We start from the raw sequence: 282691 nt of genomic DNA on the forward strand, positions 1-282691 counted from the left end.
TCTCTGTCACCTAAAACAGCTTGCAATCCAAGTTCAAGCCCAAATTCAACAAATGGGATGCTGGACTGGGCAACAGAACACCAAAGACACTTTTTGCATATACCAGCTAGTTTGTCCATAAAGTGTGCTCTGGGTAACAACATGAGGACTCCATGCTTGTAACACTAAATTGGCTCGCTCTTAAGAGAAATATTTACAGAGTTGCTGCAACTAGTATTCAAGCCATGTGCACACAGACTGACTTCCTGGTGCACCCTCCAAACACTTCCTTTCTGCAAACCGTGCTCCTCCGTCTAAGTTCACAGCAGGTTGCTACACATACAAACTCACATTTTCAAGATAAATATATCAGCAGCCTCAGTCCCCACTCACCACCTGCCTAGCCATTTTATATTAAAATTTCATGACTGATGTTAAAAACAGTAAATCAAAAACATTGCAGAATAGCTGCTGTCAAATTCAAATCAGAAGAAGCATCCATCTAAGGAATAACTCAGATTGGGGTGGAGGAAGTAAAGGCCAAGCTTTTTAAGAGAAGAAAATACCAATTAGAGATTGAAAATAAAACCCTATCAACATTGCATCTAGTGCTGTAATTAAATCAAAGCTAAAGAAAGTAATAACCAAACAGTTAAAACTGCAGGAGCTCAGTGGCTTACTCCAGCGTACTGTTATGACAGTTCTCTAGGAAAGAGAGATGTCTGTCTGTAGACAGTGAATAGATATGTGCTAGTAGATGGCACTGAAGAAATGGCAACTCATGGGAGGGACACAAAGGGGGGCACCAGCTAAAGGGGGGGACACATGACCTCCCCACATGACCCCCATGTGACTCCTCCCAGCCCCCTCCAAGGCATCTGAAAAGGGGCATGTGACCCTTCGTGCCCCTCCTACACGTCACCACATACTGTTCTAGTGCACCGCAGATGGCTTCCTTTGTGCAGCTCATGGATGTATGACCCATGGCTAAGCAGTTCTGCTTCCACCTGGTGGAGGGCAGTGATGGACATAAGCACTATACAGTAGAACCTCTGAGTTAGGAATGTCTCGGGAATGGAGGTTGTTCGTAACTCTGAAATGTTCATACCTCTGGACTAAACGTTATGGTTCTTTGAAAAGTTTACAATTGACTTAATATAGCTTTGAAATTTTACTATGCAGAAGAAAAATGCTCCTTTTAATCATCTTAATTTAAATTAAACAAGCACAGAAATTGTTTCCTTACTTTGTCAAATCTTTTTTTTTTAAACTTTCCCTTTATTTTTTTAGTAGTTTATGTTTAACACAGTACTGTACTGTATTTGCTTCTTCTTTTTTTCTCTGCGCTGCTGCCTGATTGAGGCAAATGAGGAATGTGGTTGACTGGTCGGTTTGTAACTCTGGTGTTCGTAACTCTGAGGTTCTACTGTACATTCAAATCACCATCGACCTATTTTGAAATAGCGTATGCCCCTGTTGGGCTTGCTATGTTAGATACACAGGAGATCTTTAACAATGCTCAGAACAATACACTGAGAGATGTATTATTTTTCTGATGTGGGCTTGAAAGAAACTGTTCCATGCAGGGTTTCCCCAATGGCATTGGCTGGCTCTGTATGTATATAATTAGTGTGCATACGCTAGGGGAGATAGTCACCGCTGCTGAAATAGTTCTGCTTCTCCTGAGCCCCTCTCAAGGCATTTAGATGCTGGAAAGAGAAATCTGTGGCACTGGTAAATCCTTTTAAAGTACTATTGTTGTGTCTTTTGAAAGGCATTTTATGTTATTGTCACAAAGGGTGAGAAAACCACACAACTGTACAAACTTGGCAGGCTGGCCCAAGGGCAATGAGAGGAAGGGGGCTGTATGAATCTCCTGCTGGTTGCTTTCTGTGAAGATGGAGCGCTTTGATCTTAAGCGAGACTGGCAGTCATTTCAAGATGCCAGTCAAGATGCTCCTAGCTGTGAGGAGGAGCTCTGAGCACCCCATATTGATCTTGACCCTGTGAACCCTGACTCCTTGACTCTGATCCCTTCTTCTCAGTGCCCTGCTGCAACCTACCTCTGCGTTAGTAGGGACAATAAAGACGGTGATGGTGGATGGAATAGAATTACAAGAGGAGACGTAGTGGGGAGCATGGGTAACCTTTGGGAGAGGGATGCAGTAGATCACTAGGAAGTGTCTTTGCAAGTTCTTTTACAGCAAGCTGCTGCCACAGGCAATTCAGGGCCCCCCTGGGCTTTACTCGTCTCTTGCCAACTACTCTGACTGCATTGCCAGCAGCAGTGGAACTTTGGGGTTCCACCATTGTGTCCCTCTTGCAGCAAACGAATGATCCAGATCAGCCCCTTGTTGCCAGCGCCTTGAACCTCAAGAGCAACGCTCCACTCAGCACAGTCAAATGCTTTTCCAGCACTTCATGCCCAAGTGAAAGCAAACTCCCACCTTCTCCCATTTCCCATTTCCCAGTGACTTGAGATGCACATGAGCTGTGAATATCCTCAGAGGATTGTGATCAGGAAAGCAGCCAAGAAAGGCTGGTAGTTGGGTATTTGTTGTTTTCATTTACCTCTGTGCTGCTGCTTTGGGAAACACTTTGAATCTCTGTTCCAGAGGGAAATTGATGAACCACAAATGTCCAACCTTAGGGAAGATTGGGAAGTGGTTTTTTTTTCCTCTGGGAAGTCAGTAGGTAGAGCACAGTGCTTGGGCTCTAGGTTCTATTCTAGCCTCTGCCACTGACATGCTGTATGAGTTTGGGAAAGCCACTTCTGTCTGCTATATTAGAGCTAGGTATTACTGTTGTTAGGGACCACTCACAAATGCCCCTTGTAAAATATTCCTCCTCCTGTTTTGCCCATACAGTATCCTACTTTTGTATTGCAGCTTATGTCTTATCTTAGCATATCTGACAGCAACAACAACAATTAATTCTACTTTTCACACACACTCTGTTTGGATGATAGAACTAATATTTTAAATCTCACAAAGCACCTTTCATCTGAACCTCTCAAAGCACTCTAATGAATTAAGCCTCACAACATTTCTGGGAGAAAGTGTACATGGGAACCCATTTTGCAATAGGGTAAACTGAGGCACAGCATGTTTAGAATGACTTGCTTAAAGTTAAACAACAGTGGGAGAGTTGGCAATAGAACCCAGGCAGTCTTCTGCTCTAATCGCTGAGGGCCAGATTTTGACTTGATTCTGGATTGACACTAGTGTCATTCCTTTGAAGTCAGTGGTATGCCACCTAGCAGCTATGTCCTTGGTGATTCTTTATCAACATGACACTAGTGTGTCCCCAAAGCTATGTCCTTTTTTGGTACAGGGACTCTGAGCTCCTATGCACACCATATAGGCAGAACATCAACTTCCATGTGTGCCTGACTTCTGCCTTCATTACAACACATGGGCCAACTCAGCCAACCATTCCCTCCCCATAGAATTTGGTTACATATTGAAACAGCAAAGCTACAACCTTTTCAAAGGCACAGTGTCACTCAGGCTAACCCAGGATGTAGGGCTGTATTTTATCTGCTACTCCCATGCCTCCTCCAATTTGTTGGTCTCCATTTGGCTCATCAGCATGGTCTTCCTCAGTCTTGCTGGTTCTGCTTTGGTCTGTGTTTTTCTAGAGACACCAGTCATGATAGGACCCTGTAGCCTTTTATTTTATTTAATGTTAATTCGGCTCTGGCGGCTACAGTCTCAAGTTCAACAGAATCCCCTCAGTTAGCTCTAGATTTAGAGTTCATAGGAACACATGAAACCATAGGCAAATAACGCATACAATTACAAGAGCATCTATCTTTTAAAAGTTTTATTAAAGTTACCAACAAAGCTATAAATGTTACAGCATATACAGTTCCTATAGACACATATAATGAACTAGTTATACCTACAGACATACTCACATCCTCCTAGATGGTGTTAGTCTGTTGGCCCTTTCATGGATTGACCATCAATACAAGAGTGGCTCCTGCTGGAGTTTCCCGTAGGAAGCCCAATTTTCTGCTCTGGGCATCCCTTTTTATACTGTGAGTTTGTCTATACCTATATTCTGTGCATGTACATGAAAGTGTCAACCCTCTCTTCTTTTTATTGCTTTGTCCCTTGGAAACACAAGGGACCCTAAATTTTATAGGCTGGGTAAGTTCTGGTCAATATTGATGTACCACCTTTCAGCGGTTAGGGCATGTGTTAGAGACTGTATTTGTTACAGCATTTAATGATTTAATTTTAATCTTCCCAGCTATACTTTTGCAACGTTACCGAATAATGGAAAAGAGGCATTAACTCTTGGGTTATTTCTTGGTCATTGTCTTGCGCCATCATTTCTTGTCTCCAAGGCCTAAAATAGCTAAGCTAAAGTCTTGCAGGCTTTGGACTACAGGTCTTGCATTTCAGCTTGTCTTACTTATGTCTAATACTTGGTTCCTGTAAATCCTGATTAATCATAGAATCATAGAATATCAGGGTTGGAAGGGACCTCAGGAGGTCATCTAGTCCAACCCCCTGCTCAAAGCAGGATCAATCCCCAATTAAATCATCCCAGCCAGGGCTTTGTCAAGCCTGACCTTAAAAACTTCTAAGGAAGGAGATTCTACCACCTCCCTAGGTAACGCATTCCAGTGTTTCACCACGCTCTTAGTGAAAACATTTTTCCTAATATCCAACCTAAACCTCCCCCACTGCAACTTGAGACCATTACTCCTTGTTCTGTCCTCTTCTACCACTGAGAATAGTCTAGAACCATCCTCTTTGGAACCACCTCTCAGGTAGTTGAAAGCAGCGATCAAATCCCCCCTCATTCTTCTCTTCTGCAGACTAAACAATCCCAGTTCCCTCAGCCTCTCCTCATAAGTCATGTGTTCCAGACTCCTAATCATTTTTGTTGCCCTTCGCTGGATTCTCTCCAATTTATCCACATCCTTCTTGTAGTGCGGGGCCCAAAACTGGACACAGTACTCCAGATGAGGCCTCACCAATGTCGAATAGAGGGGAACGATCACGTCCCTCGATCTGCTGGCTATGCCCCTACTTATACATCCCAAAATGCCATTGGCCTTCTTGGCAACAAGGGCACATTGTTGACTCATATCCAGCTTCTCGTCCACTGTCACCCCTAGGTCCTTTTCTGCGGAACTGCTGCCTAGCCATTCGGTCCCTAGTCTGTAGCGGTGCATTGAGTTCTTCCGTCCTAAGTGCAGAACCCTATATATAGTTCTACAAATCAACTCTAATTAACATACAATGAATGTATGTAATATAACATATTAATTGTCACATTACATGATAAATGAATACTAAAAAATCATTGGCTGCAACCTGAATACAGCCATGGGGACAATCTGTAGGCCAGAGGGGAGATCCTGTAACAGAGGAGTCATGCTGATGGAGTCGGCCTGATGGCATGGATTTGGCAGTTCCCTAGGTAGGACAGTCTCTCTTGAGCTGACTAATTCAACTCTTCATGTTGTCGAAATGAACATGGCCAAGTTTGGGGCTTAGCAGGAGACTGCCTGGCTCTTGGTATAAGTTAAATCATCCCTGAGGCTGCTCTAACTTATTCTCTGCCTCAGTGGCCCTGGAAAGCAGATAATCATCATAGCACAGAGCACTCCAGCCACACCCTCCATCTACCCCTTACACCAGGGGTCCAGAAACAGGGTCATAATAGCATGCCATGACAGCTCTGCACTGGCTGGGGAAGCCTTCTGCACAGGTAGTATTCTTAGCCCAGTTTATGGCTCCTTTATGCTGCTAGAGTGCCATAAAAGGGCCTTAATGTAACTAGGGTGACTAGACAGCAAGTGTGAAAAATCAGGACGCGGGGTGAGGGGTAATATGTGCCTATATAAGACAAAGCCCCAAATATTGGGACTGTCCCTACCAAATTGGGACATCTGGTCACCCTAAATGTAACTGAGAATCAGGCCCCCCCTCGCTCCATGTGCATATCCCTTTAGAGAATCTATATGGCAGAGAACAATTCATCTCAGAACAATATTACTCACTGCCTAAAGCCCAGTGGGATGAATACTACTGAGGCAGCAATGATATAGCCACATAGAGCTCCAGCAAACTAGTAAAGAACCTAATCATTCCTTCTCAAACCCCAAATGCCATTTATTACTTGTGCTTTTGTAAAGAAGCTCCAGATGGTTCAGATGGATACCCCCAAACCAGACTTTTAATCATGCAAGAAAATCAAGATAAAGACTAACTAACTTTTAGTCTAACTCCCCTCCCCTCAACATCCATAATTGTACAGACTAAAACCCCTGTCAAGGTTCCTTCCCCACTCTGAACTGTAGGGTACAGATGTGGGGACCTGCATGAAAGACCCCCTAAGCTTATTCTTACCGGCTTAGGTTAAAAACTTCCTCAAGGTACAAACTTTGCCTTTTCCTTGAACCGTATGCTGCCACCACCAAGCGTGTTAAACAAAGAACAGGGAAAGAGCCCACTTGGAGACGTCTTCCCCCCAAATATCCCCCCAAGCCCTACACCCTGTTTCCTGGGGAATGCTTGATAAAATCCTCACCAATTTGCATAGGTGAACACAGACCCAAACCCTTGGATCTTAAGAACAATGAAAAAGCAATCAGGTTCTTAAAAGAAGAATTTTAATTAAAGAAAAAGTAAAAGAATCGCCTCTGTAAAATCAGGATGGTAAATACCTTACAGGGTAATCAGATTTAAAACATAGAGAATCCCTCTAGGCAAAACCTTAAGTTACAAAAAGACACAAAAACAGGAATATACATTCCATTCAGCACAGCTATTTTACCAGCCATTAAACAAAAGGAAATCTAACGCATTTCTAGCTAGATTACTTACTAACTTAAGGAGTTATGAAGAGCAGTCCTGATCTGTTCCCGGCAAAAGCATCACACAGACAGACAGACACCCTTTGTCCCCCCCTCCCCAACCCCGCTTTGAAAGTATCTTGTCTCCTCATTGGTCATTTTGGTCAGGTGCCAGCGAGGTTATCTTAGCTTCTTAACCCTTTACAAGTGAAAGGGTTTTGCCTCTGGCCAGGAGGGATTTTATAGTTCTGTATACAGAAAGGTGGTTACCCTTCCCTTTATATTTATGACACCCCACCATCAGAGTATCAGAGCTAATATCTACTAGAAGAGGTTTGCTGGTACAGCTATATCAATAGATGCAGCTTTCATGCTGGTATAACTACATCTACGCGAGGGCTTCTGCCAGTATCGAAAAGTTGTAAAAAATCACCCTTAACAGGCATTAATATGCCAGCCAAAGTTTCCGGTGTAAACCTGGCCTGTGTCCCCCTAATACTGGCTTACTGTACTTAGGATCTCAGCCTGTCTCCCTTCAGTTTGCCTTGGGCAGATCTGCTAAAATACCCCTTTCACGTCAAACTCGCTTCATGGTTTTGACTAGAGAAGATTCAAACCAGACCATCAGATCTAATCATCACAATTGAGTGGCTCAGAAGCCAAACCTAGAACTGAATTTTGCAAATCACCTGCTTTTTAATGGCTTGAAGCAAAAGTCTGGATCCAATTTTAGTGTGTTTGAAATCTGGATCTAGGTCCTGATCTGACTTTTGGGACCTAAGATTAGCTTTATTTTTGGCCTGTTACCTGAATTTCTTCAGTGCATCTCCTGCAGCCTGGAAGGATTTAAGACTTTGTACAACAGGACTAAGCCAGGTGTCGCCCATCTGCAGTAAAGCCACCCACCTAGTACGCCACTGAGTTTTGTCTTCCTGGTGGTTTAGGAGAACATTTGCTCTTAGGGCTCTTGGGGCAAGAAGGGGAGTCTTGTGGTTAAGGCAAAGGCCTGCAGGAGACCAGGCTTCAATTCTTGGCTCTGATCTAAATTTCCTATGTCACCTTGGGCAGGTCAGTGAAGGCCAATCTATGACACATGGGACTTGCCTGAGCAAGGAAGTGAAACGAACTCCCCTGCATGAGCCACACACAAGGTAGGAGAGAGCAGTGTATGCATGTGGTTGTGTGTAGAGCCTTAACAGCAGCCAGCATAGCTGAGCTGGGGAAGAGGGAGAAGTTATCCATGTCTGCTGTGCTAGGGGGCTCTCTGATGCCTGGTGTACACCTAAAACTTAGCTCTGTTGCTCAGGGGGTGTGAAAAATGAGAGATGTAGTTAAGCCACGTTAAGTCCACATGTAGACAGCACTAGATTGATGGAAGAATTCTTCCACTGATGTAGCTCCCACCTCCTGGGGAGGGGAACTTGCTATGGCAGTGGGAGACACCCTCCCATCGCTGTAGGAAGAACCTACAGTGGCTCAGCTGCAGCCGGGTAGTGTTAGCCTCAGGGGGATGGACTGACTACAGCCATGGGGAAACCCCTTCTGTCACTGCAGCAAATGCCTACATTATGGGGGCACGGCTGCAGTGTCATAGCTGTGCTGTTGTAGTGTCTATAGTGTAGACATAGCCTCAGTAGAATGTTGGTTTCTGGGGTGGCTGGTGCAGCTGGGCACTGCCCTTCACTCAGGGTCTGTGGCAATTGCCCAATCCAGCCCTGTTGCCTCAGTTTACAAATCTGTACAATCAGGAAAACCACATTGACTCCCCTCCCATGGAGGGGGGTTGGTAGTGTCTAGGATGGGGATGGGCAAACTTTTTGGCCTGAGGGCCACATCGGGGAATAGGAATTGTATGGGGGGCCATGAATGCTCACAAAATTGGGTTTGGGGTGCAGGAGGGGGTGAGGGCTCTAGTTGGGGGGTGCGGGCTCTGGGGTGGGGCTGGGGATCAGAGGTTTGGGGTGCAGGAAGGCACTCTGGGTTGGGATCAAAGGGTTTGGAGAGCAGGATGGGGATCAGGGCTGGGACAGGCGGTTGGGGAGAGGCTCAGGGGTGCAGGCTCCGAGTGGCACACCTCAAGCGGCTCCCGGAAGCAGCAGCATGTCCCTTCTCCAGCTTGTATGTGGAGGTGCAGCCAGGAGGCTCTGCACACTGCCCCATCTGCAGGCACTGCTCCTGCAGCTCCCATTGGAGCACTTAGGAGCTAGAGCGGAGCCATGCCGCACCTCATGCCGCAGCTTCTGGGAGCCGCGTGGTGCAGCCCCCAACCCTGCACCCCGGCTGGAGCGGGGCCAAGCCACGTGGTGCGGCCCCCGACCCTGTGCCCTGGCTGGAGCGCCGGTGCGGGGCAAGCCCCAGACCCCACTCCCCAGCGGGAGCTTGCGGGCCGACTTAAAATGGCTTGGACCGTAGTTTGCCCACTCATGGTCTAGGAGGTGCTCAGACACTAATGGTGCATGCCATAGAAAAGCATTTTGTGGCAGAGCCCACTTCACTCATGACTACCCTGCTCTATTATACAGCTGCTCTTCCTCTCTCGCAAATGCGGCTGACAGTCTGATTCATCTGCAACAGGTTTCTCCCTAAACCTTTTCATGTGCTGTGCCGGTACCTAGCTAATAGCCTGCCGTGGCCCAGGCTGACAGGGTCAGAAATGGCTGCACTGCACAACTGTGGTGTCCTGCTTTGACATTTGCCCCATACAGTTAGACACATTGCCTCATTTTGTAAGTCAGGATTTCCTGGGGGGTTCCTAGGGAGATTCCTTCCATGTACAGCATTGTATGATTGGCCTCCAAAGCATCAGCTACTGACCCCTGTCCAAGTCTGGATACCAAAGTAGACAGACCTATGGGTGAAATTCTGATGCCATTGAGATCAACAGGTGTTTTGCCATTGACATCAGTGGGACCAGGATGTCACCAGTGGGCTGACTCAGTACAGCCTATGTCATTTAATGTGATGCACCAGTGCCACCTCACCTACCATGTGACTATATTTTGTATTGGGTCTCTCACATGCAGGGATGTGGGTTTAGCTGGTAATATAATAATAGTCAGTGCTTTAAATAAAAAATGATGATTTATTTTGCAGTAGTGTCCAGGAGCCCTAGTCTTGGCCCAGGACCCAGTTGTGCTGGCGCTGTACACACACAGAACAGGAAGACAGTCCATGCCCTATGTTACACATGTTCATTAACGTAACCCTCACAACACCCCCTTGAGGCTGACAAATAACTATTACTATCGCCATTTTACAGGGGTGGGACCTGAGGCAGGGAGGGTAAGTTGCCCAAGATCACCGCACAAGTCAGCAGTAGAGCCAAGATTAGCCTCAGGAGCTTCTCACCCCCGTATCTGTGCAGAGCAGACTAGGCCAAGCTTGTGACGTTGCACTCCATATGTTTTATGGAAATACATTGTATTTACACTCATAAGCATAACTGGAATATGCTTTATGCAAAAGGTCTCTTGTAAGGTATCATTACAAAGTTTATAATCTACTGAGTGTTTGTATGAATGTATCATTCTTGTATCTGAAACTAGAAATATGAAGTATTACTCTGAAGTCCTATTGTAACTACGCAAAGTGTGGGTCATTAATGGTGGCTTGGAATCTTGATGGCTCCCATTAACTGGGACAATTGGTTGTGAATCGCTCTATTTACTCGCAAACCTTCCTGGGTATGTGCAGGCCAGCCCTGAAAGAATGGAAAATAAGGTCTTACCATCTCACCTGGTACTGGAATCCGTATTAAACCTGGTGCTTTTCCATTTAGAAGGAGGGGTTGGGACCCAGAGAGACAAAAGATTCCTGCCTTGTGCCAAAGCTATAAAAGGGGGTGGAACAGAACAAAGGGGGCTGCCTGTCATGAGAAATCCCCTACTTACCACCTGAGCTGAGACTAACAAGAACTGCGCCAGGGGAGAGGATTGGGGCCCATACTAAGGAGTCTAGTCTGTGAAAGAAGCTTATTGGAACATCTCTGAGGGTAAGATTCACCTGTATTCAGTTTCTTAAATGTATTAAGCTTAGACTTGCGTGTTTTGTTTTATTTTGCTTGGTAACTTACTTTGTTCTGTCTGTTATTACTTGAAACCACTTAAATCCTACTTTTTATACTTAATAAAATCACAGAGTAAGTGATTAATACCTGGGGGGAGCAAACAGCTGTGCATATCTCTCTATCAGTGTTATAGAGGATGGACAATTTATGAGTTTACCCTGTATATGCTTTATGCAGAGTAAAATGGATTTATTTGGGGTTTGGATCCCATTGGGAGCTGGGTGTCTGGGTGCTGGAGATAGGTGACTTGCTGAGCAGTTTTTGGTTAAAGTCTGCAGCTCTGGGGGCATGGACCAGACCTTGGTCTGTGTTGTAGCAGACTAGCATGTCTGGCTCAACAAGACAGGGTTCTGGAGTCCCAAGCTGGCAGTGGAAAATAGGCTCAGAGGTAGTTTCAGCACATCAGGTGACAGTCCCAAGGGGGTCTCTGTGACCGAACCCGTGACAAAGCTGCCTCCCTAGGGGTTCAAAGAGTAAGATGTATTTTGAAAGGGCTAAATACTGAGAGGTGATGAAGTGGGAAATGATTCACACACTTCCTGTGGGTGATGTCTCTTGAGACCTCCCCTGTTAAGCAACAGATGCCTTGGTCAGGCCTGTGAAGTGCTAGCCAGCTCCTGTCAGTGCCAGGAGGCTGCAGTGCTGGTGCCTGGGGACAGGCCCTGGATATGCTTGGGAAGTGGTGGCTTTCAGCAAATCTTTCACCACAGAGAAGTAAGTTTGTGCCAAGCAAGTAGAGCCTGATCCAAAGCAATGGGAGTCTTTCCATTGACTTTGGTGGGTTTTAGATCAGGCTCCTATTTAGGAACTTATGCCAGTGGGATCTTCGCGTGCCTGGGAGGGGAGTGTGAAAGAGCATAACATACAAGCTCGGGATAATGAAATGTGCAGGATCACACAGACTGATATTACTCCTGGGGGAATTATGCGCCACTGTGCATACACAGAATTCATGTCCCCTGCAGATTTATTTGCTTTCCTGCAAAAAAAAAAAAGACTTTCTGACAGGGAAGCAAAGGGAAGCTGCAAGATCAGTCATGCACCACTCCTTAGCAGAGCAGATACATTGTTTCAGGCTCCCGGAGCAGCCGGCGGAGAGGTAAATCACCGCAGGGCTGGGGACACCTCAGCCAGTGGCTCCTACCATGAGTTGGGATCAGCTGCTAGTGCCGGCTGGGTTGGAGGCAGGAGGGGACAAGACTTCCTCTTCCCCTTAAGTGTCTGGGGCTGTGTCAGACCCACCCCCAGAAACTGCAGGAAGCTCAGCATCCTCCCGCTCCCTGCCCACATCGCTCCTTAATTGTGAGGGAGGGGTCACTGTACGGGAGCTGCTCCCCCATTCACCCAACCCCCATGCATCCGGGCCTCCCATACCCAGACACTCCTGCCAAGTCTCACTAGGTACATCCAGAACCCTCCTAGCCCTCTATACCTATACCCCCACCCCACTGAACCTCAACCCCTGCCTCCAGACCCCCACCCCTGCACTCAGACAACTCCACACGGAGTTCCTTACACTCAAACCACCATCCTGATGCCCCACCCCCTGCACTACCCTGAGCTTCCATATCCAGACCCCCACACCACTGACCCAACTAGCTGCACCCAGACCACCACCCCACAGACCCCCCCACTGCTGAGACCCCCCACACCCCTCTGCTGAGCCCCAACCACCTTCACCTGGAAGCCCCTGCAGAGTTCCATTGCCCCTGCACCTGGAACCCCCCCCCAACGAGCCTCTGCGCATCCAGATCCCCCACACCTAGACCCCCACTGAGCTGCCTGCACCCAGATCGTCCCACACAGAATCCTCTCACCCCACACCTGGATCCCCCACACTGAGACCCTCCACACTTGGATCCTGCTTGGTTGAGCCTGCCTGTCTAACACCTGGTGCGCCTGGGTGCAGAGGGGCTTCTTGATTTCCTGGGTGGTGCTCGAACGCCTGCTCCATCCTGGGCCCCGCCCCCACTCCACCCGTTCCCCCAGTTCCCCACCCCTGCCCCACCTCTTCCCACCCCTGCTCTGTCCCCTCCCCCAAGGGTGCCCCATATTCAACTGGTGCCTCCTCATAGTGGGGGGGCATGAGCAAAAGTGCAGGTCACGTGTGTGTCCCCCCCGTGCCCAGCCCTGTGGCCACCGCACTCTGCCCGCTCCATGTTACCGGCGGGGGGGTGCTTTGTCTTCCCGCTGTGCCTGCTCTCCCGGCACATTCTTCTGCTCCCCAGGAGCCCAGGCAGGGAGCAGGAGGGAGCCCCTTTTAACACCGGCCCCTCCTGGTCACTGCTCTCCAGCCCTCCCTGGCAGCTGCCTGAAAAAACCTGGCTGGGGAGGAAATGGCTTCCGCTCCCCATCTGGGTTGGCTGCCAGGGACCCCAGCACCCGAGCCCAGGCAGGCAGCGGGAGTCACCTCCAGCTATGCTCTTTCAGGCAACCGCAGCGCTGCAGAGCAGCGTCTCAATGGCTGGAAGGGGCTGGTCCTGCCCCTTCCACTCCCAATGTCTGGGCCATGCATCGCCCAGGCCCGCCCACCCTGTTCCTCCCCCAGCATGCTGCCAAACAGCTGATGGCAGTCGGCTGGAGGCACTGCGGGGGATGGGGACAAGCTGATTGACAGGGCCCAGCCCCGGACCACCCACGGAGTCGGTGCCTATGCCCTAGAGTGTTTCTGGGGCAAGCCCAGGCCTTGTGCTGTGTCAGGGTCGGGTGCAGCCTCACTACTGAGTCTGGGTCCTGGGGTTGGGGGGGCTGCAGGGTGATCTGCAGCCAGTGGCCTGTGCTCCCCACTGCCATGCGGGAGCCTCCATATTTATTTATTGACAAATAAATCTTCCAAATTTTAAAATATTGTTGCAGAACTTTAAATTTTTTTTGGTGCAGAATGCCCTCAGGAGTATGACATACAGGTACTGGAGGCCTCCCTGGCTCAGCCTTTGAAAGGGATGTCAGCAGGACACCTGGGGTCAGTTCTGAACTCTGCCACTGACTTACTGTGTGGCCTTTGTGCAGTCATTTCCCCTTCCTCTGCCTCAGTTTCCTCATCTGTCAAGTGGGGACAATATACCTGACCTACTGTACAGTGGGCTCTGAGGCTGAGCTAATTAATTCTTGCAATGTTTTTGGGGCAAGCTGCTGTGAAGGGGCAAAGAACTGCCACTTATTATACATAGGTTTCAGAGTAGCAGCCGTGTTAGTCTGTGTCCACAAAAAGAAAAGGAGAACTTGTGGCACCTTAGAGACTAAATTTGTTAGTCTCTAAGGTGCCACAAGTACTCCTTTTATTACACACAGTGTGCCTTGCCAGGGGCTATGGCGGGGAGGAGCGGGGAATCTCCTGCAGGAGACCTTGGGTCTGGTTTGCTCTGCCTGGGCAATGAATATCCCACCGAGCTCATTTTTGTAGGATTCAGGGGTTGCTCCAGTATTGCTGGCCCAAAGTTTCCCTCTTCTACCAGCTGTGCATTGACCTGGGGGCATTGCAGGGGAACTGCACATCAGGAGAATAGCATAAGCCAAGCCAGTATTTGTGATGTGAGTGTGTGCCTTGCAAGTACAGCATGGATGCTCAGCAGTGCTCTGGTCACTGGAGTCAGCCCTCCCAAAGGCCAAGATTGTGTTGAGCCAGACCTTGACTTTGCTGGAGCTGGGTCTGGGCCATTCACATGGGAGTGTAGCATGCTCAGCACTGGAGCAGATCAGGTTCTTTTGTGGCACTCCCCTGCTCCCTTTTCACAGGGACAGATTCATGTGCATTCCAGTGACAATAACAAGCTGTGGTTGGCTGGTCCTTTAATTCCAGTCCCCCTGGAGTCCCAGATCCCTTTTGCAAACACACTACTTCATCGGAATTCTGGCGGGAGCCGTGATTGATGGGAGCAAAACAATCCTTCCCCCACCACCTCCCTTCTTCATTCTCTCCCCTCCCCCTCCAGCTATCTTTATGGTAATGGCACTTGGCCAGCTCCCAGCTCACATGCCATCTCCATTCTTTCACTCCAAAGGTATCAGAACAACGGGGATGCCGCTCTTTTGTTGGAGCCAATGCATGTGGTAGATGGAGAGATAATTGTCCCCTTGGCGCCCACCCTTTCTCCTAGCACCCCCCTCCCTGTGATCACCTAACCCCAAGGCCTCTCAGACTGCAATATTGAATCTGTCTCACTGGCAAATAGATTGGCTAAATGGGCTGGTTCAGAATCAAAGCATGGACCAAAGCAATTGGGTCTGGACAAACACTGCAGATTGTAGCCTGTTATGGAGTGGGTTGGATCCAAAGGTGGTGTGGATTTGGGATCTGAAGGCAGGTAGCAGCCCTCCCCCAGGACAAGGCAGAGTTGGCAATGATAAGCATTTAGAGGGAATGCACAGGTATTTATTCTGGGTCAGAATCACAGAGTTTAAGGCCAGAAGGGACCATCCAGATCATCTACTCTGACCTCCTGTACAACACAGGCCTCTAAACCCCTGCACTAAACCCAGGAGCCTGCATTAGACTACAGTATTACAGCCTTCTGGAGACTAATGTGTGCCACAGGCAGAGAATAGAGGGACCAAGGTGCACCAATGCCCGAGGCCCCTGCAATGGCAGGGAATTGAGTTAATGAGCTATACCCACCTATCCAAGCAAGTGACCACACTCTTCCTACTTGGCGTCTAAGAGCAACTGGGTCAACAACACTATTGTTATGGTCTACACCTTTAAATTAAGGATAACTGGACCATGGACCAGAGCATTGGAAACTGTTCCTATTTTTATTCTACCTCCCAGGGTTGTGGCGAGGATTAATCAGTTGATGTGTCTCTCAGTGCAAAGGGCTGTGCAGTGACAGGGGGGGTGGTTTAGGTTGGATATTAGGAATAAATTTTTCACTATGCGGGTGGTGAAACACTGGAATGCGTTACCTAGGGAGGTGGTAGAATCTCCTTCCTTAGAAGTTTTTAAGGTCAGGCTTGACAAAGCCCTGGCTGGGATGATTTAATTGGGGATTGGTCCTGCTTTGAGCAGGGGGTTGGACTAGATGACCTCCTAAGGTCCCTTCCAACCCTGATATTCTATGATTCTATGATTGACAGTGCCATAATTGAGAGCAGAATGAGGTTCTACCAACATTAGTGTAATCTCCTTTAGGCTCACGTAAATCAGGAGTAACAGCACTGAACTCAGTGGAGGTGCATCACTGTAAAACTGGGGCGAGAGGAGAATTAGACAGTGTGTTATAATGAGTGGGAAACGGCCATTTTGTTTTCCCCAAGAACTCTGGAAGGAGACAAAACAATTTTTGCTTCATTCAAAATTTTTCATAGAACTCTTGTATTCCAAAATGAAAATGTCAACAAAGATTCCACTGGGAAAGAGAGAAAAGTGGACAAAAGAGGGAGGAAGAAATTAACGCTGAAAATAGACTGAAAAATGTAGGTTACTAATCAAAACAATCTTTCATTTCAATGAAAAAAATAGGAAAATTTCAAAAATGCCAAGAAATATTTGAACATTTTTGTATGATTCTAAAAGCCATTTTCAGTCTGAAGAACCATTTAACTGAAAACATCTTGACCAGCTCTAATTCTTATTAATTATGATTATGAAATTTTTTGTCTCTCACACTGCCTTGCTTGCTGTTTGATTTTCCATATATTTTTTTTCTCCATTAGATTTTGTCTCATTCACCTTTTTTGCTCCTTCCCCACTTCCAGTTTCCAAGTGGGACACAAACCATTAATATTTGCACTTCAGCTGAACTCCCAAGTGCACACAGTCTGAGTGGTTTTGGAATTAGGCGAAGTGCATTCACTCTGGGTAGCTTTCGCACACTTGCAGTTTATCCCATGCACAGGCTGCTGCTGTTTAAGGCTGCTGAGGGTAGTGAGTTACAGTCTGCGTGATAGATGCTCTGCAGAGCAAAGCTGCGTTGCAACCGATCTCATGCTGGTGAAGTGGTGCTTCCATACAAGAGAACCGGAGTGACTCAGCATTAAGACCAAATGTTAGCTGTTGAAGATAGTGGGCTGTAAGGTAGCATAGTCTAGTGGCTAAGGCTGTGGGCTGAGCACCAGGAGACTGTGTTCTAGTACTAGCTCTGCCACTTGCTTGCTGAGTCCGTTTTCCTCTCTCTGTGCCTCAGTTTCCTTGCATTTAAAACAGGAATAATACCCTTCTTCATAAAGTGCTCTGAGATCAATGGCTGAGGCTCACCCTATGAGAGCTCTGTGGTCTCTTTTCTCTCCAAGTGTTTGCCATAGAGAACAGGATCCCAGGCATGAAGTGATCCTGCTGGTTCACCTCCCTATTTCACCTTTTTCCTACATGTTTATATCCAGGGGCTTTTCTGCAGGCCTCTTACACCAAAATTCCCCAGCCAGGCAAGTGCCTTTTACTCTGTCTTTGCACTCCCTATGGCTAACTCTATCACTGTGCTGATGGCCATTTATCTCCGGCTGCAGCTTCCAGAACTGTCTGTGCCAGACATTTCACAAATAAATCACTGCTCTGGCCTCTAAGGTGCTGCCTCTTCCCCACTCCCCAGAGGGACCTGGTTCAGGCAGGAGGAGCTGTCAGACTTTCAGCACAAAAAGGCCCATGCTAGCTTCAACACAAATCCATGCTTGCTGCCCACAATGCTGTGTGCGCACACACCACTGGAGTTACACACAGAATCACACATGCACATGCCATGTACCGAGTGCTATGCACACACCAAAACAAGCTTGCATTCTGTACATACATAAACACTCACGGTGGCTTGGGCAAACACACACAACCACACTACAGCAAACCCAACCGTCATGAACACTCTCAGATACATACTGTGTTTGCATGTATTTACGCACCAAGACACACTCACACAGAGACCTCCCTCCACCCTTAGCGCTTCATAAACATTCCCTTTCCTCTACCCACTTCCCACCTTTCATTCCCAGTGTAAACTGAGAGCACTGAGGTGCCTGTAGGGAGTGTGGGGGTGTCATGGCAATTTTCCCCCACACACCTTTCCTGCCTCCAACTCCAGTTGAGAGGTAGGTTCATGCCTCATCCATCACAGCTGTCACCACCTTCACCTCTGTCGACATGACTGCATTAACCTGTGCCTTGCCTTAGCGCTGTAAATCAAAGCTCACCTCCTCCCTCCCAACCAAAGAGAAGCAAACTGTCTGGGTAAGCATGGCGGGGAGGGGGGGCTCAGGAGGCAAGGCAGGAGATGCAGCTGAAGGAAGTGGGATTGGAGAGCAAGCTGCCTTCCTGCTCAGGGGTTTACAGGACACGTGGGGCATTGAGGCTGTTACAGAAAAGGACAAGGGGTGCTTTCCAGAAGTCCGGGGCCCTCTATAAAAGGAGGAACCCTGGGGTTTGGCTAAAGACAAAGGCACAGGCCTTGTTACCATAGAGACGCAGGCTCAAGCATGCTCATGTTAGGCAGGCTTCTCCCCTGCTCCTATAACAGGTCCAGAGATCAGGGGTGATGTGACCCCCAGGGCAAGCCTGTCCTTTGTCTAATGTCCCTGAATTATGGAGTCAGAGGCAAAAGACACTAACTAGGACGCTGAGCTCCAGGGGAGGAGAAAATAACAGGTAGGTAGAAGGGGTCCTGGAGAGGTGACCATCAAAGGGAGATAAAGCAGATTACACTATTAATATGACTGGCCATGTCTACGCTAGCAAGCTTACAGCGGTGCAGCTGCACTACTGTAAGATTTCTCATGTAGCCACTCTATGCCAAAGGGAAATAATTAAACCACCCCAAAGAATGGGAGTAACTATATCAGTGGGAGATGCTCTCCTACCAACATAGCGCTTCTGTTGGTGAAACTTATGTTGCTTGGGGGTGGCTTATTCACACCCCTGAGTGACATAAGCTATACTGACAAAAGTGCTCATGTAGACATAGAGAGACGGGGACTATGGCTATCTCCAGTGTTTCTCATGCACAGGGGCGGCTCTACCAATTTTGCTGCCCCAAGCAGTCGCCACCGAATTGCTGCCACAACAGCTGCGGAGCTGCCGCCGAATTGCCGCGGCGCCTGGAAGAGCAGAGGAGCTGCTGCCCAAAAGCCGCCGCAGTGGGAAGAGCAGCAGAGCTGCCGTCAAATTGCCGCCCTGGGACACGGACTGCCGCCCCATTCTGAATGCCACCCCAAGCACCTGCTTGGAAAGCTGGTGCCTGGAGCCGGCCCTGCTCATGCATCTCTCATCTTGTTAGTGAAGCACAGTGCAATAGTAACTAACCTATGAGGAGAGCAGACAAACCTACTGAGCTGCAGAGTTTCTGGGTGTTTTTCCTTGAGGAAAGTCTTTATGTAGCAGGGTTTTGGATTTCACTCTCCACATTGTCAGACTTGGGCATCACTTGATCTCCCCTGACACAGAATAAAGGTCTTGCTGCTGAGAACTCTGTGCCTTGCTCCTCAGACTCTGAACCTGGGGATCTTCAACGGAGCAATGCAGCTGTCTTGGAGGGTCACTGATGATGAGGCAGGCTGTGAGAGAGCCAGGCTGCAATCCACTGAAGGCACTGTAGAATACAGCCAGGACTCTCATATCCAGAGGGAGCCAGTCAAGGTGGCAAAGCACAGGTGTAATGTTCTCCTCAGGCTTTGCTGTGTGATGCAAGAGGCTGCATGCTGCATCAGCTGCTGCCTCCCTGTGGCAGGTATGTCCAACTCCAGGTACTATGAGCTGCAGCAGTTAACCATAGTGTGGCTCACTGGGGCTAGATCCTAGTCCATAGTTTCCTGCCTGTTTGAAGACAGATGCAGCCATTCCTCACCACTGAAGCTTTTTGCATGCTCAGGAGCAGTGAGAAGTCCAGCATGACCCTGAGACTCCACACAACTCACTGACCTGTGGTCTGATGCTCTCAGCCAACCATGATATCAGAGTACTGGCAACTTCCGCAAGGGATTCCCCCATCCCTGCTAATAGCTCTTTGCTCTCACCTGGGATTAGCTTGCTCTCCCTCCATCTGCTAAATATTTGTAGGCCTAGGGGCAGCATGGTGATGTGAAGCTGCATTAACTGGAGAAGGAGATGCTGAGAGTCAGTGTGACGAAGTGGGAATGTTCTTAATGTTTTATCTGAATACTGTGTGGGTGCCTCAGTTTCCCCTATGCATTTCTTAAGTATCTAGGTGGTGGGATAAGGGTGTGTGCTTGTTGCAGAGCTCTAGAGGGCCAGTGTGATGCTGTCTGCACAGAGAATGGCCGACACCCTGTCTCCTGGCAACTGATGGCCTGGGCCCCTCCCCTGCAAGGTGCCAACTGAAGGTGTTGGAGAACAAAGAGATCAGGTTGCCTCCTGGCTCGGGAAAGAGACAAAGGCCAGAGGAGGGGCTGGAGGGGGTTTCAGTTTAGAGCTGGCTGGGGAAATGGACAGAGGCCCAGAACTGGGGTCTGGGCTCTCTACCCCCCAAGATGGACCTGGCTGAGGGGTCCTGTTTTCTGTACGTACAAGCTCTGTTTTGGACTGTGTTCCTGTTTGTTTTACTGGCTGGCTGAGAGTCACGGTGAATTGCAGGAAGTGTGTGTGTGTGTGTGTGGGGGGGGGGTTTGGTTCAGGGCTCTGATTCTCCCACACTCTGTGACAGTCAGATGTTGGAGACAGTGAAGAGTCTTCCACTTTCTGGTGGCGCACAAGTCTGTGGTGTCTCTCAGCTCCTCCACTCTGTCAGATGGTGGAGAGGAGGGGAGAGTACCAAGCCCTGTGGGATTTTGCATACCAGGGGCCTGTGGGATAAGGAGCAGGTGCCCATCACCGCTCTCTGGGATCAGTGCTTTAGAAATGAGTGGACCCAGCTGAACATTGCCTCAGTGCACTGCTGCCAGATCTAGCATGTATGCCATAAACACTGTATGATCAACAACACCCACGGCTGCAGAGATCAATAGAGAGGTCTGTTTCCTGTCGATGGTCAGGAGATGCGCATCTGTTGGCACCAGCAGGGCCAAGTCTGTTCAGTGTTTTTCTCTGAAAGCTGCTGGTGAAGGATCCAGGTTGTGGCCAGAGGAGACAGACATGGGTGCTACCACTAGACCTTAACACAGAAGGAGAGGCTGGAAAATGTGTGGTAATCAGCACAGTGGCTGGGGTAAGCACAGGGTTCTTCTCTCCTGCTGGATTACTACATGTTTTTGCTTCTTTGAAAGGAAATCTTTAGTGCTGCTTTCAAGGAGGCCAAATGTTCTCTTTAGCCACCAGTGAGGGCAGCAGAGGTATTGGGCCAGATATTTGCTCATTGATGGGAAAGTTTATTAAAACCTAGATAGACATATTGCTTGGGTGACTGTTCTGAATCCTGACCAGGAAACTGGGACAAGAGTCATTCTGGGCTCTGGCTCCACCAGGCCTGCCTAGGAAGTGATTTCCTTCATGTTTTACTTGAGTAAGTCTCAGCCCTTCTTCTCCATAGCCTTGTTTGGGTTTTGTCTTTAGTTGTGTAACCCTCTGGGCAGCGTACATTACACATCCCTGTAGTGAGGTGGACTGGCCCTCCCCAGACACAGAGGAAGGGACTCGTGGGCAGAGCCCTACACCCTAGCTCCGCCCCCAGAAGCCAAGGGGCAAGGCTAGGAGTATAAAGGCAGCACCCAGAAGCTCAGTGGGCAGCCAGCCACTGGAGGGGACAGGTGCTTCCCCTGAACCCTCACACTGGGAGATAGCAGCAGGCCTGCAGAGTGCAGATGACTGACCTGACCCCAGGGGAAACAGATGACTGGCCCAGGCCACCTGGACTCCTGGATGACCTGGCCCCACAGGGAGCAGATGACTGGCCTGGACCACCCAACCCCGCAGGAGACTGCTGGCTGGCCCAACTCCCACAGAGCTTCTGCTGGTAACTGAGGCCCCTGCAGATCACCTTACCTCACTGGACCATCAGGTACCCTTGGAGAGGGAGTGTGGAAGAGGCCCAGGAGTAGTAGACCCCTGTTTAGCTGCAATGCTAGCAGAGGGTGAGTCAGCGTGTTGTGGCTTGGATCCCTGCTGACACGGTGGTAGATCCCTCTGCCACCCTTAGGGCCCTGGGCTGGGATGTGGTGGAGTGGGAGGGCCTGCATCTCTCCCCCCACCCCCGCCATCCAAGTGATGGATGGCAGTCTCCCCCTCCCTCAGGCTAGCTGAAGGAAAGCCTGAGGTAACTGACTTTGGGTACAGGCCTAAGCTGAGTGACTTTGTTTCCTGCCCAGCTCTGAACCAGAGCCTGGGCTTGTTGACTACTTGCAGCCCCACCTGAGTGCAGGCTTGAACCGAAGGACTGCAGCTCACCCTGAGCAAGGGGCTGGACTATGGGCTTTAGCTCGCCACTGCCGTGAGAAGCTGGGTGAAGGACTGCCAGTTCCATTGGAATGAGGGGGGAGACAACGGAGTTGGGGCACAGCCGGAAGGTTGTGCCCTGAAAAGGATGCCATGGTCTGGGAGTGACGGAGTGCCCCACAGACAGAGGGCGCAGAGGGTGCTCCAGAATTGGACAGAGCTAATTCCTGGAGCAACCAGCAGGAGGCGCTGTAGTGGTGAGCACAATCTGTTACAGTCCCCCTCTGGGACACTCCACAGAGGATAGGAGTCCTTACAGCCTTAACTACAGAGCTTTAGCTCAAGCTGCAGTAGCTTGTTTCACTTTGGAGTTCCCTGGGTCAGTCCCCCATGTGTTAGCTAAGGGAGGTTGCATCAAGGTTGCACGTACTTTTGCCTCCCCAGTGGGGAATGGGAGGGTTCAGTACAGGAGGTTCCTAGGGTGCCTGGGTCAGCTTCCTACCTTCCTAGAGCCCCAGACTAAGTCCCATCTGCATTCACCCAAGGTTTGGCAGCTGTGCTGGTCCTATGTTGAACTGCTCTTGGAGATGCATTTGTGAGTCCTAAGCCCTGGATCCAAGCCAGCAGCTTCTACTTTAGAAAGGTTTCTCCATGGACTACTGGAGCTGTGCAGGGGGATGGAGCAACCTGCTTGCAGCTGATGTGAGGTCATCTGTTACAATGAGCTGGTGATTCCTTCTCTCGCCTGCTCTCTAGTCCCCCTTCCCCTCCCCACCCGGCCAAGTTCCTGTATCCAGGAAAGCCTGGGAAACATGCTCTGTCGGTCTGGGCCCAGAGCCCAGCCCATTGTGGCCATGAATTGCTGCAGGATAAAGTAAGCTATGGGATGGGATGACAGTTCTAGGTTAGGCCTGTAGAGGAGGAGGCAGTAGGAAGCTGGGATAAGAGGGAGTGCTGGGGTCCCTGGCTGGCTGCCAGTTCTGCTGGAATCTTAATGAAATTAATTTCAATCCCAGGGCACTGAGGGGGCATTTCTGGGAGGTGGAGGCTGCTCCTTTGTGAATCTCAGCTGCTAAGAGTATAGGGCACTATGCTTGGTTTATCTCCAAAAGACACCCCCTAGCTTGTTGTACTGGCCCCCATCTCCATGGCCACCCTATGTCTGCTCAGCATTTCACTCGATGGCTGGGCAGTGCACGGAAGACATCACCCACATGCCTAGAAACACCTTCCACTCCCAGGCTTAGGTGGAAGCATCCTAAAGGTTGTGACATCCCTGTTTGTGTCCAGAGACATCCCCACCCTGCCGCATGGCTGCAGCATCTTGTAGGGCACAGTCCAAAGGAGTGACGGGACTGCCACCGGCCAACTCATTCCATTGTGAGGATATTGTCTCACTCAGACCTGTTCCAGGCATTCGTGAGGCTGGAGCTTTGTTTCTGGACAGCAGGGCAGTGGGACAATCCAAGTGCATATGAAGGCGAGTTGCTCTGAGTTTTCTGGTTGGGGAGCTCTGAGTGCCTGCATCAGCTCACGTACTGACTGGCTTTGCATAGAGTCAAAGCATTAACACAGCCCATTTCGGGATGCTCTTCACTGACTGGCCAATTGCTGAGCCCTTCAGCACAAAGCCCAGCAGACAATGCATAGCAGGCCTGGCAGCTTTCCTCCCCAGCTGACATGCAGAGGAAAGCCCAGGGCACATACACAGTTTAAGGCTGCAGTGCAGGTAGCATTGTGTCCTGGAATGTACAAGAGACTTTCCAGAAAACATCCCAGGGTAGAGGAGGGAAAGCTGGGCTTCCTGTTTGCCAGCTTGGAGGAGGAAGAGGGAGGCTTACTGAAGCCAAAAGTCACATTTCAGGCACTGTTTCACATGAGAGCAGTTTGTTCGGATTGCTAGTTTGCCTGGAGGCTGTCATTGCTTTGTTAGCCTTTGGGCAGGGGCAGATGTTGGAGGTGCCTATATGCAGAAGGGCTTCTGGGCAGAAATCTTCATGCTGGACTCTCTTACCCCTAAACACCAGACAGTGAGAGGATAGGCTGGTGGAAAACAGTCCTGGTAGTCAGAACAAGTTGGTTTTATTTCTGGCTCTAACTCACTCTGTGACCTTGGGCAGGTCACTTCACTGCCTTGTGTGTCCGTTTCCCCATCTATAAAATGGGAATGGTGGTATTTCTCCATGCCAGGGAGGGTGCTGGGAGACTTGGTTTGTTAAGTGCTTTGAGGTCTGTATATAGAAGTTTCGATCCAATCCCAGAGAACTATCCATATAACCTTGTGGAACTCATTGCTACATGATAGTGTAGAGGCTAAGAGCTCACTGGGCATCCAAAAAGGATTAGACACTTGTACTGATAACAAGAGCCTGGACAGCTATGACAGATACAATGCACTTTTTTTTTTTAAGAAGGGAGACCAACCCTCTTGCAGCAGGGCATGAGCCCATCACTGTCTGACGGGAGATAGGAAGAAACTGCCCCCATGGGCTAGTTATTCCATCATTGCCCCCTGCGGTGTTTCTTGGACCTGTTTTCAAAGCAGCAGGTGCAGTCAGAAACAAGATATTGGCCTACATGGCTTCCTAGTCTGATCCAATCTGGCAGTTCCTATGCTCCTCTGAGTTCATATTCTCCAAGGCAATATGTTCACCTCCTTGGGTGGGAGGGGTCGAGCATTTTGCGTGACTCCCCCTGAGCCAATCTTAATCCAGGTGGACATGCTACAGAGGGAGGCACATGGCCTGGATTCCTGGAAAGGCAGAATCCTCCCCAGCAAGGGGCCTTTGCACAGGGGAATAGAAGAAGTCAGCCTCTGATGCTCCTGGGTGTCCAGCAGCAGGCAGAGATCTAACAGGGCCCTCCAGGTGGGCCCCTGAGAACAAAACCAGGCAGAACCCTTTCCCAGAAGGAGGTCATATGGCCTTCTGCATTTCCTCCTATTGCTTCCCTCACCCCACCAAGACAGCTGGGCATGAGCTTTATCCAGTAAGCTCTCTGGCAAACCCCAATTTTGGTCAGATCCTTGTTCAGCAGGACGGGCTGAATGAGAGTGTTATTTGGCATTAGCACCCTGGATGCACCCCATCCAAACACCCTTGAGGCAACAGACCCCATTGCACCCTGCATGAGAACCCTCTGGGCAAGGAGCAATTGCCCAGCACTGCCCTCTTGATCCCATTGGGTGAAAGTTGCATGACCCTGTATGGTTTTGCATGGTGGACGTGCAGTGCAGTCCTGAGTGCAGAGCCTGTGTTGCCCTGCACAGAGGGTTCCAGGTTTTGTACATAGTCAGACATAGGGAAGGTGTGTGCTCCTGCCCAGATGGTGTTTAACCACATGAACCTGTATGCAGGCCTGATCCAAGGTGGAAATTCACACCTCCAAGGGAGGTTGTGGAATCCCCATCACTGGAGGTTTTAAATAACAGGTTCGACAAACACCTGTTGGGGATGATCTGGAGGTTACTTAGTCCTGCCTCAGCAGAGAGAGCTGGACTGGATGACCTCCCAAGTTCCCTTCCAGCCTGACATTTTGATGATTCTGTTCCTACTCCCATCTGATAACAGCAAGGAATCAACTTGCTCCCAGAGGCACAGAGACTAAGTGTTGTATTGCATTCCTTTGCCCTCTCTATCAATGAAATGTGATCTCAGCAGACATTGAGGGTCTTTTTATTCACCTTCTCCTGACACTGGAGCTATCCAATTTTGCAAGCCTGGCTGGAAGTGATCTTTACTCTGGTTGGGTATTTAATAAATATTCCCCTATGGACAGCTAGGAGGGATGGGACCTATCTCCCCTGGGCCTGAGCCTGCAGAAAGGGAAACAGCAGTCAGTTGGGGGAATTAATGACCATATTTTGGCAAAGCTCAAGCAGCTAATGAGCTGAGCTGCACGGTTATTTGGCTGGGTTTTCACTCATTTTTCCTCTTGTTAAATTAACTGGGTGGGGAACACTACAGCTGAACTTTTGACTTGGTGTCTTGGCAAACTTTCCCTTTAATTAATATGTCATGGGAGTGGCCAAAATAAGCCCCCAGCCAAAGTGGAGTAGCAGGTGTGTTGGGGGTCTGGAATTGTACAAGTGGCCTGATGCTGCCATTCTACAGCAGGCAAAACTCCAGTTAACTCGAGCGGGAGCTTTGCCTGAGTAAAGAATGCAGAGTTGGCCTTAGGGTTTGTAAAGAGCTCCATCCTGTTTGCTAGGTTAGGATGTTTTCCATGCTCCCAGATAAGGATGCTGCAGAACATGCATTTAATGATACTATAACAGCAGCCACCTGACACTTCAGGTTTGTCACTAAGCTGCACCCCATCTCCACTCGAACATCCAGGAAGCCATGGGGACAGAACTCAGATGCTCCTCCTAAAGCACAGGCCACTTGAACTCCAGGAGAATAGCCATAAGCTGTTAGCAGTATGAGGCCTAGGAGACACATCTGAACAATACTGACTGTGCCCAGTAGAGGCCCAAATTCATTAAAATGGGAAACAATTTCTTCAGGGATGTACTCTGTCTATTTACTGTCCCAGGGTCAACCCAAGAAATGCCTGAGGGGAAGTATCTCACTTCTTGCAATCTGATCATTAATCATGGAACCTGGCTCTCCTCTGTCATGGTCTGTGGAACTACCTCAGTGTGAGAGCAAGGAGAATCAGGGCCTTCTACTGAAGGGGCTTCAAGGATACTGGGTCTTAGGAAGCAGCATAGGGTTGCCAACTTTCTGATTTCTGAAAACTGGACACTACAACAGGAGAGCCGGAACCACCCCCATCACTCAATAATCTCCCCCTTCTTCCTTGCTGGATCCAGTCCACCTCCCTCCCCCTCCCTCCAGCTGGGCTCCCTCTGCTCTGGGGCTAGAACAGGAGCCCATGAGATACAGGTAGGAGATACAGGTATGGCATGGGTTGATGACCCAGCACCTCCTCCCTTGGCCCACCAACCCTTGGTAACTGGACTTTTGGTATCCGGACAGTAAATGTGACCAGACACTGTACAGGCAGGGCTGGATTAAGATTATGAGGGGCCTTAGGCTAATGGGAGGGAAGGGCCTAAGTATGAATTACATATTGCAAAAAAATTATGAAGTCATCAAACATTTATCTACATACATATTTACATATTTATGTAAAATTAACAAGTTTATTCTACTCTCACTACACTCAATTCTTCAAACAAACAAATTGTTTTCCCTAGTTTAGCTGTGGCAAAGTCATGAATGATGTCACTGTAATTCAAAGACCTGACTGTTTTATTCTCAATGCTCAAGAGAGACAAAGAACTGAGATGATCTTGAGTCATGGTGGATCAGAGGGCATTTTTTTACCCTTGTTAGAAGAGAAAAGGAATGCTCTCCACTACAGTTAGTGATCATCAGTGACAAATACAGCCATAATGCAGTTTCAACATTTGGGAAACTTTCTATCACATTGAATTCAGTGATAACTTGGTACATCCAAGTAGATTTGCTTTCATCATCTTTTCTCTGTATATCTGAGAGTGGTGTGAATTCCACAAATTGAAGACATTCTTTAGTAAAATCTACTGGGAGATCGTCTGGGTACTTTTGACACAGACATTTGATATCTTCACTGACTTTGGAACTTAACGTGTTAGGTGAAAAATTTGTCAGTACACTAAAGGTTTTGTCAATATTTTCATAAGCCTTGATCCGATATTCTAATGAGCTCTTCAGTTTGTTGATTGTGATGAAGACATTAACTCTGAAGGCTTCCTTGTCACTGAATGAATGGGCAGTTGCATCATCGCATGTCTTCTGTCTTTTCCGGCATTTGGCTGACTTATACTCATGGTTAGCAGTCCCTGCAGCCGCCTGAATTTCATACTCATCAAAACTATCCCGCATTTGTTGAAGAACAGTTCCAAGACTCCTCATTAGGTTTACAGCAGTGGAAAGGTCAATTTGAGCACTTTGCAAGCTTAGATTGCACCTGCTGAATGGCTCAAGTATATCCTTCCAGACCTCTCACACAATACCAGTTTCCAAAGTGTGCATTGCATCACTCAGGATCTTTGCATTTTTTCTTGTTGCTGATTTTTGAGATTCATCATCCTTGATGCTCTCTAACGCTTCAAGGATGTTGGGGTATCCCAGAACAACTGCATTCACAGCTTCAGTGTTGGCACTCCGCTGTGTCCCTGAGTTATTTGGGCACTAGGCATCCCTTTGGTAGTGAATCTCTAAGAATCATCCAATAACTGGTTTATGCAGAGAAAAAATTGTACAATTCTTGGACAGATCAAAACAAAAACACCTGTTTTAACACAACAACCCATGGCAGTCTGACCAACAAGGTTGAGTGAGTGTGCAGCACATGGTATGTAATCAACCAAAGCATTGTGCTCTTTCATCTTTGTCTGCATCCCTGAATATTTGCCACTCGTATTACTTGCATTGTCATGTCCATGACACAGGCTGATGTCAGTCCCACTTTCGGTGAGGAAATCAAGTAGGTATGAGGCAAGTTTTTCCCTTGTGTGGCTCGTGATGTTTATGAAGGTCATGAAATGCTCAACTGGTCCACTGGGTAGCATATAACGCAAGGTGACAGCTGATCCACATGTGACGCGTCTGGTGTTGAGTTGATGGATACTGAAAAATATCCCACATCTTTGATCTCGTCTACAATGGCTGATAGAGCGTCATCTTTGCCAGCAGTGCAATGAATTCATCACAAAAAGTCTTTGATAGATATGTATGGCCTTTTCCATGATTTGTGTGTTCATTGATGTGCTGAGGTAAGAGAGTCGAACTTAGCAATTAGCTCTAGAATGCCAAGGTAACTGCCATTGTGTTTCGATCCACCAGTCTCATCTGAGTCACAGAATGGCAGAACATGCTCAGCAAGAAAAACTATGGTTTCAACTTCCTGTCTGAGAACCTTCTTCCACTAAGCATGAGCTTCCAAAAACTGTTTTTCCATTTGGGTATCAATTCTGCCACTAACTTTCTTTCGGGCATAGTAGCTGCTAACTGACAACGCATGTTGCTCACTCATTGCATGATTGGTAATGTATGCAGTGTTCTTCCAATCACTGAAGCCTTTGCAGAACATTCCCTAGTCTTTGGTATCAGAAAACAGGCAGCAATAAAAACAGTACACTTTCTTCTTAAAAGGTGAATAGATGAGCCATTCTTGCTTGCCAATCTGTTAGGCTTCCCATTCAAACATGGATTTGGTCAAATAACAGTTCTGATTGGTTTACTCTTGCTTTGTCAATGAAAAGTCAGCATCTAGATTCTGGCATTTCTGTGGACTTCTCAAGATCTCATTGCATATTGGACTGAGAAGGACCATGTCCCACGCTCCTGGGTCATTGGAGAAGGATATTTTTGTATTACTATCACTGGGAAAGTCTTCAGAGGAGTGGGGTGAGAATGCAGCTAGAGAAGTCACAGGAGGCTGCTCCTTTTTGGTCAGGCACAAGCTCAGCAGGTTCACTTGGGTTGGTATTTGCCTGGACTTCCTCACCACCAGACTTAGTAGGAGGAAAAAACGTTAGAGAAGGAGTACCTTTCAGCACTACATCTTGCCTTTGCCGTTTTTCTTTGGCCTCCTTCAGTTTCTGCCATCCTCCTCGCTTCAACATGGTTTCTATTGTCCAGTTTAGTCCTTCTGTGTACAAAGTTCAATATTTACTTAGCCCACAAAGACAATCACAACCACCATAAATTCAATTCACAATCTTGATGGATTAATTTGTACAAACAAATATCTAATGAGACAAAGAATTTCCAATGGCCCCACTACCGTCGCTCAGCTGTTACTTCAATATGGAATGGAGGTACAGTAGGGCCTAAATATAGGAGAGCCTAAAAATTAGGGCCTAAAGTAAGGCCTAAAAATAGGAGGGCCTAAGGCTATAGTCTTCTTAGCCTATAGGTTAATCCGGCCCTGTGTACAGGCCCCCTTTCAATCAGACTTTCCGGTTGAAAACTAGACACCTGGCAATCCTAGCAGCAGCTTGCATGTAGGAAGAGGCAGGTAACTTCCCACAGGACACTCAGCCCTACATTGCCTTACACTCACCCTCCCTGTTCTGTTCTCACGTGCATTCCTGCAACCTTGGTCAGCTCTGTGGGGAGTGGCTAGGTATAAAGAAGACTAGAATTAGGTACAACAGGAGTTTGGGGCTTGTGCAATGATTTTATGAAAGTTGGCCCCAATTCCAGCCCTTGGGGTAGCTATAGCAGAACAACCCTCAAAATATAGACAGGCTAAGCTGCTCTTTGAAATCAATGGGCGTTAGGCACTTCATTCCCTTTGAGGATCTGGGCCCAAGGGACTTGCTCCAGGTCCCACAGCGAGTCAGTGGCAGAGACAGGACCAGGACCCCCTTTTCCCACTTCCCTCTGCTCTGAGTGCTGAATGCCACATCCCCTGTGAACCTGGACTGACAGGAGTGGCAGGGAAAAAATTATTAAAAACATAAATATGCATGTAAAAGTGTCTCCATCTGTGGGTGGGCTGGCCCTTTAAGGGAGTTGGGCCTAGTTCTCCTCCTCCCAGGTGAGGGGTTTTGGCTTGGGCAGGTGGTTGGGTCAGGTGACTGAGTATCACGTGACAATAGCCTCAAGGCAGGGCTTTCCATAAGACCTACAGGAAACAGCTGTCATGGAGCAGCAAGAAAAGGCTGAGGGGGTGAGCCTGCATCTGGAATGGGGCCACTGGAGCTCTCCTGCCTGGGGGAAATGACTTGAGAGAGAGCCAGCACCTGAAGCCCTGATACAAGAGTAACTGGGGAGCCCTGAGGAAGGGATCAAATTGGCTTAAGGAACCCTGAGCTGAGGGTGAGGAGTTGAAAGACTTGGTTTGCTTGTATGTCTTGTTCACCCCCAGAAGCAGTGGGTAGACTTCATTATGTGGCTGGAAACACTGGGACTGGTGCAGCCAAGAATGGGAGATTAAAGTGCTTACTACTGACTGAGAGGAAACTGAAGCACAGAGCACCAGGTACTAAGATGATTTTGTCCTGCTCTACCTAAGGCACTTAGCACACTTAGGGTGTTACCACAAAGTAAATAATTTCTCTGATCTATGTGAACTGCTTCCCATAATATAATTCCTTCTTTGCCAGGACATGTCCCAGTCACCTGCTCCCTATGCTATTACAGCGTCTAAACAAACAGATGGGGAGATGCTGGCTGGGGTGGCTGCTTCAGTCTCTGTCTCCATTCAGCCACAGGATGACTTAGCAATTGGAGCCACTTGTGTCAGTGCTCGGAGAGATGGGGAGGTGTTTACATTTTGCTTCTGTCTTGCTCTGGTTCTCAGGCATGTTAAAAACACTCGGATTCCTTTCACTTACAACAGAATTGTTCCTTCTTACTCCACTCCTCTCCCATGAGCCCCTGCAGCTTCCTAATATCACCCAGTCCCTTGAGGCACCTGAATCCTTTTTTCTTGGCCTCGTTGTGCTCCCTGCATTGAAGCCATTGTCAACAACTCCTCTTTCTCTTTTTTTACCACCCTATACATCTGTCCCCACCTTCAACAGCAACCCCCTTCTCCCATTTCCATCCTTCATTTGCTCAGCAGAGTGGTCGTAAAAGAGGGGTTCTTCCAGTTCCCCACACCAATAGCTGACTGTCTCCCCCTTCCCGTAGCATGGACACTGCTCTGTTATGGCTCATAACATGAGTTCTTGCTGCTGCTGAAGGCACCTTACAGCACCACATTCTCAGTGTGCTCTGTGCTGCCTTTGAGGTTTCAGCATCCTGTGGCACTGCTATACCAAGGCATCACTGGCCCATGGCTTATCTCTCTAGCCATTCCTTCCTCATCTCTGGAGGTGGTTCGTCCAAGATGCCACTCAACGAGTCCCATTGACTTCGCTGCTTCTCCTGTGGAATGGAATAGGGATGAAAGTAGGAGGGTTTTAATAGAAATTGCTCAATAAACCTGTGAGAGATTTAAAAAATTACATCCTTTCTCTCTAGGCTTTTGACCCTTGTACAGAAAAGGTATAATTCTCTACTAAATTCTCTAGAGGAGCTAAAAGACCTTTAGAAAGGTGATCGTTTTCTGTTAGATTCTGTAGGACTCTCCTAGAAGGGTTGGCTCTCTGCTCTTTTCTTCTATCTACCGTCTGCTTCCATCACCTCTGAGCACTTGTAGCTGCCACTCAACTCAATGGGATCTGAAGATGGATTAGGGCGTGAATCTTCGAAGGTATTTAGGGTCCTATTCCCATTGATTTCAATGGAAGGTAGAAGTCTAAACACCTGAGCCTTGGAGCCTTGCTTTGGGCACCCCATCAGGAAGTCTTGGCCTCCATTTTTCTCCTGCCACCAGAAGCAGAATGAACCACCCAAGGCTGACATTCTGGCGGAGCTGCAGGCAATGGGAAAGGGAAGCTCATTGGGCTCCAGTAAAGCATGGCCTAACCCTAGTGCATCCCCTCCCACAATTACCATGGTGAGGCATTGTGCAAGCCAAACGACGTTTCCCTCGGGAAACGTCAAGTGGCCTAAACTGGCCAGCCACATACAGCTGTGGCCTCAGTGCCCAGCAGTTGTCAAGTGGGCTTAGGCATACCTGGGCTCCAGTGTCTTGCCAAACACAGCTGTGGCCTGCGGGAAGGGGTGAGAGAAAAGAGGGAGGGGAAAGCGAGTGTGACATGGTTGCAGGTGCTACTTCGTGCTAATTGGACAGGGGAGGAAATCTTCTTCAAAATGCTCATGTTAAAACCTAGCAGCTATTTCCCAGGTCACTTCTCCAGGGGATTTGCTGGCTGCTTTTCGGAGGATGAGCTGTGTCACTCCAAGGCTAAATGGAGGGCCTAAGCCTGGGACCTTGCTCAGGCGAAGCTCACAGGACCAAGCCCTGAAATCCTCAGCTGATGGAAATCAGTGCTTCAGTGGAGCTCTGCCATTTACCCCAGCAGAGGGTAAAAAGGGGAGGTTCTAACCTCCCAGAATGTGGCATCTGGTTCCACTCTTGGCACTGCTGGGACACCCCCATTCTTCAGGCCCAGCTCCACTTGGTCATTCAGACTCTTTGGGGAGTGATAGCCCATCACTGCATCTTGAGCTACTCCCTTTGTGCCACCTGTCCATGACTAGTGCAAGTGTAACCCACACACCTCCTGGGTGTGCTGTTCTGTCCCACCTAGTGGTACTGAGACCACTAATTGAGAGAGAGGTAAAATGAGTCTGCTCTACAGCCTTAGCCAAGCCGTTTGGCTTTTAGCTCATGCAGTAGAAGCTCATGCACTAAACTCCGGAAGCCCCAGGTTCTATTCCACCCGCTGACAACCGGGGTCTGTCAGCATTACACAAGCAGCGGGCTTTGCCTGAGTAAAGTGCACTATAGGTGGCAGCCTATGGCTCCATGACTTATTTGCTTGCACCCATTTGTTTTCCAGCTCAGGGTCTGCATTCCGAATCCTGGCTGCATAGCGCACTCTGAGATGCTGTACTAAAGATGACTGATGCCATCATACAAATAGGCCTGGCAGGAACGCTCTGCAGCCTGGATGGAAGGTAATGACTTTTCCCCTTCAAGGGAGGGGAGTTTATAGCACTTCCCATGTGACAGAAAGCCAGTGAGAGGAGGGAGGCCAGTAGCATTACATTTGTCTGAATGGAGCTGATCTTAACCAAGGAGAAGGATCCGTCACCACTGGGCTCCTTTGTTTTAAGAAATACACCCTGAGATCTTGCCCTGAAGCTCCAGAATGGCCCTAGCTCCTCCTGTGCATTCCCTAGCCAGGTTGTACTGAGCTCTCGTAAAGCTTTGCCAATGCCCTGGGTCTTCAGCGACCTACTGGTATTGCCGACCTAGGAGCTCAGAGATCTGGTGAAGCAACTCAGACCTCCTTGCTACTCCACTAGCACTGTATTTCACAGAGCCATGTGCTCACATACATGGCTAGGTGTGTGCATGCCAGTCTGGGGTGAGTCTGCTGTGCAACAGTATGGGTGAGGGAAGGAAAGTTCTATAGACAAAAGCAGCCAGAACTAACCCTGTTGAACTCTAATAGGAGACTGTGCAGTGATGAACTAGTTACACTTGACAAAGTTTGGGTGGGGAAGAAATGACAAGAGCCAAGGCTAGCTCTGTTTATCATACATGATAAAGAACTCATGTCACAAGCTGCCTCTGTCTAGGGAGAGGTAACCATTAGCTGGGGGAGGGGATTACCCCCAACTTCATTAGCATTTGGAATAACTTGCTTAATCTTCTGGGAGCTGGTACTAATTCTGAATTGGATCTTTATGGAATAACCATGTCTCTAGTATAGCAAATGAATAAGTAGATAATTCATGGTTGTGGACCTTTTTGCTTCTTTCTGTCTTCAGTGCCCATGAGCGAGTCATACTGCTCTCTTACATACAATGCAACTCCCCCACCTTTTCTGCCCTGCCTGTCCTTCCTGAACAGTTTATATCCATCCATGACAGTACTCCAGTCGTGAGTTATCCCACCAAGTCTGTTATTCCAATCACATCATAATTCCTTGACTGTGCCAGGACTTCCAGTTCTCCCTGCTTGTTTCCCAGGCTTCTTGCATTTGTGTATAGGCACTTAAGATAACTCACTGATCGTCCTGCTTTCTCAGAATGAGGCAGGAGTCCTCCCCTCTTGCACTCTCCTGCTTGTGCTTCCTCCTGGTATCCCACTTCCCCCAGGGCTTTGGTCTCCTTCCCCCGATGAACCTAGTTTAAAGCCCTCACTAGGTTAGCCAGCCTGCTTGCAAAGATGCTCTTCCCTCTCTTTGTTAGGTGGAGCCTGTCTCTGCCTAGCAATCCTTCTTGTAACACCATCCCGTGGTCAAAGAATCCAAAGCCTTCTCTCTGACACCACTTGCATAGCCATTTGTTGATTTCCATGATTAGATGGTCTCTACCTGGGCCTTTTCCTTCCACAGGGAGGATGGATGAGACCACTTGCGCCTCAGACTCCTTTATCCTTCTTCCCAGAGCCACGTAATCTGCAGTGATCCACTCAAGGTCATTCTTGGCAGTATCATTGGTGCCCATGTGGAGAAGCAGGAAGGGCTTGAAGGGTCTTGGCAGTCTCTCCGTCACATTGTGAATCCTAGCTCCTGGCAAGCAGCACACTTCTTGGCTTTCCCGGTCGGAACGGCAGATAGATGACCCAGTCCCCCTGAGGAGGGAGTCCCCGACGACCACCACCACCCACCTCCTTCTCTTAGGAGTGGTGGTCATGGAACCCCCATCCCTAGGACAGTGCATCTCATGCCTTCCAATCGGTGGAGTCTCCTTCTGCTCCCTTCCCTCAGATGTCATCTAGTCCACTCTCTGCAAGAGTTCATGTTCTTGCCACAGGTAAACGGTTGCTCATCTGTATCTGCATTGGTGGTACATGGATGCTCCTCTTTCTTCTGGAGGTTATATGCTGCCAATTTTCTTCACCGTCCTTCTGTCCCCAGTGCGCAGCCTGCTCTGATTCTTCAGAATGTTGTGCCCGGAGAAGCATATCCTGATGTCTGTCCAGGAAATCTTCATTTTCTCTTATGCAACACAGGGTTGATACTTGTTTCTCCAGTCCTTGAACCTTCTCTTCCACTATGGAGACCAGTTTGCACTTTGTACAGACAAAGTCACTTCTGTCCTGTGGAAGAAAGACAAATATGGCACATCCTGTGCAGGTCACAACAGCTGATCGCTCACCATCCATATTATCTTCCTTCTAAGAGCTTCCTCAGCTTTTGCAGTTACTTCTCAGAGAAGCTTGTATGCTGAAAGCCTCAGTGAGCTCTCTGCAGGCAAACTCCCAGGCAAACTGCCTCTGTTCGCCATTCAGCTGGTTCGCAACTGGCTGCCTTTTTTTAACAATCAGGCCCACTCAAGACCCACCTGGAATAAAGCACTCCCAAGTCACACTTTTCAAACCATCAAGCACACAGTCAAACTGACAGACTGTCCCTGCAATAGATACTCCCCCCCCCCCCCCACAGCTCCCAACACAGCCTCCCTAATACAGCACTTGGCATAGCGCCTCTCAGACAGATCCCAGGCAAACTGCCTCTGTTAGCCTCTCCCCTGTTCGCTGCTCAGCTCAACATGAATTACTATTTTGTGCATCTTCAGCATTTCTCTCTGCACCAAGATCTCTGGAGAAATTCTTCTTTTGTCTGGTACTGGGCATGTTTCTTGACCTCTGGCAGTTATAAATCAGGGCAGCAGGTGAGGGAGATCATTGAAATGTCTCTCCAAAACACCATACTGAGCTAAAGAAGCAAGTGGGCTAAAGGGTGTTGTGATGGGTTGTCACCCTCGGGGTGCAGTCTGGGAGCTGTTGAAACCGCTGTGCCCCTTAACCATTCAGCTGGGCTGGCCTCTCTCACACTGCTCTGCTGGTGACTCAGCCAGCCTCTCCAGGACCTGTTATCACCCAACATGACAGCAGGTGGTGCCACACACCCAACTGAGTTACCTAAGCCACTCATGGACAAAAAGGAGGCCTGCAGCCAACTTCCTAGCTCCCCAGCCTTGCACCCTTACTGGAGTATAAACCCAGAATTATACCCTCTTGCACTGCACAGTGATCTGTATGGTGCAATCACATTAATTAATTTGCTTCCCCCACATTGAGGGGAAAAATATGCAACAAGTCTGTGTTAACCAAGCTGAGATTTTCCCATACACATCACTGAAACATACTGGTTAATAAACTTGTTTGATCTTAACTACAGAAAGATAGATTTAAAGTGATTATAAGTGATAGCAAACAGATCAAAGCAGGTTACCTAGAAAATTAAACAAAAACACTAACTAAGCCTAATATACTAGATAGGATTTGAATTAGCAATACCTCACCCTGACTGACGATACAAGCAGGTTTACAGATTCTTGAGGTACAAGCTGCATCTGCTTTGCAGCTTGGGTCACCCTCCCCCATTCCAAGTCCTTTTGTCTTTCAGAGGTTCTTTCAGGTGTTGAGTTGTAGAGGGGTGAATACAAATCATGATGTCTCTCCATATGGTGGGAACCCTTTGTTTCAAGCTAAGTTCCAAGCCCAATTTGTGGGGAAAAATACAAGTACCAAAATGAAGTTTAGTATCATGTGATCTGGTCACATGCCCTTGCTTGCTTTGCTGAGTCATAGCAGCCATTATCCATAGGCTGTCTGGAGTGTTCCCAGGTGAGGGATAAGCTTCTCCCAAGACCTACTGTTTTTTCCTTAATGGCCCATTACCTTGAATAAGCCCTTCACAATTAGCTGTATAGACTGGAAGCATCTTGCCTAGTGGGTATCACCCAAGTGTAACCACATTTGAAATACAGATACATAGTCCATATTCATAACTCCAGATACAAAAATGATACATACACACAAATAAGTTATGATTTGGTGAATACTATTTTCCAATGACATTCTGTACAAGGTGCATCATAATTACATTATAATAATACCACTATATTAAATATGGGGTGCAGAATGTCACAGGCATCACCCAAATCCTCCTGGATTCTGATCTCTGCTTCTTCACAACAGAGAGAGGGTGAAAAACTTGAACAGAGAGGAGGAGTTAGTTTGCAGTCAGTGCAGTCTACTGTTCAACTGAGAAGGACAGCATATTGTGCTTCGTGTTGACCCAGATCTGCAGCTGTTGTAAATCTGCCTAGCCCCACTCAGGACAATGGATTTACATCAGCTAAGGATCTGACCCTTTTCTCTAGTGTTATGTGGGATTTTGTAAAAGGCTGCCCCGGAGTGATAAAAATGATGGAAGAGAGTTTCTCACTGTCTCTTTAAAGGATGTCTGAAATTATTCTAGCAAACACATAGTGTGGGTGCGGCGTGCCAGACCGTGTGGGTTCGTTTTGGGATGTGCTCTCGATCAAGGTGACGTGTTTAACCCTGACAAATGGTATATTCTAGCACGGCTTCTCCTCTGGACAGCAGGAGGTTCCCACACAGGCTAGTGGAGATTTAGCCAAATCAATCGCTTTGGATACCCCAAGGAGAGGTACAAGAATGGTTTCTGGGCACCTATTTCTAGCCTCTGAGAGAAGTAGAAAATTGCCACAAGCAAGCTACTGGAGATGTAGGCTCAGTGCGCCCTCTAGGGTCCAGAGACAGGAGCACAGATACCGCTCTGCTCTTGTAGCTATCACACAGTTTGATCATGTGTAAACTATACAACGAGTGACCAGTCAAGGAAGACATGCTAGCTAGGCAAGGTAGAGGGTTCACCTGCCTTTGGAGGATGAGGGTCCTGCTTTGTGACTCAGCCTCATGAGCATTTGAAATGTCCATACAGCAAAGCCTGCTCCCAGATGGGAGGGATTGCTGAGTCTTGCTGTTCAGAGCTGGGACTCAGACCTGGATCTGAATGTCCCCAAAATGTTCCAGGGTGGGGGGCCTTGAGTGGGGCTCATCAATAGTTAAACCATCTCTGGCATCTGGTTGCCAGCTGGAAGATCCAAGGGAATCAGTGCAGGATTTCTCCACTGAGCCCACAAAAGCTTATACCCAAATAAATGTGTTTAGTCTCTAAGCCCTGGTCTACACTAGGAGTTGAGGTTGAATTTAGCAGCATTAAATCGATTTAACCCTGCACCCGTCCACCCGACGAAGTCCTTTTTTTTTTTTTTTTTTTTTTTTTACTTCACCCCCAACAAGGGGATTAGCACTGAAATCGGCCTTGCCAGGTCGAATTTGGGGTAGAGTGGTTGCAATTCAATGGTATTGGCCTCCAGGAGCTATCCCAGAGTGCTCCATTGTGACTGCTCTGGACAGCACTCTCAACTCAGATGCACTGGCCAGGTAGACAGAAAAAGGCCTGTGAAATTTTGAATTTCATTTCCTGTTTTGGCCAGTGTGGCGAGCTGCAGGTGAGTGCAGAGCTCATCAGCAGAAGTGACCATGATAGAGTCCCAGAATCGCAAAAGAGCTCCAGCATGGACCGAACGGGAGGTACGGGATCTGATCGCTGTATGGAGAGAGGAATCCATGCTATCAGAACTCCGTTCCAGTTTTTGAAATACCAAAACACTTGTCAAAATCTCCCCGCGCATGAAAGACAGAGGCCATAACAGGGACCCGAAGCAGTGCCGCATGAAACTTAAGGAGCTGAGGCAAGCCTACCAGAAAACCAAAGAGGCAAACAGCTGCCCCGGGTCAGAGCCCCAAACATGCCATTTCTATGATGAGCTGCATGCCATTTTAGGGGGTTCAGCCACCACTACCCCAACCGTGTGCTTTGACTCCGTCAATGGAGAGGGAGGCAACACGGAAGCAGGTTCTGGGGACGAGGAAGATAGCTCACAGCAAGCAAGCAGAGAAACCGGTTTTCCCGACAGCCAGGAACTGTTTCTCACCCTGGACCTGGAGCCAGTACCCCCCGAACCCACCCAAGGCTGCCTCCCAGACCCACCAGGCGGAGAAGAGACCTCTGGTGAGTGTACCTTTTTAAATAGTATACATGGTTTAAAAGCAAGCGTGTTTAATGATTGATTTGCCCTGGCATTTGCGGCCAGTACAGCTACTGGAAAAGTCTGTTAACGTGTCTGGGGATGGAGCGGAAATCCTCCAGGGACATCTCCATAAAGCTCTCCTGGATGTACTCCCAAAGCCTTTGCAAAAGGTTTCTGGAGAGGGCAGCCTTATTCCATCCACCATGGTAGGACACTTTACCACACCAGGCCAGTAGCACGTAGTCGGGAATCATTGCAGAACAAAGCATTGCAGCGTATGTTTGCTGGCATTCAAACAAAATCCGTTCTTATCTCTCTGTGTTATCCTCAGGAGAGTGATATCATTCATGGTCACCTGGTTGAAATAGGGTGCTTTTCTTAAGGGGACATTCAGAGGTGCCCATTCCTGCTGGGCTGTTTGCCTGTGGCTGAACAGAAATATTCCCTGCTCTTAGCCACGGGGAGGGGTTAGCCACATGGTGGGGGGGGAGGCAAAATGCGACCTTGTAATGAAAGCACATGTGCTATGTATGTAATGTTAACAGCAAGGTTTACGGTGAAAGAGTGTACCCATTGTTCTGTAAAATGTGTCTCTTTAAATACCGCTGTACCTTTTTTTTTTTTTTTTTTTTTTTTTTCCCCTCCACCAGCTGCATGTGTTTCAAGGACCACAGGATCTTCTCATTCCCAGAGGCTAGCAAAGATTAGAAGGCAAAAAAACTGCACTCGCGATGAAATGTTCTCTGAGCTCATGCTGTCCTCCCACACTGACAGATCACAGACGAATGCGTGGAGGCAGACAATGTCAGAGTGCAGGAAAGCACAAAATGACCGGGAGGAGAGGTGGTGGGCTGAAGAGAGGGCTGAAGCTGATAGGTGGTGGCAGCATAATGAGAGGTGGCAGGATTCAATGCTGAGACTGCTGGAGGATCAAACTGATATGCTCCGGCGTATGGTTGAGCTGCAGGAAAGGCAGCAGGAGCACAGACCGCCACTACAGCCCCTATGTAACCAACCGCCCTCCTCCCCAAGTTTCATAGCCTCCTCACCCAGACGCCCAAGAACGCAGTGTGGTGGCCTCTGGCCACCCAGCCACTCCACCCAGAGGATTGCCTAAGCAACAGAAGGCTGGCATTCAATAAGTTTTAAAGTGCTGTGGGGCCTTGTCCTTCCCTCCTCCACCACCCCTGCTGGGCTACCTTGGTAGTTATCCCCCTATTTGTGTGATGAATTAATATAGAATGCATGAATGTGAAGCAACAATGACTTTATTGCCTCTGCAAGGGGTGATCGAAGGAGGGAGGGGAGGGTGGTTAGCTCACAGGAAGTAGAGTGAAGCAAGGCGGTGGGGGTTTTATCAAGGAGAAACAAACAGAACTTTCACACTGTAGGCTGGCTAGTGATGAAACTGGTTTTCAAAGCTTCTCTGATGTGCACCACGCCCTCCTGTACTTTTCCTAACCACCCTGGTGCCTGGCTGCGCGTAACCAGCAGCCAGGCGATTTGCCTCAACCTCTCACCCCGCCATAAATGTCTTCCCCCTTACTCTCTCAGATATTATGGAGCACACAGCAAGCAGTAATAACAATGGGAATATTGGTTTCGCTGAGGTCTAAGCAAGTCAGTAAACTGCGCCAGCGTGCTTTTAAACGTCCAAATGCACATTCTACCACCATTCTGCACTTGCTCTGCCTACAGTTGAACAGCTCCTGACTACTGTCCAGGCTCCCTGTGTATGGCTTCATGAGCCATGGCATTAAGGGGTAGGCATTTCAACATCCCCAACAGTTATTTTCTGGTCTGGGAAGAAAGTCCTTTCCTGCAGCTTTTGAAACAGACCAGAGTTCCTGATGTGAGCGTCATCTACTTTCCCAGCCATCCCACGTTGATGTTGGTGAAGCATCCCTTGTGGTCCACCAGTGCTTGCAGCATTATTGAAAAGTACCCCTTGCGGTTTATGTACTCGCGGGCTTGGTGCTCCGGTGCCAAGATAGGGATATGGGTTCTGTCTATGGCCCCACCACAGTTAGGGAATCCTATTGCAGCAAAGCCATCCACTATGACCTGCACATTTCCCAGGGTCACTACCCTTGATATCAGCAGATCTTTGATTGTGTTGGCTTCTTACATCACAGTAGCCCCCACAGTAGATTTGCACACTCCAAATTGATTCCCAACTGACGGGTAGCTATCTGGCATTGCAAGCTTCCACAGGGCTATTGCCACTTGCTTCTCAACTGTGAGCGCTGCTCTCATCTTGGTATTCTGGTGCTTCAGTGCAGGAGAAAGCAAGTCACAAAGTTCCATGAGAGTGCCCTTACGCATGCGAAAGTTTCGCAGCCACTTGGAATCGTCCCAGGCCTACAACACTATGCAGTCCCACCAGTCTGTGCTTGTTTCCCGGGCCCAGAATCGGCGTTCCACAGCATGAACCTGCCCCATTAGCACCATGATGCCCACATTGCGAGGGCCCGTGATTTGAGAGAAGTCTGTGTCCATGTCCTCATCACTCTCATCACCATGCTGATGTCGCCTACTCGCCCAGTTTTGCTTTGGCAGGTTTTGGTGCTGCATATACTGCTGGATAATGCGCGTAGTGTTTAATGACAGGTTTCAGAGTAGCAGCCGTGTTAGTCTGTATTCGCAAACAGAAAAGGAGTACTTGTGGCACCTTAGAGACTAACAAATTTATTTGAGCATAAGGTTTCGTGAGTACAGCTCACTTTAATGTGCTCCTAATTGCCAAAGTGATCTGAGCAGGCTCCATGCTTGCCGTGGTATGGCGTCTGCACGGAAAAAAGGCATGGAACGATTGTCTGCTGTTGCTCTGACAGAGAGAGGGGCAACTGATGACATGGCTTACAGGGAATTAAAATCAACAAAGGGGGTGGCTTTACATCAAGGAGAAACAAAAACAACTGTCACACAGAATGGCCCCCTCAAGGATTGAAATCAAAATCCTGGGTTTAGCAGGCCAATACTTAAGCCACTGAGCTATCCCTCTCCCCAGTATTCCAGGCAGGACTGAATCTCCATTAAACTTTTCAAGGTGCCCCTGGCAGACCTCACCAAAACGACTGTCGGCCATTGATTTCACGGAAGGAGGGAGGGAAGGGGGAGCAAATGAATAAAAAATAAATCTGGTCTATTTCTTGTTTTGATCCACTCCATCTATCTTTTACATCTTTGTCTGGCAGCAGACGGTGCAGTAGGACTGCTAGCCATCCTCATCTCCTGGCTGCTCGGCAGAAGATGGTGCAATACAACTGCTGGCAGGACTTAAGAGAATGACCTGGTTGAGTCACTCCTATTTTAGTCCCTGCACCCATGTCTGCCCAGGCGCTCCTGACCGACCTTACCGAGGCAGCCAGGAGCACCTCGGACATGATGACGATGGTTATCAGGCCTATTGCACCGTCTGCTGCCACAAGGCAATGAGCTGCTGCTGTGTAGCAATGCAGTACTGCGTCTGCCAGCACCCAGGAGACGTACGGTGACAGTGAGCTGAACGGGCTCCCTGCTTGCCGTGGTATGCTGTCTGCACAGGTAACTCAGGAAAAAAGGCACGAAACGATTGTCTGCCGTTGCTTTCACGGAGGGAGGGAGGGCTTGACGACATGTACCCAGAACCACCTGTGACAATGTTTTTGCCCCATTAGGCATTGGGATCTCAACCCAGAATTCCAATGGGCAGTGGAGACTGTGGGAACTGTGGGATAGCTACCCACAGTGCAGCGCTCCGGAAGTTGATGCTAGCCTTGGTACTGTGGAAGCACTCTGCCGAGTTAATGCATTTAATGCACTTAGAGCATTTTGTGTGGGGACACACACAATTGACTATATAAAAACAATTTCTAAAAAAACAACTTCTATAAATTCAACCTAATTTCGTAATGTAGACATACCCTAAGGTGCCACAAGGACTCCTCATTGTTTTTGCTGATACAGACTAACACGGCTACCACTCTGAAACCTGTGTGAAGTCTGTTCTTAGAATAATGCAACAGCACCTGTTTCTAAACACCTGATGGATCCAATTCTGCCACCTCTGCTCAGGCTGAGTAATACCTTACTCCTTGAGTAGCCCTGTTGATTTAACTGGGAGTGCTTAGGGGTAGGACACTGCTCAGTCTGAGGAAGGGTGGCAGAATCTGGCCCTTTGTAATAAATTAGGTACTCAGAACCTTACAGACCAATCAGGAGGCCATTGCCCGACCTGAAAATCAAGGTCTGATGCACATGCACGCACATGCATGGCATGGGGGCTGCTAGCTGCATTTGGAGGAGGATATGAGAATCTCACTGAAGCAATGTCCATAAGGCTTGGTGGGAGCGTGTGTTTTGAGCAGGCTAAAACATGACACTGTTTGAGTACAGAGAGTGCCAGAGCAGTAATATGAAGCTGAGAGATGGGAGGGAAACAGAGGAAATGCTGGGGCCATCAGGGGCCTGTCTTTGTAGCTTAGTCTCAGTCACGTGACATAGGTCACCCCCAACACATAGCAGTGGTCAGTGGCTCCTGTTAAAGGGTGGGGACGTGAGAGGCAAGGAGCAAGAGATGGGCCCAGTCCAAACACCCCTAAACTGTGGGCAAGTTCAGAGTGGAATTTCACAGCTGCCCTTAGGAGCCACATTGTCAAACAAACTCAGCAGCCAGCCACCCCCCTTGATCCAACAATCCAGCCATTTCACTGAACTCCTGCAAGGGCAGTGGAGCACTCAGCACCCACAGTGGGGCTGCATTTTCCAAGGGGCTCAGCAACCCACCACACGGTATTCTTCTGACAAACCTAGTCTCTGTGATGTGCTGAACCAAACCCCTTGCTTTGTGGGTGTTTGGGTGGCTCTGTAGTTTGAAACTAGGGCTGTCATTGCAATATTAACTGTTGATTATCAGTCCCAGGAGAGCTACCATCTTTCCCCTCCTTTCCCAGGAACTTAGAATCATAGAATCATAGAATCATAGAATATCAGGGTTGGAAGGGACCCCAGAAGGTCATCTAGTCCAACCCCCTGCTTGAAGCAGGACCAATTCCCAGTTAAATCATCCCAGCCAGGGCTTTGTCAAGCCTGACCTTAAAAACCTCTAAGGAAGGAGATTCTACCACCTCCCTAGGTAACGCATTCCAGTGTTTCACCACCCTCTTAGTGAAAAAGTTTTTCCTAATATCCAATCTAAACCTCCCCCATTGCAACTTGAGACCATTACTCCTCGTTCTGTCATCTGCTACCATTGAGAACAGTCTAGAGCCATCCTCTTTGGAACCCCCTTTCAGGTAGTTGAAAGCAGCTATCAAATCCCCCCTCATTCTTCTCTTCTGCAGACTAAACAATCCCAGCTCCCTCAGCCTCTCTTCATAAGTCGTGTGCTCTAGACCCCTAATCATTTTTGTTGCCCTTCGCTGGACTCTCTCCAATTTATCCACATCCTTCTTGTAGCGTGGGGCCCAAAACTGGACACAGTACTCCAGATGAGGTCTCACCAGTGTCGAATAGAGGGGAACGATCACGTCCCTCGATCTGCTCGCTATGCCCCTACTTATACATCCCAAAATGCCATTGGCCTTCTTGGCAACAAGGGCACACTGTTGACTCATATCCAGCTTCTCGTCCACTGTCACCCCTAGGTCCTTTTCTGCAGAACTGCTGCCTAGCCATTCGGTCCCTAGTCTGTAGCGGTGCATTGGATTCTTCCATCCTAAGTGCAGGACCCTGCACTTATCCTTATTGAACCTCATCAGATTTCTTTTGGCCCAATCCTCCAATTTGTCTAGGTCCTTCTGTATCCTATCCCTCCCCTCCAGCGTATCTACCACTCCTCCCAGTTTAGTATCATCTGCAAATTTGCTGAGAGTGCAATCCACACCATCCTCCAGATCATTTATGAAGATATTGAACAAAAGTATTCCCTTCAGAAGGCTCTTCCCTGCAGATCTCCCACATGCCTGTTCTCATGCCTTTTATTCCAGGCAGTGGAGTGGGCGAGCAGAGCTCTAAGCTAATAGACTGAATTTCTTTGCACCCCGACATCTCACCGGCTGAATGTGTTCTGATGCGACTGCTTTTGAATAAACAATATTGTGCCTACCGTTGGATGTGTTGCAGTAAGAGCTGGGTTAGAGAACTCGGACCAACATTGCCTTCACCATGACATCAAACACAGATCTAAAAACCTTAAGTGCAAACCTGCCTGTTACCCTGTGTCCTTGGACAGTGCTCTGGCCCTGTATGCATTAGCTAACTGACTCACACAACAGCTCAGCAAGGGAAGTAGTGCTCTCCATGCTGTACCTATCAACACTGCACGTACACCAGGATGTGCTGTCTCTGCACCTACAAATTCCACATCCCGCACAGGGAGGGGCTTCTTTATAGCTATAAACGTACTAAGAGAGGCTGTCTGTACCCTACAAACCCTGTAACCCCCCCATCCCACACCAGGAGGGGCTGTCTCTGCACCTCTAACAAGCATGGAAGGGGCTGGGATCAGAATCATGGGACTGGCTTTGCTAATGCCAAAATGCCCAAAGCCAGAAAGGAATGAAAATATAATCCCATAACAGTGTAGCCAAAACCTTATCTCTATTTCCCACCACTGTCACCTACAGCGGGAAACTGTCTAACCAGCAAGGGGCTACCTCTGGCCAGCAAACCTGGCATCTTCCCCCGTGTCCAGTGGAACAGGGACAGTTCTGATGCAGAGATGTGGGGAAGGGGCTGAGGTTCTCAGGTTGTTGACAAGCATTTCCACTAGAACTGGGTGAAAAATGGTTTTCCCACCCTGTGAGGATTCTCAAAATTTCAAAACTTGTCGTGTCCCGAATCAAAATGAAAAGTCAATCTTGAAAATGTTTGTGAACCAAAAGTCTGCAAAAATTTCAGACTCAGGTCAGTTGCTTCAAGTCAACTTTTTAAAATCAGTTTTGCTTCAATTTCAACCTTTTAAAAATTTAAAAGTTTTTTTGATCATCAGTTAACTCAGATTTCAAAACAAAAAGTTTTTAAGCAGAAAATGGAACTTTTCCTTTTGTTGATTTCAAAATTTTTCCCCAAAAACTTTTCAAAATGGAAAATTCATTGACACCGACCCTGTCTTGGGAAAAGTTGTACTTTTCACAAATCAGCATTTTCTGATGAAAAACGTTCAGTCAAAGAATTCCCAACCAGCTCAAATCCACCAGCTTTCACTGAGCCCTTAATTACATTGATTATCCAGGCAAACTGATGGCGAATACTGAATTAATGTCCAGTTGCAGAATGCTGATCTGGAGGGTTAGGGAATGAGATGCTAACTGAATTCTCCTTATTATTAATTATTTTGTGTTAGTAAGTTGAATTATGGATCAAGACCCCATTGAGCTAGGTGCTGTACAAACACAGAACAAAAAGACAGGCCCTGCCCCAAAGATCTTCCAAGAGTCTTTATATTTTCAACTGTGCAAGTCAAATCCAGAGCCAGTGTCAGCAGGAGTAACTCCATTGATTTAAATGGCACCCTTATGCCAGGGCTGTATTTGGCCCTGTTCTGGCAGAAATGGTGACTAGTAACTGCCTGATGTAGAGGAAGATGAGTTGCGAGAACAGAAGGTACCAAGTATCAGAGGGGTAGCCATGTTAGTCTGTATCCACAAAAACAACGAGGAGTCCGGTGGCACCTTAAAGACTAACAGATTTATTTGGGCATAAGCTTTTGTGGGTAAAAAACCCACTTCTTCAGTTGCTATGCCCAAATAAATCTGTTAGTCTTTAAGGTGCCAGGGGACTCCTCATTTTTGAGAGCAGAAGGGTTCATCCACGCTTGTTTTCCCTCTGAGTCTCTGGCCTGTGGCCACAGTTTGCCTTTCAGATTGGCTGGCATTGGAATGCAAGGAGCACTCTAGTATAGTCCTGGAGTTTGGGCCCATCATCGCTTCTCCACCAGTATCCTGCCCACAGCTTATCAGTGAGAGGAAGGATGGGCTGGTGATCAGAAAGGCCCTAGGCTGGGTTCAATCCCCTGTTCTGCCATAGACTCCCTTTCTGACCTCGGATGAGACATCTCTTGGCCTCAGTTTCTCATCTGGGAAATGGGGATGGGCCTCCTTTCTTTGTCTTATAGCCTGTGAGCTCTCTGGGGCAGGGATGTGGTGTGTATGTAGTGTGTGTATGTGGCGTAGTACAATGGAGCCCACATCTCAGCTGGGGCCTACAGACACTACTGGGATCATAATGAATGAGGGGTAGCCTTTTAATCAACTAACATGTGTGATATTGATCTTCCCTTTTCACCCACAATCCTCACCAGGGATTGGTGCCAAGGGGCCTGTGACTTTTTAGCAAAACTCGGTTATTACACTAGATAGCAGAGGAAGGATTTTCCTGGCTGGCTGTTTCAGAAGGCATTTCTGTCATATCCATCTTTTCACTCATTCTGTATATCTGTCTAGTCAATCCTTCTCTCCATTCCATCTGTCTGCCTATCTAATCTAACAATCAGAATCACATTTACAATATACCCTCCCCATGGCGTCTGGGCACCACAGCACTTCTGTGATATAGGCTTTGTTCCTTGGAAAGAGCCTGTAAGAGTAACATATCAGCATTGCATTGTTCCAGGGAAAATGATTTTGAAATCAGGTGCCATCACCCAACCAAAACCCACATGAAAGGATGAAGGTCCTGATCCTGCATTGAAATCTGCATACATGCAGTCCTGCACCCCAGGGATCATGGGGCTTTGCCAGGGGAAAGGGCAGACTCTGCACTCATATGGAGCTCATTGCAGGATTGGGGTCTAAGTATTGGATAAAACAAATGAAAGTCACAGTAAATGAGTCATCAGGAAGGTTGCTCCGGCTGCAATGTGAAGGCACAATAGTGTGTGTGAGGGAATTAGGGCATCACGCAAGAGACATCCAAGAGGCCGGCCTGGTGGCAAGTACATTGAGCTGTCTGTAGGGGAGCCAGGATTTCTGCTTAGATTGGCAAAGCCTGTGAATGCTGGGGCAGCAGCATGTTGATTGCTAGCAACTGGTGCTGCGGAGGCTTGGGAGAGTACCATCCAGCCCTTCTAGGCCAGAAGGAAAACTGGTACCTGGGGGATGTAGGTGGGGCAATTATTTGGAAAGAAATTCAAAGCTGGATAATTTTGCTTTTCCTTGTGAATTCCCGATCAGCCATATTTTCACCATATGTTCATGCTGCTAGAGGCTGGCATTTGACAACATCAAGAGGACATTTCCTTGGGAAAGTATTTTCCCAGTGAAACTGACCTGATTTCCCAGCCACATCTGGGGGGGGGAATGGGCCCCTCCATTTCAGGGGGACAGAAAAGTGTGTCATGTGCTTGTGACAAGAATCCAACATATCAAGCTAGCTTTGATCTAGCTCAAGTACCAATAGCAGTGAACTTGTGGCAGCATGAGCAGCGATTGCTCAAGTGTGTACCCAGGATCCTGGGTGGCTTAGATTTTTAAAGATATTTAGGGACCTAAAGATGCAGATGGGTGTGTAGTGAGGTTTTCAAAGTGCCTAGACTGCTTTACAGATTCTGGAGGTCTCCCCTTGGTCCCTAAAAAGAAAATATTTGCTGCAATATTCACCCTGCCCCCGTTCCCATTGAAAGCAGCAGGAGCATGGTTGGGTAGCTTTGGGATTATGGATTTCTGGATTTGGCTGTGGATTCCTTTTCTTGGAGTGCTTTGCAAACTGGATTCGGTTCTTTCATAGAACTGGTTTCAGGAATAGACTTTGCCTGTGGTTCTCAACCCCCTCAAGAGTTGGGGGCACTGGGATCAGGGGTTTCAATTTGAGCCCAGCTCTGGTCTCTGCATTTAAAGCTTATTTAAATGGTGATTATTTTTATTAGTATTATTAGATCCACCTTTGTGCAGATGACAAAAGCTTCTCTGATACAAAGAGGGATTTTTGAACACAAGGCGAGTGGATCTCTAGGATATGGGCTAAATATAAGCAGAGTGCCTGCCTGCCATCTCAACAGCCCCCAGGTGCAGCATAGATTAACTTGTCAGGTCTATTGCATTGACAACTGAGAGCTAAAAACAACTCCTACAAGTGTTCACAATGCATTTATGAGCAAGGCAGCTTATTAGCCTGGTCAAAATTACCTTTGTATGTGCCAGGGACTTCTTAAATTAAACAAGCATGGTCTTGTGCAGAGGTGGGCAAACTGCGGCCCGCAGGACCATCCTGCCTGGCCCTTGGGCTCCTGGCCCGGGAGGCTAGCTCCCAGCCCCTCCCTTGCTGTCCTCCCTCCCCCTGAGTCATGCCACCGCGTGGACAGCGCTCTGGTTGGCGGGGCTGCACGCTCATGAAGGGCAGCACGGCAGCATGTCTGGCTCCGGCATGGTTCCCAGACATGCTGCTCTGAGCGGCATGGTAAGGGGGCTGGGGCCAGGGGGTTGGATAAGGGGCAGGGGAGCCTGGGGGGCAGTCAGGGTGGTTGGATAGGGGGTGGGGTCCTGGGGGGGATGGTTACAGGCGGGGGGTCCCGGGAGGGAGTGGTCAGGGGATGGGGAATAGGGGGCGGTTGGATAGGACAGAGGTTCTGGGGAGGCAGTCGGGGGGTGGGGAGGGGTTAGATAGGGGGTGGAGTCCCAGGGGGTGGTTAGGGGCAGGGGTCCTGGGAGGGGGCGATCAGGGGACAAGGAGCAGGGCGGGGGTTGGATGGGTGGGGGATTCTGAGGGGGACGGGAAGTGGGAGGGGGCAGATAGGGGGAGGGGGCAGATAGTGGGCAGGGGCCAGGCTGTTTGGGGAGGCACAGCCTTCCCTACCTGGCCCTCCATACAGTTTCGCACCCTGATGTGGCCCTCGGGCCAAAAAGTTTGCCCACCTCTGGTCTTGTGGTTAAGGCACTGGGTCTGGGGTTCTGGGTTATAGTCCTGTCTCTTCTACATGCTCGCTGTGTGTCCTTGGAAGTGGCACCTCACCCTTCCGTGCTTCAGTTTCCTGTCTATAAAATGGGGATACTGTAATAATCGTTCCTTTGTCTATTTAAATTGGAAACCTTCAGGGTAGGGACTGTCTCTTACTATATGTATATACGGTGTCCAGGACAGAGGGCACCTGATCTTGGTTGGAGCATTTAGGTGCTATCACAATAATTACAGTTCTGCCTACTAGCTGAACTACAGCTTCCATTCCTCCTGGAGTGGCTCCCTCAACCCCACATCAAAGCTCCGCTGCAGTATGGGAGTACACCTAGCCAGCATGGATTGAACATTGCTGAGGGGTTGTTCCAGGGAGGCACGGGGTGCTGTGGACTCTGCTGCTACAGGGACACTGTAGTGGGGTGGATTGGCCGTCCACAGACCTGGAGGGGGAGGAGCCCCTCATTGAACCCTGAGGGGCAGAGCCACGCCACGCTCAGCCCTCCTGTCCGAAGTTAGTGGGCGGGACTGGAAGTACAAAAGGCGAGCCAGAGAACCCAGCTGGAAGGCAGCCGCCGGAGGAGCCAGATGCCTCCCGTGAGTTCCCAAGCTGGGAGGCTTCTGCAGACCCCAAGGGAGCCGAGGACTGGCCAGGACCGGCAGGGCCATTTACAGACCCGAGCACGGAGGAGCTCCAAGCACTGACAGAGGCCTTCTTCCCTGATGACCAGGAAAATCCTCTACAGAGCCAGGTACACCCTGAGGGGGAGTTAGGAAGTGGCCCAGGGGTAGCTGATCCCTGTCTGGCTGCAACGCTGACAGTGAGCAAGTCAGCTTTTGCGGTCAGGATCCCCGCTGACCCAGTGGCCACTGCTAGGGCCCTGGGCCGGGACGCAGTGGAGTGGGTGGGTCTGTGTTCCCCCCTGCCACCCCAATCCATGGGTGGCAGTCTCCCACTCTCTGAGGCAAGAAGCCTGCGCTTGTCAGCCCTCCACCAGAGCTAGGAGGCCCAACTGTTTGCTGCTCAGCCTGAGTGCAGGCTGAGCCAGAGACTCTTTGCTGCCCTGCCCTGACCAGGTGGCTCCATTAACTGTGTGTGTTGTTCGGCCCTGAATGCAGGCCCAAGCTCCCGTCGCCCTGCTGATTCCCCATGTCAGGCGACCCCAGAGACGTACTGGGGTGGATTGGCGGCCCACAGACCCAGAGGAGGAGGAGCCACTCCTCCCCCCCACCCCACACTGACTACAGACACCCAGCCCTTGCGAGCCTAGGAGCAAGGGTCTGAGCATTAAACCTTATCCTCTACACACTTGTGTTGTGCTATCATTGAGTTGGTCTCTGGGGGCTCTCAGTTTGAATCCTCTGATACTGTGTGTGCTGTATGGACGGGAGGAATGGACTGGGATTCCTTGGTATGTCCAACCCTGAGTCCACACAATTCTTAGCCATTCTGATCTGGTGATCCTGTAGCTTTTTCACACCACTGCGTGACGGAAGTTACATTGACTTAAGCAGTAGTGTAGACAAGTCCACATTCTCTCCTCGGGGAAGAAGCATGTGCAGTGGAGTGTCTTGTTTTGGTAGATGTTGCTCTGTAATTATGGTAGAGAAGGCAGGCCAAAGAAATGTGCCTTGCCCTAGGAGCAGAAGGTGGTGAGGTTTGGGATGGTCCTAAGTTCCTGAGAGACTTGACTCCAGAGACTTGGACTAGCCCCCCAAGAAAGTTCTGTCTCCTGCACAATGAGCTTTACCCTGATTGTAGAGAGATCCGTTGTGCCAGAAGAGCAGAGATGTTGACCATGGTCTGCATCCTGAAGCTTTTGGTGATCTTTTAGATACCCAGGCCATGGAGCATCTTGAAGATAAGGACCAAGACCTTGAACCTGATTTGGTGTTTAATGGGAAGCCAGTGTAGAGAGAGAGGAGGACAGGTTTGATGTGCTCATGGTAGTAAAGATCCATCCTAGAGTACTGTTAAGGAGTAAAGATAGTCTCCTGCTCCTCCACTACCTTCTGTCCTACCTTGAGGGAGTTTTATAATTTGGGCAAAATACTTTGACAGTAGAAGAAAGCATAGGGGCTCTCCATAAACTACATTACACATGCTGTGGTGATTTTCAAGCCCCAAGCACCCCTTGTGACACTTTGTAACAATAAAACAAATATGCAGAATTAAGGACCTAGCCACACACTAATGCATTATATAATATATGAATAGCCTGTAAACCCCACCCTCAGATGGGGTTATTCTAATTAGGGGTGGAGTTAAGGCCCTGGAGCTATAGTTCTGATCTTGATGGCTGATGGTCTGAGTTGGTTCTGGAGAGACCTGCTCTATTTTTATCTTGGCTTATTGCAACCATTTTATTTTGCAGTCTCATCTGTGACTTGTTTTGTGTGATCATGTGTGTGCACTCAGTAACGAAATCTCACGCTAAACCACATGAGCAATGCTAGTTGCACGACAACAGTCTGGATGCAGCAGGGTTTTTTCCAAGTGCCATCCACTCCCCAACCTGCAAACCAGCACAAGAGAGATCAGGATTATCTGTGGAATGTTCCCAGATTCTACTTGCTCTGGGAGTTGCAGGGTGAAGCTTTGCTAGCCCCAGATGTGGTAGAATGGGATCCTACTGAGTGCACTTGCCTAAGGCTATTGCTCTACATTCACTATCACTTATGGCAAAGTCCTGAAGTCCTCATGCAGGCAAAACTTCCCTTGATTTCAGTAAGAGTTTGCCTGAGTACAGAGGAGTAAAAGCTGAGTAGCAACCTCAGCATCTGGCCCCCTGACTTGAATGGGAGTTTTGCCTGAGTAAAGAATTCCAGGATTCGACCCTTGGTGAAATGGGAACCACCTGTTTCCCCAATGTAATATTCCACAGACTCTCTCTTTGGATTATTCTAATCAAATTAATGTTTCATACCCGGATAAGAACAGCTCTTTGGAGATGAATAGCTGTATAATGTGGATGTGTTTCAACTCCTGCTGGAAGACTTTAGGTTAATGGTAGCAGGTGGTTGAGATGAGAGATTAAAAAACCCTCAACAATCAATATTCAGTCATAATCTGAGAGGAAAACAATATTTCTTCTCAAAAATATTAACACCAAAGACATGATGAATCTTTGAATTATATTCAAATTGGGGAAGAATCCAGCCTCCTTGGACTCTGATGTTTGGACAAGTATGGATTCTGACTAGCCCTGATCTTGTGTCTAGGACACTAGACTGGGACCTGGGTTCAGTTCCTGGCTGTGCCACCGATCTGCTGGGTGATGTTGGGCAAGTCACTTCACCTCTCTGTGTCTGTTTCCCCTCCTGCCCTTTGTTTAGATTGTAAGGTCTTTGGGGGCAGGCACTGTCTATATATTTATATAGCACCTAGGACATGGGGCCCTGATCTCAGCTGAGGCCTCTAGATGCTATATAGTAATTATAATAATAACGGGGTGAGGTGGTCCCTTAGGTAGCTTGGCCCGGTGTGTTTAGAAGATCTTGAACATAACTTGATATTTTCTAGGAAGTCAGCATAAGGAGCAGAGCATCAAACTAAGGTGTCTACACAATGTCTACACAATGCCCTGCAGTGCCAGGCCCACCAGCCATGTGGAATGTTTGGATAAGGGACCTAGGAAGCCTGTGAATCTTGTAGTGTTTTTTCCATGCTCCAGCAGAAAGGCTGTTTAGTTTCACTGAAGACATCTGCATGAACATTGCTGCTAGGGCTGTCTATTAACTCACATGGTTAACTCGAAAATATTAATCGTGATTTAAAAAATTAATCGTGATTAATCACACTGTTAAACAATAGAATAACAATTGAAATTTATTAAATATTTTTGGATGTTTTTCTACATTTTCAAATATATTGATTTCAATTACAATACAGAATACAAAGTGGACAGTGCTCACTTTATATTATTTTTTATTAAAATATTTGCACTGTAAAAAAGATAAACAAAAGAAACACTATTTTTCAATTCACCTCATACAAGTACTGTAGTGCAATCTCTTTATCATGAAAGTGCAACTTACACATGTAGGTTTTTTTGTTACATTAACTGCACACAAAAACAAAACAGTGTAAAACTTTAGAGCCTACAAATCCACTCAGTCCTTCTATTTCAGCGAATTGCTAAGGCCGGGTCTACACTATGAGTTTATGTTGAATTTAGCAGCATTAAATTGAATTAACCCTGCACCTGTCAGCACAATTAAGCCATTTTTGTCGACATAAAGGGCTCTTAAAATCGATTTCTGTACTCCTCCCTGACGAGGGGATTAGCGCTGAAATCGACATCGCCATTTAGAATTAGGGTTTGTGTGGATGCAATTCGATGGTATTGGCCTCCGGGAGCTATCCCACAGTGCACCATTGTGACCGCTCTGGACAGCACTCTGAACTTGGATGCAACTCTCCAGGTGTACAGGAAAAGCCCCGGGAACTTTTGAATCTCATTTGTTTGGCTAGGTGAGCTCATCAGCACAGGTGACCACGCAGTTCCAGAATCGAAAAAGAGCTCCAACATGGACCGAACAGGAGGTGCTGGATCTGATCGCTGTATGGGGAGACGAATCCATGCTATCAGAACTACGTTGCAAAAGACAAAATGCCAAAACATTTAAAAAAATCTCCAAGGCCATGATGGACAGAGGCTACAGCAGGGACGCAACACAGTGCTGCATGAAACTTAACTGGATGCGCGATTAAATATTCTCTGAGCTCATGCAGTCATCCGGCACTGACAGAGCTCAGCAGAACGTGTGGAGGGGCACAGTACAGGAAAGCAGCCAGTGAACGTGAGGACAGGAGGGATGATCAAGATGAGAGGTGGCAGCAGGAAGATCAGAGGAGGTAGGATGCAATGCTGGGGCTACTCTGGGATCAAACGGACATTCTCCGGCGTCTGGTGGATGTTCAGGAACGGCAGCAAGATCACAGACTGCCACTGCAGCCCCTGTTTAACCACCCTCCCTCCTCCCCAAGTTCCATAGCCTCCTCACCCAGACACCCAAGAACGCGGGGGGCGGGGGGGGGGAGGCTCTGGGCACCCAACCACTCCACTCCAGTGGACAGCCCAAGCAACAGAAGGCTGTCATTCAACAAGTTTTGAACAAGTGGCCTTTTCCTTCCCTCCTATCCTCCTCCCACACCCCACCTGGGCTACCTTGTGAGTTATCTCCCTATTTTTATAATCAATTAACAAAGAATACATGGTTTTTAAACGATAGTGACTTTATTTCCTTTGCAAGCAAGCTGTGATCAAAGGGGGGAGGGCGGGAGGCTTACAGGGAATTAGAGTCAACCAAGGGGGTGGGTTTTCATCAAGGAGAAACAAAAAGAAGTGTCACATGGTACCCTGGCCAGTCATGAAACTGGTTTTCAAAGCTTCTCTGATGCGCAGCGCTTCCTGCTGTGCTCTTCTAATTGCCCTGATGTCTGGCTGCACGTATTCAGCGGCTAGGCGATTTGCCTCAACCTCCCACCCCGCCATAAACGTCTCCCCCTTACTCTCACAGATATTGTGGAGCACACAGCAAGCAGGAATAGCAATGGGAATATTGGTTTCGCTGAGGTCTAACCAAGTCAGTAAACTGCACCAGCGCGCTTTTAAACATCCAAATGCACATTCTACCACCATTCTGCACTTGCTCAGCCTATAGTTGAGCAGCTCCTTACTACTGTCCAGAGTGCCTGTGTACAGCTTCATGAGCCAGGGCATTAAGGGGTAGGCTGGATCTCCAAGGATAACTATCGGCATTTCAACATCCCCAATGGTTATTTTCTGGTCTGGGAATGAAGTCCCTTGCTGCAGCTGTTCATACAGACCAGAGTTCCTGAAGACACGAGCGTCATGAACCTTTCCTGGCCATCCCACCAGTGCTTGCAGCACCATTGAAAAGTACCCCATGCGGTTTATGTACTGGCTGCCCTGGTGGTCCGGTCCCAAGATAGGGATATGCATTCCGTCTATCACCCCACCACAGTTAAGGAATCCCATTGAAGCAAAGCCATCTACTATGACCTGCACATTTCCCAGAGTCACTACCTTTGATAGCAGTAGCCCAATGATTGCGTTGGCTACTTGCATCACAGCAACCCCCACAGTAGCTTTGCCCACTCCAAATTGATTCCCGACTGACTGGTAGCTGTCTGGCATTGCAAGCTTCCACAGGGCTACCGCCACTCGCTTCTCAACTGTGAGGGCTGCTCTCATCTTGGTATTCTTGCGCTTCAGGGCAGGGGAAAGCAAGTCACAAAGTTCCATGAAAGTGCCCTTACGCATGCGAAAGTTTCGGAGCCACTGGGAATCATCCTAAACCTGCAACACTATGCTTTCCCACCAGTCTGTGCTTGTTTCCCGGGCCCAGAATTGGCGTTCTACGGTATGAGCCTGCCCCATTAACACCATGATCTCCAAATTGCCGGGGACCACGGTTTTAGAGAAATGTGTGTCCATGTCCTCATCACTCTCGTCACCGTGCTGCCGTCACCTCCTCTCTTGGTTTTTCAGGTTCTGGTTCCGCATAAACCGCACGATAATGCGCAAGGTGTTTACAATGGTCATAACTGCTGCGGTGAACTGAACGGGCTCCATGCTTGCCATGCTATGTCATCTGCTCAGGGAATCCAGGGAAAAGGGCGCAAAATGATTGTCTGCCATTGCTTTCACGGAGGGAGGGTTGACTGACGACATTTACCCATAACCACCCGCAACAAATTTTTGGCCCCATCAGACATTGGGAGCTCAGCCCAGAATTCCAATGGGCAGCGGGGACTGCGGGAACTGTGGGATATGTGAAAGTAGAATGAATTATATTGAAATTATAATTCATTAAAGAAATGCTACTTGAAGGGTTTGTTGAAATATAGTTGTCAGGAAGAGAAACATTAAGGAGTGTGAGACAATGGGTCCTCAAACTAATTAACTTAGAGCTCCTGCTGAGCTAGGAGATTGGTAAACGTTAGTATGCAAATAAGATATGTATGTATATTTGTCAGTTTCTGCTTCCTTTTGTCTCTTATGTTAAATTGGCTTTGGCTTAGCTGTATAAATAAGTTATCTTTAGCCTCAGAGAGGGGCTCACATCTGGGTGCATTAGCAAGGCGCTTTGCTAATAAACAGAGTGGTCTGACAAATTATGTGAGTCCTGAATCTGACTTTGACAGATAGCTACCCACAGTGCACCGCTCAGAATGTCAACGATTGTCACGGTACTGTGGACGCATACCGCCAAATTAATGTGCTTAGTGTGGGTGCATGCACTCAACTTTATACAATCTGTTCCCAAAAATCGACTTCTGTAAAATCAGAGTCATTTTGTAGTGTAGACATACCCTAAGAGAAACAAGTTTGTTTACATTTACGGGAGGTAATGCTGCCCACTTAATTACAATGTCTCCTGAAAGTGAGAATAGACGTTGTAGCTGGTGTCACAAGATATTTACGTGCCAGATGCGCTAAAGATTCATCTGCCTCTTCATGCTTTGGCCATCGTCCCAGAGGACATGCTTCCATGCTAACGACACTTGTTAAAAAAATAATGCGTTAATTAAATTTGTGACTGAACTCCTTGTGGGAGAATTATATCTGTCCTGATCTGTTTTACCCGCATTCTGCCATATATTTCATGTTATAGCAGTCTCAGATGATGCCCCAGCACATGTTGTTCATTTTAAGAACACTTTTGCTGCAAATTTGACAAAATGCAAAGAAGATACCAATATGAAATTTCTAAAGATAGCTACAGCACTCGACCCAAGATTTAAGAATCTGAAGTGCCTTCCAAAATCTGAGAGGGATGAGGTGTGGAGCATGCTTTCAGATGTCTTAAAAGAGCAACAGTCCAATTCAGAAACTACAGAACCCAAACCACCAAAAAAGAAAATCAACCTTCTGCTGGTGGCATCTGACTCAGATGATGAAAATGAACATGCGTTGGTCTGCACTGCTTTGGACCATTATCGAGCAGAACCTGTCATCAATATGTACACATGTCCTCTGGAATGGTGGCTGAAGCATCAAGGGACATATGAATCTTTAGCACATCTGGCATGTAAATATCTTGCAACACTGGCTACAACAGTGCCATGCAAATGCCTGTTCTCACTTTCAGGTGACATAAACAAGAAGCAGGCAGCATTATCTTCAGCAAATGTAAACAAACTTGTTTATCTGAGCGATTGGCTGAACAAGAAGTAGGACTGATTGGACTTGTAGGGTCCAGTTTTACATTGTTTTATTTTTGAATGCAGGTTTTTTTGTACCTAATTCTACATTTGTAAGTTCAATTTTGATGATAAAGAGATTGCAGTACAGTACTCATATTAGGTGAATTGAAAAATACTATTTCTTGTTTTTTACAGAGCAAATATTTGTAATAAAAAATAAATATAAAGTGAGCACTGTACACTTTGTATTCTGTGTTGTAATTGAAATCAATATATTTGAAAATGTAGAAAACATCCAAAAATATTTAAATAAATGGTATTCTATTATTGTTTAACAGCGTGATTAATCACGATAAATTTTTTTAATCACTTGACAGTCCTAATTGCTGCAGATTTCTGCCAAAAACTGCAGGGAATCTGTTCTTTCTTCAGTGAGATTTGCCCATAACGGAGTCCAAGCATTAAGGGTGATATTTAAGTTAGAGATGGAGCTGAGATGCTTCCCGAATGAATTTCTGTACAGTAGCACCATCGAGTGCATTTGTCTCTCTGTATTAGCATTTCAACCTCTGGCCCAGATCAGCCCCCTCCCAGCAACAAGAACATATGGGAGGGCCAAGGTTAGGCAGAGAATTCCACTGCCTTGAAACTTCTTCATACAATGTGAGTGGGTGGTGGCGCCATGCGATCCCTGGGGAAATCGTATGGCTCTAGAGGTAGTCACAGAATACCAGGGCTTCACCCACCAGTCACAGTGCCTCTGTGGGTCATGCTTCCTTGCCGGAAGTATAGCTCCATCAGGAACCTCACCCCGTTGCAAAGCACTAAACTAAAGTAGACGGTGGAGAGAATGGGCCAGGATCTAAGAATGGGTGTGGGTGGATTCATAGATTCTGGACCATTGTGATCATCTAGACTCATGTTCTGGATACAGAGGTCATTCCTACATCTAGCCCAGGGGTGGGCAAACTTTTTGGCCCAAGGGCCACATTGGGGTGTGAAACTGTATGGAGGGCCAGGTAGGGAAGTCTGTGCCTCCCCAAACAGCCTGGCCCCCGCCCCCTATCCGTCCCCTCCCACTTCCTGCCCCCCTCAGAACCCTCCCCATCAAACCCTCCGCTCCTTGTCCCCTGACCGCCCCCTCCCAGGACCCCCACCCCAACCGCCCCCCGGGATTCCACCCCCATCTAACCTCCTGCTGCTGCCTGTCCTCGACTGCCCCCCCCCGAACCTCTGCCCTATCCAACCTCCCCCTGTTCCCCATCCCTTGACCGCCCCCTCCTGGGACCCCACCCCCTATCCAACTGCTCCCTGACTGCCCCCCAGGACTCCCTGCCCCTTATCCAACCCCCCAGCCCGAGCCCCCTTACCATGCCGCTCAGAGCAGCATGTCTGGGAGCCGCGCTGGAGCCAGACACGCTGCCATGCTGCCCTGCATGAGCCCACAGACCCACCGCCCAGAGCGCTGCCCATGTGGTGGCGTAACTGCGGAGGAGGAGGGACAGCAGGGGAGGGTCCGGGGGCTAGCCTCCCTGGCCAGAAGCTCAGGGGCTGGGCAGGACAGTCCCACAGGCTGGATGTGGCCCACGGGCCGTAGTTTACCCACCTTTGCCTTAGTGGACCCCAAATTCGCCCAAGTGATCATTCAACCCTTCAAGACAAATTCTTTAAACTTGCCTACAACCAAGTTGCCTGTCCGCTATAAGGGCTGGTCAGGAATGTGGATTTTTGCAGTCTATGACGATTATCCCATTCCTATGCTGCTGGAGGAAGACTTGGCCAACCATGTGAAGCTAGCCAAGAGGGTGGGAATGGTCACCCGCAGCGAGGCTAAGCGAGCTGTCACACCTAGCTCTGTTCCTGAGCCTTCTACTTGGGCCCAGTCTGTGTTACCAGAGACCGAGACTGAGGTGGTGGAACCGGATCCCCTGCCAACGACTGCAACAGCCGTAGTGGATCCAGTCCCAGAGACCCAGCCAGAGCCAGTCCCAAAACCGGAACTGGCAGAGCAACCAGCACCAGAACCATTGTCAGCACTGAATCCAGCGCTTGCAACCTCATCTGCAACTCCAACACCAGGAGGCACCACCGAGCCTGCCCTGGCAGCAGCAGCTAAACCTGCACAAGAGGCTCAGCCGGAGCCTGAACCCCAACCTAGTGCACCCGCGGAGAGCAGTTTACAGTCACTGGAACCAACCCCATCCCCTGCATCGCTTCCAGAGGGACCAAGCCCAGGTCCACCATCCCGTGAGGAACTGATGTCTCCAGCGTCAAGGGAACAGTTCCAGGCCAAGCAGGAAGCAGATGAAAGCCTCCAGGGACCTTGGACAGTGGCACAGAGTGGGAAAACCCCAACACCAGGTCAAAGCCCCTCTCCCGCCACTCCCCATCATTGAGGTTCCATTTCAGTGAGTAGCTGTGGATATTCTGGGTCCTTTTCCGAAAAAGACACCCAGAGGAAAGCAGTACATACTGACTTTCATGGATTTTGCTACCCGATGGCTGGAAGCAGTAGCTCTAAGCAACACCAGAGCTAAAATCGTGTGCCAGGCATTAACAGACATTTTTGCCAGGGTAGGTTGGCCCTCCGACATCTTCACAGATGCAGGAACTAATTTCTTGGCAGGAACTATGGAAAGCCTTTGGGAAGCTCATGGGGTGAATCACTTGTTGTCACCCCTTACCATCATCAAACAAATGGCCTGATGGAAAAGTTTAATGGAACTTTGGGGGTCATGATACGTAAATTCGTAAATGAGCATTCCAACAATAGGGACCTAGTGTTGCAGTAGTTGCTCTTTGCCTACAGAGCTGTACCACATCTCAGTTTAGGGTTTTCACCATTTGAACTTGTGTATGGCCGTAAGGTTAAGGGGCCATTACAGTTGGTGAAGCAGCAGTGGGAGGGGATTACATCTTCTCCAGGAACTAACATTCTGAACTTGATAAACAACCTACAAAACACCCTCCAAAACTCTTTAGCCCTTGCTAGAGAAAACCTAAAAGATGTCCAGGAAGAGCTAAAGGCCTGGTATGATAAACATGCCCGAGAGCGTTCCTTCAAAGTAGGGGACCAGGTCATGGTCTTGAAGGCGCTCCAGGCCCATAAGATGGAAGCGTCGTGGAAAGGGCCATTTACGGTCCAAGAGCACCTGGGAGCAGTTAACTATCTCATAGCATCCCCCACCTCAACCCTAAAGCCTAAAGTGTACCATGTTAATTCTCTAAAGCCCTTTTATTCCAGAGAATTAAAGGTTTGTCAGGTTACAGCCCAGGGAGGAGATGACACTGAGTGGCCTGAAGGTGTCTATTATGAAGGAAAAAGTGACGGTGGCGTGGAAGAGGTGAACCTCTCAATGACCCTCAGATGTATGCAGCGACAGCAGATCAAGGAGCTGTGCACTAGCTTCATGCCGATGTTCTCAGCCACCGTAGGACGAACCGAACGGGCATACCACTCCATTGACACAGGTAATGCTCGCCCAATTAGAGCCCAACCTTCTTGGGTGTCTCCTCAAGCCAAAACTGCTAATGAACAGGCTATCCAGGACATGCTACAGATGGGTGTAATCCACCTCTCTGAAAGTGCATGGACATCTCCAGTGTTTCTAGTTCCCAACCAGATGGGGAAATACGCTTTTGCGTGGACTACCGTAAGCTAAATGCTGTAACTTGCCCAGACAATTATCCAATGCCACGCACAGATGAGATATTGGAGAAACTTGGACGTGCCCAGTTCATCTCTACCTTAGACTTAACCAAGGGGTACTAGCAAGTACCGCTAGATGAATCCATCAGCCTTCATCACCCATGAGGGGCTGTATGAATTTAATGTGCTCCTTATGAGCTGTGAAATGCACCCACCACCTTCCAGAAACTTGTAGATAGTCTCCTAGAGGGATTGGGAGAATCTGCAGTCACATACCTTGACAATGTGGCCATATTTTCGGATTCATGAGCAGAACACCTGGAGCATCTACGAAAAGTCTTCGAGCGCATAAGGAAGGCAGGACTAACTGTTTAGGGTAAAAAGTGTCAAATAGGCCTAAACAGAGTAACATACCTTGGACACCAGGTGGGTCAAGGAACTATCAGCCCCCTACAGGGCAAAGTAAATGCTATCCAAAAGTGGCCTGTCCCAAAGTCAAAGAAACAGGTCCAATCCTTCTTAGGCTTGGTCGGATATTACAGGCAATTTGAACCGCACTACAGCCAAATCGCTGCCCCACTGACAGACCTAACGAAAGAGAAACAGCCAAATGCAGTTCAGTGGATTAAAGAATGTCAGAAGGCCTTTAACCAGCTTAAAGCGACACTCATGTCTGACCCTGTACTAAGGGCCCCAGACTTTGACAAACCGTTCCTAGTAACCACAGATGCGTCCGAGTGTGGTGTGGGAGTAGTCTTAATCCAGGAAGGACTGGATCAAGAATTCCATCCTGTTGTGTTTCTCAGCAAAAAACTGTCTGAGAGGGAAAGCCACTGGTCAATCACCATTATGTACGCTCTGGAAAAGCTACACCCATATATTTGGGGACAGCGTTTCCACTTGCAAACCTGCAAACCTTCATGCTGTGCTGAAGTGGCTTCATACCGTCAAGGAAAATAACAAAAAACTTCTTCGGTGGAGTTTAGCTCTCCAACATTTTGATTTTGAAATACAACACATTTCAGGGGCTTCTAATAAAGTGGCTGATGCAGTCTCCCGTGAAAGTTTCCCAGAATCAACTAGTTAAAATTGTCCTTAAAATGTGAAAAATATTGTTAGTTTTTATATAATCAGTAGTATGTCTAAAGGTGCATGTGTCTTATTAACTCTGTTTTCTCCTAGAGCTCCTGGAAGAGATCACAGCCAGTGTGGAACAGGCTATCCAGCACCATCTGTGATTTGGGGGGCGTGTCATAAACATAAATATGAGGGTAGCGTAAAATCTCTCCTTGCTGCTGTACTGAATCGCTTTACCTATAAGGGGTTAAAAAGCTCAAATAACCTGGTTGGCACCTGACCAAAAGGTCCAATAAGGAAAGAAGATACTTTCAAATCTGTGTGGGGAGGTTTTGTTTGTGCTCTCTTTATTTGTTCCCTCTCCGGACGGAGAGAGAAGCCAAGCAGGGACAACATCTCCTGAAAACATACCTGGAATAATCCAGCTAAGAATTACAAAAATTGTAAGTGAGGCAAGGAAATGCGTTAGGTTATCTTTCATCTTAGCTTGTAAATTTTCCCTATGCTAAGATGTAGTTTTATTCCTGTTTTGTAACTGTGAAGCTGAGTCCAGAGGGGAGTCCTCTGTGTTTTAAACCTTTTTATTACCCTGTAAAGTTACCTTCCATCCTGATTTTACAGGTGCGATTCTTTTTTCTTTATAATAAAATTCTTCTTTTAAGAACCTGATTAATTTTCAGTGTCCTGAAAACCAAAGGGTTTGGTCTGGGCTCACGTTGTAACCAGGAAAGGGGGTGAAGGGGTTTGGGGGGATATTTTGGAGGAATAGGGACTCCAGGTGACACTTTCCTCAATTTTTATATGAATCACTTGGTGGTGGCAGCAATACTGTCCAAGGACAAGGAAAGGAATTTGGGCCTTGGGGAATTTTTTAACCTAAACTGGTAGAATATAAGATTAGGGGGTCTTTCATGTGGATCCCCACATCTGTACCCCAGAGTTCAGAGTGGGGAGGGAACCCTGACAGGGAGACAGGAGACCACTTATCTGGGGTACAGCTTGAACTTCCTCATCGGGAAAGTTCAAGCACTCCAGGAATACCAGGCGCTGACCACAAAGAGGCAGGTGCGTCAATTCTTGGGCTTAGCTGGATATTACTGGCGGTTTGTACCCCACTTCACAACCATTGCCACCCCTCTGATGGAGCTCCTGACCAAAGACAACCGCCGAGTTTGCTGGTCCAACAAATGAGAGAAGGTCTTTCAAACCATCAAGGAATGGCTGTGTAGCAAGCCAGTACTCTTCAGCCCTGACTTTCATTGTGGATTCATCATTCAGACCAATGCCTCAGGAGTAGGGGTTGGGGCAGTCCTCTCACAGGAGGTGGACGGGGAGGAACACCCTATTGTTTATCTCAGTTGGAAGCTGTTCGCGAGAGAAAAGAATTACTCCATCATTGAAAAAGAGGCCCTAGCAGTTAAGGGGCGGTCAACGCCCACGCCAATTACATCCTCGGGGCCCCCTTTATACTGGTTATGGACCATGCACCCCTGAAGTGGCTCAGTAAGATGAAGGACACTAACGCCAGGCTTATGCAGCTGTATCTAGCTGCGCAGCCCTATACCTTCACCATTCACCGTCGGGCGGGGAGGGACAATGCCAACGCTGACTTTCTATTCCGCTTAAGGGAGGGTGAGGTCACCAGCTCTGAAAGTCAGGAGCTGGATTTGAGGGGTGGGGTGTGTAGGGAGCTGGGGTGGCCTCCCTCCGAACCAGAGGGTAAAGAGCCACTCTCTCAGCCTGAGTGGGCTGGGCTAGGCCAAGCTTACTCCACCCCCAAGAAGGGGAGGGATGGAACAGGAAGTACAAAAGGCGGGGCCCTTAGCCCCATCAGGGCAGCACCAGGGAGGGAGGGAGACACAGACTGCTGGCTGTTTCCTGTAGACCCTGCTGCCAAACCAGGGAATGCCTGGACCAGGGGAAACCTGACCCCGAGGAAGGACTCGGGCTATCAGGACTGCTGGCTGCAGAGTACCCTGAGGGACTGGAGGAGTCGTGCAGCGACTCCAGCCAGAGTAAGCCTGATGCTGAGGGCAAGCTGGAGCTACCAGGGCTACTGGCAGCTGAATATCCCAAAGAGTTGGAGGAACCAGAGGGACCCACTTGAGAGACCAGGTAGGAAGTAGCCCAGGGGCAGACCTGGACAGTGCAGTGAGTAAGTATTTGGTCAGTGTGTTGTAGACAGATCCCCACTGACCCAGTGGTGGGACCCTCTCCTCCTGCCACTATCAGGGCCCTGGGCTGCAATGCAGTGGAGTCAGGTAGGCCTGCATTCTTCTACCCCTACCACTCTGCCTTGGGTGGCAGAACCCCGATAAAGAGCTCTGACTCTTCCCAGCACTCCCCTGCCTGAGGGGCACATCACAGACTCTTGCTGGTGACCCCCTGCCTGAGGGTAGCATCACTGACTCTTGCCGGTGCTCCCCAGCTTGAGGGGTGTGTCACAGACTCTGGCCAGTACTCCTGTGTCACGCCAATTATGACAGCACACCTCCCTCTGCTAATTCCCCGTCAACGGAGAGGTGTGACCAAGGCCTTTTGGCGAGGCAGTAGCTCCCCACCGCCCCCCAGCAGCTCGGCAGACCAACTGAGACCTTGCTACAGAGCCCTTTCCTGGTACTGGGTCCCTTCTCTCACCTGGATCCTTCCTCAGGATCTTGTAACACCGTGGCCCACAAGGCCCCCCGCTTCTTCCAGGAGGGATCCTTCTGTGGCTAGCTCTAGAATTCAGCTGCTGGGTTTGGGGCCCAGCCCTCATTGCTGTGCCTTAGTTTTCCTTTGTTGGTCTCAGCCCTGTTAAGCCCTGTCCCTGGCACCTCACTTCCCCCCATTGGAGGTTCCACACACCCCTGCTGGGTGGATTGCTGGTGCCAGGTCAAGTGACCCTCTCTGACCTCAGACACAGGCAAGAACGAGAGTGCCGTTTGGCCAGCTCTTCGGTCCATTCCCCATCAGCACCTCTGCAGGTAGCTAATTCTGCACCCCAACCTCTTAGGGGCCTGCATTCAGATGTATCCTCCCTACAGGACCTTAACTGAGAGTCCGACCACCCCCAGCACCTGTGTCCCTCTCAGCTCCAGGGGTCTGTCATAAATATAAAGGGAAGGGTAAACACCTTTAAAATCCCTCCTGGCCAGAGGAAAAACCCTTTCACCTGTAAAGGGTTAAGAAGCTAGGATAACCTCACTGGCACCTGACCAAAATGACCAATGAAGAGACAAGATACTTTCAAAAGCTGGGGGGAGGGAAAAACAAAGCCTCTCTGGCTGTCTGGGTGATGCCTTTGCCGGGGACAGAACAGGAATGGAGTCTTAGAACTTAGTAAATAATCTAGCTAGGTATGCGTTAGATTCTGATTCCTTTAAATGGCTGAGAAAATAAGCTGTGCTGAATGGAATGTAGATTCCTGTTTTTGTGTCTTTTTGTAACTTAAGGTTTTGCCTAGAGGGATTCTCTATGTTTTGAACCTGATTACCCTGTAAGGTATTTACCATCCTGATTTTGGTGATTCTTTTTGCTTTTTCTTCTATTAAAATTCTTTGTTTAAGAACCTGATTGCTTTTTCATTGTTCTTAAGATCCAAGGGTTTGGGTCTGTGTTCACCTATGCAAATTGGTGAGGATTTTATCAAGCCTTCCCCAGGAAATAGGGTCTAAAGGTAAGGGAGGATTTTGGGGGGAAAGACGTTTCCAAACAGGCTCTTTCCCAGTAATATACTGGTTAGATGTTTGGTGGTGGCAGCAATAAAGTCCAAGGGCAAAAGGTAAAATAGTTTGTACCTTGGGGAAGTTTTAACCTAAGCTGGTAAATCATAGAATCATAGAATATCAGGGTTGGAAGGGACCCCAGAAGGTCATCTAGTCCAACCCCCTGCTCAAAGCAGGACCAATTCCCAGTTAAATCATCCCAGCCAGGGCTTTGTCAAGCCTGACCTTAAAAACCTCTAAGGAAGGAGATTCTACCACCTCCCTAGGTAACGCATTCCAGTGTTTCACCACCCTCTTAGTGAAAAAGTTTTTCCTAATATCCAATCTAAACCTCCCCCATTGCAACTTGAGACCATTACTCCTCGTTCTGTCATCTGCTACCATTGAGAACAGTCTAGAGCCATCCTCTTTGGAACCCCCTTTCAGGTAGTTGAAAGCAGCTATCAAATCCCCCCTCATTCTTCTCTTCTGCAGACTAAACAATCCCAGCTCCCTCAGCCTCTCTTCATAAGTCATGTGCTCTAGACCCTTAATCATTTTTGTTGCCCTTCGCTGGACTCTCTCCAATTTATCCACATCCTTCTTGTAGCGTGGGGCCCAAAACTGGACACAGTACTCCAGATGAGGCCTCACCAGTGTCGAATAGAGGGGAACGATCACGTCCCTCGATCTGCTCGCTATGCCCCTACTTATACATCCCAAAATGCCATTGGCCTTCTTGGCAACAAGGGCACACTGTTGACTCATATCCAGCTTCTCGTCCACTGTCACCCCTAGGTCCTTTTCCGCAGAACTGCTGCCTAGCCATTCGGTCCCTAGTCTGTAGCGGTGCATTGGATTCTTCCATCCTAAGTGCAGGACCCTGCACTTATCCTTATTGAACCTCATCAGATTTCTTTTGGCCCAATCCTCCAATTTGTCTAGGTCCTTCTGTATCCTATCCCTCCCCTCCAGCGTATCTACCACTCCTCCCAGTTTAGTATCATCTGCAAATTTGCTGAGAGTGCAATCCACACCATCCTCCAGATCATTTATGAAGATATTGAACAAAACCGGCCCCAGGACCGACCCCTGGGGCACTCCACTTGACACCGGCTGCCAACTAGACATGGAGCCATTGATCACTACCCGTTGAGCCCGACAATCTAGCCAGCTTTCTACCCACCTTATAGTGCATTCATCTAGCCCATACTTCCTTAACTTGCTGACAAGAATACTGTGGGAGACCGTGTCAAAAGCTTTGCTAAAGTCAAGAAACAATACATCCACTGCTTTCCCTTCATCCACAGAACCAGTAATCTCATCATAAAAGGCGATTAGATTAGTCAGGCATGACCTTCCCTTGGTGAATCCATGCTGACTGTTCCTGATCACTTTCCTCTCATGTAAGTGCTTCAGGATTGATTCTTTGAGGACCTGCTCCATGATTTTTCCAGGGACTGAGGTGAGGCTGACTGGCCTGTAGTTCCCAGGATCCTCCTTCTTCCCTTTTTTAAAGATTGGCACTACATTAGCCTTTTTCCAGTCATCCGGGACTTCCCCCGTTCGCCACGAGTTTTCAAAGATAATGGCCAAGGGCTCTGCAATCACAGCCGCCAATTCCTTCAGCACTCTCGGATGTAACTCGTCCGGCCCCATGGACTTGTGCACGTCCAGCTTTTCTAAATAGTCCCTAACCACCTCTATCTCCACAGAGGGCTGGCCATCTCTTCCCCATTCTGTGATGCCCAGCGCAGCAGTCTGGGAGCTGACCTTGTTAGTGAAAACAGAGGCAAAAAAAGCATTGAGTACATTAGCTTTTTCCACATCCTCTGTCACTAGGTTGCCTCCCTCATTCAGTAAGGGGCCCACACTTTCCTTGGCTTTCTTCTTGTTGCCAACATACCTGAAGAAACCCTTCTTGTTACTCTTGACATCTCTTGCTAGCTGCAGCTCCAGGTGCGATTTGGCCCTCCTGATATCTTTCCTACATGCCCGAGCAATATTTTTATACTCTTCCCTGGTCATATGTCCAACCTTCCACTTCTTGTAAGCTTCTTTTTTATGTTTAAGATCCGCTAGGATTTCACCATTAAGCCAAGCTGGTCGCTTGCCATGTTTACTATTCTTTCGACTCATCGGGATGGTTTGTCCCTGTAAGCTCAACAGGGATTCCTTGAAATACAGCCAGCTCTCCTGGACTCCCTTCCCCTTCATGTTAGTCCCCCAGGGGATCCTGGCCATCTGTTCCCTGAGGGAGTCGAAGTCTGCTTTCCTGAAGTCCAGGGTCTGTATGTAAGCTTAGGAGGTTTTCATGCAGGTCCCCACATCTGTACCCTAGAGTTCAGAGTGGGGAAGGAACCTTGACAGGGTCTGGCTCCAGACAGGCAGGTAAGGTAACCCCATCGTCCCTTGTGTTACTATCGGGGGGGAAATACTCTCTTCGCTGATGGCCGGGCCATTTATGGGCCATTTACACGTTCACTGGCTCCTGTCCTCTCCACCTTCTGATCGCTGGTGGGTTCAGTTTTTTGGCCGTTACTGACCCAGAGTCCGGATCCTGTCTTAAAGAGACACAGTCACTTTCCAAGAGTATGTCAAAGCTGATGTGCTGAAGGACCACATCTAACAGCCCTACGCACTGATCTGTGTCTGCACATTAACTGGAGCCACAGGCCAGGTGAATGGCTGCCCTTTGGGAGCCTTCCCACAAGTTACATTGCCCCTCAGCAGCTTGCGGGGTTGCACCACACTCCCGGAAGAGTCTCGGTCCCAGAATCTCTTTCATGCAGTGAATGTCTCCCCATTGACCACCACCATCCGCTCCCATTGGGGTTCAGAGGGGCCTGAGTCCAGGAGTTACAAGCAGACATAGGCTTCCACTCCAAGCCCAGCAGATATCTGCCTTTCCCCTCCCCTGGCCAGCTCTGCCCCAGGAGCTGGCTGGGTGACTGCTTCCCAGCTCGCTCTCTGAGCCTGCATTACAGGCTGTCTTCCCTTTGCCCATTAACCCTTCGAGGGTTCTCTTGTGTGAAAATTTCCTGTGTCTTTGGGCATGACACCACCTTGCATCCTTTTGCCCAAAGTAACGGCATCTCAGGTCCTGCAGGTCCCAGGGAGGGGGTCTGCCTGTTCTGGCATTCGGGGGAACCCCCTCATTGGGCTTCCTGGAGTCTCACCTCTGAGAGGTCTCTAGGTGACTCCCCTTCCGAGTCCTCAACATGAGTCTCTCTTCCCTCACCTTCCTGCTGTCCATAACCGCAAGTCTACCAATGTACCTGCACTTTGCAGGGCTTTGGGCTTCTGAGGACAGATGTCCTACAGCTGCCCCAGTCCAACCAGATTATACACATCCTCTGTGGGAGTGCCCCACACCATTTCCCAGCTGCAGAGATATTCTCCTAGCAGGATGGTGACCTACTTGTACGTGGGAGAGCAATACAGCAGTGCACAGACAATCCAGGAAGTTTCTGGAAAGTGTAGGGGACAATTTCCTGGTGCAAGTGCTGGAGGAACCAAGTAGGAGCAGAGCTCTTCTTTACCTGCTACTCACAAACAGGGAAGAATTAGTAGGGGAAGCAAAAGTGGATGGGAACCTGGGAAGCAGTGACCATGAGATGGTTGAGTTCAGGATCCTGAAGAAAGAAAGAAAGGAGAGCCACAGAATACGGACCCTAGACTTCAGAAAAGCAGACTTTGACTCCCTCAGGGAACTGATGAGCACGATCCCCTGGGAGAATAACATGAGGGGGAAAGGAGTCCAGGAGAGCTGGCTGTATTTTAAAGAATCCTTATTGAGGTTGCAGGAACAAACCATCCCAATGTGTAGAAAGAATAGTAAATATGGCAGGCGACCACCTTGGCTTAACAGTGAAATCCTTGCTGATCTTAAACACAGAAAAGAAGCTTACAAGAAGTGGAAGCTTGGACAAATGACCAGGGAGGAGTATAAAAATATTGCTCAGGCAGGCAAGAGTGACATCAGGAAGGCCAAATCACAATTGGAGTTGCAGCTAGTAAGGGATGTTAAGAGGAACAAGAAGGGTTTCTACAGGTATGTTAGCAACAAGAAGAAGGTCAGGGAAAGTGTGGGCCCCTGACTGAATGGGGGAGGCAACCTAGTGACAGAGGATGTGAAAAAAGCTAATGTACTCAAAGCTTTTTTTGCCTCTGTCTTCACGAATAAGGTCAGTTCCCAGAGTACTGCACTGGGCAGCACAGTTTGGGGAGGAGGTGACCAGCCCTCTGTGGAAAAAGAAGTGGGTCAGCACTATTTAGAAAAGCTGGATGAGCACAAGTCCATGGGGCCGGATGCACTGCATCCAAGGTTGCTAAAGGAGTTGATGGATGTGATTGCAGAGCCATTGGCCATTATCTTTGAAAACTTATGGCGATCGGGGGAGGTCCCGGATGACTGGGAAAAGGCTAATGTAGTGCCCATCTTTTAAAAAGGGAAGAAGGAGGGGTAGTGGGGCAGCTGCCGCACTCCTGGAGAACAGGGGTTAAAAGCAACCAAGCTAGGCTGATGGGGGAAGCAGCCACAGGTGTGGCCAGCTCAATTAGCGCCCAGCTGGCCCTGATAAGAGGGCTGGGGGCCAGGAGCTGGAAGAGTCTCACTCTAGTCCTGGAGTGGGAAGGGCTAGCTGCCTGGAAGCAAGGTATGTGAAGTGGAGCAGTGTTGAGGAATGGCAAAGGGAGCTGGGGAGCTCCAGTCTGATTAAACCCCCAGGGTACAGGCCTTGTTGAAGGCCTATACAAGGTACTGGGGCTGCAGAGGGGCGGCCTGGGGATAGGCCAAGGCAGCAGGTCCTAACCCCTTGCCAGTGATGAATGGCCATTACACACTGCAGTCTGCCCCAGTGAGCAGGGGCTAGATGATGACTGGCAGTAGCCACTGAGGCAAGGTGGATTTAGAGGTTGGGGGTTCCCCTGAGAGGGGAGATCCAGAGCGTGGGGTTACTGCTAGGGGCAGAACCCTGAGGTAAAGGGCACTGGGGTCCGGGAGAGACACGGGGGCCTGAGGCAGGTGAGCCACCGACCTGCATAGGGCACTCCATATGCTGGAGAGCTAATTCCCAAGATGACCAGCAGGATGCGCCGTGCTGGTGAGTCATCGCCTTGCTACAGGAGGATCCGGGGAACTACTGGCCAGTCAGCCTCACCTCAGTCCCTGGAAAAATCAGGGGGGTCAAGGAATCAATTTTGAAGCACTTTGGGGAGACGAAAGTGATCAGGAACAGTCAGCATGGATTCACCAAGGACAAATCATGCCTGACTAACCTAATTGCCTTCTATGATGTGATAACTGGCTCTGTGGATGAGGGGAAAGCAGTGGATGTGTTATTCCTTGACTTTAGCAAAGCTTTTGATATGGTCTCCCATATTATTCTTGCCAGCAAGTTAAAGTATGGGCTGGATGAATGGACTATAAGGTGGACAGAAAGCTGGCTATATCATTGGGCTCAATGGGTTCCATGTCTAGTTGGCAGCCAATGTCAAGCGGAGTGCCCCAAAGGTCAGTCTTGGGGCCAGTTTTGTTCAATATCTTCATTAATGATCTGGAGGATGGCGTGGACTTTACCCTCAGCAAGTTTGCAGATGACACTAAACTGGGAGGAGTGGTAGATACGCTCGAGGGGAGGGATAGGATACAGAGGGACCTAGACAAATTAGAGGATTGGGCCAAAAGAAATCTGAGGTTCAACAGGACAAGTGCAGAGTCCTGCACTTAGGACGGAAGAATCCCATGCACTGCTACAGACTAGGGACCGAGTGGCTAGGCAGCAGTTCTGCAGAAAAGGACCTAGGGGTTACAGTGGACCAGAAGCTGGATATGAGTCAACAGTGTGCCCTTGTTGCCAAGAAGGCTAACAGCATTTTGGGCTGTATATGTAGGAGCATTGCCAGCAGATCGAGGGACGTGATCATTCCCCGCTATTTGGCCCTGGTGAGACCTCATCTGGAGTATGTGTCCAGTTTTGAGCCCCACACTACAAGAAGGATGTGGAAAAATTGGAGAGAGTCCAGCGAAGGGCAACAAAAATTATTAGGGGGCTGGAGCACGATTTATGAGGAGAGGCTGAGAGAACTGGGATTATTTACTCTGCAGAAGAGAAGAATGAGGGGGGATTTAATAACTGCTTTCAACTACCTGAAAGAGGGTTCCAAAGAGGATGGATCTAGACTGTTCCCAGTGGTAGCAGATGACAGAACAAGGAGTAATGGTCTCAAGTTGCAGTGGGGGCGGTTTAGGTCAGATATTAGGAAAAACTTTTTCACTAGAAGGGTGGTGAAGCACTGGAACGGGTTACCGATGGAGGTGGTGGAATCTCCTTCCTTAGAGGTTTTTAAGGTCAGGCTTGACAAAGCCCTGGCTGGGATGATTTAATTGGGGATTGGTCCTGCTTTGAGCAGGGGGTTGGACTAGATGACCTCCTGAGGTCCCTTCCAACCCTGATATTCTATTATTCTAATCTATGATGCCCAGGGTTTCTTGTGCATCTCAGAATATTTTCCTATCTGGCTCAGGGGTCCATTGAAACTTAAGCAGCAAAGCCCATTTGAACCTTCATAGTCCCCAGTCTCTGCACTGTCCATTTGGCTGAACACCCCTATGGCCTTGGGCCAAGCCAGAGGGTGATACAGCTGGGCCTCTCCACAGGGTCAGTCTGGTTCAAATCACAAGCCTTCTCACAGGCAATGAGGTCAATATTGTATCCCTCCCCCATTACACTAGGGCACACTTTGGAATCTAGGCTTCCTGACAAATTGGCATCTTGGGGTCCTTCCCTACTTGGCCTGCCTCTCCTCCAACTCCAGTTCATGTTTTCACTGTTCCCAGCAGCCTCTGCTCCTCCAGCTCCTTCGCTCTCAGCTCCAGTTTCCATCTCTTCACATCCACTGGGGGAATCCAGGTTGGGATGTGCTCCTCCTGGCTGGGGAACCGCGTCTCGTGGACCCCCTGCCCAGGGCCGGCTCTAGGTTTTTTGCAGCCCCAAGCAAAAAAAATTTTTGGCTGTCCCCCACCCCAGCCCTAGGCTCTCCCCCCCCTCCCCACCTGCACCCCCTGCCATTCCAGCTCTGGGTTCCCCCCTTCTCCCCCAGCAGTCCCCTCTCCCCCACCTCCCTGCCACCCCAGCCCTGGGTCACTGGTAACTTGCTCCCAGGGCAGGTCATCAGCATCCCGCTCATGACACAAGCAGGGGCGGAGGCTGCATCTACCCGACTCCTTCCCGGCGCCCAGGGGGGCCCTGACTCTGCCCGCTCCCCCCTTGCCTCCAGCCAGTCCAGCGCTGGCAGGATACGGGTAAGCAGCGGGGCTCCCAGGCCGCGCCTCAGCCCAAGGTCCCTCCAGCTGGGGCTCCTGCCTCCAGGACCGGCCAGGAATCGGGAGGGCAGAGCTAGGGGACCGCCCTGACAAGGGGCTGAGGAGCTGGGGCAGGGCAGCCCCAGAGGGAGTGGCCGGCAGGGAGTGGAGCCCCGGAGAGTGGGACGTGGGCCCTGCACTGCAGCGCACTGGGCACCGGTCCCCTCTATGGCCCCGCTGCTGCTGCTTCTGGCTGCCCTGCCGCAGCCCTTGGGCGGCTCGGGCCGCTTCACCCAGCCCTGGATGTGGTGCTGGGGGGCGGCCGCTCTGCGGCACCTGCAGGTGGCTCCGTGCACCCTGCGGGGTGGCCCCCAGCCCAAGTGTCCCGCGCTCCACCTGCTGGAGCCTGCTGGATGGCTTGGCTATGGCTGGCGGCATGAACCACAGCGGCCCCAGGGCACCCCCCGCGCACTGCTGCTGCTGGACTCCAGTCCCGGGGCCAGCTTTGGCCACCCACTGCGGCTCTTCCCCCTGGACTTCGGCATCATCTTAGGGGCCGGGACAGCGTCTACCTGGGTGAGCGCCCACAGGGCCGGCCCCCAAGCAAAAAAAAAAAAAAAGATGGCCCAAATGCTGCCCCTGCAAATGTGCCACCCCAAGTACCTCCTTGCTTTGCTGGTGCCTAGAGCCTGCCCTGCCCCTGCCACTACACCAACTGCCCCCCTGCTACTCCCAGGCTCTCCTGGAAGCCCTCCTGGGTTCTGGGCCTTGCTCCTTGGACTGGTCATTCGCTACCAGCCGGGCAATCAGCTACTCCTGGGTGAGCCTCCCAACTCTCAGCCCTCTCTCTCCCTGTACAGATGTGCAAGGTCCCTTTTAGGGAAGTGGTTCTAAGCCATTTCCTTGCTGGGTCCTTCAGTTCCCCTTGTCTTATTGCTGGCAGCCACTCACTGCAGAGCCCCTCTGCTCGCAGCCAACTGTCTACAGGGTGCATCCACCAGCCATCCTCTGCTATCAAGTTGTCACAGACTCACAGGACTCATGCTCTCTCCCGGCTCTGTATGGGTCCTGGGAGGAACCCCCTTCAGTGTAACAGCTCTTCTCAGGAGTCCACTCTCTCTCAGGGGTTAAGCCATAGGCCCCTTCACCTCCTGGAACCACACCTCTCTGAGCCTTCAGCATGCCAGTCTCTCGCTATGGACCTAAATGTACTATGCTATGGGCGAGAGCAGCCCACGGAGCCTCCTGCCCTCCCTCCCCCACCTAGGAGCCGGACCTGCTGGCTGCTTCTGGGGTGCAGTGCAGTGCCAGGACAGGAAGGGAGCCTGTCCACTGTGCTGCTGACTGGGAGCCGCCCACAGTAAGCCCGTGCCCCAGCCCTGAGCCCCGCCCCCAAGACCAGAGCCCCCTCCTGCATCCCAAACCCCTCATCCCTGGCCCAGCCCTAAGGCCCCTCTGAAACCCTGAACACCTCATCCCCGGCCCCGCCCCAGAGCCCGCACCCTCAGCACAGAGCCCGTACCCCCCTCCTGCATCCCAACCCCCTGCCTCAACCTGCAGCCCCCTCCTGCAGTACAAATCCCTCAGCCCTAACCCCCAGCCTTTATTACCCTCCTGTACCCCTAAACCCACACCCTCAGCCCAGAGATCATACCCCCTCCCACACCCCGACCCCCTGTCTCAACCCGAAGCCCCCTCCCACATTTCGAATCCCTCAGCCCCACCCCAGAGCCCGCATTCCCAGCTGGAGCCCTCACCCCCTCCAGCACACCCAGGCAATGTGCATGGGGGGGACGATGTCACAAGGGCCAGGTGACATGCCCTGAGGGGCGTGCAATGTTTTGGAGGCGCTGTGTGTGTGGGGTCTCAAAACGCCCAGGTGATGGGCCCTGAGGGGCACATAGTATTTTGGAGGCTTGTTGTATTGGGGGTGTCACAAGAGCCCGGTGATGAACTCTGAGGGGCAGGCAGTATTTTCAAGACAATGTGTCTCGGTGCAGTGTGTGTCACAAGAGCCACATGACGGGCCTTGAGGGGCATGCAGTGATTTGGAGGCAATGTATATGGAGAGGTGTCAGAACAGTCAAGTGATGGGACTGAGGGATGCTTGGTGTTTTGGAGGCTCTGTGTCTGGGGCGGCAGGTGTGGCAAGGGCCAGATGACAGGCCCTGAGGGGCGCACAGTATTTTGGAGGGAGTGTGTATGGGGGGGGTGTCACAAGGGCCAGGTGACGGGTTCTGAGGGGCTTGCACTGTTTTGGAGACAGTGTGTACAGGGGCCAGTTGACAGGACCTGAGGGACGCACAGTGTTTTGGAGGCAGTGTTTATGGGGCGGTGTCTCCAGTGCTAGGTGACATGCCCTGAGGGGCGTGCAGTGCTTTGAGGGCAGTGTGTATGGGTGCGTGTCAAAGAGGCCAGGTGACGGGCCCTGAGTGGCACATAATATTTTTGGAGGCAGTATGTATGGGGGAGTGTCACAAGGGCCAGGTGATATGCCCTGAGCACCATGCAGTATTTTGGAGGCTAGTTGCATTGTGGGGGTGTCACAAGAGCCCGGTGATGTACTCTGATGGGCAGGCAGTATTTTCGAGACAGTGTGCCTGGGGGTCATGGGCAAGGTCACGGGCCCTGAGGGGTACACAGTGTTTTGGAGGCAGTGTATATAGGGGGGGTGTCACAAGGCTTGATGACGGGCAATGAGGGGCGCCCAATTTTTGGAGGCAATGTGCATGGCAGGTTGTCACAAGGACCAGGTGACAGGTTCTGAGGGGCTTGCACTGTTTTGGAGTCAGTGTTTATAGGGAGGTTATACAGGGGCCAGGTGACTGCTTCTGAGGGATGTGGTTTCAGAGTAACAGCTGTGTTAGTCTGTATTCGCAAAAAGAAAAGGAGTACTTGTGGCACCTTAGAGACTAACCAATTTATTTGAGCATAAGCTCATGCTCAAATAAATTGGTTAGTCTCTAAGGTGCCACAAGTACTCCTTTTCTTTTTTTCTGAGGGATGTGGTGTGTTTTGGAGGCAGTGTGTATGCGGAGGTGTCACAAGGACCAACTGACGGGCTCTGAGGGGTGTGCAGTGTTTTGGAGGCAGTGTATATGGGGGTATCAGAAGGATCAGGTGACAGGACTGAAGGAGTGCAGTGTTTTGGAGGCTGTGCATGTGGGGCGGGGGGTGACAGACCAGGGTTGGGCAAAGTTTTTGGCCCGAGGGCCACATCGGAGTGCGAAACTGTTTGGAGGGCCACGTAGGGAAGGCTGTGCCTCCCCAAACAGCCTGGCCCGTGCCCCCTATCCGCTCCCTCCACTTCGTGCCCCCCTCAGAACACCTCACCCATCCGACCCCCACTCCTTGTCCCCTCACTGCCCCCTCCCAGGACCTCTGCCCTTAACCACCCCCTGGGACTCCACCCCTATCTAACCTGCTGCCACTCCCCGTCCCTTGACTGCCTCCCCGACCAGAACCTCTGCCCTATCCAACTGCCCCCTGTCCCCGGACCACCCCCCCGCCCCAGGACCCAACCCCCTATCCAACCGCTCCCTGTCTGCCCCCCAGGACCTCCTGCCCCTTGTCCAACCCCCTGGCCCCCTTACCATGCTGCTCAGAGCAGCATGTCTGGGAGCCGCACCGGAGCCAGACACACTGCCATGCTGCCCTGCATGAGCGCACAGCCCCTCCGCCCGAAGCGCTGCCTGTACGGCACCCTGGCTGCGGGGGAGGGGGGACGGCAGGGGAGGGGCTGGGGGCTAGCCTCCCAGGCCAGGAGCTCAGGGGCCAGGCAGGATGGTCCCGCGGGCTGGATGTGGCCTGTGGGCCATAGTTTGCCCACCTCTGATCTAGCCCAATGCCTCATGGTAGACCTAGAACGTATCTGTTAGAGAAAAATGGATGATGGAGAATTTACCACAACCCTTGGGAATCTGACCCAATGATCAATTACCCTCCTTGTTAACCATACAGCCTTATCTCCAGTTTGAGCTGGATGATGCTTTGTTGCCTCAGACTCTCCTCCCTTGGACAGAACATGGGCTGAAGAAACATGTTTTCCACCTCTTCCATGGCCCCTGTGTCAGAGAGTGGAGGGGACACATCGCCACCCCCCTGGTATTGTTTCACTCCATCTCATGACTAACGCATGCATATTCATAGCACACGTCAGTATGTATTTTAGTAAGAAAGCACTCTGAGTGAAATTGCATCCTTTAAAATCAGAGATCAGAGAGAATGTATTTCCAAGTTAGCATTTCTTACAATAATCATCTCCTTCAGAGAGATGTGCCATCTAATAGCTGCTGTGTCACATCCATTTTTATTATAATAATGAAATCAATTTATGAGCAAAATTGCAACAAACACTACAAAATTTTGCTGATTATGATGCCACGGAGTCTTCAATATCAAGCAAACCTTATGAGCTGCTTCTTGGATTTGACACACCCGTACTTACTTCACTCTTCAGCAGCTCATGCTCATACATAAAATGTCTCGAAGTCCTGATTCTTAGGGCCTGATTCTCCTCTCTCACCAAATCTTGGGCTTGGTGTAGAGCTGCATGGTATTGCCCAGCTCCAGGAAGGCAGGATGTCTCCTGGGATCACCATCCCATGGGAAGATGCAGTGTGATCTCCCCATTCTGGGATGGATTGTACCCTAGGGGGCACTAGCAGGGACTGTAATTGCACCTGGCCCCTGAATTGGGATGCAGGTGAAGGAAGGTCCTGGTGCCATCCTCTCTCATGGGACCTCACCATGATCTAGCCCTCAGTTTTCACTTCAGCAAACTCCCACTGACTCCTGGACGTGGTCTGTTTATACAAGGGCCCAAATCAATGCCCTGCCCAATATTCTGGAGTGTTTGAAATTGGTCCTGTCTCTCCATGGCTGTGCTGGTGTGCATGACACGGTACGTATGAGCAGGGAGAGAGTCATCACCCCATGGTGGTTACTGTGAAAATGAAATCTGTCTTTGTAGCCTAGTTCCAGCTCCCCCCGTCCTCAAGGTGCACAGTCCCCTGCTCTCCCCATTCAGATTCTGTTTGGCAGCAGAATATTGAATGCAGCTGAATAACATAGTAAGGATGGACCACAGGCCCTGAGGAGAGACAGCATGTACAGTGTGGGCCAGATCCTCAGCTGGTATAAATCATTCCATTGACTGCAATGGAGCTATGCTGCTTTACACATGCTCATCCTGGGCAAGGAACCAGCTCCCCTGACTCAATTATAGCTGAAAAGCTGGGGGAAACTAAGTGCTTGTTTGAATCCATCCTCAGCAGCAGTGTGTCCCTCTCCCTGTGGAAGGGCCTGCTGTGCTCTAAGCATTGTCCTCGAAGCACAGTAGCCTTCCATCTTCCCCCATTAGATCTGATTGGGGTCCATGGTCTCCATTCCCAAGCCCTGAGGTTTGTCTCATCCCTGCCGTAAGCTCTCTGCTGGAGATGAAAGCTCAGCTGGTGTTCTCCATTGGCATTTCTGAGCCAGACTGCCAATTTCACCTGATGTTTCCATTTATTTTGAGCTGAGAATAATTAGCCCCTTTTTGAAAATCATGGTTTGCTGCAAGGAAATAGGAGCTGGGCAGAACACCACCAGGGGGCCGTTGTGAGTTACCCGCATTGGGATGTAGCTGCCTCCCTTTCAAAAGCGATCCATACTCCCAAGCTTCCTTCTCCAAACCCATCAGCTCAATGCTCTCAGTGCTATTAATCCTGTCTGCATGACTTGCTGCAGCAGGGACCCATGGCCTCAGTAACGTGCTGCCTTTCACATGAAAATGTGACATTTCCATCTGCTTCCTCCTTTCATGCACCTCACACAGCGCTCTGAATATAACAGAGTTAGAGCAAATCCAGACAAGCATCCTGCATGCCGAAGGAAATGCAAAGCTGGTGACATGAGGTGGATGGAGGGTTGCTGCAAAGGATCATGCTTGGAGCACTGAGACGCCCCTATTTTTTTCTTCTGCTTTACAACCCCCTCCCCAGACTCCTCTAATTCCCAGGCCTGCTGCCGCAATACTCTGGGCTCAGAAAGGACAAGGTGGTCTAGGGTAGATCCCCTCCAACCAGCTTGGATTCCATTACGCTCAGTTAGATTCCCTTAGACAGGCTGTCACAGGGTGCCTAGCCCCTTAAGAGAGAGCAGGAGGGTCCAGTGCACCTGGACTGATAATCTGTTGTTCAGCTGGTTGTAAGGGGGACCCTGAGACTCATAAAGAGGGAGATGGCTGCAGAGAGCAGCTAGGTTCCTTCAGGGCCCTGACTCAGCTAGAGGAGAGGAGCTGTGGAGAAGGCTAGAGGTGCTGGGAAGACAGACTCTCAGGGAGGAGGGCCTGGGCTCAGCTGAAACTGGGATGAACACTTTGTAGATCAGACTTTGTGAAGGGCATAGTAAATTGGACTTCAGAAGGGGAAATGTTCTGAATATCGGGCCTGTGTGGACTTCCTGAGTTAAAGGGAAGCTGAGGCAGGCCTTAGCAGAACCACACTTGGCAAGAAGGGGGTGGTACAGGGCAGGCACACCCTTTGATATCTTCCCACACCTACTCTGCTGACTGGGCAAGGGAGTTTGTGTAACTTGCCTCCCAAGGAGCCAGAAGAAGGTGACACTTTAAAGCAGGGTAAGGGTTACTTTAACTTGCAGATTTGTTGGGGTTTCTTCTTTTCAGGAGTAGAATTACATCAGGGTGGAAGGGGTGCAAGAGGAGAATCAGGCCTTTGTGTGTAAAGTACAGCAGTTTAGGCCCAGCCTACACTAGGAAATTAGGTTGATTATAACTGTATTGCTCAGGGATGTGAAAATCCACCCCTCCTGAGCAACACAGTTAAACCAATCTGACCCCTAGTGTAGAAAGCACTAGGTTGATATGGGGGGGGGGAATTCTCCTGTCGATCTGGCTATGGCCTCTTGGGGAGTGGATTACCTACGCCACTGGGAGAATCCCTTCCATTGGCATAGGTAGTGTCTGCACCACAGCACTGCAACAGAGTGAGCGTAAGTAGGTCTAAGGGAGTCTAATTGTGGCCTGATTTTCCCCCTCACTCCAGTTCTATACCACTGAATCTCCATTGACTTCAGTGGTGTTACTCCTGATGTATATCCGTGTATGTGAAAGGAGAATCAGGCCTTGTCTGTTAGCACAGGATGCGTGTAAGTGTGTGCTAAATTTCATGGGTTTACAGATCCCCTCTGAATTTCTAATTGGGTACCTAAATACCTTTGTAAAGCTGGCCCAACAGCTTTATAGACATTAGCCAGTTTATTAGACACCTGGGATATGTCTACACTGTGGCTGGGAAGTGTGACTTGGGTAAACAGACTTGTGCTAGCTCTGCTTCAGCGACCATGCTAAAAATAGCAGTGTGGACATTGCTGCATGGACAGTGGTTTGAGCTAGCTGCCTGATTCCAACCCCACCTGATGGTCTGGATGGCTAGCCCAAGCCACTGCACATGCTGCAACATCCACACTGCTGTTTTTGGTGTGCTAACTTAAGCAGAGCTAGCGTGAGTTTGTCTTCCTTGCTGGGAAATACACCCCAGCTGCAGTGTAGACATACCTCTGGAGTCCTGCATCATAGTCACCATCCTTCAGTGGTGCTATGCTGATTTATTCGAACTGAAAAACTAATAGGACAAGTCAAAATCAGAGAGGATGCTACACTCAACCCGGCAGGAATCAGGAGTAACTTGATGACACCAAGTGAGTTATATCCATATGAAACTGACAAGTTTTTAAGATTATTTTACTTAAAGAATATTGTGACAGGTTGGATCACAGAAACCCCTTTGGGGCTGCCAACTGATGTGCAAAGACTCCTGCTGCTCCTGCTTTCCCTGCCCTCCCAGCTTGGGACTTCAGTGCCCTGCCTGGTTTGAGCCAGATCCACTAGCCTGCTGCAAACCCAGACCCAGGTCTGAACCACATCCCCTAACAGCTGTAGGTTGTAGAAGTGTTCCTGTCTTTAACACTCAAATGCCCAAGTCCCAGTAGTGTCCACACCCCAAATAAATCAGTTTTACCCTGTATAAAGCTTTATACAGGGTAAAAAACTCATAAATTGATCACCCTCTATAACACTGATAGAGAGGTATGCACAATTGTTTGCCCCCCCCCCCCCCGGTATTAATACATACTCTGGGTTAATTAATAAGTAAAATGTGACTTTATTAAATACAGAAAGTAGGATTTAAGTGGTTCCAAGTAATAGCAGACGGAACAAAGTGAATTACCAAGTAAAATAAAATAGAACACACTAGTCTAGGTCTAATACAAATGCAAATAAAAACCTCACCCTCAGAGGAATTCCAGTAAGCTTCCTTTTACAAACTAGCCTCCTTCTAGTGTGGGTCCAGCAATCAGTCACACCCGCTGTAGTTACTGTCCTTTGTTCCAGTTTCTTTCACGTATCCTTGAGGGTGGAGAGGCTCTCTCTTTAGCCAGCTGAAGGCAAAATGGAGGGGTCTCCCATGGGCTTAAAAAGACTCTCTTGTGGGTGGTGACCCCCTCCTCTCTCCTATCCAAAGTCCAGCTCCAAGGTGGAGTTTTGGAGTCACATGGGCAAGTCACATGTCCATGCATGACTCAGTTTTTACAGCCAGCAGCCATTGTTTGCATGCTACCTTGAACGTCCTCATGTAGACTTCTTATGTGGATTGGAGCCTTCCTAGATCCATTGTGTGTTAAGTACTTCTTGATTGAGCACTTAATTTGCACATTCCTTTTTCAAGAAACTGACCAAATGCTTTACTATGGCTACTTAAAAATTAAGCAAGTACACAGCCAATATTCATAACTTCGAATACAAAAATGATACATGCATACAAATAGGATGAATAGATTCAGTAGATCATAACCTTTACAGAGATGTTACATGGCATATGTAACATAAAACATATTCCAGGTATGTCATATATACATTCATAAGCATATTTCCATAAAGCCTTATGGGGGGCACCATCACAAATATCACCCTTAATTTTGAATTTTACAGCTCTGGTCAGATTGAGTTGAAACTTGACCATCCTCTGATTATATGGGTTATTGTTTTGCATTTCCTTTCTTTTCATTTGTTTACATTTGTATTTCTCAAAGATCAGAAGAATTCTCCCATGTACCCATTAGAGGACTCTTAACTAGCTCCTGGTATTTCAGCGAATGACCCAGTTCCATAACCAGTTATTGCAGGATTCTTAAAAATGTCTGTTCAGTAGATGGCCCGTAATGGTTTCCCTTTAATGCAAACCCATACTTTTGATTCATGTCAGGCCATCAACCAGAATGTGGTGGTGATGATATATTTGGGTCTGTGCAGATTTGAAAAGCTGTCACAAATAACTGTGCAGAACAGGGGTTTTAAAGATTAACAACTCAGCCATTCAAAAAAAAATGCCCAAATTGTTTGAAGAGCTAATAATCTGGACTTCCGCAGAAAACCATGACCCAAAATAGCTTGTGGACAATTCCAGCCAAGGTTGCAATGGAGTTGGAGAGGTGGGGGAGAAAAAGTGGGAGACATTATATACCTTGGGGGAGTGTACTGTAACGCCCATATTCCTCATTTTCTTATAATTGTGATCTTGCATATAAAGCATGCCTTGTAAGGTATCAGGGGAAAGGTTATGATCTGCTGAAAGGTTTCAGAGTAACAGCCGTGTTAGTCTGTATTCGCAAAAAGAAAAGGAGTACTTGTGGCACCTTAGAGACTAACCAATTTATTTGAGCATAAGCTTTCGTGAGCTACAGCTCACTTCATCGGATGCATACTGTGGTAAGTGTAGAAGATCTTTTATACACACAAAGCATGAAAAAATACCTCCCCCCACCCCATTCTCCTGCTGGTAATAGCTTATCTAAAGTGATCATCAAGTTGGGCCATTTCCAGCACAAATCCAGGTTTTCTCACCCTCTGCCCCCCCCCCCCCCCCCCACAAACTCACTCTCCTGCTGGTAATAGCCTATCCAAAGTGACCACTCTCCTTACAACGTGCATGAAAATCAAGGTGGGCCATTTCCAGCACAAATACAGGTTTTCTCACCCCCCCCCCACACACAAACTCACTCTCCTGCTGGCAATAGCTCATCCAAACTGACCACTCTCCCCACAGTGTGCATGACAATAAAGGTGGGCCATTTCCAGCATAAATCCAAGTTTAACCAGAACGTCTGGGGGCGGGGGGGGGGAGGAAAAAACAAGGGGAAATAGGCTACCTTGCATAATGACTTAGCCTATTTCCCCTTGTTTTTTCCTCCCCCCCCCCCCCCTGCCCCCAGACGAAGTCATTATGCAAGGTAGCCTATTTCCCCTTGTTTTTTCCTTACCCCCCCCCAAATATCCTGCTGTGGGCCCATCCCCCAGTGCAGAGTCACAGATGCTGGGGGCTCCTGCCTTGAATGGGGTAAGACCACAGGTGGCCAGATCTTTGGGTCTGGGTTGTAAGCTGCCAGGATGTGGGCAGCCTGCCTAGTGGATGGAGCAAGACCGTGTCTGGTGGTTGTGGTGGCAGTTCAGGATAGTGGTGAGCATAGATCCAGGAATCAGGCACCAGAATGAGGGTGAAGCCAGGATCGGGAGCAGACCAGGGAGGCAAGACCAGACTAGAGTGGACAGGAGTCAAGGCTATAATGGGGCTGGAACAAAGGAGCAGGGAAAGCACAGCTGTGGGCATGGTATGCGTTGAGTGGCTGCTGTAGAGCTCAAATAACAGACTCTCCTGTCCATGCAGGAAGTATTGCAGTTAAGAGAAGGCTCAATGGACCCAGCTGAGCTTGCTGGGTTGCCTAGCAAGCAGTCAGGGAGCCAGCTGTGCTCCTGACATGGGTGAACTCCCTTTTCATCATACAGCTCTGCCAGTGGACCTCACTCCTGCCTTTCAGTCCCACTGGTATTCCAGTCCTGCCTCCAGCCCCATCCCTAGGTCTGCTGATCACCTCAGTCCTGACCTGCAGCTCCTGTTATTGGAACAGGGCCATATGGAGTGGGTGAGCAGTGGCTCAGGCTGCCCTGACCCTCCATAGCGGCTAGGTAGTGGTTTCACTTCCACTTCTTGACCCGGGAGAAGGATCTGGCTCAGTCATGGTGGGAATTCCCAGCAGGCTGCTCAGTTACTCACGCTGTGTTTTGGGTGAGCTACCTAAAGTCCAATGCTTGGGTTCTTTCCACCATTTGTGGAGCAGACTTGCAAAGCGAGAGGAGTTTTACGTTGCCCCTGGCCTACTGGACGATGAACTAGAGTGAATTCCATAGCTCAGGGCCTTCCCCTTCCCACCCCAGAGTGTTCAATGCTGGCCTCCCTTAGCCGCAGCACTCCTATGGAAGGCAGCTATGTCTGAGGCCTGAAGAGCTGCAAGTAGAATAGCATGGCTCCACTCATGCAGACCCCTTAAAGAATATCACCCTTTACCGGGAGGGACAGGCATCCCTGGTGTGTGAGGTCTGCTCTCTTCTAGTGCAAAGCCTATACAGTCCAGGTCACCTGCCCTGTGCTCTCACCGCCTACATTACCACATTCACAGAGCTTAGGGAATTGGCTTAGTCGTGTACCACTGCTTTCTACTGGATGCAATCAGAACTGCTCAGCTTTGTGTAATGAGCCCTTTATTGCCAACAATTAAAGGCAATCCCTTCTTCAAGGGCTTTTGGAGCAGGAGGGCCTGGGTTCTATCCACTTGGCTGCCTCAAAGCTCTAAGTGGCCACAGTTTCCAGTGTAGTGACACTGGCCACCAATTTATTACTCCCTCTTTCTACTAACCCTGATTAATTTTCTTTTCTTAATGTGAATTCTAAGCATCATCAGCCTAGAGAGAGAGTTGAGCTCTGCAGATTCACACAACCGAACTGAGAGTTAGCAACAGAGTTTGTCATCCAAACATTTATTTTTACCTGGTCTGTCAAAAAAAACAAAACAAAACAAATGACCAAACACAAACCAAAACAAACAGCCCCCAAATGAACATCTTCTCCAATGGCGAATGGAGCTGCCTATTGATTTGCAGCAGGGCTAAAAATAACTTTAAACTCTTCATCCAGAGCTGTGAAAAATATTCTATTGCTAGGAGACCATGGTTACCGGGAGACAGACATTGCTAGGCTACACTGGTTGCCTTGGTGACAGCTGGGGGCCTGAGTCATCTGCAGTGCAGTCTATCTTTGGCAAAGGCTGGTCAAATAGTGATGGGGTTCCAGCTGACAGCTCAGCTCCATGTACTATTGATATTTGTTTCTGGTTGAGAAGGGTGTGGGGGAGGGAGCTCCAGGGAGAGCGGGATTGTGCTTTTGAATAAGTACAAATAAATGGACCAACTAAAGCAGTCGCTAAGGGGAGAAATGAAGTTGCTTTTGCTTTCAAATGCTCCAAGCATGCTTGTGACTGCTGGGATGAGAGTATTGCAAGGGTCAATTAAATGCCAGTAATTAAAAAGATGAACCTATAAAGTAGATTTGTGTGTCCTCCTAGATCCAAGCACATTGATTGAGAGGAAGGGACCCACCCCTTCACTGGCATGTTAAATCCTCTTCCTTTCCTCTCCCACTTTGGGATTACAGCTGTAGTAGATGTAGTACCTAGATAGACAGCTAGCCCTAGTGTCAGTATTACAGGACCCAATCAGGCTTTGGCCTACAGGCTCAGTTCTGCATAAGTCAATGGGATCATTACCACTGACTTTGGGTGAAGGATGAAGCCCTAAATGAGCGGCTGTGCTGCATTTGAAGCTGCGCAGGGGGGTTGAAATCTCCATTATGATGCATTAGCCCTGTAAATGTCTTCATTTAGCAGTAGATAGAAATTACAGGGAACTGATGGGTAGGATCCCCTGGGGGAATAACATGAAGGGGAAAGGAGTCCAGGAGAGCTGGCTGTATTTCAAGGAATCCCTATTGAGGTTACAGGGACAAACCATCCCGCTGTGTTGCAAGAATAGTAAATATGGCAGGCGACCAGCTTGGCTTAATGGTGAAATCCTTGTGGATCTTAAACATAAAAAAGAAGCTTACAAGAAGTGGAAGATTGGACAAATGACCAGGGAAGAGTATAAAAATATTGCTCGGGCATGTAGGAATGAAATCAGGAGGGCCAAATCACACCTGGAGGTGCAACTAGCAAGAGATGTTAAGAGTAACAAGAAGGGTTTCTTCAGGTATGTTGGCAACAAGAAGAAAGCCAAGGAAAGTGTGGGCCCCTTACTGAATGAGGGAGGCAACCTAGTGACAGAGGATGTGGAAAAAGCTAATGTACTCAATGCTTTTTTTGCCTCTGTCTTCACGAACAAGGTCAGCTCCCAGACTGCTGCGCTGGGTATCACAGCATGGGGAGTAGGTGGCCAGCCCTCTGTGGAGAAAGAGGTGGTTAGGGACTATTTAGAAAAGCTGGACGTGCACAAGTCCATGGGGCCGGACGCGTTGCATCCAAGAGTGCTAAAGGAATTGGCGGCTGTGATTGCAGAGCCATTGGCCATTATCTTTGAAAACTCATGGCGAACGGGGGAAGTCCCGGATGACTGGAAAAAGGCTAATGTAGTGCCAATCTTTAAAAAAGGGAAGGAGGAGGATCCTTGTAAATATAGGCCAGTCAGTCTCACCTCAGTCCCCGGAAAAATCATGGAGCAGGTCCTCAAGGAATCAATCCTGAAGCACTTACACGAGAGGAAAGTGATCAGGAACAGTCAGCATGGATTCACCAAGGGAAGGTCATGCCTGATTAATCTAATCGCCTTCTATGATGAGATTACTGGTTCTGTGGATGAACGGAAAGCAGTGGATGTATTGTTTCTTGACTTTAGCAAAGCTTTTGACACAGTATTCTTGTCAGCAAGTTAAAGACGTATGGGCTGGATGAATGCACTATAAGCTGGGTAGAAAGTTGGCTAGATTGTCAGGCTCAACGGGTAGTGATCAGTGGCTCCATGTCTAGTTAGCAGCTGATATCAAGTGGAGTGCCGCAAGGGTCGGTCCTGGGGCCGGTTTTGTTCAGTATCTTCATAAATGATCTGGAGGATGGTGTGGATTGCACTCTCAGCAAATTTGCGGATGATACTAAACTAGGAGGAGTGGTAGATATGCTGGAGGGTAGGGATAGGATACAAAGGGACCTAGACCAATTGGAGGATTGGGCCAAAAGAAATCTGATGAGGTTCAACAAGGATAAGTGCAGGGTCCTGCACTTAGGACGGAAAAACCCAATGCACCGCTACAGACTAGGGACTGAATGGCTAGGCAGCAGTTCTGCGGAAAAGGACCTGGGGTGACAGTGGACGAGAAGTGGACTAGATGACCTCCTGAGGTCCCTTCCAACCCTGATATTCTATGATTCTATACCCATGCTCACTCAGAACTTAGCAGGGCTCCCTCTTGAAGTGAACAATCCAGTCTCTGCCTCAGATTTGCTGGCCTTGCTCAGCAGATTTTCTGGGCTCTACACACCATGCCCCATCTCACTGGCGATGGTGCTAGGCCTTTGGGAGGAAAGGAGGAAAGGTTAAGGTAAAGTAAGGGGCTGGCAGGAGCTGGGAGATCAGGGTTTGAATCCTGGCACTATGTGACAAGCAGGTAAATCACTTCCCTTTCTGTGCCTCAGTTCCCCTATCTGCAAAGTAGTAATAATGCTATTGCACTATCTCAGAGGGGTTTGTAAAGGTGAGTTCAAAGGCACTAACCTGTGGCCTTTTTAATTTGCTTCTTTATGATATATGAAGAAAGGGCCTTATTCTTCTTTCACTTACACCATATCTATCTCCACCATGAGCTCAGACTCTGGACTTGCGGTGTCCCTGCAGCAGTGGAACATATTGTACCCTACAGCCCTTGCCATGTGGTCTCTTCTACAGTGCACTCCTGTTGGCCAAGGCGAGGAGACTGGGCTGCAGGAAATCAGGGGTGGGATTTCCTGCCAGATCTCTAAACCAACAAAGACTATGGAGGGGTGTGGAGGCCAGCTCCTCCTCTCTGCCCATCAGTGCTCCAGGAGCTGGCCTTCACAGCACTGCTGTTGATCTGTGGAGTCAGAGGATGCCTCCTGCAGCACAGAAATCCCATCACTGCCTTGGAGTGCTATCCTGGAGGGAAGAGTACTGCCAACTGGTTCATCATCGCTGCTCTTGCTCCCCTGAGCTGCCTCAAGTGAGCAACGAAGGTAGTGGAGCCTGTTTATTTTGTGCTGCAAACCGGTAGGTGGTAGGGCATTACTGGTGATCAGAATGGAAGAGGGACTATAGAAGAGCAAGATCTCAAAATACTCTTGGAGCCCAATCCAGCTCTCTTTTCATTGACTTCAGTGCGGGCTGGATGGGCCATTGCTAATCAGCAAACACAGTTATTATCAGCAGTTAAGGTAGAAATGCCTATAGCTGAGGTTGCCTGACTTTCCATTGTAAGACCCTGTTTTCATTGGCTTATCACTTTGCCAAACTATCTGTTCAGGATGAAATTTTCCGTTCCAGATATTGGCATTGGTTTGGAAAGCTTCAGCAAAAATGGTCTAGCCATTTCCAAGAACAAGATTAGGGAAAAACTGATTGTGATACCAAAGTTAACAAATTGTAAGAATTTTTTAAAGAAGCTTTAGTGCCTCCATGCTGTGAAGCAGGGACTTGAAATCTGGTAGGAGGCTGCTGTTGGAAAAGGAGTTTGTGATTGTGTAATTAAAGACTATCATAATCCATATGGGCAAGGTGGGATGAATTAAAGTTGCACGAACAACCTTAGTTCTGGTATTTCCTAACTTTTGAGAGCTTGACTTTGCAACCTTTAATGTTCTTTTAATGCGGGGGGGGGGGGGGGGAGTGTGTGTGTGTGGTAAATGGCTTTCTCTTTGATGGATTTGGAAGTTCACTCAAGTGTATGATTCCCCTCTTAAAGACTAGTAAATCTGCAAACTCTTCAATCATCCTCATCTGATGATGATGAAACACCTTGTCCGTAGCAGAGATTACATCATACTGACCTCATGCAAAGTGGTGCAGCTTGGAAGTACTCAGTGCATTACAGGGCCTTTGAGACCGTGATAGCATAAAACTGGCAGTGTCATTTTTTGATGCTAACTAGCTAAAGCAAAGGAAGAAAGGCTAATACCTTGGGATAACCAATGACATGAACCAGTCAGATGCACCATAAACGTTGTGTATTAACTATTTCCACTGCAGAAGCTGAGGGGAGAATAAATGGAGATGATGATAAATCCTGGGTTGTCCCAGGTTGGGAGAGATGATGGAGCTGATAGAATTAAATAGGGGTTATGAAAATCTGTAACTTTGTATGGCGTGGAAGAACTCATAGCCTCCTTCAGCCCCTTCCCTCCTCTCATCAGGAATATGGACTTGATTCTGATCACAACTGGGACAGATGCATCCTGACACTGGTCAGAGATTCAGAGGAAGTAGTTTTGCTTCCCTTGTATGGGGACTGTTCAAGTTCAGGGAGCGTGAGGGCTGCACTGACTTGCACTTCTTGCTGCCATAAGACTGATGGGGCTTGCAAGAGCAGAGAATCTCCAGGGCACAGGGCTGCCCCTACCATGCCTCTCCCCTTTTCTAGCCAATCCCTAACACTCCGCCATCCTGGAGTGCCCCCTGCACCAGGTGCTCCTGAGGGGGTAGTATAAAGCTGGCTCAGTGCCTAGCGAAGACCCCCTATACCAGCCTGGGGGCTGCCTGCTGTGCCAGTGCAGCTGGGGCTAAGGAGCTGGGCAGGGATGGTGTCCCTAGCTTCAGTTTGCGAGAAGCTAGAAATGGGCAATGGGGGATGGATCACTTGATGATTAACTGTTCTATGCTTTCCCTCTGAAGCACCTGGCATTGGCCACTGTTGGAAGACTGTATACTGGGCTAGATGGACCTTTGGTCTGACCCAGTATGGCCGTTCTTATGCAGGGCAATATTGAATCTGGCCCATTCACTTTCCTGTAGTTACTCCAGATTTACACTAGTGGGGGTGGAAGCAGAATCTGACCCCAGGGAGTGATTTCTCTTCTTTCCTCCTGCAAATTGTTGACATTGGTGGTTGACATTTCATGCGTCCTTTGTTGTCATCCAGAAGGGGGTGCTGTCTGGGCTGATGGGGAGCTTCAAGCAAGTTTCTAGGCCTGATTGCCTTCTATTCTCCCTTCTGCCCATTTGCACTCCTCGCTGGCTTGGAAGAAACTTTGGGCCATAGGAAACACTGGGGCTCAAAGGATTAGAAAGAGTGAGGGGAATGAGTCTGGGTAAGTGATGTGCATTTCCAGGATGCAAAGGTGAATGCTCACAGGACAGCTGGGCCAAGCTGACTGAGAAACGAATAGCAGCATTGGTATATGTGAATGGAGGCTATCCAGAAGGATTAAGAAAGACAAGAACAAAAGCACTGTGCTGCTCGGAAGCATTTTAAAAACTATGGCTCCCAACATTGCAGAGAGTTTTGCATGGGCTCAAGGGTCTATGCACACAGAGCTCCTTATAGGATTGTAGCCTATGCAGAGGAATCACTTCATTCACCACTGAAATGCAGCCACCTCTAGTGTGGAGCGCAGCAGCTGTTCAGCAGCACACAGCAGCACTGCACAACAGTTGAAGGCAAGGAGTGAAGACTACTGCATTCAACTGAAACTTCAGGGTAGAATTTAGGGAGCAGAATGTAATTTGGCCAGGACACTGGACAGCATTTGAACAAAGTGCAGTGGAATCTGTAATAGTCACAGAGGGATGAGGAGCTCATAAGAGATAGCAGCTCTGTAGAGTTAGAGGTGCCTAGTGCCATGTCCTGGATACCTCAAGATTACTGCTTGCACAGCAGGCTGCTTTCCCTGAGACTTGACCTTTGTGGCCATTAGAGAACTGTGCCTCCTACACCTTCACCTTTAAAAGATTGGTGTGTGTTGATTCTAACACTAATGATAAAGACTTTTTTCCAAAGGAGAGACAGATGATGTTCTTTGGAGCTAAGGGGTGAATCTTGTCCTTTGGAATCCAATGGGAGTTCTGCAGCTGGCATCATTTATACCAGGCTTTTTGCGCAGGGTGACTGAAATAGAGTTATTTCATGGAAAGGGGCTTTGCAATGATCTCTTATCCCTACCTCCTAGGATATTTTGACTGTGACTTTGTAAGTGCATTATTTATCACTGGATAATAGTGATACAGGTTGGAATGATTGGCAAAGTCTGCCCGCAGCTGCAATGAGGCTCTTATCCTGTTTTTGGTTCCATGTGTGTGGACCCTTGCACCTCTGTGGGGCCCTGTTGACTTCACTGGGACACTGTCTGCATGAATCCGATTGTAGAATCGGGACTGTAGATGCTGTGCAAAGGAAGGGTCTGATTTTACCAACCGTGAGCAATCTCATTGGCTTCAGCACTGTGCCCACTAGTGTTTGTGGGACTGGACCCTAGAGCTGTGATGTACACACCTCTCACACCAGAGAATTAGACAGTAAGGACGAAATTCAGTGCTCAGCTGCACTGATGCAACTCTGCTGAGCCAGCTGCTGATCTCAGTGTTCTTTGTTTTTATATGGTGCTTGTACCTGACATCAGTGGAACTCTTCTAGATTTACACCTGCGTCACTGAGATTGAGTCCCGAGGATTCCCGAATGCTCGCACCAGAGTTCAGATATCACACTAGCAGGTATTTCCTCTTGTTCTTAGTCATGTATATCGATAAAACAGGACCAAGTGGTTTCATAGCCCTAAGCTCTCTTGGTTAGGTGGGAGGTAACTTTCTGTGAATTGCCTGGTCACTCAGACCAGCGTTGCCATTTTGCAATATGAGGGGGCCTTTTAGCTCTTCTCCAGTTCTTGACAGTTAATCTATTTACAATCATGCTGGATTTCCGTTAGAACCTCTCGCGTGGCTCATTAACATTTCATAGCTCTTCCTTTTAATGAGGATGCATCACATATACTAAATATTGCTACAGTGGAATTGGTTGCATTTCAAATGGCCTATTCAATTGCCTATCGTGGGCCAGCTTGCAAAGCTGACCTGTTGCCACATGTCTATTTCATCTGGCTCTGTGCCAACAGGTTGGAGCCTTCTCAGGTAGGGAAAGTTGGTTAAGGGAAGAAATCTGAGGCCTTAGGTAGCACGGGATCTGTGCTGCATGTATGTTCCCCTGATCTAGATACATCCCTGCATCACAGTGACCAGTCATTATTTAATTACAGGCATTTCTGTGGCAGTCCTTACTGTAGTGTCTAAGCACCTCACAGGAATGAGTGACTGAATCTCCACAATGTCCCTGCCACATAGGGCAGCAGTATTCTTCCTTCCCTGTCCTTACAGCTGGGGAAGCTGAGGCACTAAGCAGTTAAACAATGTGTCCAAGCCCATAGCTTTTGCCAGAACTGTGACTAGAACCAGATCTCTTCAGTCTCAGGCTGCTGCCTTAATCACAAAAGCAAACCAATGTCCTCTCTTGCTGAGAGTAGACCCAAACTGCCTTTTGAGACTGCTTAAGGCCAATCAGCCAGAAGGGGTCACTGTGGAGGAACGCAAGGCTGATCCTCGGATGAACTTCAGCAATTTTTCTTCAGTTCAGTCGGCTCCGAAAAGAAAGACCGAGGGTTTGGTTTTCCTCCTTGGCCTGCCCCATGAGGTGCTGAGTATTGCCTGAAGTGACATATGTGGGTGCTCAGCACCTCTCGAGCTGAACCAATAGTCACACGCCTGCAGCCAGATCAACCTTGGTGCAGCTGCACAAGTAGCAGAGAACAGAGGCTGGGACTTCACATCAGCCATGCTGACTGGCAGGACATGGTGCTGTCTTTGGGCCATCAGAACCGCCCTACAGCCACCGTTAAGAATGATTTGCCCTTGCCATCCCATGTGGTTTCTTCGCCATCTCCCCAGCCTCGGGGTTTAACCTAGGACAGTGGTTTCCTTTGTGGGATTGTCAGTGAAGTGAGCAGTTTTGCAGCAATGATGCAGGAAGCATAAACAAGAGGCAAATCTACGCTCTACCAGGTGAGTAAAGCCTGAGTCGGGAAGCAGCAAAGTGGTGCTTCTGTAGTGCTGCTGCTGCTTCATTGTGGTTCAGACTCTGGACATTGAGGGCTGTGTCTGTGTTTCAGGGCTGCATGCTGTTTTCCCCTGGGGTGCTCCTCTGGAAATCCGTCACACCTCCCCTATTGTATTTCCCTTTGAGGAAGATTTAGATCAGACCCTTTAACCAGATCACTGCTGAGCAGAGAGACACGTTCTTTCCTGCCGCAGGCTCTGTGTGTTACCAAGACAGTGTCCCTACCCCAGCCTCAAAACTGGCATGCCAGGACCAGGAACTGAGTTTGGCTCTCCCACTTTGCTGCTGAAGTATGACCACTAGGCTGACCATGTGTCTCTGTGTGCCTGTGGGCTGAATCCTGCAGACACTGACTTGCGTGCATAGCCCAACATGTGGGAGTTGGCGCTACATGCAGGAGGAAAGGTTTGCAGGATTGGGATCTGCTTTCCTTATGGGTCTATGTTAACATGTGTTTGTGTCTGGGTGTTCCTGTACATTTATGTGTGTACAAAAAGCGCTGGTTCTGAATGGTACAGAAATCTGGCAGGAGCAGCTGTTCCCAGGAACCTACAGCCAAGATGATAGAAATCTCTGCAGGTGAGTTAACCTAGTGAGATCTCCATCAGACAAGAGGCTGGAAACTGCCAACACCCGTTGCTTTTATTATGTTTAGTGTAGTGTAGCATCTATAGGCCCCAACCAAGATCAGGACTCCATTGTGCTAGGCACTGTACAGACACACCTAGTAAGAGAGAGTCCCTGCCCCAAACAACTGACAGCCTAAATAGAAAAAACAGACAAAGTGTGGGAGGGGAAATTGAGGCACAAGCAGGTGAAATGACTTGCCCAAGGTCACCAGCAAGTCAGTGGCACATCTGAATTACTCTGCAGCTTGTGGGAGTTCATGGCTACCATCCTGAACTTTGCTTCATCCTCAGGCCTGAAACCTGAACCCCAGGTAGCCTGATCCTTATCTGAACAGCAACTCCAAAGCCCCTCTTCAGTGGGTGAAGGGGCATGTGTCTGCCTGTATCATAAACCTTGTTTGCCTCAGTTGTGGTGTCGTGCGTGCTTCTGTGTATGGGTGTGGTCTCTGAGCCAGTACCCCCAGTCGGTGAACATTGGCATAATCCCATTGGCTTCAATGGAGAGACCTCAATTTACACTACCTCAGGATCTGGCCCATTTATTTCAATGTAGCTATACTGATTTACACCAGCTGAGGATCTGGCCCCTTCTCTGGATTTGCCCAGGCAATTGTGTTTGTATGATCTGAATGTGGAACTCAGTCCTGATGCAGGAACAGAACACGATCAATCAGCACAATGGGCCGAATGCATCCTGACCCTAGTGTATCTGGGATGAGCTTGGCCCACTGTGACCACACTTCCCGCTGGAGCAGAATCTGTGGAGCCCTGGGAGCTTGCTGTGCCTATCTCCAGGGAGCCTCCCAAGCCTGCAAGGGCCCATTGCACTGGAAAGCATGGTACCAGGGAAACCAGATCATCTTCAAGTAAAGCACAGTAGGGAGAGAGGGGGACAGAAGCAGGGAATGGAGAGGCTGTGGGGACTCTATAGACAGAGAGAGCAAGGGGGGGGGGGTTGAGAGAGAGAGAGAGAAGGGGGGGGGGTTGAGAGAGAAAGGGAGTTTCTATTTTAAGACCTGTGGCCTGTTCTCCACCCCTCCCCCACACAACACATTACATGCTTGCCAGATTGAGAAACCTGACCTGCCTTTTAAATAATCAAGAAGGGAGCAAGGCAGCCAGGACTCTGCAGGGCTGGGGAAGGTGGGTGAGGCAAGTTTCAGTGGCAGTTGGGGTAGGGAACCTTTAACGAGTGTGTCTGGCTTGAAGAGTAAGGGGGGGTTGCCCCCATGTTTGCTGATTGTTCCCTTCCCTTTAGTAGGGACACTAGTTGAGCGGCACATGTGCCCAAGGAAACTGGTGGGGTGAGGGAGTGGGCATGCTCCATTTGTTAAGGGACAGTTAGTGGGGTTCAGAGCTCCAGCTCTGGCCTTGCTAACTCTCTGAGTCTGGGGAAGTTTGCTGTCCCTTGGGCAACAGATCAGGAGAGATGTCCATGCAGGCCCCCAGCCTATGAGCACAGACGACCACTGGAGCATGTGGGAGTGAGGGCATTTGCTTCCTTTCCCAGTGCCCGGGGTAGGAATTCAGCTGGTTCCCCCATCTCCCTGACTTCAAAGCTCATCCGTAGCTGGACCCGGATGGCCCGGAAAGCTAGCTAGCAGGTGTGTTAGCCTGATGTTCATACCCACTGGTGGCGTGGCAGGAATGTGGATCAAGGGTGAAAGGCACAGCTGGGCACGTCATGCCAATGACAACCCGGAAGGACTCATCAGGAGCAGCAATATTTCATGTGAGTCACAACCGCTCAGCTACTCGCCACTAACCCCGCTGTGTACGGGAGCTCATGACAAGCTTCCTGTTTCATTACCCAGGGAAGGGTTACATTGGTGCCCCAAAAGGAGAGAGGGGAGCACCAGGTGCTTTGTGTCCAAAGCCAAATATTCACAGTTAAAATATCTATCACATTTCTATTCTGCCTATCACCTTAGTATTCTCCTATCTAGCTGTTTTGTCTTTTTGCAAATGCAAGTCCATATGATTGACCTCAAGAGGGCAATAAGGGAAGTGGGGGGAAGCCAATAAAAATCCTAATCCTGGATGTTTCCCACAGTGAAATGGTTGTAATCTCTGAGTATCCTAGCCAGGAGTTGGGGAGACTAGCCAGCCTGCAGTCATGCATTAATGATAATAATGGCTGTGTCTCTTTAACTGGGTTTGGTCTACGACTGTGTGTGTGTGTGTGCGCACGCATGCCAGCGTGTGCGTGTGAGACAGCTTGCATCTTTCAGATCGTGCTCTCTGGATACCAGCTCCGGGTTTGTTGGGGAGGAGGGGAAGTGTATTTCAGTCCCCTGAGACTGCTGTCTTGCTTGCTTGCTTTTTTTTTTTTTGGGTGGGACAAATTCTCTCCCATCCTTATTTTGCAAAACATCAGAGTCGTGGATTTTTCTCTGAAAGACTTGATCTAACGACACAGTGTGGGAGAATCTAGCTCCCTGGTCCTGTGTCTGACCCCGGCTGGGGGCTGGTGTAGATCAGAGTGGGTGATTTGTTCTGTCTGTTCTCCTGATGCTGTTCTGTACATGAAAGGAGGAGCAGCTCCCAAGGAGGCATGGCATGAGCTGGAAGCAGTCGCTGGAGGTAAGGGCTGTATCTTGCTGCAGATCCTTTGACTCACAAAGCCCCCTATGTCAGTTTGTATTGATGTCCCTAGGAAAACATCCCACCCAGAGGGATGCGGCTCGGTGCTACAATGAGAACCAGGGAAGGTACAAGGACTGTAATTATAGCCCTCCTTGATGATCATTGCATCATAGAGCTTGGGTTATATAATGGCAGGCAAGCATCACCTTTCTAGTAGAACTAGGCTCCATTCATTTCCATCCAATACAATACTCTTTGCTCTGCCCTGTGCTGCTTCTCTGACTGGCTGGGAGAAATGCTTTGCTGTCGGCCTCTTTTTTTTTTTTTTCTCTGCATTGAATAGAAATGGTGGAAGCTGAATTCCCAGATGCCAGTGGTGTGCGGTTGATTATTTATTTATTTGCTCCATAGACCTGAGGCCGATGCTGTGATTCCTGTGATTGGCAATGTGCTGAATGCTTTGCTTTTTCAGCCCCCCGAAAGCATTTGGGTTAGCATCCTTTGGGGTAGGGTAGCTAGCTGGGCCAGTGGCTCAGAGCATGCTAGTGGGAGACCCAGTGTTCCCAGCTGAGGGGATTTCCCTTGCTCCCCAGCCTTGTTCAGGATCATTGTCCATTGTGCTGTTCCCTTCGGCTATGCTCTGGCTCTGAGTTGATGTGGCAATTGCTCAAGCCAGTGAACCAGAGAGAGTGGCAGAGAATCAACCTCCTGGCTGGCTGTTATGGACCCCACTACCTCACCGTTCTCACTGGTCTCAGGGAGGAGGAGCTGGAGGTGTGATGGCCAAAGATAAATCTGGGCCCAGAGGAAAGGCTGGGGCATTGCTGCAGGCTTTAGGCTGGAGGCTGGCTGACTTGTGTGACGCCCGTAGGTGGAACGGGCTGTCAGGCCATAGAAATCTTGGGAAGTTTGTGTCTGTGCAGCCAGCCCATTGAAGCACTGGAAAGTTTTGACTGTGGGGAGGGGGCTCTGGAACAAACTCTGCGGAGGACTGTAAGAGCAGAGAGAGTGCTCAGGGACTCAGCCCCCGGCCTAGCTGTAGCACACTGAGTCAGAGGCTTGCCAACTGGTAGCATGGGAAGATGGAACCTTTCCCTCCTCTACTGGCAGCTGCAGCAGGAGCTTTTGTGCCACTGGCCTGGCATAACTTTTCACATTGAAATGGTGGCAGAGAGAGAGAGACATAAGAACAGCCATATTGGATCAGACCAAAGGTCCATCTAGCCCAATATCCTGTCTTCCGACAGTGGCCAATGCCAGGTGATTCAGAGGGAATGATCAAGTGATCCATCCGCTGTCGTCCATTCCCAGTGTCTGGCCAAGAGAGGCCAGGGACACCATCCTGGCTAATAGCCATTGATGGACCTATCCTCCATGAATTTATCTAGTTCTTTTTTTAACCCTGTTTTAGTCTTAGCCTTCACAAAATCCTCTGGCAAAGAGTTCCACAGGTTGACCTTCATCCCCATGGCTCAAAGCCTGAGTCAGCCTTTCTTGCTAATTCATCTCTGGACCCTTCCTGTGAGTGCAGCTGGTTACTGCAGATTCATCCCATTCAAGGTGCTGGTGTTAATCCCCACAGGGGGTCCCAGTGGCTTGGCCTTCCCACCCAGCTCCCCCATCCTCCCCCCTCTTGGAGAGCACATTGATTTAGATGCACAATTGCAGATTAGATGTAGGATATCTCCGCTCTCGGTAACATCTGAGCGAGCCCAGTCAAACCCATGTAGTTGTAATGGGTGTAACTAAGAACAGGCCACTGTGTATGGAGGGGTGTAGTGCGGGGAGCAGAGGTGATTGATAAAGCAGCGGCCTTTTCTGTAACCATCCTACTTCCAGAGATCCAGGGCTGCTTGCATTCAGTCTCCGTGTCTGCTGTATCTCTTTGCTTGAAGCCATCATCCAGGAGGGTGACATCAGGGGCCCTTTCTTCTGCTCCTGACCTAAAGGGAAATCCACCTTCTGGGAGTTCAGGGCAAATGCTGAATAGAGCAGGTCCAGCTGAGGCGTGGAAGGGAAGGCAGGGGGAAGGTAAAAGAGAGGGAAAGACAGAGGGAGGGTGACAGGGAGAGAGAGAGAGAATTTTGCTCTCTGGGATGATGTTCACATTGTCCCCAGCTGCCCTGGGTCCATGGTGTTTTCAGCCCTGTCATGCCCAGCTCTGCTGTCCCCACTGGAGCCCAGCCCTGGGCAGCAAAGATGCAAACCCATTGAAAGGGTCAGGGCTGGAGAAGGAGGCAGGAGACCTGCAGGCACATTGAAAGTGATATCAGCAGGATGATGGGCAGTGCCAGCAGTGCCATTATAGGGGCATAGGAAAGTCCCTAAGGAAAATCAAACAGGGTATGCTGGGAGGTCAGGCAAAACAGCAACTTTCTGTTAGGCCCAGGACTGGCTTGTGGGCTTGGGCGTGTCTGTCTCAAGCAGGAGCACCAAGACATTTATTCTTCAGTTTGTGCCTCTGATTCCCCTACTCCCTGTATGTACATGATCTAATTGCAAGTTACTCCTTTGGCTCTGAGGCTAGAGGCAGGAACGTTTGGATGTGTTGGGCTTGTCTTCACTGCAACCTGAGTTATAACTCAAGTGTTGCCCCTACCTCCAGTCCTGTCCACACACTAAACCCCTTCACTCAAGTGTGATGATGGCTGGCCCATCGGGGGCTGTAGCTAAAGCTCATCAGCAGCTAACACGACCACTTTGCAATGTGGCTGCAGGCTAGTGCCACTTAAGTGACCTCCAGTGCCTTCCCACAGCTCCCCTCCGTGTGCCCAAAATGGACACGATTCCACAGCGCAAAGAACTAGGGGGCATGCCCCGGAAGTCTTAGCGCCACACATGTGTGAGTGCAGGGCCAGGGTGGAGAGTTCCACTTCTCTCCCATAGCTGGCTATGCTTGGAGCAGTAGAAAGAGCCAGGGTTGGGGCAGTGGACTGAGAATAGTGCTGGGGGCCAAGAATTCCTGAGTTTGAGTTCCAGGCCAGCCAATTATTTGGTGTGGGACATTGGGCAAGTCACTTCATAATAATAATAATACCCTGCCCATCTCTAGTGTCTTCCCCCAGAGGATCTCAGAGCACTTTACAAGCAGCAGCGAATCTACCTTCCTGTGATGCTGGTGAGTGCCACTGAGAAGGGAGGTGACTTGGCCCAGGCCACCAATGACAGAGTCAGGAACTCGGATCCCCAGATCATTTCTTCTGCACTTTAGCAGACCCCAGCAGAATTGGGGTGATGCTAGCTCCTTTCTGCCATGGGTGAGGATCAATCAGTTCATGCTTGTATAACCTGAGAGCCAAGTACTATTATTAATTGGCTCTAATTGTTATCAGCAACATCCTGGGTCGTCCCCCCGCCCCCCATGGGCGCACAGCTGTGCAACTTTCTGGTGAAATGTGCATGCAGGTGACTTAGTGTCTCTCACACACACACACACACACACACACACACACACGCCCCTCAGCCCCCGGGGGCACAGTTCATCTACCCAGCAAGGAGTGGAGTGAGCCTGAGGGCTTCTCAAGTCAACAGGCAGCTCCAGCAGAGACATCCCAGGGGCACTCAAACACCCACATTCTCTGTTGCACTTGGAGCCTGCCAATGCAAAGCCAGTGATGTTGGGGTCCTGCTGCACTCAGAGAGGGTGGCACTGAGAGGTGGAACCTGCTGGACCCCAGTGCTGGCATCCGAGTCCCAGGGATGTTTTCCCCTGCTGTGTAGATTCTGGGTTATGAATCCTGGTATTCTAATCCTCACCTTTTGTGGTCCCTGTGCTAGCAGATCCCATGCTTTCAATCTCTACACTGGTGATTTTGCATTGTGCTCAAGGTTGGGCAGTTGAGGTTGGGCTGTTGAATTGCCCAGGGTTTACATGCAGGAACGAGGTGGTGTGTTGGAGAGGATGAGGCAGTATTCCTTTTGGAACCAATGTAGACTCTGCCAAGGCACTGCTGGGGCAGGAGGAAATCTTAGGAGCTGCAGCAGGGCACTTTCTGCTAGTGGTAGCAGACACTGACTGGAGGCTGCTTTGAGAAATCAGCTGATGCTCTTGTCATAGCTCAAGCTGCTGGCATTCTAGCTGCTACTGCAAGGCAATGGTGCTGCGGTGGGGAAGCTCTCGCTACATCCCAGGACAGGACACTGCTGTGTGGAATCTCCTGCTGCTGGCTTCCCCGCTGGGCAAACAACGAGCTCTGCTATGTGACACTCGGAAGGACTAGCCAAGCTCCCATTCTCAGACTGTTGGTGTAAATCTTTGCTCACTGTCAAGGAGGGTGAGGGACGTTGCTTTATAGTGGGTGGGAATTTTGATAGCATCCATTTTTCATTATTTTCCCTCGCAGCTGTCCTCTGACAGCTGGTCCCTTGGTAGTTTGATTGGGCCGAAATTTACCCCAACAGTAACTGAAGTCAGAGGAGTTACACCAGGGATGAATTTGGCCTCCTATCTCTATCATCTGTGCTTCAGCATCTTGGCCCTCTCGTCTCTGACTATAATCCCTGCAGTCTGACTGAGTCGTGGGAAACAATGCATCTTAGTGGGCTTCTGTGCCAGGAGAAGGAAAGGGTCTGTGTGAGGGACAGGATGGACACGCTGATTTTGCACGGTGATGGTAAATTTGGGGCTAGAAGGGGGCCAGTCCTTCTGTGAGACAGAGAGCTGATGTTCACATAGGGGGAAGCAAGCCCTCGGTGCCTCAATTTCCCCATCAGTAGAATTGGGACAATAATATATATCTAGCTCCACAGGGGTTCTGGAACAGGTAACAAATTAATCTTGGCAAAGTACTGCCATCACACCTAGAGGGTCCCATCCACCAGTGACCTGCTGACACATCTGCAATAGAGGTGCATTTTCCTCCACTACTCTGAAATGTGTCACCTGTCTGAAATCACTCACTGCAGACTATCTAGAAATGTCAGCAGTATGACAGCTGTGCTCTCCCTGTTATATTTTATGAACACTGCTGACTTGCTAGAGTACCTGTGGGTGGGCCCCAGCCTGCTGACTTCAGTGCTGGAATCTGTAGCACTGCTGGACTTCTGAATGACTCCAGTGAAGAGGTAAACTAGCTTTTTCTCTGGAGATCCACAGCAGATTGGAACTGTTTGAGATATTTGAAGTGGAGGTATGAGAAGGACACGGTTCAGAAATGCTGGTAGCATTTGTCCTTTCCCCCGCCACTTGGGGGAGGGTGACCATTTTGGGAGCTTGAAATTGGATTCAATTTCCAAATGCAGGGCCAGAACCCCAGCTGCTGTAAATCAGTGTAGCTCCATTGACTTCACACACACTGACTTCAGTGGAGCTACGCCTCTTTACATCAGCTGAGGATCTGGCCTAGAATGTTGTTTCCTCTGTCAAATACAAACACATTGATTCATTGCAGGTTTTCTCATGAGTTCAGGGCTCCTGGAACTGCTCTCTCTCTCCCTCTCTGTAGTAGGAAAAAAGCATTGACTTTGATTTAAAAAGGCCAGGGAAGAAGGATGATTTTGTGGGGACAGGAGTCATTAATTCTATTCCTGGTTCTGGCATGGATTCCCTGTTTGGTCACTTAATTGACTTGTGCCTTGGTTTTGCCATCTGCAGTATGGGAATAATCCTGCTTCCCCGTCTCACAGGAGTGTTGCATGTCTTTGTTCATTAGTGCCTGGGAAAGTGTGTCGAGCTCCACTAGAGGCAGGTGCTGTGTATGTACAAAATATTATAAAAGGCACATATAAATTATTGCACGGAATCCACAAGGAGACAGAGAGGTAGGTTATACTTTGATCCGATCAACCTTGTCAGTGTCCCTTTAAGACGTCTGATAGACTAACAAGCCATTTGCTTACCTTATCCAAAGAAGTAATAGTAGAGGAAAAGGCTGGTGCTGCAGCACCTAGAGGAATGTCTGAGGAGGGGAAAGCCATGGGCATGTGACTCCACAAGGTATGAGGCAGTGGAGGATCAGGCTATGAAGAAGCAGTGATTCCTATTAATTTCTGGAAGTTTTATTTACCTCTCTGTGGTTTGGGTATTTTGCTGAGCTGAACCAAATCAAGCCACATGGAGAAGCATATTGCAAGGCTTCAAAGAGAGAGCGGGCAGCCACAAGCAGACTCCGTCCTTTGATCAAAAGACCAGCTTGCTCCTGCCTATGGTAATGGACCTTTTTGGTTCTAGTGCTGCCTGTGGATTTATTTATTCCTCCCCCACGCCCCCTGGTGGGAGAAGAAATTGTCTGATCTCCATGGGAAGTGAATGCAGCAGCCCCTGTTCTGCAAGTAGGCTCCAAGGAACTGGGAAATGCAGAATGTGCTATTTCCAAGGTGCCAGGCAGTTCCTCAGTGATTGGGCACAGTAGAAAATGGACTGGTTGGTTGGAAGGTAGGTAGGTAGATAGGAAGCAGCTGAGAAGAGGGCTGGATCTGTATGTAGTGCTGTCTGGCTAGTTTAGACTGTCAGTCTGATCAGTTAGCAGTGGGGTGACTCTTTGCAGGTTCTCCTAAAGCCTTTTTAATCATGTGACTTTTATGGCTGTCTGTGAGGAGGGCCAGAAGCAAAGAAGTACTCATTCATGTAAATAATGACAGGGACAGAGAATTTTCCCCAACCCCCATGTGTGCATGCACCTTCCTCCCACTGCATGTATGCGCGCACACACACACACACACACACACAGTGCCCATACCCGCTGCGTGTGTGTGTGTGTGTGTGTGTGTGTGTGTATACACATCCATCCCTACCCCTTATGCATGCATCCACCTGCATGCAAACACATAGAAACCACACCCCATCCCATCTCGCTCCTCCCCATGTACACACACCTTCCATGGTGCAGAAACCCTTCCACAGTCTGTGCATACACCTCCACACACACAGACACACCACCCCATACCTCCCTGTGTGTGTGTGTACACACACACACACACACACACACACACTAGAGATGGAGCATACCGGCTGAGTTCAGATCTGGATCTCCATTTACACAATGGTTAGGGGTCTGAGTTCACTGACAGACAGACTGAAAACCAGGCAGGCAGATCAGGAGAGAGAATGAAGGACCAAGTGAACAACGCACAGGGAGGCAAGTGGAGTGAGGGTGGAGATGGGATAAGAGGATTTTTGGGGCTAATTTCAGACCCTGTGGGAGTGGGTATGACTCCACTGAAGTCAGTATCATTCCACACACAGACACCGGGTCTACGTTAGAGGTAGCAGCATTGTTCACTGCAAGTACATTATCTGTCAAACGTCACCTTTTTTCCCCCTGGGTCTTTGCAAATCATCACCCAGATTTTGTTCTTCATTCTTCAATAGCATTTGCTGACCAGTTTGATGGATGATTTCTGAGCCTACAAAACTGTTTGCTACTCTCATTGTGCTGTTAGGTCATGTGGTATCACCTCTGCTACCCGACTGGACATGTGGAATCTTTCTAAATAGGAGAGTGAAGGATATGAATGATGACTAATGGATAGCGATTAACTAATAGCAAATACTCTTGTTTGCCCATGTATACCCCTGACCCATGTGAATCCCTTTGCTCATATGAGCCATCCTTCAAGAGGCAAGCTAGCCAGAATTCAGCTGGGCAGATCTACATGAACTTGACTAGTGTTTCTGCAGCACCCCACCAGCACTGGCCAGCCTGATCTAATTGCTGGAAATTTCTTTCTTGATGCTCTGTCCTTTCATAACAACCCCTATGGGAAGGGCTCCCAGAGCAGACCTGGGAAGCTGAGTTTTGACTTTACCACTGGGCTGCAGATTAAACCCTTGCTAGTTCCTGGTGTTGCCAGTCCCTCCTGGAGCCCTGGGGATTTCCAGAGGATTCTTCTCCACCATGGAGGAGTACATTAGCTGTTCTCCAGAAAGGAAGAGGATGGACTGAGAAGATCTGGGTGGCAGTCAGGTGAAACTATAAAAAAATCATCCCCACAAATACAGATGGGGGAGAAGAAAGGGACAGTTGAATGAATGGACCACTGGGCTTCCTTCTGGAAAGAAGGGGACTGTTTGGAATTACCGCCACTGGAGCACATGGAAATCATCCGCCTGTGCCAAATTCTCTGCTGGTGCAAATGGGTGAAGTTCCAGAGCTATGGATGTTTACACCAGCAGAGAATTTGCCCCTCCCCTGATTCAAGCCAATAGGCAAAACCCTTGCTAGGCGGGTTTTTTAAACTGGAAAGAGAAGGTACTAGGGAAAGTCTTGAAAGGGGTATTACACCAGTCATGGGAACAGAGAGGATGGGACAAAATGGTTTATGGGCAGAAGGTAAAGGGAAGGAACTGGACAATCAATGTAGTCTAGCTCTTGAAGGTAGGATATCACATGATCAGAAGTGTCCTCATCGCAACGCAGGAAGCATGGCAGACTTGCAGGGTGAGCTAGAGGATTTTGGTTAATATGGAAGATCACAGCCTGAATGCAAGTGTGGCTGGCTGGCTGGCTGAGTGGTTACAGGGGCAGGGCTGGCTGGTTAATGTGGATGGCTATAATGATAGTGCATTTACAGATCCAAAGGATCCGAGAGTGAGAGAGACACTATACATGAAGCTCATTTCTTCCACCAGCAATGTGCAGCCCATCTGCAATGAAGTACAACTGTTTAACAGCACATGGCAATCCTGTACAACAGTTTAGGACAGGAAGTGAAGTGGGGTTCCTTATTGAGTTGAAACTAAAGACGGAGATTTTGTAGCCTGGACCTCAGTTTTCTGTGCAAAGGACTGTACTGCTGTCAGCACAGTGCCCCAGCATCATGCTGGCATCACCCTTGTTATGCCTATTTTACTGATAGGTAAATAGAGGCACTAAGTTGGTAAATGGCTTGTGCTGGGTCACCCAGTGAGTCAGTTACTTAGAGCCTAGGATTTCTGAGTCCCACTTCCTTGATCTAACTACTAGACCATGCTACCTCACACTGTAAGCTTAAGACAGACAACAGGGTAAGACTGTGGGGTACAAGAAACAAGGATTATCTTTTTAAAAGACTCCCCTCAAATGAGCCATTTGATCCAGTTCGTCTGTGCATTGGGCGAGTGATTTGTGCATAAGGGTGGAGGAGGAATTGCCTTATTTCCAAGGCATGGATTGAGTTTGGAAGATTTGATTTTCTGGTCAGCCAAATTTCTGTAACTAGTTGTATGAACTACCAGACATTTTCTGGCCACCGCGCTTTGTCTGGGAATTGTCTACTTTTTAATATCCAGCACTCTGAGTCTTGTCAGCTGCCTCTACTACAGTCGCTGTGCCGTTCCCACGGTGGTCTGCAGGGTGCGAAGTACAATGCAGGCTGAATCATCCCCAGTGCGACAATCGGCGTGAATCTAGAGCTCTCCAGGCAGCTGGTTAGCAGATGGCTTTACAGCAGTGGATGCTGAGCCCCAGTACCAGAATAGAGACCCCTGAACTCATAGGACGTTCCACTCTGGATTTGGCAGCTTGCTATTATTTGTACAATAGACCCAGCCTGGACCTTTGTATCCAGAATGCTCTGGGAAGAAGGGTCAGATTCAGACCTGATTCTGGTTTCAAACTTGGCATCTCAGCTCCACCTTCCACTGAAAATATTGGGTATGTTAAACACTTGGGCCCAGATCCTCAGCTGGTGTAAAATCAGTACAGTTGCACTAAAGTCAATGGAACTATGTGATTAGCACCAGCAAAGGAGCTAGCACCTTTGCAAGTCTTTGATATTGTGATTCTTACTACGTTTTTGACAGGGTTACTATGCTAGTGGGTGGGGGAGAAATTGTACACATGATGTGCCTTGATTTTTAGGAAGGTTTTTGACAGAGTCCCACGTGACATTCTCATAAACAAACTAGGGAAATGTAGGCTAGATTAAATTACTGTAAGGTGGGTGCACAACTAATTGAAAGACCATACTCAAACAGTAATTATCAATGGTTTGCTCTCAAACTGGGGGGGATGTATCTAGTGGGGTCCCACACAGGTCAGTCCTGGATCTGGTACTATTCAATATTTTCATAAATGACTTGGATAATGGAGTGGAGAGTATGCTTATAAAATTTCCAGATGACACTAGGCTGGGAGAGGTTGCAAGCACTTTGGAGGACAGGATTAGAATTCAAAATGACACTTGAAGAATTGGCCTGAAATCAACAAGATGAAATTCAGTAAAGACAAGTGCAAAGTACTGTACTTCGGATGGAAAAATCAAATGCAGAAATACAAAAATGGGGAATAACTGGCTAGGCGATAGTACTTCTGAAAAGGGTTTGGGAGTTATAGTGGATCACAAATTGAATATGAGTCAACAGTGTGATGCAGATGTGAAAAAGGCTAATATTCTGGGGGGTATTAACAAGAGTGTCGTATGCAAATCACAAAAGATAATTGTTCTGCTCTATTCAGTACTAGTGAGGCCTCAGTTGGAATAATGTGTCCAGTTTTTGGTACCGTATTTTAGAAAAGATGTGAACGAATTGGAGAGAGTCCAGAGGCGAGCAACAAAAATGATAAAAGCTTTAGAAAACCTGGTCTATGAGGAAAGGTTAACAAAACTGGGCATGTTTAGTCTTGAGAAAAGACGACTGTGGTGGGACCTGATAAGTTTTCAAATATGTTCAGGGCTGTTATAAAGAGGACTTTGTGACCAGTTGTTCTTCTTGGCCACTGGAGGTAGGACAAGAAGTAATCGGCTTAATCTGTAGCAAGGGAGATTTAGGTTAGATATTAGGAAAATATTTCTAACTCTAAGGGTAGTTAAGCTCTGGATTAGGCTTCCAAGGGCGGTTGTGGAATCCCAATCATTAAAAGTATTTAAGAACAGGCTGGCTAAACACCTGTCAGGGATGGTCCAGTTTACTTGGTCTTGCCTCAGCTCAGAGCCTGGACTGGATGACCTCTCAAGGTCTCTTCCAACCCTACATTTCTATGATCTTTCTCTCCTGTACACTGGATTTACATCCATGTTGCCCACTGACTTCAGTAGAGTCACTGCTGATATGCATGGCTATAAGTCAGATCAGAAAGAAACGCAAGCTTTCTGCTGAGCTAGTTTAAACAGATCCTGTACAATCCATACAAACACATGTCCACCAATCAGGCTGTCTGTTATGGGTAGCAGATTGTGGGAATACTACTCGAATACCTAAAAACATGACATGTTAAATGACGTCTTCATTCGTATTTAAGGAGAGGAATGATTGCCATCTCTGGATGTGCATCTCTTTGCAGGTAAGCTAGTTAACGAGAGGGGGTCATGATATAGTCTGTCAGGGATTCTGTTTTTGTTCTGTGTTTGTACAGCACCTAGCACAAAAACAAAGAGGAATCTGGTGGCAACTTAAAGACTAACCGATTTATTTGAGCATAAGCTTTCATGGGTAAAAAATCCACTTCTTCAGATGCATGGAGTGAAAATTACAAATACAGGCATAAATATATATTGGCACATGAAGAGAAGGGAGTTACCTTACAAGTGAAGAACCAATGCTGAAGGCCAATTTAGTCAGGGTGGATGTTGTCCACTCCCAATAATTGATGAGGAGGTGTCAATACCAAGAGAGGGAAAATTGCTTTTGTAGTGAGCCAGCCACTCCCAGTCCCTATTCAAGCCCAAATTGATGGTGTTAAGTTTGCAAATGAATTGTAGCACTGCAGTTTCTCTATGAAGTCTGTTTTTGAAGGGGCTTTTTTTTGTTGAAGAATGGCTACTTTTATATCTGTTGTTGAGTGTCCAGGGAGATTGAAGTGTTCTCCTCCTGGCATTTGTATGTTACCATTCCCGATGTCTGATTTGTGTCCATTTATCCTTTTTATGTAGAGACTGTCCGGTTTGGCCAATGTACATGGCAGAGGGGCATTGCCGGCACATGATGGCATAAATCACATAGGTAGATGTGCAGGTGAATGAGCCTCTGATGGTGTGGCTGATGTGGTTGGGTCCTATGACGGTGTCACTAGAGTAGATATGGGGACAGAGAAGGCAACGGGGTTTGTTGCAAGGATAGGTTCCTGGGTTAGTGTTTCTGTGGTGTGGTGTGTTGTTGCTGGTGAGTATTTGCTTCAGGTTTGGGGGCTGTCTGTAAGTGAGGATTGGCGTGCCTCCCAAGGGCCTGTGAGAGTGGGGGATCATTTTCCAGGATAGGTTGTAGATCGTTGGTGATGAACTGGAGAGGTTTTAGCTGGGGGCTGTACATGATGGCCAGTGGTGTTCTGTTAATTTCCTTTTTGGGCCTGTCCTGTAGTAAGTGACTTCTGGGTACCCATTTCACTCTGTCAATCTGTTTCCTCTCTTCCCCAGGTGGATATTGTAGTTTTAAGAATGCTTGATAGAGATTTTGTAGGTGTTAGTCTCTGTCTGAGGGATTGGAGCAAATGTGGTTGTATCTCAAGGCTTGGCTATAGACAATGGATTGTGTGATGTGTCCTGGATGGAAGCTGGAGGCATGTAGGTAAGTGTAGCGGTCAGTAGGTTTCCAGTATAGGGTGGTGTTTATGTGACCATCACTTATTTGCACTGTAGTGTCCAGGAAGTGGATCTCTTGTGTGGACTGGTCCAGGCTGCAGTTGATGGTGGGGTGGAAATTGTTGAAATCCAGGTGGAATTTTTCAAAGGCCTCCTTCCTGTTGGTCCATATGATGAAGATGTCATCAATGTAACGTACGTAGAGAAGGGGCGCTAGGGAACGAGAGTTGAGGAAGAGTTGTTCTAAGTCAGCCATAAAAATTTTGGCATACTGTGGGGCTATGCGGGTACCCATAGCAGTGCCGCTGACTTGAAGGTATAAGTTGCCCCCAAATCTGAAATGGTTGTGGGTGAGGACAAAATCACAAAGCTCAGCCACCAGGTGTGCCATGGCCTCATCAGGGATACTGTTCCTGACCGCTTGTAGTCCATCCTCATGTGGAATATTGGTGTAAAGAGCTTCTACATCCATGGTGACCAGGATGATGTTTTCAGGAAGATCATCAGTGCATTGTAGTTTCCTCAGAAAGTCGGTGGTGTCTCGAAGATAGCTAGGAGTGCTGGTAGCATAGGGTCTGAGGAGAGAGTCCAAATAGCCAGATAATCCTGCTACAAGAGTGCCAATGCCTGAGATGATGGAGCGTCCAGGATTTCCAGGTTTATGGATCTTGGGTAGCAGATAGAATACCCCTGGTCCGGGTTCTAGGGATGTGTCTGTGTAGATTTGTTCCTGTGCTGTAGCAGGGAGTTTCTCAAGCAGGTGGTGGAGTTTCTTTTGGTACTCCCCAGCGGGATTGGAGGATACTGGCCTGTAGAATGTGGTGTTGGAGAGCTGTCTGGCAGCCTCCTGTTCATAATCTCACATGTTCGTGATGACTACAGCACCTCCTTTGTCAGCCCTTTTGATTATAAAGTCAGAGTTGTTTCTGAGGTTGTGGATGGTGTTGCATTCTGTAAAGCTGAGGTTATGGGGAAGCACTCTATGTAGAAGTCCAGTCTGTCCTTTTGACCGTCAGGAGGAGTCCACGCAGAATTCTTCTTCTTGTAGTGTTGGTAGGAGAGTTCCTGTAGGTCAGTGCTTTGTTCAGTGGTGTGTTGAAAATATTCCTTGAGTCTCCAGTCAAAAGGTCTGACAAAGGAGGTGCTGTAGTCATCATGAACAGGTTGGATTATGAATAGGAGGCTGCCAGACAACTCTCCAACACCACAGTCTATAGGCCACTATCCTCTGATCCCACTGAGGAGTACTAAAAGAAACTACACCATCTGCTCAAGAAACTCCCTGCTACAGCACGGGAACAAATTTACACAGACAAATCTACCCCTAGAGCCCTGACCAGGGGTATTCTATCTGCTACCCAAGATCCATAAACCTGGGAAATCCTGGATGCCCCATCATCTCAGGCATTGGCACTCTTACAGCAGGATTATCTGGCTATTTGGACTCTCTCGTCAGACCCTACACTACCAGCACTCCTAGCTATCTTCAAGGTAACTCCCTTCTCTTCATGTGCCAATATATATTTATGCCTGTATCTGTAATTTTCACTCTATGCATCTGAAGAAGTGGGTTTTTTTACCTACGAAAGCTTACACTCATATAAATCGGTTAGTCTTTAAGGTGCCACTGGACTCCTCATTGTTTTTGTGAACACAGACTAACACGGCTACCCCTCTGATACTTGTCACCTAGCATAACAGGGTCCTGATCCATGACATGGGCTCCTAACTGTAACACAAATAATAACAGTAATAATATAGTCCTGAGAACATAAATCTGGTTATCAAACCTTAAATAAAGGCTTGCTGTAGTCACAGCATAGCATCAAGGAAACCAGTACAGCACCTGAGACAATGTCTCATCACAGACTTGAAGGCCAGAAGGGACCGTTGTGATCATCTGGTCTGACTTCCTGTATAAAAGCCTGCCCACTCCTGTAATAGACCCCTAATCTCTGCCTGAGTTACTGAAGTCCTCAAATCATAGTTTAAAGACTTCAAGATACAGAGAATCCACCATTTACACTAGTTTAAACCTGCAAGTGACCCATTTCCCATGCTGCAGAAGAAGTGAAAAACTCCCTGGTCTCTGCCAATCTGAAATGGGGGAAAATTCCTTCCCAACTCCACATATGGCAATCAATTGTACCCTGAGCACATGGGCAAGACCCACCAGCCAGATACCTGGGAAAGTGTTCGTACCATTATACAAGGCACTGGTGAGACCTCAACTGGAATACTGTGTGCAGTTCTGGTCTCCCATGTTTAAGAAAGATGAATTCAAACTGGAACAGGTGCCAAGAAGGGCTTACTAGGGTGATCCGAGGAATGGAAAACCTACCTTATGAGAGGAGAGTCAAGGAGCTTGGCTTGTTTAGCCTAACCAAACCAAGGCTGAAGGGAGATATGATTGCTCTCTATAAATACATCAGAGGGATCAATACGAGAGAGGGAGAGGCGTTATTTAAGTTAAGCACCAATGTGGACATAAGAGCAAATGGCTATAAACAGGCCATCAACAAGTTTAGGCTCAAAATTAGGAGAAGGTGTCAAACTCCCCTTGGAAGACTGTTCCAGAATTTCACTCCTCTGATGGTTAATCAAGCTCAGTCTTAAAACCCAGCTGCAACTGTTAATAGGAACACTTCCCTGTCTCTGCAAGAAATACCTTGCCTGAGGCATCCTAGGACTGCATTAGCCTTTTTCACAGCCACATTATATTGGTGGGTCATAGTCATCCAGAGCAGTCAGTGCTCTCTATACAGGATATGTAACTCCTACCCTTGCAAAATGAGCAAGACTGCATGAGGGGCTACCCTACAGAGCAGATAGATACAGTGGGCCAGATCCTCAGCTGGTGTAAATTGGCATTGGAGGCAATGAAGCTAATGCTGAATTACACCAGCTGGAGATCTGGTCCCAAATGCATCTTCTTATGGAAAGCACCAAATGGTACATTGATTACCAGATTGTTCCTTGGCGAGGTTCAGTCTGAAGTATCTCCTGCAACCCTTTGGATCCATATTCCAGTGAGCTCTGGTGTGAGAATGGGGAAGATCTTAATTCTTCCAACCCACCCTCTGGGAGCATGCGTAAGCAGCTCTGTGGAATAATTAGGGTCACCTCTGCCGTCATTGGTAACATCATCGGGACTTCCCTTGTCTTAGCTCTGGGTTTCTGAAGTTGACCCTTAAAAATGTCATTTGCCTGACTGTGTTCATTGGGCCAAATCCTTTCTCCTGCTGTGGTGAGGTGGGCAACAGGCAGGGCATAAGTCCAACATACCATTCAAGAGTGTGGAAGGAGGGGTCCTGCTTCTGGGTCCTCTAGTACAACATAGCCCCATGGGGGCTGTGGCCAGGCTTGTGCCTAGACAGGGTAGTAGAAGGGAGAGCAAAGATGCTCAAGATGTAGTGAAAAAACAGTAATGGCAGCAAGCAGATAGGGAAAAATCCTTGATTTAACTTTATGAAACGACAAGGAAACATTAAGGTGGGTGAAAGCAGGGGAACCCCTGGGGGCCAGTGACCACAAGGCATAATGAGAAGCGGGGAAAGAAACCAGTGATGAGCATCCTTTGGCAAGAACTATGCCTGACAGGGTGAGAAAAACAAGAGGAGCTGGTAACCACATGCCTCAGGAGATGATCTATGGAGAGGGGTGGGCTGGGAGGTAGCACCTAATGTCCAGCACCTCAGCATGCCTGCTGGAGGTAAGTGCCTGAGGAAAGGATGTGAGGAGAGCAGCTGAAAGCAGAGGTGGAGGAGTGAAGTGGATCTCAAGGGGGAAGGCAAGTGGAGTGCTATACAGAAACACATGGTAGAGGAGGGGAAAAAAACCAAGGGCTGACATGTTTCCTCTGGCACAGCAAGGGGTGGTGTAGACACTGCACTGCCCAAGGACTAGCCCTGGGGGCATTGTGCCTCCCCTGCTTCCTCCTGACTCAGCTGGGGAAGGCTTAGTAATGTGCTGTGGCTCTATATCAGCAGGAAATTATAACACGCCCATGCACCAGTTGTGTGGCCAGCAAGAGACGGGTGGAGTCAAGGCTCAGTCTATTTCGAGCCCAAAGTGCAGGTCTGGGATCTTGGCTCAGAACTGCCAAGGGGAGGCGGGGAGGAGAAACAATAGGTTGATTTAAGGCTGAAACTGGCCCTGGCAAAGAGGAGGATGGTAAAGTAGCTGTAGGGGGGACTCAGTCAAGACTTTGTGGATGTATGTATGGCATGAGGCAACATTCAAATGCTGTCATGTTGAGGTCTGGGAAGTCAGGGTATAATCTGGGTCATAGCAGACATGGAACTAGCCAGCACTAAAAGCACCATGCTCTTGGACCCATTCCAGAATTCTCTGGGAATTGAGCAAACAAGTAGCTTTAAGACATGGCCTTAAACCTGGGGCTCTCAGAGCTCTGCTCGAGCCATTAGCCAACGTTGTTTTGTTTGGCTCTTTGCAAGCAGCCTGACTGGGCTGGGAGAATGTGTGGGTTGTGTAATACCCTGGCCAAGTGTGTATTGTTCCCATCTGACTGACAGAGGTGAGCTGCCTGCTACCTCTCTAAGAAAATGGCGCTTGTCTACATGCACTGGGGCAACTTCACAGGTGATTTAAAATTGATTTAGATAAACTGATGCAAGAGGCTATGTGGATGCTTTTATTTTGATTTAGCCTAAGTCAGTTGGGAACAGGGTCAAGCTAAACTGAGGCAAGCCACGCTTAAACCACAAGAAGTGTCCACACAGGGGTTTGCCCTGGGAGAACAAAATCACTGCAAGTTTGTGCATAGTGAAAGACATAAGCCCTTTAGCTAAGTGTGTTTTGTAGCTAGCTATCTCAGATTCAACCCCTGCTGCTGACAAGCCAGGGAGATGTTACAGATGGGGTCTGTCTCTGAATCTGGCCTGGGTCTTCCACTACTGCTGTTAGGGTTTTGGATGGATACGTGTATCTATTGTGGCGCTGGGCATTGAAGCATCTGAAATGTCCCTCCTCTACTTTAGAGGCTGCACTTGTAATGTTGAGAAGCACAAAAATCCCTGGACAGATCCCTATATGTGGGGCTGGGCAGCAGAAGGGGCAAAGAGACCTTGCAGCCAGTGCTAGTGCAAACCTAGGGCAGGAAGATTATTTTTTATTAGTATCTTCATTTTTTATTGGCCATTTCTTACCATGGGGCTCAATTCCACAGCCAGCAAACCAAGCCCAGTATGAATGGAGACCACGTCCTGATCTGCTGGCTGAGTCCTTAACTGGCTGCAAGATGATCCCTGGATTTTCAAGTGTGCCTTCTATGATCTATATATCCTTCTACTTGAAAACCACATTGCTTAAAGATGATGAGCAGGTCTGTCTTTGAGGGCTAAGGCAGAAGAGTTCTGCCTGCCCTGCTTAACTCCACTGCAATTCAATGGATCATCGGTCTCTCGGAGGAACAGACAGAACAAGTTATCAAGGACCAAAGCACTAAGAGTTCTGACTCCCTGTCTCCCCTAGAGTTTCTGATCTGTCTTCCTCTTTTCCTTCCTCACTGTGTCTGAGATAACAGATGGCTGATCATTCTGAATGCTGGCACTCATTTCTCATCTTGCTCTCGGGGGACTGGATGGCTCAAGAAATTTTTACCATGGAGCCTTTCACCTCTAGATCACTGGTTTGGAGCCCACCCCAAATGGTAACAACAAGAATCTGGGGAGGGATTCATTGAAAAAAAGTCTGTCCAGTGCATGTTGCATTTTTTCGTGTCTATGAGCAGATCACAGTTGGCCAAGACATACTGGATACTTGCATTGATTCATAGAGTAACCCTCAATGTGCAGCTCAAATAGAGCAGGACAGACACCCGCAGACGTGTGCTTGCACTATTCAGCCAAGCCTAGTAGTGACTGTCCCTCATTGTTTAGGAAGTACAGTGTCCTTTGAAGAAAAGACACATGGAAGAATCTGGTCTATTGAGAGGCTAAAGCATGAGTGGGGTGAGGGTGCTCATGCATCACTCACATATAACCTCCTTCAGGGCCTTGCAGCTCTGTTTCTGCCTGCATCTCGAATCTTGTTTTGCAGGCCATAGCCAAAACGCATCAAAGCTGATGGAAAGACTCACCTGGATTTCAATGGGCTTTGGATCAGGCTGTGATAACATTGTTCCACCACCAGTGCTAGCCTCAATGACCTGCTGTCTCTTTCTGCCACCGCCCTCTCCATAGAAATCTCCACCCAGCCCACTCTGCGGAGCCACCACTCTCCCCACATGCAGATCCCTCCTCAAGTCTCAATTCTTCCATGATGCCAGCCAGGGTGAAACCCAGGCCACACTGAAATCAGTGGAAGTTTTGCCATTTATTTCAATGGGGCCAGGCTTTCAATCCAGATGTGAACCCAGCCAAATGAAACAAATGCCTCCCAGTGATTCTTTCTCTTCAGCCTTCCCCATGCAGCCCCTGTCATCTCTGCTTCTCACTCTGAGAGACAGGCACTTAGCAGATAGTAATAAATAATAAAGAGCCCACTGGGGCAGCTGTAAATGGCTAATAAGGTGCACACCAGCCCGATCTGTGCATGTAGAGGTTAGCACCCTGCAGTGAGTGCTCCCTTTCTTTAGAAATTTGTCCCATCTACTTTGCCATCAAAGCCCTTTGCAAGGCAGCTGGTCAATAAGGGATGCATCTTCCAAGGAAAAACGGGGTATGGCTGGGGTTCCACTGCATCCAGGGATCGCTAGCTGCTTCTGGCAGCTGATGCAGATGTAATGTATGCCGGCGGACTAGATTGGTATAGAGTTGCCCAGGATCGAGAGAGAGCAAAGGGAAGCTATGGGCACCCTTTTTCTTCACCTGCATCAATGGCTGATCAGTTGCAGCTGAGCTCTGGCCTTTCAGCTTTGCCTTGCCTTTTCTTATGCCAGTGCTCTGGCAGCTATGTAACAGCAGGAGACAATTATCCTGTGACTAAGTTCTAGCCCATTAATATTCTCCTCCCTAAGTAGCAGCCATCCATCAGGCTCAGCTGGGGACTATGCAATGCTTTTTTTTTTTTTTTTTAAACATCAAATTATTGTGAAACTAATTGTTCCTCTTGGCCCGGCACTGAGCTTGGATCAGATGGGTGTATCCGACATGTTGCAGGTGGCTGGTGGGACACTGGAATGCAGTCCTCCTTGTGTATGACCTCTTAGAGAAGCAGTGTGGTCTACTGGCTAGAGCACAAGCCTCGAAGTCCAGAAACCTGGCTTCTATTCCTGACTCTGCTATGTGACCTTAGACAACTCACTTCCCCTTCTGCTTCCCTTTGTCTGGAAGCTCTTTGGGGCAGGGATTTGTCTCTGAGTATTCATCTGTTCAGTGCCTAATACTGGAGAGCCTTGACCTCAGGTGGGGCTCCCAGGTGCTCCTGCAGTACAAATAAATGGTATAAATTACCAAATATTTTAGACCTAAAATCACAGCTAACCTTTCTGTCCCAGCTCCACCAGCCAGATAATCTGTCCATCCCTCATGCACCCTTCCCTAGAACTCTAGCTGGTGGAGATCCATTCTCTGACTCTTAGAGCAGGCCTACAGCCCTGGACCAAAGCTATGCCAGGAAGGAAGATGCAAATAATGGAAATGGTGTTGAAATCAGTTGTTTCTCCCCACCTCTATAGTGGCTTGGTTCTGTTTATTGAATACAAAGCAAGAAGTCGATACTGAGCTCGGAAATAAGAGCAGGATGACACTAATGCTGCTGATCCCTGTAATCTGTTGGCATCTCAATGAATGGTGGAGATGGCAGCACCTAAGAAATGGGTTTCCTTGCTACCTATATCTCTGATTACTAAAATGATTCCATCATCCAAATGATAGGCAAACCTCAGCTGGTGCTGTCATTTCCAGTTTGGTTTAATGGCTTAGCATGCTCTGGGGAGATACATAGCGGAGTATCTTAGCGGCTGAACTTTTAGGTTCTTAATCATTTGAGTTTTGTGTGTATGTGGATAGCTGAATAGATGGATGGATAAATGTTGTGAACACACGTATATGTACACACAACAGCACCTATATACAGTGTGTTCAAAACATCTGTCTTATCTAGTCTAACCTAATCACTATCTGTATACACACACACACACACACACACACACACACACACACACACACACAAATTGATCTACCTGTCTATCCAGATATTTTATACATCTCTTATCATCACCATAGTATCTGTTGTGGGCTTTGCCATTTAAATTGACAATAATGTGTTGATCTGGCCAAATACACACACACACACACAGGCTGGCCTGATGAAATCAAGATGTGGACTCAGTTTTCAGAATACTAAGTGCTGTCTGCAGAAGGTATATTCCATTATTTATTGTGTGGTGTCTTTATTATTACTATATGCCTAGTTATAAAGGTTCAACACTCAAAGCAAGCTGAATGTGTAACCGCTCTGCTAATTAAATCCATAGAATATAAATCAAGACGTTCAATGGAGCCTTTATTCCCCAGGACTTTAGGAGAAAGCCTTTGTTTATTCCTTATTACACAGAGGCTCTTCTAGGTTCCCCTTCCCCTCTTTCCCCCGTTTAGAGCAACTTGATTTGCTTGCATTAGCAAAAATGGCTCGTATGATGAATTTAGTGGATGTGACTCTCTGTGGGGGTGGGGTGTGTTTCAATGCATAAATATATTAATGTATGTGGCAGCTGAAATAGATCCAAAGGACTGATATTGGGTATGTGTGTGCGTCAAATAATAAGGACCAGTTTTTTATTTACACAAACCTCCTTGTACACCAATCTGATGGTGTAAAGAGGCTTTAAAGTGAATGTAAATATGCCTACAGTGTAAAGGGGCCTTCATGTAAAGGAGAATCTGGCTCTCAGTATCCAGAGACAGCTCCTGGTGCTTTCCAAGCAATAGATCTTTCCTGTGTGCCTCAGACAGAGTTTATCCTCTCTGATCCTGCTGATTTCTTTTCCAGAGTCTGAGACTAACTGAGCTGTAATTGAATCCGAAGTTGTTTCTGACCTGCTGCTCCGATGCCGAGCCTTCGGCAACTTCCTGGGTTGCTCTCCAAGGTGCTGATTCTCTCTGTGTTGTTGAGTGCGCCAAAGCCACTGTCTGGGGTGTTGAATCTTTGCCTTCCTCACATTGCGTGAAATTAATGTGCATGTGAACACAGGAACTGCCAGATTGTATCATCCTAGGGGTCCATCCAGGATCCTGTCTTGATCAGTGGCCAGTACCGGATGCTGCAGGAGGCAGCTGTGGGATAAAGATCAAGTAATTATGCATTAGCTAGATGAAGTGCCTGGGATTTGGGATGGTGAAATTCAGCCCATAACTCAAGGCCAGAGCCTGTACTACATCCCCCTGTGGCTCCTATTCTAGCCTATGGGATGACTGGATCCAAATAATCACAGATCCCTTGGACCCGCCCTTGGCCTATCCCCTTTGTTACCCTCTGTGAGACCACCAGAAAGCCTCCTTCTGCAGCACTTGTCATTGCTGAAGCCCTCTGCTGGGGTGGCATTTAGATAGGACAGGGGGCAGTTCTGTGCTTCATACTAAGTGTTTCTGGAGAGAGAAAGAAACCCCATAGGTGTGAGACTGGACTCCTTGCAGAGGAAGGAGCTGGGAGATCCTGGCTGGTGCTGGTGGCAGGAGGGGCACCGGGTCTGGAGAACCACCAGCTTCTGGAGCTACAGTGACTCTGGTGGAGTCTTGACATGCAGCAGAAGCCCCCCCTTCAACAGTGGGTTGGGAGGGAGAGGTGGGGCAGGAACTTCAGGGGACAGGCCCCACTGGGGAGCTTCCCTGTTTTCCCCATTATTTTTTAAACAGACTCCTCCTTTCCCAAGGCATGTGCCATTGTGAATGTGGCTAATAGATTACCATGCCCTGCAGGTAAAGCAGATACGACACCCAGATCAAAACCCTCAGCCTTTGATCTAGCCCATTTCTGGAGCAGCTGTTTGCTAAACACCAAGGTTCTGATCCTCAGCTGATGTAAATTGCTGTTTCTACTTGGGCTCCATTGACCCTATATTGGTTTATACTGACTGGCCCTGATTTCCTGCGTGAAAGTGTGGGCAGAGCAGCTTCTAAACTCAGCAGCCCTGCTTTGAAGTTTTCTGCAGTGATTCCAGACTGAGCCTGTGTGCATGTGTTAGAATCCAGGACACTGTGTCATGGACTGCAGGACTCTTACACTGCAGGGCTGTACCCAGTATACTTTTAGCGTGTAATTGGCCAATACACAGTTAATAGATTTCAAAACCAGAAGGGACCATTGTGATCCTACAGTCTGACCTGGCTTTGTAAAGCAGGGTTAGTATTGCTATCCTCATTTTACAGCACAGGAAATTGGGTCACCTAAACATGTTTGAGGATCTGGACCCAAGTGACATGCCCAAGTTCACCCAGCTGGTCAGTGGCAGAGCTGGGACTGGAACTCCTGGCTCCCGGTCCTGTGACCTTGGCCACACTTGATTGAATCACACTTGGTCTGCCTCAGTAAGGTGAAGGGCTGGGCGGTTGAGCTTCAAAGCTGGGCTCTTTGTAACCTCATGTGTGGGTCCCTAAACTATTGCCATTGGTCCTTCCCATTGCTTGAGTTGGTTTTGAGATGGCAGCTTTGCAGGCATGTTCCAGAGCTGGTAGAACAATCACTCACAAGTGTTTATTCTGAGCTCCCCATTTTGATTGCCAGTTGACGTGTTTAGTGACTTTCCAAGAGCTGTGAACCTTCTCTCATTAATACACTTAGCAGCACCGGTTTGCGTGGGGATGTTCTGAGTTCCTATATGCAAGTCAATTAGTTCCTAATTATGTGTGCGTGCACAGTGTTTACCTATGTGCCTGATCCTCTATTTCCGGGCATCTCACTCAGCACATTTTCACACTGCTGTATCATTCCCAGCTCAGAGGGGCTATTAGTTTAAAGCTGTACAGAGCCCAGAGGAGGGAACTACTCTTTAAACCAGGGATGGGCAAACTTTTTGGCCTGAGGGCCACATCTGGGTATGGAAACTGTATGGTGGGCCATGAATGGTCATGGTTCCCGGCCAATGGGAGCTATGGGGGCGGCACTTGGGGCAGGGGCAGCATGCGAAGGCCCCTGGCTGCCCCTATGCGTAGGATCCAGAGAGGGGACATGCTGCTACTTCCAGGAGCTGCGTGGAGCTACGGCACGTGCGAAGCAGGGCAAGCCCCAGACACCACTCCCTGTCAGGAGCTCAAGGGCCAGATTAAAACGTCTGAAGGGCCGGATGCAGCCCCTGGACCATAGTTTGCCCACCCCTGCTTTAAACACTGTGTGGAATGGGCATATTTGAGGGGATTAGGGGACTATATCAGTTCACAATTGAGCATGCATATGTGTAAGTGAAGACTAACACTCAGAGCACAGTAGTCAACTTAGAGCACTCCTCTGGGCTGTTTCCACCTGTACTGGATAATAAGCAGCAATTGTGGCATTCATGTCTGTCCAGTGAGTCACGAATGTATCCCACTCTGAATCTCACCATTTTCTGTATCTCAAAGTGCTCCCCAAAATGCCAGCGAGCATCTTGCCCAGCATCTGCTCTGCTTCATAACCCTTTCAGCCGGAAGCAGGACCAGCTTGTCCAACAGACTCAGGCTCATCCCAAACGAATGGTTGTACCAAATGAATAGAGGAGTGTGCAGAGCTGGAAATGGCTCAGTAAAAACGTGGTGGGCTGAAAACATCCACAGAGGAGCAGGGGAAGGACTGACAAGTTCTGCCACAATGCACCCTAAACAATGACTCGAGTGGCTCCAAGTGGCGAGGCGCTGAGGACCCAAGGGTACACACCCCAAAATCCTAGCACAAAATACCAGTGTGGCTAATGTGGCTGCAGCTCCACTAGCTGTGGTATGTGGGCTCTTGGTGCTGGGCTCAGCTAACGTGTGACCTAGCACACAGGAACGCACTAGGCGTAGATATACCCAAAGTGGGACTTGACTGATGCCAACGCCTCTTGCTGGGTGAAGTTCATTCAGACTGTTTTGTTGCATGTGTCTCCTCTATACTCATCCCCCTTTTGCAGAAACAAACCCCTCACCTTACTTTCCTGCTAGCTTCTGCTGCTCTTTCCGCCAGACTGCCCTCCACTGTCCCTGACCCAAATGCTTGGCCTTTCCCTGTGAAGTGGCAGCAGCAATTAATTGTGTGCATAGCTCTCTTGGTACCAGGGCACCAGCCTTCAGTGCTTGTATTGTAATTCTCTCTTGTGACTTGTGTTGATCTCTCTCTTTAGACATCCCAGTGTGTGTTCTGCTTGCTTCCCTAACAGCTGTCAGGCATTGTGCTGATGGTTTTAAGTTCCTTCCTCTTGGTTTCCCCCCCCCCTTCTTTAAAGAAAATTTAGCATGTGTCAAAGGAGCCAGACTGATAGCACCAGAACCTCAAGTACTCTGTGTATTTGCGGAGCAGGTGCGGCATGGGCAGGAGCAGAGCCAGCTCCTTTGCACTGCCCTTCCATTGTGCCTCAACCTTGACCTGGAGCAGGGTAGTCTTCATGGGGTCTGGACCATCCTTGTGGGTGTACAGCACCCAGCACAATGGGGGTCTTCTCCTGGACGCAGGCTCCCAGGCACTACCACAGTGAAAATAACACTGATAAACCCCAGTCACGTAGCTGAGTGTCTGCTGAGTTCCAGTATGTCTACACAGCAATATGTGGTGTGATTGCAGCTCATGTACACATTCCTTCACAAGCACGGCTACACATGGCAATGAATATGTGACTGTACAGGCTTCAGCGTGGTCTGGACAAGCATGCTGGAGACTCTGAGGACCTACCCATGTTACTGAAGCCCATGCCACCACATCTACGCTACAGTTAAGTGGGTTCGGCTGCCTCATTGAGTCAGATGGCTTTCCCCCTGGATTGAAGGAAGATGGATTTCTGAGGAAGAGAGGATCTAGGGTGTGGGCTGAGCTGTCCTGAGGGAAGAGCTATGGGAGCGGCAAACCCCAGGCAGAAGGCTTGAGCTGAACTCTGCTATCTTATTGTTGTTTTTCTTTGCTAACAAAGCCAAACTCCAGGAAAGGTGAGTTTGGATTCTATATAGTGGATGGGCTGTGTTTGCAGAGCAGGTAGGGAAAGATGCCAGCAGTTGTGGCTGTTTAGTGATGTGTCCACTTGTGTGCTGAGGAAAGAAAGGACTGAGAGCACCAAATGATTCCCTAAAGGCTACTGAACTGTTGGCAGTTGATAACGACTATTCTGGACTATACCAATTTGGTCTGATTCAAACTTAGAGATGGAAACTCTGAATCTTGTTCATTACAAATCTCTGGAACTGCCAATTCCCCCCATTTGCGAATTTATAGTTAGTTAGTGTCCATTCTGTTTTCTCCTAATCACTTCCTTGCAACAAATGCACATTTAAAGGTGTAATTGCATTTGCCATTTTCTGACCCAGTCCCTCATTATTTCAGAGTTTTACCTAGAGCTGGACCCCTAGCCCAAACACCCTCCAACTTCAGAGGAAAGTTCAGAATCTGAGCCTGGAACTACATCCACATTTTGTGAATGCTTCTGACCTTTATAATGGACTGAAACAAAAACCGAGATCTAATCTCTCCCCCAAATTTAGGGTGTTTGAAATCTGGATCTAGAGCTGAATGTTGTGCCTTGAGCCCATCTCTACCATTAGAAATGGTGTAGAGCTACATCAGCCCAGGCCCCTCTATATGGGGCTCTTTTTGGATTCCATCATTCTCTTATACTGACCAGCCCTCGTCTTTTCATGTTATCTGCAAAAGTGCACAGCAGGCAGCTTACTCTTTTACTGAAGTACCATATAGCAAGAGCAAGATTGGACCTCAGAATGATCTTGTGGCTCCCTGCCTGCCTCTTCTGTTCTACATGGTCTATAATTATTTCCTACCATACTCTGGGCTAGGTTACTAAGGGCTAGACCCTTCTCCCTCTTAGGTGGACATGCAAGGCTCAAATAGAAGCAGAACACCTGCAGATCCACTACACACAAGATGGCCAAGCTGTGGAGAGGAATCCCATGGTCACCTCATCCCCTATGTGCTGTGGGGAAGTTTAGGAGAGGGCTGGAGAGGCACAGCCACTGGATGAGGCATAGCAGGCTTTGGCTATTGCTGCCTGGAGGTTGCTGGGTGGCTGTGTCTCTGCTACATGCCTGGGCTCCAGGTTCTGCAGGAGGATCCCCACTTACTTGGGTTTTGAGAGGAAGATTGTCCCTACACCAGTCATTTTTAACCCAATTTGGAACTTCTCCATCAACCCTCCCCTTGTTAATGGCAGAGTCGGCACCATCTCACTTATCTCATCTAGCAGTCCCTTCCTCTGGTGTCTGGGTACTAATATCTCAAAAGGCATCTCTGCCCATGCTTCAGAGACCTCTCTGGGCTAACAGTCCTTTTGAACTCTTACCAGTCTCAGGGCCCCAGTGCTGGAGGAATCCTTGAGTGTCACAAAACTGCCAGGTTGGCTTCTACCCAACGCTGCCTCATGGCCTTACCCTAGTGGCAGGAGGAATAGGGAGTGGCCAAGGCATCCTTATGCCCTGGAAGCCGCTGATTGCCAGAACAGCCCCTAGGGGCCGTAGAGGGTATAAATGAGAACAGCCCTGAGGCTACTCTGACTTACCCCAGGAATCAGCCTGACCCTGGAGTTGGAGTGTAAAGGTAGCCTGAAACTAAGGGTACATCTATACTTTGAGTTAGAGCCGTAATTTGCTGCTCAGCTAGACATAACCACATCACTATGAGCAAGCTAGAGCACTAAAAATCACAGAGTAGAATGATGGTGCGGGTGGTGGGACAGGCTAGCTAGCTAAATACCTCGGGTCCCAGGTGTGCTCGTACTCGAGGCAGCTAGCCCCTTTCAGCTCCAAGTGCAGATGTTCCCATCCCCACTGCACTTGTGTCAAGCCCAGCTTGGTTGGGGGCCCAAATGATTTTGCCATCATAGCCACTGGTCATGATCCCAACTCCTAAATTCAGGGAAAGGAGTATAGACACTGGGGGTTTGATTCAGGACCTATTGCTAAGAAACCCCACTGAGAGCTCTAGTCAGAGCAGGGGATGAAGAGTCTGTGAAACAGCAAGAGGCAGAATTTAAGGCATCAGCAAAGTGAGATAAAAAGAAACACATGCTCCAGCTAGCTCCACCTGCTCTACATAGCTGAGCTTGTGTACTCCTGTGCTCAGCTGTGCTATTGTAGGTCAGCTAAGGTGCTGCGCTCCCGTGTGGGCTGCATGTCTGTTAGGAGGAATACAGAGCTCAGCCCTGTGGTGCAGGCAGTACAGATGCGCTTGGTGTATTCCCTTCACAGGCCAAACTCCCATTGAAGTCAGTGGGAGTTTGGCCTGCAGGCTTGGGCCATAAATTTTAATATTAAAAATGGATGTATGTGCTCTGTTCAGTGCCATGATTTCTCAGAGCAATAACATCTGCAACATAGCCATATACAACTGTATTTATAGTCATTAACCCATTGCCATCTCAGTCTGCATAGCTGTCACTTAGCTCAGATCTGCAGAGGAAATAGACATTAAAGCAATAACTCTCTCAACAGTCATCAGAGGTAGGTGTTGTTTTCCCCAGTCTGCAGAGGAGGACAACTGAGGCACAGAGCTTAAAAGCCTCGTGTCAAATCAGTGGCAGAAGTAGGAGTAGAACTAATAGTAGAACTAACCCCCAGTCCCTTAGTCTAACCATTAGTCAACATTGCCTCACTAGATTGGCAAGATATTAGACCCAGGTGTTGGGGTTACATGTGTACAATGCAGATGCAAAATGTGTGCATGTTATTTGTTTGTGTGCCTGCTGTGAGCGTGCAATTAAAAAGATTGTGCATGCAATTTTGACAGATGCCCAGGCTAGTGGCTAGCTATTGTTGTGATGATTATTTGTCTAGTGGTTGCTGGCTATGTGTTCTCCACTGTAGAACACACAACAATATACACAGTCCCTGCCGCAAAGAGCTTGATACTGAAGTGCCTGGTTTGGCCCCCCTTCCTCATGTGATTTCCCTGGTGCTACTCAACCTGAATGACAATGGCAGGATTGGGCCCTAAAGAGATAAGCTATCCACACCAGTGTATTTCCCAGTGTGTCCCATCTCTGGGTGTCGGCCTCTGAGATCATGAGAGAGGAACATGATAATGAAGTATATTATTAACACAGTGCCCAATCCTCAGCTGATGTGAATCATCAGTGGTGCCACTGGCTTTAGTAGAGCTGTGCCAGTTTATACCAGCTGAGGATCTTCAAGCAAACTGGGTTATATATTAAATACGATGCTGGGAGGCCACAGCTGCATAGCTCAGAGCTGCTGGTTTTAATAAACATTCACATTTCAGATGCACTGTGTAGCTCATACATCCCAAGATGTGCATCTGTCCTGCCATCCTGCAGGAGACCACACTGAACGAGTCCTTTAAAAGCTTAAACAGAGCAGCTAGCAGAGGGGAAGGCATGGGAGCCATTGTGAAAGCATGGAGCATACATCCCCATGGCACAGGAAGTTCCTTTCTCCAGTGAAGGCTTTAGGGAGGCTGGGCTGAGTCACTTCTAGTTCACCCTGGTCCTAGAATAGCTGGGCAAGAGCCATTCTAGCCCCTGAGCTGATGACTGCTGCTGAGTAATCAAAGGACAAGGCAGGCAGTTTTCTCCTGACACACAGTCCCAGGGAGCCTGGGGCCAGGGCAAGCTGGTAAATGGCTGAGAGAGCATGGAGGGTTTCTGTGGAGAAGCATCAGGGAGTGGGTACAGCAAGTGCTCCCAGGGCGGAAAAAGGAAGTCAAGCTCAGTGGAGCAGTTGCGGGATGTGCAGCTGATTAAAGGATCAATCTTGGACACATTCAGGGCTTTGGGGCAGAGAGCATGCAGGAGTACCAGGATGTTGTTGGCTGATATGACCCCTTACATTTGAGGAAGCTGTAGATCCCTGGAATCCATCTAAGCTCTGCATGAGTTATACCCCACTCATCACCATGGACCTTATCCAAAGTCCATTAGAATCACTGGGAATCTGTCCACAGACTTCAGTGGGCCATGGATCAGGTCTCATGGGCCCATGCACATATGCTTTTAATGTCACACAGGCAAGGTCCCTAGAACTCCAGCTCTATGCTGGTGTTTCGGTGATGTCCGCTACCAGTGCAGCTAGGGCTTAATTAGTGCCCTCCCTTTGAAGTGGGAGCCTAAAGCTTTCACCCAGATAGTGCAAATCCTGGTGATAAATTATCTGCCTTATGGTCCCCAGAGGAGGCACTAGGACCTGTTCTTTTGGGGCACCAGGAAATTTAAGCCTGGCCCTGGTGGGAATTAATTGAGACCTGGACATCTTGGATCAAGAAGGAAGCTTGCATGTGTAGGTCATTGGTTAGGGTGTTTTCTGAATCCTGCTCTGAGCCTGAGCCATAGAGAATGGCAATCCGGTACAGCTCCCTCAGCCTGGCTCTTTAGCTCAAGCTGTAGCAGCTCATGCTTTTAGCGCTTGGTTGTCCCTGTTTCAGTGCCTGGTGTGCTGGCCAAGATGGCAGCCATCACACACGCTAAGACCTGTAGGTTCTTCAGACCACACAGCTGTAATGAAGATGGGGACAGCTGAAATCAACTGCATTTTAGATGCCACTGTAAGGGCTTCTGCAAGCTGCCAATATGGCCCTGGGTTGGGCACATTGTGGGTGCCCCCAGCTGTTCTAAATGATTTTCAGGACTGATGATTGCTCTTCTTTCAAATAAGCAGTGATGGTCCTAAGACAAAATCCCAGATCCAGGAAAGTTCTGAGCCAGATCCATCTCCACAGCACGTCACTTGAGCCCATCTGTGCTTTTGGTGTTGCTGTGCCAATGAGCTACCATGCCATCATTGGGTACCGTGCCTGAGCAGAGAGGGGCAGAGTCAGCACGTGGACAAGTTCTGCAACCATCTGATAAAGCATAAAAAAACTAGGCAACTGGTTTGTGTTGATTGTCTAGGGATGAGGGAACCTCTAATGCTGGGGGGTTGGGACCCAAAGCTCAGATGGCTGGCTGAAGCAGGGGGGTTACCTATTAGCCCCCCCGGAGCATCTCATCCAGAGTGTTAAAGGCCAGTGCGCAAGGCAGAGACACTAGAGGAGTGTTCCCAGGTCCCACTGCAGAAGAGAGGCGAGTGAGGGAATGGGCCAGCCTCATGCTCCCCAGGAGATGCTTAACCTGGGATTTAGGAGGAGTTGGCCCATCAACCCTTCCCCAGGCAGAATAGAGGGAGCCTGAACCAGCCAGAAGTGGGTGGAAGGCTGTCGCCTGCCCAGGCCCCTCCTAAAGGCAGCAGAAGGAAAGAGCACCTGGGTCTGCTTGGAAGAAGAGTTCTTGTGGGTGATTGGGGAGGGGGGCGGGGAACGTCACTTACACTCTTGCACTGCTTCTGGGCCTGCTGAGAGATTGGAAGCACCCTGGGCATTCAGGATCCTGGGAAAGGTTCTGGCCAGGTGCAGATCCTGGGCTCTGGAGGAGGGAGGGATATTTGCTTGGAACCTGCTTTGCTATGGAATGGATCAGTACCATTGGGCAGGAGCAAGTTGACTAATGAAGTCCTGACAGAGCTATGGACTGGTGTCTGCTGAGGTGACTCTGCCCCATTCACATGGCTATGATGACTCTCTGCTAGCCACTCAGGTGGTTGGAGTTCACAAGGCCAATACGGAAACCTTGCAGCGGCAGGATTTGCTGAGGTGAGAAGCACGCTGCCCAGGGAGGGACAAAGCCATGAGTGTTTGTCAAGCAACGTAAGCACAGGGCTCGGAGTGAAGAATCTTGGGTTTGATCCCTGATACACTGTCCCAAGGAACTGACACACTAAGTTGAGAAGACAGACAAAGGGTGGGAGGGGAAACTGAGCACAGAGTGGGGAAGTGACTTCCCCAAGGTCATCCAGCAAGTCCATGCCAGAGTTGGGGAAAGAAACCAGGTCTCCTGATTCCCAGCCCTGTGCCCTCCCCATTAAAATGCTGACCCCAGTACAGCAATGAGCTAGCCTGACCCTGAATTCCTTTGGAAGAGGGACATTGGGCCTTGTTTTATCCCCAACCAGCTAATCTCCATGTGAGTGAGGTGTGGAGGCTTCATGGGGCCCGCCCCACTCCGCATGAGGCTGCAGGATAACACATGGGAAGCAGCTATTTATGCCGGACTCCTCCCTCCATTAGGGACTGGGACATCTCCATCACAAATCAAGTGGATAAAATATTTGACTCAACTCGCTCCCTGCTTTTATCTCCAGCCCAGGGGAATTGGGCTGCTGAAAGCATGCTCAGGGCCCAATAGCTGCTGCTGCTCCCAAATTAACAGGCCAGCCAGATGAATGCTGACTTATTTATTTGCTGTCTGTAGTTGCCCTGGACCACCTCGGGGGATGATGTCTGACTCAGGCACCAGTAGGCCTAGTGGTGAGTGACTGTCCCCCTGTGGCTTTCCTTTCCTGGCCTCTCCCACCATGAGTGTGGTCACCACTGGCCTCCTGAGCAGCTGAGGGAGGAGGAGTGGCTCAGCTGGAGGGAGGTCAGAGACAAGTGGGGTGGCTGGTTGGGAGAGATGTGGTTCCTAGAAGTGAAGAGGGAGCTAGCTGGAGCTCTCACACATGTGACTTTGTGGAACCCAGGGCTGGGCCTTGCCTGACAGCTTCCTGCAGCTCAGGCTGCAATCCTAGCTGCTCTGTATTCAATACAAAGGAAAGGGAAGTGCAGAGGTATACGAGGCCTAAGTCAGGACTGAGGGGCATAGGCAGATCTGTGCGGCAGCCTAGTAGTGAACTAGCAGGTTTACTCTTAGATTTGGCTCATGTTGCTGTGAACCCAGGACCCATTCTGCTGCTGCTCTCTGGGTTTAGACAGAGGTTCTATACCCTGGCCATTCTGAGTGGCAAGCTTGCAGGGCCCCTGCCGCTCACCTCCTCTCTTGTAAGGCTTCCCCGACCCCACTCCAAACAGCCCTGAGTACGTGTGCACAGAGGACACAGTGTTTCCCTGCCAGAGGTCCGCTTGTGGCTGGGTAACGAAGGCTCTTCGACAAGTGTTGTGTTTGCTGGCAGGGAGGAGAAGCCACTGCTGGGTACACGGTGTTTCTCCTAGCCAGCTGGCACTATGCAGCCAGTCATCTGGGCTGGCATGTGACCCTCCTCAGCATTAGCCCAGAAACCAGACAGAAGCTCCCTATTCCCTGCTCATTTCAACATGTCTGAGTGTGCGGATCTCTTGGGATACAGCTCTCTGTGCATTCAGGAGGCTGCCTCTCACACGGAAGATGGCTCAGAGATGACATGGAGCCTACCAGCTGCACTGCAGCAGGGAGGAGTCTAAGGAGAGACAGAGGCTCAGGCAGTTTAGGGGCTCAAGACAGGCTATCAATTATTCATGGCCATATTTATAGAAGAAAATGCACTTAAATAATACATCTCAGAGGGGGAGAGGGATGGGAGCATGGTTCTCCGAAACATGGAATATTTATTGGCCTGTTTCGTTTTCATTCCTTGCTCTCACTTCACATCAGCATGCTCTGGGCTTTTGGATGATTCTAAGGCAGGCCCAGGCCTCATGCCTGGCATGAGGTTCTGCTTTCTATTGCTATATAAATCTGTACATCCCTATATATACAGCTCTTTCTCTCTCTTTGTTCCTCATCTTTCTATCATGTCTCTTTATCTCCATGCTTTATCTAGCTCTGTATCTCTCTCCCATGCATACCCCATCTCTCTCTTTCATCTCTTTATCATCACATATACAAGTACCTACATAGGGGAGGAGTTTCTGAAAGCAGATGGTTCTTTGATCTAGCAGAAAAAGGCATAAAGAGATTCAATGGTTAGATGTTGAAGCTAGATGAATTTGGACTAGAGATAAGGTGCATGTTTTTAACCGTGAAGGGAACTAACCATTGGAACATCTTGCCTCGGGATATGATGGATTCTCCATCATTTGAAGACTTTAAACCAAGACTGGACATATTTCTAAAAGTTCTGCTATTGCTCAAACAGCAGTTATAGGCTTGATGGAGAAATTACTGGGAGAGTGTCTGTGGTCTGTGTTATGCAAGGGGTCAGACTAGATTATCAGAATGGTATAGTCTGGCCTTAATATCCATCCATCCATCCAGGCCATCTATCTCCTGCGTGTCTTACCTCTCCCCTGAAATGACAAGAGAGGTGCTGAATTGGAGGGATGCTGTTGACAATTAGAGAGAGGGTCATGGGACCATCAGTTGAGATCTTCAAAAGGAGATCATCTGGGATCATCCATACAGCTGGCAAGGCCTTACATGAGAGCAAGGTCCCAAGTAACTGGAGTGGGCTTTTGTGGGGGGGTTCAGTCCTGAGTTGTGTCCCTCTTTTGTCTTGTTGCTGGAGCAAAGGACTGGACTCTGGAGATTAGCTCTTCCCTTCCTCCCCCCCACTCCATCTCTGATCATCATCTGGCTGTGGGACAGGATGATAGGGAGAGCCTAAAAGTAGCAGATCCTGCCTGGGCTGCATGGCTCCCAGAAGAGAAGAGCCCCTAAACAGCTCCTTGCTTTGACAGCGATTAAAGCCACCCCCACCTGGGATCAACCCACCTGAAAACAGGAATGGGGTAGATCCCCTGGGATGTCCATAGGAATATAGACCTAGTGTTTGTCAAGCCAGCTGCACCATCCTTAGCTTTTCCTGTTCTGCCTCAGTCTAAACTCTGGTATTTCTGCACTCATTACTCCTGAGGGCATTCTGCGCCAAAAAAATTAAAAATTCTGCAAAATTCTTCAAGTTTTATTTATCAATAAATAAATATGGAGGCTCCAGCATGGCAGTGGGGAGCACAGGCCACGGGCTGCACAAAGGTGGGAGATCACCCTGCAGCCTCCCCACCCCTGGGACATAGACTTAGTGGTGAGGCCTGGGCTGTCCCAGAAACACCCTGGAGCCCTGCCCCTCTGCACCAGGTACACCAGGTGTGGGGCAGGCAGGCTCAACCAGGCAGGATCCAAGTGTGAAGGGGCTCAGTGTGGGGAAGCCAGGTGTAGGGTGAGAACGTTCTGTGTGGGACAATATGGGTGCAGGCAGCTCAGTGGGGGGTCTAGGTGTGGGGGATCTGGATGCACAGAGGCTTGTGGGGGGGGTTCAAGGGGAAAGGGGCAATGTGACTCTGCTGGGGCTTCCAGGTGAAGGTGGTTGGGGCTCACCGGGGGATCTGGTTGTGGGGGGTCTCAGCAGGGGACACTGGGCGCTGGGAGAGTGGGGCTTGGTGGGGTGGGCATCTGGGTGCAGCTAGTTGGAGGTCAGTGACCACCTTCTTGTTGCTAACATATCTGAAGAAACCCTTCTTGTTACCCTTCACATCCCTTGCTAGCTGCAATTCCAATTGTGCTTTGGCCTTCCTGCCATCCCTGCATGCTCAAGCAATATTTTTATACTCCTTGTAATGATGCTGCCCCCGGGAGCCGGTTGAGGTCACTCAATCAGGGTGAACTGCAAACAAAACGGGGCAGATTAACCCCAAACACTGGTAGATATTTCAATATTTAGATTTACCAAGCCAGCCCAAAACAGCCTCCGTGTTACCTCACTGGTTACTCAGAAGTCCAAACACCATATTTCCCTTAAAGTATCCAGCCTCAGGCCTCCATCCAGACACACGTCAAACATATGATGATAAATTCTGAAAATCTTATTTCATCATATAAAATAAAAGGTTCTCCCAATCCCAAAGAATCAGCCACACACCCAGGTCAAATGATAACTTAGATCTTATCAACTAAACTAAAATGTATTAAAAAAAGAAAAGACAGAGAGTGTTGGTTAAAAGATCAATATACATACAGACTTGAATTCAATTCTTGAGGTTCAGATACATAACAGAGATGAGTTTGCAGTTGCCAAAAATCTTTTTAGAAATAGTCCATAGGTTATAGTCCAATGTCCATATTCAGGGTGACTCTAGTCAGTGACTGGGAATCTCAATTCTTGTGGCTTAAGGTTTCCCCCTCTTGAAATCCAAAGCAGATCTGTGATGAAGAAGGATCATGTCCCAGGGTTTTCATACATTTCCAGCAGCCTTTTGGCCTGAGAAAACAATCGGCTTAACTTTCCTTCTCCCAAACATCATGGCAATTAGCACAGGGTAATTTATCCATTAAACAGTTCAGATGCAGGTTTCCACAAACTTCAGAGAGACATATAGACAATAAAACTATTTAATTCAAGTGTTTTCCTAAATATTAATACTCCTTTTCTTTAATCTTTGAATCAAAGCCATAGTAATAGACAAGACTTGTTTGCTTACATCACAGGACCTGAGCAAACAGCTACCCTTCTATCTCTAACAATGCAGGCTTGCATTTCAAAGCTCTATTCATTTAAGTATCTTCCTAACAAGTCTTTAAAGTTCGGCCATGGGGTTATGTAAGTCTGAATTAATTAATTCTTTCTGGCCCTGTGTCACCTTTCAATGAGATATTATATTATGCTCGTAACGTCACACTCCTCCCTAGACATCTGTCCAAGTTTCCATTTTGTGTAAGCTTCCTTTCTGTGTTTAAGCTCACCGAAGATTTCTCTGTTAAGCCAAGCTGGACAACCGTCATATTTGCTATTCTTTCTGCACATCAGGATAGTTTGTTCCTACACCTTCAATAAGGCTTCTTTAAAATACAGCCAGCTCTCCTGGACTCCTTTCCCCCACTCCCAGGGGATCCTGCCCATCAGTTCCCTGAGGGAGTCAAAGTCTTCTTTTCTGAAGTCCAGGGTCTGTATTCTGCTGCTCTCCTTTCTTCCTTTTGTCAGGATCCTGAACTTGACCATCTCATGGTCACTGCTGCCCAGGTTGCCACCCACTTGTATTTCCCCTACCAATTCTTCCCTGTTTGTGAGCAGCAGGTCAAGAGGAGCATGGCCCCTAGTTAGTTCTTCCAGCACCTGTACCAGGAAGTCGTCCCCAGCACTCTCCAAAAACTTCCTGGATTGCCTGTGCACTACTGTATTGCTCTCCCAGCAGATGTCAGGGTGATTGAAGTCCCCAGTGAGAACCAGGACCTGTGATCTGGAAACTTCTGTTAGTTGTCCGAAGAAAGCCTCATCTACCTCATCCTCCTGGTCTGGTGGTCTACAGCAGATGCCCACCACGACACCACCCTTGTTGCTCTCACCTCTAAACTTAATCCAAAGACACAACAGGCTTTTCTCCAGTTTCATACTGGAGCTCTGAGCAATCATACTGCTCCCTTACATACAGTGCAACTCCTCCACCTTTTCTCCCTGCCTGTCCTTCCTGAACAGTTTATACCCATCCATGACAGTACTCCAGTCATCTGAGTTACCCCACCAAGTCTCTGTTATTCCAATTACATCATAGTTCCTTGACTGTGCCAAGACTTCCAATTCTTCCTGCTTGTTTTCCAGGCTTCTTGCATTTGTGTACAGGCACGTAAGATAACTAGCCGATTGCCCTACTTTCTCAGTATGAATCAGGAGGCCTCTACTGTTGCAGCCTCCTCCTTGTGTTTCCTTCCAGTATCCCACTTCTCTCAGGGCTTAGGTCTCCATCCCCCTGCAAACCTAGTTTAAAACCCTCACTAGGTTAGCAAGCCTGCTTGCAAAGATGCTCTTCCCTCTTCCTGTTAGGTGGATCCCATCTCTTCCTAGCAATCCTTCTTCCTGGAACAACATTCCATGGTGGAAGAATCCAAAGCCCTCTCTCTAACACCACCTGCAAAATCATGCATTTACTTCCACAATTCAGTGGTCCCTACCTGGGCCTTTTCCTTCAACAGGGAGGATGGATGAGAAGCATCAGAAACATCTCCCTTCCCCCCGTCCCCCAGGTTAACCTAACTAATCACTGTCTCACCACTGGGCTGACATGCTCCATTGCACACCTCTTGGATGGAGCTTGCCAGCCTGTGGATGCCACTGTTTCATAGAGACATTAGGACTCAGTGTGATCTCTCTGCCACTAGATTTATACAGGTAAGCTCCTTAACTTCAGTGGAGTTACTCCTGATTTACCCCAGTGTAGGTGAGATCAGTCTCAGGCCCTGTGTATCCGGCAATAAAAACCTGAGGATGGCAGGAGCCACTAAGATGCTGCTCAATTATTTGCCATGCAGCCCCTCTGGTCTTGGACCAATGAACCAGTCCCGTTGGCAACTGGGCAGAACACGAGTGCTGAATCAGATGGAGCCTTTTCCATCAAGTTCAGAAAAAAGCAGGTCATGAACCATGTCTTAGTGTTCCATTCACAAAGGCAGGTGACAATATTTACCATATACTGTACAGTGTGTGACCCAGGCCATTCCCTTTTCATAGAATCTCAGGGTTGGAAGGGACCTCAGGAGATCATCTAGTCCAACCCCCTGCTCAAAGCAGGACCAATCCCCAGTTTTTGCCCCAGATCCCTAAATGGCCCCCTCAAGGATTGAACTCACAACCCTGGGTTTAGCAAGCCAATGCTCAAACCACTGAGCTATCCCTTTCTGTGATGGACAGTGTCTTCTGTCAATCTGTCCCCACACCAAGGGCAGCCAGACTTTGCTCAATGGAGGGCCATGGCAGCAGCTTGCCAGGAGACCAAGGACCACTGTTAGTGTGTATGGAATGAAGCAGATCACAGTTACCCTCAGCTGCATTCTCCCAGGCTCCATCTTGAGCCAAGCTGAGCTCAAATACCGGTGCCTGCAGAAGAGTGGTTTCTGCAGCAGAAGACAGCTCCGTACACAAGGATGGGAACAGCTGGGGCAAGACCTAAGAACTCCGTAGTCTGGGGCAAGTCCAACCCTACAGTTTCTCCTCAGCCTCTTCCCTTCAGGGCTGGAGTGACCACAGCCTTGGGGCCCTGAATCCGGGTGTGTTGGTTGGAGAGCGTGGGAGGTGCCAAGATCAGAATGGGAGGAGGATCTGATCCCAGTGGGAAGCTCATCCTATCTTCTGGGCACCTTACTGCCTGTTTGCTTGGCACGCTTGACACTGCAGGTGCATGTCTCTGTTGTTTGTGAGATGGAGAAAGGGCCATCACCTCCTGTCAATGGAGACAACCCTAGATCCTGATGCTCATTCTATCATGTCTCATTTCCTGCTTGTACAGCACATTACAGTCCTCCCAAAATCCCATGAGTGATACTGTGCCACTTTAACACTCAGGCACACTGAGCCTGCTGTTGGGAATCATTAAGAAAGGGATAGATAATAAGACAGAAAATATCATATTGCCTCTATATAAATCCATGGTACACCCACATCTTGAATACTGCATGAAGATGTGGTCACCCCATCTCAAAAAAGATATTTTGAAATTGGAAAAGGTTCAGAAAAGGGCAACAAAAATGATTAGGGGTACGGAACGGCTTCCATATGAGGAACAATTAATAAGACTGGGACTTTTCAGCTTGGAAAAGAGACGACTAAGGGAGGATATGATAGAGGTCTATAAAATCATGACTGGTGTAGAGAAAGTAAATAAGGGAGTGTTATTTACTCCTTCTCATGACACAGGAACTAGGGGTCACCAAATGAAATTAATAGGCAGCAGGTTTAAAACAAACAAAAGAAAGTATTTTTTCACACAACGCACAGTTAACATGTGGAACTTCTTGCCAGAGGATGTTGTGAAGGCCAAGACTATAACGGGGTTCAGAAAAGAACTAGATAAGTTCATGGAGGATCGATCCATCAATGGCTATGTAGCAATGCGAAGACTCACCAGCGTGGCGCCTCCTGCTGGTTGTTTGGGAATTAGCTCATCCAACACTCGGATCTCCTCCTGGTGGCCGGTGTCTCGCCTGCCTCAGACCCCGGTGCCCCTCCGGGACCCTGGTGCCCTTTACTTCAGGGTTCTGCCCCAGCAGTACCCCCACACTCTGGGTCTCCCCTATCAGGGTACCCCCTGCCCCTAAGCCCACCTTGCCTCAGTGGCTACTGCCAGTCATCATCTAGCCCCCTTTCCCTGGGGAAAACTTCAGTCTGTAATGGCCACTCATCATAGGCAACGGGGTTGGGCCAGCTGCTTCTGCCTATCCCCGGGCTGCACCTCCGCCACCCCAGTATGTCCCTAGGCCTTTAACAAGGCCTCACCCTGGGGAGTTGTCAGGCTGGAGCTCCCCAGCTCCTCTTGCCCTTCCCCAGCACTGCGCTGCTTCAGGCAACCTGTGCTCCCAGGCAGCTAGGTCCTTCCCACTCCAAGGCTGGAGTGAGACTCTGCCCAGCTCCTCCCTGAGCCCTTATAACGGGGCCAGGTGTGGCCTGATTGGGGCATGGCCCCAGCTCTGGCTGCTTCCCGAATCAGCCTATGCTTTTTCCACCAGAGCGGGGTAACTACCCTGCTACAGGCTGTTAGCCAGGATGGGCAGAGATGGTGTCCCTAGCCTCTGTTTGCCAGATGCTGGGAATGGGTGACAGGGGATGGATCACTTAGAATAATAGAATATCATGGTTGGAAGGGACCTCAGGAGGTCATCTAGTCCAACCCCCTGCTCAAAGCAGGACCAATCCCCATGATTGCCTGTTCTGTTCCTTCCCTCTGGGCACCTGGCATTGGCCACTGTTGGAAGACAGGATACTGGGCTAGATGGACCTTTGGTCTGGCCCAGTGTGGCCGTTCTTATGTTCTTATGAGCCACAGGGAGGAATGACTTGCTCAACGCAGCATGGAGCACCATGTAGAGCACTGTACCTTTAATAGGCTCTGGGAAGAGCTAGTTGAAACTGTTGATGACTGAACACTAAAGGCCAGGATTAGGCTTAGGCAGCTCTTGGTTTCCAGACGCCTCCTCCATCACCTGGATCATGCTGCCTAACAAATACAGCCGTACTAATCCTAAGGAAACAGAAGGTGAAGCCAGGGGATGAAGAACTGGAGGGAGGCAGGTCCTTGTGCATGGGAACAGAGGTGGGGCCATGCCCAATGATGGGAGCAGGTTGCACCGGCCAATCTCATTATTAAGATGGGGGGTCACACAAGAACATGTTGAGAACCTCTGATTTATTCCACAAAGTGTCCATGAGCAGATCCCGATTGCATCTAGTCTACCCAGTGTCCAGCACTGCTCATTAATACCTGTGGCCAACTCTTGGTCCATGGTTCATTGGTGAGTGCTTCAGTGCATGTCTGCAATTCCAAGCTGGGTGGAGCTGGAACTCCCACTGAATGGTCCTGCTCCCTGAATGGATGAGCCTAAAATAGGTTTGTGATCACAAATTCTAGATGCACTCGTCCCACAGTGGTGCAAACCGCCCTGATTCTGTGTTCGTTCATGCTAATAACCTTAGAATCATAGAATCATAGAAGATTAGGGTTGGAAGGGACCTCAGGAGGTCATCTAGTCCAGCCTCCTGCTCAAAGAAGAACCAACCCCAACTAAATCATCCCAGCCAGGGCTTTGTCAAGCCAGGCCTTAAAAACCTCTAAGGATGGAGATTCCACCACCTCCCTAGTTAACCCATTCCAGTGCTTCACCACTCTCCTAGTGAAATAGTGTTTCCTAATATCCGACCTAGACCTCCCCCACTGCAACTTGAGACCATTGCTCCTTGTTCTGTCATCTGCCACCACTGAGAACAGCCTAGCTCCATCCTCTTTGAACCTTGCTTGCTACAAAATCCATCTGGTGCTAAACGAATTAAAAACGGACATGAGCACAGCAGGTGGGGTGAGCTACTGAGCTTGTTTATCCATATAGGGCCTGATCCTGCTCTCACTTAAGTCAGTAGCAAAATTCCCATTGGCCTGATCCATCTATACCTGTGCACTGTAGGTGTAATATATTAGGGGCAAAATCCTGGCTGTATTGAACACAATAGGAGCTTTGTCATTGGCTTAATGGGGCTGGAATTTCACCCTCTGTCCTGAATTATCATCTGAACCAAGGCCCTTTGTACCACTCTGGACAGTGACCTTAACGTGAGTGTGAATGGAATTGAGCCCACTTTGCCCCTCCAGAGCAGTGTCAAGGGACCTAAGGCCTTGTCTACACTGCAGAGTTTTGTTGGCAAAAGGCAGCTTTTGGTGGCAAAACAGTGGAGATGTACATACTGCAATGCCACTTTTGGCAAAAAAAACTCTTCGGTTTTGGTGACAAAATGAAACCACCTCGACGAGAAGCATAGAGCTTTCTGTGCAAAAGTTTTGTCAACAAAGAGCCAGTGTAGACGCTACCGTTCGTTATGTCAACATAACTGACCTTCTCCAGTATTCCATGATGCCCATTGTGCCCCCTCTACTCACTGTTTTGAACTCAGCTGCTCTGCAGGCATGCGCCCTGTGACACTGCACCCCATATTTGTCATAGTAATATTATTATAATATGGTTATGGCATAATTATGATGCATTTTGTACAATAAGTCATGTGAGGTGTCATTGGAAAAGTTTTGATTTGCTGTATATGATTATCCTATTTGTATGCATATATCATTTTTGTATCTGTCGTTATGACTATTGACTAGGGATCTGTATTTCAAATGGGCTTACTCTGGAAAACACCCACAGCCAGCCTTTCAGGTACAACAGTGAAGAAGCCAGACAGTGCTGATGGCCCATCAGCAAAGACTATGGACTGTGGACTAGCTTAACCTTCCTGTGGGTGTTTTGGCCAACCTGTAGGCAATGGCTGCTATAACACTGCAAGGGCATGGGACCAGACTACATGTTTGGGAAGTCAGTATTTTCCCACAAACTGATCTGGGAACCAAGTTTTGAAACAAAGGGTTCCTGCCATATTCTAAAGCTATACAAGGCAGGGAGTGACATCATCTGTTCTTTACTCCCCACACAAGAAGACTCCTGGAAACATCCAAGGAACAAAGACTGAACGCAGAAAGTACTGGACCTAGGCTAAAGGGATTTCTAGCTGGCGTATGAAAGACCTGGGGATTCCAAGCTGCAAAGCAAGTGTAGCTTGAGTTTAAGAATCTGCAGCCCATTTGTATAATCAGTTAGGGTGAGAGATTGTTAATTCAAATCCAGTCCATCTAGTATATTAATCTTAGGTTGCATTTTTGTTTATTTGCTAGGTAATCTGCTTTGATCTCTTTGCTATCACTTATAACCACTTAAAATCTGTCTTTTAAACTTGTTTTTGCTTTATCTGAAGCAGTGAGCTTGGAGTGAAGTCTGTGGGAATCTTACTTCAGAGGGGCTGTTGCATATTCCTCTCTACATTGAGTGGGAGGAGAACTGAATAATAAATTTATACTGGTTGGGGTTTGGACCAGGGCAGGATGATATCGTTCTGGGGTCCTTGGCTGGAAAGCTGGGGCTTATTTTGGCTGTAGCTTCTCTATGGTTGGTTCACATGCAGTGGCTGGTCAGAGAGCCTGCATGTAACTGCAGCTGGGTGTGTCCCTACCTGTGTGTATACTGGTGAAAGTGTAAGACTAGGAACATGTCTACAGCTTATCACAGAAGCACAGCAGGAGAGGGAGCCTAGGCTGCTGAGTCAGAGGGCTCAGCAGTACCCCAGTTCCAGGTGGCACCGGGGGCGGGGAGGGGTGAACTTGTCACATACCCCTCCTCTTTTAAAACTCCAGGAAGCTTTGACATTCCTCAGCATGGAGGGCTCACAGAGCTGCTGAGGATGCCACTGCCAGCAGCTGAGGAGGCTGTGGGAGAACTTGGAGGGAATCACAGAACCATATGCAGACAGAGTAGGCTGCTGCTGCAAGGGGTGGGTGGGATGAGGGAGGGAGGAAGGAAGGGGGGAGAAACTGCTGTACTGTGCAAAGCCGGGGGCTGATGTGGGGGAGTGTCCCCTCCCCCAGGATTGGTTGCTCAGGCTGCTGTCTGAACTTAAAGAGACAGCAAGCCGACACACTCTCCCCCAATACACAGACTTCCCCAACACACATTCTGTTGCTGTCTCTCCCCCCCACACACACACTTCCTGTCACACCCTCCCTCCCCCTCCCCGGACACACTTTAGTTGAAAAGTGGCTGACAATTTAGTAGACAGCCCATGGAATGATGGGTTTGAGAAATCTGCATCATGTTACACTGTACTGCCCCATGAGGCATTGCAAACCCTTCCCAAACCACCCTGTGGCCAGTTGCACAGTGGAATAGCCACCTACCCACAGTGAGTGCATTTGTATTGATGCAAGAGCTGCTAGTGTGGATGTGCTCTGCTGACACAAGGAGCATAGTGTGGGCAGGCAGCAGTGGTTTAATTAAAGCAGCATAACTTTTTGTCTACTCTGTGGTGTAGACAAGGCTTTAGTGTAGATGAGAAGCTGGCCCTACCCTTCTAATTTGGTAGCATTTTACATCTATCTTGCAATGATGTAAATGCCTGCCCCAGGTGCGGGGCGATGACTATTGACATTGGAATGTTCATAGTTGTATTAGCCGCTTGGGGTCAGGAAGGAAATTCCCTTCTGGCCATGTTAATGCATTGGGGGCAAATTAATGTAAGATTTTGGCTGGAAACAAACAACAATTTTTAGTAACAAAGTGTTGTTGCCATGTTGTCCTCACCCCTCTCCCAAGCACTGTCTGGCACCTTAGCCATGCAATCCCTATTACAGTGATTTTTAAACAGAATACCTGTTTATTCATTTGTAATGCACACAGGATGATTGACATGCAGAATAACACTCGGCAAACCTTACAGGCAGCCAACTCCGGGCTCCACTGCCACTTTTAGCCACCTACGACAATGGGCAGGCACGATGCCTCCAGGTGCTAGGAGCACATGCAGCAGCAGTCACTCTCATACCTTTTAACAAGGTTCAGTTTGCAGTCCTCCCTCACCAGCTGCTACTCACCAGCCTTCATCTTACTGAGCTGCCCCACTTGAGAATCCAACTGCCCTGGGTTCTTGCTCCTGTTCTCCTGCGACACACACATTCCTACAATGAAGGAGGGCTGGGATCAGCATCCAGCCCCCATCCTGCGCCCAGTGAACATAGGGCTTGTCATAACAGATGGAACCAAACATCCACTCTTTGACAGTGACCAATACCAGCTGCCCCCAGGAAGGTGCAAGAAAGCTCTTGATGGACAGCTATGCATTAACATGACCGGGACTCAGCTGGTGCCCTGAATCATGATGGTTCATAGCCCATATACATTTTCATTGTGTCTAATACAACTGTGAACATTCATATGTCAATGGTCCCAGTTCTCCATCGCCCCCGCACCTGGGGCAGGCATTTATATCATTGTAAGATAGGTGTAAAATGCTACCAAATTAGAAGGATAGGGCCAGCTTCTCATCTACACTAAAGCCCCTTGACACTGCTCTAGAGGGGCAAAGTGGGGTCAGTTCCATTCACACCCACATTAAGGTTACTGTCCAGAGTGGTGTGAAGAGCCTTGGGTTAAATAATAATTCAGGATAGAGGGTGAAATCCCAGCCCATTATGTCAATGACATAGCTCCTATTGACATCAGTGGGGGTCAGGATTTCACCTCTAGTGTTTTACACCTACTGTGCATTGGTATAGATGAATCAGGCCCAACTGGAGTTTTGCCAATGTCTCCAGTTGGAGCAGGATCAGACCCCAGTTAAACAGCCCACCCCACACCCTCCAGAGCATCAAACTGTGCTAACCCTATCCCTATTCCTCTACAGATTTATATTGTACCAGGAATGAAGTCTTCAGAATGCTGTTATTTATTGTGTGGATTACAGTAGTCCTTAGCACTGGTATGCAAGGCACTGTACAAACATATAACAAAGAGACAGGGGTGCTGCTTTCCAACCCAAGAAGATCAAAGGCCATGTTTACATCAATGGAAGATGTTGCTGCTTTGCATTCGTGAGGCTATTTAAAGGGATTTAAAGTGCTGCCTTCCATTGATTGTAAAGAGGAAGGAAAGACTGTTTGATTTTAGGCCAGATTCTGCCCTGAGTTCCCCCCTTGAGGGATCCCATTGAGCCAGCGAGGTTGCATGAGGGTGGCAGAGGGAGGAGTACCCCCTCTGCACCCAGCATTACACCCCATTGTTCTGTGGTGGTGCTGGTGCAGAGCCAAAGAGCTGTGTGGTCTCATCGAGGTGAGTTGAGGATGGTGAGGCAAGCATTCTTTTGAATATCATGGCTTTTGCCAGCAAAAGAAAGAGTCTGCTCCTGAGTTTTCAGTGTGCTGGTTCCAGATATGACAGTGAGGAGGACCATGTAAGGAGAGAGAGAGAAAGAGAGAGAGAGGCCTTTCAGAGTTCCACACACCCCTGCCCTCACCCCTTCCTCTACAAACACACCAGATTTAGAGATTCATGTTATTGTCCCATCCTTGCCTTTTGAATTGCACTGGGTCTGCTTATATACAGAGGAGAATGGCGGCCTCTAGTGGCACATGCTAGGATAAACATTTGCCACAGGAAGAGAAGATTGGCTTGTCTGGAGACCCAGGATTGCTGCAGTTTGAAAGTAAAACTGCAAGACGGATTGTCCCATTCCCACCCAAGCTCCCCTTATGTGTGGAAATAGAACAAGGCGTCATGTTTCCTCCTAGGGTATCCCTACACTGTGCAGTTACAGTCATGGAATCCCAGTTCCTTTTGTTGCAGAGTTGTGACTCGCACTGTAGGGCTGATGGTCAAGTGAGTGATGCAGCCGGGAAGGGACAGAAAGAAAAGGTTCCTTCTGGATGGAGGGGCCTCCTGCAATGAGTGATGATGGTGTTATCTAGGGTCAGCGTCCCCTCATCCCTCTAATGACCTTAGCTCTTCTGCAGCACTTCCTTTTTGACAGTCTTGGAGCCACCTAGCTTTGTGGGAGGTGGTGGGCAGATGACAACTTACAGTGTTATTTGATGTAGCGCAGCTGAAATGTTATGGTTCTAGCACTGTGGAGGCAGATCCAGGGCTGGTGTCAACTGGCAGAACTCCTAACCTGAGTTCTAATCCTGACACTCACACTGGTGTCTTCTGAAATCACCTAACCTCTCTGCCTCAGTTTCCCCTTCTGAGAAATGGGGATAATAACACTCCTGTACCTCTCTGGGTGGATTGTGAATCTTATAAGTGCTGTGAAAATGAAACATGCCTGTTATTACTGTGACAGAGGGCCAGAATCAGATACATCCCTACCAGTTATAGTTATCTCAGTTTTACAGGGGGAAACTGAGACAGAAAGGTGACTTGCTCAAGACCAAAATGAGAGTGTTTGGATTGAACCTTAGTGGTTCCAGGGATGTGCTCAAACCTCTAGACCACACTGCTTTCTCAGCTGCGAAGGTCAAGCTGTTGATCTATATCATTCTCAGATACATGGACTGCCCTAATCTACACCGTCTGCAACCCCAATGAAATTCAATTCAGTGCTTAGAGCCCACTGAGATGGATGCCATAGGAAATCTGAGATAGGCTGCACACTGTGTGAATCAGGGCAGGACTGGGCCCCCGAATTCCAGACTCTCAGCCATAGCCTTTACCTAAAAAACCATCCTCCTTTGGGCATCAGTTGCATGTTCAGGCCTTTTTTTTTAACTAAGAGCTTCAGCCAGGTAACTGCAGTCCTGGAGCATTAATATCTCAACTGCCCTTGAGGGCAGGTCCACTGAACGACACTGCCCCCTGGGCCAGAGCCCCACCATTAGCAGACCAGATGGAGCATTTAAGGCCAGGGTCAGTGGGGGGTCTCTGGAGATGTAACATACACAGGGAGGGGCAGGACAAGGTGAGATTCTTAGAGCACCTCTAGACTCAGTTGGCCTTGCATCTCAGCTTTGCCCTTGGTCTCCATGTACATCTCAGGCTCCTCCCTCTCCCAACGGGTCTCCGGACAGGCACCCGGGAGGGAGAACTGCCCCCTAACCTCTCCCCATTGTGTTCCAGAGTGACTGTAGAAGATGTCGAACCAGAGTACTGGTGACACCAAGCCCCCATGTTTACCCCGGAATGGATTGGTGAAGATCCCCACCCAGCCCAATGGACTTGGCTCTGCCAGCATCACCAAAGGGACACCAGCAGTGAAAAACCGGCTGTGCCAGCCTTCTTCCGTGCCTGCTATCATCAGCCCAGCCTTACCCAATCACAGTGACCTTCCCATACCCAGTCTGGCATCACCACTGACCTTGGCGACTCTGGCAGGGGTGCCGTCCCCTTCCAGCACCTCCATGGTGGGACTGAACTTGAGTGAGGCCTCCCTGACAAATGAACACTCCTCCCCAGAGAGGCTCCCTGGCTCCCCCACGGAAAGGCAGCTTGCTGTGGATGAAAAGATCCTCAACCGCTTGTTCTGGTACTTTTCAGCCTGTGAGAAATGTGTCCTGGCCCAGGTGTGTAAGGTGTGGAGGCGGGTCCTGTACCAGTCCAAGTTCTGGGTAGGCCTGACACCAGTGCTGCACACCAAAGAGCTCTACAACACCCTGCCCAGCGGTGAGAAGGAATTTGTTAACCTCCAGGGCTTTGCTGTCCGGGGCTTTGACAGCTTTTGTCTGGTGGGGGTCTCAGACCTGGACATTTGTGAGTTCATTGACAACTACCCCCTGTCCAAGAAAGGGGTGAAGTCCATGAGCCTTAAGAGATCGACCATCACGGACGCAGGGCTCGAGGTAGGTCTCCTGCCCCCAGTCTGGCTACCGGGAACCACCGAGATGCGGCTGAGTGATGGAAGACTCCTGTTCACTGCAGTCCAGCTCCCGGGAGCAAGGCAGGGTTCTTCCTGATAGGATGTTTTCTAGAATTCTCTCCAGTCTGGTTTGAAATGTCTCAAATGATGGTGCTCCCAGTGCTTCCTAGGAAGCCTTTTCCACAGCCCCATAGAACTCACTTCATTTGCCATTGCTGAATTCCATCCCATTATTCCTTGTGACCCCGAAACAATCCTATCTCTCTTTGGGGGTCTGAATTCCATCCAATCTCTCTCTGGTGAGCCAAGTGTGGTATTTCTGGGTCAGTCACACCACAGCTGGACTGTTGTTATTACAGAAGTAGCACCTCAGGTGCCAACTGTGAGCAGGGCCCCATTGTGGAAGGTGCTGTATAGACACTCCATCACTGCCCCAAAGAGCTCAGAATCTCAGGCAAGAGACAAGAAGGAAGTGTTGTTATGTCCATTTTATGTATGGACAGCTGAGGCCCAGAGGGATTTTAAGTGAATTGTCCAAGATCACATAGGAAAGCTGTGGTGGAGCGAGGAATTGAATCCACCTGATCTAAGGTTTAGGCCAGTGCCTTACCCACAAGATTAGCTTAACACCACACTGATTGCTGGTGTGATTCTCTGCCTAAGCTGCCCGGACTCTCACTTGCCATAGTGCAGTGCAGTGCAAGAGAAAACATGCTCCTTTAATTCTGTAGCCACAGTCCAGACAGAATGCTTTGTATCCAAATATATTGGCTACAAATTCCCATGATTCTTCCCTTCCCTGGGAGGCTGGGAGCTTGTTAAACAGATCTGTGTCAGCTAAAGAGATTGCTTCCTTTAGCCATTCCCATAGTTCCGCCTCACTATCTTCCCTCAGAGTTGGAATACTAGATTCGCTGCCCCCTACTGAGGTCTGGGATCGAGCTGAGAAAGCCTGCATGATATGATACAACATTCATCCCCAGGCAACTGAGTCAGCCTGAGTGGATCATTATGGACAGGGCACAGACTCATCACTCCTTAGTCTCCGCACTCAGCAGCACTTCTGCATTAAGGAGGTGAGCAAGGCCCCCATGCTGAGATCCCCTCATTCTCCCCAGGGGGCAGGACTCAACAGCCCTGGGACTCACTTCTGTTTTTTTGGCTTATCTTCCTAAAAGCTCATGCATCAGGGGTTTAGCCAGGCACCTGCAGGGCCCAGGAAGGATTTTTTTTTCCCTTCCAATGTATGCTGAGGTGGGGAGTTGATCTTCTTCCTCTGAAGTATCACTGATGGCCACAGCTGGAGATGGGACACTAGACAGGGTGGCAGGGCTCTGAGGTGGCACCAAGAATTCTTTCTCTCAGGTGTGCGGCTGACTGGTTCTTGTTCATGTGCTCAGGGTCTAGCTGATCACCCTGTGTGTGGTTGGGAAGGAATTTCCCACAGGTCAGACTGGCAGTGACCTTGGGAAGTGTTTGCCTTCCTCTGCAGCATGTGGGTGAAGGTCACTTTGCAGGATTATCTGGGTGCATCTCACTTAATCATTTTTTTGCCATTCCATTTGCCTTGTGCATTGGTACACCTCAGTCCCCACTTTTCTCTGCCTGTGACACATAATCCTTTAGTCTCCCATGAGCTGTAATCCTTTGGGCTGAGTTCAGTTGTTGGATTTAGTGTGCAGGTGCTGGGTGATGTCAGCGGACTTATGGACAGGAGGTCAGATTGTCACGAGATGGTCTGGTGGTCCCTTCTGGCCTTAAACTCTATGACTCCCCATCTTCTCCTCCACTTCCTTGCTGCATTCCAAGTGAAATCTGTCCCCGGGCACAAACCTTTGACAGCGCAGAGTAAAGGCCCTTTACTCCATTGCCCTTTAAAACAATCTGGCCATAATAATATTGCTACCACCTTTTCTGCAGGACTTTTCATCCACAGATCCCAAAGCATTGTACAAAGGAGGCAAGTATTATTCTCCCCATTTTATACATGGGGAAACGGAGACACAGAAAGGTTAAGTGACTTGCCCAGGGGTCATCCAAAAGGCCAGGGGCTGAACTGGGAATAGAGCCGAGGTCTCCAGAGTCTTGGCCCAATACCTGCACCGCTGGACCAATTTCTCAATGCCCCCAGGATTGTTGTGTCTTTTGCTCTTTACACAACAAGAATAATATAAAGCAATCACAGACACACAGTTAGGTTCCAAATAACCATACACAAGCATGCCGGGCCTAGCTATGTCCATCCTGCTGCTCTGGCTGGTTTCTGGTGGCATCTAAAATGGAGAGCATGGTGAGCACCACAAGAAGGCTCACAACTATTTAAAGGGATACTATCATCTTTCTATACACTGCTGTTACACACACAGGAAAGGTGAAGTTACATTTCCAAGGCTAACCTTAACTCAGCCCCATTTTCCCCTGCCCTTCCAGCCAGGAGACTCCTCAATGCTCCATAAGCAGAAAGTCCACCCTGCTGTGTGTATCCATTCCAGGAGAGCCCTCCGTAGATGTGTGCTGGTAAAGCCCATTCCCAGTCTTCCAGCCTTCATCAGCTACAGGGGAGGGAATCTCTTCCACCCATCAGGAGGGTATCAGGGTGGATTACAAGATGGTAAACCTTGGGATATGAGTGCCATGCTGGAAAGAGTCCCCCAGATTTGGAAGCTGGTGCCCCCTAGTGCCAGGGTGGCTGCTGCCAGAGCAATGTGTAGGACCCAGGCAGAGGAAGGGGAGATCCTTTGGCTGCATCCTGGCTCCCTAAGCCTGCATCATGTGACTTGGTGACTAACCCAAAGGGAGGGGATATAGGAGGAAGGGGGACATTAAAATGACATCTTGCTGGAGGTCCCAAGAAGGCCTTCCCCCTCCCTCCATCCCTCCCTCAAGCACATGGGATTGACTGCAGAGCAGAGATGGTAGGCAAGGTGAGGCAGGGTGTGACCACTGGGATACATGGGAAGGTCAAGGTGTGACAAGGCTTCACATCTGGTCTGTAGCAGGAGGGCAGGCTGGAGAAAGGTGATGCTCTAGCCTGAGTGGTGGATGGATAGTTTGCTGGTTAGAATTTAGTGTCTGGATGGGGACGGTGGTGAGCTACAGCCAACAGGGGAAGTGTGAATGAAGAGGACTGTGACGTCTAGGTGGCGTGTGGGTGGGGACCCAGGAGCAGAGTTAATGTTATGTTGGAGGCTCAGGTGTGTACATCAAGCATTTGTGTTTTACATGTTGTTTTGAAGGCAATATATTCCTGACAGTGTCTCTGCCTTAACAGAGAGCTTTAGTCTGGGGCAGTGGTTCTTAACTTATTACACATTGTGGGCCGCTTATGTGGGTCACAATGTGTTACCTCCTAGGCCACAGAGGCTGGGTGGCAAGGCAGCGGCAGCCCGGACCCCAACCCTGGACCCCTGCCACTCAGGGCTGGCTGGCTGGCTGCCTGCCCTGGACCCCCGCTGCTCGGCTGCCCCAGATCCCAGAGGTTGCAGGGCCAGGCGACTGCCCTGGATCCCACGGGGTGGGCCGGCAGCCCCAGACCCCCTCCCACACAGGGTGGGCCTGCTGCCCTGACTCTGGACCCCTGCCACATGGGGTGCGCTGGACCCCTGCCCTGGACGCCCACTACGCAACTGCCCCAGACTGAGGCCGGGCAGCTGCCCTGGAGCTCACAGGGCTGGGCAGCTGCACCAGACCACGGACCCTCAACCATGTGGGACCAGCAGCCTCAGACCCCCAACCCTGCAGGGCCGGCCAGCTGCCCTGACCCCAGACCTCCACCATGTGGCTGCCCTGGACCCCAGAGCTTGCGGGGCTGGGTGGCTGCCCCATACCTCAGGCCCCTAACACCACGGGGCCAGCTGGCAGCCCCAACCCCACTGGGTGGCAGGGCAGCCCGAACCCCCCCATGCCTGCCAGCGAGGAATCTGGCAGACCCAGGAAATGTGGACCAGACTTTAGCACACAGCTGGTCTGGGCCGCAGCTATGTGCTAATTGGGCCGCATGCGGCCCGCAGGGTCAGAACCTCTGGTCTGAGGATTTTCTTAGCTGTTGTTAAACGGGGAGAGAGTATGCTGGTAATGCTCACATGCTCACAGATATTTTTCAGCTGCAGTGACCTCTGTGACCATGTCTACACTATGGAGACAATAGTGGCATAGTTATGTCACCGTAGCTATGCCAGTATAACCCAGTAATGTAGACATGGCCACAGAGCTCACTGTCGCTGAGAGATATCTGTGAGCATGTGAGCATTACCAACATACTCTCTCACTTTAACAAGCTTCTGTTGAGATGGAGGGGGATTTTTCTTTGCTGTAGAAACACCATTTCCCCGAGCAACACTAGCTAGGTCAACAGACGCATTCTTCTATTGACCTAGAGTGGCTGTGTGTACACCAGGGGTTAGGTCCGCGTAGCTACAGCACTGAGAGGCACTGATTTTTCATTCCTTTGAGGGCCATAGTTATATTGTCCTACATTTTAAGTGGAGACCAGGAGGGGTTTTGTCAGCTGCACTCATGGAAATTGAAAGTTCCACGTGCTGATCTGGGTGCTTAGAACACCCACTGTGCCTCACGTGCAGTCCTTACAGGACTCAGGCATGCCTCTGGTGTAAGACAGCCTGGGTTAGAGTGCCCCAAGAGGTTATAAACTTCACTGGTATAGTTGCCTGAGCTTGTATGCACCATGAGCCCCACCACACAGGTCTTCCTAAAGTTAGGTGTTACAAACTCCACCAGGATGTGCTGAGGGGGCGTATCACTTTCCAGCAGAGCTTAGGTCTCAAGGATCTCACAGGGGGCAGAACCCAGGACTGCTGGCAGGGTCCTCTGTTAATCTGTTGTGCCTAATGTCTCCAGCAGAGCAGAGGCTCTGAGAGAGGGTAGCCCCTGAGTCCTGGGGGAAGTGTTTGCATTGGTTCAGTGGGGCTCATTTTCACTAGGTTTCACTGTATGTCTGAGACCATATGAGCCATATTAATGGAAGAGGATACATAACAGGGCAGGCCTGACTCCATGGCCAAACAGCAGGTGACACAGGAAAAGAAAAGGCAGGAATTGAGCATGGAAGGGTGGCGGGAGGGAAGAAGGTGGGCTGGAGACTAACCAAGGAGAGGCTAGGATCTTCACATCTTTATGCTGCAGCATATAACTGAGATTCAGAGGCCGCTCAGGAGAAATATCATACTTGAGGCCTTCAGCCAGTCACCTGCAGGGCTCAGGAAGGATTTGTAGCTTGATGAACCATTGGCCAGGTGTGTTCTGGGTTTTGGGGTGGGGTTTTTTGTGTGTGTGCTTTCCTCTGAAGCAGCAGGGATTGGCCACAGCCGGAGATGGGACAGCCACGTGGATTGGAAGAGTGCTCTGAGGTGGTACAGAAAATTATCTCTCTTAGATGCTGGCTGGTGTATCTCACTCACATTCTCAGGGTCCATCTGATCTCCAGGTCAGGGTCAGGAAGGAATTTTCCCCCAGGTCAGACTGGCATGGACCTTGGGGGTTTTCACCTTCCTCTGTAGCATGGGGCATGTGTTGCTTTCTAGGATCATCCAGGCATATCACACCTAAACAGTTCCCTACCATTACTGGGGCCTTGAGCACTGGTGCACCCGTGGCACACAGTAGTTTAGTCTCCTGAGAACTGAAAAGCTTTAGTCTAACCCCAGTTATTGTGCTCAACACATGGGTAGAATGTAGTGACCTGTGAAGTACAGGAGGTCAGGCTAGATGATGTAATGGTCCCTCTGGCCTTAAACTCCATGAATCTATGAAGTGTGGCAGAGGGATTGCCCAGTGCCCATGGGCTTGACAGCATGTCTCTTGGCAGGTGATGCTGGAGCAGATGCAGGGTGTGGTGCGCCTGGAGCTCTCTGGCTGCAATGACTTCACAGAAGCTGGCCTGTGGTCGAGCCTGAATGCTCGCATCACCTCCTTGAGCATCAGCGACTGCATCAATGTGGCTGATGATGCCATTGCCGCCATCTCCCAGCTGCTTCCCAACCTGACTGAGCTCAACTTGCAGGCCTACCATGTGACGGACACAGCCTTAGCCTACTTCACTGCCAAGCAGGGCTATACCACCCACACCCTGCGCCTCAGCTCCTGCTGGGAGATCACCAACCATGGGGTGGTCAACATGGTGCACAGCCTGCCCAACCTGACTGTGCTGAGCCTCTCTGGCTGCTCCAAGGTGACTGATGACGGGGTGGAGCTCGTGGCTGAGAACCTGCGGAAGCTGAGGAGCTTGGATCTCTCATGGTGCCCTCGGATCACTGACATGGCCCTGGAGTATATCGCCTGTGACCTGCATAAACTGGAGGAGCTCGTTCTTGACAGGTAGGTGGGTAGCTTTGATAACCCCTACTGTGTCGAGCTGAGACAGGAGCAGCTGGGAGCACAACTAGCATTGCTCACCATTCCCTACAGAGTTTGCTGCTGGGAGAGGCTGGGATTAGAATAGCTGTCAGCTCCCCTATAGAGGGAGAAATGAGGAAAATAGAGTTCAAGATCCTGCTCCATTCCCTACAGCACCTCCTGATGGGAGAGGCTGGAGCTGGAGTAGCAGCAAGCTGCCTCTCGTCACTGCTGAGAAGCAAGAATTGTGATGTTCTCCTCTGGTGTTATCTGGACCAGTGATCTGCTAGGTCACTCCAATCCTTGACTCTGGGAGCCAGCCTTACCCTGCTCTGCTGTGAGAACCCCCACTCCTGGGGTGTTCACGCACAGCCTCTGGCATGTAAGCTGCTCCTTGGATTGTGCAACCGAATAACACTAGCCAATATCTCTGGTCCCAGACACAACCCTAGGAACCTCTGACTTGCAGTGTCCAGTTATGCCCACTGGATGCTACAAGCTTATATGAGTTTGTCAATTTAACAAAGAAATTGATATGTACCAGACTTGTTATCCCAAGGGGAGTCTGACACGCTTCAAACTAAACGCACTGCTTCAGGTAGAATAAACAAAAAGATTAATTAACTACAAAGATAGATTTTAAGTGATTATAAGTCAAAGCATAACAAGTCGTATTTGGTCAAATGAAATAAAAGCGAAATGCATTTTAAGCTGATCTTAACACTTTCAGTGCCCTTACAAACTTAGATGCTTCTCACCACAGGCCTTCAACTAGGCTCTCCCCTTTGATCAGCACTTCAGTCGCTTGGTGTGGTGTCTGTAGATGTAGGTGGAAGAGAGGGGAAGAGCATGGCAAACGTCTTTCCCTTTTATCATGTCCTTTCTTCCCTCTTGGCTTTGCCCCCAACTTCACAATCAGGTGAGCATTACCTCATCGTAGTCCCAAACTGACCAAAGGAAGGAGGGTGACTCACTCGAGAGTCCAACAGATCCTTTGTTGCTGCCTAGGCCAGTGTCCTTTGTTCCTGGGAGGCTGGGCTGGGTTTGTCCCATACATGCCCCGATGAGGTGTGAACTGCCCCTCTGCTTCTGAAGAGTTTTTGCCTAGGCTTGCTTTAAGCCATGAGGACACATTTTCAGCCTCATAACTACATACATGAAATTACAACCTATAACATTACTATAACAATGCTCAGTACATCATGAGCCTTCCGAAGACAGCTGACATGACAAACTTTGCATTAGATACCACACAATCATATTATAAGGATGAACATGGAGGTGGTGGGTGTTCCCCCGAGGTACAGACATCACACCTCCCCCCTTAGAATCATAGAATCTCAGGGTTGGAAGGGACCTCAGGAGGTCATCTAGTCCAACCCCCGTTCAAAGCAGGACCGATCCCCAATTTTTGCCCCAGATTCCTAAATGGCCCCCTCAAGGATTGAACTCACAACCGTGGGTTTAGCAGGCCAATGCTCAAACCACTGAACTATCCCTCCCCCTTAGTTTACTGCAAGAGGGTTAGTCACTGACTATCTCAAAGTTCGTGTTATAGTTCTTTTGGCATCCAGCCATTAAGGCCATGAGGCGGTGTGCCTCAGTTTCTGTATTCAGACACAGCAAACCAGGTTTTTTATGGTTTCTCTGCTGTGATCAGCTTTAAACCTGTTTACAGGTATTATTTGAAAAGTAGCATTAACATAAGATTTAACATCAGTAACAAAATTCTTATCCCAAAACTTAACATTAATACCAACATTTTTATTACAGATGGTATTTACAAGTATCTTTATGACACCACGCCCTCTGTTCAGATAGTGTAGTTTGAGGGTAGTTTGTTCATTACCCATGGTGTCCTTTGACTCTCTCCCATGTAATCAGTCACTGGCTTTTCCTTCCCTCCAGTGTTCCCATCTGTGTGGGCTCTTAATTTAATCATTTTTTCTGGAATTTTGGTGCCTCAGAGTCTGGCAAGATAGGTGTTCAGGGGGATCCTGCACATTGGCTGGGCCTTTGTGGAGCAGTCTCCCAACCCCAGGACTGTCCATATGCAGAAAATCCAGCTTCCCTTTGGGGGTTACCCTGTGTTTCCCCTTCCCAGCACTGACTCCTTCCCTGACCCCTTTTCCTAGAGGACTATGATCTGTGCTCTGTGGGCAAGGTGTGTTTACTCTTTGATCAGATGCACCTTTTCCCAGCAGCTTTCCCATAACTGTTCTCTGTGTCTCACCAGCCTGGGACAAAACACCCCCCTCTCTGCCGGTTGGGTCATTTGTATTCTGGCAAACTACCACCCTGGCAATTTCCTGGTCCCAACTCCTCTGCTGTCACAGGCATTGGAGCTGCATCTTGATTTACAGAGACACAGTTACTTTCCAAAAATTTATCAGAAATAGCATCCTGAAAAATGGGGACCTGGATTGGGGTACCCTCCAGCACCCCTTTCCCTGTCCCTGAGAAGTCAGCTGTGTGACTGCTCCCCTCCAGGAGGTCAGTTACACCATTCCTTCTCAAAACCTGAGTCACAGGCTGAGTGCCTGGGTGCACAGATGCTGACTCAGCCATCCTCCTAGTGTCCTGGGCATCCTGTCCCAAGTGACCAGTGAGGAGACATTCCTGTACCCCCACTATTCCTTCCCCCGTTTCCCCCTCTGGGCCCCCTCCTAAGACACATTTCTCTGTGCACCCTAGGAAGGGCTCTATCTCTTGTTCATCTGCAAAACTCTGCCAGCTAACAACTGGGACAGTTTCCTTAATCACTGACAATACCTCTCCTGCCCCTGCTCCTGAGGGCATGTTGCCTTCTGCTGGAAAGGAGCTAGTCTCAGCCCCTCCCATACTCGGAAGCACCCCACTTCCCTGTGTTACAGAGTCACAGGAATCCTCACCCACCTCAGTGGTTTCTGACATGCCCTGCCCCTTCTCTGGGCTCTCCTCTGGGACACATTCCTCTATGCTCCCTAGAGCTGATTTTGCCTCTGGTTCAGCTGTGACCTGCTGGCATTACAACCTGGACAGTTCTCTCCCTGGCAGGCATTACACCCCCATCCCTTCCTGATGTGATGTTGCCTCCAGCTGCAGTGCAGGAGTTGGTTTCAACCACTGTCCCACCTGGAAGCATGTGGCTTCTCCCTGCTGCAGAAGAATCAAGGAGACTCTCTCCCATTCTCTCAGCAATTCCTGAGACCTTACCCTTTCCCTCAGGGGTCCCAGCATAAAGCTCCCTCCTGCTGCAGGCAAATACTTTAACCTGAGCTAAATGGAAAAAATCATGACCAAGGAGCAGGTCAAACAGGAGGCGTTCTGTTACCCTCACAGTCAAAACACTTTCCAAACCTTCCCACACCACATGGATTTTAGCTAGTGGTATGAGGAATCTGCTTTCGCCCACCCCCACAATCTCTGCCATTTGGCCAGATAGCATACTGGCCTCTAGACCACACTCTGCTTAACCAGCGAGATCTGGGCCCCTGTATCCTTCTGCCCCAAGTACTCCCTGCCATTAATTTCGACAACCTTAACATGCTCAAGGTCTGGTTCTGCAGAGGCTAATCTCACAAAACCAACATGATAGGTTTCAATAGCTTGGGGGGGTTTCTGTTGAGGACAGCAGAACTAACATGAGCTATTGGTTGCCTGCTCCCTCCTAGAACGGGGCATTTATTCCTCAGGTGATCAGTGGAATTACACTGATAGCATCTTATTGGCTCTTCTGCTTTTACAGGAGATTTGGGATGAGGGTTAGCAGTAGAGGGATGTTTTTGGGTAAGAGAATGTTTAGGCTCCCAACCCCCTTCTCTCTTCCCAGAGGCAAAATGGGATCCTCTCTTCCCACCAGTTTTAAACCCCTCTTTCTGTGGCCTGCCCTTAATAGATGCCTGAATCTCTTCGAACACATCAGCTAAAAAAGCCAACTCATACACAGACTTTACATTTTTATCCCATAAACACTGCCTCACATATGTTTAGGAAATGCTCTTGAGCAACAAGATCCAACATTCCCTCAAAGCTTGTAACACCTTTGCCCCTCACCCACTTTCATTTTGTTCACATATTCCCCATTACTCATACCAATATCCCTCTTAAGATTCCCAAATTTAACTCTATATGTTTCAGGGGTAATCTGAAAACTTCGCAAAACAGTATCTAAATTTACAATAGTCTAAAGCATCTTCAATAGGCATTCCATTGAATACATTTCAAGTTTTATCAGTTAATTTCGCAATCAGGGTAGGAACTGTCTTATCATCAGGGATTTCATGTATTACACACATCCTTTTGAAGGTTGTCAGACATTCAGCAATATCATCCTCTTCACAGTATGCAGGACATAAGTGTTCCCATTTCTGGATTTTTGGAGTGATGGGAGTCGTTGGGATTGGGAGGGTTCTGTTTCTGCTTCTCTAGCAGGTCCAACTGGTGTTTTTGCTCTCTTACTCTTTCTCGTCCTTCTCTCTCTTTTTCTTCCATGGCCATTCTGTGTGCAGCCTCTTCTCTGGCTGACTCTCTCTTTTTCTTTTATCTCCAGTTCTTTCAGTTGCAATAATCTCTGGTGCTCCCTCTCCTTTTCTACAACCTGCAGCCTAAAAAGCTCCAACTTTGCAATCGCTTCACTGCTTTCACACATTTTCCTGCTGTCCTCTTCTTAGTTCCCTTTCCTAAAATAAGCAACAGAAAATAACAAAACTGTGACCTCCTCCTGACTGTTCTTAGCCACTGCACTTCAGACTCACTTAAAATCAAAAATATCAGTACTTAAAGTGTGAACTCCACTTGGAGTAACAAGCTGCACATACACCCTGCTAGCTGTGCCACTGTGACATTTCCCTCTGGTGTTGTCTGGACCAGTGATCTGCTAGGTGACTCCAATCCTCGACTCTGGGAGCCAGCCTTACCCTGCTCTGCTGTGAGAACCCCCACTCCTGGGCTGTTCACGCACAGCCTCTGGCATGTAAGATGCCGCTTGGATTGTGCAACTGAATGACACTAGCCAGTATCTCCGGTCCCAGACACAACCCTAGGAACCTCCATCTTGCAGTGTCCAATTATGCCCACTGGATGCTACAAGCTTATATGAGTTCATTAATTTAACAAAGAAATTGATATGTACCAGGCTGTTATTCCAAGGGGAGTCTCTGACATGCTTCAAACCAAACGCACTGCTTCAGGTAGAATAAACAGATTTATTAACTACAAAGATTGATTTATAATCACTTAAAATCTAAGAATAACAAGTCATATTTGGTCAAATGAAATAAAAGCAAAACGCATTCTAAGCTGATCTTAACACTTTCAATGCCCTTACAAACTTAGATGCTTGTCCTCACAAGCTGGCTGGTTGCTCTTCAGCCAGGCTCCCCACCTTGATCAGCCCTTCGGTCGCTTGGTGTGGTGTCTGTAGATGTAGGTGGAAGAGAAGGAGCATGGCAAACATCTCTCCTTTTTATCATGTCCTTTTGTCCCTCTTGGCTTTACCTCATCGTAGTCCCAAAATGACCAAAGGAAAGGGGGTAACTCACTCAAGAGTCCAACAGATCCTTTGTTGTTGCCTAAGCCAGTGTCCTTTGTTCCTGTGAGGCTGGGCTGAGTTTGTCCCATACATGCCCCGATGAGGTGTGAACTGCCCCTCTGCTCATGGAGAGTTTTTGCCTGGGCTTGCTTTAAGCCATGAGGACACATTTTCAGCCTCATAACTATATACGTGAGATTATAACCTATAACATTACTGTAACAATGCTCAGTACATCATGAGCCTTCTGAAGACACCCAACATGACAAACTTTGCATTAGATGCCACACAATCATATTATAAAGATGAACATGTGGGTGCTGGGTGTTCCCCTGAGGTACAGAACGTCACACAGCTGTGGTCAGAAATGCTACTGTGTCCCTTCCCACCCTGAGCAGGGCGCTATGAAATTCATGACTGTGAAAAATGCATCACAGACTGTGAAAACTGGTTTCCCCCCATGAAATCTGGTGTGCCTTTACCCCAGTGGTTCTCAAACTTTTGTACTGGTGACCCCTTTCACACAGCAAGCCTTTGAGTGCAACCCCTCCCCTTATAAATTAAAACTACTTTTTTATATATTTAACACCATTATAAATGCTGGAGGCAAAGCGGGATTTGGGGTGGAGGCTGATAACTTGCGACTCCCCCATGTAATAACCTCGTGACCCACTGAGGGGTCCCGACCCCCAGTTTGAGAACCCCTGCTTAACCCTATACTATACAGATTTCACAGGGGAGACCAGCATTTCTCTAATTGGGGGTCCTTGCCACCCTTACTTCTATGCTGCCTTCAGAGCTGCGCGGCTGGAAAGCGGCGACTATTGGCCAGACACCCAGCTCTAAAGGCAGTGCCCCACCAGCAGCAGCACACAAGTACGGGTGGCAGTGCCATACCAGGCCATCCTTACTTCTGCGCTGCTGCTGGTGGTGGCTCTGCCTTCAGAGCTGGGCTCCCTGCCAGCAGCCACCACTCTCCAGCCACCCAGCTCTGAAGGAAGCACCTCCAGCAGCAGCGCAGAAGCGTAGCAGTACCCCTACTCCCTACAGTAACCTTGTGACACCCCCCGCACACACACACACACACAATTCCTTTTTGGTTCAGGATCCCTAGAATTAGAACACCATGAAATTTCAGATTTAAATAGCTGAAATAATGAAATTTACAATTTTTAAAATCCTATGACTGTGAAATTGACCAAAGTGGACCGTGAATTTGGTAGGGCCCTAACCATAAGGAAATGTCACTGGTGTGTTTTGGTCATGGATACTCCTCAGTCCCCACCAGAGGGTGAGGGTGGCACATGGAAAAGCATTTGGAAAGTTGTGAACTAAAACTGGCATTAAGTCTCCAAACATGGTTTCTTCTCACAATGTAACATTTCCTCCTGGGCAATGTATGAAATGGAGAGAAATGGCAAAGAGAGAGGGGTGGGAAAAAGAGCGAGAAGGGAAGGTGAGGTATTATACCTTCCAGCCTTTGGGGGAAGATACATCCTGCTTCTGGCCCTGAGGTTGGAGGTGGGCCTGAACCAAATTCCCAGATCCAAGCTCTTGCTCTCCTTCCCCCAAATTTTTGGAAATCTGGATCAGAACTCTGCTCTTCAGGCTCATCTCTACACCCTCTAGAATTCAGTTCAGAGGGATCCCACCCCACCCATAGACTCATAGATATTAAGGTCATAAGGGACCATTATGATCATCTAGTCTGACATCCTGCACAATGCAGGCCACAGAATCTCACCCACCCACTCCTGCAATAAATCTCTCACCTATGTCCGAGCTATTGAAGTCCTCAAATCATGGTTTAAAGACTTCAAGGTGCAGAGAATCCTTCAGCAAGTGACCCGTGCCCCATGCTACAGAGGAAGGAAAAAAAACCCAGGGCCTCTTCCAATCTGCCCTGGAGGAAAATTCCTTCCCGACCCCAAATATGACGATCAGCTGAATCCCGAGTATGTGGGCAAGATTCACCAGCCAGATACCCAGGAAAGAATTCTCTGTAGTAACTCAGATCCCACCCCATCTAACATCCCATCACAGGCCATTGGGCCTATTTACCATGAATAGTTAAAAGATCAATTAATTGCCAGAATCATGTTATCCCATCATACCATCTCCTCCATAAACTTATTGAGTCTAATCTTGAAGCCAGATAGGTCTTTTGCCCCCACTGCTTCCCTTGGAAGGCTATTCCTGAACTTCACTCCTCTGATGGTTAGAAACCTTCGTCTAATTTCCAGTCTAAACTTCCCGATGGCCAGCTTATATTCATTTGTTCTTGTGTCCACATTGGTACTGAGCTTAAATAATTCCTCTCCCTCTCCAGTATTTATCCCTCTGATGTATTTATAGAGAGCAATCATATCTCCCCTCAACCTTATTTTGGTTAGGCTAAACAAGCCAAGCTCCTTGAGTCTCCTTTCATAAGACAGGTTTTCCATTCCTCGGATCATCCTAGTAGCCCTTCTCTGTACCTGTTCAGGTTTGAATTCATCCTTCTTAAACATGGGAGACCAGAACTTCACACAATATTCCAGATGAGGTCTCACCAGTGCCTTGTATAACGGTACTAAAAACTCCTTATCTCTACTGGAAATACCTCGCCTGATGCATCCCAAGACTGCATTAGCTTTTTTCACGGCCATATCACATTGGCAGCTCATAGTCATCCTGTGGTCAACCAATACTCCAAGGTCCTTCTCCTCCTCCATTACTTCTAATTGATGCGTCCCCAGCTTATAAATAAAATTCTTGTTATTAATCCCTAAATGCATGACCTTACACTTCTCACTATTAAATTTCATCCTATTACTATTACTCCAGTTTACAAGGTCATCTAGATCTTCCTGTATGATATCCAAGTCCTTCTCTAAATTGGCAATATCTCCCAGCTTTGTATCATCCACAAACTTTATTAGCATACTCCCACTTTTTGTGCCAAGGTCAGTAATAAAAAGATTAAATAAAATTGGTCCCAAAACCGATCCCTGAGGAACTCCACTGGTAACCTCCCTCCAGTCTGACAGTTCACCTTTCAGTATGACCCACTGTAGTCTCCCTTTTAACCAATTCCTTATCCACCTTTCAATTTTCATATTGATCCCCATCTTTTCCAAGTGTGAAGGCTCAACCCTCACTTCTCTGAACCTCCTCTGGAGCCAGCAGACCTGGACCTGGAAACTCAAAAAGAGCACAGCTATCTTCACTAGCTATCTTGCTCTGAGCCCAGAAGTATCTAAAGAGCCTTCCTCATGGTGTTCTTGTGCATTAGTTCATGCCAATGCAAAGAGCATGATGAAAAAGTGGTGGGATGAGGAGGGGGAATGAACCAAACTTGTTGAACCTCCTGGGTTTGTTTGGAGTCGTGTGGTTGCATGGTTTGCATCTGCTCTGCACCCACTAGCCCACCTCTGCTAAACAGATTGTGCATGATGCTGAGAGCACTATGCGGTGCCTTGCATAATGTTGTCAATCCCATTGATTCTTGGAGCTCCGGGTCCAGATCCACAGCTGCTGTAAGCTATCAGAACACTGTTCAGTGGAGCCTTGTTGATTTACAACAGCTGAGGATCTGGACTTGAGGTTGCTAAGGTGAAGGATGGGAGCAAGTTTATGTGTGCTGGGCAGTCTCCTTCCTCCCTCCCTGCTCTTCCATTCTCCCTTTTATGTCATGTCAGAAGCCTCCAGCAGGCAGCTTGCTGCATGCTCCTTTCCCACCACACCTATCCTGCCAGCCTCTTCTTCCACGTGCAACATCTTCCATGCTCCCTACCTCTCACAGTCTCTGCTCTCTGAGCCACCCATCCCCTGCTGCTTTCTTGTGTAACATAGGGGAAAAGGGGGCAGGCCTCTGAGGCAGGAAGGAGGTCCCTGCCGGGGAGTGAAAGCAGGATGGTTTAGGATTGGCCCCATTCTGGAGGCCCAACCTGACCTGATTCCTCCTCCCACTAGCCACAGGACTCCCTTGTATGGTGATGCTTCCCGGAGACTTCTTCCTTAAGCCAGGAAATGGGCCAGTCCTGATGGTATAAAGCATCCAGTGCCAGTATCTCAAAGAAAGAAAGGATCTCCTATTGAATGGAGGGCTCATCTCCAAAGGGAGATGCAGGTGACAATGGGCAGAGAAGAGTGTGTTGACCAGTAAGTATAGTGGAAGAAAATTCAAGTAAAGAATGCCAGAGTATCATCGGGTGTGGCTACTCCAAAATGCCCCCAGATATTGAATGTGGCACTGCCCGCACTCCCTGCCTCAGTTTCCTTCTCCCAAGATAGGTCTCCTCACCTCTCCATGCACTGGTCTGTGCTGGGGATATGCCTTAGCTCTCTGGCCAAGTCCCAGACAAACTTATTCCCTCCCCAGAGAGCAAAAGTCTAAATGAAAAAGTCCCAACAAACAAAAGGTTCTTCTGGGTATTGGGGCTTCTCTTCAACACACCCTCTGAGTTACCTTTGTGAGTCTTTCTGGCTCTGGGAGAGAGCACTAGGCACATAGGCTGGTTCCCTTGGAGTACCATTCTCAGATCCTGGCTCAAGGGGACTCCTGTTTACTCCCTGTGGTTTCAGCTCCCAAACTGATCTCTCTCAGTCCTTTTATAAGGCCCAGGTGTCCCGTAAACTACTATCTGACCCTTCATAGGTCCCGCCCACTCAAACTGAGAAGCAGCTAACTAATAGTGGGTCCCATCTCTCCTTAAAGCCACCAGTCATCCTGCAACAACAGGCACCTGCTGAGGTTGCCTGGTCTGACCTGAATTGGGTCATAGAGTCTCTCCAACAGCCTCTCTAATCCAGATCCTCAGTTGGCATAAACTGGCATAGCACCAGTGAAGTCAGAGGGCTACACTCTCTTATACTTCCTGGGGATCTAGCCCTCCCTCTACAGTCATGGCTGTTCTTCCTGTTCTGTGTCTCACAGTGTGTGTGCCCTGAAGTGCCAGTGGATATGTCACCATAGAATCCTGCTTTTCCCCAGTATTGGAGAAGTAGAATTCAGGTAGTTCCTTATGTGGAGACCATAGAGAGCCAACCAGTACTGAGGTCGCTATTGACTAGTGGTGTTTTTTTTTAGTGAGCCTAGTGCTGATTAGAGAGCCCTGGGAATGAATTCTCTGTTTCCCCACAGATTGGGGAGGGCGTGGGCATCATCAGTGCAACCTTCCCTGGACACTGCCTGGTCACTGCTCTGTAGACATTGTGGCACTCTGTACCTCGGGGGAACACTCTGCATCCCCATGTTCATCCTTATAATATGATTGTGTGGTATCCAATGCAAAGTTTGTGATGTCGGGTGTCTTCGGAAGGCTCATGATGCACTGAGCATTATTGTTATAGTAATTTTATAAGTTGTAATTTCATGTATGTAGTTATGAGGCTGAAAATGTGTCCTCGTGGCTTAAAACAAGGCAAAACTCTCCAGGAGCAGAGGGGCAGTTCACACCTCATCAGGGCATGTATGGGACAAACCCAGCCCAGCCTCACAGGAACAAAGGACACTGGCCTAGGCAGCAACAAAGGATCTGTTGGACTCTAAAGTGAGTCACCCCTCTTCCCTTGGTCAGTTTGGGACTACGATGAGGTAATGCTCACCTGACTCTGAAGGTGGTGGCAGGGGGCAAAGCCAAGAGGGAAGAAAGAACATGATAAAAGGGAGAGAAGTTTCCCATGCTTTCTCTCTTCCACCTCCATCTACAGACATCACCACCAAGCGACTGAAGCGCTGATCAAAGGGGAGAGCCTGGCTGAAGAGCAACCAGCCAGCCTGTGGTGAGAAGCATCTAAGTTTGTAAGGGCATTGAAAGTGTTCAGATCAGCTTAGAATGCGTTTTGCTTTTATTTCATTTGACCAAATACGACTTGTTGTTTTTTGATTTATAATCACTTAAAATCTATCTGTGTAGTTAATTAATCTTTTTGTTTATTCTACCTGAAGCAGTGTGTTTGGTTTGAAGCCTGTCAGACTCCCCTTGGGACAACAAGCCTGGTACATATCAATTTCTTTGTTAAATTGATGAACTCATATAAGCTTGCAGCGTCCAGTGGGCATAACTGGACACTGCAAGACAGAGGTTTCTAGGGTTGTGTCTGGGGACAGGAGATATTGGCTAATGTCATTCGGTTGCACAATCCAAGCAGCAGCTGGCCAAAAGTGCTCACTCACATAGCTGGGAGAAGCTTACATGCTAGAGGCTGTGCGTGAACAGCCCAGGAGTGGGAGTTGTCACAGCGCAGCAGGGTAAGGCTGGCTCCCAGAGTCGAGGATTGGCATGCTAGCAGATCACCGGTCCAGATAATACCAGGAGAACATCAACGACACCACTGTGACATGGGTATGAAGTTCAGGCTCTATGCACAGCCCATCTAAGCTTCTCTTATGAGACAGCCAAAGAAGCTGACAATTGCGGTGGTAGCTTTTGTGATGTGGACACCTCTGTGTGAGACTCACTTTACCCAGGGCCACCAAACAGTCATCTACGATCTGTATTGTAGGTGATGTGAGCTAGAGGCAAAAGGCTCATTAAGACCCCCAGTTCCCCCAATCCTGTAATTCTTTTAAGCAGAGGGTAGGAGGTGCAGGAGGTGAAGGAAGAGGAAGAAGCACAAGATACTGAGGATATCTGAGGCTGAAGGCCTTGCTGTTAGCTAGGCATCAGAACACAGGGAGGACGTCTGTTCTCCACCAGACGCCTATGCATCTGAAAGCTAGTGGGGAGTGTCTGTTCCATTTGTCTGACCCCTCTTGCTTAGTAACACAGAGGAGCCAGTTCGGGAGGTATGAATTGTTTGGGGTAGATGTTAGGTTTCTGCCTCCCTTCCCTACTGGCATCTTTCTTGTGACACTGTGCTTCTGTCTGCAGGTGTGTGCGGATTACAGACACTGGACTCAGTTACTTATCCACCATGTCATCCCTTAGGAGCCTGTACCTCCGCTGGTGCTGCCAGGTAGGTGAACAGAAAAGGACAATGCAATGCTAGGGTTACATCTCCTTCGAAGCATCTCCCCAGTAGGAAGCGACTAACCCACTGGAACATGGTTCCGCTATTAAATCTTCCCCTCTGCTTTCTCTCTGCAATGGCTGCCTCAGCTACTGTGCTTTAAGATCAATGGATGAAAAATGCTGTGTCAGTGATAAGTAACATGATTGTGAAGATAACAGCAACTTGCCTGGGGCACTATTATTATCAAGTGTGGATAAATCTACCCAAAACCTCTCCGGGGAATGCATGTGGAGCCTGTAGAATACATGGCATTTAATGCAGAGCAAAATGGCTCACTGCAAGTAGATGCTCAGTAAGTTAGCAAGTAGCGAGTATTGGTGTCTATTGATTAGAGCAGTGAACTGGGAGTCAGGGCATGTGGGGTCTATCTCAGCTCTGACTTTGGTCAAGACATATAACCTCTCTGCCTAATTTTCCCCATCAGTCAAAGGGGAATGATCCCAGTCGAGAGGTGAGTACACAGTGCTTAGCTGCTTGTGAAAAGCAAAGTAGAGTTCATTCTTCTAGTTCTGTATTGACAGTCCAGGATGCCTTCCTCCCTATTCTGTCATTTTAGGTGCAAGACTTTGGCCTGAAGCATCTCCTGGGCATGAGAAGTTTGCGTCTGTTGTCTCTTGCTGGTGAGATCCAAACACTGGTTTATTCTTGAGATGATAGACTGGTTTCTGGAGAAGGGGAAGCCTCAGCTTGGGGACAGGGCCATGACACAAGGGATAATCCTGGCCATGTCACAGCCTTGTGAATGACCGCTAGGATGTCATGGGAGAATGTTTCTGGGCCATGACACAATGGTGGGCTGGCAGGATGATCTTCCAGCCTGGAATTACCCTTTGTGGAGGGTAAAATTGGCCGGTGACAGGCAATTGCAGGAAGCAGGTCAGCCCCTGTAAAAAGCAGAGGGACAAGGAGAAGACCCGTCCTCCTACTCTCTCTGTTGAGGAAAGGAGACAGTGGAGGAAGCCAGTCCAGACAGCTGGAGGATTTCCTTCACCTGGACATTCCATGCTGTCTCCCACTGGCTGTGTCAATTACTGTCACCCACTCGCTTTATCTAGTGTCCTGTTTGTTCTTTCCCTGGGATACTCCAGCTAGAGCCCATCTCCCACTCTGGACAGCAGCACTCCCAAGTTCTCTCTGAACTCATGGGGCCTGGTTGTCAGAAGTCCTGAGCACCCACCAGTCAGACTGAAATCAAGTGAAGAAGTGCTCAACACTTCTGAAAATCAGACCCACAGGGCCAAATTCCACCCTAGGGTCTGCAGAGCTCCCAGTCACTACAATTCATGACAGCTCCACACAGGGCAGGGACTGAGCCAGAGGGCTTCATTTCTTGCTACCCACCTCAGGCTTCAAGGCATGACTTTTACCACCACCTTTCCAAGCAGCTTGAATTGGAATCCTGTTTCTTCAAAGGAGTTCTGAGTTGCCTGAAAGTGTTTGACTGGAATGGATATACCAATGTGAATTAATTGTGTTTGCCCTGCTCCATCACGAGACCTTTCCTTCATTACCAAGGAAAGCCTGATGGAGAAGCTTGAGCTTCATTCTTCTCACTCTGACACTGGTGTCAATCAGGAGTATGAGCATCTCAGAGCAGACCCCATGGATTCTAAAGATTCTCATAGGCTACAAGTCAATGGAGAATACTAGAAAAGTAGGGCTGGCAGGGCCCCCAAGAGGTCACCTAGTCCATCCCACTGGTGCTAACCCTCGTGCAAGCTTGTTCTCCCCCCCCCCCCCAGTGAGCGTCACAGCAATGTGACATTTTTTGTGTCAACACCACCCTGCAGTGACCTGCCCTCCCATCTGTTCATGGTTTATGCCACTCACGCCCCTTCACTGAATTTATGTCCTCATTTGCTCTGCTCTGCTAACAGAGCTACTGCTCAACCTGCCCAGGACCCAGATGCGGAGGACAGCATAAGTTAAAGACTCATACTGAGATAATCGTGCTAGGAAGCTAGGAACAACCTCAGGTCAGTTTCTTTGGAACAACAATAATTGCTTGCATCTCACGTTCATGAATCAGCTTTTCTAATATAAATTACTTACAATAACCATTGTGAGATCAGATCATTTGTTTAGTTGTGAGATGATGGTAGATTTGGGTCCAAAAGAGGGCTGGCCTTTGTCAAGAGGGCATTTGCGAGGTATGATCATGGAGCCATTGTTATGCTCTCAGCAGAGCTATTCCTACTCCATGGCTCACCTGACTGCTTCCTCTGCTGGTTTCTGCGAAGAGAAAAACATGTTTCCCTCTGAATCAAAACAGCAGCAGCACTTTTGAGCATCATTCAAACCCTGATGACTGAATAAGAAAATAGCACAAAAGGTTTCCTGTTAGTCACTTTAAGTTTACTGGCTTTCTGAATGAGGCTTGGGGACAAATGGTCTCTGCGCTACTTACAGTGGTGTAAATCAGGAGTGACTCCATTAATGTCCACAGAGTTATGCCAGCATAAAGGAGATCAAATCCTGGCCTTATGTCCTATAGTGGATGGATGCAGTGCTGCTGAGGAGGTCTAATTGGGTGGATTGGTCATGCTACCTGCAGATGGGAGAGCATGATACAGCAGCCCTCCCCAGCCCCAGAGACTCAGGCGGTCTCCCCCGACGGACATCTCTGCTGTCATATGGTATGTCTACACTGTAAAAAAAGACTGCTTGCACTGTGGGGCTCGAAATAGCTGTATAGATGTTTGGGCTCAGGCTGGAGGGTCTGAAACCCAGTGAGGGTGGAGGGTCTTGAAGCCCAGGCTCCATCCCAAGCCCAAATGTCCACACTGCTATTTTTAGCTGTGTAGCACGAGTCCGAGTCCATTGACCTGAGCTCTGAGACTCACTGCCGTGAGGGGGTTTTACAGTGTAGATGTACCCCTAGAGTTTAAGGCCAGAAGGGACCCCCAGATCATCTTGTCCCACCCTCCAGTCTTTCACAGGCCACCAACACCCTCTAGCACCTGCACACCAATCTCAGCAACCAGCATTAGATCAAATCATTGGAGCCCTCAGGAGACTGAACTATTGTGTGCCAAGTCAGAGAATAGGAAGGACTGAGGTTCACCATTGCCCTAAGCTCCTGTGATGGTAGGAAATTGATTTAGTGGTATACACCCAGATGATCCTAACAGGGCTGACATGCAGGGGACAAGTGATGGAGCCTGATGGCATTACTCTCCCTTTTGCAGCTGGTATTTTGAGATGGGCTTGACTGATAGCAATCCAACCCACACCCCACAAAGCAGAGGGGTGGCTAAGTTCTTCCATGTCTACCGTACATCATAGCTTCTTGCTCATTGGGCATTTCCACCTTCTGGTTTCAGGCTGCCCCCTGCTGACCACCACTGGGCTCTCAGGCCTTGTTCAACTTCAAGACCTGGAGGAGCTGGAGCTGACCAACTGTCCTGGTGCCACCCCGGAGCTGTTCAAGTATTTCTCCCAGCACCTGCCGCACTGCATGGTAATCGAATAAGCAGCCCCAAGGACTGGCCAACCTTTGGAGCTGTCTCCTTCAATCCCAACCCAACACTGGTCAACCAACCAGAGTTATCATTTTGTTTTAATTTTATGTTTTGGGAGAGATGCTAACGATCGTGTTGATTTAAACCACCCACCATGTGTACAGCAATCAAGAGTTAGTTAATCACATCAACGCATTGGATGAGGACACCTAGAGAGAGGGGTATTTGCGGTCTCCGTAGAGATGGGCACCCATCTGTTCCATAAGACGAAACCTCCTGCAAGAATCTCTCTGCAAAGTTTGTAAATTTTCCACGCCTCCATCATCACTCATCTTCTTTGTAATGGTCTGTCCTGAAAAAAAAAAGTTAAAAAACACAGCCAAACAAAAAACCAACAAAAAATGAGCAAACAAAACAAAGCAAATGAATGACCATGATTGGAGAGTTGGGGCGGGTTGGCACGGTTTCATGTCCTGCATGGTGTCCCACTCAGTGCTGGATCCGATGTGGTTTCTGCCCAATGTCTCATGTCACAGCAGTTAGAAGTTCCTTCTGAGACCCCCCACAGTTCTGGGGGTCTTGGCGGTGAGTCTGGGGGAGGGGTCTGATTGGAGCCCCTCCCCATTCTGGGTTCTGGATGGTCAAACCCAGTGTTTCCATCATGGCATATGTTGGCAGGAGCTGAGCCAGAAAGCTTAGAAGAAAAGAGGAGAATCTTGAGGGACAGAGAGACTCGAAGGAGAAAGGATGAAATTCCTGATGCCATGTGTTTGCTCTGTCTCTTAATTACTTCAGCGGGACACTGCAGGGTCTGCCACGCTTGAGACATTTTAAAAAATAAACCGACCAAGGCTGTGAAAGAGAAGCACAGGGCCCATTCTGAGGCTTTTGGCAGGCTGGGTGCCTTCTGCTCCCGAAGATGGAGCTGATATGCTGCCCATGATCGTCTTGTCTTCATTGAAAACATGGATCCGTGAGCAAGTTTCCTGAGAAACAAACAAACCCAACTCCCCACCCAATCCTCTGAAAACCCAATAGCCCCAAGGTCACATGATCTGGGGTAGACGGTCGCTTACTGCTGTTTTCATTTTGTTAATAAGATGTTCTTCTCAGAACAGCCTGCAGCCTTCGCATGCTAGCTTGCTTCAGTCTTGTGGTAAGGTAGGTTCTGGAATGCGCAGGGGCTGGGAGGGTCTATGGGGCAGCCCTCTGCCCAGCTCCAGTTCTCTTCCAGTGTTCAAGCTGGTGTGGCTTTGTATCCAATCCACATACATTTATTGGAGTACAGGTTTAACTGTGGGAGCTAGGAGCCTAAAGCAGCTCCCCCTCCTCCACCAGCCTGAGCCTCCTTCAACTATCTCCCTTCTAGAGCTGCAGGCTCGAGAAGGGGTGAGAAAGCTATGGCGTCCTACTGGGCTTGATTTGTGGCAGCATGCCTTATGCCTGGCAGCATTTTTCCCCAGGCTCACCTCGAGGCCAGCTCAGTTCTAGGACAGAGGGAAGGCTGGCAGCACATCAATCAGACCAGCCTGAGATCCTACTAAGGCAGTGGGCCCTAAACTGTGGGGTGCACTCCCCAGGGGGGTGCGGAGGAACTTCCAGGGGGCCCTTTGCTCTGTCCCCAGCTCATCTCCAGCCCCGCCCAGGCCCCAGCCCCAGTTGCAGCCCCCAGCTCCAGTTTAGGGTTACCAGGTTATTCACAGTAACCAGCCTCTGCCACTGGGGGGTGGGGGGCTGTGGAGGCAGGAAGAGTAGCAGCTGCTGCTGGAGCCTGGAGGAGCACTCAGCACCCGCTCCAGCCAAGAGAGGTACTGGAGGCTTCCCCGTCCTGCTCCACTCACCCCTCCACCCCGGAGCATGGCTCCCACACCCCTGTCCTGCTCCACTCATTTCTCACCTCCAGAGCAGAGCTCTCCCTGCCCCATCCTGCCCCACTTACCCCCACCCCTAGAGCATGGCTCTCTCGCCTCTGTCCTGCTCCACTCATTCCCCACCCCTGGAGCATGGCTCCCACTGTCCCATCCTGCCCCACTTACCTCCACCCCCGGAACATGGCTCCCCCTCCCCTGTCCTGCCTCACTCACCCACCCCCCGGGGGCCCTGGACCAAGTAAGGAGTGGTGCAATCAAAAAAGTTTTGAGACTACTGTACGAAGGTGACCACCTTTTCAAAATGCAACAATGGAACACGTGCAGGGGTCCCGCCCCCTTCAGTGGCCCCAGCCCCTCCTCCTCCTCTTCCCCCTGAGGCCCCACCCCCTGGGCAGGCCAGAAGCCAGAGCCAGGCAGTAGTAAGAGCCACCCAGGGAACCTGGGCTGCTGTGGGGAGCCCTGGACCTGTGTCCCCACCTCCTTGGGGCATGCAGTTCAGGGCAGGTAGAGGAATCCACAGCAGCCCAGACTCCCTGGATGGCTCTAACTACTGCCCAGTCTGGCCAGCAGCAGAGCCTCGGAGGGCGGGGGGGAGAGGAGGAGCAGGAGCGGGACCTCACGGTGGTGTGGGGCTAAGGCCCATCTCAGCCCCTGGGAAGAGGCTGGCACTGCCCCCTGAACCTCAGGCAGGGGCAGAGCAGCACTGCTGGGAATCCAGGACAAATGTCCCAGAATCATTCAGCCCAGTACCGGGTCTTGAACTCTGCATTTCTGGGCTGTCCTGCTCAATTCAGGACAGGGTGGTCACCCTAGATACTGGCTTTTCCCTTCTTGCTACCCTGCCCTCCAGACCACTTGTGGCTCCAAGGGGGAGGCTTTCCCATGCTGCTTTCAGGCAGCTACCACTTTGACCTGCTGCTGGGCCCTGGCTCAAAGGAGCCCTTTACATCTTCCTGTGGCCTACCCACCGTCAGAAGCTGCCAGCAGGGTCCCCTACCCCTGATGCATCAGGAGGTGGCTAGGGCCCCAGTGCCTGAGCAGCACCTGGGTGCTTGGAGAATGTCCCCTGTGCTGCACTCAGGTCCCAGTCCAGGAGGGGCAGGGGGGGTCTGAGAGAGGAAAGACCAGCTGAGCTGTACTGTCCGCAGCCCAAACCAGCTCTCATCAGCTGGGCTCTTTAGTCTTCTGGGGATGAAATCTCTTTTGTTTTGGTTTTGTTTGCGGGGAAGTGAGGGCCAGGGAAAGCCAACAGCTTGTGGGGAGCCAGGCTCTCTTCCCATCACTGCTCATTCTAGTGCTGGTGCATTTCTGCTCCATTTACTGCTTGCAGTGAGGTTGGAGGAAGCCCGCTCCCAGCTTCATGTACTTGCATATATCTCATCCCATGCATGTCCCCCAACAGACTGAATTTACTGCTTTGGAGGGATGCCCCCCCTCCCTCTTCAGTCACCATCTGGGCCTCCCCTCTCCTCCAGAAAGGAAGTTGATGGCAATGCAGCCAGCTGGGTGGAGCTCCTGGGCTGGAGAGAGGAGCATGTTGTTTTCTAGGGATGGATGCGGGAACGTGTGATGAAGAGATTGGGATTCTGTAGGGGTGGTGTCAGGAGGGTCACTCATTCATACCCTGTGGCTGACTCACAGTTCCTGGGTGCCTTGACAGTCTCCTGTCCCATTGTAATCAAAAGCCAGAGCAAATCCATCTCCTGTGGTGTGGAAAAATGGAGTCTGCAATGCAGGAGAAGCAGCCCCAGGACCTAATGCCAGTGTAGCTATTCCAGCATCTAAAGCCATCTCCCAGACACCAGCAGAAAGAGTCCAGGCAGTGACCGCTCTGTGTCTCTTCTCACAAGTCCTCCCAACATCATCAGCACTTTCTACACTGCTTCATCCCTGACCTCAGCCAGGAATGGCCTGAAGGGAAGGGTGCTGACCACAGCAGTTGTTTGAAGATTTCCGTGGTTAGACACTTTCAGTCCTAATCTCAGTCTCTTCTTCTCGAGCAGGCAGGGCCAGGAGCTCTGTAGGAGGCAGCACACACAGCCTAAGAAGGGAAGGAGTGCCTTGCATTGCTCAGCAGCAATCTGCCCTGTTGCTGTTAGAAGCTCTTGTATTGCACCATAAATGGACATGGCGCTTTGCAAACTAGACTTGGTTCCTGCCCTAAGGCCCTTACAGTCTAGCAGTTAATAGGCACCCTGGTTTCAGCGTAGGGCAGTAGGTAACAGCTGCTGATTAGGTGAAGCCAGGGGTATAACTGGAAGGGCTTGTCATGGAGTCTTTATTACTAGCTGGGATTAGTGCCCCTGGACTCTATGCTGTCTCTATGACATCCACTGCCACTCCCAACATGCATCTGGTACCAGACACTGCAGCAGGCAGGGCGGTCTGGATCCCAGACCACTGGGCTTTCTCATGTGCTGAACAAAGCCAGGAGACTCTCTGCTGGTGCCAAAAAAAGGTTAGAGGCCCCTTTCCCAATTCTGAAATCTGCCCCTTCCATCTTCCCCATAGCCTCAATCCCTACCATCCAACCTCCCAGGTCCTGCCTAGCTCTCCCTTAACCCCCATCCAGCCCTCAGACTCCCCAGCTCCCTCATGGCCCTCTACAGGCCCCCAGATCCCTCCACGGTCCCCCTCATTCCCCTCCATGCTGATCCAGCCTCCCCCCCCCCAGCTCTTCCTCCATCCTCCTTCAGTCCAGCCCTCAGTTCCTCCAGCTCTTATCCAATGATTCCTCCAGGCCCTTTTAGCTTCCCTGCTGCCCCCCACTTCCCTGATCCACCCCCACCTTGTTTCAGGCCCCGACAAGCCACCCCAGCTCCTCTCTTGGTCCCCTCCAGCTCTGTTCCAACCCCACTCTGTCCCCCAGCTCTGAATTAGACCCCCCAAGCTCCATTCTGACACCCCCTCCTTTTAACAGTTCCAATCCAGCCCCCTAGCTCCACCCAGTTCCTACCTAGCCCCTCTAGTTCCCCATCCCCAGGTCCCCCCAACTTTCCAGCCCTATGCAAAACAGCTGATGCTTTTACCTTGTGCAGCATGGAGAGTTGGGACAGTGTGTTACCCATCTCCATCCCCCATGCTGCAGTTCCCTCATGCCTTCTCCACACACCCTTGCTGTCTGTTCCCACCTGGAATCTAGGGTTGTTCTGGCCGGAGGGGCTACCCCCTTTCCCTGGGTTAGTTGTGGCCACATAACCTTTTGGGCCCTAGTGCAACTGCACAACTTGCACCACAGAGGAGGGGAGATGACCACAACAGCTTGGACTACAGCTCAGCTGCTCAGTAATGAACTGGTTTAATAGTTTCTAATAAATATGTATGGACACAGCTTTCTTAGTGGACAAGAATGAACTGATTTAGTAATCACTTTTTTATTACAAACTTTCATTGCCATAAAGATTTGTTAGCTTTAAGTGATCGATCTTTAGGCTATTTTGCAACTTCCTGCTCCATTGGCCTCTCCTTCCCTCCCTCCGCCCTCTCAGTTACTGCATGATTTCTGGGTGTATGAGGGGCATGACAGGGGAGCCACTAACTTGGCTAAGCTGTAGCTTTGGTTGCTAATTGCACTATAGGCAGGTCCTTTGCTCAACTTGCCAAAACCACTGGTTGGACAGCTGGAGCTTTGTTCATTTGACATTTTCAGTCTTCCCAGTGGAGACACTGGAAAACTCTGACCGTTCCCAGGAAATCCACAGGGACTAACAGCTATGCCAGCCCACATGCTGGGATACCCACTCCCAAGGCCTCTGAAGAGGAGCAGCTGTGGACATAGGGTAAGCAGGTCTAAGGTGCTGCTGGGCTAGGCCTGGAACCTCAGGGATCACCCCAAGAGGCTGGTTTCTCATGATGGTCTTCTCTAACTGAGGAATTCCTAGAGCTACTTCTGCTCAGTTGTATGGTGATGGGTTCTTACACGGGGTTCTGCTTCTTACACGGGGCCTGGAAGCCCTGATCCTCCTCAGAAATAACACTGCAGCCAAGTGCAGAGGGTCCTGAGGCATGTTTGGAAACAAAGAGGGCCTAGTGCAGATGAATGAGCAAGAAAAGAGAGGTTTCAGAGTGGTAGCCGTGTTAGTCTGTATCAGCAGAAAGAACGAGGAGTACTGGTGACACCTTAGAGACTAACAAATTTATTTGAGCATAAGCTTTTGTCGGCTAAAGCCCACTTCATCAGATACATGCAATGGAAAATACAGTAGGAAGATAGGCTTATGCTCAAATAAATTTTTTAGTCTCTAAGGTGCCACAAGTACTCCTCGTTCTTTCTGCAAGAAAAGAGAGACTGCACTGGAGAAAGGTGAGCTGCAGAGCTGGATCGGCGGGAGGGAGGAAGGGAGCAGGAAGACTTTAGGGAGGGTATTAAAGCCTTCTCTTGCTTAGGTGCCAATATTTCTAGAGCTGCCCCTGCAGCCACCTGCAGATTGAACTCACTGTGCAACTATGGATCATGTGAATCTCTGCATCCCCCCAACTCCACCCCAATTACATTTTCCCTACTAAGCTGCTACTGCTAGGACAGGGATGTCAACAGTACCTGGCATCTCAGTTAATAAGCCATCAGATCACACAGGTTGATGCAGCCAGCCTCCCACACTGAGCTCTGACTGCTTCTGTGTACTTGATCAAGCAGGAATCCAGAGGTCACCTTCAGAGTTTACTTGTCCATGGAGATGTCTAAAGGAGTTCCCTGCCCTTTGAACTATTTCCTGCTCCTCAGGTTCTCTTCAGACAGACTTGTCTGCCCTGGGACACTTATGGCGTCATCCACCATGATCTATATTTAACTCTCTTCCCTTCTGAGTTCAGATACTGATTGGTAAACTGGAGCAGCCCAGAGGCCTGCACTTTACAATCCATTGTTTTTTCCCTTCTTGCTTAAACTTTGTCCCAGCCCCCGCTGGTAAATTTTGCACATGTAAATTGAGATCTGTTGGCCGAAGGATAGGCAAGAGAAGACAGGTTAAGCGTTATTATGGAGTTGATCCTGTCAGGTGTTGAGCCCCTGTGACTCCCATTATCTTCAATGTTAGTAGAGAGCTTTATGTGTTACCTTATTCACCGTAAGTGAGCAGGCACAGGACAAAGGTGACAACCCAATCCCTGCCACAAGGATTATTACTGCTATTGCCCCAACATGCTAGATGCTGTATATTGTAACAGACAATCCCTCCCCCAAAGAGTTTATAATCTAAACAGACAAGGCAGACAAAGGAGAAACTGAGGCACAGAGTGGTGAAGTAACTTGCCCTAGGACACAAAGCAGATCAGTAGCAGAGAATAGAACCCAGGTCTCCTTAATCTGTATCCAGTACTCTACCCACTGGATGACACTCCATCTTCAAGGAGGTTGCAATTATCTGAACCCAGGATTTGCCATACTCAGTCAGACCATTGCTCCAAGTCCAATATTCTGCATCTGACAGCAACTAAAACCTGATGGTTCAAAGAAGGGGACTCCATAATGTGCCTGGCTAACTGTGCAATGGTGCCTGTGAAGGTGGGCAAGGGTAAATCCCTTCCTGACCCAGAAGACCATCAGTTTGAGAGTTGGCTGTTCTTCTCTGGGTTTGTAAGTTGTTATAAATAGTATTGCTATAATTTTCTCCAGCCCTTTCCCAGATTAGTTTATCATTAGCTGTCTTTCCACCACGAGCTCTTACAATGCTTAATTTGGCCATGTGGTCTTACTGAAATATATTTTGGTGTGGGCTGGGTCCCCGATCCTTAAAATCTTGTAGTTGTTTGAGTGGAGCTGTTGTCTTCAATTGCAGTTGAGGGCAGTTGGCACTTTGGTGGATCAGGCTGGTTCCTTTTGGGGACTGAGCTAGCAATTGCTTCTCTGTATTGCTATGATTAAGCCTCATATTTGTGTAGGACCCTGTATGCTTCCCCTCTGCGTTAGTGCCATTCTCCTGGAGCTCGAGTTTTACTGGAGATGGCTGAGCATGAGGTCATGGTTGAGGACTAAGAGCCAAATGAAGGGCCTATCCATCTGGCAAAGTGATGTAGAAATTGATCAGTGCAGCAACTTTGTGCTAATCTCACAAGCTCATTTGCTTTTAATCACATTATGTACCAGATTCATCCCTAGTGCAACACCATTGACATCAGTGTCTGAATTTGGCCTCTGATCTATACAGAGCTGTAACATGATGATACCATGCTTTGGTCCCATCTGTGCAGGCAAGACCAAACCATGTTATAACATGGTCAAGAGGCTATTGTGGCGTAGATTCCATGGCACCAATCTGCCATTGCAGATGGTTTTTATGTATCATTTCAGGAGTGATACTGCTACAGGGACCAGGTAGAAGATAGCCTCATGCACAGGGGTTTTGAATGAAACTCTGAGAATGGGACTCTCCCACCACTTATACCCAAAAGCTAGTCCTGCCCATAAATCTGATGCATCAGGTTGTCCAGAGTTTTCCATCTGCTCACTGGAGTTCTCAACAGTGGGAGGGGGTTGTGAGGAAGGCTTGGGCATGTTGGAGAAGCCAGCAAGCAGCGAGTGTCTTCAGAAGGAAATGGTGCATTTTTTCTTCTAAGGGAAAGGAGAGCTCATTAGGTTGGCTCTTGGACCTGAGTGTGACAGGACCTTCCTTACGTTGTGGAGCAGAATCAGGACAGGATCTTGGAACTTCTATAGTATGGATGTCAGCCAGTCTTCCCCTGCTATCCTGTGTTAGGGGATGGGCTGGATCAACTACTAAGTCTTTTCCACCTCTAACCCTTATGATCATTCTGTTTAGTAACTATATTTATTCGCCTGACTCTATGCTTCTCTCCTTTCCATACTCATTTCATAGTGCCTCCAAGAAGGTGATCCATTTTACTGCCCTTAAAACTTATCCTGGGGAACTTCAGCTGAGATGGAAAATAAAATGTCAGATTTTAAAATGTGGCACTTCTTTACCCTCCTGCTGGTGGCTAAGGAGCTGACAAAGTGACCTTGTGTGGCAGCCCAGCATCGGAGTGAAGCAAACAGTATGGTTGCTGCTTCCACTGTGATTTTACAATCAAGCGAACTTTACCGGTGGCTAGGCCTCTAGACTGGGAGTGTCACACAAGAAGTTAGTATTCTGCAGGGAGGGCAACCTTGGAAGGGCACAGAGATGCAGATTCGCAAAGTGAAAAGCCTTTCTTTGCAGTCATGGTACAGCTGATACACAGGAGCTCTGTTATATGAGGCACTGAGCACAATGAGAGTGGCTTGCTTCTAAAGGGTGTGAGAAGCTATTACATTTTATTTTAAAAAAGAGGGGAGAGGATAATTATAAAACTATATGGGCTACACTGTGCATTTAGGGCAACCTCTGACTCGGAGTTATGCGGTGGTACACCTACAGTGCAGGAGCTGCCAGAAGCATTGGGTCTTAATCAGGCACAATGCCTACCAGAGTTCTGGGAAGCACAACTGTTGTGGCACAATGTAGTCAGTAGTGCAGTAGGAGCGGGCATAATAACACGCCCCCCCTTACCCCTCTTTGCCTTCTTTGGAGTGACTAGGACCAGTGTCAGCACCTAGCAGAGTCTGTGCACTAAGGGGAGCACAAGAAACCAATTGCAGGGGTGCACCAAGGGGGGGGCAGCTTGGGATTTAAACTGTCTCCTGCAGTGTTGAAAGACTCAACACAAGAGCATTGTACTAAGGCAGGAGAACCAGAGAATGAAACTGACTTTAAACAGAAAGGGAAACGAGTTCAATTGGATTGTCCAAGCAGTATGAGACGCAAAAACCAGGAAGCATTCTGCAGTAGAAAGTACTTTTGATTTTTAAATAATTTACAGAAATACATTATATGTATTATGTTATACACGTTATGTGACAAGATCCCTAACTGGTGTAAACTGGCATGGCATCATGGTCTTACTGATTTATATCAGGTTATGAGCTGGAGAGGCGTCCCAAGATTATTCCCAACAGTATGACCCTTTCCAGTTTTTTTTTTTAATTCTGAACTTTCCAAAGAGATGTTACTCACCCAGGCAAAGCAGCTATGATGTTTTAGTTGGGTGACTTTTTCAAAAACCTGTGAGGTCAGAGAATGTGTTTGACGCCAATCATAAAAGAACCAAGGCTTTCTTATGAGCCTGAACGCAGTGCTGAGGCAATGAGGGAATTCAAGAGAAAAGCAACTAATTTCTAATTGGAACAATGAGTTTAAAATATAATATTTAAAAGAATCAGGGGAGGAAACATTGATGGGCTGATGTAAATTGGCAATGGAGCTATGCAGATTTACACCAGCTGAGGATCTGTCCCAATGTTCCTAAACTGGCTGACACAGATGATCCCAATCCTTACAGGGTTCTGTCACTGGCTTGGTTCTGATTCAAGCTCTTTAGCACCCCAATTAGGTGTCCACTGGGCCAAAGTATTACTGAAGCTTCTGACATTGTGATATTTCAAATTACTATAGAACGAAAATAGATGGGGAGAGAAAAAAATCTGAAAAACATTTTCTTACTGTACATACGACCTCATTCTTCTGTATATTCTGAAGATATAATCTTATATTTGGTATGTGTTTCTTGTGCTATTTTATCACGTGACTTGTTTATAAAAATATATATTAAAAATTTTAAAAAATACAAGGCTTGGTTAATATTCCTGTCTCTGGCATAATTTTTAATATAAATCTTTGAACTATCTTTCATAGTCAAATGTACAACATAAGAAAGTATTATCCAGCAAAGTCAAATGCCCTATTCCAAAATATTATTCATATGGAGGTGTGGAAGAAAATAAATCCTCACTCTCAGGTTGGAATGCAACAAAATCCAAGACAGCTTTATTTCAGGCAATTGCCAGGGAAGAAATACAGCTGACAGAGAGCATCTCTGCCTCAGTTTCTCCAAAGTACAAACAATAAGCCACCAACATTTATACTCTTTTATGGAATGCATTAATTAAAAACATCTGCAATTTATTTATATTATGTCCTGCCCAATCCATTATTTTCTCACTTCTGTCTCACTTCTTTTCTCACAACGTCTTTATCTTCAAGGTTAGGTCACACTGACTCTGCGTTGTTTCCCACCCGCTACAGACACAGAGTCTGCTTTCCCAAGTCTCGCATTATGAGACTTCAGAGTTAGCTTGACTGTGCTGTGTCTTGACATAACTGAGGGGCCTATGTCAAAGCATTTAACCCTTGTTTCCACAGAGGGGTCCCAATTGAGATCAGGGCCCCATTCTGCTAGGTGCTATACAAACATAGTAAGAATTAGACCAGGGATGGTCAAACCTACTGACCCTCCAAGCCACATATAATAATCTTCAAAAGTTCGAGAGCCAGGCGCACCTGCCAGGGATCAGGGCTTCAGCCCCACAGGAAGCGCCTGCCGGGGCTGACACCCCAAGTCTTGGCAGGCATGCCCTACAGGGCTGAAGCTCTGAGACCCCACAGGCATGTCCCACGGGGCTGAAGCCCCAAGCCCTTGCAGGCACTCCCTGCAGTGCTGAAACCCCACCACAGGGCAGAAACCCTAAGCTCCCCCCTCACCCAGTCTGGTAGGCAGAGAATCGGGGGAGAGGCATGAGGGGCTCCATTAGCTGCACTTTCACTGTAAAAGGGCCGCATGCGGCTCACAAGCCGCAGTTTGGCCACCCCAGTGATCACAGTTATAGGTGGATTCCCCTTTGTAATCCTAACCCTTCTTTGAGAAGCCCTACTGGCCACAGGCCTAATCCTAACCTGGGAACCCCTACCCTTATTAACCCTAAATCGAGCCAGGGATGCCCTATCCTTAGTAACCCTAGCCCTGAGACCCTACCTTTAGAAACCCTAGCTGGGGGACCCCCCAACAGGCATCAGGCCAAGCCTGGGAATGCCTACTCTTAGTAACCCTAGCCCAGGGGAGCCCTACCCTTTGTTACTTGCTGTGGATCCTGCCCCTGGGAGGGGAGAGCGTATTCTCAATATGGTGGGGACCAGCCTGTGGTGTGATGAAAGTTGGGATCCCTATTTCTGTTGTACTGAGATGAAGGCCCAAAAGTGCAATGGACAGTGGGTTCAAGTTTAAAAACTAGACTGAGCCCATGTCCTGGAGCTGATAACCCATGCGGGGGGGGGGGGGGGGAGAGAAAGGAGGAGTAAACCAGTTCCTAGAGAGAAACGGTTTATATGGAAACGCCAGGTGCTGAGTGGGGCTGGAGGGGATGGAATTAAGACATACCTCATTTCCGGGGGGACAATATTGAGGACACACCTCTTGTTTTCCATTGGTTGCTATTGAGGATGTGCCTCTTATTTCTGCAGACCAGGAAGCGGAAGTTACTGGAAGAGGAAGTGGTGCGGGCTGACACTGAGATGAAAGGGTGAACTGAGGGGTGGGGACAGCCATTTTGCACACAGCTCTTTTCAGTCCCAATGCATCATGGGATGCATTTTTCCTTCCCTCTCATCCCTTTTTTTTTTTCCCTCTCATGTTTTCCTTCCCTCTCATCCCCCAGCAAGCCATTCCATCAATGAACCAATGCATCACGGGAATTGTGGTTTCTAACCTGCTTGACCTCTTCTCCCCCAGGTATTTGCCTCCGCCTCATGCCCGGCCGCACAGCACCTTGCTAGTCCGCCTCAGATCCCTACCAATCAGCCCCCACACCCCAATCCCTTCCAACCTCTACCACCAACCCCAGCATCCCAATTGCCCATTCCACTCCAAGAGCCCCACCATCCACCCTGTTACCACCCCATGGGGCCCACGGCACTGTGGGAGATGTAGTGTCTGCTGCTGCCAGCTTCCGTCAGGGTGGCACTGCCAGCAGCAGAAGTCCAGAAGAGCCGCCGACTGGAGGCGCTGACTTTGCTGTGGAGTGGTGCTGCTTGCCTGGGAGATGTCTTCTCTCTGCTCTGCCCCGAACCCCACTCCGCAGCAGTTCCCAAAAGCTGTCGTGAAAATTCTTCATTTGGTACAAAAGAACAACTCACTGCTAATCTTTCAGGATGAAACAGTCTATATTGCAAAGCAGTTAGGAATTTCCGGAGACCATTCAGGGGAGATTGCTTAGTAAAAATTCTTCATTGCAACAAATCAAGTGACTCCTAATCATTCAGGGAGAAAAGTTCTCAGAGAATCTACATTGCAAACCAGTTAGGAATCGCTGTTCACATTTCAGGGCAGAAGTTGTAGTGAAAATTCTTCTTGGCAAACAAAAAGAACAACGAGCTGCTGATCATTCTCTGAAAATCAGCATTAGAAACTAATTACGAATTTCTCATGACCATTCAGATGTGTTTGGTTCATGAAAATTCTTCTTTGTAGCCAAACAAGAAGCTAATGCTAATCCTCCAGGGCAAGAAATTTTTCAGAGTATCTACACTGCAAAGCAGTTAGAAATCATTCCTGATAATTCAGAAGACATTCGTTCATGAAAAGCCTTCATTGCAAATAACCTTAACTGCAAACAGTCACTGATGATAATTCAGGTCTCCAAACTTCTCAGATAATCTCCCTCATTATTCAAGGAAAATCTTTTCATGAAAATTGTTAACGGCAGTAGTATACGGCTCGATAGCATTCATCATAATGTATTTTTGACAGGTTTCCACACCCCATTTAGGGCTTATGTCCCACTCTCCATCCTCGTTTCCCTTGGCACTGAAGTTTGGCGCCGTCAGCCATTTTGAAAAAATGTTATGTTTGACGAGGGGGAGTGTTGTGTGCTTGTGCTTTGATACATTTAGAGCAAAAGGTTGAAAGAAATTTCCCCCTAAATCAGTAACAGTTTGGAACAAGGGAATCCATCCCCCTGATTTTGAACAGCCCTGCACATCCAAAACCTTCATTACACAGAGCCAACTACCTTTAAAGAGGGCAAAGAAATTTCCCTCTGAGGCAGCTGCAATTTCCAGTGTTGAAAGCAAGGGTCCCATCCTTAAAAAGGGCCAAGAAATCTTCCCCTGAAGCAGTGACAGTTTCCAGGGGTGGGGAAAAGGGGATCAGAACCCCCGATTTTGAACAGCCCTGCACCTCCAGAGCCAAGAAATCTACCTCTGCAGCTTCCAGGGACATTGGTAAGTGATGCAAAGGGGTCAAAGCCCCTAGTTCTGAGCAACCGTATGCCAGCATAGCCCAGAAGGACTCAGCTTTAAAAAGGGTAAAGGCAAAGAACCCTGTAGCAGCAACAGTGTCCAGGGGTGGGCTTGAGCAGGGTCAAGGGGTCAGCCCCCCTGATTCTGGTCACTGAAGAACTGTTGCTACAAATAACAACCTACCTGCAGGTCTTGCTGCATCAGTTGTTGTTTGTAATAAGCTGTTTAGTGTTTGTACATCTCTTAAGTGTTTAATAGATAAAAAGTTTTCGAAGCTAATTCTTGAGGTGTTTCAAAAGCAACATTCTCCAGAAGAAAGGGTGGTTTTAGACCAAAAGGTAACAGATACATGTGCACTGTCTGAAAAGGTGGAAAGCGTTTTGAAGGGAGAAGGGAGGGTGTGACTAAACATGATACCTAACAACGGAGAGAGGGGTTGGGGAAAAAAGTGGAAGAAATCTAAAAGATTGAGGAGGCTTTTGGCCAAGAAACTTTAAAAAGCCAGAGGTTTTTTATGAAAATGACCCCCAACCAAGAAAGGGAAATAGAGATAGACCCCCAAACCCCCTCTTCTGAAGGTACAGATTCTCCTGCTCCTAATACACCTCCTCAGGTGTATTTGGAACATGTGAGACACTGGATAAGACCCTGAAGAGAGTTTAACACTTATGAATATTTTCAAGAATTTTGTTTTGCTAATTTGGACAGAGTAATGGGGTTCACAGAGGCCATGGTGGCTGTTGACACCGCTATTCAAAATTTGCTAGATTATATTAATAATCAGGTGGGGCCTGAAGATTTTGTTCAGCTATGCTTAGATGCCCTGGGGATAAATCACCTGCTCTTTTCTCTACAGAGGTCTTGGGAAGATTTAAACACTGTTGATTTTTTTAAATAACGTCGTTACGGTGTTGCAGAGTAACGCAGAGATCGTGGGTTCCGGAACTCTAAGACTGGTTGTTATGATTATTAGAAGCAGGGCTGGTGAAGTTGGCTCTGTAAGACCCTTAAAGACTATCACGTATAGTAGAATCATCGAAAAAAAAGAAAACATTTAATTGATTTAAATAACCAGGGTGACAACCTGTGTTTTGCCGGTAGCATGCTGGGTCTCTTATCAAATGAAAAACTGACAGATGCCCAACTATTAGAGCGCACCAGACATCTCCATCAGGAGCTGGGGCTTTCAGACCAAAAAATGATTAGCTTTACAGATGTGAGCTCTTTTGAAGAGCGTTTAGGGGTGACTATTACAATCATGTATCATGAAAATGGGAATTGCCGCTTTTTTCCAACAGCTGGTGTACATCACCGCAAAACTGTTTTTGTTGTGTTACATGACAAACATTATTATGGCATCCTAAATATTAAAGCCTTTCTAGGAGCAGCATAGTTGTGCAACTACTGTCATGCCACATACAGCCACAAACACCAGCACGCCTGTAAAAACCACTGCAGTATGTGTAATAGTGCAGAGTGCATTGAAGTGGCCAATGGGAAAAAAAGAGATGCCCCGGTTGTAAGCTGTTTTGCAAGTCCGAGGCCTGTTTAGAAAGGCACAGCGCTCTGGCAAAAGACGGTAAAGTTGACTGTAAAAACAGAAGTCTTTGCGATAAGTGTGACTTCTACAAAGTTAAAAATCACAGGTGTAAAAGCAAAAAGTGTCCCCAGTGTTATCAGAAGATCGATATCATAGATGGTCACAAGTGTTATATGTGTAATATCTGGTCTCCAGAAGAGCAGAAGGATTATGTGTTTTATGATTTTGAATGCATGCAAGAAATGGGGGTACACATGCCAAATTATGTTTATGCCTTGCACTTAGATTTAAAAAAACAGCTGGGAATTTAAGGGGGAAGAATGCGTCAGTGAATTTGTTCGAACCTTTGTAGACAAGCGTTTTAAGGGATACACTTTTATCTCTCATAATGCTAAAAGTTACTTTTGTTATTTCATCCTTAGAAAATTGATTAAAGAAAAAATCAGCCCCGTAACGCAAGGCGGAAAACTAATGTGCGTAATGGTGGTGAACTTGGACATCAGATTTATAGATTCTTTAAATTTTCTTCCCATGAAACTCAGCAAGTTACCCAAAGCTATGGGGTTTGAGGAAGTCAAGGGGTACTTTCCACACTTTTTTAACACTGCTGAAAATCAGGACTATGTGGGGTCTATGCCCGGGATAGAGTACTTTGGAGTAGAATACATGATGCCTGAAGAAAAAATGGAATTTCTGAACTGGTACCAACACAATCGCCAGAAAGAACTGCGCTATTATTGTCAAAAAGATATTGACATTTTCGAGAGGCTTGTGACTGGTTCAGAAAACTCATAAAAATGACAAAAAAGCAGATTGTTAAAATCCCAGGACAGGAAGACAAGGAGGTGGCCACTAAGTGTATAGACCTCTTTCAGTACCTTACATTAACCTTGATTTGCATGGCCATGTACCGGTTTAATTTTTTAAAACCGCGAACCACAGCCCTTTTGCCATTAGACAATTACCACAAGCAGCAGAAGAGATATTCCACGCCGGCCATTCAATGGTTGTTGTACGTAGCTCACACAGAGAACATTTACATCCAACATGCTTTGCAGGGTGGGGAGTTTAAAGTGGAGTCCTATTTTTTGGATGTTTATGCCAACATAGGAGGTAAACCTACGGCCTTTGAATTTTACCGTTGTTTTTTTCACGGCTGCCCCATCTGCTATTGTGAAAATGATTACAATCCTTTGCTTAATGCGATCTCTGGACAACTGTACAACCGAACCATGATTAAGGCTGAATGTCTAAAAAGACAGGGGTTTGAGGTAAGGACCATATAGGAACATGAATGGAAGGCTATGCATTATTTTTAATACAGCTTCTAAACACAAAACAAACACAGAAGCATGTATCTGTGTCTCAGTTCGTGGTCTGCAAACATTTAAGACCAAAACCAGTCTGATAATGCAACAAAAATTAAAATTGTTTAAGTAAATATAAGCTTAATATAACTTTCACATGGATTTGTTACAAACCACAGCCCAGGGAGCAGATTCACTACTATGATTTTACCAGCCTCTATCCTTTTGTTAACAAGACTAAACAATACCCTGTGGGGCACCCCCGTATTGTGTATGAGGGTTTTGGGGATATCAGACAGTACTTTGGCATCGCCAAGGTTAAAGTGTACCCTCCAAGAGGCCTGTATTTCCCCGTATTACCATACAGGGTCGGTGGTAAACTAATGTTCCCGCTGTGTGCCCTTTGTGCAGAAACAAGACAAAAGGACCCCTGCATGCACAGTCAGGAGAAGCAGGCTTTAACAGGGACTTGGTGCACAATAGAGTTGGCAGAGGCTTTAGACAACGGTTACAGGATCGCTGAGATTTATGAAGTCTGGCACTTTAACTGCTCTTAAGATGCTCTGTTTCCAGACTACATTAAAACGCACCTGAGACAGAAACAAGAGGCCTAGGGCTTCCCTCACTGGTGTATGGACAAGTTGAAAAAAAAAACCAGTATGTTAAAGAGTACCATGAAAGAGAAGGCATGTGTCTGAGTCTAAACAAGATTAAGGTAAACTCCACAAATCTCAAAGCTGTTTTTAAATTCCTTGTGGGGAAAATTTGGTCAGAGAACAAATTTGACTAACACCAGTATAGTGGCAGACACCAACGAGCTCTTCAGGTACATCTTTGTACCTTATTACGATGTGTCATTGTGAGAGTTTATCGACGATGACACAGCCGTGGTGTCTTGGAAGTACACAAAAGAACACTGCACCCATTCCAGCAACACTAATGTGTTTATAGCATGCTTTACCACCGCTTATGCCAGTCTAGAGCTCTACCGTCTGTTAAATCTCTTACAGGAGCGGTGTCTTTACCACGATATGGATTCTGTGATTTTTGTGAGTAAAGAAGGGACATGGAGCCTACCTCTAGGGGATTATTTAGGGGATCTGATCAGCGAAATACCACCAGATTAACACATCGTGGAGTTTGTGTCCGCTGGGCCTAAAACATATGGATACAAACTGTCTAGTGGTAAGATCTGTATGAACGTAAAAGGAATCATGCTCAACTCAGGGAATAGCAAGAAAATTAATTTTGAAAGCTTAAAAGAACTTGTCTGGGATTACCCCGCGGGAGAGGTCCCAAAGGAATTGTGGTACAGCAGCCAGGGAACCTTAGGGGTAAAAAAGCACTGGTTGATAGACATGCGAACTCTGGGGGGGAAAAACAGAAAGTCATCTACGACAAAAGAGCCCTCGAGGTGGATTTTAAAACCTTGCCATATGGGTATTGATTAGTATGAAAAGCCACATTCAGTTTGTTCACCCCTTTTCCTGTTTGCTTTGTGGTCCTTCAAATTCTGGAAAATCATTTTTTATAAAGCAATAGTTAGAAAATGACAATAAGACGTTATCGTGGATGCCTGAAAATATTGTGTGGTGTTATAGCTGTTGGTAACCGTATAAAGAGTTGTTGCAAAAATTTCCATGTATTACGTTTTTGGAAGGTTTACCTGATACTTTTAATGATGAACAAACAAATAGTAATAAAGTGAATATGGTTATTATAGACGATCTAATGGAGTCTGCTTCTGAAAGCGGTGAAATCGAAAAAGGCTTTACAAAATACGTGCACCACAGGAACCTAAGCATTATGTACATTGTGCGAAACGTGTTTTGTCAGGGAGAAAAAAAGCCGAACGATTAATTTAAATACTAAGTATATGGTTCTTTTAAAAAACCCACACGAGAAACTGCAAATCACCATTCTGGCTCGGCAAATGTACCCTGGTAAAACACAATGATTTTTGGAGGCTTTTGAGGACGCTACCAAAAATCCCTATGGATACCTGCTGGTGGATTTGAATGCTTCAACGCTTGAAGTCTTCAGGTTAAGAACAGGCCTTTTCCCCCCAGACTGGCCCTGTGTATATACCTTTAAAAAAACCCCACAAAATAGTTATTTTTATCAAACTCCCATTTTAAAAAAGAGCATCCCCCTGTCTAGCTGCGTGCAGAGAAACCTGGCTCTTTTACGATTCCTCATCAAAGCCAAACCGCAGCAAAGGAAAGCTATCCTCTGATCAGTTTCTGACGATCTGCTAGTGGCCATCTCAGAAATAGCGCTCAACACTTTAAAAGGAAATGGTCCTCTAAAACCGTGAAAAATAAGCATATTAAAAAGCTGAGCGATAAAAGGCTATCCCTCAAAAGAAAAAAGCTAACTGTAAAACAGGCTGGGGGCTTGATTGGTCCTTTGTTGAGCTTTGCACTCTTTCTACTGTCAGTCCTTTTAATTAACAGATAATGGAACACGCTGAAAAATTGTACCTCGTTCCTAGCCATCAGTTTGAACAAATAAAACATGCCTCGAGTGGTGAAGAAAATATCAGAACCACAACCACTCACCAATTGGATTCAGAGATGAAAGACATTCTTCAAAGATCTGGTTTATCTGACTACAGGAAGGCTAAACTTTATGAGGGGTCCTGCAAAGATACCTGGTATTGGCCAAGCATGGTGAAATGGAAAAGACTACAATAAACCTCATTTTCCCCAAGCAAGAACAAGAGGAAATTCGACCTCCTGAAGTCAAGGAGGGGGGGTTCATCGGACTTTCTCGTTCGGGAGGTAATGGAGGGGATAAATCCCCACTATAAGAAAAAAGCTGATATATTGTTAAATAAACTCAGACTGTGTAAAGCTGTTTTTTCTTGGGTCGATAATGGAAGTTTTGTGTACTGGGGGGAAGCAATTGAGGGGTCTCACATGCTCGATTTAGTCAGGGGGGTAACCAGCTCTTATTCTTTCGCTAACAATAGGACTCCGAAAGGGTGGAATGTTTTTATGAAAGCCTTGGCAGAGCTGAACGTGCCTAAGTCCGTTGTAGGGCATGTTACCAATAAAGAGTTTTTAGAACATCTAAAAACAGGTCTAGAGCCTGCCAAGACCATAAGTAGCATCAACCCTTTAAAAAATGTACCTGCTAGAAAACGAAAAATTGAATGGTTAATGGTGTAAAATAAAAGACGTAAACAAAATTCAATGCGTGCTTTATTGATGCACTTCTTTTAAACTCACGACAAGACAAACATGTCTGGACAAGTTGAAACGTGTAACCCTTCTGCCCATCAGAGTTGGCAGCAACAAGGGCCGGATTCAGTATAAAGCCGGCTTGAGCCCCCACTCAGTGACCTGGGACAATTACATACCACCCCCCTGGGTGCCTCCAAGAGGCAATACTTCCCCTCTAGCAAGCACAGAGTCTGAGTGCAGCAAAAGCCTTTTAATAAAGGAGGAAAACAATGCAGAATTATGTTGGGGAAACACCACAAACAGAATTCATAACACCAACTATGAGCAAAAGACCCACCCCCAAGTAAGTTTGGCAGTGTCCTTTTCCCCTCAGGGTCTTAAGTCCAGCAACCCAATAGTCACCCCCCACTTCCCCAGTTTCTGTCCTTGGTCAGTGCAGCCCCCAGAGTTCAGAAGTTCATCTGCAGAGTTTACCTCTCAGCCTGGGTGGAAGTGGAGGGAGGTATGGGGGGCATCTTACATGCTCCGCTGGTCGGGTCGACGGCCAAGTACCACCCCTCTCCATGGGGTTCTGCTGCAGTCTTCACCACCAGCCATGCCTCTCTGTCAGCTGCCCTGCTATCCGCTCCACTCTGCTCTCCACTAGCTGTCCTGCTGTCCACTCCTCTCCGCCAGCCACCCAGCTATCCTTTCCGTGCTAGTTGTCCTGCTGTCCGCTCACCAACTTGTCTTCAGGTCCCCCCATAACACAGCTCTCAGTAACTTCAGCTCTTTAGTGATTTCAGCTCTCAGTAGTTTTTAACAGGTAGTAGGGAGCGCCTCAGTGCTGGTGCACCACTAGCCCAAAGTACAGTGAATGCTTAGAGCTAGGTGACAGTGATTTCAGCTCTGCAGAATATAACAAGACTCCTAATGGAGCCAAAATTAGCTCTCATTATTACACTGTGAAGAGAGACAGGATCAAAATAGTGTTTGGAGCCTCAGAAGGGGCCCACACTACCAGGTACACATACCTGGAACCCATGTCCCTTGCCTAGCGAGTGCTACTTGGTTGAGGGCAAGTCCCTCCGTCATAAAATGCCAAGTACAGTTCTAATGTCCTTGATTCACATAATCAGGATAACAACCCTTTATTACTCCTGCCCCAATAACAGAGAGACTGGAGATCCCACAGCAGCCAAAGTGACCATTTGGGCAAGCAGTCCATCATGCTAGGCAGGGTGGGTGTGCCCATACAAACGAGAGTGCCAATGCAAATGAGATCAGCCCCTGAAGTCCTTTTCCACAGCTTACCACCAGATGTCAGGGTAGAGCTCATTCTGACTCTGCTTACACATGTTTGGGACAAGTCTGGGCATGGCTGGTCTCTTCCCTTTTACAAACCCCACCACAAGGTGGTCATTTTCTGGTAAATCATTGGCGTACAATTTTAAAATGCGATAAAAAGATAAACCCCTATTACATTGCTTAAAAAAATACAACGATAACCGCAGGTTATAGCTGGAGGGTCCTGTAGTTGTCTCTGATGAAACACAACGTTACTAGAGTTACAGTTTAAAAAAGTCATAATAGATTTAGAAAAAAGTTACTGTCTAGGGGAAATCTGAAGGAGTCAAAGAACTCACCAGGCCCCTGTTTTGGTAAATAGAGAGCCAGCCAGTGTTCCCTGGGTAAGTCATGGGGGGTGCTTGTTAACAATAAGCCCCAAAGGTCTTCCAGACACAAAACCCTTCGGGAGCAAGTCGCTTGGAAAAACATCTAAAAAAGAAGCGTCCTTTGATAAAATACACCTTAGCTGCCCAGTATTCATAATCACATATAATCAAACGGGACATTTCTTCTGTGGTTCACTTCGAGCATATTATCAAAAACCCCATACACTATCATGTTAACTGTAGAGGGCAGTGCCATTGCAAATTGAATTTCCACTTTCAGGTTTCCAGTTTTAATCAGAGAATAAGGATTGGCACCCTCCTGGTCCGGGGGTCAGATCGAAGATGTACAATGTATAGCCCTGGGCAAATTCACCATGGTCAATCAGGAGCGATGAGTCTTTTAAATATTTCCCAGTCACCTGCATGAGCTGCATTTACTCCCTCACACAGCTTCCATTCTCAAAATTGGTTTGTAGGGGTTTTGCCGGCACCTGTTCACCATCCACATACAAGGCCACAAAATTAATGTTAGGTTTCAGAGTAACAGCCGTGTTAGTCTGTATTCGCAAAAAGAAAAGGAGTACTTGTGGCACCTTAGAGACTAACCAATTTATTTGAGCATAAGCTTTCATGAGCTACAGCTCACTTCATCGGATGCATACTGTGGAAAGTGTAGAAGATCTTTTTATACACACAAAGCATGAAAAAATACCTCCTCCCACCCCACTTTCCTGCTGGTAATAGCTTATCTAAAGTGATCACTCTCCTTACAATGTGTATGATAATCAAGTTGGGCCATTTCCAGCACAAATCCAGGTTTTCTCACCCCCACCCCTCCGCCACACACAAACCCACTCTCCTGCTGGTAACAGCTTATCTAAAGTGACCACTCTCCTTACAATGTGTATGATAATCAAGTTGGGCCATTTCCAGCACAAATCCAGGGTTTAACAAGAACGTCTGGGGGGGGGGGAGGTAGGAAAAAACAAGGGGAAATAGGTTACCTTGCATAATGACTTAGCCACTCCCAGTCTCTATTCAAGCCTAAGTTAATTGTATCCAATTTGCAAATGAATTCCAATTCAACAGTTTCTCGCTGGAGTCTGGATTTGAAGTTTTTTTGTTGTAATATCGCAACTTTCATGTCTGTAATCGCGTGACCAGAGAGATTGAAGTATTCTCCGACTGATTTATGAATGTTATAATTCTTGACATCTGATTTGCGTCCATTTATTCTTTTACGTAGAGACTGTCCAGTTTGACCAATGTACATGGCAGAGGGGCATTGCTGGCACATGATGGCATATATCACATTGGTGGATGTGCAGGTGAACGAGCCTCTGATAGTGTGGCTGATGTTATTAGGCCCTGTGATGGTGTCCCCTGAATAGATATGTGGGCACAGTTGGCAACGGGCTTTGTTGCAAGGATAGGTTCCTGGGTTAGTGGTTCTGTTGTGTGGTATGTGGTTGTTGGTGAGTATTTGCTTCAGGTTGGGGGGCTGTCTGTAGGCAAGGACTGGCCTGTCTCCCAAGATTTGTGAGAGTGCTGGGTCATCCTTCAGGATAGGTTGTAGATCCTTAATAATGCGTTGGAGGGGTTTTAGTTGGGGGCTGAAGGTGACGGCTAGTGGCGTTCTGTTATTTTCTTTGTTAGGCCTGTCCTGTAGTAGGTGACTTCTGGGAACTCTTCTGGCTCTATCAATCTGTTTCTTCACTTCCGCAGGTGGGTATTGTAGATCTAAGAATGCTTGATAGAGATCTTGTAGGTGTTTGTCTCTGTCTGAGGGGTTGGAGTAAATGCGGTTGTATCGCAGAGCTTGGCTGTAGACGATGGATTGTGTGGTGTGGTCAGGGTGAAAGCTGGAGGCATGTAGGTAGGAATAGCGGTCAATAGGTTTCCGGTATAGGGTGGTGTTTATGTGACCATTGTTTATTAGCACTGTAGTGTCCAGGAAGTGGATCTCTTGTGTGGACTGGACCAGGCTGAGGTTGATGGTGGGATGGAAATTGTTGAAATCATGGTGGAATTCCTCAAGGGCTTCTTTTCCATGGGTCCAGATGATGAAGATGTCATCAATATAGCGCAAGTAGAGTAGGGGCGTTAGGGGACGAGAGCTGAAGAAGCGTTGTTCTAAGTCAGCCATAAAAATGTTGGCATACTGTGGGGCTATGTGGGTACCCATAGCAGTGCCGCTGATCTGAAGGTATACATTGTCCCCAAATGTAAAATAGTTATGGGTAAGGACAAAGTCACAAAGTTCAGCCACCAGGTTAGCCGTGACATTATCGGGGATAGTGTTCTTGATGGCTTGTAGTCCATCTTTGTGTGGAATGTTGGTGTAGAGGGCTTCTACATCCATAGTGGCCATAATTAATGTTATGTTTAAAGTTAAAAGGGTTTTTAACATAGCTGCTGCTGAAGGCTTCGTTATCTATAAAACTGATTATGAGCTGCTTGGGTAACTGTCACAAAAAGAGGTTTTCCTGGTTACTGACACGACTGCTGGCCAGAATGCTAAACACCTTTATGTCCATCCTGTCTACCAGGTACTTAGCACTGGCAGTCATTAGAGCTTCAGCGTGCCCCAAACGGACCCCCGGGGTCTCTATCATCCGTTTTACAAACAGGGATGCTGTAATAATGTGAACTTTATAATTCTGGTTGGCATTCCCACTCGTGAGGCAAAAACCATCTTTGCTAATTTTAATTTTCAAGTCCACGCCGTTCAGCAATAGTTTTTTTGAAAAAACAAATTGCTGTGTAGAGGCCCCAACAAATCCAGCTTCCTGCTGCCGGCCATTAGTCTGGCCCTGCGCATAAACCCCTGTTACTAATCCCGACCAAAACAGTGCTTTCGTGGGCCCCTGCCATGTCTTTATGAAACCCTCCTGTCGAAAACTGCATAGAGAGGGTGTCATGGCTGTAGTTCAGAATCAGCTCTATCAAGGCTCTGTAAGGGTAACAATTGTTCCTCTGACTGATAAGACGGTTGCCTAGAGTGACGTCCAGCTGGTTAAAAAGGGTGGCGATGGGGTAGTTTGTTAGGGCAACACTGGCATTGTTGTCAGTGTCTGACCCATCTTCTTTTACCAGCTTGCAGCACATGTACAGCTGTGTGTTGTTAAGGTCTAAGTGTCCTGAAACACAAAATGCTAGAGGGGCATTCACCGTTAAAGCGGCCAAAGGAAGCACCGCTACATAAAAGCTGTTCTCGTTACTGGTTTGTGTTGGGGCTATTTGAAATAAATCCAGTTCTAATTTGGTGCATTTGTCAGCGCCACGATGAATAAAAGCCATTTTAAAATATATCTCTTTTACCCTGGGTGACGCTCTGCTACCTCTTCTTAGAGCGCCTTTTAGGTTTATGACTGAGGCGTCTTCTGGCAGCTTTTTTTCTTAAGGGCCTAGGAGGCGCTTGAAATGGCTGGTGCGACACTGTTCTTTTTCTCCTCATCACCACTAAAGGGTTTTTAACGTTTTAAAATATCCTGTGGCATGTGCACTCCTATTTTTGTTTATAACGGCGCTAAACATGTGGTTCACTATGTCTCTGGTTATATTTTTTGTGTCTGTTTTCATGTGGGGTTTAATAATTTCAAAATCCCTTTTCAAAAGTGGCTTTTCTAAAAAGATCGTGGAATATCCCTCCTAAACCAGCTCCGTACATGATGCGTAATCCTTTATATCCCGGTAAGCCATAACAAGCCTCGGCCTTGTAGTAGTTCCTATACAAAAAGGGATCCCGGTAGTTTTTTATAGTCACCATTCTTCAACCTGGGGCGCAAATGTAGTTTAACAATCACCTTCCCAAAACTAAATGAAATGTGTTTATTCTGGTCCATCATTATTTCAATAGTGTGAAAAAGTTACTCCTCTACCTTGGTAGGGCTTGCGCTTATTGGCGGATTTCCTCGCCTTGGAGCTTCATGGCAGCCCTCAGCTTGGCCGTTTTTCTGACCCACAGTCCAGGTCGACTCCTCCTGTGTCTGACCAGGAGTTGGGAGGATTTGGGGGAACTCGGGCCCGCCCTCTACTCCGGGTTCCAGCCCAGGGCCCTGTGGAATGCAGCTGTCTAGAGTGCCTCCTGGAACAGCTGTGCGACAGCTACAACTCCCTGGGCTACTTTCCCATGGCGTCCTCCCAACACCGTCTTTATCCTCACCATAGGACCTCCCTCCTGGTGTCTGATAATGCTTGTACACCTCAGTCCTCCAACAGTCCGCGTTCTCACTCTCAGCTTCTAGTGCCTCTTGCTCCCAGCTCCTCACACGCACACCACAAACTGAAGTGAGCTCCTTTTTAAACCCAGGTGCCCTGATTAGCCTGTCTTAATTGATTCTAACAGCTTCTTGATTGGCTGCAGGTATTCTAATCAGCCTGTCTGTCTTAATTGTCTCCAGAAGGTTCCTGATTGTTCTGCAACCTTCCCTGTTACCTTACACAGGGAAAAGGGACCTACTTATCCTGGGGCTAATATATCTGCCTTCTATTACTCTCCTATAGCCATCTGGCCCGACCCTGTCACATATTCCCCCCTCTGCTCAACACTTCGGGGTTGGGCAACTTGGGACGTCAGGCAGTGTACTCGTGACAAGCCTCTGCATTGCCATGGTGGCTTTCAGCCCGGTGTTGTGTGGTGAATTGGAAAGGTTGTAGGGACAGGAACCATCTGGTCACTGCAGGGTCATTGTGGTTAGAATAGGAGGTCATGGCAACCAAATCCGCCTGCCATTCCGCGTCCACATCAGGCACAACCATTTCATTTCTTTTAAATTTAATCCTAGCCGGTTTTTGTAAAGTGTAAGCATCTTGATCCTCAAGCTAAGGTGCAACCTGCTTTCTACTCAAAGTTTTACGGTGCCTTTTAATACACTGAAATAAGGGTGTTACACCTCCAAAACTCCCAACTTCTCCAGGAGAGTAATAAATTTTCTTTAGTAACCTCACTGTCTAATCCGTCTTACGTTAAAACAAATCATAAAATATCAGGGTTGGAAGGGACCTCAGGAGGTCATCTAGTCCAACCCCCTGCTCAAAGTAAGACCAATCCCCAACTAAATCATCCCAGCCAGGGATTTATCAAGCCTGACCTTAAAAACCTCAAAGGAAGGCGATACCACCACCTCCCCAGGTAATGCAATCCAGTGTTTCACCACTCTCCTAGTGAAAAAGTTTTCCCTAATATCCAACCTAAACCTCCCCCACTGCAACTTGAGACCATTACTCCTCATTCGGTCATCTGCTACCACTGAGAACAGTCTAGAGCCATCCTCTTTGGAACCCCATTTCAGGTAGTTGAAAGCAGCTATCAAATCCCCCCTCATTCTTCTCTTCCACAGACTAAACAATCCCAGTTCCCTCAGCCTCTCCTCATAAGTCATGTGTTCCAGTCCCCTAATCATTTTTATTGCCCTCCGCTGGACGCGTTCCAATTTTTCCACATCCTTCTTGTAGTGTGGGACTCAAAACTGGACACAGTACTCCAGATGAGGCCTCACCAATGTTGAATAGAGGAGAACGATCACGTCCCTCGATCTGCTGGCAATGCCCCTAATTATACAGCCCAAAATTCCGTTAACCTTCTTTGCAGCAAGGGCACACTGTTGACTCATATCCAGTTTCTCATCGACTGTAACCCCTATGTCCTTTTCTGCAGAACAGCTGCCTAGCCATTCGGTCCCTAGTCTGTAGCGGTGCATGGGATTCTTCCCTCCTAAGTGCAGGACTCATCAGATTTCTTTTGGCCCAATCCTCTAATTTGTCTAGGGCCCTCTGTATCCTATCCCTACCCTCCAGCATATCTGCCATTCCTCCCAGTTTAGTGCCATCTGCAAACTTGCTGAAGGTGCAGTCCACGCCATCCTCCAGATCATTAATGAAGATATTGAACAAAACCGACCGCAGGACTGACCCTTGGAGACTCCACTTGATACCGGCTGCCAAGTACACATGGAGCCATTGATCACTACCCATTGAGCCCGACACTCTCGCTAGCTTTCTATCCACCTTATAGTCCATTCATCCATTCATCTAGCCCGTACTTCTTTAACTTGCTGGCAAGAATACTGTGAGAGACTATATCAAAAGCTTTACTAAAAAGGAATAACATGTCCACTGCTTTCCCCTGATCCACAGAGCCAGTTATCTCATCATAGTAGGCAATCAGTTGGTCAGGCATGACTTGCCCCTTGGTGAATACATGTTGACTATTCCTGATCATCTTCCTCTCCTCCAAGTGCTTCAAAATGGATTCCTTGAGGACATGCTCCATGATTTTTCTGGGGACAGCGGTGAGGCTGTAGTTCCCCGGATTTTCTTTCTTTTTTTTAAAAGATGGGTACTATGTTTCCCTTTTTGCAATCATCTGGGACCTCCCCCGATCACCACGAGTTTACAAACATAGTGGCCAATGGCTCTGCAATCACATCAGCCAACTTCCTCGGCACCCTCGGATGAAAATCCACGTTCAGTTTGTTCACCCCTTTTCCTGTTTGCTTTCTGGTCCTTCAAATTCTGGAAAATCATTTTTATAAGGCAGTTGTTAGAAAATGACAATAAGGTGTTATCGGGCTTGGCTGAAAATTTTGTGTGGTGTTAGAGCTGTTGGTAACCATTGTATAGAGTTGCTGCAAAAATATCCATGCATTAAGGTTTTGGAAGGTTTACCTAATACTTTTTATGATGAACATTTATTTCCTAGTAAAAAAAGTGAGTATGTTTATTACAGATGATCTAGTGGTGTCTGCTTGTCAAAGTGGCGAAACTGAAAAAGCCTTTACGAAATACGTACACCACAGAAACCTAAGTATTCTGTGCAAAACCTGTTCTGTCAGACCAAAAAACGCCGATTAATTTCAATAGTAAGTGTACAGTTCTTGTTTAACCCTCCCCGCGATAAACTGCACTGTAGCCCAGGAAATATACCCTGGTAAAACATAATTCTTTCTGGAGGCTTTCGAGGACGCTACTAAAAAACCCTATAGGTATCTGCTGGTGGCTTTAAACGCTTCAGCGCGTGAAGCCTTCAGTTTAAGAACAGGCCTTCCCCCCCCCCCCCAAGTCTGGCCCTCTGTATATTCCTTAAAAAAAACCATAAAAACTTATTTTTAATCAAACTTCCATTTTAAAAAAGAGCATCCCCCCGACAAACATGTCTAGCTACGTGCAGCGAAACCTGGCTCTTTTAAGATTTCTCATCAAAGCCAAGCCCCAGCAAAGGAAGGCTCTTCTCTGCTCAGCTTCTGATGACCTAGTAGCGGCCATCTCAGAAATAGCGCTCAACACTTTAAAAGGAAACGTTCCTCTGAAACCCCGACAAATAAGCGTCCTAAAAAGAAAACGGGGGATTATTAAAAAGCTGACTGATAAAAGAAAAAAGTTAATTGTAAAACAGGCCGGGGCTTTATCGGACCTTTGTTGAGCTTTGCACTCACTTTACTGTCAGGCTGTCCCCTTCAGCCCCCAACTAAAACCTCTCCAGCGCATCATCAAAGGTCTATACCCTATTCTGAAAAACGATCCTTCACTCTCACAGATCTTGGGAGACGCTCTGCCCCTCTTTGCAGTGATTGTGAGTCTGGATCCGGACACAGCTCATGCCAGCCCCGTGGTGTCCGACAAACGGCGACTCTATGAAATGGGGTGGCCTGCAGCAGGACGTGGCTCACAACCTTGACAGGATTGAGTGTAAAACCTGGGTGCTGAGCTCTCAAGGGTTCACGACGACGAGATACTGCTGGGAAGTAGAGGTTGGGGAGCGGGGCCGGCCTGGGCTGTGTGGGTGGCCAGCAGAGAGTCTATCAGGAGGAAGGGCTGGATCAGCTTTTCTCCTGAGTAGAGGATCTGGGATGTGGACCAGTGTGGGAGCCATTACCTACCCAGGAAAAATCGGCGTATCGCTGCCTTAACTATTTTTTTATTATCAAACTGGAACTTTAGAAAAATGATTACTAATATAGTCATATTACTAATAGAGTAATGTGACTAAGCTGATGGCTCAAAATTGGCAAAGTAGAAGGAATTCTGATATATAGTGATGTGTAGTGCAAGAAACGACATATTCTTTTCTAGAGAAGAGTCCAATAAACAATACATGATGATAGCCCCCAAATAAAATGTGTTGTTGAAAAGTTTGTAATAATGAAAAAAATGTCAAGAAAATCCAAATGTTTTAACACACACAAAAATTTCCTCAAAATACTTTTAAAATGAAAAGTTTTGTTCAGCTCTAATTAACACCTATTATTACATATAATCAATGAATTGATTTCCTGGTTCTTTCTACTGTAATTGTGAACGGACCGCCATTGATGGGTGGAAATCATGTCACAACGTAAGAACGTGTCAAACCGTGTCCTGAAATATCACATGGGACAAAAGGCTCCAAGAAAGGTGAATCCTAACATGCAGTTACATGTGTTGTGTGAAATTGTTGATGAAAGAAAACCCAGAAAGTCAGAGAAATTGTGGGAGCTCCGAGTCGCACGGATGAGAATTAATAAGGAGAGCTTCAAGGAAGGCTTAACGAAACCTACACCAGTTTTAAGCCAGAAGGGACCATGAGGTCCACAGGAAGGGACGTGGATTATTGAGGATGGTGACCTCTAATTAATATGAAATTTAATACACTCTCAGAAGTTCACAAACGCTATTGACCAGTTTAAATGTAACACCAGGAGTTGGTAGAATTTTATTCGGCAGTTTAAATAGAAGTTGATTGACCTCTATGGGTGAAGGTGTCTAGCAACTCAAAATCATTAAAAGTTTAAAATAGAGTTACAAAAATAAAAAAGGATCTAACCCAAAAGTGAAATGTTTCAAGCTTCACAAATCTCCACCACACCTTAGAACATGCATTTGCTCTGCTGACAATCAAACATTTAAAAGCTATGGGTATTATGGTTGTTATATACCTATTTTATTTAAATGTCAACCTCCAAAGTTTAAACATGACTGAAATATGTTTAAAAAACAAACGAAGAAGCCCCCACACCACATAGGGCCCCCTCCAAGATCAACAAAAGGGACTCTTAGGGGAGCGGTACCTGAAAGTCCTCAAGTATTTGTTAATTCGAAATTGTGGTAAGTGAATAAACCTGTTAACTATGGACTTTTAAAATGTGTTTGAAAACTTCTGGGTTATTTGAGACGGTCCTCATTCCACAGAAACGATTTTGAAGCTTCTTAAAGTACCTTGAACCTATTTTGAAAAGGCTTAAAACTACAATACACACCTGGTGAAGTGAAGAAACAGATTGACAGAACAAGAACGGTATCCAGAGGTCACCTACTACGAGACAGGCCCAACAAAGTAACAGAACACAGCTTGCTGCCACCGACAGCCGCCAACTAAAGCCTTTCTAGCGCATCATGAAGGACCTAGAACCTATCCGAAAGGATGTCCCTCACTCTCACAGTCCTCGCTTAAAGACAGCCCCCCCACAACCTAAAGCACGTGCTTTCTTTAATAGTTGTAATATTTAAATTGTGAAATGGTGTCTTTTAATGTAACAGTGTTTTACTCTACAAATGGTTTTTAAAAATTCATTTTTAAAAGTAGTTTTCTTTTTATTCTTCAAAAAGAAAAGAGGTGTGGGTTTTTTAAATGGGGATATGTATCTTCTTAAAAGACTTTGCTTAAATGTAAGTGATTCAGGGGTCTAAGCTAGACATAAATGTGGGTGTTAAAATTTTTTTTGCTGCAAATTGATGATTTGGTGTTTTAAACTGCTGGCGTTTGCGTGTGCCAGAGTTTGTGTCTCAGCTTGTGCAAACATGGGTGTGGTTTTTTTTAAAGAAAATATATTGCTCGTTTTTTTAAAAGAACTATACGTCTTGAAACTGATGGTATGGCTTTCTGTACAAAGAATGTTTTAAAATGGATTTCAATTTTTTTTCTTATAGCAGTTTGGTTTTTATTCTGATAATAAAATGATACTAATAAAAATAAATATTTATATTGAAAATTACATGATTCTAATATAATGGAAAATATAAAAATTGAAAATGATACTCTTCAATTACAGACGGATCACTGCTTGTGACAAATCTCGCATGGAATTTTCATATATAAAAGATTGAGGGTAGGGAGTTTGGTGAAAATTACCGACAAAGGAAAACATAACTGATCAGTGCCTATGAAAAATTTGTCATTGATTCTTCATCTTAAAGCCTTTCAGATACTGTGTGGGACCGATCAGACTGTGAAAATTACCAGCAAATTAAAACTCATTACTCATCATGGATGGGGAACAATTTCTTAGATCTTCATTTATAAAGCAGTTCTATTTATATTTATAAATTTTAATTTTATTTTATTTATTTTATTTATATTTACAATTTTTATTTATTTCATTTATAAAGCAATTCTATCCTCAGCTTTTGGGCTAAATCTGCTAGTTAAAATTTTAGTCAAAGTTTGAGGCAAATTTCTCAGGTAATCGTTCTCCTAAATCCAAAAGTATACTGTGGAGATTATTCGGCAGAGATCAGCGATCAAAAATTACAAAACAAATCTCGTTATTTATCATTGCTGGCTAGTTTCTCATGGAACCTTCATTTTAAAGAAGTTATGGTACTTTCCTGATAATTTGGAAGATATTTGTCTGCACAGACAAAGCAAAACACGTTTCACATAATTTCGGGTGACACATTACTCAAAGAATCTCAATTCCAAATAAGTTAGGATGCTGGTCTTTTCATATCGAAGAGATCGGTTAGTGAAAATAATGATTGGGACAGTATCCTCATTATATAACCATGAAGCGTCCCTCTGACAGTTCTCACAAACTTATCAGTGATGAGTTTTTCAACTAACCTAAGGCTCAGGACAGTATCCTAATTGTTTTAAAATGACGATTCAAAGAGAAAGTTTTCCCGAGCAATCGGAAAATCGAGTTTAACTTTTTAAAAATAATTTTCACGTTCTCCATTCTCTTCCAAATGATCTGGACCGAAATGAAGGTCCTTAAGATGAAGATTCCATGAGAAATTTGTCACAAGCGATATTCAGTGATAAAAGTCTTTTGTTTCTTATTTTCAACAACCTATTGCTTGGAAATTATGAGTACAGAAGTATAAGTATAATAGGATCAAGATTCCCTGAGAACTTTACCACCAGCAATAAGTTTTGCTTTGTTTTTAATTTCTAAGAGTCGATCTCTTTCAGAAGGTAATTAGAGAAATTCAGCTGATTTAGTATGAAGGTTCTCAGAGAAAGTTGTCATCCGAAATCATCAGTCATGAATTTTGATTTGTGTATTTGCGCATTAGGTTTTGTGGGCTACAGCCCACTTCATCAGTAGAATGGAGCACAAGTTGTGATGGAAGTGCATATGAACTATGTATATGAACTATATTTCTCATTGGTCCTTCTAGTTAGGCCCCCCCTCTATTCATGATGCCCTGAGGGGAGCACAGTGATTTGGTGGCAGTGTGTATGGAGGTTTCAGAGTAACAGCCGTGTTAGTCTGTATTCGCAAAAAGAAAAGGAGTACTTGTGGCACCTTAGAGACTAACCAATTTATTTGAGCATAAGCTTTTGTGAGCTACAGCTCACTTCATCGGATGCATCCGATGAAGTGAGCTGTAGCTCACGAAAGCTTATGCTCAAATAAATTGGTTAGTCTCTAAGGTGCCACAAGTACTCCTTTTCTTTTAGTGTGTATGGAGGAGTGTCACAAGGACCAGATGGCGTATGCAGAGCAGTGTGCAGTGGTTTCAAGGTAGTGTGAATTGGGGAGGTGTCACGAGGCTAGGTGACAGGACGTGAGGGGTGGGCAGTGTGTGTGTGGGATGGGGTTCAAAAGGGCCAGGCGACGGGCACTGAGGGGGTGTACAATGTTTTGATGGCAGTGTATTTGATTGTGTGTTACAAAAGCCAGGTGACGGACCGTGAGCGGCATGCAATATTTTGGAGACTATGTGTTTTGGGGGGATATCACAAGAGGCTGGTGACGGACTCTGATAGGTGCGTAGTATTTTCGAGGCAATGTAGATGGGGGGGGGGCTACGTGACGGGCCAGGACGGGGCTTCAATATTTTGGAGACTGTGTATGTGTAGGTGTCAAAAGGGCCCCGTGACGGGATCTCCTCCATATAAGGGCGGGGTAGCAGCCTTTATCTATGCAGTAACATAAAATCCTTCCTTGGCAGCTGTAGTGGATTGCCTTACTTGTAAAGGGTTAAACAGTATAACATCTCCTGAAAATATACCTGGAATAATCCATTTAAAACCACAGAACTAAGTAGGGCAAGGAAATGCGTTCTTATCTTTTGTTTTGGTCTGTGAATTTTCCTTATTTCTGTGTTTGTAAGTGTGAAGCTGAACCCAGAAGGGAATCGTCTATGTTTAAAATCTTTTTATTACCCTCTAAAATTACTTTCCATCGTGATTTTACATATGTGATTTTTTTTTCTTTGTAAAGTACTTCTTTTAAGAACCTGATTGATTTCAGTGTCCTGAAAACAAAGGATGTGGTCTCTGCTCACATTGCTAAGGCAATTGGTTGGTATAGTATTCTCAAGCCTCCCTAGGAAAGGGTTTGAAGGGATATTTTGGGGAGATCGTGCTTCAAAGTGACCCTTCCTTGAATTTTTGTGTTAATCATTTAGTGGTGGAAGCAGTACCATCCAAGGAAAAGGAAAAGAACTTGTCTTTGGGGAAATTTTAACATAAGGTGGCAGAATTTAACATAAGTTGGCAGCTTTGGGGATCTTCTATGCGGGTCCCCACGTCTGTATATGAGAGTTCAGAGTACGTGGGGGAACCCTGACATACTGATAGCGGTGGAATAAATTTTAAACAGAAGCAAAGATCTCAGAAAGAGATTTTTAAAGCACACATTCTTTCTTTTTTAGCTGGGAGCATGAGTGGTATAGAGAAAGTAAATAAGGAAGTGTTATTTATTCCTTCTCATAATACAAGAACAAGGGGCCACCAAATGAAATTAATAGGTAGCAGGTTTAAAACAAACACAAGAAAGTATTTTTTCAAGCAATGCACGGTTAGCCTCTGGAACTCCTTGCCAGAGGGTGTCATGAAGGCCAATACTATAACGGGGTTCAAAAGGGAGCTAGATAGATTTATGGAAGATAGGTCCATCAATGGCTATTAGCCAGGATGGTCAGGAACGGTGTCCCTAGCCTCTGTTTGCCAGAAGCTGGGATTGGGTGACAGGGCATGGATCACTTGATGATAACCTGTCTGTTCATTCCCTTTGGGGACCTGTCAGTGGCCACTGTCAGAGGACAGGATACTGGGCTTGATGGACCCTTGGTCTGACCCACTATGGCCGTTCTTATGTTCATGTTCTTATGATGAAACCAGCAAGTATTATCCATCTGGGGAGTATGGGAAAGTACAAGGGGAGAAAGGGGACAGGGGGAGTCAGGGGAAGCAGAGGTCCATGAGAGGTGGGGTCTGGGTGGCAGAGATCATAGAGAGGGGATGTGTGGGAAGCAGAGATCAAAGAGGGGATGTGGGGGGAGCAGAAATCATAGAGAGGATGTGGGGGGAGCAGAGATAAGAGCGAGGGGATTGTGGGAGCAAAGATCAGAGACAGGGAACTGGGGGAGCCAAGAACAGAGAGAGAGGGGATGGGCGAGCAGAGATCACAGAGAGAAGGGATGGGGAGCAAAGTTCATAGGGAGGAATCTGGGGGAAGCAGAGGAGAAAGAGGTTCTGGGGGCAGCAGAGAAGAAATGGGTGTGACAGGTTCCCCCGGGGTGCCACCTGGAATTGGGGTACCACTGAGTCCCCTGACCCACCAGCCTGGGCTCCCTCTCACACTGTGCTGCTGTGTCAAGCTGCAAAGCCCTCCAGCCTGCAGTTTCACCAGCATTCACACAGGTAGGGACACACCCAGCTGCAGTTACATGCAGGCTCTATAACCACCAGCTTCCGAGCCTGGGACCCCAGAGCAGTACCATCCTGCCCTGGTCAAATCTGGCCAGTATATAGGTTTAATACCCGGTCCGCCTCTCCCTCAATGCGAAGAAAACAATGCACACTTGTGGTAACCAAGCAAAGATTTTCCCCCAAGCACTCCAGTCAAAGCTCACTGCTTTGGATTAAAACATAAAACAAGTTTATTAACTACAAAAAATAGATTTTAAGTGATTATAAGGGATAGCAAACAGATCAAAGCAGATTACCTAGCAAATAAACAAAAAATGCAAACTAAACTTAATATACTAAATAGATTGGCTATGAATAACAGATTCTCACCCTAATGGATGGTACGAGCAGGCTACAAATTCTTAAGGCACAAGCTGCATTAGCTTTACAACTTGGGTTTCTCAGGTCTTCATGCATAGGCTAGAAATCCCTTTAGCATGGGTCCAGCACTTCCCCCAGTTCAGTCTTTGTTCCTCAGGTGTTTCCAGGAGTCTTCTTGTATGGGGAGTGAAAAACCCTGATAATGTCACTCCCCTGCCTTATATAGCTTTTGCGTATAAGCTTGGATCCCAGACCAATCTGTGGAAAAATACTGACATCCCAAGATGGAATCCAGCATCATGTGGCCTGGTCACATGTCCTTGTAGAGTCATAGCAGCCATCACTCACAGGTTGTCTGTGGAGTTCTCAGGAAGGCTCACCAGGTGGGAGATAAGCTTCTCCTAAAGCCTTTTGTTCTCCCTAATGGCTCATTGCCCTGAATAGGCCCTTTCCAACCAGCTATCTAGACTGAAAGCGTCTTGTCTAGTGGGCATTACACAGGTGTAACTACATTTGAAATACAAATACATATTCAATATTCATAACTTTAGATACAAAAATAATACATGCATACAAATAGGATAATCATATTCAGCAAATCAAAACTTTTCCAATGACATCTCACATGATTTATCTTGTACAAACTGCATCATAATTATGTCATAATCATATCATAATAATATCACTCTGAAGAATATGGGGTGCAGTGCCACAATGTGGTCTGGGGGATCAGAGATGAGAGAGGAGGTCTGAGGGAAGCAAAGAAAGAGGGGTCAGGGGAGCAGAGAAGGGGGGGGTATCTGGGAAGAAAAGAAATCGGAAAGGGGCTTAGGGGGAGCAGAAATCAGAGGGTGAGAGAAGTTCTGGAGTGGGGAAGCAGGGATCAGAGAGAGGGTGTGGGGGGGAGCAGGAATCAGTAGAGAATCTGAACTAAATTCACGGCTGGCTTTAGCAGGCATAACACCGTTACTGTGAATGAGGTTGCACCTGTTTACCCAGCAGTGTGCTGTGATTCTCTCTGGGGTAAGGGCCTGCCTGGGGGCCAAGGGAAGAAAGATCAAGGAGTTTGGGGTTTGTTGGGAGAAGAGTCCAGGCGGGGGATGTCAGTGCAGGGATTCTCCATCTGAACTGAGTTTCAATCCCCAGCCAGATGAGCTAGGCTGTGCATGTAAACACACTGCCTTTTGCCTGCAAACTTTATGTCCTTCAAGTAGAGCTTGAAGCAATCACAGTGGGGTTCCCAGTGGCGGCTCAGGCAGGGAGCAAATGGAGTTTATTATTCAGGCACCCATCTGGCGCTGTCTCACAGGTGATGCTCTGAGAGAAACAGGCAGCGGCATGCGTGAAATGGACTGGGAGGGCTGGGAGACTCACAAGGGACCAGCAGGATGATCCTCAAGCCCCTAAGCTCCCAAGGCTGCTCAGATTCAGAAACTGGGGGAATCACTGGGCTGGGCCCCTCTGTTCACTACGGGGAGACTGATATTTTGTGAGGACTGGGACCAGAAGAGTGAAGGGTTTTAGCCCTGGGTGCATCTAGGACAGCATTTCTCAAATGCGGCCATCATGGCCGCATTTGGCCACAACAACTTCCTAAGCGGTGATGTGGAGTAGGGAATGCATTGGTTCCTCCCCCTCCCTCCCTGTTTCTCCTGGATGCACTGCTCTGCATGTCTCCGGAGGCAGGTGGGGCACAACACTGAAGGAGAAAGTGAGTTCTCTAACTGGGAAGGGACGGGGGCTTCGTGGACTTCAGCCCTGAGGTGGTTGGGCGGTGGGGACTTAGGGAACCTGGCTGCAGACCAGGGCTCCATCCATGGGGCTTCAGGCCCCAATACCCAGCTCTGGCCATGGGGTTTCAGATGCTGACCCCCCAGCTCTGGCCATGCAGTCTTGGCCTTCAGCCATGGGGCTTCAGACTCCAACCCCTGGCCATGCAGCAGCGGGCTCTGATCCCTGGCTCTTGCTGTGTGGTACCGACCCCTAATCCTGGCGGCGGCTGTTGGCCCTGAGAACTGACCCCTGTCCACGCACTCCAATCCCCAGCCCTGGCCACTGACCCTAGGTGCCAACCCTGGATTCCAGTGGCTGGCAGCCCTGGGTGAAGATCCCCAGCTGCAACTGCTGGCCCTGGGTGCAGATCCCCGGCACTGGCCATGGGCTCTGGCAGGTGCTGGCTCTGGATGCAGATCCCAAATGCCAGCCCCCAACGCTGGCGGCAGCCGACCCCTGGCTGCACACTCGAACCCCCAGACCTGGCCACTGCCCCCGGGCACTGCTCCTGGATGTCAACTCTGGGTTCTGGCAGATGCTGGCCATGGATACTGATCCCAGCCCCAGGTGCAGATCCCCAGCCCCAGTCACGCAGCAGCAGGTGTCAACCCAAGGCTCCTGTGGGTGCTGGCCCAGGACATTGACTCCTAGCCGTGGCTGTGCAGCATCGGGCGTGGACCCGAAGGGTGCCAACCTACAGCCCTGGTCGCACAGCACTGGGCGCTGGCTCCAGGTGCTGACCCCCAGCTGCATGGCAGCGGGTGCTGATCCCCAGCCCTGGGCGCAAATCCCCAGCCCTGGCCACACAGCTGCAGGCATCGATACTAGGCTCCAGGGGGTGCTGGCCCAGGGCACTGACCTCCAGCCCCAGGCGCTGACCCACACACCCAATCACGCGATGGCGGGGCCCCCCATACATTGCCCCTGGCCTCTGCTGCCTCACCCCCCCCCACCCTTCCATCCATCTTCCTTGGCCACCGCTGCCTCACCCCCCATTCCTCCATCCAAGTCTTAACTTGCCAGGCCTTGCTGTGAAAAGTGATATTAACAAATATACAAATATCATTTTTCACAGTATTATTTTTATTATTGAGTATGGAAAAAAAACCCTACATAAATAAATTACAATGATTTGGGTGTATATTCATGCATAGCTTTTTGTTTTTCCGAAAGTTATTTAAGTATTTTAGGAAAAAGTGTCAGTGTGGCCCACCAGCAAGAGTTGGTTGGCTGCACTCTGAGGCCACCAAAAATTTTTTGAGAACCCCTGATCTAGGAAGAGTGCACACAGCTGTCCCCGTGCTGCCTCTGCCTTGGGAATCACAGCCTTAAACACGCCCCCACAGCTTCGCCAGTGCTGCTGCAGGGCCTGATGTGGCAGGGCCTGATGTGGCAGCCCTGTTAAGTGGATACATAGTTGGTTAAAAAAGGCAAACAAAGAGTAACTATTAATGGAATGATGTCGGATTGGAGGGATGTCCCAAGTGGGATTCCAAGAGGTCTGTTCTGGGTCCAGAGTTCCTCAACATCTTTATTAATGACCTGGATGTAGGTATAGAGTGCATACTGATCAAATTTGCACATGACGCAAAGCTGGAGGATACCAATACTTGCTAATACTTTGGAGGATAGGGCTAAAATTCAGCAAATCTTGACAAATTGGAGAACTGGACTGTAGACAACAAAATGAAATTCAGCAAAGACACATGTAAGGTGCTACATTTAGGGGAAAAAACCAAATGCACAAATACAGAATGGGGCTTGGCAGCAGCACTGTTGAAAAGGATCTGGGAGTTGTGATGCAGTTGCAAAAACAGCAAATGCAATTTTCAGTTGTATTAACAGAAGCATATCATGCAAGTTACAGGAGTGATAGTACCACTCTACTCAGCGCTGGTTAGGCCTCAGCTGGAGTACTGTGTCCAACTTTGGTCACCAATATATAGAAAGGATGTAGAGAAACTGGAAAGGATCCAAAGGAGAGTGACAAAGATGATCAGAGGGATGGAACACAAGCCATATGAGCAAAGGCTGAAGGAACTGGGTATGTTCAGTTTGGAAAAGAGGAGATTGAGAGGGAATATAATAGCGGCCTTCAAATACTTGAAAGGCTGCCATTAAAAAGGTGGAGAAAAGTTGATCTCTTTTACCACAGAGGGCAGGACAAGAGACAATGGGTTCGAACTACAGCCTAGCAGATATAGATTAAATCTGAGGAAAAACTTCCTAGCTGTAAGCACAGTAAGACCATGGAACAGATGCCTAGGGAGGTCATGGAAGCTTATTCGCTGGAAGTTTTCAAAAGACTGGAGAGCCATCTGTCTTGGATGGTTCAGACACAATACATCCTGCATCTTGGTACGGGGTTAGCCTAAATGTCTATAATTCCCTCACACAGCTGTGCCAGTGCTGCTGCAGACCCAGCTTGTCCTGTCCTCTATGCAAAGTTTTGGGTGGATGGCCTGGGGCATCTGTAGGAAATGTTCCACTAGGCACTGACCTGCTGGAGGAGTCCAACGGGGTATGCTGCAGTCGCATTCAGTATTCAACCATGCATTAGTTTCCATTCAGTGTTGTCTAGTCTCTCTTCCCTTCCTTTCTGAGGCCTCTTGGAGAGGAGGTGAGATCCTGTGGGCTTTGCTGTGAGCAATATCATGGTGACACCCAGTTCTATAGCTCTATAGCTCCTTCTTGGCACCTCCATGGGGTTGTGTGGCCCTCATCGCCATGGTATATGAGAGATTAACAGAGATGTCACCTGTGTGAGGCGTGCAAATTGTCTATAAGAGATTAGCACCTGCACAGAGAGCAACGAGCTCAAATGGACTGCAGGGAAGGTTGGAGTGGTGCAGGGGGAATGAGGAAATGTTCCAAAGAGCTGCCAAAATGTTGACCTCTCCTGCCATCAAAGTGCTTCACCCTCCTACCCTAAGTGTGGGTCTCGGGCCCATCATCACTAATCCTGTCCAACATCGTAGCTGCTTCCGCTTGGCAGCAAATGATGCCCCTTGCTCTGCAACGAGGATCCAGCCATGGGGACTGTGCCTTGGTCTCCTCCAGGCTGGACTATGATAACTCACTGTGCTGTAGCTGGGCCTACATATGGAAACCACGCTGAATCTCCAGTTTGTGCAGAGGGCAGAGCCCATCTCCTTAGCTAAGGAAGGGAAGCACAGGACTCTTCACACCAGGGTTCCTTGCTCTCCAGTGGATCAACATCTGCTTTCAGTGCCAATTCAAGGCCATGGACTTGAATGGCCAGGGACCAGCTGCATCAGAGACCTCCTCTCCATCCTGATCTCACTGAGACAGCTGTCCTCCCTTGGAACAATGCAGTTGATAGTGCCCAATGTGGAGTCCTTGGTGAGGCTTTCTCCACTGAGTTGTTCAACTGCTGAGTAAGCACACAGAGGAAGACCAAGCCAAAGCCTGTCATTATTCCTAGTGTGTTGCAAGACTCTCCTCTTTGTAGAGCCACACTGTGTTATACCAATAAAAAAAAACCAGCAGGATCTTATTAAAGGGGATAAGACAAAATGTCACATTCATTGTGAATACAAAAAGAATCGTAGTAGGCAGTCAGTTATAGCTATAACATTTCATTCAGTTTCACATTCAGTCACACCTTCGTTCATACACACACACAGGTTCTGCAGCTGCTGTATAGTTACCAGTCCTGAATGTAGCTTGAGTTTGTGGCTTGGGTTCGTAGCTTGTGGCGGCTAGCTGGCCAGGAAAGCCAGGCACAAGGAAGAGCCGGGTCTCTGTTGGGCATGCACCGATGCCCTTCCATGTTGGCAGCAGAATGTTACCCTCCAAAGTCTTCCATCTCACCCATCCTTTTTGTAGGCTTTAGTTTGAATTCAGAGTCTATAGGTCTTGCTGTGTCACGCTGCCTCTGGGTTCGGTGTGACTGATCACCCGTCAATTACAGACATGACTTTCAGCCTAGGACCTGGCTTTAATGTTTCTTCAATTGCACTTTTCATAGAATCATAGAATCATAGAATATCAGGGTTGGAAGGGACCTCAGGAGGTCATCTAGTCCAACCCCCTGCTCAAAGCAGGACCAATCCCCAATTAAATCATCCCAGCCAGGGCTTTGTCAAGCCTGACCTTAAAAACCTCTAAGGAAGGAGATTCTACCACCTCCCTAGGTAACGCATTCCCGTGTTTCACCACCCTCCTAGTGAAAAAGTTTTTCCTAATATCCAACCTAAACCTCCCCCACTGCAACTTGAGACCATTACTCCTTGTCCTGTCCTCTTCTACCACTGAGAATAGTCTAGAACCATCCTCTCTGGAACCACCTCTCAGGTAGTTGAAAGCAGCTATCAAATCCCCCCTCATTCTTCTCTTCTGCAGACTAAACAGTCCCAGTTCCCTCAGCCTCTCCTCATAAGTCATGTGTTCCAGACCCCTAATCATTTTTGTTGCCCTTCACTGGACTCTCTCCAATTTATCCACATCCTTCTTGCAGTGTGGGGCCCAAAACTGGACACAGTACTCCAGATGAGGCCTCACCAATGTCGAATAGAGGGGAACGATCACGTCCCTCGATCTGCTCACTATGCCCCTACTTATACATCCCAAAATGCCATTGGCCTTCTTGGCAACAAGGGCACACTGCTGACTCATATCCAGCTTCTCGTCCACTGTAACCCCTAGGTCCTTTTCCGCAGAACTGCTGCCTAGCCATTCGGTCCCTAGTCTGTAGCGGTGCATTGGGTTCTTCCGTCCTAAGTGCAGGACCCTGCATTTATCCTTATTGAACCTCATCAGGTTTCTTTTGGCCCAATCCTCCAATTTGTCCAGGTCCCTCTGTATCCTATCTCTGCCCTCCAACGTATCTACCACTCCTCCCAGTTTAGTATCATCCGCAAATTTGCTAAGAGTGCAATCCACACCATCCTCCAGATCATTTATGAAGATATTGAACAAAACCGGCCCCAGGACCGACCCCTGGGGCACTCCACTTGACACCGGCTGCCAACTAGACATGGAGCCATTGATCACTACCCGTTGAGCCCGACAATCTAGCCAACTTTCTACCCACCTTATAGTATATTCATCCAGCCCATACTTCTTTAACTTGCTGACAAGAATACTGTGGGAGACAGTGTCAAAAGCTTTGCTAAAGTCAAGAAACAATACATCCACTGCTTTCCCTTCATCCACAGAATCAGTAATCTCATCATAGAAGGCGATTAGATTAGTCAGGCATGACCTTCCCTTGGTGAATCCATGCTGACTGTTCCTGATCACTTTACTCTCATCTAAGTGCTTCAGGATTGATTCCTTGAGGACCTGCTCCATGATTTTTCTGGGGACTGAGGTGAGGCTGACCGGCCTGTAGTTCCCAGGATCCTCCTTCTTCCCTTTTTTAAAGATTTTGTTCTTTTCTTCTGAGGGTGGACTCCTCTTACTTTGTCAGGGCTGTTGTCTGCATCTTCAGCCCTTGGGTGTTTACACCACTTTATTTCATCAGGACAGGCTGGGGCTGGAGGTTGATTCCATCATCCATACATACCTCATTCACACATCTGAACTAAACTAATAAGATTACAGCAGGGTTTTGCAAAAATGAAGGTTGCAGCAAGCTTTTACAAAATGGAGTGAGCATTTTAAAATGGAGTTTGGGACAAGTTAAAATGGAGTTTGAGTTACAGTATGAACAAGCGTAAGGAATGGCAAACAGTGAACAGAAGTTACAATATAGACAAGTATAATGTATGACAGACAGTGAGCAGAAGTTACAATGTTGTAACAGTGCAAGTTTCAGCGATTTAAGCAGCAATTGGATTGAAAGTGAAACTCAATTAGCCAGTTATTGGGGTAACCATTTTTATGAATGAATGTTGTTTCATTCATAAAACTTTGCTTATGAAGTTATATTAATAAAGTGACCAATCAAAAACAATTTCATTGATCAGTTCTACAACTGCAGCAATCACAATGACAGCAATTACAACCCAGAACGCAGGGAGCAAAAGCCATGACCCATGCAGAAGCAAGGAGCAGAGTCTACTATGGACGTCTCTGAACTGCACACTAATGGGTATCCTTATAGTATCATACACAGATCTCCTGGATTGAGCATGTAGCCCAAGTTTATTGATTTACCAGCTCTCAAAATAGGGACCCCAGACAAGGATACAGAGGTATCCTTGAGGTCTTGAGGGGTGGGGTGGTCTGATTCCTAAAGCAATGTCTGCTTTGTAATCAGTGGCAATAATTTGCCAAGGAACCCTTGGGGTGATAACCTTGGGGTGATTCAGCCATGGAAGACAGGCAGTGGAGAGACACATTAGGGACCTGCCTCTTTCCCATTCTAACCAAAACTGGTCTGCAGCTTATTGGTCCATTCTTCTGCATACACAACTGATTGGTCCATCCATTCCCTTGCAGCCCCAGCTGCCAGATCCTACCCACCCAGGCCCCAGCACTCAGCCCTGGGAAGGGGGGTCCCGCAGGGAGACACTGACTGATGGCTGTTGTTGCATCCTGGGCTTGTGCCAGCAGCCCTGCCACTGTGACAGGGAGCAACTTTCTCCCCACCTCCAGTGAGTACCCGTAGTGCAGGTACCCCCCACAACTTTCCCGCTCCCCCCGCAGTGTCCTCATTTTGGGAACCTGAAATATGGTAACCCTACCTCTGAAGCACCTGGCATTGGCTGCTCTTGGAAGACAGGATACTGGGTTAGATGGCACATTAGTCTGACCCAGTATGGCTGTTCTTACGTTTGTATGTGGATGTGTGGACAGATGGATAAACTGTATTGGTGATGAGGAGGCCTTCCCCAGGCACTGGGCTGAGATGGATGACATGGCTGGATAGAGAGATGGACAGTAGTGCTGTTGTAGACACCGTCTCCCTGGAGTGGGGCCTTGTATGACTGTTTTGGAGAGATGCTTGTGATTCCATGTGCCTGTCTGTCACTTCTGGAATCACTTCCTGTGCATGCCCCTGTGTCTGGGAATTGCATCACACCATCAAGGACTCTAGCCAGTGTTCTCATTCCCACAAGTACCTAGCACTTACGTTCTGGCTACACAAGCTTTGGTGTGTCTGGCTGCACTAAGACAGAAGGTCCTTGTGATCCTGCAGAATGATGCCTGTGTGCATAGAAAACAGCATTGTATCATTCACCTTGGCATCCCCAAACAGGGAATTTGGCAAGGACCCAGAACACTCTAGCTGGTTTATTATTAACCTGGTCTTAAATGGGTTCTGGAGCTTTGAACTTCAGTGAGGTCTGAGACATCTCGAACTTGGGCTCACTGACAAGGACTGTAATGATACTGAACTAGGTTTTGGATCAGAACCAGAGCATGCTTTCTTGTGGACTTTTGAGCCTTGCCAGAATACAGCAATGCATGGAAATGAAACATATGGGGGAATAAATCAGATATTTCATAACCTTCCTAAAAGGTCAGTAACAGAGACAGGTAGCAGGTTTAGAAGCAAGGGTGGGGTGGAGTTGTGACATTATTGACATAAACTGTAACCGTATAGATCATTGTTGCCACCACTGTTATATATTTGCAGCAAATATTGTACAAAGGCTGTCATGTGAGGTGTCTAAGACATGGTTATGATTTGCTGGTTATGATTATGCTATCTGTATGCATGTATCATTTTGATTATCATACACATTGTAAGGAGAGTGATCACTTTACATAAGCTATTACCAGCAGGAGAGTGGGGTGGGGGGAGAGAAAACCTTTTGTAGTGATAATCACCCATTTTTTTCATGGTTTGTGTGTATAAAAACATCTTCTGTACTTTCCACAGTATGCATCCGATGAAGTGAGCTGTAGCTCACGAAAGCTTATGCTCAAATAAATTGGTTAGTCTCTAAGGTGCCACAAGTACTCCTTTTCTTTTTGCAAGTACAGACTAACACGGCTGTTACTCTGAAACATGTATCATTTTTGTATGTAAAGTTATAAATATTGGCTCTATATTGTCTGTATTTCAAACTTGTGCTATGCTTCTGGGTGACACCCCAGACCAGTTAGCATCAGCACTGCCTAGCCTGCTTGATGGCCCATTAAGGACCATCAGCTATACAACTGACCCATTGAGAGAAGGCAGATACACCTTGTGACTCAGCAAGGCATGCAGGGACATGCCTATGGACAGAACTCTAAGGTTTTTCCATGCCATGTGCTGGGTAGCTTGTGGTTGGAACAAAGAAAGCACAAGCCACATGGCAAGAGACTTTGAAAGGCAGCTGCATCTCCTCCATCTTGTCTTCAGTCCTGCTTCTGACCTCTGGAGGAACTTTGCTACAAACTGAAGCTCTGAACAGAGGACTGAATGACCCGTCCCAGCTGTGGATGTACTCCAGAGACTTGATTTGAACCTGCAGTTTATTCCATCACTGCTAGAAGCCTGAACCAAGAACTTTGCCATTACTGTATGTAATTGATTCCATTTAACCAATTCTAGCTAGCATCTATATTTCTTTCCTTTTATGAATAAAACTTTAGATTTTAGATTCTAAAGGATTGGCAACAGCATGATTTGGGGGTAAGATCTGACTTGTATATTGACCTGGGTCTGGGGCTTGGTCCTTTGGGATCGGGCAAACCTTTTTTCTTTTACTGGGGTATTGGTTTTCATAACCATTCATCCCCATAACGAGTGGCTGCTGGTGGTGATACTGGGAAACTGGAGTGTCTACAGGAATTGCTTGTGTGACTTATGGTTAACCAGTGGGGTAAAACCAAAGTCTTCTCTGTTTGGCTGGTTTGGTTTGCCTTAATAGTAAAGGAACTCCAGCTTTGGGCTGTGACTGCCCTGCTCTAAGCAATTTGTCCTGAACTGATACTCTCAGTTGTGTCCTGCCAGAGGCAGCATCATTACAGGGGTGTCTTATTTTTTTCTGGGTGGGCTGTCTTTTCCCTGCCTCTAAAGTTTCCTTTTCTAAATAAAAGTTAGAGGGGTGATTGTGAGGTTTTTATATTTAGGGCCCAATTCTCCATTGCTTTACACCTTGTGTACATCTGTGCAGTGTGATTGGAAATGATCTCAACATTTTATACCAGCTTAGCACAGACATGAATGATGACACAATAATGCAAGGCAGGGAAGACCCTCCCCTGTAGTATTTTGCTTATGGAACATTGTGATAGTACAGAAATCTCTCTTTTTAAATGGTCACTGTAAGGTCAAGTTTGGCCCAGAACTAGTCTTTGTAAACTAGTTTTCATAGACCAAAACACCCATTGAAATGGGTCCAAATACAGATGTAACATTTAAATGTTAAACGGCCCTAAAGTTAAACTTCCCCCGCAGCACTGCCAGTCCAAAGCTGGTATACTGGACTCTTGCAGGTAGAAGTGACTAGAACAGTGGTTCTCAACCCCTGGCCTGTGGGGCACTTGTGGCGCAATCAGCACACAGCTCCAGCCCGTGTGACATCCTCAGGGCCATACAGGCAGTGATGAGCTGCCAGAATCTTAACAACCGGTTCCCTATAAAAAGTTCTGATAGAAGGGATGTGCCCCAGTATGTATTTTTGGTACCAACAGGGTCACCATACGTCCGTATTTTCCATACCATACTTCCGTATTTTTAAAATTTAAAAATTCCTCCCGGACGGCGATTTAAGAACCAAAAAGCCTGACCTGTCCGGGAAAATATGGCTGGATGTTAACCCTGCCTAAAGTTCTCTTTTCAAAAGATGGGCCTGAACTAGAAACAAGCTCCGTTTCACATGTGTGGGTCCCCGCCACTCCCTGGGGGTGTGCTAGGGTGACCAGATGTCCTGATTTTATAGGGACAGTTCCGATTTTGGGGTCTTTTTCTTATATAGGGTCCTATTACCCCCCCACCCCGTCCTGATTTTTCACACTTGCTGTCTGGTCACCCTAGGGTGTGCACATGTGTGGGTCCCTGCTGCTCCCTACCCCCCTCATTGAAGCAGGTGTGCAGGGCACCAGTGGACGTGGGGCCAGCTCCAGACAGGGGCATGGGGCAGGGCTAGTTGAAGGCAGGGGGTGCGGGGCTGGCTGCAGGCAGGGCAGGGGGTGCAGAGCTGGCTGGAGACAGGAGGGTGCGGGGTTGGCTGGCGGCAAGGGGGTGTGGGGCTGGCTGGAGGCAGAGCAGGGGCTGACTGGAGGTAGGGGCTGGCTGCAGGCAGGGCAGGGGGGTGCAGGGCTGGCTGGAGACAGGGGGTGTGAGGCTGGCTGGCTTTGGGCAGGGCTGCAGGGGGGTGCGACAGGGGTTGGCTGGAGACGGGGGGTGTGGGGCTGGCTAGCTTCGGGCAGGGGGGTGCGGCAGGGGTTGGCTGGAGACAGGGCAGGGGGTGCGGCAGGGATTGGCTTAGGCAGGGGGCTGCATGCGGCAGGGGTTGGCTGGAGACAGGGCAGGGGGTGCGGCATGGGTTGGCTGCGGGCAGGGGGTGCGGGGTTGGCTGCAGGCAGGGCAGGGGGTGCTGGGTCGGTGGGGGCAGGGCAGGGGGTGCGGCAGGGGCTAGCTGCGGGCAGCGGGTGCAGGACTGGCTGGAGACAGGGCAGGGGGTGCGTGCTGCAGGGGTTGGCTGGATACAGGGCAGCAGGTGCGGCATGGGGCTGGCTGCAGGCAGGGGGTGCGGGGGTGGCTGGAGACGGGGGCTGGCTGCAGGCAGGGGGTGCGTGGGTGGCTGGAGACGGGGGCTGGCTGCAGGCAGGGGGTGCGTGGGTGGCTGGAGGCAGGAGCTGGCTGCGCGCAGGGGGGTGCAGGGGTGGCTGGAGGCAGGGGCTGGCTGCAGGGAGGGGATGTAGGGTGGCTGCAGGCGGGGGTGCGGGGGTGGCTGGAGACAGGGGCTGGCTGCAGGCAGGGGGTGCGGGGGTGGCTGGAGACAGGGGCTGGCTGCAGGCAGGGGGTGTGGGGGTGGCTGGAGACAGGGGCTGGCTGCAGGCAGGGGGTGCGGGGGTGGCTGGAGACAGGGGCTGGCTGCAGGCAGGGGGTGCGTGGGTGGATGGAGGCAGGAGCTGGCTGTGCGCAGGGGGGTGCAGGGGTGGCTGGAGACAGGGGCTGGCTGCAGGCAGGGGGTGTGGGGGTGGCTGGAGACAGGGGCTGGCTGCAGGCAGGAGGTGCGGGGGTGGCTGGAGACGGGGGCTGGCTGCAGGCAGGGGGTGCGGGGGTGGCTGGAGGCAGGAGCTGGCCGCAGGCAGGAGGTGCGGGGGTGGCTGGAGGCAGGGGCTGGCTGCAGGGAGGGGGTGTGGGGTGGCTGCAAGCGGGGGTGCGGGGGTGGCTGGAGACAGGGGCTGGCTGCAGGCAGGGGGTGCGGGGGTGGCTGGAGACAGGGGCTGGCTGCAGGCAGGGGGTGTGGGGGTGGCTGGAGACAGGGGCTGGCTGCAGGCAGGAGGTGCGGGGGTGGCTGGAGACGGGGGCTGGCTGCAGGCAGGGGGTGCGGGGGTGGCTGGAGGCAGGAGCTGGCCGCGGGCAGGAGGTGCGGGGGTGGCTGGAGGCAGGGGCTGGCTGCGGGCAGGGGGTGCGGTTGTGGCTGGAGGCAGGGACTGGCTGCAGGCAGGGGGTGCGGGGGTGGCTGGAGGAAAGGGCTGGCTGCGGGCAGGGGGTGCGGGGGTTGCTGGAGGCAGCAGGGGCTGGCTGCAGGCAGGGGGTGTGGGGGTGGCTGGAGACAGGGGCTGGCTGCAGGCAGGGGGTGCGGGGGTGGCTGGAGACAGGGGCTGGCTGGGGGCAGGGTGGTGGGTGCTCACGGGGAGAGCGGCTCGGAGCAGCCCGAGCAGCAGGACGCAGCCCAGGCCCAGCTGAGCAGCCAGGGACCCACCAGGCAGCAGCAGGAGCCCCAGGGCCAGGGGTCGGGGGAGCAGCAGGAGCAGCAACAGGGCTTGTGCCAGGGCCAGGCGGCAGCCCACATGGCTCCCGCAGCGCAGCACCCCCGGCGGCTGGAGGAGGAATTGCATCACTTCTCGGCGGGAGCCCATCAAAGCCTCAGTGAAGCGGGTTAACAACGGTTTCTAACACTACAAAATTTAACAACTGGTTCGTGCGAACCGGTGCAAACCGGCTCCAGCTCACCACTGCATACAGGTAGTATATATATTGTGTGGATGAGGCCCATATAACATATAGATGCATATGTGGCCCACAGTGGTAAATAGGTTGAGAACCATTGGACTAGAAACTGACTTACTACATAAATGAAACTGACCACTTTATTTTCATTGTCCCAATCAGAGAATGCAAAGGATAAACTAATAGAATTAGTGGTGAAAAGTCTATGACATTTGTAATGACTTACGGGGTAACAAAGATAAAAAAATCTAGGTGCCCAGCAGGTGTAAATCTGCATAACTGCATCAATTTATTCCATCACTGACTTCAATTGAGTGGTGCCCGGGGTTGTTTTTTTAGCTTGGCAGTACCCATGTAACAAACTGCTTCGATGGAGACACAGAACAACAGGTTTGTGTTGCTCAAGGTTTTTCATCTAGGCTAACTTTTTCAGTGCTTCAGTCCACCCATAGATGTAGAACTAGAAGAGGCCTGATTTTCTGGTTCTGAAGTCAATAGAAGCCTGGGGGCTCAGCACCTCTGCTAATCAGGCAGGTGTCGAAACCTGGATTTGCATACTTGACCTTAGGCCCTTGGCTCTCCATCAGAGCGGCTCACCCCTCTCTTTCCCTTCCACACATCTGCTGTGGCAGTGAGAAAACCTGTGGGGTGCACACTTTGTGCACTGAAGCTGGAGTTCAAAGGGAGCCTTTCCTGTGCGGTTGCTAAGAGGAACCTTCTTGTTGTAGCAACAGCAGCACAGTGTGAGCTGTGAATGCACAAAGGAAGCAGGTGGTGCCTGCGTAAACCGAAACCCCTCTTGCTAGCAAAAAGTTCCTCAAAGACGCCTGGCTTCCCTCATGCTGCAGGCTACTAAGTCCTCTGTAAGTTTGGTGTCCTACTGCCTTTTCCTAGGCAGCTTGCAGCCTTGGTAGGGTGTGTGTCCAAGCCCCCTGTGGTCAGGACAGCAGAGAATGGGATCGCTGATTTGCCTTTGAGCTCTGGAGTTTGCATAGTTCTGTGGGTGTTGCTGTTTGACGTGACAGACACCTGGCAACGAACTGGTTATCATGGATGGCTGGCCTGCCAGTGAAGGGTGAGACCAGTTATCTCTGGAGCCCAGAGTTTCTCAGGAGCAGCAGCAGCAGCCTATGAGAGACGGCTTGGAATGAGCTAGTAGGATAGGGGCCAGGTACAGGTGGTGGATGGCTTGGTATTACAGGCCGTTCTCCTCAACCGTGAGTATCCAGGGCTGCAAACGGGGGTAGGGGACCATGAACCATCTCTCTTTGTCTCTCACATTAAATTAAGTGCTGGCAAAGGGTGCCAGACTGACAGCTCTGGGAGTGCATTCTTCCCATTAGCAACAGCACAGACGCAGCCCAGGCGATGCACACTAACCCCTTCTGCGCCATGCAATCACATGGCAGCCCTAATCTGGGGAGACCATTTCAGAACAGGAGACCCCCATCCCCATGACCCATTCAGTCCTTAGCCTCGCTGCTAGCAAAGGGGGCAGGTAGCTCTTGCCATTGTAGGCCCCTCACAGCTGTGAGGAGACAGGGCTTAATTGTAATGAAGAGCAAGAGGATTGTTTGCTGAGCCTGCTGGACACAGACAGACCCTGGGATCCTCTCTGCTCTCTAGCTCTCAGGCTGACTAGTGCTAGCTAGTGTCAGGGCCTCTGTAGCTCCTGGCCAGGACTCTGCAGCCACGGGTAGACTGCTGCCCATGCTGCAGTGCTGAGCATGGCTTTTGTGAGCGTTACATTTTGAAAGCTCATGTGTCAAGGTATCTTTCCACCAGAGGTGATGCAACATGATCAGATGCAGCGTCAGATATAACCAATATGCTTTTTTGGTTGTGGGCTCCAGAGTGTCGTGGTGGGGAACAAATCATTGTGGATAGTGGAGGTTCCAGCGAAGCAGGTATATTTTCAGAGTTAATGACGAGCAGTTGGGAAACATGACCCTGCTTTGTGTTACAGAGATTGTGAGAAAACTGAATTAGCAATATTTGGGCTTGCACTGGATTTCTATCGCTTGAGTTAAGAAAATCAGTGTTTTAAGATTGCCGGGAGAGAACTTTGTTTGCACTGTGTCACCTCTGTTTGATCAGTTCAGCAATGTGTGGTGTTCACTGAAGTAGGATTCGTCCCTGATAATTAGGCACCAACAAATCGGATGTAAATCACTCATTTACATGAGGTGTACAATGCAAAGTGTGCACAGTTCCATTTTGATGAAGTGGAGAGATGCAAAAGACTGTGTTGTCACCATGCCTCAGTGGGTCACAGCTGAGGATACGAGATTCAGGACAAACTGCTGAGAAATAGGGCAGACTTACCCCAAATTAGTGATTATTCTATTATTAGATATACCAAGCCTGAAACAAAAGTAAACTTCTGTCTTACCACACTGGTTAACTAGAAGTCAGAAATGCAGTCTCCTTAGGCATTCCAGCATGCATTTCACCACCCAGACACTAGACTTTATGATGAATCATAGAAGATTAGGGTTGGAAGAGACCTCAGGAGGTAATCTAGTCCAACCCCCTGCTCAAAGCAGGACCAACCCCAACTAAATCACGCCAGCCAGGGCTTTGTCAAGCCAGGCCTTAAAAACATCTAAGGATGAGTGCTTATTGAAAACCAATTTCATGAGACAAAGAGTCCTTCTAATCCCAAGAGATCAGCCACGCAGCCAGGTCAATATATTGCTCAGATCTTACCTAACAATCATGCTGTTGCCAATCCTTTAGTATCTAATATATAAAGGTTTATTTATAAGAGAAAAGAAAGAGGAGAGAGTTAAAATGGTTAAGGAAATCAAATACATATAATCCTTGCAGAGTTCTTATATCAGGTTTGAAGCAGTGATGAATAAACTGCTGGCTTGTAAAGTCCTCAGTTCATTGATTGGAATATTCCTTTTAGTGTAAGTCTATAGTCCAGAGATCAGAGCAGGAAAGAGGCAAAATGGAGATGCTTCCAGGGTCCTTTATATCTTCTCCCAGGTGGAGGGACTGCTCTCAGTCTTAGTTTGTGGAAAAGTACAGGCACAAGATGGAGTCCAGGGTCACATGCCCTTGCATTCTTTGATGACTCATAAGAGCAGCCATTACCACTGTGCCCTCTAAGCTGTGCGCATGTGCATGCGCACCCAGATCCTAAACCCCGCGCACATGGCGAAACACCGCACGCACAAAAATTTGCACAGAAGAAATTTTTTGCCCACACGGCCTGTCAAAAATTAGAGGGAACATTGGCCATTACCCATATTTTGGCTAAAGCATCTACAACTCACTCGGCAGGGACAAGCTTCTTCTATGGCCCATTTTGTCCTTTAACGGGCCATCTACTTGAATGGTCCATGTGCAATGTGCTGGCTAGACTGGATGTAAACTACCTTGTGGGTGTTCCCCCAGAAGCAAACACATGAAATACTGGTACATAATCAATATTTATAACTTCACATACAAAGATGATACATGCATATAAACAGGATAATCATATTTGATAGACTGTAACTTTTCCATTGATACCTTACATGACATACTTTGTACAAGATTTGTTTCAATAATAGTGGCAATATTAATCATATAAATGGTCATATTTCAATCATACAGCATCATGTGTGTTCACCAAACATACCCACTACTTTAATAAGTGGGTGAAACAGTTTATCTCAGGTCTTAGGTGGCCCCGTCACTCTAGTAGCTGAGTCCCTCACAGTGCAGCAAGGATTTAGGAGCCCTGTTCTAGAGCTGGACCCACAGTGGGTAGGGTGGTCACCTTGGGTAGGGTGAACTGGGGTGAGGAGGCGAGCAGCAGCCAGGTGGGCACACCGGATGGACGGCAAGGAGATTAGCGGGGGGGCTAGGGACGGCCCTGGCCCTTAGGCACAGAGAGCAGACATGACATACCCAAGGTCACACATAAGACCCAGCTTTCCTGAGCCCAGTCCAGTGCCAACCATCTTGGCAAATTTGCACTGAAATGTCAAGGCTGAATTAGTGATTAGGCTGAAACATCTGGAGGCCTGAGAGAGACTGAATGTAACTGATCCCTCTGGAATTGTGCCAGAGTTAACAACTCATACCAATGCCAAAAGTGCCTTGTGTGATCTTCAATGACCCTATAATAAATAAAGTGGGGGGATAGCTCCCTTTGATGGACACCCAGCCAGCTACCGGACCAAAAGAGCCAATGGGAAGGTAGAACTTTTTAAAGTTGGGAAAGAAACTTTCCCTTTGTCTGTTCTCTCTGGGCTGGAGGGTCAGAGTAGCCATGCTATAAGCAGCTAAGCCAGGTATGATTATAAGTCCTCAGATCATGCCTAGAACTACTTATCTGAACTCCAATGTGTAAGTAGATCAGAATGTTAACTAGATGCAATTAGGGTTATTTCTTATTGGCTTGTGGACTCCTCTGTGCTAACCCCAGATGCTTTTGTTTGTGTGTAACCTTTAAGCTGAACCCCCAAGAAAGCTATTTTGGGTGCTTGATTTTTGGAATTGCTCTTTTAAAATCTAGCAAAAGCCTAGGTTCCAGATGTATTTTCTTCCTTTTTGTATTTAATAAAATTTACCTTTTTTAAGAACAGGATTGGATTTTTGGTGTCCTAAGAGGTTTGTGCATGTTGTTTGATTAGCTGGTAGCCACAGCTAATTTCCTTTGTTTCCTTTTTCAGCTCTTCCTGGGATGGGGGTGAAAGGGCTTGAGGGCACCCCACAGGGAGGAATTCCCAAGTGCTCCTTCCTGGGTTCAAAGGGGGTTTTGTTACATTTGGGTGATGGCAGCGTTTATCAAGCCAAGGCCAGAGAAAAGCTGTAACCTCGAGAGTTTAATACAAGCCTGGAGTGGCCAGTATTCATTTTTAAAATCCTTGCGGGCCCCACTTTTGCACTCGGCGTGACAGAGTTGGGATTCAGCCTTGTCAGACCCCAAGTGGTCCTGGGCTGTGCTGTTCATCTCCTCTGAAAGATGAAGCATCGGAAAGACCAAACAGGGCCAAGTAAACAGCCAGACCAGATGAACTCTTAGGAAACACAGAGCATCTCTTCAGACAAGTGCCCTAAGTAAAGAGAGAAGGAGAGGAAGGATATAGGAGAGCTTCTGTTATGGTATCAGCCTGGCTTCCATGTTAGGGACCAGATCTGGAAATCAGCATCAATCCACAGAAGTCAGCAGAACTATGTCAATTTACATCAGCTGAGGATCTGGCCTCAATTCCCTCACCCGAGGTGTTCTGCATGGCACCGGCCCCACTTTCTGTAAGCTTTGCTCCATCCATGGTGACCTTCTAAACTCCTTCTTGCAGCTTAACCAAGATAATGACGTCTCCCTCCCGCCCCCTGATGCTGTAGCTGAGATTCTGCCAGATAAGCAGATGCTCCTATATGAAAAGGCAGGCGGCCCAGCAGACAGTGACGTGGATGATGCAGACATGCTCAGAAGGTATGGGGAGCAGTGCTCCAGCTTGGGCTGGAAATCTCTTTGTCTCTGGTAGATGTGTCCTTAGGCACCTCCCCTGGTCCTCCTGCACCAGCTTCTTCCTCCTGCCTCCCACTGGTAGTCCATTGCTAGTGTCATTTTAGGAACATAGGGACTGGCTGACTGAACCAACCCCAAGGTCCATCCAGCCCAGTATCCTGTCTCTGTGGTGGCTTCAGAGGCAGGTGTGAGACCTCCACCTTGGGAAGCTAGGGAATAACCTGCTCTTATCAGAAGTTCCCTCCTAACCCCCAGCACTTTCTTTTTGTGAATATTTTGCCCCTGCTAGTAAGAGAATGATGGTCCTGACTGGAGCCAGTGACAGTGTGGGGAGTGGTGGGCAACCTTCCCTGTGATCCCTCCCTGCACCCGTCCTGCAGTCCTGTGCCCCACACAGTTGGGCCAATGTCCTTCAATCCTGATATGTCTCACCGCTGAATCGTGTTGAATTGGGCCAGGCTGAGTAGTGGCTTCTTAATGCAGACACATCCCAAGGGTTTGCTGGAAGTCATTAGTAGACTCACTTCACTAGGACCACAAGAGAGATTGTACTCTGGCCCCAATGGTGCAAGAGCGCAGCATTAGCATGGAGCACACACATCCCAGCTCACTGGGCTTTGATTGGTTTTCCAGCCAGGTAAAGTCAAACCACCTCTCACCACCTTCTGCTCAGCCCTCTCCCCTCCTCCTCCTGTGCTCCTCTGCCTCATTGGGCATAGGCTGCCCACTTCTGAGCTGGGTCTTCCTGGGGCAAGCCTGGCCAGCTGCTGGCCTGGTGGGACAGCACAGTGCATTAGGAATCACTTCACACCACAGAGGTCTGTCCATAATGTATTGCATGGGACCCAGCATGCCATTCAGCAGTGGGACCTAGTTCAGAAGGAGGTGAGCTGCTCAGGTTAGTCCATGGTAGGGGAAAGAACTAGAGGATATGGGGAGACAAAAGACAGGTGGTATTTAAGGACCCAACATCCTCTGCAAGGCAAAAGGCCCAGTTCCCTCCCCCCCCCACACACACCTGCACCCTTCTCACAGCACCCTCATCCTGCCTGCCCCAACGGCCAGCTTCCAGCCTGCCTGACTTCTAGAAGCCCTCCTCCAGTATTGGATTTCCATCTTGTCCAGTACAGTTGGCACAGGCTTCCGCAGCGCCTTGGGCAGGAGCGAACTGGTTGAGACCCCACCTTGACAGCACAGAGCTGATGCCTGGAGGCTGGGGCAAGCCACCAGAAGAAATGGCATGCCTTGACAGGGAGTACAGCTGTTTCTCCTTGTATTGCCTAGTGACTTGGGGCTGCTCCTGGATGCTCAGTTAGCTGTGGTGGCTGAGAGTTTGTTTGTTTTTCCATCTACCTTTGGCAAGAACCTAGGGACATCTCCACAGTCATCCCAGCCTTGTAAGTTCCAAACTGGGACCTGATCCAAGGTCCTTTGAAGTCAACAGAAAGACCCTCATTGACTCTGATAGGCATTGGATCAGGCCCTGGATTAGTGCAGTGGGCTACTGGCTGTCTGCCAGACTAGCAGTGGCTCAGAGCAGGGGCATGTCACCCTTTGCTCCAAGATCTGCACTGGCTCCCAGGCAGCTTGAGGTGTTATTTTGGGCACCATCAAACCAAACCGTCTTGAGACCTACCTGCTTCCTCCCTCAGGCAGGGAGGGACAAAGGGAAGGGACTTCACAAGTTATTTCTTGCTCTGATGGGCTTGCAGGTTGCCTGGCTCCCATCCATGACCCTTTGCTTTCTGTTCTGCAGAACCCAGGATGTCACCAGGTTCCATCTGGATCAGGTGAGTAAATGTGGCTGCTTGTTTTCACTCCTAGAGGAGACATGATGGTAAGGAACCAGGGAGGGCAATGGACAAAGCAGGCTAGAAATGTGGGTAACTGGGCACTCCAGGTCTGGCAAGGTACAACTAACATTGGCCAGACAGGAAAGGGGTGGGATGTGAGGCAGGGAGGGAAATGAGTGAGTCAGGACAACATGGGGCTCAGTGGACAATGTGTGTAACACTCTGTGGACACTGCTGGGCTTGGGCAGTGCCAGGTGGGTGGGAAGTAAGCAGCCTGGGTGTGGTGGAGGCCTGTTGTTAATCAATGGCTGTTGACTGTTTCATGTTGTTCTCAAGTGAGCTGCAAACCAAACCGCCAAAGATTCATCCAGCTGTAGTGCACCATTCTGTGCTCTGGCTCTGCAGCCTGTCTGTTGGAGGAAGGGCTAAATGAAGTGTGTGGCTTGTCATAACTTCCTAGGATAGCCATGGGAACAAGATCCATTCCGTTGATAATATACAGATAAATAGCTTGGCAGCTATTTTCCATTAAGGCTTGATCCGGAGCCCACTGAAGTCAGTGAGGATCTTTCCCTTGATTTCAACAGGATTTGTATCAGACCTGCAGCTAACTCTGTGTGTGACATGCACAGGGCCTCCCACCTAGATACCAGCAACCTACAGAGAGCAGGAGAAGCAAGAGCAAATAATGAGACATCCCAGCTGGCTGGCCATCTTAGTATTTGCAATTAAATGCTGCCCTCTGCGGGAAAGAATAGGGAGTGCCAGAGCATCATGCAGAATTGATCATGAAGGGATTTGATTTGAGCAGGGATTTAATTTTGTTTCAATTATTACACAATTTGAAAAGAAAAAAAATCATTTTGTAGTGGTACAAAAAAAAAGAATTGAAATTTCCCACAAAAGAAATTTCTGGGAAAAAATTGGGGCAGCTGGAGTGTGAGAGTGAGATACAAACATGCAGAGGGACTAGTCAGAGAAAGGTAACTGGGATGTGTTTCTGTATTGCCTTGCAATGAGCAACACTACATCGGACAGGGAGTAATTAGATACAGGCTAGTCCCAGGTGGCACCAAACTCCAGGCTGGGATTTCCCATGGACCATCAGCAAGCAAAGTCTGTGTTACATAGAGCAACCTATCCAGAGTCAGGTCAGAGATTAGGGGTTCCTGGCTTCTAGTGTCATGCTCTCCAGTGAACCACATTGCCAGTCAGCAAAAATGAGGGCAGAAAGCAGAGCAAACCCGTTCTGTGAATGCCCGTTGATGTAAGCGCAGAGCTCTTCTGGGTGAAGGTTTCACATGGGGCAGCTGAGCTAGCATCCCAGACAGCACAGTGCACATGGCCACATGGCAGCAGCAGACTCCAGCACTTCAGGACTCTGACGGGCTCCTTTCATAGCAGCACAGCATGGGGTGCTCAGGTAGGACCAGGGGAAATTACAGGCCCCACCAAAATTGTTGACTTTAACAACAGGCTGACCTGACCCAGCTTCCCAGCCAAGGAGGGGACTCATCAGAGCTGCTCTTGGGCCACCTCTCTTGGGTTCAGAATGGTATGAAGTACTCCCTGCCCCTGCCAGAAGGTCCTCTCTTGTTGATTGTGTAACTATCCTACTGGGTGCAATAGGGAAATCTGTGCTGCCTAGAGGAGATGGTTTAGAAACCCCGTAAAAAGGCTCTCACTCTCTGTTAAATTCTGTAGGGTTTGGGAATCATGTTTATAAGGACCCCAGAGGTTTCATCCCTATGAAAGTGTCAAAGTCAGATTCAGGACTCACATAATTTGTCAGACCACTCTGTTTATTAGCAAAGCGCCTTGCTAATGCACCCAGATGTGAGCCCTTCTCTGAGGTTCAAGATAACTTATTTATACAGCTAAGCCAAAGCCAATTTAACATAAGAGACAAAAGAAAGCAGAAACTGACAAATATACATACATACTCTTATTTGCATACTAACGTTTACCAATCTCCTAGCTCAGTAGGAGCTCTAAGTTAATTAGTTTGAGGACCCCTTGTCTCACACTCCTTAATGTGTCTCTTCCTGACAACTGTATTTCAACAAACCCTTCAGGTAGCATTTCTTTAATGAATTATAATTTCAATATAATTCATTCTTAATTCATTCTACTTTCACAGAAGTCTATATGGCTTTCCCATAAGGAATGCCCTGGGAGGACAGCATGTGTGGCAGGGTGCGAGTTGCAATATTGGGGCTCCTTTGGCACATGGGTCCCAGAATGGCTAATCCATCTGACTGGGTGCTAATCAGCCGCAGTGCATGATGCACACCGGCAAGGCTGGCGCCCCACTGAAGTGGAGAAAGGAGACTCGTGCAATTTCCAGCTGATAGTCTCCCCTGTTTAAAAACAAGCAGGTCTCCTCAAGGCTCCTAGCCATGCACAACTCTCCCGAAGGCCATCAGTACTGGCACACAGACAGCTCTGTCATGGCTGTCTCTGCCCAAGGCCCCGAGCAATACAGTGGTGGCACTTGCTGGAGGGGCTGACCCCCTTTCAAATCAGACGTGACTGCTTTCTCCTGTAAAGGCATCTGCTTGTATGTCTGGCACAACAGGTTGTCTCCTCACCTGATTCCATCAGTGCCACAAACTATTTAAGTGGAGCAAATACAATGGTCTGCCAAGGTTATAGCTTCATAGATTTTAAAGTCATTATGATAATCGACTCTGACTTCCTGCATAACACAGGCCACATAACCTCACGCAGTAATTTCTGCATCAAACCCATGACTTCAATTGGAGCTATAGCATCTCTTTTAGAAAGAGATCCAGTCTAGCTTTAAGGACGGCAAGCGATGGAGAATGCCCCACATGGTTAATCACCCTCACTGTTAAAAATGTGCACCCTAGTCTGAATTTGTCTCTCTTTAGCTTCCAACCATTGGATCTCATTATGTCTTTTCCTGCCAAGTTAAAAGCTGTCTGCTATCAGAAATCTCTTCACCATGGGGGTAGACTGTGCTCAAGTCATCTGTTAACCTTCTCTTGGATAAACTAAATAGATTGAGCTTCTTGAGGCTCTCATTCTATAGCAGGGTTTCCAGACTTTGAATCTTTCTTGTAGCTCTCTTCTGAGCCCTTTCCAATTTTTCAACATCCTTTTTGAAGTGTGGACACCAGAACTGGACACAGTCTCCAGTAGTGGGCTCACTAATGCAATACACAGAGGTAATTCCAGCTTCATACTCCTACTTGATATGTCCCTGCATATACAGCCAAGAATCATGTTTGCCCTCTTAGCCACAACATTTCACTGAGAGCTCATGTTCAGTTGGCTGTCTACCATGCCCCCAAATGCTTTTCAGAGTCACAACGTTCCAGGATACAGTCACCCATCTTCTAAATGTGACCTTCAGTCTTTGTTTCTAAAAGTATGACTTTGTATTTGGCTGTGTTAAAACATATGGTGTTCAAATGAGCAGCCCTTACCAAGTGATGCAGATTAGTCTATAGAACTGACTGATCCCTGGCTGGAAGTTGAAGCTAAGACAAATTCAGACTGGAAATCAGGTGTAAATTTTTAACACTGAGGATAATTAACCACCAGAACAACTTATTAAGATTCAATGGGTTCTTTTAAAGACATGCTCTAGTTCAGAAGGGATTACTTTGGGGCAGTTCTCTGGTCTGTCTTATACAGGAGGGCAGACTAGATAATCACAGTAGTACCTTAGGGCCCTTAGAATCTATGAACACCTGTGATTATTTACCACTCCACCAGTGTTTCTGTCACTTTGCCAGGGAATAAGAGAGAGGACTGAGATTCAGGAAGCTGCTTCTCAAGCTACATGGGCTCTGTCTCTCTCTCTCTGAAGATGGACACCTCTGGGGCCTGATTCTTAATTGAGTTACTCTTGGTTTACACTGGGCGAGATCTTACCTCTCCCATTAGGAGAGAAGGATTTTGCTGCATGCCCTTTAGCACTGCCAGTATGTAGCTGATATCAGCCAGAGTTGATGTTAAGAATAGAAAGCTCGTGTGCTGTGGAACAAGGAAGTGCATGACAGTGCGATATACTGGCCATAGCTCAAACTTCATTGTCCACTCGTTTTAACTTACTCCAAGGATTTTCCCATTTCTGGTAGCTCATGGTCAAGCAGCTGCCCCTCAACCATCACGAGAGCTCCAGAGGATATGGGGAGACAAAGGGCTCGAGGGACAAATCAGCATTTGCCAGCCGTTCCTAGCACTGCAACATCAGAGTGGCCACAGTCTTTCCTTCTACTTAAAGTAGGAAAGAGCTGTGGGAACCCTTAGTAGTTACTGCCCTTTTACTAGCAACTGCTGTGTGCAGTGTCAGAAGCCATCCAGTGTGCAGAGTACATATCACCCCATTGTTAGCTCCTGTTCTATTGGAGTTCTGTTCAGAATGGTGTTGCCTCTGAGGCAGATGTTTGGAAGGATCTGAATTTGTTTTATTTCCTTGTTATTCCTGCTGCATTTTCTCCCACAACCTGTGTGCCCTGTGGCATGTCTGATGCCTCCCTGAAGGGTGGCAGAAGAGCCAAGAGATGTGCCTGAAAAGCTGCACTGAGCTGAGACTAAATGTAGGTGTCTCGGGAGCAGTGTGCTGTTGCTTGACTTGTACTGCAGCAGCAGATTTAGCCTGTAGGCTGAGGCGCCTCTTGCTTAGGTCACAAGGTCAAACCACTCATCAGCCAGAAAGGCAGTCACCCAAGGCTCCTTGAAGTCTGGGGTCATATTTTGTGTATGGGAGTGTGTTGGCTCCCAATAGGATGGATAAGAGACCTACTACGCAGCTGGCATGTTCATCAACAGATCAGGTACATTGTCCCTGGGCATGTATGGACACAGCATGGCAGGTGTGATCTGCCTGAATGCAGCTGACACGTTCATCAGCAGAAAGGTGACCAAGACTCAGACCATGTCAACGAAGTGTGGCAGCTCAGCAGGCATGGTCTACCTGTACATAGCAGGGAGCCTTGACAGACCAGAAGTGTGCTGTACCTAGGCCCAGCTGGGTCTCCGGGAGGCCCAGCAGCTATGTTCTGTATATTTGGTAGCCCTGTTAGATCTGGAATGCCAGGCAGCAATCAACCTCTCTGCCTCACGGCCGCCTGCAGCTGTCTGTGCTGTGGCCGTGGAACTTTGCCTGCACGCCCTGAGCCTGTGCTCTCCCCAGCTCTAACCTTGGCCAGAGCACACGCTGCTCCTGGCTAATGCCGCTGGCTGTTGTTTTTGTTTCATCCATTCCTGAGATAGGGCTCTGGAGTGTGCCCTTGCCCCTGGGCCCGAACTCCAAACCATGGCAACGTTATCATCTTCCTGTTTGTCTTCTGAGTGCTTCCATGCACAGCAGGCTGGGGGCCTTGCAGGGGGAGAGGTAGAGCTCTTCACTCAGTGGGACTCTTCTTAGAGAAACACAACAGGCCAGAGGCTGTTCTCGCCCATATGAAACACCAGTGGCTTAGCTGGAGTTATGCCAGCGGGAGCGAGATCTCTTCAGCTCCAGTCCCTCAGGAAAGCGTGCATTGATAAATCCAGTCTGTTTCCATGCCCTCATTTTTCCGTAATGATTCCCTGAATGAATGAGAGGTTTATTCCTCTCTCAGGATCTTCACTGACTGTTAGTTGGATTGGTGTGTAGGGAATTCATTCCTATAACATAGGCAGGCAGGTGGGGAGAGGAGGAGCAATGTGGTCTAGTAGGTAGAGCAATGGATTAGGAGTCAGGCTTTTTAGATGCTGTCCCTAGCTCTGCCATTGATCTTGGGTAAGCCATGGTTAATCCCTTGGTGCCTCAGTCTCTCCGCCTCTAAAATGGTGATAGTAATGTTCACACACACCCCTTTAGAAGTATTATTAATAAGTTTTAAGGTCAGAAGGGACCATTATGATCATCTCCTCTGACTTCCTGAATAGCATAGGCCAGGGAACCTACTCCAGTGAGTCCTGCACTAAACCCTGTAACTAGGACTGGATGGAAAACAAGGATGTGTGAAAAATTTCAAGGTTTGCAATTTTTTTTTCATTTTGCATTGGAACAAAATGGAGATCTATGTGAAAGTAGCAGCCCTAGGATGTGCTGGGAGCAAATCCCTGCTCTGCATGAGGTAGAATAGGGACTTGACCCACATGCTGCTGACTGCCCTAGCCACTGGGATTGGCTGGTCTGGAATGACTCCGACCCTCATTTTTACCAGAAATTCCATCCTAGACCAGAGGCACCTTCCCGATGAAAATTTAATCCAAACTTTCTGCAAAAGGTCTGGTTTTGACTAATTGGTATTCTCTGACCAAAAAAGTCTAGTCTAGTTAAAAAATTCACAGGTAGCTTAGCCAATAACCTGTGTTTGAGCTGAAGCACACTTCGCCTGGATTTAGAGGCTCCAAGTGGTGGGCAGTCCACCACATCCATCAGCATATTGTTCCAGTGCTTAATGACTTTCAATGCATCTTATTTCTCATCTGAATTTGTCCAGCTTCAGCTTCCAGCCATTGGATCTCGTTATGCTTTTGGCTGCTAAATGAAAGAACCTATCAGAAACCTTCTCCCCATAAAATACTTAAAAGAGGGCCCCTAAGAGAGCTGGAGCATCCCTTAACATGGCCTATTTTGGCATGTGATCTTTTTACCTGTGGGGAGGCAAATCATCTATAGGGTGTGTTGAATAGGGCGGTAAATCTCCTGGCTCATCAGAGCAGCCCAAGAAGGCTTGGGTAGGAAAGAGTGATATTGACAAACCAGGTATAACTGATGTGCTGTGTTCAGAACTCTGGATGTTGGATAGGAATTATCAGCTGATTTACAAAGTGCCATTTGGTCCTATTTACACTATTGCTGGAGCGATGTTTGGTCCCATTTGCTGCCCTCTCCCCAGGTCTGCACAGATGGATCTAGGAAGGACTAATGATGTTGTGGAGATAAGTGGAACACAGGAGGGAGCACATGGTGTGCTGCTGCCCAATGCAGCTGGGTGGTAATTCTTGTTCCAAGGCCTCTTCAGTAACCTTCTAGGTGAGGAATTCTACCCTGAGAACATCACTGCTGCCATGATGAGAGCTTTAAGAATCAAAGAATTGACATGTTTCCAGGGCTGGTTCCATCACTCAGTGGTTAATGTGGGACAGATGAGCTGAGGCCTGGCATGCCAGAAATGTCTGCCAGAGGCCATATTGGGGAAGCACAGGGGCCCTTCTGAAAGGGGTGAAGATGGGTAGTGGGTAAATCTTGGAATGCAGCTCCTATGTCAACTGCTCCTTGGTTAGTCCTGGTCAGTTAACAGGCAGAGCAGTGATGCTTGTTTTGGGTGCAGAACACACCATGATGGGACCACTGTGACCTGCCAGTGTAGGGATGGGAAGGGAGGAGGATATGGATAGGGGCATGTGGTGGACAGCCAGGATGGGAAGGGAGGATACACTTGGGGGAAGGTGGTAGTTACCTGGGATGGCAAAGGAAGAGGATGCAGATGGGGGAAGGTGGCAGCCACCTGAGATGGGAAGGGAGGAGTATATGAATGGGGGCAGATGGGGGCCAGTCCTTGAGGGATGGTGTGAAATGAGAAGATCTTATGAAGTAGAGATGGGAAGAAAACTGCTTGACTCTGGGCTCTGCCCCCTCCCAGGACCCCTGTCCTTAACTGCCCCCCCAGACTCCACCCCCTATCTAACCCCCACTGCTCCCCGTCCCCTGACTGCCCTTGCCAGGACCTCTGCCCTATCTAACTGCCTCCTGTTCCCCATCCCCTGACCACCCCCTCCTGGGGCCTCCCACCCCTAACCATCCCCCCCAGGACCCCACCCCCTATCCAACCGCCCCCTGCTCCCTGACTGCCCCCCAGGACCTCCTGCCGCTTATCCAACCCCCTGGCCCCAGACCCCTTACCATGCTGCTCAGAGTGCTGCCCGCGCGGCGGCGTGGCTGCGGAGGAGGGGGTACAGCAGGAGAGGGTCCAGGGGCTAGCCTCTTGGGCCAGGAGCTCAGGGGCTGGGCAGGATGGTCCCGCGGGCCGGATGTGGCCCACGGGCCATAGTTTGCCCACCTCTGGCCTAGTAGATAGGTGCTACATCACAAGCCTGTTGTTATAGCTGATGCTAGCTGGCGTTCTTGTTGTCAGCCTCTGCAGAGAGACCAGGGACAGCCTAGGTCATGAGGCGTGATCTCCCCTCTCAGCCCTAGAGGTCGTCCCTCAAGGTCAGCATGGAGGCACACATGTGGCGCTGGGGAAGTTTGTCACTTTGTTGGGCAAAGAAATAAGATTCAGGTCCCTGGAGTTGTCAGTCTAGCCCCCCTCATCCACCTCCACCCCCACCTCCAGCACTAGATGGACACAATGCTTAAAACAAGGGAAGAAAAATTGACCCTGCTGAGCTGCTGAAACCAAACAAGAACAGACCAGAAGTTTCACCCCAAACTTTCCCATTCCACCTGTGATCAGAAACCCGACTGCTGAGATAGCACAAGACAATGTTTCCATGGTCTTTCCAGCCCCAACAGAGGCAGGAGGTGATGTAAACCTACTGTGACAGTGGCTTAAGATTTCCAAGAATCTCAGATAAGCAGGGGACAGTGTGGTCTAGTTGTTAAGGCAGATGACTAAGACTCAAGAGATTTGGGCTGTAGTCTTAACTCTGCCACTAATGTAGTGGCCTTTGGTGAGTCATTTCCTCTCCCTTCTTCCCCATCTGTAACATGAGGTCAGTAATATTTACCCATGCTCCTAAAGTGCTTTGAGATCTATGGATGGAGAGTGCTATATAAGTTCAGTACATTATGGTGCATGCCTGAACACCTGAAAACTATGGCGATTGTGTCCTATAAATATTGGGTGGGAAACTTTCCGCAGCTCATCCATGTCTTTTGCAGTTCACCCATCCCCACCCGGGCTCTTGCTCAGTCTGGTCCGCTGTGGCAGGAGCCTTTGGCCAGCACCTTTGGTCATTGAGGTGGGTGGGTGGAAGGAAGAAGAAGGGACCTGGCTAAGCATATGTGTCTAAGTTGAGGTTGTGCAAGCTGTAACAGGTGCTCTCCTGTGGCCAACAGGAGCTGGATAATTACTGTACGGCCATGAAGAAGATGGCAGACGATATCCTGTCTCTGCGCAGGCGTGTTGCCAGCCTGGAGGCAGAGAACAGCACTCTGCGCCGCAATCTGAGCATGCACGAGGAAGTGGGCCGCACATTGCTGAACGACGTGGACGTGGATGTCATGACCAAGGCGGAGATAGTCGACAGGATAGGTAAAGTACGCACCTCCCACCCCCACCTCTGCATGGCCCAGTAGAGAGCGAAGGAAGGAGGAGGCTGCCATGAGGAAGAGTGGGGAGTGTCTCTGACTGTGGTATTACAGGGAGTGGGAAAGTGAAAGGTTAATAGCCTTGGCTAGAGGCAGGCACAGTGTCAGTGTCCCCCAGTCCCTGTCCCTGCCCTCTCCTCTGGGACTCTCTCTCTTGGCAGATGCTCCTCAGTCCTCACCATCCAGTTTAATTTGTATCTGAATTTGTGGATCTAACAATCTGATTGGGCGCTTTTGGCCTTGGTGAATAGACCTGCCCCATAGCTGTGTCCCCTATTCCCTGGGAGTCCTGGAAGCTGCTTGTATCCCTCAGACATGCCCCCGTGCCACTGACCAGGCTGTGTGGTCTCTTGCAGTGGCCCTCAAGCGCAAACTGGCTGCTGGGACAGTGGAGATGAGCAGGATGAAGGACCGGGTGCAACAGCTGCAGAATGAGCTGATCCGGGTAACTGTGCCGATGGCTTTGGCCTGCTTGGTCATTATTCCATAGAGGGACCCGTGAGCGTACACAGCTCCTGTCCTGAGGGCCTCATGGTCTAATTCAAACAGATATGATGCCCAGGGCACAAGCACAAGGATCTGGGCTGTCCCTAGTGAGGGGAGCTCTGAAGAAGGCTGCATGCAAGAAGGGAGTTTGACAGTGGAGACAGGGCTCAGCACGTGGGACATCAGAGGTTGCTCCCCAGCCCCAGGCTGCGGAGCAAGAGGCCAGGCTAAGGGTGAAAGTCAGCTGTGCTGCACAGCCAACACCCTCTGCCTTTCTCCTGCTATCCCATGCTGGGGGTCTTCCCCTCCAGAGGAGAAAGGAGGCCACCACTCTTTAGAGCTGCACGCTAGGAGCAGCACGTTCCTGGTTACAGGTGGAAATTAACACAGACACAGAGAGGGCAGCCTGGTGCCCGGGAGGCCCTCACTGGGGGCAAGCAGCTTGGAGCTGTGGGAGCCACCTGGAGAAGCAAGTATTCCAAGATCCCTGGACAGTCTCACTAAGCTCCTGGAGACTGGGGCTGTAGTTTGAGTTCTCCGCTGATTACCCTCCTCTCCTAGCCCTGCAGCCACCCTGATTGACCAAGGGAGGAGAGTGGAGTAACATGGAGTAACAGGTGAACTCCAGTAGCTTTGGCAGCTCAAGCCCTGCCATGGTTCCGCAGCCTGATCAGCGACTATTAGGAGCCAGAGAGAACCACAGGTCTGCCTGTGTCCATCCACCTCCGTAAAGAATCCCCTGTGCATTCTGATTCCCTCCCCGAGGGATCTGATGGTTTCCCTCCCTTCTCGCCCACCAGAAGAACGACCGGGAGAAGGATCTGGTGAAGCTGCAACGAGCCCATCAGCAGCAGCAGATGGTGCTGAGGAAGTACCAGGAGAAAATCACCAAGATGAAAGCCCTGGAAGACACTGTGCGGCAGCAGGAGAGGGTGAGCAGAGCACAGGTGCATGGGAGGGTGAGGGGAGGGCACCCAGCTGGGTGTCCCACAGTGCTTTGCCCCTCTTCCATGCTGGGGCAACATGCCCTGTGCTCATAGTGCACTCCCTACAGGGAGACCTTGCAACAAGCCACAGCAAAGCAAACCCATCAGGTCATGTTTGTTAGCATCACCCAGGCCCACAGGATCGGGGCCCCATAGTCTCACTAGCAGGGCGGGATCTTCCTGCCTCCATCTGCTCCCTCTTTGTCACCCATTTCCTGGTGGCAGGGCATAGGTGCACATTCTGTTACACAGAAGGTATTGGATGGATCGCTACAACCAACTGCACCATAATGAGCCAACATTCTGCATTAAGTGCTTGGCTTTTCAGGCTCTTGTGTTGGAACCTGGCATGGAAATAGGAGCTGCAACTGCAGGGCATCTGCTTAGCACCGTGAACTCTCTCATGCACCAGAGAATGGGATCTTGAAGTCCTGTGGGTCACCCAGCCCAGAACTTTGGGATGCAAATGCTTTCACTGAGTCCCTGGTATGGAGCGTGGTGACAGTAATTAATGCTAGCTCTGCAGATCAGCCACTCAGCTTTTCAAAGCCTACAGACTGGACAGCCTTGGGAATCCTGGGATCTGAGTAGCAGCGATCCCCCATATCCCCAGACTGCAGATTTGCTCTAGAACTGCATTCCTGCCTAGACTAACAGTCCCTTTGCCCAATCCCTGTAGGTCCTCGTCTCTTAGGGTTGTCTGCACTGCACACTAAGACCAGATCTGTGGGACCAGGCTTGTAGACTTGGTGTTTCAAGCTCACGCTTGAGCATACACACTGCATTGTAAAGCTGGCTTTACAACTGCTGGTCTCACAGCCATGCTAACACATCCATACTGCACTACACAGACCCTCTGACTTGGATCTGCAGCTTGAGCTGCATTCACACTGCAAAATGACAGGGTTTGAGCCCGAGTCATAGCAGGACTCAGGCTCTGATCCACACCCCAGCAGGGTCCTAGGACCTGAGTCCTGTGACTCCTGAGTGCTTGATGACCTGAGTCAGACTGAATTGTGTATGGACAGAAGTAAAGCTTTGGCTAAAAGCTGAGGCCAGGTCTACACTACAAACATACATTGGTATAACTATGTCACTCTGGGGTGTGAAAAATCCACACCCCTGAGTGATCCAGTTAGACCGACCTAACTCCTGGCATAGAGAGCACACTATGTCAACAGGAGAGTTTTTCCCACCCACATAACTACCGCCTCTTGGGGAAATGGATTAACTACGCTGATAGGAGACGCTCTCCCGTCAGCATAGCAGCGTCTCCTCTGTGCCGCTGCCACATTTTAAATGTAGACCTGCCCATGTGCAGTGTGGACCCAACCTTAAAGGACATGAGGTTCATTGTCTGTGGCCCATACACAGTCCCCTCCAGCTGGGGAGCAGTGCAGCAAACTGAGCATGAGGGAAGGCCAGGAACAGCATTGCAGAGCTAGGCCTTGTCCAGACTAGAGTTGTGGTGTTAGCATGTGTGACTCACATGTTTTAAAAGTCTAGTGCTGCTAAGGCCACACCGCCTTTAACATGCCAACCTCTGGGCTTCACCTCAGCCTGTTTAGCATGAGTTAAGGGCAATGTACCCTCTGCAGACTAGATGTTTAGACCCTGTTAGTGATCGTGTGCTAACAACATGCCCCAAATCTAGTCTAGCCAAGGCCCCAGCTCTCTGCAGCACCCTGCTGCTGTAAGGGTTATGTGGGCCTTCAGGGGCCATGATGGGAGCTCCGCTCTCCACTGAATTTCTGCCTTCCAAAGGTGATTGAGAAGATGGAGCGCATGCTGGAGGAGAAGGTGCCAGAGGCCGCTCGGACCTGTGAGCAACCGTTGGGTAAATGCCCCCCTCTCTTTTTGTGTGAGAGCCAGGGGCTGGGCTGGGCCCTGTTTTATCTGGGAGCCAGGTAGCTCCTGAGTAATGCAGGAGGGGAGGGAGTGGCCCAAGTTACAGCTCAACTGGCCACATGAGAGGCAGGTGGGAGAAGCTCATAGGGACCCAGCAGAGAGGCTCATCATTCAGGGCCATACCCTGCCCCCTCCCTTACTCATGTTGGGCAGCACCAACCAATGGGGCTACTTGTGGAGTAAGTTGCTACTCCATGTGATGTCTGGCCCTGTGGAAGGGAAAAGCAGAGCCCCCAGTCAAGGAAGCCTAAAGCCCCCAGGTTCTGATTCCAGTATGGTAGGCTGGCAGGGGCAAAGGGGAGGTGAAATGACCTGGCCTCTCCCTGGAAGGGGGTGGGTAGTGAAAGTGCTGGAGGGTATGGAGCCGAGCAGAGGTCTGAGTGGCTTCTCTGCTCCTCTCCCCCAGCTGATAGCTTCTCCAAGGAGTTCTACTCCACCCTGCTAGCCGAGAACATGAGACTGCGGGAGGAGCTGGGCAGAGCCCGCTACCGCTCTTCCCCCATCATCCTGCAGCAGCAAGCCTTGCCGGTGAGATGGGTCGCCTTGGGGCCATGCCATGGGGAGGGTCCCCTGTTAGCCAGTGGGAGTGATTCACTTCATGTGCAGGATATTGTGGCTGGCCGTTCAGTTGCTTTATCAGTGTGACGGGTTCCTCCCGGGGTGCCATCTGGAACTGGGGTACCACTGAATCCCCTGACCCACCAGCCTGGGCTCCCTCTCACACTGTACTGCTGTGAGAAGCTGCAAAGCCCTCCAACCTGCACTTTCACCAGCATTCATACACCAGTGTTCCATCTAATTTTTCCCACACATGTGCGGAATGAATTTTGTTATATGCGCCAATACGAAGGCTCTGGCTGGGGGTGCGGGCTCTGGGGTGGGTCCAGGGATGAGAAGTTTGGGGTGCAGGCTGCCCTGGGGCTACAGCAGGGAGAGAGGACTCCCCCCAGCTCTCTCTCCCTGCAGCAGCACTTAGGCTGCGGGGAAGGTTCACCTCTCCACACCGTGGCAGCTCCAGGGCTGGACCTGCCTCTCTCCCGGCCATGGCAGGTCTGGGCTGGGGCTGGGTTGGGGGCAGGGAAGGGGGGGCCTCTTCCCCAGCTTTGGCAGATCTGGGGCTGGGCTGTGTTGAGGTTGGGGGAGGGGCGCCACGGCAGCCCTGAACGCTTGTGTGGCACTTAGTAGGCTGCTGCGCAGCCGCACAGCTCAGAGGAAACTTAGGTAGGGACACACCCAGCTGCAGTTACACGCAGGCTCTCTAACCTCCGGCTTCCCAGCCTGGGACCCCAGAGCAGTACCAGCCTGCCCTGGTCAAATCTGGCCAGTATATGGGTTTAATACCCAGTCCACCTCTCCCTCAATGTGAAGAGAACAATGCACACTTGTAGTAACCAAGCAAAGATTTTCCCCAAGCACTCCAGTCAAAGCTCACTGCTTTGGATTTTAACATAAAACAAGTTTATTAACTACAAAAATAGATTTTAAGTGATTATAAGGGATAGCAAACAGATCAAAGCAGATTACCTAGCAAAAAAACAAAAAATGCAAACTAAACTTAATATACTAAATAGATTGGCTATGAATAACAGATTCTCACCCTAATTGATGGTACAGGCAGGCTACAGATTCTTAAGGCACAAGCTGCATTAGCTTTACAACGTGGGTTTCTCAGGACTTCATACACTGGCTAGAAATCCCTTTAGCCTGGGTCCAGCACTTTCCTCCAGTTCAGTCTTTGTTCCTTAGCTGTTTCCAGGAGTCTTCTTGTGTGGGAAGTGATGAACCCTACCCTGATGATGTCACTCCCTGCCTTATAGAGCTTTTGCATATGGCGGGAACCCTTTGTTCCAAAGCTTGGTTCCCAGACCAATCTGTGGAAAAATACTGACATCCCAAGATGGAATCCAGCATCATGTGGCCTGGTCACATGTCCTTGTAGAGTCATAGCAGCCATCACTCACAGGTTGTCTGTGGAGTTCTCAGGAAGGCTCACCAGGTGGGAGATAAGCTTCTCCTAAATCCTATTGTTCTCCCTAATGGCTCTTTGCCCTGACTAGGCCCTTCCCAACCAGCTATCTAGACTGAAAGTATCTTGTGTAGTGGGCGTTACCCAGGTGTAACTACATTTGAAATACAGATACATAGATAATATTCATAACTTTAGATACAAAAATGATACATGCATGCATACAAATAGGATAATCATATTCAGCAAATCAAAACTTTTCCAATGACATCTCACATGACTTATCTTGTACAAACTGCATCATAATTATGTCATAATCCTCTCATATCACTCTGAAGAATATGGGGTGCAGTGTCATAATCAGGTTGTAAACGCTTTGGGACAGGGACTGTTTCTGCTGACAAGTTTGTACAGCACCTGGCACAATGAGGCCTTGACCTCTGATTGGAGCCTCTAGCCACTACTGCAATGCAATATTATATTGTATTTAAAGAGCTGCCTTCATCACAGCCTCCACAGATCCAAGGTCTGTTCAGTACCTCTCTCACTGGCTTTTTGCCCCCCAACCCCAACCTCCTCCCCCACCCCCCCACCCCCCGCATCAGCACTCCCATTATCTGAATTCCATGGAATGGTGGGGGGAAAGGGGTCACTGGCAGCCTGTGTCATGATGGGAAGGGGATGGAGGGCCAGAGTCTCTACATCTCACTTGCTGGCTGTATTACCTGTTTGCAGGACATGTTCTCCACCAACTCAGAGAAACTGTCTTTGCTGGCCAAGGTGGAGAAGGCACAAGGTCGCATTCGTGTCCTGGAAAGCCAGGTAATTGTCATGCCCTTTCTCATGGTCATCCCCTTAGTACACACATCCCATCCCCAATCTCCACCCATTGCATGGTCCTGTGGCATGAATGAGAATGAACTCTGACAACCTGACTCACCCCTTGGTGTGCCCCCTGGATCTGGTGTTTCCTTCGAGGTATCTATATACATGATCACAGGTGGATTAGGGGCTAGATGCAGACAAAGCATTGTCTCATCTCTGCTCCTTTCCCAGAGGAGGGTAGGACTTGTTATGGTTTATTGGCTGGTGAAGAGCTGACTCTTGCAATTGGCCTGGAAGGTGATCAGTTGCTGGTCAGTTGTAACTCTTGTGGATGGGAGTTCCACAGTCAAGCACTGGCTGCTGAAAAGATCAATCTCAAACTAGTCTTCTCCTTGAGTCTCATCATCTCTCGAGAGAACAACGTGGAAGGAGAGGCATCAATTTCTGACGTAGCCTAGGCCCAGCCCATGGAGAGCGCAGAAGAGCAGCATCAAGGCCTTAAAGCAGATGTGTCCAAAAGCTCCTTTGCCCACCAGCCTCCCTGGCACTGAGCATTTTCACAGGCTTTCCCACAAATAAGCCCCTGAAGGAGGCTGCAGCATGAGTCTAACAGGTCCCCAAATCAGCACTAGTGAGGGGAAATGGACCTCAAAGGAACACCTTGGGTGTGGCCTCAAAGACCCAGTTGCCCAGGTGCCATGTTTCATATTCTCCAAGCTTCCCCTAATTCCAGCAGCGCTTTGCTGTGTATGGCTGGGTATAGGTTATGGGAGGCAGCCAGCTGGGGAATGTGTGCCTTGGATGGGGAACCCACAGGTGAGCAGTCTGAGCTGCACAAGTCAGTTTCCCATGTGTCCGTGAGCAGAGTGGTGGTGCCATGCACCACCACTGCCGTCAAGAGCAAACCCAGGGTGAGAGGGCAAGCAGGGCAGCACTACCATAGTGCTCTGAGTATCTGTTCTCTCCCTCGCAGCTGGAGGAGTCTGCAAGGAAATGGGGGCAGGAGAAGCAGGATCTCAGCACCCGGCTCCTGGAGCAAGAGCATGGCTTTGGGCGCTCATCCAGCACCATCCTGCATGATTTCTCACTGGTCAGTAACATGCCTGCTATGCCTGCCAAGCCACAAGCTGGGCTCACCCAGCTACAGTCTGACTCCTCTCATACTCAGCTGTTCACCCTCCTGCCATGGCCACTGTCCATCTGGCTGGTGTAAGAGCTGCATTACTGGTCTCTAAAATTGTCCATCTAGTTTTTCTTAGCCAAAGATTGATGGCCAGGATAGGGGACTGTGTAAGGGCTCAGCACTCTTTCTAGGGCACAGAAGCTGCTCAAGGGACCTCCCCTCCCCACAAGAATATCCAGGCTGAAAGTCTCTGTGGTTTGTGCTAGTATAATGTCGACAGACCCCGGTCGTCGGCAGGCGGGATTGAACCAGGAACCTCTGGAGCCTCTTCCACATGAGCTAAAAGCCAGCTGGCTCTTAGTGAAGGCTGTAAAGCAGACTCATTTTATCTGTCTCTATAAGTGGTCTTGGTGCCACTAGATGGAACAGAACACCACACGCAGGAGGTGTGTGGGTTACACTAGCTCAGTATCACACCCCCTCCACACACTCTCAGGAGGAGAGGGGAGGAAGAGGAGAACCAGGCAGAGCAAGCAGAGGTGAAAGAAGAGCAGGAAAGAGAGTGGATCCTCATAGCCAGCCAGTCCTCTGCTGTGGGAAGGACTGTTGGGTTGACTCCACCCATCTGCACCACAGAGGCAGATCATTGGTCTAAATTTTGGTGCCTGAACAGCTGCTCACAATGAATTTCTGAGTCACCCGTGTCCCTGCAGTGTGCAGGGTTGGGACGGGGCTACCCTCTGTTCCCTGACCCACCCATGTGCTCTCTGGACTGCAGCAGTCTCTTAGCCCCCTCCTCCGCCCCTACACACACACACACACACACACACACCCTTAGGCTCCATCACAACTGGTTGGCCAGGGCCCTCTTTACCTCTTTACCTTTGACTTCTCCCCATATCACAGGGGGGCTGTTGTCAGACTTGTGACTTCTCAATCTTGTAGGGTCGCTGCATTTGTTGATTGGGGTAAGACTGAGTAGAACCTGCCCCTGCCCATTCAGCTGGGTGGACAGTCATCCACCATGGCCTGCTCTAGACCACAGGCATGGGGTTTTCAGCATGGCAGGTGGGCAAGCATATTACTGAACGGCATACAGGGTCCAGCGCAGAATCTCCTTGTTAAAGCTTTGGGAGGAGAGAGTGGTAGAGCACCAGTCACAGAACCTGGTAGCGTCAGGGCTAGCTCACAGAGCACACCCTGGGAACACGAGATTGGGGCACTGGACACAAAGGACTCTGCCAGCACAGAGGAATGTAAGGGCTGAAAGGAAGTGGGAGACAGATGAATTAAGATTCCAGGAATATCCCCTGATGTTCATTCTCTTCTCCCACACAGAAGACTTCACCAGACCCCACAACACATATCAAGAGGCACCAAATGCTCGATCCTTTGCCCTAACACCTTCTGCAAGATGGACTTATTGGCAGTGCTGGGGAAAGACTGTGAATGTTCTGTCTGGTCTCCCCTCCTTATCCCACCCCCCACCAAAAACAGACCTCTCCTAGGGGTCTACTGGAGATCTTTATTAAATGCTTGATGCTCAACCCCCAAGTGCTGTTACTGCAGACTGGATGGCCATGGAAAATACCTGTGCCAGTCAGCGCTCAGGGATATGCTTGGCCAAGTGATAGGATCCGATCTGTGAAGCCCAGATCAAAGCTTGGAGACGCGCCAGCTATGGGAGCTATCACAGGGCACTGGGGTTTGGGGACTTTGAATCTGGTCCAGAACACCAGCACATAAGTCCCTGCCCCAACAGGTAACCCCCCCCACCCAACCCTATCTCCTCCCCATCTTAAATGACATCTGTACGTTTCTCTCCCTAAGGCGGTTTAGCTTGGCTTTCAGCATGTTTTCAGCAGCTGATTTTTGCTGGTCCCTTGTATGATCACTTCTGCAGTGTTCTAAGCACAGTTAGATGGCAGCTGGCGTTGAGCTTATTGTATCTTCCCTTCCCCGCCTTCTCCCTCCTTGGCTGTGATGATGGAATGCTGCCCGCTGTATAGCACATCAGCTATGCCTGAATGATCAATCTGGATCAGTTTCAGCCTCCAAGCGTGTGAAGTTCATGGAGGTTGACATTCCCTTTACCTGTGGTCCACTTCTTTTATGCTTTGCTGGCCTATGCAGCCTATGCCCCCTAGGGAGTCCTAAGTAGAGAAGCAAAACATCACGGGCCAAATTCATCCCTGGGGTAGCCCTGTTGACTTCAGCAGAGTTTCACCAGGGATGATTCTGACCCCTGGAATGGCCCACCAGGCTAGACTTAGCCCTGCAAGGTGAGGTGCTTGGCTAGTATGAGTGATGGGAGCAGCAGCAGCACATGGCCATGAGGGCCCTTTGCCCTGACTGCCATTCCTCGTGTCTGCAAGAACTCGTCTGAAGCTACTGGGCTCCGGATCCTTGCAGCCAGGGTCACTCGTGCAGTGGCAGACGCTGCTCGTTCTTGTCACTAGTGCCGTTCCGCTGGCAGCAGGTGTTAACCCCCAGTCAGTGTGTGCTATGCCTCCCGATCTGCAAAGGGAATGGGGCTGGGCCAGCTCTTAGCTTGCACTGTAGAGACTCGGGCTGTTGGCTGTTAGGTCCCTGGTTCAGTCCCCAGTATTGGCCAAGAGGGCAGCCCCCATACCTAACCCCCCTTTGGGTGTGGCAGGTTTAGTAGACAGGTGACAGCCGGGGCTGCACCCATACCAGCTCTGAGCACCGCACGCAGGTTAGCAGGTGCTGCCTGCGCCGTGCTCACCACTGGGGCTGACTTGCTAAGTGTACCTGATACGGAAAAGGCCCCACAGGTGTTGCCCCCAGTACAAGGGGTGTTGATTTGCAGAGCCCATGGAATGGCAGCATTTCAAAGGGAAGTGGCCATGTCCCATGGCAGCAAAGGGGTGCCATCTGCCTTGTTGCTTTAAGGGGTGGCAACTTCAAATGAGAACACGGCCCTCCAAGGACATCTGGTCTCGTTTGCCCCTTCTTCAGTAGCCCTTCCCTTTGCCACCCCTGTGATGCGATCCCAGCCTGTTGGGGGTGGAGCATCTCAGCTGTAGCCTGGAGGGAGGAAAGGAGGTGGAGGATTTTAAAACTGAACAAATGAACAGGGCCAGGTGCAGGGGGCAGAGCAGGAGCATATAGCCAAGGCAGAACATGGCACGGGGGTTGGCCACATCACCAGCCAGGAAGGCAGCTTTGGAACACGTATCCTGAAACCTTCAGATCTGACTGGTCAAGGCCTGCTGCCTGGAGATGTGAGGAGGAGCAGGACGCTGGCGTGGCCAGGTGCCTGTTTTGCATGTCAAATCAGGGCACTGAATTTGGCACATCTGAATTGGGCATGCCAGTGGGTACTTCCTATGGGGAGTGGGAGCCCTCAACATTCCAGCAACTCAACCACACATCCCTGGTCCTTCTCTAACTATTCTCCAACTGCACAGATATCCCGTGGATCTCTCCAGAGTGCAATTCCAGTGCCTTTCAGTAACCGCACCTTCCCCATCCTCCTCCTGTAATACACTGGACGGGAACAGAAATGGACTTTCTGGTTCCCATCTTTTCTTATAACATTTATTGTTTGCCCTTGAGTAGTTCTTGGAACATCATCACCCAGCTGAACGTCACCAGATATTGTTGTGTTCACATGCTAATTTCTTAAATATCTTCCTTGAGTCCACTACAGAGTTGTCACTGGAAAAAAAATCACCAGCAATGACAATGTGATCCCAAAAAATGGAAAGCAGAAAGCAGCGGTTGACAATTTTTAACACAATGGTACCAATCTAGCGGTATTTTCACTGACAGGTCCAGTGGTTCTTTCACACCTTGGTACAAACCTGTACTACAATGTATTGTCACTAACGGGTCTTTGCAGCAGGCATTATAGCGATCATGGCTTCCATAAAGCTAACCACAGTGATAGCTCAGTGGTGAGCCTTGGTGGGAGCACCTGCCCTTGAAGACATATACAACCTCTCAACCCCCTAGGAGTGCAAATACAAGGTGAGAGTCACTTGCAATGCTGGTGCAAGCAGGTACAATTCCATTGAAGTTAGGGGGAACTCCAGAAGTGTAACTGAGATCAAAATATGGCTCCTATTCCCATCTCCAAAATGCAGTGACCTCTGAAGTAGATGTCAGCTGCTCCTTAACAACACACAGCAATACTACACACAGTAGCTTCAGGCTTAAGTTTAGGCCTGGCAGTGAGGCACACCACCTTCCAATTAAAACTGCAAGAGGAAATGTAAGGTAGCAGACTCTAACGGCCATGCCATTCTCTTACTGCTGGCCTCATGTTACAGTTGGGTGGATTGCTGTGAGAGTGATGGGAAAATCAGCAATTTTGTGGTAAGGTATCATTTTTGTGGGTGTCATTTCTCACAGAGTTGGCATGTCTTGCTGTGACGCAGCAGGGAGCCGGGAGTGTTGACCTGGGAACGTGGCAGGGGAGTTTCACTGGGGATGGGAGAGCTGAGAGCCTGTAACCTGAGCCAGGAGGGGGAGGTAACACCTCTGCCCAGGAAACTGGACAAAGGCTAGAGGAGAGAGCCTGCTGGGTGGGTTTTGGTTTCAGTTTGGTGCTGGGTGATGGAACGCAGGGAACCCCAGGGCTGGGGTCTAAGCTCCCTGCCCCCCAGAAGGACTTGACTGAGGGGTCCTGGTTGTACCCACAAGCTCTGTTTTAGACTGTGTTCCTATTGTCCAATAAACGTTCCATTTTACTGGCTGGCTGAGAGTCACAGTGAATCCCAGGAAGAGGGGTGCAGGCCTCGGAATCCCGCACACTCCGTGACACTTGCATTTCGGACTTAGAAATCCCAAAGAAAGACAAAGCAAAGCTCATCCAAAATTACCACATTGCTCATCCAGAATTACCACATTTTGCCTGGTCTCTGCTTGACTCAGGGTCTGGGCACTGTTCCCTCTAAGCTGTGTGCGTGTGCGCGTGCACACAGATCCTAAACCCTGCGCATATGACGAAACACCGTGCGCACAAAAATTTGCAGAGAACACAAAAATTTGCACAGAAGAAATGTTTTGTGCACACGGCCTATCAAAAATTAGAGGGAACATTGGGTCTGGGTGGTGTCCATCAGAAACCAGAAAACAGCCTGCATTTGCATGTCACTAACCCAGAAGTGGGCAAACTATGGCCCGCGGGCCTCATCTGCTAGTCCCCAGCCCCTCCCCTGCTGTCCCTCCTCCCCCGCAGCCACGCCACTGCGCGGGCAGCACTCTGGGTGGCGGGGATGCGCACTCATGCAGGGCAGCGCGGCAGCATGTCTGGCTCCAGCGCGGCTCTGAGACATGCTGCTCTGAGCTGCATGATAAGGGGGCCGAGGCCAGGGGGTTGGATAAGGGGCAGGAGGTCCTGGGGGGCAGTCAGGGAGCAGGGGGCAGTTGGATGGGGGTGAGGTCCCGGGAGGGGGTGGTCAGGGGATGGGGAACAGGGGGCGGTTGGATAGGGCAGAGGTTCTGGGGCGGGGGGGGCAGTCAGGGGATGGGGAGCGGGGGGGGGGGTCAGATAGGGGGTGAAGTCCTGGGGGGCGGTTAGGGGCAGGGGTCCTGGGAGGGGGGCGGTCAGGGGACAAGGAATGGGGGGGTTGAGTGGGGAGGGTTCTGAGGGGGGCGGGAAGTGGGAGGGGCCGGATAGGGAGAAGGGGCTAGGCTGTTTGGGGAGGCACAGCCTTCCTGACCTAGCCCTCCATACAGTTTCGCACCCCGATGTGGCTCTCGAGCCAAAAAGTTTGCCCACTCCTGCACTAACCTGAGACTGTGCAAATCCCGGTGAGCATGCTCTCAATTCTAATCCCACCTCTGTGTGTGACTGTGGGAAAGTGATGCCTCTCTGTGCCTCGGTTCCCAATCTGTAGAATGGGGCTAATGTGGAGGGAATGTGAGGCTAAATTCATGCATGGTTGTAAAGTGCTTTGAACTTTCCAAGGTACACCAACACTGGATCTGGAGGTGTAATTTTCACATTGGATAGTCATATCATGCTTATTCTGATCAAGCTGGCATGCAGAAAATAGCAGCACAATAGCTGCCCCAAGTACAAGCCCATCTGAAATCCTAGGTATGTATACCGGGGACTAGCTGAAGCCATTGCCCAGGAAGCCATGGTTACACTGCTGTTGTTAGCATGCTAACTGGATCAGAACTAGCCTGGTGTGACGAAGTTTGGGATTTTTGTAGTGTTTTACATGAATTATGTGTGCGTGCCTCAGTTTCCTTTTTTGCTGCATGTGAGAGACAGGCATGCTGAAGCCTCAGAGAGGTTTATCCCCTGAGAGAGAGTGGACCCCCGAGAAGGGCTGTTGCAATGAAGGGGGTTCCTCCCAGGGACCATATGGAGCCCGGAGAGAGCATAAATCCTGTGAGTCCATGACAAGTTGGTAGCAGAGGATGGTTGGTGGCTGCACCCTGTAGATGGTTTCCTGCCAGCAATAAAACAAGGGAATTGAAGGAACCATCAAGGAAAGGGCCTAGAACCGGCTTCCTAAAAGGGACCTTGCACGTCTGTGCAGGGAGAGAGGGCTGAGCGTTGGGAGGCTCACCCAGGAACTACAGATTGCCTGGCTGGTAGAGAATGACCAGTCTGAGGAGCAAGTTCCAGATCCTAGCAGGGCTTCCGGGATGCCCGGAGAGCCTGGGAGTAGCAGCAGGGCAGTTGGGGTAGTGGCAGGGGGGCCACTGTACCCCCTTCCCCAGCCAGGACAAGGGCTTCCCAACCTGGGTTCCCCCCAGTGGATATGAAGAGATGAAAACTGTGAAGCTGAGAGCGAAGGAGCTGGAACTGGAGGAACGGAGACTGACTGACTGCTTGGAGCAGTGAAAACATGAACTGGAGTTGGAGGAGAGGCAGGCCAAGAGCACCTCCTGTGGGGTAAGTAGGGAAAGACCCCAAGATGCCAATATGGCAGGAAGCCTAGAGTCCAAAGTGTGCCCCAGTACAATGCGGGAGGTATATTGATGCCGACCTCACTGCCTGTGAGAAGACTTGTGATTTGAACCAGGTTGACCCTGCGAACAGACTGTCTCACCTCCATGCTTGGTCCCAAGGCCATACCAGTGTCCAGCCAAATGGATGGTGCAGAGGCTGGGGACTGTGAAGGTTCCAACAGGCTTTGCCGCTTATGTTTGAATGATTCCGAGGCAGACAGGAAAATATTCCGGGGTGCACAAGAAACCCTGGGCATCACATATGAGGAGGTCACCACCCTGCTGGGGGAATATCTCTCTGAAAGGGGGAAAAGAGTGCTGGTCCACTCTCGCAGAGGATGTGTATAATCTGGTTGGATAGGGGCAGCTCTCAGAAGCCCAAAGCCCTGCAAGGTGCAGGTACGCTGGCAGACTTGAGGTTATGGAGAGCCGATGGGGTGGGAGAGAGAGACCCCCTGTTGGGGACTCAGAAGGGGAGTCACCCAGAGACCTCTCAGAGGTGAGACTCCAGGAAGCCCAAGGTGGGGGTTCCCACGAATGCCGGAACAGGCAGATCCCCTCCTTGGGACCTGTAGGACCTCAGATGTCATTACTTCAAGCAAAAGGATGCAAGGTGGTGTCATGCCCAAAGACACAGGAAATTTTCACCCAAGAGAACCCTCGAAGGGTTAACGGGCAAAAGGAAGACAGCCTGTAATGCAGGCTGAGAGAGTGAGCTGGGAAGCAGTCACCCAGCCAGCTCTTGGGGCAGAGCTGGCCAGGCCAAGGGAGTGGGGAAGGCACAGGGGCTTCTACTCCAAGTCCAGCAGATATGTCTGCTTGTGATTCCTGGGCTCAGGCCCCTCTGATCCCCAGGGGGAATGACAGGTAGGCGTCAGTGGGAAGACATTCACGGGGTGAAGAGGTTCTGGGACCAAGACTCTTCTGGGTGTGGTGCAACCTCACAAGCTGCTGAGGGGCCGTGTAACTTGGGGGAAGGCTCCCAGATGGCAGCCATACACCTTCTTGGGTCCTTCGGCAGATCAGTGGGAAGTGACTGTGTCTCTTTAAGACAGGATCCAAACCCTGCACCAGTAAAGGTGAACATAAGAGCTGAACCCAGAGATTGGAAGGTGGAGAGGGCAGAAGTCAGTGAGCATGTGAATGGCCCAAAAATGGCCCAGCCAGCACAGAGGGGGGTATTTTCCCCCCTGGCTAGTAGCATGTGGGAAGAACTGCAAAGCTCTGGTTATCTGCCTGTCCGTAGTCAGCCCCTGGAGCTGACTGGGCCAACAGCCCTGCACAGGGGAGAGGAGACTCACACTGGCTTTGATGCAGCAACGAAAGCAGCAGGCTCGTTCCGTACCCTCACTGGGACACAGGTGCTGGGGGTGGTCGGACCCTCAGTTAAAGTCCTGTAGCGAGGATACATCTGAATGGGGGCCCAAAAGAGGTTGGGGTGCATGATCAGCTACCTGCAGAGATACTGATGGGGGATGGACTGAAAAACTGGCCAGACAGCACCCTGGTCCTTGCCTGTGGCTGAGGTCAGGGAGGGCCACTTGGCCTGGCACCAGAAATCCGCCCAGCAGGGGTGTGTGGAACCTCCAATGGCGGGGAGTGAGTTGCCAGGGACAAGGCTTAACAGGATTGAGACCAAGGCCTTGTACCAAGGTGGTAAAAACTAAGGCACAGCAATGAGGGCTGGTCCCTGAACCCAGCAGCTGAATTCTAGAACTAACCGCAGCAGAATCCCTCCTTGAAAAAGTGCGGGCCTTGTGGGCCATGGTGTTGCAAGATCCTAGGGAAGGCTCCAGGTGAGAAAAGTGGCCCAGTACTAAAAAAGGGCTCCCTGAGGGAAAAGTAAATGTGGGTGATGAGAGCGTGTCTGGTGGTCTCCCAGAAATACCACCGGTGGGATGTCCCTTCTTCTAAACATCAGGGGATGCAGCGCACCCGGCGAGAACTGGTACAGAACATTTACTGCCCCGGAAATTCACAGGGGTCCACCCTTTTGAGTTGGTGTAGGGAAGGAGAAGGAGGGGACCCCTGGACTTGATGAGAAATAAATGGGGAAACAGTGGTGGATTCTGAACTATCGTTCTGGGGAAAGCTCACTGAGCTCACGGGTTTGGTCAGGAAGAACCTAGCCGGGGCCCAGGAGCTGCAAAAGGGCTGGTACAACAATGTGCCTGATCGGGGACCGGAAGTGGCGGGGGTCTCAGCTCAGTACACATGGTGCCTGGGAAGAGCCCTGTGAAACCAACAACCAGCTGAGTCATGTACTGGAGCGGCCCAATTGGGCAATTGTACCATGTAGACATGAAGAAGCTGTACTTTGACAGGGAGACTGTTGGTGCAGCCGTGTAGGTGGGAGGCTGGGGAAAGTGAATCTCTCTCTCCCAAGCCAGGAGCCGACCTCCTGCTGGAATAACTTCCCCTCTCTGACCAGCTAACCCCTGCCCACCTGCAGAGATCAGGGGAGCTCACTAATTTAGCTGTCCATGGGGGGATGGGAGGTGTTCCCCATTCACAATCTCTGGGAAAACAGTGACATGCTGGCATTAGCGGTGATCCAGTCATCCTCCAGCCCCTGGGACTCATCCGTGGTGCTGGTCCCCAAGTAAGATGGGTCGATCAGAGCCAGTGTGCACTATTGGAAGCTCAATGCTGTCACCATGTTCAATGCCTGCCCCATGCCTAGAATTAAAAAAATCCTAGACAAGGTGTGTGTGGCACGGGCTTTTCCTCACTACTGCAAATCTCACCAGTGGCGACTGGCAGGTGCCTTTGGACCCAGTTGCCAGGTTGAAATCTGCTCCCATCAGCCTTATAGGGCTCTGAGTTCCTTGTCCTACCTTTCAGCCTCAAGGGGGTGCCTGCCACTTCCCAGTGCCTGGGGGATCAGTTGCACAGCGGGGAGGAAGACTGTGCCTGGTGTACTTTCATGATATCTATGTCTTCAGCCCAACCTGGGAGAAACAAGTGTCCCAGTGAAGAGGGGCCTGGGATGCCTCCAGGATGTAGGCTGGATGGTAGAGGCCGGAAAGGGTAAGATGAGGATGGCAGATGTGTCGCACCTGGGCCACAAGGTGGGAAGCAGCTGCCCAAAGCCAGAGGCAGCCAAGGTGAAGATAACCAGAGATTGGCCTATTCCTCAATTCAAGAAACAGGCCTGGGTCGCTAATGGGATGGCAGGGTACTGCTGAAGGTTTGTACCCCACTTTAGCTCCCATTACGAAGCTTGGTAATTTGGGCAAGCCAGACAAGGGTGGTCTGGACCTAACAGTGCTGGGGCACTGTGTGCGCTGAAGGAGGCTCGAATCCAGGGGCTGGTGCTGATAAACCCAGATCTGGACAAATCCTTCAGGGTGTTCTCTGGCAGGCCTCAGACAGAAGGCTGGGTGCAGTGCTGATACAGGCCACTACGAAGGGGGAGAAAGACCCCATTGTGGACCTGAGCAAGAAGCTGCTCCTCCGAGAGCAGAACTAGGCATCCCTAGAGGAGAAATGCCTGGCCCTGGGATGGGCTCTTAAAAAGCTGCAGCTCTATCTATTTGGGTGGTGCTTTATGGTGTACACTGACCACCCACCCTGCCATGGTCAACGGATAAAGGGCTAATGCCAAACTCCTAAGGTGGACTCTGATCCACCAGGATGATCATATGGGGTGGAGCATGAATGTTATAGCTGATGCTTTGTCCTGGAGAGGGGGGCCTGAACTTCCACAGCTCACTGGCTGGAGTGACCCAGCTCACTTCAGACTCGAAGTGCAGGAGAGATGTGACAAAGTTGGGGATTTTGGTAGTGTTTTACACGAATAGTGTGTGTGTGTGTGTGTGTGTCTCAGTTTCCCTGTGTGCTGTGTGTTTAGCACATTGATGAGAGAGGGTTTGTTGTTGCAGAGGACCAGGTGTGACCCCGCCTAGCAGCTGGGAACGCTGGACAATGGCCTGGAGATGGGGTTCCCTAACAAGTGGTGACTAAGAGTCCCACCCCAGCTTGGCAGTCAGCCGGTTCTGGCCTGTGGGAGGACAAAGGGCTGAAAGGAGAGGATCCCGGCGACCTGACCAACCAGTTCCAGCCAGAGGGAAACGATGGATGAGAGAGGGCCCCTCTTACCTTTTTACCTGGGATGTAAGACAAAGCACAAGGGAGGAGCTATTGGGGTTGTTGATAGGTGTTATAGAATGCCTCCGTTGGAAAGAGGGGGCTTCTCTACTGGAGAGACAGTAGGCAGAGCCCACTTGGATGCGGGACAGACCTAGATGTACTGTGCCTCAGCACAGGATACTGGGCCTGAGGACACGGAGAGTCCCGTGCTGGGTTCATATGCTCAATAAACCTTTCTGTTTTATGCTGCCCGAGAGTCACTGCAGTATAGCGATCTGGACTGCATTATTCCCTCTGGAGGGGTGTACTTCTGGGGGGGTCCAGACAGAGTGGACTACCTGAGGGACAGGCGTGCTGAATTCCAGAAAGGTGGCGTTCCAGGAGGCGGAGCTGTCTATGGCTTAACCCCCCGTGAAAGAGTAGACCACGCTAGAACAGATGTCACAGTGAAGGGGGTTCCTCCGGGAGAATGTACAGAGCCAGGAGAGAGCACGAGTACTGTGAGCCCATGAAAACGTCAAAGTCAGTTGTTTTTTTCAAGGGGAACCTTCCTGGCAAACCCACACATCTCAGACCTTTGTACTATGCAAAAACAGAAAAATATTCTTGAATGCAAATTGTTTTTTACCCAAGCCAAACAGAACTCATTGTCATATTTCCAATCTCCAAACAGGATCCAGATCAGGAGCCAGGCCCCCAGAAAGCATGAGATTGGCTTAAACATAATGAGATTTATACATTTTCATTTTCCTTCCCTCTCGTGTCTGAGATTTCACAGTGCACCTTTTTTTCCTCAATTTCAAGCTTTTCTCAGCTATTTAAAAAACAACCCAAAAGCTGAGTTTCTCCTGGAGATGCGACTTTAAGAAAAACACCAAATGTCACAGGACTTGCAGTGAAATCACCAGAGTTGGCTGCTTTGAAACAGCCAGTTCTCCCCTAGATGCAGAGCAGATTTTGATTGAGCTCAATTTTTAATTGCAGAGTATCCCTTAAAAAGTACTACTTCACAGTGGGTAGAGCACTGGACTAAAAGTCAGGAAACTAGGATCTATTCATAGCTCTGCGACTGGCCTGCTGCTTCACATTACCTCGCTGTGCCTCAGTTTTCTGATCTCCTTTGTAAAGTGCTTTGAGATCTAATTATTAAAAGAGGTAGGTGGTGGTGTTATTTGTACTGTAATTATATAGCGCTTTAAATTCAACAGCAGTTAGGAACGTGTCTTTGAGGATCTGGGTTATGGTCCTTGTGCTGTGCCCCCTCCTCTTTCCTCCAAACATATGAGCCAACCCTCTTCCAGGAAATCCTACCAAAGCAACCTCACCAGCACTGTTGGATCATCAAAGTTTAGGGTTAGCTAGCTGATCTGAAGGAGATTTCTATCACATGCAAAGAAATACATTTCTGAGCCTTCTCATTAGGAATAGAAGTGGGAGTAGCCAGCCATGTCCACCCCCCTACCTTGCTCCTCCGTTACTCCTGCATTCCTATGGGCGTGGCTTTCACTAACCTTCCATTGCCATTACTATAATTAGAGTGATATGGAGGCAAGGACAGCAGCAATGATTCAACTGGCTAGTCCTTGACAGAGACTGTGTTAATATAAGAGCAAGCCTATTTGAGTGTGTGCCAGTCTAAAGGAATTTCACTAACAAGGTGATTTGTCTGTTTTGTTCTCCCTTCCCTGAGGGCCATGTTAGCCAGGGGTGGGTTGCGTTTGCCAGCTTTAGCCAATCCCAGCAGCCTGTGGATCCTCTCCCCTACCGAGGACGGCCAGGCTCCTGCCTACCGCCGGGCTTACACAGCTGTTGGCGAGGTTTACCCTCCTTCCCTCCAACAGAAGGTGGTCCGACCCTTCAGCGAGCTTCCAGGCAACTGGAGAACAGGCTGGCTTAACCTCTTTCACTTCTGGCAGGAGGGTGGTTTCCACAACGTCCACAACATCATGATCCACAAGTTCCAGAAGTTTGGACCCATTTACAGGTAAGAAGCTGCGAGGCTCTGCAAATTCCTGCTAAGGGTAGCTCAGTGGCATAAAAGAAAATGTGGGGATCACGGTGTATATAGGTATGGTTTTGAGGTACCATGGTCTAGTGGGTAGGGCAATAGAGCAGGAGACTGGAAACTTGGGTTCTCAGTCACTTGTGGGACAATCTTATCTATCTGCCCCTCCATTTAGATCTGCTTTTACATCTGTCCCCCAGGTATCCAACTCTAATAGTGTAAACTGAGGAACATTGTGTTAAGCTAGTGGATTAGGACTGGGCGTGAGGTGACCTGGTCTGGTACTGAGTTGCTGCATGACAGTGGGCAAGTCACTGGCCTCTTTGTGCCTCAATTTGTCCACCTACCCTTTGTCTATTGATATGGTAAGGTCTTTCCACCAGCCCCTCCTCACCCCCCAGCACAGAGGGACCCTGATACAGTGACTGGAATACTAATAGTCTAGCAGGTTCAGGTCTGAAAGACCATGCAAGTATCTGATGTGCACCAGTCTGAGGTGGCTTAACTAGAAGTCCACCCTTTCTCTCCATGTGGGTTTGTACATCTAGGAGCTCAGACGATGTGGGGATGGGCAGAAATACAAAACTCCCATGTGTGAACATGTAACATCACACAGTGAAATTTCACTCTGTTCATTGCAGCACATGCCCAACTCAGCCACCAGTTAATATAACAGGGCAAGAGGCAAATCTGCCAATCAAAACATTTGTGGATTGTAACTGCAGCGAGAAAGCCGCCTGGGATGGAAGTGGCCATTTACATTGTTTGATACATTTTCATTGTTACTCTGATCACACTCTCTTAGCTGGCAGAATCTTTAGGACTGTTTACAAACTTCTCTCCAAACTGTACTTAGTACAAGGCTATGGGCCAGATCCTCAGCTAACAAAAGTCAGGGAAGTTCTACAGTTTGCAATGGGACTGTTTCCATTTACACCAGCTGAGGTGGTGGCCTTATATCACCAGTATCTCTCTAGCTCAAGGGTTATTTTAGTTATGAGACAACCTCATGGGCCCAAATTCCCCCCTAGACTTAGGCTTATGGATTTCATCCACTATCTTGTATATCTGTTACACAGCTCGGGCTAGTTTAGTGTGCACGGGCCTGATCCTGAAGCCGCATTCTTTAATTTTGCTCAGTTCCCTTTGGAAGTAATAGGTGTTTTCCCTTGGTAACTAGAGTCTGATCTCGGCTGGTGTTGATCTCCGGCAATTCCCACTGTTTTGGAATTGCAGGTGTCAGCAGCTCCCAGGATCAGACCCTTAGGAAGGACATTTAGGAGATGGCCCTATGGAACAAGGCTGTGGGATGTGGCTGTGATGTAGTCTCGAAGACAGAATGTGGCAGAGTGTTCAAGGGGAGCTGCCCCTTGCACTTAGACCCTGGGGAAAGCGACAGATAATTCTTGCATTATCCGTGTGAAGGGCTAGTGGCAGGTACCATGCCAGCCTTCCCAAAGAGGTTGTTTTGGGGTAAATGGAAGGTGCCACCATGGCTCTCTGCCAGTTAGAGGAGCTGAGCCAGCATGAAGGGGTAGAGGGGAAATAGATCCTTCTTGAAACGGGTGACATAGTTTCCACCTCAGTGCTACAGGGGGAATTCTGGCTGAGTTCTAAAGGCTGCACACCCCTTTTGTCCAACAAAACTCAGTTTGTGGCTCCAAAGCCACAATGCAGTGTCCTCAAATTCTTCAGTGTGTGCACTGGGCAGACAGGAAGAGTGATCCTTTCCCACACTGATCACACCTTGATCACACTAAGTGTTACAGAGCCAGAGCAGCTGCACCACTAAACCCAACAGGTAGCCCAGGATGTCAAAGCACATTCACAGATTAAGCCTCACTGTCTCCCTATGTGGTAGGTAACTTATTATCCCTCCTTTACAAGTGGGAAAACTGAGGCATAGGGAAGGTTAAGCTCAGCATTTTGATAAGTGCGTACTTTTCCCGAAGGTGTTAAAACTTGAGGTCAAGGCTTCATGCAAGGCAGCCAGGTAATTCATACTTTGGATTGGTGCAAGTGCCACTCAGATATGGTTCTGGGCAACTTATTGTATTCAGGCAGAAGAGGAAGGGTGGATCAGTGGTTAGGGTTCTAGTCTGGGATGCTGGAGACCTGTGTTCCTGCTCAAATACAGACTTCACATTTGATCACTTAGGTCCAGATTTGTAAAGGTACTTAGCTATTGCTGCACTCAGCGTTACAGCAAGGAAATTTATTTAGGCGCCTAAATCTAATTTGAAAAGGGGATTTATGCCTTTAGGAGCCAAATTGCCATTGAAAGCCAATAGGATTTAGACTCCTAGGTGCCTAAATTATTTTTGAGAATGACTTAGGCTCCTCAGCCAGTTAGGTCTCACAAAGCTGAGCACACCGATGCCTAAGTATCTTTCAAAATCTGGCCGTTAGTCTCTCTCTGTACCTTAGTACACCACTTGTGAAATGGGAATAACATGTCCCTTGCTCACAAAGTTGTTAGGACAAATACTTCAAAGAACATGGAGGGCTCAGATTCCACGGTAATGAGGTCCGGCTGAGTTTTGGACAGAATTATTATCAGCAAGCTATTGGTAAAAGGAAGGCAGTTCAGAGACGAGCAGCAAAAGGGTTGAGTGAGGAAGATTAAATTGGCTAGCTATGTGCAGTTTAGCTTGGCAAACAGTGAGGAGGATTATCATGACAGGGTATGATATTAAGAAAGGAAATAAAATCAACTTACCAAAATTCCTGACTAATGAAAACTCTCCCAATGGGAACAGCTTGGGGCTACCCCTGTATTGGCCAGGAAATCACAGCTCATTCAGTCTAATTCATTTCCATGGCTAACTCCTGTGATGGTCCCTTTTGTCCAAGGACTGCAAGCAAAATCAACAATTCAACTAAACAAGCCTCAAGACACACTCCTAGGACAGAAGGACATATTATAACAGAAATCAGTTCTCCTGGATGCCAATCCCATACATTAATCATTAAACAAATGCAGAAGTATTAAAAACAGAAGGGAAGAGACCTCTTGGGTCACTGAGTGCAGTCGGCAGTCCTAATCCCATTTAGATTGTGAAGCACTTGTTAAGGGCTCGTCAAAAGCCCTTTGCAGCCAGACTGGCCAAGTGATTTTGGAGTATATGTCTTATTGGGAGTCAATGGGATTTTACCCTGCTGTCACTTGGGTGCTGCTGAAAAGACCATCCTTTGAGAGCATGTTATTTATGATATAAGTGTTTTGATATTGGCCCATTTTTCACATTCAATATATATGCTCAGGGGCATGTGCAATGGGCATGTTTTAGATATTTCCAGTTAATTAAATACATAATTCAGATTTGACCCAGAGTTCATTAGGGTCAGTGGAAAGACTTCAAACTTTGGATCAGGCTCATAGTTTTGCTCAGTAGCCAGACTTTTAGATGCTGAACAGAGAGACTCCGGCCGCTCTGAATTTCCCCCATTGCTACTCATGGGGTACCAGTTACAAGCCCTGCCCTACTCACCATTTATCAGGGTCAGGAAGTTATGTTGTCTTCAGCGGTTTTTGCTTGTGGGAGTGTCCTGATCCCCTGTCAAATGTCACAGGGAGAAACTCGGCCTCTACCAGAGTGTGAATATCATTAACCCAGAAGATGCTGCTACTCTCTTTAAATTGGAGGGCAACTATCCAGAGAGGTTCATGGTGCCACCTTGGGTGGCCTACCGTGACTTTCGCAACAAGCCATATGGAGTGCTTCTCAAGTAAGTAAGGGCTATAACCTCTTCTGACTGTCACTTCCGGCTATATAAAGAGAAACACGGGGGGAAAAAATGAATCTTGCGAAGGTAGAGTCAATGTAGAAGTTGGGCGAGAGTGGAGATCCCTTTTCTAATGACAAAGGTAACTGGGCTCACTTTTATGTTGTGATCTAGGAAGGGAGGAGATGTAGCATGATGTGAAAAGAGGAGCATTGTCATAGTGATGCCTCTGAATTTGGAGCATCAGCTGGGGAGCGAAGTGGGTTGGGCACCTAATTCTTAGGAAACTGTCTGAGGCTCAGGTGGGTTAGGTAGGTTTACCGGTAGCAGAGAGACAGGTCTGGTCTCTTAACTTGAGCACATGCCAACCTGCCCGTCATGGAAAGCCTGCTTTATCCTAGCTTACACTCTCCATGCAACTTGCATCCCTGCTGCTAGGACCTGTGTGATTGTCAGGCCAGGTCTCTGGCCTGGAACATGTTACTCAAGGTCTGCGAGGGAATTCACATGGGAACAGACCAGCAAGGGCATGGCAGCTGGACAGGAAGCAGTGGGTGCCACGCACGGAAAATCACTCTGTGTTGCTTTGTGGACGAGATGAGGAGGGTTGGAGTGATGGGTAGGGGCTAGGTGTAGGGCCGAGGAATGGGTGTATACTGTGCCCTGCCCTGAAAGGCTGGATATGTCAGGGAACACAGCGATGTGACTGATCTTCCTTTTATTTTTCCCAGGAAGGGGGAGGCCTGGCGCTCCGACCGCCTCGTTCTGAATAAAGAGGTCCTGTCTCTGAAGGTGATCGACTGCTTTGTGCCCCTGTTGAATGAGGTGGGTGAGGACTTTGTCAAGAGGGTGCGAGTCCAGATCGAGAAGAGTGGCCGGGGAAGGTGGACGGCCGACCTCACCAATGAGCTGTTCCGCTTCGCCCTGGAGTGTGAGTGGGCTGGGCTGACATGCTGCCATTGCCTGTGGGGTTTCATTGGCTCAGTGGGGGCATCTGGGGGAAGCAGAGAAAAGCTACTGCTGAGTTCAGTTTGCACTAGTGCCTAAATCCAGCCCCCCCAGGCATGCCACTGATTCCTATGACTTTGCAAATGGCCTATCATTAGAAGTGGTTGAACCACACCTATAAGGTCTGAACGCCCTTAGGAGGTGGAAAATCCATCCTTTCTGATTAGGAAAATCTGTTTGGATGAGCACTCAAGTGACCTTCAGTGGAAGCTCTTCAGCATGAAACAAACCCCATGGGTTAGAATCAGTAAGTGTCTAGCCTTATGCCTCTTAATGCAATGCGAGGTTCTATAAGGATCATCCAGATGCTCTCTCGCTATCATGTCTGAATATCTTGTGGATGAAATATATATGACCACATCCGCAGCTGGTTTAAATCACCACAGCGCCACTGAGGTCAATGGAAATACATCAATTTACACCAGATGGCCGCTGAACTGTTTCTCTAGCTACTCATGGCACTTTCCCCAAGCATACAATTGATGGCTCCAGAGTTCTGACCAAATTTCAGCTGGAGTCATCCTGCCTCACCAGACTCTCCCTGCAGCCTGAGCTACAAAAAGGTGCTCTTTCTTTGTGTTCTGAACTGTTGTGCGGTGACTGCTGGCCCAGAAATACTACCATTGCACCCCAAAGGTGGCTGCATTTCAGCCCTGTGTATATGTTCGTGCTGGACTAGAGATGAGTAGAAATGGCCCGTCTCTGGCGGGAAGAACTTGGATAAGATGTTCTTATCGGGAAGATGTTGGATCAGAGACACTATATATTACATGCGATAGAACTACATAAAAATACATTAAGATTGTAAAGCCAAGCTCTTGGAAGCTAGAAAACGCCAGATTTATGGTTGCCTGTGTACCCTTAATAGAGAGCATTACCAGCCCTGCATATAAACATACTGCGTAATGAAGGTGCTTGTGGCCAATGGCCTCAAATCACCCCAGAGTCACATTTTGCAGAATGTTTGGGTACTAACCCTAACCCTTGCCCCTGCAGCCGTGTGCAACGTCCTGTATGGAGCACGCCTCGGGCTCCTGCAGGATTTCATTGACCCCGAGGCGCAGAAGTTCATCGATGCTGTGACCATGATGTTCCACACCACGTCACCCATGCTTTACATCCCGCCCAGCATGCTCTGCAGGATCAACTCTAAGACCTGGCGGGACCATGTGCAGGCCTGGGATGTGATTTTCAGGCATGGTGAGAGCTCATGTGCACTGCTGCATAGATCCCACCCAGGTTAGACTAAGGCTGCTGGCTAGAGCAGGGGCGTTCAGGCTGTTATGCGGAATGGCCTAGACTCAATATGATACTGCAACAGATGAGAAGTTGTGGGAACATCATGGAGGGAAAAGAATGGATTTACATAGAAAATAATTTTTGCTCATAGGAACGGGTGAGTCTGGCAAGATACTTGCTTCTTGCTATTCTGAGGGCTCTGATGTATTGCTAGGGTCTCTTAGATGGAAGGCAGCAGGGATAGCTCTGCTGGAGAGCTGGTGGAGTTTTCTATGGTGCAGAACGGCTAACTCAAATGACCTCAGCTGGGAAATTATAGGAAAGACACAAAGTGTCAGGAAAGTGCGGGATTCCCCATAGTGTCCTTGCGGACCAGATTCTAGCCAGAGCTGGCCAGTCTCGGAAAGCTAAATTATATATCCCATGGGAAAGCTTCACAGCTTTTTGCTGGGGGCTGGTGAGATCCTTTGGCTTCAGAGATGCCATTAAAACGGCATTCAGTGACAGCGGTTTAGCATATTCAGGATACTCAGGGGCCAGGGGCTCAGTGGTGAGTATGGTGGCATGGGGAGTGGGAGGAGGGATGGGCCTTCATAGATATATTACTAGGTGCTGCATTTACTGCTTTCCTTTTTTCTCCCTATCTCCCTCCCCCTTTTCCCAGCTGACAAGTGCATACAGAACATCTACCGACAGCTGCGGCTGGACCGAGAAAATACCAAGGAATATACTGGCATCCTGTCCAGCCTCTTAGTACAGGACAAGCTACCCATCGATGACATCAAATCAAACGTGACAGAGATGATGGCAGGAGGGGTAGACACAGTAAGGATGAGCCTCGGGGATTGGGGAGAGTGCCATTGTTGTAGTGGCGATTGTGACCGGATCCCTTTGGGGTGCAGCCTCAGACTGTGGAACCACTCTGCTCCCTTAACTCTCTCCAGCCTGGGCTCTCACTCACAATGCCTTGCTAGTGACCAGCAGCAACCCCTCCAGGTGCTGTTATTACTCAGCACAACCACATGTGCAGGCCCCTGAGCAAGCTAGATTGCATTAATGCTTTCAGAGCCATTCATTAATCACACAGAGAAAGGCACCAGAGCTCAGCATTGTACCTCAGGAATATACAGTCTTGCACTGCTCAACAATGGAAAGTGGATATACACTAGCCTTTGTACCCACACTTCACACAAATTCACTTGTAAAGATAAGCAGTAAAATAAATTTCTTCATGATAAAAGATGGATTTTAAGTGATATTAAGTGACAGGCAAAAAGTTAGAGTTAGTTACCAAAAGAAATAAAATATAAGCATGCAGTTTAAACTCTCAACCCAATTAGACTGGGCAACATCTAGATTAAGCAGCTTTTCTCAACCCACTGGATAGTGCAGTCCTTCATATACAGGTCTGCTCCTTAAACCTGGGCCAATCTCCTGTCTTGGAGTCTTGTCTTCGCCATGTCTTGGGTTTTTCCAGGGTAGATTAGGGCAGGAGAAGGGCACAGTATGTGTCCACTCTCTTTTTTTTTTTTTTTACCCTCAGTCCATGTGCCTGGAAAACACAAGTCTAGGCATGTCTGGGGGGTGAGGGGGGCATTGCTGAGTTTCCAGGCAAGTAGAGCGATTCTCCTGATGTGGCTTTATGCAGGTGAATCATTGCATTGTAGCTCTATTGCTGGAGAATGGCGTTGGTTTTTCTCCTTGCTGTTGCCTCTGCGGGCCTAATATCTGGTTGATTCCCCAATTTACAGCATATTTTAGTAATAACCATACAACACAATTCTTATAACCTCACATGCATTAATGATAAACATATATGGTTAGAGAAATGACTTTCCCTCTTGTGTTACAAGGCAAACTTTATATATAATATCATAATTATATACAGATGAGGAATTTGAAGGGTTAAAGGGTGCTCTCTCTCTCTCTGTAGAATGTGCCAGCGATATTACAATATCTCTGGTAATTGCTGTGTACTAGAAGGATTAGGGGAGAGCATTCATTATCAGCTTGGACCTGGCGTTTCACTACGGACCAATGATGGAACCTCAACATAGTTCCCTATTTCCATATCCTGGCTCCCCTCTGATGACATTTCCCACACTGGCTTTCCCACACTGCTCCTCAAAGGAGGATGCTCCTGGTGAGGTACACAAGGCAAAGAATGGCTAACGTTGAGAGCTTAGAATTGGAGTTCTGGCACCTGGGTGCCTCAATCCCATAGGCTCTTCTAAAAGTCCCGGCCCATAACATTTCAGAAATATAGCGGGGGGGGGGTCTTCTCTGAGCAGTACAAGGTGCTTCATTAAAGCCACACAACCCGCCCGACCTTGTCAAGAAGAGAAACTGAGGCACAGAGAGGTGATATGGTATGCATGGTTCACCCATAGAGCAACATCCCTAGGGTCAGAACATATCTGGTGTTGAGTTCTAGGACGTTCCCCTGTGCCCTGCTTCAGACCCCCATGACCATCCTCTGTGCCCTCCTCTAGACCTCCATCACCCTCCAGTGGGCCATGTTCGAACTGGCTCGCACTCCAGTAGTGCAGGAGCAGCTGCGGGCGGAGATCTTTGCAGCCAGACAGGCAGCACAGGGCGATATGCTGAAGATGTTGAAAGCCGTGCGGCTGCTCAAAGCTGCCATCAAGGAAACACTCAGGTAAGGAGTTTTTCTTTCCAAGACAGTGTAATCAGTTCCTAACCCCCACCACTTTTGACCCAGATATGGGTGCACAGATGACTGCCTTCTCTCTATGGGAATTCAGCCTGGTATCTAGGTACTGATACAGCCCCCAGCACTACAGAATCTGAGCTCTGGAGGTGGAGTTTTTTACCATTGAAGAAAAATGAGTGTCTCCCTTGAATGGCTGATCCTCTTAGAACAGCCGTTCTCAAATTTCATTGCACCGTGACCCCCTTCTGAAAACAAAAATTACTACACGACCCCACAATTGGTGACTGAAGACTGGGCTGGGTCAGGTGGGGCCAAAGCTGAAGCCCAAGGGATTCTGTCTTGGGTGGGGGGGCATGTAACTTTAGCCCTGGGCAGTGGGACTCGGGCTTCAGTTTCAGCCCTGGTGGTGGGGCGTGGGCTTGGGCCCTGGGACTCAGTAATTCTAACACCAGCCTTGGTGATGCCATTAAAATGGGGGTCACAATCCACTTGGGGTTCCGGGCCCACAGTTTGGGAACCCCGTATTACATGATAACTGCTCACTACCTACTCACCTCTAGAACTATCACTTTAGTTCTAGTGGCGGGTCCTGTGATTTTGATGCTGGAGTCTCTGATTCTCTCCCAGCATAGTGGGTTTGCTGCAGTCCATCTAACACACTTTTTCATCAGTGCAGCATTTATGGCTTAGCAAGAATGGAAACATTTTTGAGGGAAACTGATGCAAAGGGTAATAAATTTACTTCCTTAAAGGACAATTAACAGCACCACAGAGCACAGTACTGTTGTCCTTCCAAAACAATAAGTTCACAGCATTGGAAGATTCCTCCATCCCACCTCCAGTGGGTTCACCATAACGTTTTTATTTTGCTTTTCCATGACAATTTCTCAGAGCTTCAAGGAAACAGGAGAAGAGAACAAATATGAAGTCATTGCTAACTCTTGGCCACTGCTACACTGAACAGTGCCTTTGCAAACTGACAAAAAGCCCCATGCTGCAAAGTGTCATGTGCTCCTTGTACAAGAGAGATTGCAGGGATGCTACTGGCAGGTCAGACTTCTGTACCAGAATTTGGCTGGCTACAGAGATCCAAGATATGTGTTCTTTTTAAGATACCTTAGAACACGGCTAGGTATGCTGTTACTATCTCTGATAAGGGATGTTATGCACTGTGCTACTTAGCAGTTGAAAATTATAATACAGTTTTAGCATAGAACCATACACTCAGTCGTAGGACTGGAACCGACCTTGAGAGTTTATATGGTCCAGTCCCCTGCACTCTTACCATAAGATACCATGAGTAAGGATATCACTAAACTGGTTCTCTCTGTGTGTGAGCAGCTTTCTTGACTCCTCCATGACCGACTCGCCCTTGCATAGGAGACGCATGGCACATCTGCTGCTTTGCCGACCTGTGCCTGTGGATCGAAGGGAGGGGGCAGTCTGTCTCGTCTCTTTTTGCAAGCTGTCCTACTACTTCCTCATATTTCAGAATCTTTAATACCAGGCACTCAAGAAACTTGAAAAAATAGCACCATTGATTGAGTCCAACATTGACAACCCCAGGAAATCAGGTGAATTATTTTGTCTGTCTAATATTGGCCTCATTTATCTCCCATGATAGAGAGATAGGTAGCACAAAGACGGGGATTCATAATAAATATCATGAATCTGCAGAGATGCGCTCAAGGGTTCTGGGCACGTTATGTGCAAACACAAAGCCAAGTAAACCTTGGAGAGCTTTGGAAGAAAACCTTCAGGACTGCCGATTGCTGCCATAATAACAGTGAGTTCCCATCTGCCACGGACACCAGATGTAACCCTGGGAAATGGCAGACTAAACTAATAAAGCCCTGCACATGCAGCATCAAAGCTAGCCAAAAATTGCAGTGCTTGCTTCAAAAGAGTCAATTTAAAAGTCTGGGAGTCCAGCTCTGCAGGCAGCACAATGAGAGAAGGGGAACCTGTCCAAAAAGAATGCTCATCTGGGCCAGCACATCTACAACTATTCTGGGACTTTGACTCCCTCCCATTTCAGACACGAAACTGCTCGTGCCAGGAAGGGTGCTGGGCTGCTAGATGGGCATTAATTAAACAGCCATATCTTCAGCTGTGGCAAATCAACATCAGTCCATTACTTAATTGGAGTTATTTAGATTTACCCCAGGTGAAGATCGGGCCCCAAGATTTTGCTCCTTTCTGCTGGTGGCCAGGAGGACATTAAACAGCTTATAGCAAAAACCAGAAAGACAATAGGGAAGAGCTCTGGTTTCATGGCAATCATCTCCACTCTCTCAATGAAACAGCTTCTCATTCCCAAGGCTACATGAGATATTGCTGTGCCCATAATGGCTCCTAGATTGGCAGAGATGATCTTGGGGCAGAGACGGTTTTTCTAAATTCTCTGTACAGCACCTTTACAGTGAGTAGACCATGCCCATGTTAAATGCTTTGGGCCTGATTTTGATCATTTACACCAGTTGACTTGCATAGACAGACTATCAAGTGACTCCTGATTTAATCTCAGGACCAAAATTGGTCCCACTGAGGATATCAGGAAATGTATTTAGACTCTTAAACTGGCATTGTGGGTACAGTCAAATGGAGATATTGACAAACATGAGGTTAGAGGAGAATAGGTCAAATGATGGGAGAACTGGCATGTAAGACCCAGGGAGAAAGCTTGAGAGGATTGGAGAACTATGTTAGAGAGCTTATTCCTTCACTCTCCCACTTCCCTGGTCCTTCTCGCATGAACAGAGAGCAACAATACCCGAAGTCCAAAGTTGCAAACAGTTCGATGTTTATTGGGGTGAACTTCCAGCAAGCTTAAATACAAGTTCCTTTTTCCTTATTCTTGAATCCCAACTTACTTCCTGTTTGCCCCTAATTTATATAGTAATATTCTTAGCTATACCTTAACGAATCATTCTACTGAAATTTAACTAACCAATCCTAACATATTGTAACATGATTAGCTAACTAATTATATCCCACCACCTTAATTAGTTTACACCCAGCAAAATTAATTATACAGCAGACAGAAACAATCACAGAACCAGACAGAGACCATGCCAATAAACAATAGCAAAGTGGGAACTATAATGACAAAACAATACAGAAGTGAGGATTTCACAACTACATCTATAAAGACATAAGAGTTTCCCAGCTGTGTCTATTGATAAGTGAGTTCTTACCAGACAGAAAACTATCAACCTCAATTTCCTTTTACATCTTCTAGGCACTTCCCTTTCTCTGGAGGTGATAGGCACTATCAGGACAGGATTGTATTCCTAACAGCCCAATAGCACCTTCTTTCAGTGTGACTACTTTGGAATGTGAGGATGTGACCGGTCACTTCCCAGCTTATGGCTGCCTCTGTCGCTTAGCCAAAGGCCTTAGCCTAAGAACAGGGCCTCAGACTGTCACAGTAAGAGAAGGACTTTACACTGGCAGACAGTGATTTTGATTCTTTCTTTTATACCTCTAAATAGCTAAGTGATAAGAATACACCTAAATTCTTAAAGTACAGGCCTTTGCAGACAGGCCAGAATATCTATATCCTAACACTCCACCCCTTTTTTTTCCTTTTTCTTTTGGGATCCTCCTGCCCAGGTAACCCTGGAAAAGCATAGGACATATGGTGACACATTTCCTGATAGGGCCAGGCATCAAGGTGGAAGGTGTCGATGCTCCATCTGTCCCACTGCCCCTTGTGTAGTACTATGCCCTACACCTTCTCTCTTACGGGCATACTACACCTATTCCAATTAGTGTTCCAGACTTCCCAGTATAGTGGGCCCGAGAAGGTTGGGTCCGGGTTGTCTAGTACACTTGGGGGGAGGGGGGGCTTACTACATTACTTATAGGTTATAATTAGTGGCTGTTCTCTAGGGGGTTGTGCCCCCCCTTGATCGTTTCCATATGCAACGTAACACAAATATAGTTAACAATACACCAGCTGCTATGATAATCCACAGCAACACCGAGAGTCCTGACCACTGCAGTATGGTCCAACACCCTGGCCACCACCAAAAACACTGCTTCTCCTCCTTTGGTAAGGTTAAAATTTTGTCAGCGCCATCCTGTAGTGTGGATTGTAAGTGTGTCCAACTGTTGGCGCTTGCAGCAAGTTGCTCTTGTAATCTTTGTGTACTTTTGTCCATATTGTGTGTCCATTGAATATCCACAGTGAAATTTGGTATTGTCCAAACCAATTCAACTACTTGGTACGGCATGGGGTAGTAGGTGCTGGTTCGATTGTTTACAACGATTAAGTCCACTGATCCATTGGTGCACCATAGTCCAGGTGGCAGTGTATAGAAGTTCATAATTTGGTCATACACTGGAAGGATTTTGCCTCCTAGTGTTATATTGCAGGATTGCATATATTCCCAACAGAATACACCGTACCCCATATACATTACCCCTAAATGCCCCCCCTTTGCAATAGGCCATTGATCCTGCTCCTCCATAGTCATAGGAGAGGGGCACATCCATATTCCTCCTCTGGATATACAACTGCTTAATGTGATGACAGTCCAATTTACCCCATTCCACCCCCCCCACCTATTCCCTAGTGGCTCCCAACGTGCTCCCTTTTCCCTAGTTACTCCCATAGGGTTCAAGGGAACCACCTTATTTGCATTTCCTTCCCATGGTATCATAGTAACAGTTACACAAGAACTCTCCCCGCAGGTCGGGGATGTTATTTTCCAGGTAGATGGGTATGTTTTTGCAATTGTGGATAAATACGGGCTAGCCTCCCGATTTAATACTGAAGGCCATTGTTCTGACCAAGCATCTCTCATAATATCCATTAACATTATTAACTGAGCATTTTGAATACCTACGCACACTTCTCCCCATGTTAGTCTTCTGAAGCCATCCTCTACCCATGTCACCAGGTCCCCTACCCAATGAGTTAACTGCAAGTTTACCTCTACTGCTGTCCTCCACCCTGTGGCAACTGCTGATAGTTGCTGTGCCATTAATTCATTAATTTGTTGATATTGACAAACATGAGGTTAGAGGAGAATAGGTCAAATGATGGGAGAGCTGGCATGTAAGACCCAGGGAGAAAGCTTGAGAGGATTGGAGAACTATATCACAGTGATGCATGGTGGCTGTATGCATGGGGTAGCATCGAACCAGTGATCATGCAATTACAAGGGCAGGGCAACACATCTTAAATTACAGCTGGGACAGTTTAGGCTAAATATTAGGGGTAGTGTTATCAGACCAGTTTGGTGATAGCACAAATTGTGACTGGAACAACTTACCATGGAGTGATTCAAGACTAGACCTTACCCCCATCTGGCAGGATTGGCTTTAGGCATCATGAGGCTTATTTACACTGGGAATTTTCCCCAGTTCCAGCAGTAACAGTTCAGCCACCAGTGTTTGGATTGGTGGACCGTGCTGGAAACCAGAGTCAATCCTTCTACAATTCAAGGAAATAGGCTAGATGATTTGCTAGCGCTCCAAGCCCATTGAAGCAATACGCTGGTTTGATCAGCTACACAGACAGTAAATTGTGCAGAATGGAAACTGTCTTAAGAAATGTGACAGGGCCATAGCTGGGCTCCCACCAAACCGCTGTTGTGTTCCCAGGCAGGTGCACAAAGCAAAAGGGGTTTTTGTCTGTCAGTCCTTTCAGGTAGGGTCCCAACCACAGCAGCAACAGGCAAGTCACATGGAGTACATCCCCTGTCAAGCTGACCTTCCCCGCCTCTGGAGCTTCTGGCCCCAAGTGAGACTTTCCTCGTAGAGCAAGGGCTGTGAAGCTGCTCTCCGTCCCAGCTGGGCTCTCCTCTTTTATCTTCTTCTGACACTAGGGCTGTTGACTAATTGCACTTAACTCATATGTTTAACTAAAAAAAAATTAATCGTGATTAATTGTCGTTTTAATCATTCTTTAAACAGTAGAATACCAATTAAAATTTATTAAATATTTGTGGACATTTTTCTACATTTTCAAATATATTGATTTCAGTTACAGCACAGAATACAAAGTGTACAGTGCTCACTTTATTTGTTATTTTTATTATAAATATTTGCAGTGTAAAAATGATAAACAAAAGAAATTATATTTTTCAGTTGTAGTGTAGTGCAATCTCTTTATCAGGAAAGTGAAACTTAGAAAGATAGATTTTTTTTTGTTACACAACTGCACTCAAAAACAAAACAATGTAAAACTTTACAGCCTAAAAGTCCACTCAGTCCTACTTCTTTTTCAGCCAATCACTAAGACAAACAAGTTCGTTTACATTTAAGGGAGATAATGCTGCCCCCTTCTTACTGACTATGTCACCTGAAAGTAGCCAGCATTGCAAGGTATTTACATGCCTGATATGCTAAACATTCGTATGCTTCAGCCACCATTCCAGAGGACATGCTTCCATGCTGATGATGCTCGTTAAAAAAAATAATACATTCATTAAATTTGTGACTGAACTCTTTAGGGGAGAATTGTACGTCTCCTGCTCTGTTTTACCCACATTCTGCCATACATTTCATGTTATAGCAGTCTCGGATGAGATCCCAGCACATGTTGTTCGTTTTAAGAACACTTTAACTGCAGATCTGACAAAACAAAAAGAATGTAACAATGTGAGATTTCTAAAACCAGTGTCTCCCAAAATCTGAGAGGGATAAGGTGTGGTGAATGCTTTCAGAAGTCTTTAAAGGGCAACACTCCGAGACGGAAACTACAGAACCCAAACCACCAAAAAAGAAAATCAACCTTCTGCTGGTGGCATCTGACTCAGATGATGAAAATGAACATGCGTCGTCCGCACTGTTTTGGATCGTTATTGAGCAGAACCCACCATCAGCATGGACGCATGGCCTCTGGAATGATGAAGGGACTTATGAATCTTTAGTGCATCTGGCATCCGGCTACAACAGTGACACATGAACACCTGTTCTCACTGTCAGGTGACATTGTAAACAAGAAGTGAGCGGTATTCTCTCCCACAAATATAACAAACGTTTATTTGAGCCAGTGGTTCTCAACCTTTCCAGACTACTGTATCCCTTTCAGCAGTCTGAGTTGTCTTTCACCTCACTTTAGAACTACTTGCTTACAAAATCAGACACAAACATACAAAAGTGTCAGAGCACACTATTACTGAAAATTGCTTACTTTCTAATTTTTACCATATAATTATAAATCAATTGGAATATAAACATTCTACTTTCATTTCAGCGTATAGTATATACAGCAATACAAGTCATTGTCTATATGAAAATTTAGTTTTTTACTGACTTCACCAGTGTTTTTTATTTAGCCTGTTGTAAAATTAGGCAAATATCTAGGTGAGTTGATGTACCCCCAAAAGACCTCTGAATACCTTCAGGGGTACATGTACCCCTGCTTGAGACCCACTGGTCTGAATTATTGGCTGAACAAGAAGTAGGACTGAGTGGACTTGTAAGCTCTAAAGTTTTACATTGTTTTATTTTTGAATGCACTTTTTTTGTACATTGTTCTACATCTGCAAGTTCAACTTTCATGATAAAGAGATTGCACTAAAGTACTTGTGATGGGGAAATTGAAAAATACTGTTTCTTTTGGTTTTTACAGTGCAAATATTTCTAATAAAAATAAATATAAAGTGAACACAGTACACTTAGTATTCTGCGTTGTAACTGAAATCCATATATTTGAAAATATAGGAAACATTAAAAAATTAAATGGTATTCTATTATTGTTTAACAGCGCGATAAATCATGCGATTAACCGTGATTAATTTTTTAATTGCGCGATTAATCGCAATTAATTTTTTTAATCACTTGACAGCCCCATCTGACACTTATTGCAGGTGTAGCAGGTTAGGGCTGATTAAGCCCACTGCAGCTTGTTAACCCTTTCCTGGACCGCGGAGGATTTGTATACTCTGTCACAAGCAACAGCTTGATGTTCTGGTTTAACAGAGGTAGGTCCTCTAGCAAAGCCGGAGCAGAATGGCATGGGGAGTCTTTGGGCTGAGCTCTTATTTCTAAGGCAGATGACTGGTCTCATGCACAGCCCTGATTGTATAGTCTGCCCATTGGGACAATATTGGCTGTAAATGAGTGATGAGTAAATCCCACCCTGATGCGCCCTCCTCCTGCAGGCTCCATCCGGTGGCAGTGACCATACAGAGATACACAACACAGGAGATTATCCTCCAAGACTATTTCATCCCCGCCAAGGTGAGTTTCCTGCCGTGGCAGGGCCAGATGAAAGGAGGGGAATAGGCAGCTGTGGAACTTTGGTTTTGTCTTCACTAGATTTTGCCTTAACATTTCCCACTGTTGCTTTTTTGGTGCCTCTCCAGTGGTGGTGGCCAGCATGGGAGAACAGCTATAGGCTGCCCCGGCCATTTTAAATGTTGTGTCAGCCAGTTCTAGTGCAGAATACCCTTGACTTTTAGCAAAGGCTGCATTCACAGCCAAGGGAAGATTGCGGATAAGCATTGTTTAAAAACTTTCTTATGGCCAAAAGGATTGTACCAGGCTTGGGCTACTCAGTGAGGTCAGGGCTGGAGCACATTAGCATGGTGTTTAAAGAAAAGATCGACCATGAATCTGCACCGAGCCCAAAGCACAAGGGCCGGGCCCATCCAAATTGGGTGGCCAAGGCATGTTAGAGAGATGGGAATCTAGGCTGAGCTTTAGACACAGCACAGAACTCACGGGGAACGGGATGGAACTTTAAACTACCTTTGCGCCTGCCTGATCCTGGGTTGCTCTGGGGGCTGGCGTGTCCCCTGGCCCACAAAACACTGAGCTGCCTGGAATCTCTGCTGTACCTGAGCCGAACACATTTCCTTCAGAAGGCAGCCTTCCACCACACCTGCCTGCACTGAGGGAATCCTTCCACAGCTGAATATGGGACCCCCCCTTCTGCTGTTCCCTCTTCCCTTTTACCCAGCGAAAAGGGGTGGGAGAGGGAACTCCCCTAGTGAGGTTAAGCTGTGCGCAGATATGGAGCTTACACTCGGTTGTAAGAGCACTTTAGATTGGCCCAAAGAAAATGGGGGAACTAAAGGTGTGGCTCACTGGAGCAGACACAGGCTCGGAAACCATTGCCAGTTACAGAGTGAACAGCTCACAGCCTCTTTGTGTAGCACATGCAACACGGCTCTCCCTATGGAGCACACCATTAAAGTCAGCATCACACACCCCGAGGAAGGGCTGCCCACAAGGCCCTGTGTGTGGATGTCTGCTTGTGGTGGCACAGTTGGCCAGAATCACCCTTGGTGTAAGGGCAGATGCTGTTCCCTCACATTGTGACTGCAATGTCACTCCCCTGTCGTGAGCGAAGTCTGGCACAGCCCCCGTGATGGATGCCAGCTGGGAGAGCTGCTAGCAGTCCACTCACCCTCCCTCCTCTCTCCCTTGCAGACACTAGTGCAGGTTGGAATTTATGCTATGGGCCGTGATCCCAAGTTCTTCACCAAGCCAGAGCTGTTCGACCCAGCGAGATGGCTGAAAATGGATTCTACATACTTCAGGGCGCTGGGCTTTGGCTTTGGGCCACGCCAGTGCCTCGGTCGCAGGATTGCCGAGCTGGAGATGCAGCTCTTCCTGATCCATGTGAGTCTGACACCTTCCTCCCTTGGCAAAGCCACAGAATTTGCAAAGCCCCTTTATCACTGAGGCACCTTCGCGGCGATGTAGGAGAAGGGCTGTGGGCAACTACACAGAGAACCAGGGCAACCTAAGGCTCTGTTGGGAAAGAGAGAAACAGAGGTCTAGGCACTCGGCTGTCTGCATGGCTTGCACAAGTGGAATGAGCATTGCATGGTAGATAGGTCACACAGCTAAGGCTGAAAATTACAGTTCAGGTGCATGTGCCTGCAAGCTCCCTGCAATCCCCTTTCTTCCCCCATACTGGGATCTGAAGATATGTCTACACTGAACACTAAGCTAGGATCTGACTTAGGGTTGAGCCCAAGCCCCCCAACCCCCTCTTCCATCCACACACAAACCAGTCTGACTCAATAAGCAATCAGGACCCAGATCTTAGGACACTGCTATGTGGGTGGGGCTGAACATGAATCTTGCTCAAACCCGGTCCTGTTGCAGTGTAGACAGAGCTCAAGCCGACCCGAGTCAGACAGTCTGTGTAGCAAAGTATGGATATGTTAGCATGGCTGTGAGACCCAGTTCCAGCAATTGTAAACCCAGGTTTACAATGCAGTGTGGCTGCTCAAGCATGGGCTTGGCAGCACCGAGCTCACAAACTCAAATCCCACAGACCCTAGTTTATAATGCAGTGTAGCCATACCCTGAGAGTCCTGCTAGAAGTGTGCAAAAAATTAGCAACAAATATGCAAAACCACTCCAATTCGGGGGGGGGGGCAAGGTGTCTTTCTTTGCACTGGAAGCAGCATGGTCCAGCAGATAGCGCACTGGTTTCAGAGTCCTGGTGTCTAGGCCCAGCTTTGTCAGTGTTTATGGATATTCACTTCATCTCTCTGGCCCAGAACCACAAAGGTGCCTGAATACCTTTGAGGTTCTGGGCCTCTATGTCTTAAGTTTCCCGAACTGTAAAATGGGGCTAATAATAGTTGCCTTCCTTTATAAAGTGCTTTCATGTCTGCAGCTAATGAACATGTTGCAAGGAAGGCTGAGCTGGTGGGTTGGGTGCTACCCTGGGGCTCCACAGATCCAGGCTCAATTCTCTGCCCTGGCACAGGAAGCCTGTATGATCTTGGGTAAGTCACTTAGCCATGCTGTGCCTCAGGTTCTGCAGCTGTACAGTGGGGCTAATAACAGTGCCCTGACTCCCAGGGGTGTGTGAGAATAAACGCATTAAAGAATTTGAGATGCCCACATACATCGGCGATGGGGGCTACATAAGGAGCTTAGAGCTTGGCTATACTCCTGCTTAAGTCAATGACATAACTTACAGCGGTGTCTACACTGCCTACACTGTCTACACAGAGCATCTCCTGCAGACACAGCTTCCACCTCTTACTGAGGTGGAGGAATTATGTCAATGGGCGAGCACTCTCCTATTGACATAATGCATCTGTGAAGACAACTGTAAATTAAAAATAGTAAATAGGTAATTGTAATAATTTTTCATGATACATTTAAAAACGATCCACCAAAAAACTACCTAAGATCATGAATTTTCCTCTGGCTGTTAAGCCCATTTCTCCAGTGAAAGGTGGCTTCACAATGCAGGCTTCCCAAGCCACATGGTTTGTTCTATGGCAGATCACAGAGGACTTTTGCCAGTTTTCTTGAATTTCATGAAAAAAACCAAAACTAGAGAGGTACAAAATCGTCCCCAAATAAGCAACATTTCTGGGTGTGTACATCATCTCCTGCATGCACGGATGGAGAGCAAACACCATTTAGTGCAATGAATACAAGGACATTTAATGGATGTCTAGCCCCGAAGTCAACAGCACTTCCCTCAGCCAAAGACTAAGAATAAAGTCATTTCAACCTTGCTCCACAGTGGAGCTGCCAACACGCCTTTCTCATCCTCTGGTTATCAGGGTCAGTCACCTAAGGCCCCACTGAACATCAGTCCTGCAAATTTCCTGAACTGGGGTAGTCAACCCTGGATCTTCCAGAGGGCGATAGTGGCATGTGGCAAGAAATTATTGTGCCACAGGTTGAAAAACTGGCTCTTAGTGACTGGAGACTGATGTTGCATCAGATTGCAGCCACAGTGCAATGAGACCTTCTCTTTCATTTCCCACATTGGCTGGAATCAAGATGATTTTGCATCTCTGACAGATTTTCATTGTCTCCTTTATTCTATTTCCCAGATGCTGGAGAACTTCAAAATAGAAACCAAGAGAGGAGTGGATGTTGGTACCCAGTTTGACCTCATCCTGATCCCAGACAAACCAATATACCTTACGTTACGGGCCCTGGACTCCCAGCCATGAATGGAACAGAAGCTACCACTCCCCACTGATTCTGTGACAAGGCTGGGTGATGGAACCAATGTCAACCCATCTTGAGCCAGCTGAAGTGCTGTCACCTCTGTTTGGGACAATCTGGGTACATATGATTTATGTCCTTGTGGAACTTTGTCTCTAGACATAAAAATTAGACTCTAGTAAGAAGAAAAGAATGGGAGCTAGGGGTTGGGTGTGATGGGATTCCCCGGGGTGCAACCTGGAACTTGGGTACCACTGAGCCCTCTGGCCTATCAGCCTGGGCTCCCTCGCACATTGTGATGTCATGTCAAGATGCAAACCTCTGGCAGGTACTGCACTTACACAGACATCCACAAGCAGGGACACACCCAGCTGAGTTACATGAAGGCTTCTCTCAGCCACTCATGGACTAATAAATTTATTTGAGCATAAGCTTTCGTGAGCTACAGCTCACGTCATCAGATGCAACACGAAAGCTTATGCTTAAATAAATTTGTTAGTCTCCAAGGGTGCCACAAGTACTCCTTTTCTTTTTGCGAATACAGAGTAACAAGGCTGCTACTCTGAAACCTGTCATGAACTAATAGAGAGGCTCCAGCCAGTCTGACCAGTGTAAATTTATTACCTGATCCACTGCTCCCTCAATGTGGAGAGGCCATAACACAAGCCTTTGTAACTGAGGTGAGATTGCCCAAGCACTTCAAGCAAACTACACTGTTTTAAGTAAAGTGTCACACAGATTTATTAGCTACAGAAAGATAGATTTTAAGTGGTAGGCATAAAGATCAGAGAACATTGTCAAAGAAAATAAAAGATTAAATGCACAATCTAAATCTTAGCCCTTATTACACCAGGCAGTATCAGATCAGTGATTTTCCCACTCCACTGGATGTTACAGTTCTTAATATACAGGCTTCTCATTAAGTCTGGACCAGTGTCCCCAGATGACCGTCATCTTCTTGGTGTGCCTGCTGCTTCCAGCGTACGTGTGGAAGGAGAAAGGCCAAGATACGCTACAACTCTTCCTTATTTTATACCCTCAGTCCATGTGACACTTGCCCAGATATGTCCCGGTAAGCTTTGCTAAATCACAGTGATAGAGTAAACCCCCATTGTGTGGACTTGGGTGACTGTCATTGGACTGTAAATCCCTTGAGTACAACACCCCTGCTGATTAATGGTCATGGAGCACCATCCTGGGCGTGTGTCCTTTGTATATCACTAGCAAATTTGCAGCATATTTCAGTAACAACCATACAGCAAAAATCTCATAACTGTATACATACTAATGCTATACATATTTGGACAGAACGGGTTTTAACAGAGCATGACTTTTCATATACCTTACATGGCATACATTGTATGAAATATCACAATTACATGACAGTGGTGAATATGGGGGTTTCAGGGTGCTATTTTGAGGTTATAGTGTGTCACAGTGGGGTGGGAGCTCCAGGACCCTAACCCAGGGTTTGTCTGTCACTGCCTTTGCTGCTGACCAATGCAATGGTCACTGGAAGAGACAATATGGCTAGGCAGCTGAAGGGTGCTAACTGGAGTCTCAGCCTGGAAAAAAAAATGTGCCTTTGTGATCAAATTCCTCCAGTATTCAAGGCAAAGTAGAGACTGTCCACAGGGCAAGATGAATGTTCATGCAAGTCCCCTGGCCTGTAGACCCCTGCAACACGGCCCCAAACCTCAGGCAGGGAAGTGGCAAAAGGATCCAGACGTTTCAAGCGTGTTAGCAGAGTTAGTCAAGGTCACCTTGACTGTGCCAACACAGCCAATGCTGCCCTCTCAAGTGCATTGGAATGGGAAGATGCCCATCAGCTTTCAACCACCCATGTCATAGCCTTTGAGAAATTTTCCATAGGCACCACTGCTTTACCCTTTTCTCACCATTGTTTGCCAGTACACTGTCTAGCTGGGAGAAATATAATGGTTTGTCTTTGAATAGCACCCATCAGCTGAAGGTATGTTGACACTGATGGTGTAGTTGCCGAGCTGTAGCTCACGAAAGTTCATGCTCAAATAAATTGGTTAGTCTCTAAGGTGCCACAAGTACTCCTTTTCTTTTTGCGAATACAGACTAACGCGGCTTTACTCTGAAACCTGACTTGGGTAGAGTTACCCAAGTGTCATGGATTCACAGGTCTCGTGCTCTCTCCTGGCTCTGTACAGTACCTGGGAGGAACCCACTTCAGTATGACAGCCCTTCCCGGGTGGGGGGTCCACTCTCTCAGGTTAAGCTATAGGCCCCTCCACCTCCTGGAACTGCACCTCTCTGACCCTCAGCATGCCTGTCTCTCAACGTGGGCCCCCTCAGGGAGTCCCTTGTTCTGGACCCCCCCGGGGCCTCCACTCCCAGAGAGAATAATGCAGTCCTGATCTCTGGACTGGAGTAGTTCTCAGACAGCATAAAACAGAAGTTTATTGAGCATATGAACCCAGCACAGGAAATTCTCCTGCCCCTCAAGCCTAGCATCCCTCAGCACAGTACATCTAAGTCTGTCCCACATCCAAGTGGGCTCTGGCTGCTCTCTCTCTGTCCAATCCAGCAGCCCCTCCTTCCAGCCGATCATCCAATATCATCTCCCCCAACATCTCCTCCCCTCTACTTTTTCTTCCATTCCAGGTAAACAGGACACTGGGGCCCTCTCTCTTCCGTTCTTTGTTCTTTTCTGGCTGGAACTGGTTGGTCAGGTCGCCAGGATCCTCTCCTTTCAGCCCTTTGTCCTCCCACAGGCCAGAACCGGCTGACTGCCAAGCTGGGGTGGGACTCTTAGTCACCACTTGTTAGGGAACCCCATCTCCAGGCCATTGTCCAGCGTTCCCAGCTGCTAGGCGGGGTCACACCTGGTCCTCTGCAACAACAAACCCTCTCTCATCAATGTGCTAAACACACAGCACACAGGGAAACTGAGACACACACACACACACACACACACACACACACACACACACTATTCGTGTAAAACACTACCAAAATCCCCAACTTTGTCACATCTCTCCTGCACTTCGAGTCTGAAGTGAGCTGGGTCACTCCAGCCAGTGAGCTGTGGAAGTTCAGGCCCCCCTCTCCAGGACAAAGCATCAGCTATAACATTCATGCTCCACCCCATATGATCATCCTGGTGGATCAGAGTCCACCTTAGGAGTTTGGCATTAGCCCTTTATCCGTTGACCATGGCAGGGTGGGTGGTCAGTGTACACCATAAAGCACCACCCAAATAGATAGAGCTGCAGCTTTTTAAGAGCCCATCCCAGGGCCAGGCATTTCTCCTCTAGGGATGCCTAGTTCTGCTCTCGGAGGAGCAGCTTCTTGCTCAGGTCCACAATGGGGTCTTTCTCCCCCTTCGTAGTGGCCTGTATCAGCACTGCACCCAGCCTTCTGTCTGAGGCCTGCCAGAGAACACCCTGAAGGATTTGTCCAGATCTGGGTTTATCAGCACCAGCCCCTGGATTCGAGCCTCCTTCAGCGCACACAGTGCCCCAGCACTGTTAGGTCCAGACCACCCTTGTCTGGCTTGCCCAAATTACCAAGCTTCGTAATGGGAGCTAAAGTGGGGTACAAACCTTCAGCAGTACCCTGCCATCCCATTAGCGACCCGGGCCTGTTTCTTGAATTGAGGAATAGGCCAATCTCTGGTTATCTTCACCTTGGCCGCCTCTGGCTTTGGGCAGCTGCTTCCCACCTTGTGGCCCAGGTGCGACACATCTGCCATCCTCATCTTACCCTTTCCGGCCTCTACCATCCAGCCTACATCCTGGAGGCATCCCAGGCCCCTCTTCACTGGGACACTTGTTTCTCCCAGGTTGGGCTGAAGACATAGATATCATGAAAGTACACCAGGCACAGTCTTCCTCCCCGCTGTGCAACTGATCCCCCAGGCACTGGGAAGTGGCAGGCACCCCCTTGAGGCTGAAAGGTAGGACAAGGAACTCAGAGCCCTATAAGGCTGATGGGAGCAGATTTCAACCTGGCAACTGGGTCCAAAGGCACCTGCCAGTCGCCACTGGTGAGATTTGCAGTAGTGAGGAAAAGCCCGTGCCACACACACCTTGTCTAGGATTTTTTTAATTCTAGGCATGGGGCAGGCATTGAACATGGTGACAGCATTGAGCTTCCAATAGTGCACACTGGCTCTGATCGACCCATCTTACTTGGGGACCAGCACCACGGATGAGTCCCAGGGGCTGGAGGATGACTGGATCACCGCTAATGCCAGCATGTCACTGTTTTCCCAGAGATTGTGAATGGGGAACACCTCCCATCCCCCCATGGACAGCTAAATTAGTGAGCTCCCCTGATCTCTGCAGGTGGGCAGGGGTTAGCTGGTCAGAGAGGGGAAGTTATTCCAGCAGGGGGTCGGCTCCTGGCTTGGGAGAGAGAGATTCACTTTCCCCAGCCTCCCACCTACACGGCTGCACCAACAGTCTCCCTGTCAAAGTACAGCTTCTTCATGTCTACATGGTACAATTGCCCAATTGGGCCGCTCCAGTACATGACTCAGCTGGTTGTTGGTTTCACAGGGCTCTTCCCAGGCACCATGTGTACTGAGCTGAGACCCCCGCCACTTCCGGTCCCCGATCAGGCACATTGTTGTACCAGCCCTTTTGCAGCTCCTGGGCCCCGGCTAGGTTCTTCCTGACCAAACCCGTGAGCTCAGTGAGCTTTCCCCAGAACGATAGTTCAGAATCCACCACTGTTTCCCCATTTATTTCTCATCAAGTCCAGGGGTCCCCTCCTTCTCCTTCCCTACACCAACTCAAAAGGGTGGACCCCTGTGAATTTCCGGGGCAGTAAATGTTCTGTACCAGTTCTCGCCGGGTGCGCTGCATCCCCTGATGTTTAGAAGAAGGGACATCCCACCGGTGGTATTTCTGGGAGACCACCAGACACGCTCTCATCACCCACATTTACTTTTCCCTCAGGGAGCCCTTTTTTAGTACTGGGCCACTTTTCTCACCTGGAGCCTTCCCTAGGATCTTGCAACACCATGGCCCACAAGGCCCGCACTTTTTCAAGGAGGGATTCTGCTGCGGTTAGTTCTAGAATTCAGCTGCTGGGTTCAGGGACCAGCCCTCATTGCTGTGCCTTAGTTTTTACCACCTTGGTACAAGGCCTTGGTCTCAATCCTGTTAAGCCTTGTCCCTGGCAACTCACTCCCCGCCATTGGAGGTTCCACATACCCCTGCTGGGCGGATTTCTGGTGCCAGGCCAAGTGGCCCTCCCTGACCTCAGCCACAGGCAAGGACCAGGGTGCTGTCTGGCCAGTTTTTCAGTCCATCCCCCATCAGTATCTCTGCAGGTAGCTGATCATAGAATCATAGAATATCAGGGTTGGAAGGGACCCCTGAAGGTCATCTAGTCCAACCCCCTGCTCGAAGCAGGACCAATTCCCAGTTAAATCATCCCAGCCAGGGCTTTGTCAAGCCTGACCTTAAAAACTTCCAAGGAAGGAGATTCCACCACCTCCCTAGGTAACGCATTCCAGTGTTTCACCACCCTCTTAGTGAAAAAGTTTTTCCTAATATCCAATCTAAACCTCCCCCACTGCAACTTGAGGCCATTACTCCTCGTTCTGTCATCTGCTACCATTGAGAACAGTCTAGAGCCATCCTCTTTGGAACCCCCTTTCAGGTAGTTGAAAGCAGCTATCAAATCCCCCCTCATTCTTCTCTTCTGCAGGCTAAAAAATCCCAGCTCCCTCAGCCTCTCCTCATAAGTCATGTGTTCTAGACCCCTAATCATTTTTGTTGCCCTTCGCTGGACTCTCTCCAATTTATCCACATCCTTCTTGTAGTGTGGGGCCCAAAACTGGACACAGTACTCCAGATGAGGCCTCACCAATGTCGAATAGAGGGGGACGATCACGTCCCTCGATCTGCTCGCTATGCCCCTACGTATACATCCCAAAATGCCATTGGCCTTCTTGGCAACAAGGGCACACTGCTGACTCATATCCAGCTTCTCGTCCACTGTCACCCCTAGGTCCTTTTCCGCAGAACTGCTGCCTAGCCATTCGGTCCCTAGTCTGTAGCGGTGCATTGGATTCTTCCGTCCTAAGTGCAGGACCCTGCACTTATCCTTATTGAACCTCATCAGATTTCTTTTGGCCCAATCCTCCAATTTGTCTAGGTCCTTCTGTATCCTATCCCTCCCCTCCAGCGTATCTACCACTCCTCCCAGTTTAGTATCGTCCGCAAATTTGCTAAGAGTGCAATCCATACCATCCTCCAGATCATTTATGAAGATATTGAACAAAACCGGCCCCAGGACCGACCCCTGGGGCACTCCACTTGACACCGGCTGCCAACTAGACATGGAGCCATTGATCACTACCCGTTGAGCCCGACAATCTAGCCAGCTTTCTACCCACCCTATAGTGCATTCATCCAGCCCATACTTCCTTAACTTGCTGACAAGAATACTGTGGGAGACCGTGTCAAAAGCTTTGCTAAAGTCAAGAAACAATACATCCACTGCTTTCCCTTCATCCACAGAACCAGTAATCTCATCATAAAAGGCGATTAGATTAGTCAGGCATGACCTTCCCTTGGTGAATCCATGCTGGCTGTTCCTGATCACTTTCCTCTCATGCAAGTACTTCAAGATTGATTCTTTGAGGACCTGCTCCATGATTTTTCCAGGGACTGAGGTGAGGCTGACTGGCCTGTAGTTCCCAGGATCCTCCTTCTTCCCTTTTTTAAAGATTGGCACTACATTAGCCTTTTTCCAGTCATCCGGGACTTCCCCGGTTCGCCACGAGTTTTCAAAGATAATGGCCAATGGCTCTGCAATCACAGCTGCCAATTCCTTCAGCACTCTCGGATGCAACTCGTCCGGCCCCATGGACTTGTGCACGTCCAGCTTTTCTAAATAGTCCCTAACCACCTCTATCTCCACAGAGGGCTGGCCATCTCTTCCCCATTTTGTGATGCCCAGCGTAGCAGTCTGGGAGCTGACCTTGTTAGTGAAAACAGAGGCAAAAAAAGCATTGAGTACATTAGCTTTTTCCACATCCTCTGTCACTAGGTTGCCTCCCTTATTCAGTAAGGGTCCCACACTTTCCTTGGCTTTCTTCTTGTTGCCAACATACCTGAAGAAACCCTTCTTGTTACTCTTGACATCTCTCGCTAGCTGCAGCTCCAGGTGCGATTTGGCCCTCCTGATTTCATTCCTACATGCCCGAGCAATATTTTTATACTCTTCCCTGGTCATATGTCCAACCTTCCACTTCTTGTAAGCTTCTTTTTTATGTTTAAGATCCGCTAGGATTTCACCGTTAAGCCAAGCCAGTCGCCTGCCATATTTACTATTCTTTCGACTCATCGGGATGGTTTGTCCCTGTAACCTCAACAGGGATTCCTTGAAATACAGCCAGCTCTCCTGGACTCCTTTCCCCTTCAAGTTAGTCCCCCAGGGGATCCTGGCCATCCGTTCCCTGAGGGAGTCGAAGTCTGCTTTCCTGAAGTCCAGGGTCCATATCCTGCTGCTTACCTTTCTTCCCTGCGTCAGGATCCTGAACTCAACCAACTCATGGTCACTGCCTCCCAGATTCCCATCCACTTTTGCTTCCCCCACTAATTCTACCTGGTTTGTGAGCAGCAGGTCAAGAAAAGCGCCTCCCCTAGTTGGCTCCTCTAGCACTTGCACCAGGAAATTGTCCCCTACGCTTTCCAAAAACTTCCTGGATTGTCTATGCACCGCAGTATTGCTCTCCCAGCAGATATCAGGAAAATTAAAGTCACCCATGAGAATCAGGGCATGCGATCTAGTAGCTTCCGTGAGCTGCCAGAAGAAAGCCTCATCTACCTCATCCCCCTGGTCCGGTGGTCTATAGCAGACTCCCACCACTACATCACTCTTGTTGCACACACTTCT

The 282691-nt window shown here is 48.6% G+C and overlaps 3 protein-coding genes across 5 annotated transcripts; all 3 read left to right on the plus strand.

Annotated features, from left to right (window-relative positions):
- The first annotated feature begins 97021 nt into the window (after positions 1-97021).
- On the plus strand, positions 97022-187450 carry FBXL16 (F-box and leucine rich repeat protein 16). 3 transcript variants are annotated; one of them, XM_074965844.1, is made up of 6 exons: positions 97022-97488; positions 144692-145410; positions 151252-151760; positions 164148-164232; positions 164846-164909; positions 167613-178134. In XM_074965844.1, the coding sequence occupies exons 2-6, from the start codon at positions 144706-144708 to the stop codon at positions 167759-167761; spliced, it is 1512 nt and encodes a 503-aa protein (XP_074821945.1). In that variant the 5' UTR covers positions 97022-97488; positions 144692-144705; the 3' UTR covers positions 167762-178134. The 3 variants fall into 3 exon arrangements, with proteins under 3 accessions (XP_074821945.1, XP_074821944.1, XP_074821946.1); XM_074965843.1 differs by lacking the exons at positions 164846-164909; positions 167613-178134 and adding an exon at positions 186972-187450; XM_074965845.1 differs by lacking the exons at positions 164846-164909; positions 167613-178134 and adding an exon at positions 185526-185908.
- A 30963-nt stretch (positions 187451-218413) lies between these two features.
- On the plus strand, positions 218414-242994 carry LOC141994460 (coiled-coil domain-containing protein 33-like). Its single transcript, XM_074964699.1, has 11 exons — positions 218414-218600; positions 222684-222820; positions 224613-224646; positions 233681-233876; positions 234289-234377; positions 235219-235350; positions 237169-237241; positions 237719-237840; positions 240014-240100; positions 241077-241193; positions 242565-242994. The coding sequence occupies exons 1-11, from the start codon at positions 218568-218570 to the stop codon at positions 242625-242627; spliced, it is 1083 nt and encodes a 360-aa protein (XP_074820800.1). The 5' UTR covers positions 218414-218567; the 3' UTR covers positions 242628-242994.
- A 10895-nt stretch (positions 242995-253889) lies between these two features.
- On the plus strand, positions 253890-274975 carry CYP11A1 (cytochrome P450 family 11 subfamily A member 1). The gene is made up of 9 exons (XM_074965850.1): positions 253890-254238; positions 257833-257988; positions 258717-258916; positions 259990-260193; positions 260897-261057; positions 262725-262891; positions 271027-271105; positions 272300-272491; positions 274687-274975. Exons 1-9 carry the CDS (start codon positions 253949-253951, stop codon positions 274807-274809), a joined length of 1572 nt encoding a protein of 523 aa, XP_074821951.1. The 5' UTR covers positions 253890-253948; the 3' UTR covers positions 274810-274975.
- Positions 274976-282691: the final 7716 nt, after the last annotated feature.

The sequence above is a fragment of the Natator depressus genome, chromosome 10 (assembly GCF_965152275.1).
Source record: "Natator depressus isolate rNatDep1 chromosome 10, rNatDep2.hap1, whole genome shotgun sequence".
NCBI classification, from domain to species: domain Eukaryota; kingdom Metazoa; phylum Chordata; order Testudines; family Cheloniidae; genus Natator; species Natator depressus.

What these genes read in the sequence shown, in the direction of transcription:
- FBXL16 (XM_074965843.1), top strand. Translation starts at nt 144,706, where the DNA reads ATGTCGAACCAGAGTACTGGTGACACCAAGCCCCCATGTTTACCCCGG. An exon ending in GAGGAGCTCGTTCTTGACAG is followed by an intron (nt 151,761 to 164,147) that starts GTAGGTGGGTAG and finishes TTCTGTCTGCAG; the next exon opens with GTGTGTGCGGATTACAGACA. An exon ending in ACCTCCGCTGGTGCTGCCAG is followed by an intron (nt 164,233 to 186,971) that starts GTAGGTGAACAG and finishes TTTAATTAACAG; the next exon opens with ATAATGGAACACGCTGAAAA.
- LOC141994460 (XM_074964699.1), top strand. Translation starts at nt 218,568, where the DNA reads ATGGCTTGGTATTACAGGCCGTTCTCCTCAACC. An exon ending in ACAGGCCGTTCTCCTCAACC is followed by an intron (nt 218,601 to 222,683) that starts GTGAGTATCCAG and finishes TCCTTCTTGCAG; the next exon opens with CTTAACCAAGATAATGACGT. An exon ending in TTCGTGTCCTGGAAAGCCAG is followed by an intron (nt 240,101 to 241,076) that starts GTAATTGTCATG and finishes TCTCCCTCGCAG; the next exon opens with CTGGAGGAGTCTGCAAGGAA.
- CYP11A1 (XM_074965850.1), top strand. Translation starts at nt 253,949, where the DNA reads ATGTTAGCCAGGGGTGGGTTGCGTTTGCCAGCTTTAGCCAATCCCAGC. An exon ending in GGATGTGATTTTCAGGCATG is followed by an intron (nt 260,194 to 260,896) that starts GTGAGAGCTCAT and finishes CCCTTTTCCCAG; the next exon opens with CTGACAAGTGCATACAGAAC. An exon ending in ACTATTTCATCCCCGCCAAG is followed by an intron (nt 271,106 to 272,299) that starts GTGAGTTTCCTG and finishes TCTCCCTTGCAG; the next exon opens with ACACTAGTGCAGGTTGGAAT.